The 238926-nt window shown below is 44.1% G+C and overlaps 5 protein-coding genes and 1 long non-coding RNA gene across 12 annotated transcripts in view; 5 read left to right on the top strand and 1 right to left on the bottom strand.

Annotated features, from left to right (window-relative positions):
• The window catches only part of RBM7 (RNA binding motif protein 7), a 14101-nt gene extending 4695 nt beyond the window's left edge, over positions 1 to 9406 (top strand). Inside the window, exons 3-5 of the mRNA XM_056543340.1 lie at positions 5947 to 6043; positions 6827 to 6926; positions 8464 to 9406. Of these exons, the coding sequence (XP_056399315.1) occupies positions 5947 to 6043; positions 6827 to 6926; positions 8464 to 8778 (512 nt within the window). The 3' untranslated portion in view covers positions 8779 to 9406. The remainder of the gene's footprint in view (positions 1 to 5946; positions 6044 to 6826; positions 6927 to 8463) is intronic.
• A 274-nt stretch (positions 9407 to 9680) lies between these two features.
• LOC130293989 (uncharacterized) lies at positions 9681 to 11269 on the top strand. The gene is made up of 2 exons (XR_008848349.1): positions 9681 to 10610; positions 10721 to 11269. It is a non-coding gene; the product is annotated as an uncharacterized LOC130293989 (long non-coding RNA).
• A 9298-nt stretch (positions 11270 to 20567) lies between these two features.
• LOC130293667 (uncharacterized) lies at positions 20568 to 25871 on the top strand. Its single transcript, XM_056542650.1, has 3 exons — positions 20568 to 20664; positions 22455 to 22788; positions 24782 to 25871. Exons 1-3 carry the CDS (start codon positions 20644 to 20646, stop codon positions 25606 to 25608), a joined length of 1182 nt encoding a protein of 393 aa, XP_056398625.1. The 5' UTR covers positions 20568 to 20643; the 3' UTR covers positions 25609 to 25871.
• Positions 25872 to 27295: 1424 nt separating this feature from the next.
• Positions 27296 to 30743, bottom strand: LOC130293211 (putative nuclease HARBI1). Its single transcript, XM_056541713.1, has 3 exons — positions 30035 to 30743; positions 29427 to 29507; positions 27296 to 27669 (listed from the first exon to the last, which is right to left on the bottom strand). The coding sequence occupies exons 1-3, from the start codon at positions 30741 to 30743 to the stop codon at positions 27296 to 27298; spliced, it is 1164 nt and encodes a 387-aa protein (XP_056397688.1).
• A 4484-nt stretch (positions 30744 to 35227) lies between these two features.
• LOC130293210 (uncharacterized) lies at positions 35228 to 39956 on the top strand. The gene is made up of 5 exons (XM_056541712.1): positions 35228 to 35243; positions 35513 to 35653; positions 36973 to 37257; positions 37352 to 37443; positions 38611 to 39956. Exons 1-5 carry the CDS (start codon positions 35228 to 35230, stop codon positions 38884 to 38886), a joined length of 810 nt encoding a protein of 269 aa, XP_056397687.1. The 3' UTR covers positions 38887 to 39956.
• A 47720-nt stretch (positions 39957 to 87676) lies between these two features.
• On the top strand, positions 87677 to 234723 carry LOC130293335 (CD82 antigen-like). 7 transcript variants are annotated; one of them, XM_056541873.1, is made up of 10 exons: positions 142386 to 142405; positions 164844 to 164902; positions 167796 to 167874; positions 185678 to 185750; positions 190267 to 190391; positions 207800 to 207874; positions 209345 to 209449; positions 210700 to 210930; positions 213364 to 213447; positions 233171 to 234723. In XM_056541873.1, the coding sequence occupies exons 1-10, from the start codon at positions 142394 to 142396 to the stop codon at positions 233246 to 233248; spliced, it is 921 nt and encodes a 306-aa protein (XP_056397848.1). In that variant the 5' UTR covers positions 142386 to 142393; the 3' UTR covers positions 233249 to 234723. The 7 variants fall into 7 exon arrangements, with proteins under 7 accessions (XP_056397849.1, XP_056397852.1, XP_056397853.1 ...); XM_056541874.1 differs by lacking the exons at positions 142386 to 142405; positions 164844 to 164902 and adding an exon at positions 87677 to 87806; XM_056541877.1 differs by lacking the exons at positions 142386 to 142405; positions 164844 to 164902 and adding an exon at positions 121216 to 121308.
• Positions 234724 to 238926: the final 4203 nt, after the last annotated feature.

Here is a 238926-nt window from a genome sequence, read left to right as displayed (position 1 = left end):
TTTAACTTTCAGTTCTATAAAAAAAAAAATCTTAATCCTTCCAGTATTTATTAGCTGCTTAAGACTACAGAGGAAATTATTTTCTTTTTGGACATAGAGCTCTCTGCTGAATCATGAGCACAGTGCTCTCTGCTGACATCTGTCTATTTTAGGAACTGTCCAGAGCAGCATATGTTTGCTATGGGGATTTTATCCTACAATGGACAGAGATGTCAGCAGAGAGCACCGTGCTTGTTATGTCAGCAGAGACCTCTGTGTTCCAAAAAAAATTCTCTGTAGTAGTCGGCAGCTAATAAGTACTGGAAGGATTATTTTTTTTTAATAGAAGTAATTTATAAATCTGTTTAACTTTCTGGCAGCAGTTAAAAAAAAAAAAAAAAAAAAAAAATTCTCCACCAGAGTATCCCTTTAAACAATTCTCAGTTGGTACTTAGGGGCCCAAAGTGTGTCAAGAAAATGTCCCCCATACCATTAGCCCAGCACCAGCCTGATCTGTTGATACAAGGCAGGATGGATCTATACTTTGATTTTGCATGCTTCATATACTGACCCTGCCACCTCAATGTCTCGGACCAGGTAATGTTCCAGTCTTCCATTGTCCACTTTTGGTGAGCTTGTGCAAAGTTTGGCTTATAATAATGGCACCTGGTGTGGTCTTGGGCTGTTGGCAATCAATTTGCTTCATGGTTCGGTTGTGTGTTCAGAGATGTTATTTTGCATTCATTGGTTGTAACAAATTGGTTATTTAAGTAACTTGCCTTTCTGTCATCTCGCCCATGCTTTGATGACAAGGCATTCTTCCACACATCTGCCTGTCACTGGATATTTTCTTAGTTTCTGAAACATGGCACCAGCAACCATGCCTTGTTCAAAGCCATTCAATTCCCCTTTTCTTTCCCATCCTGGTACCCTGTTTCTACTTCAGCAAGTTGTCTTGACAATGTCTACATGCCTTAACTCTTTGTCTTAAAGGGTTACTCCGCTACCCAGCATCCGAAACATGGAGTTGTGAATGCTGTGTGCGGGCTTCAGTGTTCACGCCCGCCCCCTCGTGACTCGTCATGCCCCGTCCCGCCCCCTCAATGCAAGCCTATGAGAAGGGGGCGTGACGGCTGTCGCACCCACTTCCCATAGTCTTTCATTAAGGGGGCAGGCCATGATGTCACGAGAGGGCGGGCATGAACACTGAAGCCCGCACACATTAGGAACTCAGTGTTCCGGACGCTGGGGTGCGGAGTAACCCTTTTAACAAGCAAGTCAACAAGTATACCAGATAAAATAGCCAATGAGTGTATATGTAATCTATAGTATGAATACCAAAGGGCTTGTTTGGCAAAAGAAACAGTGGATACTCAACTGCTGTTCTGACCATGCCTAGGTCCACACTGTGCCCTGGCGATGTCTTGACGTGCAGAGAATGCCTGGTTGGTGACTCCCTCTGGAGTAATTTTTGTTTCTCCAGACCCTTTTAATCTGAAACCCCCTTAGTTCTGTCGGGCATCTTGTGAGGCCCCTTTCACACTATACATTCCTGTCTTTAACCCACTTAAGGACCAGGCCATTTTATACCTTAAGGACCGGAGCGTTTTTTTGCAATTCTGACCACTGTCACTTTAAACATTAATAACTCTGGAATGCTTTTAGTTATCATTCTGATTCCGAGATTGTTTTTTCGTGACATATTCTACTTTAACTTAGTGGTAAAATTTTATGGTAACTTGCATCCTTTCTTGGGTGAAAAATCTCAAAATTGATGAAAAAAATGAAAATTTTGAATTTTTCTAACTTTGAAGCTCTCTGCTTGTAAGGAAAATGGATATTCAAAATAAAACATTTTTGGGTTCACATATACAATATGTCTACTTTGTGTTTGCATCATAAAATTTATGAGTTTTTACTTTTGGAAGACACCAGAGGGCTTCAAAGTTCAGCAGCAATTTGGAAATTTTTCACAAAATTTTCAAACTCGCTATTTTTCATGGACCAGTTCAGGTTTGAAGTGGATTTGAAGGGGTCTTCATATTAGAAATACCCCATAAATGACCCCATTATAAAAACTACACCCCCCAAAGTATTCAAAAATGACATTCAATAAGTGTATTAACCCTTTAGGTGTTTCACAGGAATAGCAGAAAAGTGAAGGAGAAAATTCACAATCTTCATTTTTTACCACTCGCATGTTCTTGTAGACCCAATTTTGAATTTTTGCAAGGGGTAAAAAGGAGAGAATTTTTACTTGTATTTGAAACCCAATTTCTCTCGAGTAAGCACATACCTCATATGTCTATGTTAATTGTTCGGCGGGCGCAGTAGAGGGCTCAGAAGGGAAGGAGCGTCAAATGGTTTTTGGGGGGGCATGCCGCATTTAGGAAGCCCCTATGGTGCCAGGACAGCAAAAAAACACACATGGCATACATTTTGGAAACTAGACCCCTCAGGGAACGTAACAAGGGGTAAAGTGAACCTTAATACCCCACAGGTGATTCACGACTTTTGCATATGTAAAAATAAAAATAAATGTTTTACTAAAATGCTTGGTTTCCCAAAAAATGTTACATTTTTATAAAGAGGATAATAGCAGAAAATACACCCAAAATTTGAAGCCCAATTTCTCCCGATTCAGAGAAAACACCCCATATGGGGGTGAAAAGTGCTCTGCTGGCGCACTACAGGTCTCAGAAGAGAAGGAGTCACATTTGGCTTTTTGAAAGCAAATTTTGCTCTTGGGGCATGCCGCATTCAGGAAGCCCCTATGGTGCCAGAACCCCCAAAAAAAACCACATGGCATACCATTTTGGAAACTAGACCCCTCGGGAACGTAAAAAGGGGTAAAGTGAACCTTAATACCCCACAGGTGTTTCACGACTTTTGCATATGTTAAAAAAAATAAAAAAAATTACCTAAAATGCTTGGTTTCCCAAAATTTTTTACATTTTAAAGAGGGTAATAGCAGAAAATACCCCCCAAAATTTGAAGCCCAATTTCTCCCGATTCAGAAAACACCCCATATGGGGGTGAGAAATGCCTCTGCTGGCGCACTACAGGTCTCAGAAGAGGAGTCACATTTGGCTTTTTGAAAGCAAATTTGCTCTGGGGGCATGCCACATTTAGGAAGCCCCTATGGTGCCAGGACAGCAAAAAAAAAACACATGGCATACCATTTTGGAAACTAGACCCCTCGGGGAACGTAACAAGGGGTAATGTGAACCTTAATACCCCACAGGTGATTCACAACTTTGCATATGTAAACAAAAAATTTTTTTAAAAGGGTAATAGCAGAAAATACCCCCCCATAATTTGTAACACAATTTCTCCCGAGTACGGCGATACCCCATATGTGACCCTAAACTGTTGCCTTGAAATACGACAGGGCTCCAAAGTGAGAGCGCCATGCGCATTTGAGGCCTAAATTAGGGGATTGCATAGGGGGACATAGGAGTATTCTACGCCAGTGATTCCCAAATAGGGTGCCCCCAGCTGTTGTAAAAGTCCCAGCATGCCTGGACAGTCAGTGGCTATCTGGTAATACTGGGAGTAGTTGTTTTGCAACAGCTGGAGGCTCCGTTTTGGAAACAGTGGCGTACCAGACGTTTTTCATTTTTATTGGGGAGGGGGGCTGTGTAGGGGTATGTGTATATGTAGTGTTTTTTACTTTTTATTTTATTGTGTGTTAGTGTAGTGTAGTGTTTTTAGGGTACACTCGCTCGGGAGGGGGGTTCACAGTAGTTTCTCGCTGGCAGTTTGAGCAGCGGCAGAAAATTTGCCTCAGCTCAAACTTGCAGCCGGATACTTACTGTAATCCTCCGCCCATGTGAGTGTACCCTGTACGTTCACATTGGGGGGGGGGGGGGGGGGAGACATCCAGCTGTTGCAAAACTACAACTCCCAGCATGTACGGTCTATCAGTGCATGCTGGGAGTTGTAGTTTTGCAACAGCTGGAGACACACAGGTTGTGAAACACAGTTTGACAACAAACTCAGTGTTTTGCAACCAGTGTGCTTTCAGCTGTTGCAAAAGCTACAACCCCCAGCATGTACGGACAGCGGAAGGGCATGCTGGGTGTTGTAGTTATGCAACAGCCGGAGGCATACTACTTTGGCTGGGGATGCTGGGGATTGTAGTTATGCAACAGCTGGAGACACACTGGTTTGCTACTTAACTCAGTGTGCCTTCAGCTGTTGCAAAACTACAACTCTCAGCAGTCACCGACAGCCAACGGGCATGCTGGGAGTTGTAGTTATGCAACCAGCAGATGCACCACTACAACTCCCAGCATGCCCTTAAGCTGTTTGTGCAAGCTGGGAGTTGTAGTTACACAACAGCTGAAGGTACACTTTTCCATAGAAAGAATGTGCCTCCAGCTGTTGCAAAACCATAAGTCCCAGCATGCCCATAAGTGCATGCTGGGAGTTGTGGTGGTCTGCCTCCTCCTGTTGCATAACTACAGCTCCCAGCATGCCCTTTTTGCATGCTGGGAGCTGTTGCTAAGCAACAGCAGGAGGCTCACTCACCACCTGCTGCTGCTTGATCGCCTCTGCAGGTCAGTCCTGCCGCCGCCGCCGTCGTCGCTCCTGTGGCCCCGATCCCAACATTAACGCCAGGGATCGGGGTCCCCAGCACCCGGGGTGCACGTCCCGCACCCGCTCACGTCCTCCGGAAGAGGAGCGGGAGTGACACCCGCAGCAGGCGCCCTGATTCGTCGGCCGGTAATCCGGCCGACGAATCAGGGCGATCGTGAGGTGGCACCAGTGCCACCTCACCCCTGCAGGCTCTGGCTGTTCGGGGCCGTCTCTGATGGCCCCGATCAGCCAGTAATTCCGGGTCACCGGGTCACTGGAGACCCGATTGACCCGGAATCGCCGCAGATCGCTGGACTGAATTGTCCAGCGATCTGCGGCCATCGCCGACATGGGGGGGCATAATGACCCCCCTGGGCGATATGCCGCGATGCCTGCTGAACGATTTCAGCAGGCATCGGGCACCGGCTCCCCTCCGGCTAGCGGCAGGGGGCCGGGAAAGGACAGGACGTACTCCTACGTCCTCGGTCCTTAAGGACTCGGAAATGTTCCATTATATAACGGAAAATCGGCATTTAAAGGGCAGTTACAAAATCCCATATAGTCTATGGGATCTTTACATTATCCGTTTTAACCAGTCATAGCCTGTTAAAACAACATCCGTTAGTAATGTGACGGGAGAAAGTAACAGGAAAAATAGTGCATGTATATTCCGTTCTTTGCCCCGTCACAAAATAATGTCCGGATCTTTAAAAATGGATGAATGTATAGTGTGAAGGGAATCTGAGAGACTGGTGAAGGAGAAATTATCCTTCTAGAGAAGAGCTGGTGTACCCATGTTGGGGTACGTTTACATGTGCATATATTTGTTGCCTATTGACTTCAAAGGGTAGAAAATCTGCTACAGCAGATCTGCAGAGAAAAACACATGTGAATGTACCCTTAAAGGAGTAGTCCAGTAGTGAACAACTTATCCCCTATCCTAAGGATAGGGGGATAAGTTGCAGATCACGGGGGGTCCGACCGCTGGGGCCCTCCGCGATCTCCTGTACGGGGCCCCGACAGCCCGCGCGAAGGGGGTGTGTCGACCCCCACACGAAGCTGCGGCTGACACGCCCCCTCAATACAACTCTATGGCAGAGCCGGAGTGCTGCCTTCGGCAATCTCCGGCTCTGCCATAGCGCTGTATTGAGGGGGCGTGTCAGCAGCCGCTCCGTGCAGGGGTAGACACCTGCTGTCTGGCCGGAGTGCCTGGCCCCCGTACAGAGAGATCGCAGGGGGCCCCAGCGGTCGGACCCCCTGCGATCTCAAACTTATCCCCTATCCATGGGAAAAGTTTTTCACCACTGGACTACCCCTTTAATTTACCAATCCAAAGTAAACAAGTCCTTTTTTCGATTGCATCTTCACTAATATTTTTTTTGTTAGGGAGTAGTCATGCTTCTCAAGATGCAAATAATGCAGCATCCTCTCCACAAGGAAACGGTGGCTTCTCTGGGAATGGTCAATCACCAAATGGAAACAGGTAAGCTAAAACCTTCTGGATGCATCTCTGTATTTTATTTGGTGGATCTTACGTCATTGTTTTATCTTCTGTAAGTTGTATTTAACCTTTTGCAGCCTGCACATAAGTTTGTGAAAGGGATAAGTTGGTGCTTTCTGCACACTACTCTTCTCCTAGATCCAACATTATAAGGTTGTCTCTTACCACATTTAGACTTCCACTTAAAGTTCTGAAGAGCTTCCCCCTCCGAGGCCTGTTTTTCTCTCTGTGTGTGTGTATGTATATGTGTGTATGTATAATAAATATATATAATTTGAGTAGCCGTATTAGTCCAGTGATGCAAATCATAAAATGTTGCAGTATCTTGTAATACCAAAGAGATTTGCTTTGGACTTGATAAAGGGAGGAATCCTGAAAGCTTGTCTCTACAAAATGCTGTTAGTCCAATAAAAAAGGTATTACAAGATACTGCAACATTTTATGATTTGTGTGTGTGTGTATATATAATAAATCTTTTTTTTTTTTTTTTTTCCCCCCCCCTCTGGCAACTGATGCATTTTCCAGTGTATTCACAAGTTTGTGGCAGGAGTACATTTTTAAATAATGTCACAAAATAATGTTAGTAATTTCAGTAGTTTTACATTTTCTAGTAGATTGAGGTGTATCTGTCTTTCCTCTACCCCCTACATGTGTAGATATGGATGTGTAATATTTAGTTTAAAAAAAATTGTGTAAAAACGAAGATTGCCAGTAAAGATTTGTTTATCTAGATGGATAAAAAAAACATTTTATTTTTCTTTACAGATATGACTATAATTCTGACATGAGATATGACCACTCGTCTCCTGTTTCAAGCTATCAGAAACCATACTCCTCCCCAGATAGTCTTCAAAAGCAAGCTATGGTAACTGCACAAATTTACATCTGTCTAGTATTATAGTATTGCTAAAAAAACACATGGCTGTCAAGATTGCTCTGGTTGAGAGCATGATAAACTCTGCAAAGGGAGGGGAAAAAAAAGTTTCTTCCTAAACACCAAAGTGGTGATCAGACTGAATCAACTTTCCTATAAGAATCCTACGCACAAACGCAGATTTTTTTGTTTTAAGAAATAATTATGGCTAGGAGTCTACCGTTATGTTTTGGGGAGTGCTTTACATATGTAGTGAAAAGCTGTTAATAACTTTGATTAGGGAAGGGGGTTAATTCACATTAACACTTAAGTCCCTGTAGGAGGCTATTACATTCTATTGTTTGTATACACTGTTCAATGCTGCTCCATAAAACAGCATTGATCAGTATTATAGGCGCTCCATTGCTCCAGCTTGTCATGGTTGACTGGAGCATTGGAGTGCCGATCGGATGGTGAGTATGCAAGTAACAACCCTTCTGCTGTCCTCTAGGCTGATCAGGACAGCTGGGATTACATAAAAAAAAATAAACTTAAGATGATCGTCGCGATCAACTTTGATTGCAATGTCTAAAGAGTTAAAGAACATCTGTAGTGTAAAGGGGATAAGTTATAGACCATGGGGGGTTCAGGAGCTGGGACCCCCATATGATCAAATCGACATACGATGGCCTCTCAGAGGCCATTGCATGTCGATGTCAGCATTGACATACGATGCTTCTTTATTTCGGGGCCATCACATTAAGTGCTATCCGGCAGCGCAAAATGTTTAAGCTGCTGCCGGATAGCAGCTTAATGTTCCCCGTGTGGTGCGGTAAGTATTACTTACCCCTCCATGATGCTCCGGGGTGCCCTCTGGGTCCAGCGCTGGTCTTCCGGTGTCTTCTCGGCCCTCTCCGATGACGTCAATACGCTGCTGTGCACGTCATCCAATAGGAATGACGTACGCAGCGGCGTAATGACGTCGCTACGCAGGCCCAGTAAGGCCTTGGAGAAGACAGCGGAGAGCCCAGCGGAGGCCCGGGGTCACCATCGGGAGCGACGGGGACAGGTGAGTACAGCTTCCTATACTTTACATTGCACGAATCCCTCAGCATACGATGGATTCGACAAACGATGGCTCGTTTGGAACGAATTACCATCGTATGTTGAGGGACCACTGTACCGGAATATCGGTATAAGTTATCGGCTATCGGCCCTAACCTCCACCGATTATCGGTATCGGCCCTAAAAAAACTATCGGTTGATCCCTACCTGACAGCCAATAGATGGGTCATTTATATACTTTTCTATCCTTCCTTTATTAATCGTATGTGGAGAAGTCCTTGGTTTTGTTGCCGAAGACTGACTTGATACTCCCATTTTCCGAAATATGCTGTCTTAAAATTAAACAAATCTTACACAAACACCGAATGACACATGGGCCCCAGATTTATCAATCTGCTGGAGACAAAAATAGTCTGGCTTGCTTTGGGCAAATAACAGTTTTCATTATAATCTAAAGGTGTTTTTTATTTTTATTTTCTTTCAGATGAATAACTACTACAGACAAGGATCATCTCATGGTTCCAACACAGAGATAGTGTCTCACGCAGTATCCTCCTCATCAAATTACTCACCTTATTACAATCAATATCATCAAAGCTCATCCCACTCTGCATCAGTGCGTTATGACTCCTCCTCCAACCACCGAAAAATGAGGAGCCTGGCATCTCATCCTTATCAAAATGATGGTTACCAAAGCAGTAGAGACGCACATTACAGGGGAAGTCAGGAGGATCACTATCATGAAGGTCGCAGCCCTCAACACAGAAGAGAGCCTAGATGGAACCAGTCTCGCTATTAAAGGGGTTGGCAAAAAAAAAAATTGTAAGGGTTCATTCATTGATAAACTCGCAGCGGGAGTTTCGTTACCATTCAATTAAATGTCTGCAGAAAATCTGCAGTAGCGGCACGTCAATAAATTACAGCCGCAGGTTATTAATGTGTGAACCCCTAAGTAGAGAAATCTGTGCTTAAAAAAGAAAAACAATAAATAAAATGTGCTTTCTTTTTAAAGGGAACCTGTTATTACTTCTGTTGCCTAAACCACAAGTCATTGGAGCAGTCCCCATTGACTTCTGCCTGCTTTGCTGGCCTTGATGGGGTTTTATCAGTGAAGTAATGGCACGTTCCCTTTTATACAAGCTTAGAAACAAAGTACACCTATTGGTAAAAAAAGAAAAACTTTTATATGGCCTTTTGTGTATATATTTTAAAAAAAAGTTTTAAATAATTTTATTCAGTACAGCAAAAAAGTATTAAGAAAAATCTAAAAATGTTGTGGCATATGTATGTAGCCACATACTGGTTACTCATGATTGATTTAGAAGTTTGTGGCATCACTCCAGTAAATGGATGCCTCATGTCTGCTTGCACACTATAAAATTCATCTGTTTTAAAGATCCGTTTGATGCTCAGTTATGAAAACCCTGAAAATCGGCCATTAAATGTCCGTTAGAAAATCCCATTATAGTCTATGGGATTTTTAAATTATCCGTTTTAATCTGTTATAGCCTGTTATTAATAACGGACGTTATTTTGTGACTGGAGAATGAACGGAAGAAATGGTGCATGCACTATATCTCCCGTTACTATCTTTGGTCACAAAATAACGTTCGTTATTCATAATGGTCTATAGCGGATTAAAACGGATAATGTAAAAATCCCATAGACTAATGTGATTTTCTAACAGACGTTTAATGGCCGATTTCAGGGTTTTCATAACTGAGCATCAAACGGATCTTTAAAACGGATGAATTTTATAGTGTGAAAGCAGCCTAACATGTGGTGTTTGGCATTTTAACTGGTCTGTATATTAAAAAAAAATAAAAAATCAGTGTTGTACCTAAAGTGGTTGTCCAGGATTAGAAAAAAAGCTGCTTCTTACTTGCAAAATCAGCCCCACTCCTATCCAATAAAGCCAAGCTGCAATACCAGACACAATCTGTGAAGCGAATGGGACTGAGCTGCAGTACTACACACAACCTGTGGACAGGAGTGGTGCTTGTTTTGTTTTATTTTTATTTTTTTTCTTCCACTTCTTCCAGAAAGTGTTTTTCTAGTCATTGACAACCCCTTTAAAGAAAAGGTTCACTTACCACCAGTTCTCTTTTGGACTACACAAAAACTGATGTTCACATAAAGATTAAGGAACATGATTGCAGCCTTTGTGAGCCATGGATTGACTATTATACTATCATTTTCCATCATTGCTCCTTTTTATAGTCTTGGGGCCTAAACTAAATTGTACTATACACTAACAACCAATGGTCAGACTGTTCTAAAACATTTCCTTTAGTGGTATATTCCTATGCGGTTGACTTGTTGCAGAAACTTCAAACTATTTACCTAAATGGCACTTGCAGCAACACTTTTATATGCTGCAGAAATAACTCCATTTAGAATAAGGGTATATTCACACGGCAGAATTTCTGCATAAATGCACCCGTTTAACGTCTGCATTTATTTGCGAGGTTTCTGGCTTGTGCGTTTTTTTTTGTTGTTTTTTTTTGTGCAGAATCCGCATGCTGAAATTCTGAAGTGTAAAGGAGTGTGAAATCACATTGGAGTCTTTTGGGCTTTAATTTGATACAGAATCTGTAAGTAATTGTCATTTGAATATACCCTATAGCAGTGGTCTTCAACCTGTGGACCTCCAGATGTTGCAAAACTACAACTCCCAGCATGACCGGACAGCTGCTGGCTGTCCGGGCATGCTGGGAGTTGTAGTTTTGCCACATCTGGAGGTCCACAGGTTGAAGACCACTGCCCTATAGGAACTGGTTTTCTGTCATAGAAATTTCTTAACATGTCTGGAAGCTGTGAATATACTCCTATGGGTTCAGTTTTAAGCAAGCACAATATGTGAATTGGGTGAGATCCTGGAAGTGTTGGTGCTGTTTGTTATCTAGTTTGTCACCTCTACCATGGATATGATATGCAAATGACAGTGGAATTTTTGTGTTCCTTTAAATTCGTCTCTCAGGGTTTTTAGTTAAAATCTAGACTTGATAAAATGTAATTTGCTACTGCTGAATAAGTAACATCTGCAGTTGTATTTGGTAGAATTCACGTAAAATAGAATCACTGATTCAGCCCAAACCATATAGATTCTTAGAATTTCTAGACTATTGTGCTGGTTGTGTTGTACATGATTATTCGGTCTCTGTGTAGTAAAGTGTATTTAAACCATGCAAAGTCAAATATACATGTGGTTAATGGTGTAAAATTAGACTTGCAAACCTTGTTAGACTGGTATGTACACTGTGGAATAAATCTATTTCTATTGACTTTTATTCAATCAGATTTCTTCTTTCCCCTTTTCAGAGGCCTTTTTAAAAATGATAAAAGCAGCAATTTTGCTGCCGTGGGCATAACACCACCATCTTTACACAAGTATTCATAAATGTTTCCTATCATGCCTGACCTCACAACAGAAATATGAAGTTTATTGCATAGTAGAAGAAACAGTATATCTGGCACTGCATAAGGTTGTCTTTGCAACAGTAGATTTTCAAACAGCTTGTTATGCTGGTGTGGGTGATACAAAACAAAGCTGGTGGTGCTCTGTCCTGTCTGGCACATAACGCTTCCACACAATATTCCTAGTAAGAACTGTAAGGATGGCACGCGCCACGTTAGGCTGAACAAATCTTTTCTTTATTCGACCATCTTGACAAAGTGCATGGTGCAGCTAGATTCGCAGCAGGCGGTGACGCCGGGACCTCTCCAAGTAAGGTGCGACAGCTGTTTTGTAGCGACTTCATCAGGCCCCGCCTCCAGGTCACGTCAGTACCGGTTATACACCTGTGAAGCTTGACGTCACCAGGTAGGAGTGTTACAAAAAGTGCAAGTGTTTTACTTAAAAACATACCAAATGCAATGTAATTATGAAGTATCTTCTGCATCCTTCTATTATAGAAATATGCTCATGAAGTTTATGCTGGATGCACTTTTTTGTTATAAGATATTCATTGGCAACCTGGCAAAAGAATGGCAATGCATACCAAATCAGGCCTATATATTGTTGTCTCCTCCCATATGTATAACAATTAATAGAATACACCAGTATGTACAGTGTGCTGCCATGTTTCCCACAGAGTGGGTGTGGGAGAAGCTCTCTAGAGCAGCAGTACCAAGCTAGAAGTGTCTTCCTGCAGGACAGCATTGACTGGCCTTAGTGGTCCCTTCCGTGTGCGCACTGTATGGCTCCAAGCCCATAAGGCCCCCCCCTGTGTCGGGTCTCTAATGACCCGATAGCTCAGAGCATCCCCATTTTCCTGGCTGTCAGATGGCTCCGACCATCCTGAAGGATAGGAGTGAGGCAGCAGGGGTGCCACCTCCTCCTATCCCCTGCGATTGGCAGATCAGGACTGATGTTGGGGCAGAGCGGAGGAAGATGGCAGCGAGGTGCAGGGGCTGTGGATGCGGCGCGGACTGGCGGCAGTTACCTCCGATCAGGTGGGGCCCAGGGAACAACAGCAGGCAAGTGGTGCGGCGGTGTCAGATGCTGCAGTGAAGTTCGCCGTAAAGTGATCTTCACTGCAGCTCCTAGGAGTTTCAAAACTATAACTTCTGGCATGCCCAGACAATCTTTGGCTGTCTGGGCATGCTGGGAGTTGTAGTTTTGCAACATCTGGAGGGCCACAGTTTGGAGACCACTGTGCAGTGGTCTCCAAACTGCCTTTCCAGATGTTGCAAAACTACAACCTAGACAGTCCAGGTTTGCGGGGAGTTGTAGTTCTGCAACATCTGAAGGGCCAGATGTTACAGAACAACTCAAAGCATGCCTGGACAGTCTCAGCATGCTAGGAGTTGTAGGTTTGCAACATCTGGAAGGGCACACTTTGGAGACCACTATACAGTGGTGTCCAAACTGTAGAGCCCCAGATGTCAATTTAAAGCATGCCAAGACTGTCCAGGCATGCTGGGAGTTGTAGTTCTGTAACATCTGGCCCTTCAGATGTTGCAGAACTACAACTCCCAGCATGCCTGGACTGTCTGGGTTGTAATTTTGCAACGTCTGGAAAACCCTTCAGATGTTGTCAAACTTACAGCTCCCAGCATGCCTGGGCAGTCTGGTTATGCTTGGAGTTGAAGTTTTGCAACATCTGCAGGGCTATAGTTGGGGGACCACTACACGGTGGTCTCCAAACTTTTCTCCTTCAGTTGTTGCATAACTACAACTCCCAACATATCCTTCGGCTGTCTGGGCATGTTGGGAGTTTTAGTATTGCAACAACTGGAGGCATACTGGTTGGGAAACATTGTCTTTTTCCTAACTCAGTGTTTCCCACTCCCAACCACTGTGCCTCCAGCTGTTGCATAACTACCACTCCCAGCACGCATGGTCTGTCAGTGCATGCTGAGTTGTAGTCTTGCAACATCTTGTACATCAGTTTTTCCAAAACGGAGCCTCCAGCTGTTGCAAAATAACTACCAGTATTGCCGGACAGCCATTGACTGTTCAGGCATGTTGGGAGTTTTGCAACAGCTGGAGGCACCCTGTTTTGGGAAAACTGGCGTGCAGTATATTTGGTGGAGGAGGCAAGTGTAACTCTTGCATCGGGGTACACACCCCTATGAAAATCCCTAATTTTAAGGCTCAAATGCGCATGGTGCTCACTTCGGAGCCCTGTCGTATTTCAAGGCAACAGTTTAGGGCCACATATGGGGTATTTCCGTTCTTGGGAGAAATTGTGTTACAAGTTTTCAGTGGCTTTTTCTCCTTTTACCCCCTATGAAAAGGTAAAGTTGGGGTCTACACCAACATGTTAGTGTAAAAATGTTTTACACTAACATGCTGGTGTTGCCCCATACTTTTCATTTTCATAAGAGGTAAGAGGAAAAAAGACCCCCAAAATTTGTAACACACTTTCTCGTAAGTATGGAAATACCCCATATGTTTCCGCAAAATGCTCTGCGGGTGCACAACAAGGCTCAGGAGTGAGCACATTATGTACATTTGAGGCCTAAACTAGTGGTTTGCACAGGGGTGGCTGCTGGTTACAGCGGTTCTTACATAAACGCAAAAAAATAAACACCCACATGTGACCCCATTTCGGAAACTACCCCCCCCCCCCCCCCCACGGAATATAACGGGGGGGGGGGGGGGTACAGTGAGCATTACCACAGGTGTCTTACAGACTTTTGGAACAGTGGTCCATTAAAATGAAGAATGTAATTTTTCATTTGCACAGCCCACTGTTACAAAGATCTGTCAAACGCCACTGGGGTGTAAATACTCACTGCACCCCTTATTACATTCCTTGAGGGGTGTAGTTTCCTAAATAGTATGTCATGTGCTGTGTTTTTCGCTGTTCTGGCTCCATAGGGGCTTCCTAAATGAGACATGCCCCCCAAAAACTATTTCAGCAAAATTTGCTTTCCAAAAGCCCAATGTCGCTCCTTCCCTTCTGAGCCCTCTACTGCGCCCGCAGATCACTTTACATCCCCAGATATATTTCCTTACTCGAGAGAAATCTGATTTCAAATTTTGGGGGACATTTTCACCTATACCCCTTGTGAGAATGAAAAATTTGGGGTAACATTAGCATTTTAGTGAAAATTAAATTTTATTGAAAACTCGTCAAGCACCTGTGGGTGTAGTTTTCCCAAATAGTATGCCATGTGGGATGTTTTTGCTGTTCTGGTACCATGGGGGCTTCCTAAATGAAGCCCCCATGGTGCCCCCCAAAAACCATCTCAGCAAAATTTGCTCTTTAAGGGTACGTTCCCACACGGCGTATTTTGCTGCGTATTTGGTGCTGCGTATTTTCCTCCCCATTGACTTCAACAGAGAAAATAAAATACGCAGCAGCAAATACGCCGTGTGGGAATGTACCCTAAAATCCCATTGTCGCTCCTTCTCTTCGGAGCCCTCTAGTGTGACCACAAAGCACTTTACATCCACATATGAGGTATTTCCTTTCTCCTTTTACCCCTTATGAAAATAAATAAAAATGGGTCTACAAGAACATGTTAGTGTAAAAAATGCAAATTTTGATTTTTCTCCTCCACTTTGCTGCTATTTTTATGAAACATCTAAAGGAAGGTTAACAAACTTTCTGAATGTCATTTTGAATACTTTGGTGCAGTTTCTATAATGAGGTCATTTATGGGGTACTCCTGTGGAAAACTTTTTTTTTTTTTAATTAACTGGTGCCAGAAAGATAAAGATTTGTCAATCCCTTCTATTAAAAAAAAAAAAATCTTAATCCTTCCAGTACCTTTTTAGGGGCTGTATACTAAAGAGAAATCCAAAAATGAAATGCATTTCCTCTGAAGTCATGACCACAGTGCTCTCTGCTAACCTCTGCTGTCCATGTTAGGAACTTTCCAGAGCAGCATATGTATGCTATGGGGATTTTCTCCTGCTCTGAACAGTTCCTAAAATAGACAGAGGTCAGCAGAGAGCACTGTGGTCATGACATCAGAGGAAATGCATTTCTTTTTTGGATTTCTCTTTAGTATACAGGTAACTGTGTAGGGGTATATGTAGTGTTTTTCTTTTTATTTTGTGTAGTGTAGTGTTTTAAGGGTACATTCACATGGGCAGGGGTTTACAGCGAGTTTCCCGCTGGGAGTTTGAGCTGCAGCAGAAAATTTGCTAGAAACTCGTCGTAAACCCCCGCCCGTGTGAATGTATCCTGTACATGGGGAGGGGGGAGCAAACCTTCAGCTGTTGCAAAACTACAACTCCCAGCATGCCCTTTGGCTGTCTGTGCATGCTGGGGGTTGTAGTTATGCAACAGCTGGAGGCACACTGGTTGCAAAACAGTTTGTTCACCAGCTGTTGCAAAACTACAATTCCCAGCATGTACAGTCTATCAGTGCATGCTGGGAGTTGTAGTTTGTAACAGCTAGAGTCACACTGGTTGCAAAACACTGAGTTATGTAACAATCTGTGTTTCGCAACCAGTGTGCCTTCACCTGTTGCAAAACTACAACTCTCAGCATGCACTTACAGCTGAAGGGCATGCTGGGACTTGTAGTTATGCAACAGCTGGAGGCGCACTACTGCAACTCCCAGCATGCCCTTTGGTAGTTTGTTCATGCTGGGGGTTGTAGTTATGCAATTGCTGGAGGCACACTTTTTCATAGAAAAAATGTGACTCCAGCTGTTGCATAACTACAACCCCCAGCATCCACAAACTACCACAGGGCATGCTGGGAGTTGTAGTAGCACCTTCTGCTGTTGCATAACAACTCCCAGCATGCCGTTTTGTGCATGCTGGTAGTTGTTGCTAAGCAACAGCGGGAGGCCAGCCTTACCTCCTGCTGCTGGTCTGCCGTATCCTGCCTGCCACCGCCGCTGCTATTTCTGCTCTGGGGGCCCCCAATCCTGCCACCGATCGAGGGCCCTCCACTCCAGATACATACTCCAGGCACCCTCTCTCTCCCTCTGGAGTAGAGGCGGAGTGGGTGCTGTTAGGGACACCCCCACAGCAGATGTCCTGGCTGACGAATCAGGATGATCAGACAGGTCTTGCACTAATAATAAGGCAGGAAAGGGGAGAGACTAAAACTTAGCTTTTACTGATTATAGATAAAAAATCAAATAACAAAACCAAGTGTAACCAAGTGTGTAGACCAAAGTCTAAAATGGCCGAATATATTCAAAAGAAGGCTATAACAGTCCTTCCATGGATATAATTAGTGAACAATGGTTATCCGGGAGCTATAAATCCAGCCTCACCATTGAGAACTCTAAAGAATAGTATCAAGAATTATACACCTCAACATAAGGATGCCCAACGCGTTTCTGTCACAATATAGTGACGTCATCAGGGGTAAAGCTTATATAGTGGCCGAACTAGTGTGGTGCTATAATGCAAAAAGCCACACACTTATGTTCAGTCCAAGAACTCAGTGTTACATGTGAAAAATACTACTCAATCATAGTATATCCAAGGGGGATGGCAGCCCATGATATCAGGCATGCCTTTTTAAATCTTAATAAAAAAAAACAGCCAGATGGATATATGTTTCAGCCGCGAGACCACAGGAACCTATAGAGGAGAAAAAGAAAGATACACATATTGTATATGCACTTCATAGTACTCGTTCCTGCAAAAGAAAATCCTCCCCATATTTTATGCATTTACTCACAGCCTTCCATGGGCATGTCAGATTACCTAAAAGGAAAAAAATGCAAAACGATCCCATTCAGCCAATTGATCCTACTATAGGGGAGGCAAGGCTAGGGATAGGGGTGAAAACCGCTCAGCGGGGTACTCACGGTCTCTATCTTTCGGCACATATGCGGTGCAGCGCGTACCTGCACTAGCAGGGAGCCGGACTGTTCGGCTTCAGAGCGCTGTCAACTCGTGTCAGCGGCGTCTGACGTAATATCCACTTCCCTTGCTGTGCCGCGTCAGAGTGGTCACACCCCCGTCTGACGTCAGTAAGGAGGGGCGTGGCCTTGTGCTCCGAGCCAGCAAAAGAAGATGCAAAGTAAAATAGTGATTTCTGGCACTCAGTACATAGAGTCCCGTCACTAGAAACACCCATAGCATATCTAATTGTATCAAAGCACCGAACCCACAGTCACAAACATAATGGTAAGTGGATAGGGTGTTAGAAAAATTGTATATATGATGATTTATACAAGTTGGAAAAAATAATAATAATAGTAATTAGGTAGCAAAGAGGAAAAAGTTATTCAGTGGGCCCAATGGAAGTATTGATATAAGGATACAAAGAGGTGGTTAGAATCGCAACGTATCCCTACACTAAATGGGACACTTGGCCACTGTTTATCGTGGCAAATAATAACCCGATGAGGTTGTCCTGGTTGTATCCTTAAAATATCTCCATCAGTGATAGTCTTTTGCCCAAGGGAGATATTCTATTAATCAGTAAATGAGGAATATGATAGTTCTCAATAGGGCACACTCAGAGGAGAGGGGACAATGAAATTAATCTGGAGGAGACACTGATAAAGGGCTATAGGGATGACTCCCTATATATATTGAGGTGAGGGGTGGTGAAGAGGGAGTCCCTAAGGGGAAGATGAGTGTGGAGATAGCGGGGCCTAAGGACCTGTACGACCCTATTCTAGCTCTTAGCCCTACTCCTAGGCGGAATGGTCAGCCCTAAAAAGGGCGGTCCCGCTCACGAACCTCCTGGGCCTACAGATGCCCTAACTAGGGATGGTGACACTACCTCAGGAGGTCCGCTACAACCTCCACTATCTACCTAACCGTCACCAGAATAAGGCCAGGTTATAAGAAGCAAGCAAAATTTAGTTGCTCATTGAGGCCAGAGGGGGATACCGTGTTCAACTGATGGATCCAACGGCTCTCCCTCTGCAACAATAGCCGATCAGTGTCCCCTCCTCTAGGTGAAGGAATTACCTTATCAATTCCAATAAATTTCAGATTCTTAGTATTACCTGCATGAACCATATTGACATGTCTTGATAGTGGAGTGTCTCGATTGTGTCTGATGTCACCAAGATGTTCAAGAATGCGCTTCTTCAGTTCTCTCTTTGTTTTGCCTATATAGGTTAGGTCGCATTCACATGTGGCCATGTAGATGATAAATTTAGAATTACAATTAATGAAATGACGAACTTTCATCCATTTGGAGGTTATAGGGTTGTAAAACTGATTACTTTTTTGTAGATGTGGGCAGGCTTTGCATCTTCCACAGGGGAAGTTACCAAGAATTTGTGACATATTACCCAACCAGGTCTGCTGTGTTCTCCTTGGGGGACCCAGATGGCTTTGCATTAATAAATCACCTAGGTTACGTCCTCTTCTAAATGTGATGAGTGGTCTGTCAGAGATGGTTATTCCAATGTCTTGATCCATTTTGAGGATAGGCCAATACTTATCAAGTATCCCTCTGATCTGGTCTGTACACTGATCATAAGTAGCTATAATTCTAGTACAGTCTGGTCCAATTTCTCGGGGTTTTGGGGTAAGAAGGGATTCCCTCGGTGTGTCAAGAGCTTGTTTGTATGCATGGCTGAGTACATGATTGGGGTATCCCCTCTCTCTGAAGCGTGCCCTTAAGTCCCTGGCCTCATTTACAAATTCATCTCGCCTTGAGCAATTCCTCCTGAGGCGGAGGTACTGCCCCCTCGGGATCCCCTTTTTAAGGGGGCCCGGGTGGCAGCTTTCCCACCTCAGGAGACTATTGGTGGAAGTGGGCTTACGATGTATTGATGTAACTAAAGTACCATCCGTTTCTTTTCAAATCAAAATGTCCAAGAAGGCCAGTTGATTCGATCCAATCTCGTAAGTAAAACGCAATCCGATATTGTTGGAATTGAGAGATGTCACAAATGCCTCAAAGGTTACTTTGGTACCTTGCCAAAGTATGAAGATATCGTCGATGAATCTGGCCCAAAGAAGGGCCATCTCACCGAACTCTTCACGTGGAGTGGCAAAAACTATGGTGGCCTCCCACCAGCCCAGGAGGAGATTGGCATATGTGGGGGCACAAGGGCTCCCCATTGCCGTCCCCCTGAGCTGGTGGAAGATCTTGCCATTGAAAAGAAAATAATTCCTTGTGAGTATGAATTCCAAAAGTTTAAGAATCAGCCGATTATGTGCCACCATATGGGTACCCCGAAAAGACAAAAAATACTCTACTGCCTGTAGACCTACATGATGAGGGATAGATGAGTACAGTGCTTCAACGTCTATACTCGTCATTGTTGTAGTGTCATCTATTGTAATACCCTCAATTTTTTGTAGTAGATCCATGGAGTCTCTGGTATAGGAGGGGAGTGCTAGTACAAATTCCCGTAAGATTTTATCCACATATATACCTAGGTTTTGTCCCAGACTACCTATCCCAGATACTATAGGGCGTCCCTTCAGGGGAGTGGTACCTTTGTGGATTTTCGGCAAGGCATAAAATGTCGCCAAAACCGGTGTCTTAGGAATTAGAAATTCAACTTCACCCTCACCTAGAAGTTTGTCATTTTTTGCCTGTATAATCAACTGCACAAGTTCCTGTTTGTATTGATTAGTCGGGTCACTAGGGAGAATCTCATACGTGGTTTTATCATCCAATTGACGGCACATCGATATATAATGTTGGCGATCCATCAATACTATGTTCCCCCCCTTATCAGCACATTTAATAATAAGCTCCTCATTGGACTGTAGTTGCTTAATAGCTGTTCTTTCAACCCTAGACATATTGAGGGACATTTATCAAAGTTTGCTTACATAGTCTTTTTTTTGGTGTTTTTTTTTTTACTTCATTTTTGCATTCGTGCGACAAATTTACTAACTTGTCGCACGGCTTTAGTAAATTTGTCGCACGTAGGTAAAAGCGGGTTTTTTGACTGACTGAAGTAAAATTTCCAGTCAGAGTTTCAGAAGGGTCACGGAGGTTCACTGCCACGTTTTCTGCCTCAAATTTTCTACTAAATATAGTAAATTCTGACCATCTTAGCCTCACAACTAGAAAACTTGTTGCTGTCATGTCACGAGTGGGAGGGAAAAGGGCTAGCAAACAAAAAAATGTTCCTCAGCCTACACCTGCAGAGGAAATCCTGCAAACGATGTCTGCTGCAATACCTAATCCACCATCCTTGCCATCATTGCTTGAAAATTCATCTCAGGAAGACACGGAACTTGTGGACACTATTGCCCCCCCCAAACAGCGTTTACGAAGTGTCAAAAAAAAAAATTATACCGATCAGGAAATGGAGATGCTTGTGGAAGAGGTAAATTTAAATTAAAACAACCTTTTTAAATGTTAACAAAGTTCCCCCAACGTTTATGAACTTTATCCTATGGCTATTTTTCATTTGGAATGGCTTTCCTTTTTCAGGCTAACTTTCACACTTTTGCAGCCTTCATTTCTAAAAAACACACAAAGCTTGCGCACATATGTTAATATAGATTAGTTGCAAAATGTAAAAAGACATCATGGACTGTGGATGATACTACAGTGTTTTTGAAATTGAAAGTGACTCCAGCTGTTGCCAAACTATAGCTTCTATCATGCCTAGACAACTAAAGACTGCCTGGGAATTCTGGAGGTTGTAGTTTTGCAACAGATGGAGGCACTCGGTTTGGGACCAAAAGATCTAGATCAATTCCCCCTACCCTGGGGCTCGTCAGCTGTAGCAAAACTACATCTCACAGCATGTCCGGATAGCCAAAGGCTGGCTGGCCATGCTGGGAGTAGTAGTTTGGCATCAGCAGGAGGCACTCTGATTGGGAGTCAATGTAGAGCACTTTCCCCAACCCAGAGGCTCTTCAGCTGTTGCAAAACTACAACTCCTAGCCTGTCCGGATAGCCAAAGGCTGTCAGGGCATGTTGGGAGTTATAGTACTGTAGTAGCTGGAGGCACTCTAAATAGCCAACAATGCTCTTGAGCACCTTTCTCTACCCTGTGGCTCTTCAGCTATTGCTACAGTACAACGCCGAGCATGCTTAGATAGCCTCATGCTGCTCTGGCAGGCAGGGAGTAGTCGTTTTGCAACAGCCACAGGCACTTGGAATGTGAAACTATACTCATGAGCACTTTACTCTATCCTGTTGATCCTCAGCTGGTACCGGTACTGGTTTAGCAACAGCTGTAGGCACCTTGATGGAGAAAAAAGGCTCAAGAGCACTTTCAATGACCCAGGTTGTCTTCCGATGTTGCACAACTACAAATCACAGCATGGCAAGATAGCAGAATGCAGTCCTGCCATGCTGGGAGGTGCACTTTTCCTAACAACTGGTGGCACTTTGAAGTGGCAACAATGTAGAACACATTCACGCACACCTAGCATTCTAGAGCCCTCGAGAACACACTATTCTAACTTTCAGGAGCTTACCTGTTCGGTCACAATTGCAGGCTTCCTCCGTAGATTGGGGCCATTCTTTGGTCTTGTGTGGTTGGGGGGTTTGTATGGGAGTTGTCGTTTTGCAACTGCTGGAGGCGCAGCACTGCTTTTCATGGATGATGTGACCTTCAAAGAATGATGGGGCTTGGAGTTTGCCAACCACCCCCCACCCCTCTGCCCTCCTAATCACTTCGGCCCTCCCCCTAGCCACTGCACACTCCAGTAGCCGGACACCCGTTACTGCTCGCACCCCGCCGGAGACTGCCTGTAAGAAGGCTGGGGGGTCTTGGAGGGTGCTGGGGCGAGTCAGCGGACTACAGTGAGGAGCATTGAGGAGCAGTGTTGGTGAGTGGCAGTGAGGCTCGGCAGGGGTGAGTGGCAGTGAGGAGCGCGGGGGAGTGTGGCAATGAGTAATGGCGGGGGTGAGTGGCAGTGATGAGCAGCGGGGTTGAGTGGCAGTGAGGAGCGGTGGGAAGAGTGGCAATGAGTAACGGCGGGGGTGAGTGGCAGTGAGGAGCGGCGGGGGAGATTATAATTAATTTAAATCAAAGCCTTAGTCAAAGGTACCATCACATCCAATTAATTAGCCTTAGAGGAAAGTTTTAAAGTCTTATTAAATTTTTGCAGAACCAATAATCCTTTTTTTTTTTTTTTTTTTTGGTATTTGCTTTCATAGGTTATAGGAAATTATAGCATTCTATTTCCCGGGAAAAACGATAAAATACCCATGATAACCCGGAATGCTGCTTGGACCTGCATTATGCAAAAAGTTAATTCCCTTGGAGTTGCGATGCGAACCATTCCTGAACTCAAAAAAAAATGGAGTGACTTGAAAAAAAAAGTTATAGCCAAAATGGCCAACATAGCACGATATGCAAGACAAACCGGCGGCGGCCCCAGCTGTCAGGAGGAACTCACTGAAATGGAGGAAAAAGTGGGTGCAACATGCAGCAAAGAACAAATCGAAGGTTTTGGGACAGTTGACGTATGCTTCAGTGCAATTAATCCATGTAAGTTCACGAATTTGATGAAGTGACAATCTTGTAAGGCTAGAACTCCCTGGAGGTTTGTGCCCAGCCTTCTTGGTGGGCTTAATACACCATAAAAAAAACTCCAGAAAAAGGGCAATACTTTGTCACTGTGTTTTGGCGTTTTTTATGGATTTTTGAATTGCCTTGTTGGCTTACTGTTGTTTATTTTATTTTAACACAACTGTAGCATTTATTATGATACACTTTAATGGGTAACATTAAAAAATTGTACATAAAAAAAGGTTTGCACAAAAATGTATGTTTGTAATAATGTTTAAAATAAAAGGGTATATGTATATTTAGGACTTTTGAAAATTTTGAAATATATTTGGAAGGTAATCCTACTACTCCCATCATGGAACACGCTTTTGTATGATAGGAGTAGTAGCACTTTCACTCACTGTCAGATCGCCCCGGCTGTCACATTAGTCTGCTGCGCCGATCCTCCAGTATACTCCCTAGGCTGGCCGCTATCCTCTGTAGCCCTGTCCTGCCATATATTTAGTAATATTCATATTTCCCAATAATATGTGATTGCCGAGAGGGTTCAAGAAAATCTCAACTGTATGGGAAATCAAATTATTAGGATATATACGGCAGGGATATTAGAAAAGTGGTCAGCCGGCTGACTGTATACTTTATATAGGATTAGCACAGCTGATGTCTAGAGTGACATCAGCTGTGGTTATTGATACAAGCACTCCCAATATGGAGCACACTGTGCTCCATGATGGGAGAGGTAGTACTTTTACAGATCACAACAGGTGTAAGTTATGTCACTTGTTGCAATCTATTAATGCAGGTGCTGCAGCTCCCATTAGGGAGCAGAGTGTGCGCCATGTTGAGGGTAGTGGTAGGCTACAGATAGGGACATATCACAGCGGGTGTCAGTAGTGAAACCCACTGCGATCATCCTTTTTCCATGAGATGTGGAGTGCTCCAGCACTCAACAGCTCTGCACTGTACTCTGGCCCGTCACGTAATAATTCACATTGCCTGCAGCAAACTGGAATTGGCTGAATGCTTTAAGACAAACCCAAGCCCCATTCACTGTGTGGCTAAAAAGTAACTGTAACATCATCCATCCCAACCAGTGCTTTGCATAAAGCTGTTGGAAAACTACAACACCCAGCATGCCCTGACAGCCGAAGGCTGTCCGGCCATGATGTGAGTGGGAGTTTTGCAACAGCAGGAGGCGCAGCACTGCTTTACATGATGGATGATGAGACATCCAAAGCATGATGGGGTTTGTAGTTTGAAAACACAACCGCCGCTCCACACTGTTCCTCCCTGTGGGCCGCTGCCTAGCCACCACCCTCCAGTAACCGGCCAGCCGTTAATGCTCTCACAACACTGGGGACTGCTGGTAAGGAGGCTGGGGGGGGGGGCTCGGATGGTGCAGGGACGAGACAACGGACCGCAGTGAGGAGCAGGGAGGAGCGGCGTGGGTGAGTGGCAGTGAGGAGCGCCAGGGGGGGAGTGGCAGTGATGAGCGGCGGGGGTGAGGAACAGTGAGGAGCGGCTGGGTTGAAGAGCTAAGAGGAGCGGCAGGGCTGTTGCAAAGCTCCAACCCCCATCATGCATAGACAGCCTTAGAGTGTCATACCATGCTTGCAGTTGTAGTTTCGCAGCTGGAGGCTCAGAAGTGCTTTAGATGGATGATTTTACAATTAATTAATGTTTCAGGCACTGAGTGTGGCTTGGGATTGGATGAAACCATTCAGCCAATCACAGCCAGTGGAAATAGGAATTAATAAGTGTTGGGGCCGAGTTCAGTGCTGAGATGTGCAGATCAGGAGCGCTGGAGTCCCAGCCAAAATGTGCATGTTAATTGGCCAACAGATATTATAAGTATGTGTGTGGAACATGAGGCCAAACTTGTATCAGTAAGTTACCTTTGGGACCAACAACAAAGTGTGACCTTTACCTTGCATCGGAACTATTAACAATCTGAGCCTATCATCTTCTTAAGGTCAAAGAGAAAACACAGAGGAAGACAACCTCTGCCCAGACAGTAATGAAGATAATGAGCCAGAGAACCTGGATCACCCGGACTATGATGTTTCAGAGTTAGTCCAAGTGAATCGGAACGAAAGTTTGACAGACACAGTGCCTAGCCGGGAACTTACTCTTCCATCAGATTTAGGACTGACCGTTGCACAAACTAATTTTTTGACCGAATATACCAAAGAACACATAAAATTCATGGCTCAAGTGGATCAAAGATTGTTAGGTCTTGAAAATGCCATGCTTAGACAAGGGGAAAAATTTATTGAGGGCTCAAATACTGTGTCAAAAGGGCTATCAAAAATTTCCACTCTGTTAGAAAAAATAATAGAGACCCAGAGTGTAAACCTAACAAATAACACCCAAACGACCCCTCAAATCCCACCCAACATAACAGAGTATATGGAGACAGTGCCGACAGAAAGCAGTTCAAGCACGACAACAACACCTTTGAGGGGTAGTATTGGAACAATCTCTCCTACACATTTAGGTGCTAGTTTTCCCTCATCACCATCATATGATGATGAAGATATTCAAATTTCACACAGTCCACTAGATTTAACAGTCACCAAAATGGACCATAATCCCCAAACATTAGTAGACCCACAAATAAGAGTGGAAACTACTGACCAACCACAATCAGCAGCTCAATTTCTCATGAGTTGCAAACAGGAACTTGCTTTGCCAACTAAATGTTCCACAACCTCCACACCCTGTGCAAATGTGAAAAAGTCCAACAAGAAAGGAGGGGACATTCTTTTCTCCAAAAACAAAACCCTTTCCAAAAAGTAATATGCTTTGCCCTCCAATATTATCGCTATTCTCCTAAACCAAGTTGGGAACAACTCCTTTTCCAAAGCACTCTGGGTATAATCTTTAACAACAACTAGGACACAGTTGTTGATGCAAGTTTGTTTGGTTTCTTAGATTTTTGGGAATGGGATATTTTTAGGCCCAAACAAACTAACTTAATCCCTTTTAAAAATTGACACTTCCAGGGAAATGTTATTCTTTTGCAAATTCTCCCCAATATAGTCCTAAACTTTCAACAAAAAATTATCACAAACCATAAATTAACTTTAATATTTAAAGGGGTAGTCCAGTGGTGAAAAACTTATCCCCTATCCTAAGGATAGGGGATAAGTTTGAGATCGTGGGGGGTCCGACCGCTGGGGCCCCCTGCGATCTCTCTGTACGGGGCCCCGGCTCTCCGCCGAGATAGCGGGTGTCGACCCACGCACGAGGCGGCGGCCGACACGCCCCCTCAATACATCTCTATGGCAGAGCCGGAGATTGCCGAAGGCAGCGCTTCGGCTCGGCCATAGAGTTGTATTGAGGGGGCGTGTCGGCCGCCGCCTCGTGCGGAGGTCGACACGCCCCCTTCCAGCGGGCTGTCGGGGCTCCGTACAGGAGATCGCGGGGGGCCCCAGGGGTCGGACCCCCCGCGATCTGCAACTTATCCCCTATCCTTAGGATAGGGGATAAGTTGCTCACCACTGAATCACCACTGGACTACTCCTTTAACTTATTTTAAATTGATTAATTTAGCCACTGTCTCTAACTTGAATGAAAAAACCATTACAACTAAAGGAATTCAAATTTACATTATTCTTTTGTGCCCCAGTTTATTTGAAGAAATAAAATTCCGATTAATTTCCCTGTGATTTCAAAAAAGAAAGGATCTCTCAATGTTTCTCATTCCTGTTGGCTTTCTGGTTTTCAGGGGCTTGAAATGGGAATAATTTGATATAGTTGGTTAAAGTTGGCGGTTAATAGTGAAGCACAAGGATTTCATGTGCTATGAACTACAATGTTACCCAGGCTTGGAGTGTGGGTGATGATGATACAAGTGTTTCTTAATTATTGGAAAATGGTGCATCGTTTCGAAGATTATTTCTTGTAAATTCATTACAATGCAGACTTGGGGCACAGTGGGATGTTCGCCTCTACTGCTGAGCTAAATGCCTTACAATAACAGATAAATAAATATAAAGATTTTTTCAAAAATGCTGCACCGTTTGTCTGGTCAGAAGAAGCATTGTAAACAGCAGCACCCGCAATCCAAGCCACGCTAACAGGTTTAGTGCGTGAAATGTAGTGGACATTTGTTTACTGATCCAATAATTTGGATGGTTTACATTAGGAAATTCCATGCATTGATTAAACATTAAATGAAATGTTTCAGTTTATCCATGCTTGCATGTAATGTTTGGTTAGTGATTAAAAACAATACACAAAACAGTTTGATCTTTTTTTTTTAATTAGTTGACTGAAAACGTTTCCTGAACAATATCACAACATACACATTCACAACAGAGAGGATCTTCATGGAAGCAACTAGCATTTTGAAAATTTATGAGTTTGGCCACTAATTAAAAAGATGAAGCAGGCAGATTAAAGGAATAAGGAATGAAGTTAGTTTGGCTAGAGGATTAGTAAAGGATGCAATGGGGACATGGCAAAGTCTCTGGTACACTAACTAATGTCGAAAAAAATTCCGTGCAATCTCATCACGTTTTGTATTTCCAGGTTGGTTTGTTTCAGAATCCCAAACGTTGGCACAGTCCAGCGGCTCTCGAAGATCTGAGGCAATCTCCACAGGGATTTTGTGGAGTAAGGCGAGATTATGCAGAACCGCGCATGCAAGGATAATTTTTCCCACCAGTAAAGGCTTATATAGCATAGCTCCTCCAGTAACATCTAGACATCGAAATCGGGATTTCCATTGACCAAATACCCTTTCGATAAGACTACGTGTTCTCCTATGGGCCAAATTAAATTTTTGATGAGCTTCATTTCTAGGAAATAGATACGGGGTTAACAGCCATGTAGTGAGTCCATAGCCATTATCTCCTGGACAAATTAAGAGGGAGACAAAACAATGATTACATTTTAGGTTTTTTTGTTATGACAAAACAATCCCAAACAGGGTGCTTCAAGCTCTTACAAATATCAAAGCATGCCTGGACAGTTAATGGTTGTCTTGTAATATTGGTATTGGGTGATTTGCATCAGCTGGAGCCTCAATTTTGAAAAACAGTGGCATTACAGTCATTTAAAATTTTAATTGGAGTGGGGGTAGTGGGTAGGAAGCGTTGTGGTATTTTATTATTTTTTTTAGAAATTAACTTTTATATTTTGTAAAGTGTAGCGTTCAGTTTTTAGGGACCAGTCACATGGTCAGGCGATCTTACCAATTTTCCCGCTGAAGGTTGAGCAGCCGTTTCAATTTGGCAACAACTGGCAGCAGGATAATGTAATTGGAAACCGGGCCCATGTGAATGTACCCTGTACACTCACGAGAGGGGGGGCAAAGCTCCAGCAGTAGCAAATCAACATTTACAAGTTTGCCCTCTTGTTGTCCGTGCATGCCGAGGCTTAGAGTGATGCAAATGCTAGTGCAACCCTTTTTGCCAAATAAATGAGTGTTATAAACTTAACTCAATGATTTTCTAACAGAGAGCCTAAAGCAGTTGACACATTAAAACTCACAGCATTTTAGACCGTGCCTGCTGGTAGTTAACAGTGCATGCTGGGAGTTCTAGTTTAGCAAATGCTGCAGTCACATGCGTACAAACAAACGAATTAATGAAAATGAGATTGATCCCCAACCAGTGTGACTCTAGTTTGGGTCAAAAAACTAATCCCAGCATGTCTAGAAAGCTGAAGGGCTGAATGGGAGTATAAGTTTGCCAACAGCTGGACACGAGCAGTTTGCAACACACCGTGTAGTTTTGTCCACCAAGAAGCCCGCCAGATGTTTATAATGTACAACTACAAGCATGCTATAAGTAGGAGTTTGACAACATCTTTCGAGCAAGATGTTTCACAACCTTAAACTCCCAGAATGTCTGAGCATGCTTGAAGCTGGATGTCAGCAACATCTGGAGGACTGTAGTTTTTCATAAACTGCATTAGTGGATAGAACGATATGCACTTGAAGATGTTTCTAACCTAACACTCAAAGCATTGCGACATGGGCTCCTTGCAGTCTGTGAGTAGTTGTTCCCAACATCTGAAGGGCAAGTTTTTAACGCATTACAAATCACAGCATGTCTGTCCATTCTCGCCATGTTTGGAGGTGCAGCTTTTAATAATATGTAGGGGCACACAGGTTCAAAAATTAGGGTCCACAAGATGTAGCAAAACTGCTACTCTCAGGCATGGCCAGATGCCAAGGGCTGTCTGGGAATGCTGGGAGATGTAGTATACAGAGTCCCAATGCAGCAATGCATTTTGTATTATGGCAGCGAGCATTGCAGGAAAGGGTCCAACCAAGGCTGGAGAGGAACTCATGCATTTCCGCCGCAGCCATATTTATAGCCCGGGTCCAGGTCTACATGGACAAAGTAAGTATAGGGTGGGTGTCCCCGCACTACCCCATCCCCAGCAGTGTCATCTTGTCTGACTCCCTACAATTGTGTGTGCCGATGGAGCTTTGTGTTTGTTTGTCTTTGGGTGACCTTTGGAGGGTAGCCGTATGGTGTGCTGGGGAGCACATGATTGTGGAAATGTTATGCCCATGCAATATGTTTGGTGAATGCTGCTTTAGGGAGAGTACACAATGTGGCCTTTGTCAAGGAGAGAGTGATTAACTAATCTCCACACACCTTGGCTGCAAGAGAGATTATCTATCATCATGCAAGAGCGTTTAGCTTTATCAGCCATGTGTCGAGGTGGCCAATCCAACCCTGCAAAACAGGGCAGCGTTAGTGTGAACCTCACACATGGCGTTAGTACAAAAGCTGCTGCAGAACTTTTGTTTTACAACAACACTGTCATGTTAGAAATGTACTGTGCATAATTAGTAACTGTTGACATGGCTTCCTGATTACACAACTAAGCTACCCAACTGTGTTGCTACCTGTAAACCGCACGGTCAGTTTTCATCTCCTTCTAACATGCAAAGAATTACTCACACTTCTAACATACAAGAAACTACACTAATTCGTCAACAGGTCAGCTCAGTAATCCCTCCAGTCTAGTTCAGGACCTAATGCTTGTTTCTGTAGTTACGACGTGCACACAGGGATGTATAGTGGTGGCCGTATCGGAATATGTGGGATGCCTTCACCATCCATGTTGGACTCAGTCACAGGCAGGTAAGGGGATTTGCTAACTGTGAACACTTTCTTGATTAAAAATATTCTTCAGACTAATAAAAATGGGTTTTAAAAGCTGTCTGAGAGAAATCACAAACTGATCAAAATTTACTTACCCAACAAAACATCCTCATTAAAGTATACAGTTTTAAAGAGATTTCCAATTCCACTGGAATTTAATATAAAAGAATCATGAGTGCCCCCAGGATATCTTGCCACTATATCAAGGATTTCGCCATCGGGGCCACATATAACTTGTACATTGATTGAATGAAACATTTTTCTATTCCGATAGCTTTGCTCGCTAGCACTTGGTGGAAGAATGGCAATGTGTGTGCAATCGATAAGGCCCACAGTCAATGGCATTCCGAATTTATTGAAGAACTGCTCCTTAATTTTTGCACGTTCGTCTGCAGTATAGGGAAAACGCACGTATTGATTGCTAATTTTTCCAATGGCCTCAACCACCTGTCTTAAAATCCTGCTGAAAGTGGGTTGCGTGAAACCCAACTTTCCAGCAATACAATACTGAAATGAGCCACTGGCAAGAAAGTGTAAAACGGCAATTAATTTTGTCATCCCAGGAATTGCATTACTGCGTTGGGTCTTGCTGTCAAGGTTTTCTTTTATCTCGTCATATAATTGTTGTATGGCAAATTTGCTGAGGCGGCAATGTTGCAAAACTTCATCTTCAGTAAAAGAATCCAGTGATAGTCTCTCTTTAAATATGCGCGGATTTCGACTTTGAATTGGACGAACTGGCTGGGTAGCTTGGAGCAGCATGTTTTGGCCTCGAACAATTACAAAGGGTACTAATGCATCCATTTTCCCAATCTTGCAACCTGTTCCAACACAAAGCATTTTGAAAAAAAGTTTTAGTGTTCATTCTTTTCTGGTTGTTTTCCCTAATGTTACAATACAATTTAAACTATGCCAAATCAAGGTTAAGCTCAGAAGATGCACAACGAGTCCGCCTTGGTTGTTGCTCAATAATCCCAGTAATGTAAAATTCTATGCTTTACAAAAGGAAACCAGATGAACAGTGTGTTATGGTCTTTACATTCAATTTAAACAGGGGGAAATCAACCGGATTCCACACATTTTCATGAGATTCTTTTTTTTTTTGGTTAAAAGAGGCACAATTACTGTGGGATAATGGGTAGGCAAGCGTGGAGGAGCAATGCAGGGGCTGTTTTGGTTGGGGGGGTTAAGGTGTGAAACTTAGCAATATGCATTGTTTAAGTGCAAACAAATAGTCACGGTGAATGACTGATATATTATTTCCAAAGTTACAATTAAAAAATTTGAGATAAATGTTTGATAAGCTCGGAGTCAGCAGGGGCATGCCAAAGCTATGTCTAGCCAGTTGTGGCTCATAGCTGTCTAGAGAGGAGGACCAAAGTTTGTCCCAAGATTAAAGGAGTAGTCCAGTGGTGATTCAGTGGTGAGCAACTTATCCCTTATCCTAAGGATAGGGGATAAGTTGCAGATCGCGGGGGGTCCGACCATTGGGGCCCCCCGAGATCTCCTGTATGGAGCCCCGACAGCCGGCGGGAAGGGGGCGTGTCGACCTCTGCACGAGGCGGCGGCCGACACGCCCCCTCAATACAACTCTATGGCAGAGTCGAAGCGCTGCCTTCGGCAATCTCCGGTTCTGCCATAGAGATGTATTGAGGGGGCATGTCGGCCGCCGCTTCGTGCGGGGGTCGACACCCGCTAGCTCGGCGGAGAGCCGGGGACCCGTACAGAGAGATCGCAGGGGGCCCCAGCGGTCGGACCCCCGCAAACTCAAACTTATCCCCTATCCTTAGGATAGGGGATAAGTTTTTCACCACTGGACTACCCCTTTAACTAGTGCGATCTGTTGAGGCAGGGAGTGGCATTAGGGAGCATCATGACACATGTTGTTGTAGGGGTGCCAGTTGATTGTGTCTCCAAACTTCATGAGTTTTTGCTTATCTTCCGAGGTCAAGGGTTCGCTTGCTTTCTGTACTATTTTTAAGCGTTTTTTAACCTATCTACAGGATAGGGGATAAGTGTTTGAACTTGGGGGGTCCGACCCCTTGGAGTGAACATGATCTCCCTTAACCGAGCACTGCCATTTTCGGTCAGAGTGACCCCTAAGGCGCATCGCGTCGACCATGATGTTAAAGGTGATGCCCCTTTTATGACGTGACCACATACAGTTTAATGTGCAAGGTGGTGAGGCTCGAAGGCAGCAGCTTAATCATTTTGCGCTGTTGCCTAGCAGTTAATTTGATGGGCACGACATATAAAAGCATCGTATGTCCATTTGATTTTATGTCGGGGCCATAGCATGTTGGGGTGTTACTGTATATAAATCTATATATACATATATATATATATATATATATATATATATATATATATATACGTGTGCAATGTGAGTTTGTGCATTACGGTGCACGTCCTAATACAATAGGCTGGGCACGCTTATGCCTTTAACGTACAGTCATAGGTGATTGGGTTAAAAATTTAATATTATGGTCCATCTGCTTTGGGTGTTGATTTTTGGGGGGTTGGGGGGGAATCTTAAACCATTTTAGGACATTAATGGTTAAAATAGGTTTTGCATTGGCTTTTAAGGTAACTAAACGGAGACAATGCACGCATTTCGGAGTTTGTCTAATTCCTTATACGCCTATTTTTTATCTATGGTGTAAAAGAATTATCAATATTGTCCACTTTCATGCTTTTAAGTATAATTGTTTGTTTTACCTTTATTAAGGAATTGTAATTTACCTTTGGCTGGCTTAGTTGTTGACTTTGAATATAATTTTGTGTTTTGGTGGAGAGGCTCAAAATGCCACAATGGCTGCAGTCTCCTGTTCAATTTCTCTCACAGTGTTTCGTGCGACAATTAAGGGCGCAACTGCGTAGCGAATGTTGCAAGAAGGTGAAAACGCATTACCCCTTAACCAATGAAATTGCAGAACATACAGTAGCCAATAGACAAGCAGGAAGCCCAAAAAAAACTTCTAGAAGACGCCAGAAGACAGCTACGCAGTCAGAAGAGGATCAGACGGAGAGAAGCCAGTTTGGAAACCAATGATACTGCAACCCAGGTAAGTCTGATCTGACTGCCACCACCCGGTGTACTTAATTGACACAATTAGTTTGTCCTTTTCTGTTAACTAAAGCAGCAAAAATTATTTAATGAAAGTGAGTTAGAGCCATGCCCTCAACTTAATCATTCCCCGCTCATTCGCACCCACATAATTTCACCATGTCTCATCCCCCCCTCATTATTTCACCCTGTCTCATCATCCCCCATCATGTTCCTGCTATGGCATCCAGTGGTCTGCAACAAGCGGACCGCCAGCAGTTGCAAAACTCCTACTCCCAGCATGCCCGGACAGCCAACTGCTGTCCGGGCATGCTGGGAGTTGTAGTTTTGCTTCATCTGGAGGTCCACAGGTTGAAGATCACTCTTCCCCTTTCCTTTCTTGTCTGCACTTCTGCTGTCTTGCGGTCAGTGAAGCAGATGAGTTAGGTCCTCAAGTGATGCTGCACAGAGAAGCCGGCATATAACAAAACTCATCTGCTTCACTGACCCCGCAAGACCCTCCACCTTAGCTGCCGAAGCGCAGCCAAATAAAGAAAATAAACTAAACAGACCTGGGCACTGTACGGCCCGCGGGCCACATGCTGCCCTTTGATTGGCTCTGACAGGCCCGCGCTGACTGTCGGCCGTACAATGCCCAGGTCTGCACCAGTCTGTGCACTGAGCTCCCGTGCGATGACAGGAAGAGGGAGGGGGCGTGCACTCTCTCCCCTCCCCCGCCTCCTCTCTGCCGTGCAGTCTTAGAACCTCTGAAGGCAGAGGAGAGGCCGTCTATCCTGTCTCCCTCTGCCCCCTCCCCTCAGCTCTAAACTCCGGCCGGGTGAGTGTTTCTGTGTTGTCTGTGTATATATGTGTCTGTGTATATGTGTGGTACGTGTGGATATATGTCTGTGTGTTGTCTGTGTGTGTTTATGTGTGCATTTATAAGTGTTTGTCTCTGTATGTGTTGCCTGTCAGTGTGTGTATGTGTGTGTGTGTGTGTGTGGGGGGGGGGGGGGGGTTTGGGGGGGGGGGTTGGGGTTGAGCTGCCTAATCTGGGGGACAACTATTCTGCCTACTCTTGGGGACAACTGCTGCTTTTTCAGGGGGACAACTATGCTCCTAATCTGGGGAAAGCTATTCGGCCCTTCAGATTTTTTTTGTTTCTAATGTGGCCCCATGGTAAAAAAAATTGACCACCTCTGAACTAAACTATAAAAAGCATGGAAAGGGGGAATGTTGAGGTAGGGGAGAAGGAGGGAAAATGAAAAGTTACCCCAACTTGTCTCCCACACGAACAACAGGAACTGGTGGATAGTACGCAAGAAGCTGATTATAAGGTAGGGCAGATCCAGCCAAGGTAGGGCTCATTTGAATCAGCATCTCCTGCACTATCCACCACACCAGTACCTGTGGTTAGTGTGGGAGAAAAGAAGGGAGAGAGGGGGAGGAGACGCCGCTGGTCACTGATTTCAAGTGGCCACGGCCAAGCTGTTAATTTTTTAAAGGAAATGTGTAATCACCATCAGCCGCAATAAGCCTGTCACACAGGCTTGTAGTGCGGGTGATGCAGAATATAACGCTATGTACCTTATTAAAAACCAAGCAGTGGATGTTTTGGAATCTTTATATTTACTTACCTGTCGATCACAGGCTTGGGACTCAGTTACGTCATCGGGACTCGGAAGCAGGACTCGGGCGGCCATTGATGTAAATTTTGATGTGATTTAAAGTTTTTACACGTGCGCATGCGCGGGTTTAAGCTAGCGTTAACCCGCGCATGTGCACTTGTAAAAACGTTACATCACAGGAAACTTGACATCAATGGCCGTCTTCCTAATCCCGCTGACATAACTGAGCCCCAAGTCTGTGATTGACAGGTAAGTAAATATAAAGATCACAAAACATCCACTGCTCAGTTTCTAATAATGTACATAGCGTTTTAATCTGCATTAGCCGCACTACAAGCCTGTGTAACAGGCTTAGTGCGGGTGATGCTGATGACAGATTTCCTTTAACAAGCAGACGCTGCTGTGGGCGCTTTAAATCAGTGACCAGAAGACTTATTGGCGTATAGCAGGCAGGCAGACTTTGTGACTTAAACTTAAGTTTGAAAAGTGTGTGTTATACGCCGATAAATACGGTACTTGGCTTGATGTGTAACTGCACTTTTTTCTACGAAAAGTCCCTGAAGTTGTGTCTGTTCAGATGGCACATTCAGCCATCATAAATAGCACCCTGAAGCATGTCTAAAAATGATGGTATGTGTAAACTTTGTACAAAAACGTATAAGGTTCTTAAATTAGCCTCTTTAAAGTTGCATTTTTTACACCTAAAACTTAGACACAGTTTTAGGCGTTCACGTTTTGACTTAATGGCAATTGGACGAACTTTCAATCATATATAACGATTAATCAGCCAAGTTTGTTTCAGTGGATTTTCCTAAAAGAATAATTGGATCAATAAATATGATCCTTCAAAAAAATTTACATGTGGAGCAAATTGTTAAATGTCTCTACTTTGTACACAGGACACAAACCAGCCTGGTGTTGTCTTGCACTGAAATCCTTGCCGCAGGAGGCCACAGTGAAATTTCCACCCGTCCAGAAGGTGTCTTTCTCTGCCTTTGTTAGAGCTACTGAAACTATGTCAGAAGAAAGAACAGATTCAGGTATGTTTATTAGGTTATTATTTGTCATTGGTGTTTTCTTGCAAAGAGAAAACATTCACCATACTCCTCTAAACTTCTGGAAGACCATGGTTTTTTCAAAATCAATTTTCCAGTAACCGTTTCCAGAAATGTAACATATGTCCTCCACTCACTAGCAAGGCGCACTTTGCTTCACAATTTTGAAGTTGAGAACGTGTGAGTTTAACAGTTTTGTTTGTTAATTTTCAAACAGACTCCATACATCTTGTAAGGTATTCTTTGTTTTAAAAAGGCTACCAATTTTAGGGATACATGTTTGCACCAAATGTCCTCCAAGACTAAATGGTGAAATCAAAAGATTCCAAGCAAATAGAGACCTTCAAAAAGTGCAAAGATGAGCCAGCATTACCCAACTGTAAACTCAGAAAAATTTACACTGGTCCCGTGTCCACTTAGAGACAACTATTTAAAATATTTGACCCGTCAAGAGTGTGAATGTTACATGCACCAATCTGCCACAAGTTGCTTATGTGAAGCGAGCTCGGTCACAATCTTAAAGTTGACCGTTCATTTGTTTTTTTTTTGGGCTATTACACTACTAATGTAAACTAATGATTTCTATAAATCTACTTTAGTTTACCAAATTGAAATTTACAATTTTAAAAGAAGCCAAATAACCACTTCTCAGACACAGAGTTAGGACCAGGTCCAAACACAGGAAGTGCAGCCTATAGTGCTGAGAAGGGTGGGGGGTGGGGTCCGCCTCATCCAATCTTATCTCCTCTCACACTTAACTGTGACACACCTATGCTGTTGGTTGGACACCCCCCTCTCCCACACCTCTGCACTCCTGGCTGCACTTCCTGTGTTAGGACCTGTTCCCAAATCAGTGTATGAAATGGTTAAAAATGTGGTCTTTAGATTTTCTTTGCACCACGTAATAATAGAACACTTTACTTTATTATCCCGCAACCTTTATTTTAAATAGTTACAAGTTAACATCTAGAGTACCATTGCCATAATTTTTGGAAATAAGAGTGCCCTTTTCTATTGATTTTTAATCTGATTGTACAATAACTTAATTTTGTATTTAAAAAAAAAAGAAATTTTTAAAGGGCCAGAGCCCCATTTTGTCCCTCATTGCTAGTTTTTAAATCCCCAAATTCATTGGAAAAAGTTTAGGGTTATTTGATTTTATGGCCCCAGAAATTTACCCTCAAGTGTAAATTGTCATGTAATATAGTTTGGCAATGTTCTCTCTCTTTTGGACCAATTTTAAAATTTTGACTAATGCTACAAATGGAAACTTATTGAAATGTCTAAACTTTCATCAAAAACAGAATGTACATCTTCAGAAGGAACGTCAACCACACGTAAAAGGGCACCTCCCTTTTCCAGACAGGAACTACTTTTCATGGTTGAATTTCTACAAAGCAAAGAATATGGCGTTGGGGAGAAAGGCTCCATCAATAGTAAGAAAGCTGACATCCTCCAAGATTTGGTCAAAGCAATGGAAGACAAATTTGGAATCTTACATACGGAACGCCAAATACAAAAGCGTTATTCAGATTTAAAGGTCCGAGAACAGGAGACATACCAGAGCATTTTAAGGAAGATTCAAAGAGGTGAGTTTCATTTTTCTGTACCAATTTTCAATGCATATTTAGTGCTTATTTATAGTGCAAGCCTTGCAAAATTTTTGTGCATGTTATCTTTCAGACCAGGAGAAGGAGACAGTTAATTTACAACCATGTCCACCAAGTCAAGAAAGCCCACTACCAAATCCAGTTGCTGTTAGTACATTGACACAGGTAGGTGCTCCCATTTTGGACTTCTTAAAACTTGTACAATTTTGTTGTTTTTTATATTTTCATTTTTAGTTTTTAACATAATTTAATTTTACTAGCTTTTGTGTCTACTTAAAAGGGGGGTGTGGGCTTTTTAAAAGTAGCCTAATCATTAGCCCACTCGGTTAAATCAGTGGGAATATGTTACTTTACAATGTTTAAGTTTTGGCCTTTTGGTTGTCCAGCCTTGGTTATGTATTCATGTTTTGTAGGTTGTATGGTTGTTCCTTTTTGTTTTGTGGCATTTTGTAAATTAAAGTTAAAGACCTGGACCCTTTTTTTGGCTAAAAAATAATGGGTTAGCTGTGCGCGGGATCAAATGCAGGGTGTTGTTTATTGACTTTCTACATGCAAAATCATAGGTCATCCGTTGTGTCAGTCTAGGCCAAACCCAAAAAACGGTCTATGAAGTATTTCAGCTGTTTGGCAAAGTTGACTATTGTCCCATCTTATGTCTAACAAATGACTATTGGGAGAATACATTCAATTAAGTTTGTGCGCTTGGACGATGACACTTTCCAGGACATGACCATGAGTGCATACTTTCCCCTATTAAGCTGCTCTGCTCCGTGAACTTGAATAGCTCACAGAGCAGGTACACATAAACCATCATCCCAACTTCACAACCGAATTTATAATGTCAGTTTGATACTTTCAAAACTGAATTTAGTTTCACTATGGTTCTGCTTCTCAAAGGCAGTTTGTGTAGATATCAATGTTAGGGCAAGGGATAACCCATTGCGTCAATACAAGAGTTTACCTATTTTCCTTTTCTCAAACCAGCTATTTTTCAAAAACTTTCAGCCATGGGCACCTGCCCTTGTTAAACAGACCCTTAGTACTAATGTGGATTCCATTCAATGGACCTCTGGAGTCTGCTAGCTGACACTTTGTCCTTTGTCCTTTTTTTTGGGGGGGGGGGGGGGGGGGGGGGGGGGGGGCAATGAGACAGTTTTTCTCTACGTCTGGTTTATATTTTTTGATTTTTTCTCTACCCCTGCTTAGTAATATGTTACTATGCAGATTGTTACATCTTCTTGCCTGAATGTCTATGTTTTTTTTTTTGTAATTTGAATAAGTTTTATTCATTTATTTTGTTTTGTTTTTTGTTTTATTTTCTTGTTCAAATAGGATGATCTGCCAAATTCTGAAGACCTAATTACATTGACCTTTGAGACCATTCCCAGTGCCAATGTGATGGAGGCCACTCCAAACAACGACTTGCTGACGAATCTGGCTGAAAAGATTGCTGATGTTGAGAATCGCCTTGTTGCCCATTTAAACCACAATTTGACCATTTTGGCAGAAAAAATTGATACATTAGGGGGCAAGTTAGAACAGCGAATGGCAAACCTTGAACGGGAAATAGAATCCATAAAGAAAAACTCCCTTCTAATGGACACTTGATCCCTTAAAATGTTAATGGTGAAAGTTCACCATGTGGTGAACTCAAAGTTTGTTTGCTCCTTTGTGTGAAATAGCTGGATTATCTGGCAAGTTATGGTGGTTTCACACATTGTTTAAAAAAGATTGTGTACGGCATTCGGAAGGTAGAGGTGCAACCACACACTGCTGCATGCAGTCCCGTATGTCATAGTTCTTTGGAGCAATCGCAATGAAACGCAATATCTTGTTGGCTCCAATTTGCAAACTTATGTGCTTTACAAGTGGTCCTAAAACAACAGTTTACTTTGGTTTTTTGTGGGGATGCAAAACGCATACCTTTGTTATTTGGAGCCAAACAGTTAAAGCATTGGACTCTCGTCACTCTTAGAAATATACGGTATATTGGACGGCATACAGCATTGTGAGTTTCCTCCTCTCCCTGCCGTATGCGTTATTTGATTGTTTAAATTTAGGAGTGAAACCACCCATAGGGCAGGTTCACACAGCGTTTGTCCCTCCGATTCCCGCATACGGAGTCTGCTAGGAGGGGGTGGATAAGTGTCTGGTGGTGGGGTTAAGGCCGCAGAATCCCAAACAACCGTAGCTTCAAATGGGTGTAATGATGTTATTTTGTCACGTCTAATCCAACCATCGTGATCCACAGCCTACGGGTGGTTCTGTTTTTGCCCTCAGGTGATTTTGCGGATGTCCCAAAAACTGTAGTAGACTACTTTTTATGATCCGGTTGTGGAAGATAAATTTGGGCCAGAATGTAGGTGAGCAGAGGCAGTTGGTCTCTCCATTCGGCTGATACGTGGTGATAGAATAACCTTACCCCAGGTTCCCGCTACGGTTGGGGGCAGTTTGTAAAAACACCCCTCCACCCACCCCTCTCCAGAACCGTATGCGTGAACCTGTGGGAGAAAGCCAGTGTGAAACAGCACTTAGTTTGTTTAACGACTGTAGAAAGTTTTTTTTTTAGGAATAATTTTGGCACGGCAGTGCCCAGCTAGCCTATCTTTCTAATGCAATGTTTTCCAAAACGTGCAATGCTCCCACATTGCTCCCATTGTGCCGGCTGTGCCCAAGTGGCTGGCACCTTCCTCCCCAATTTTTTTTATTTTGTTTTGTCTGTGTTCACACTATGTTTGGTGAATACAGTTACCACATATGGTTTGTTCCGGGGGGGGGGGGGGGGAGAGACAGGGTAGGAGCGGCGCCCGCATGCAACCGTTTTTAAAAAACTGTATTCAATGTTTTGCTATGTGCCAAACAAAGTGAAACACAGCCTCTTGTTGGCTGTGTTTTCTCCAGTATGTGTTTTTCTGACGGCAGACCAAAACGTGGTTAACCGTGTTTTTGTCTACTGACCAGAAAGCGCATAATGGCCAAAATGCTGCCGACAACAGGCTGCGTTTCTCTCCTGTCGGCACAGTGAAAAGCATTGACTACAGTTCCCGCATACAGTTGATTGCTGGCGCCGCTCAACCCCCCTCCCCCACCGGTACAAACGGTAGCTGGGAACCGTATTCTCATAACGTTTTGTGAACCCAGCCTTTCCCTCTGCGCTCTGCATTTCAGCAGTAGTTTTGAAACTTGATGCAGCTGTTTAAATGCCGAACAAAGTGCAACACGCCAACCTGCTTGGGGGAAAAAGGGGACTGGAGCCAGAGTAATGTTTGTGATCTTTTAATAAATGTGGATAGGATGCAGATCTGTCTGTGTTTTTTTGTGTAAGTTTGTAAAGCATTACAAACTGAGTTTGTTAACTCAGGTGTTAGCCTTCTTTTGTTGGCAGTAAATTGTTAAACCACATTTTCAAGTTTGATTGATCTTTATTGAAATTCAATAAACCAAATGGTCAATTTGGTCTAATTTTTTGACTTACTAAAGGTGTTAGATCCATTAAAAGAACAACATCAGGTCCCTTTTAGGAATTAGTGTAAAAATTTTTTGCATATTTACATTTAACACACAAGAAAGGCTTCCTGATTTTATACAAATGATTGTTCCTAAGCCGCTACAGCATGCATTACTTTCCATCTGCAAAAGAAAGCCCTGTGTAAATTTTGAAAATCTTTTGGTCTTGTCCGTTTAGCTCGGACATATGTGCTCAGTGCTAATACCTATGAACATGTCAGAACAGTTTTTGGGCCGAACATTATTGTAGGGAGAGTAAATTGGGCTACAGCAGCGAAGTTTCTCATGCTAAGAATTGGTGATTTCAGATCAACTTCCAATTTGAATTTCTTCTCAATGAAGAATAGTTAAAGCTGTAATCCCCTTTTTTTTTTCCATGTTGAATCAAGTGTTGTCAGGCATTTAATGATCCGTGCCTTTTTTTTGTTTTAAAACACCAAAAAAACTCCTTCAAGTACTTCTAGGCTTCTTTTACAAACAGTGAAATTTGACCAAATGTAATCAGGCTAACGTGATTTCTCTCTGCTTACACCCCATGTCCATTTCTGTTTTTTGGTTAATTGAGAAGCATTTCCCCCTTCGGGATTTAGCCTCTTCTAGCCCCTTCCTGGCCCGGACAGGGGGTGGGCAGCTGATTGCAATGTTGTTTGGTCCAAAATACTTTTGCAACTGATTGATCCTTCAGCTGATAAGTACTTGAAAAATATATTTTTTAGGATAGGCTTATTGGTCCAATCTAAGAACCATTGGCCCACCTTTTTGGTTTTATTCACTAAAACATTTATAACTTTGCAAGTGGATGACACCCTTAAAGGTATACTTTAAAGGGGTACTCCTTTGAAAATAGTTTTTCATTGAATTCAAGATGAGCGAGCAAGTTAAACAGATTTGTATATTACTTCTTTTAAAAAATCTGCATCCTTGCTGTACTTATTAGCTGATGAATACTACAGAGGAGATTCTGATGACATGATGACCACAGTGCTCTCTGCTGACATCTCTGTCCATACAACATCTACAAATAGGTGTGAGCGCTATCTAAATAGTTATTATTCTAATAATGTCAGCAGAGGGCACTGTGGTTGTGATGTCAGCAGAGAGCACAGTGTTCCAAAAAAGAAAGAATTTCCTCGGGAGTATTCACCAGCTAATAAGTCCATGAAGGATTAGGAGTTTTTATTCAAAGTAATTTTCAAATCTGTTTAACTTTATGGGACCAGATGAGTTTAAATAAAAATGTTTTTCACTGGAGTACCCCTTTAAAGACAAAAATATATCTATCCAAGGGATGGTAATGTAGGTAAAGATTCTCGTGGATAAATATGACTTTTAGGACAAAAACATCAACAGATGGGCCTCTGGAAAATTTAAAATATTGTTTTTGCTTAGTCCTAAATATGACCTGATTGAAGTGGAACATGTAAATATGTGTGTTTAGAAGAAACCATCTTTGGAAAATGAACATTGAAATTGACACGAATGCTTCTAGTCTGTATTTTTACAAAGTTAAACCTTAAAGTTGAAAATAATGGCCAACTGTTGCTGAAAGGTTTAATTGAGTGAGTGAAACTACCGGGTATTTACGTTTTTAGCAAATTATGCAATGTTCTATTTTGCAACAAAAATGTTAGAAAGGTTTTGGACATGCGTGCTTCCTGGCAATCTGCTTTCTTAAATTTCCGGCACAATCCAGAAACAAAGACTAGCTGTGTGTGGGTGATGTGGCTTCTAAGGCTAGGTACCTAATGGTATCTACATATTTTGTGACCTGTAACTCCACCCCTTGGGGATCACAACTGTCACGTGGGATGGTACACGGACTTACCTATGACATTTTAGCATTGCTGTGCACCCGCCTGGCTCCTCACAGTCTAACACTGGTGTCTTGTTCTTTTGTGAAGCAACACTTCCAGAAGCAACGCGCATGTCGCATGTCTGCCTCCATAGGTGATTAAATCCAATTAGGCAAACTGGCTTCTTGAAGCTGGCGTCCGTTTCGGCTAAACAAAATGAGGGAGATGTGTCCATGCTTCACCCCACTGAACGAAACTAAGTTCAAACACTATGATTAACTGGACACCTAATCTACTGACATTGCACAAAACACTGAACATTTTTCCTTAAAAATATGTTGCATTATAATCAACATCACCTACATTACAAGCCTGTGTAACAGGCTTAGTGCGTAAGCTGCTGATGAGTGTTTTTTTTTAACAAAGTATACTTGCCATAATTGGAGGACATAGGTAAACATATTCCCAAAAAATAAAGTTATTGGTTCACATTAAGCATTGTACATCTAACATTTAATTTTTCCCACCCCAAACTTACAATCGAGCCGGAGATTGGAATCCCACAGTGTGCTCCTATGTGCTTTTCTGCTTTTTCCCACCTTCTTCTACAATGACATCGTAAACGTATAACAAGCAGGCCAGCGTCAACGTGAACACCAGAGCATTAACATTCTGCCCCTTTCCTTGTCTCCTTCGGCCCCACATTGTATATTTTACCACCCACGTGGACAATTTTTCAGCAAACAATTTGGAACATCACAGCCCCTTAAAGCCTACACTCTAAATTTTGCACCCTTTCAACCATCACATTCACATACTGCCCTTTCCCTCTCATTTTTTCAAAATCCCCATAGTATCTGTTTAACTCCTTTTTCCCCGTCCGTCACCGAATTCCACACCAATCACCTTTTGTCCCTCCTAACCCCTTGTAATATTAACACTATAATATATACACCACTCTGTAACCTTAGGCCCCCTTTCTCACCATTAACTTCCCACTTAGCAACCCTTGTTATTTTTGGGTCCCACTGTCACATTCCCATTGATCAAATGCTTTAAATGGGTTCTCCTGTGCTTAGACAACTTATCAACTATCTTAATGATAAGGGATAAGATTTGTAATCAGGGGGGTCCTGCTGCTGTGGGCCGCCGCACTCTCAGCCAAGAAAACCCCTCTTACCTGTTGCATGGAGCTGCAAAGAGCTCCATGCCAGTGTCCTGCCATCACAGGTGCTGCGGGTAAAATCTGTCATGGCTCCACCTGTGACGTCACATCACGCCCCCATAATACAAGTCTCTTATTAGAATACAGTCACATTATTCATCAAAATCCTTAAAATTCTACCCCTTCCCCCCCTTTGCCAGCCTCAGAACCCATAATTGTGGCCTCACATTTTTTAACCTCCTGCCACCCCTTGACATATTTCTTCACATCCAAAGCACCCATACATTCTGTGCTATCCCCCCTTTGTCACCTATTTCCACCATTTGTACCCTTAGTCACATTTTGACAAAATCCATCTGCCTGAACTAATTCAGGCCCCACACCCCTAGAAAACTCTTTTTTCAACCTGCCGCACCCTCTTCTTAATTAGGCCCCCTCCCCCTTAGTCACTTTCTCATCCTCCCTCACAGCCTCCTTTTATCCCGTCACCCACATTGTCCCATTCTATCCTCTTTCCCCCCTTACACCATTCTTCATCCGCACCTAGCTAGGCACTACTATAGTGTTAAAAAACGTTTTTGGAGATTGACATTGTTTACTATCTTCTCGGGCAGGGGTGCATGTTAGTCCGCAACTTGCTTTTGCCTGGGCAGGTGTTCTCAAACTTGCTCAAGTCCCGTTGGTCTACACAGTCAATTTGCTAAATCTGCTGTCCCTTTTTTTTTTTTTAATTAAAAAAGTTTCCCAACTTTGCAACCTCTTTTAAATGTATAAAGCATCATGTTAAGCATGTGTATGTTTATACCAAATTTAAACTATGGATAAATGTTGAAACACAAATTAAAAAGAAGCCACTACCTTATGAACTGGACTGTAGTAAAGTTTCAAGGTTCCTAAGCCAGGGTTGGGCTGGAGTACATTTAGTCAGTTTTTCTGGTGTGTGCGACTTTTCTGCGAATGTCGCAATTAGTAAATTCATGCTTAAAGCTAAGTAAATTTAAAAAAATGCTTTTGTAGTCAAGAAAAAAAAAATTTGCTTTTCGCGATGTCCTGAGGAAAAGTCGCACGAAAAAACACGTAGGCGCAATTGCGACATTTTTGCACCAAATATAGTTAAAAAAAAATGGGTAAATCGCTTGATAAATGTCCATCATTGTGCCTCAGTGTGGAAGAAGGAAGGGGATCATTTTTTAGATGTCTTAGCTCCTGAAGTGTCAGCTCAAGAAATACATCTATACAAGATGTGTCTGATACTGGTGGAAATAGTTTACTTTTTGGTTTGAGAGAAGTGAAAGGACCCTCATTCCGAGGACGTTCATTGTCATCAAGAAGAGAAGTAAGATCTCTAATCACAGATAATTCGCCTATTCCAATACCTAACTCAAGGCCTTCCCTCCTATCTTTTTGTTTGAAAATTTTTTGCCATTTTAATTTCCTGACAAATAGATATAAATCCTTTGTCCAAACAAATTCATCAAATGGAGTAGTTGGAACATAGGAGAGACCTCGACTTAGTACCTTCAACTGAGTATCACTAAGTATCACTTTGGATAAATTAACGACCTCAAGGGAGCCACCTCTCTCATTGCATCCTATTTGTGTCGTGTCTCTTTTGGTCGCAACGGATAGGGCTCCCTGTTCCCTAAAAAAGGGGAAGAAGAAGAAGAGGGAGGCACAGAGGAGGTATTTGGAGCCCATTCCGTGTTGTTATATTGACCCCTACTGGTGTCACCTCTGTTTCTACCTGCTCCCCTATTTCTCCTACCTCTGTAATTACTTCGACCTCTACCTCCTCTAGTTGGGGGTCTGTCACTTTCACCTGCCTCAGTGTCCGAGGAAGAAATCTCGGTTTCTGTATCTCTGGTAGTGTAGTTTTTTTTCTAGAACAGAATATGCCCGGTTTTCCCTGAATTCGTTCAGATCCCTGACGAATTGGGAATGTTTCCGTTCTTTGAGCTGGTACTGGAATCTCTCTATGTTTCCTTGAGCTATACTTTCTTTGGCTGCAAAATCAGGATCGTCCTCAAATTTTAATACTATATCTTTCTGATCTTTAAGTTTATTTTCGGCTATGGCTAGATTGGTTTTCTCTTCTTCTACTAAGATTTGTAAGAAACGTATGGAAGTTTTAGTGGCCTCAGTTTCCCACTTTTTAAGTACTGTGGGAGTACGGAGTCTAGGGGTAGGTAAAGTGGGAATCCTAAGTCCCCTAGGGACTATATTATGTTTTATATAATTTTCAAATGCTTGGATTTCCCAAAATGAAGTGGTATATTGTTTATGATATATAACCAGATCACGTAATGCTACCTTTAGTGATGGAGTGTATTTTGGCAAGGTGAATGCTTTCTCTGAAAATACCTCCTTGGCTTCAGTAAGCCAGTCAGCCAAGTTGGGTGTTGTAGTGACGAAACTGGCCATCACTTAATAAGAATAGAATAATATTAATGGCTGCTTTTACAATAATGGGTCCAGCAGTAAGGACCAAAATAATAATGTGAACAAAACTCCCAAAGAAATTAGTGAAAAGACAGGTCTTGCACTAATAATAAGGCAAGAAAGGGGAGAGACTAAAACTTAGCTTTTACTGATTATAGATAAAAAATCAAATAACAAAACCAAGTGTAACCAAGTGTGTAGACCAAAGTCTAAAATGGCCGAATATATTCAAAAGAAGGCTATAACAGTCCTTCCATGGATATAATTAGTGAACAATGGTTATCCGGGAGCTCTAAATCCAGCCTCACCATTGATCAGGATGATCGTAAGGTGGCACCAGATAGGTGCCGTGTCGGATGGCACCTATCACCCTTTTTTTTTTTTTCGGGTCATCGGGGACCCGATTGACCCAGAATTGCTGCAAATCGACGATCTGAATTGATCGGCGATCGCTGACATGGGCAGCAGGCATTCTGGTCCGGTCCTCGCCCGGCAGGGGCTGGAATTCCCACGGGCGTACAGATACCCCCTTGGTCCTTAACTCCTTAAGGACGCAGGACGTAAATGTACGTCCTGGTGCGGTGGTACTTAACGCACCAGGACGTACATTTACGTCCTAAGCATAACCGCGGGCATCAGAGCGATGCCCGTGTCATGCGCGGCTGATCCCGGCTGCTGATCGCAGCCAGGGACCCGCCGGCAATGGCCGACGCCCGCGATCTCGCGGGCGTCCGCCATTAACCCCTCAGGTGCCGGGATCAATACAGATCCCGGCATCTGCGGCAGTGCGCGATTTGAATGAATGATCGGATCGCCCGCAGCGCTGCTGCGGGGATCCGATCATTCATAACGCCGCACGGAGGTCCCCTCTCCTTCCTCCGTGCGTCTCCCGGCGTCTCCTGCTCTGGTCTGTGACCGAGCAGACCAGAGCAGGAGATGACCGATAATACTGATCTGTTCTATGTCCTATACATAGAACAGATCAGTATTAGCAATCATGGTATTGCTATGAATAGTCCCCTATGGGGACTATTCAAGTGTAAAAAAAAATGTAAAAAAATGTAAAAGTAAAAGTAAAAAAAGAGTGAAAAATCCCCTCCCCCAATAAAAAAGTAAAACGTCCATTTTTTCCTATTTTACCCCCCAAAAAGCGTAAAAAAAATTTTTTATAGACATATTTGGTGGTTAAAGGGGTACTCCGCCCCTAGACATCTTATCCCCTATCCAAATTTCCAAGCAGAATTTTCCGTTCACTAATTCCGTGAATTTGTGTGAATTTGTGTGAATTTGTGAACGGAAACCCATTCACTATACAGTACATTATAGTAAGCGGAATTTCTACCTGCAATCTGAAAGCGGAATTGCAGGTGGAAATTCTGTAGTGTGAACCTAGCCTTAGGGTAGGGTCACATGTAACAGATCAGCGTATTTTATGCTGCGGATCCGCTGGTGACCCAACACATAATGTGCCTCCAGCTGTTGCAAATCTCCAAACCCACCCCCGTCGCCTTGGACCGCCTCACCCCCTGGCCTGCTTGCAGCGGCAATCCACCGCTCCAAGCAGCCACATAAGTGTCCTGCTAGTCGCAGAGTGCACTTGAAGTGTACTCAGACATCGCGGAGCAGTGCGGGTTGGGTGGCAACAGCTGGAGGCACACTACAGGTCAGGTCACCGGCAGATCCGCAGCTTAAAATACGCTGTTTATCCGTTATGTGTGACCCTACCCTTGGAGTGTCATTAAACTACGGTACATCTTTTAGGAACATTCTTTAATTTTATGCTATTCTCCACAATCCTTTTGTGTAAAAAATGACTGGGCGGTTGCACATATTAGGCACACTTACCTTTTATGATGTGTACATTAAGCACACAATTTCTTTAGAGGTACTCCGGTGAAAACCTTTTTTCTTTTAAATCAACTGTTGGCAGAAAGTTAAACATATTTGTAAATTACTTCTATAAAAAAAAAATCTTAATCCTTCCAGTACTTATTAGCTGCTGAATGCAATAGAGGAAATTCCTTTCTTTTTGGAACACTGATGACATCACGAACACAGTGCTCTCTGCTGACATCTCTGTCGATTTTAGCAACCATGCATAGCAGATGTATGCTAAGGGCAGCATGGTGGCTCAGTGATTAGCACTGCTGCCTTGCAGTGCTGGGGACTTGGGTTCAAATCCCACTAAGGACAACAATAAATAAAGCGTTATTATAATGTCAGCAGAGAGAACTGTGATTGTGATGTCATCAGAGAGCATTCCAAAAAGAAAAGAATTTCCTCTGTAGTATTTTAATAGGATTAAGAGTTTTTTAATAGAAGTAATTTACAGATAGGTTTAACTTTCTGCCACCAGTTGATTTAAAAGAAAAAAGGTTTTCACCGGAGTACCCCTTTAAGATGGTAAGCTCTTGTTACCAGATCCCTAAATACTTTTGATTCATTTGTCATTTCTCTCTATATCCTCTGGAGGGTGCTCTGTATTTGCTAACTAGAAACATATAAGCTAAAACTAAACTTTTATTCTTTCTTATAAATTTAAAATGTGTCAATATCCCAAAAAACCAAGAAAACATAGCTGGATATATAAATATATGTACAGTCACATGATCAGTGGCTGAAGATTGAGCTGTAGCTAGCTCCTTTTGCACCCGAGGCGAGAACAGAAAATTGCACAAACTGCCCAGTGTAATGTGTGCCGGACATCTCTGGCCAATGCGCCCCCTTGCAGCAGCGCGCCTGGGGCGATTGCTTAAATCGCCTTATGGGAGCTACAGCCCTGAATGAAGATAATACATACTGTATTGTTATAAGAGGCCACCAGTGCTGATGCCAACATCTAGGAGCCACCATGGCTTTCTTCATGTAGAGGGCGCTTCATATTCGATATCCAATAAAGACTCTGTATGGGGCTGGTTCCTGTGCAGAGAGGCACAAATGAAATGTAATGGGGGGGGGGGGGGGGGGATTTATTAAACTGGCCTTTCAATAACAAAATACAAAACAAAAGTTGTGATTGGTTGCTATTGGTAACAAAAGTTTTTGCACCTAAACATAAACCAGGGCAGATTTATGAAAACTCTTCTTGTTGCCCACAGCAACCAATCACCATACATCTTTCACTCTACAACTGGTTGCTATGAGCAACACATCATTAAAAATGTAGCCTAAGATGGCAGCTATTATACAAAAAACTTCCTGCCAAACCTCTACCACTAAGTATGGGATTTATCATTAGCGCAGATTTTATATTTGTGCAAATGACAGGAAGCCCTTGGATAGTACAAAAAAAAAAGTCACATTCTTACACCAGCTGGTCACGAGTACATATGCGCAAAATTATTTTGGTGCAAGTGGTAAATTCGATGCACCAACCAGTGCATCTACTAATCACCCCTAGAAGTGCAAAGCAAGAAAAATGACTAAGCCACAACAGAAAATATCAAAATAGCATAAACTTTGATGATTATGTGGAGCGCCACCCTGGTTAGTGGCAGGGCCACGGGTGTTGCAGTGAATGGTGGGATCAGATGATGTTAACCCCTAATGTTCGTGACGCCAGGATGTGGTTGTTTGGTATAGGGCACCGCTGACAACCAGCCCAAAAACGGCATATGATGAATGAGAGTCCAAAACAGGCTTTTGATGCAACTTGAACTTCACTGATGAAGAAGGCAGAAAACAGTATTTACAAATATACAACTTCCACAGAGGTGACCTGGACATAGGGAACCTCTCAGGCTTACTTCGACGTGTAGTTATTATAATAATGATGATGCAGCCACTGTACTACTGTTATGACTTTGGTAGGGACAGTAGAGACTTGACTTGTACTTACAGATTTGATGTGGCTGCAGACATTTAGGCTTTGGCCTAGATATTCTCGACTTGACTTGAACAGGACTTGTGCTTGATTTAAAGGGGTACTCCGGTGGTCAACTTGTTTTTCCATTTTTGACTTACCCTTTTTGTTTTGTCTCATTTCTATTCTTGTTGTTTAGCCTACTCTATTTCCGTTCTTTGTTGTCTTTTTATCCCCCACTTTGTTTTCCTATCTTTGCTTCTATTTCCTGTTTCTTGCTGTGCTGAAAACTACAAATCCCAGCATGCCACATGCCTTGCTGGTTTGACCCCCTTATACACAGCACAGTAATATAATCAGTCCTGGTTGGGATACACTGTCATACACACACAAAAGGGACTACAACTCCCAGCATGTGTCATTCAGGAGTCTTCAGTCTGTGGTATAACACCAGCATGCTGCCTCTGTAGTCTCCTGGGGGTTGTAGTTCACCACACCTCTATAGGGCATACACCAGTGTTTCCCAACCAGGGTGCCTCCAGGAGTTGCAAAACTACTACTACCAGCATGCCCGAACAGCCAAAAGCTGTCCGGGCATGCTGAGAGTTGTAGTTTTGATACAGCTGAAGACACTCTGGTTGGGAAACAATGCACTTTGTTTGTAATATACTGATTAGGCTAGGCCAGTGTTTCCCAATCAGTGAGCCACCAGCTGTTGCAAGACTACAACTCCCAGCATGCTCAAAGACTGTCAGGGAATGCTGGGAGTTGTAGTTTTACAACAGCTGGAGGCACACTGGTTTGGAAACACCGGTGTAACATGATGTGTATGCTGAATAGGCTAGGACAGTGTTTCCCAACCAGTGTGCCTCCAGCTGTTGCAAAACTACAACTTCCAGTATGCCCAAAGTCTGTCCAGGCATGCTGGGAGTTGTAGTTTTGCAACAGCTGGAGGCACACTGACTTGCAAACACTAGCATACACACACATAACAGGGACTACAACTCCCAGCATGTGTCATTCAGGAGTCCCCCCCCCCTTCACACATAGAAATCATCCCCAGTCGGAGATTTATTCCCCTGCAGTATATACATCCCCAGCCCATGCACTTTGTTATCCTCCCCTTCAGATAACACTTATCTTCTCTGTCTTCTTTCAGTGCAGACATATGTCCTCAGAAGACAGAGCAGGGGAGGGGAGATGAGGAGCTGCGTATGTCCTCTCCCTCCCCCTGCTCTGGCTTCTTGCTCTCATGCACACCTGCGTGGTCCAGGAGGGGGAGATGAGGGGGCGTGGCTTATTTCTCTGATGCAGTTCTGAAAGAACAGAAAAAAAAAAAAAGCTCTGACATCTTGTCCACAGCCTAATCCTAACCCGTGGACAACAGTCAGAGATCCAACACAGAACTACAGAACTTCCTGGCCCACAAACAGGCAGTGTGTACAGTAGCACTTACCAATAGATGATCTGGGAAGCACAGATCTGTGCCGTCCAAGAAAAAAAAACTTTATTAACAACCAGTTTTCAAACACATACATACAATATACCACAATGCAGTTCAGGTTAAGAAACAGCATATAACTCACATTTCATAAACTGTATATAGCACGACTGTATCCAATAAAAACGCCTTCAGTGGCATAGTTAGGGTTGGTGTTTCCCTAAGTAATTATTTCCCATATAACACTGGCAAACCAGCAAGATGTCTAAGGCTGGAATTCCATTTTTGGGGGGAAAAAACGTCAAGAAAAACGCCAATTCTGCTGCATGGCGTTTTTTTCGGGCCAAAAAAATGCTTAGGCCAGATGTTGGCTGTAAATCAATGAGAAATTGCAAAATTCTTTTGGCATTTTTTTAAAAATCCTTTTGGCGTTTTTTCACTTTTTTATGGTGTTTTCAGCTCCTTGGTGGTTTTGCAAAATCGCAGCATGTTGAGTCTATGGCATTTTTTTTCCTGAAATCGTGGCGCTTTTCTCCCATAGAAGTCTATGGAAGTTAAAAAAAACTCCATGTGGGTTTTTATTTGTGGTTTTTGCAGGCGATTTTTATTCTTTTTTGGACTTTAGTGATCCAAAAAAGTGATGGAGATATCTTTTTTTTATAAAGTTTCGTAGGGTACCATTAAAAATAATAATAAAAAAGATACAGTAGTGGTGTGAAAAATAATATTTAACAAAATGTATCTTTTTTATAACAAAAAATGTATTTTTTAAACAGGGATCAATTTATGTGGGCAGGCAGGGCACTAAAAATATAGCCGACAATAATAAAAATGTAGTGTGTGTGTGTTTTTCACTTTTTTTCTTTATTTTTTAGGTGGTACTACTACTCCCAGCATGGAACATACACTGTTCCATGATGGAAGTAGTAGTACCTGTACTAATTGACAGATCGCCAGTTGCGATCCTCCTGTATAATGTATAGATGTGGCGGCCGCTCTTCTATAGTCCCCTGCACTGACGTATATATACACCTATTCATATTTCCCACAGAGAGTTGTGATAGGCCAGACGGTTCCAGCCAATCACAACTCTCTGTGGGAAATATGAATAGGTGTATATAAAAGTCAGTGCAGGGGACCATAGAAGAGCGGATGCCCGCATCTATACGTTATACAGGAGGATCACAGTGGGTGTCAGGAGTGACATCCGCTGTGATCTTTCCTTAACTGCAGGTACTACTGCTCCCAACAATGAGCAGAGTGTGCTCCATGTTGGGAGTAGTAGTACCTGCAGTTAAGTACAGATCACAGCGGGTATCACTCCTTAAACTCAATGCAATCTTCCTTTCTATTGCAGAGATGTGGAGGGGCTCTATACAGCGCTCACATCTCTGCTCTGTACTCCGGCCAGTAATGTGAATAGAACATCACTCATTCATATTTCCCTCAGAGCTGTGATTGGCTGCCACGATCCGGCCAATCCCCACTCTGGGCAGAAAATATGAATGAGTGATGTTCTATTCACATCACTGGCCGGAGTATGGTGCAGAGATGTGAGCGCTGTATAGAGTCGCTCCGCATCTCTGCTATATTATGAATGATCGCATTGGGTGTCACGACTGACACCCTGGGCGATATGACTATTAGTACAGGTAACTACTACTCCCATCATGGAACAGTCTGCTCCATGCTGGGAGTAGTAGTACTACCTAAAAAATTTAAGAAAAAAAAAGTGAAACACACATACACACTTTGTTAAAAATGAATTAAAAGTTCATTATAAAAAATAAAAATTTCCTTAAATACATTTTCTTCCCATCCCTGCTGCGTCCTTTTTTTTTTGGTACCAGACCCATTTTGAAAAAAAATGCCAAAGGGGCCAAAAATGCAATTTCAACTCAAATGCAAAAACGCCAGAAAAAGGCAGGAAATTGCACTGGCGTTTTTTCTGGCATTTTTCTCAGTGAAAAAAAAACGCTGGGGAAAAAACAAAGTGGAATCCTAGCCTAAGGGAGTTGCGTCATTGTTGAAGGTTTACATGATTTTCTATGCAGTTGCATCTGGGCCATAGTACCTGAGGAGATCCAAAGACCATCAACCACAAAAGAAGGCACCACTATTATAAATGCCATGGGTCCTGATACAGGTTTTGCATTATCGTGTACTAAAGAAAGAGTGCACCACAGCAATATCAGGTGTTTCTATCCCAAATCATTTATGGTGCTGCTTTTCTGTTATTGTACAGTGATGGCTGCCTTTATAATATTGGAGCTTCTAATGACCGGGCTCTAGTCTATTCTTTTCACTACACAATAAAACTTTGATGCTGCTGTGCAAAAAGAATAATTTCGGAAGCGGTTTTGTGCTTTTCCTAGGCTCACAATGTCACAATAATATTTCCTCCTGAACTAGAGAGGTTAGTGTAAAGGATCACTTTGATGTATTTGTTCACAGCTTGTGACCACTGGGTCAAAAGTACATGAAGCATTTTCGACTTTACATTACAGAAATAAAACCTGGAAGAGAAGTACACAGGGAGATTATGGCTGTTATACATTATGTCTGAAAATAAAATTGCCTAGCCAACCTTTGTTAATGCTGTTAGAGGACAATAGATACTAATACCGTGAGGATAATGTATGAATACTATGCTCCATGCTTACACAACATCCAAGACGATGAGGTCTGAGGCCATATCCTAGTTTCTACTGAAAAACTTCTTTACATTTTATTGCTATATCACAGCAAAAAAATAAACCAATATGGGTTATCCAGCATTAGAAAAACAGAGCTGATTTCTTTAGAAAAAAAAAAGAAAAAAGCACATTTTTCTGCAGGTTGTATGAGGTCTTGCAGCTTAGTTCCATTGAAGTAAATGAAGCCAGCGGACAGGTGTGGTGTTGTTTTGGGAAAAAGTAGCTTTCTCTTTATATTAAAGTATAAACCCTTTAAAGGAGAACTCCAGCCAAATGAAAGCACTTTGATGTAGCTACATGCGTTAGTTATATAACATTGCAATGTACAAGTTGTACAAATGTACAACCTTTACGGAGCATATACCCTCTTTCTCTTAGCTATTCCTCCAGGCTGTTCTTAGCACACATGATGACGGGACACCTCCCTCATCTATATTCACTGCTCTTTTAAGCATGTGACCTGCTCAACTCTCTCATGGCAGCCTCTTCAGCAGCTTAAATAGGAAACAAGTGCAGATGGTTTGTGTATTTTATTCACTCATGTGGAGTCATGGTAAGTGTGTGTGTATATATATATATATATATATATATATATATATATACACACACCTATACTGTATATATTACTTATTATTTAAGTCTTTATTTTTACCTCTTTTGGCTGGATATCTCCTTTAATTATAGCATTTCTCGGTTCTAAATCCATCCCAGAAATCAGTTCATAGCATTGATAAAAGGATTTTTTATACTTCAAATATCAATGAGGCCAATTTCCTTGCAGATCTTAAACAAAGAAGTAGTAGTAGAGACTGTGGAAACTTCCTTTGACCTGAATCTGTCAACTGTTTCATCTAGAATCTTTTAGTACAAAATCACACAAAGCTTTGAAAACAGTGAATGAATATGAATGGGGAATAAAAAAAAGCCACAATCCAAACTGAATAACCAATCTTACAGTGAACAAAATAAACAGGTGAAACTCGAAAAATTGCTTCAAAATCTCCTGGTAGATGGATGTGTTGACCCTGGACTTAATGAAGCACAGTGATCAACACCAGCAGATGACATGGCTCCCCAAATCATATCATATATTGGGGATTTGGTGTTTTCGTGAGCTGTAAGCCATAATCATCACAATTATGACAAATCATGGCTTGACCTATCTTGCTTTGCATGAAATCAGTTGCATTACTGAAATAAATGAACTTTTGCACGAAATTCACGATCTGTATACCTACTGTCCAAATCTGATTTCTATTTTAACCCCTTAACGACCATGGGCGTGTATACAGGTCCAAGCTGGATGAACGTTCCCGCACCAGGACGTGTATACTCGTCCATGGCTCTCGTGGGTGCTGCCAAAATGTTTTTTTTAAATGGTTCTGGCAGCCAAAACCCTTTGCAGGCATGAAGTGCGTCCTATAATCCATTCGGCCTAAAATGATGCCCTGAAAGCTAAATGGCGCTCCTCTCCTTCTGGGTCCTACCACGCCGCCAAGGAACCAAATAATGCCTAAGCGGGGGTATTTCCAAACACGGGCCGAGCAGCTTAATAAAATATAGGGTGCATTTCTTGCAATATCTGAAGTGATGTACAAAAAATATGCCCCACAAATGATGCATTTGTGAAAAAATGTAAATTTCAAATTTTTAACACTGACTTGTAATAATTCCTGCCAAAAAACTATGGTGTTAAAATACTCACTGTGCCCCCTAGCGAGTACCTTGAGGGGTCTAGTTTTTAAAATGGACACATTTGGGGGGGGGGGGGGGGGTCCTATGTTCTTCTACCTTCAAACTTCTACAAACCTTGCATAGCACATAAAAAAAGATGTACTTTTCAAATTTTCACAATTTTCTAATTTTCAAGTTAAATTGTTAGGCTTCTAATTAATTGAAAATGTTAATTAAAAACAAAAAATGCTGTCAAAATAAAGTAGACATCTGAAAGTATAAGTTTCTTAAACTATTTGGTCAGTATGTATAAATATATGCAACCTATTAGTGTTAAAATAGCAAAAAATCTTAATTTTTTTTTAATTTCATGATTTTTTGCATTGTAAAAATAAAACTACAAATAATATCGGCTTACTTTTACTATGTGCATAAAGGACAACTTGTGACAAAGTTGGAAAAACGTTACCAGAGTTATTTTCTAATAAAGAGAGACATCCCCGATTTGAAAAAACATGCCTGGTCTTTCAAGGGTGTACAGGTTTATTTGGGCTGTTCCTTAAGGGGTTAAACCCTTAACGACAATGGACGTAAATGTAAGTCATGGTGCAGTGGAACTTAATGCACCATGACTTATATTTACGCTCCGTCATGACTGCAAGCACCGGACCGATGCTTGCATCATACATGGCAGGTCCCTGCTGTTGTCAGCAGCCAGGGACCCGCCGGTAGTGGTGGGCATCAGCGATTGCGCCGATGTCTGCCATTAACCACTCAGATCCCGTGATCCACACAGATGCGGCAGTGCAGCACGTCAAATGGATGATAGGATCGCCCGCAGCGCTGCCACGGGGATCTGATCATCCATAATGGCGGATGAGATCTGCTCACCTGCCTCCGGCCATCTCCAGGGGTCTTCTGCTCTTATCTAAATCCCCTCCCCCAATAAAAATGTAAAACTTCCCTTTTTCCCATTTTACCCCCAAAAAGCGTAAAAGCGTAAATGTCCAAACTATCAAAATATAATGTTAATTATCCCGATATGGTGAATGGCGTAAAAGTAAAAAAAAGAAAAACAATCCAAAACTGCAGTTTTTTTTGTTGCATTTTATTCCCAAAAAATGTATAAAAGATGTATTAAAAGTTTTATATAAGGAAATGTGGTATCAAAAAAAAAGTACAGAGCACAGTGCAATAAATGAGCTCTCATACCACCGCTTATATGGAAAAATGAAAAAGTTATAGGTCGTTAAATTAGAGGGATTTTAAATGTACTAATTTGGACAAAAAGTTTGAGATTTTTCTAAAGCGGAACAATAATAAAAAAGTATGTAATCATGGGTATCATTTTAATCGCATTGACCCAAAGAATAAAGAAAACATATCATTTTTCATGTAAATTGTACAGCGTGAAAACGAAACCTTCCACAATTTGTAAAATTGCGGTTTTCTCTTCAATTTTGCCACACAAATAGTATTTTTTTGGTTGCGCCATACATTTTATGGTAAAATGAGTGATGTCATTACAAAAAACAAGCCCTCATAATCGTCTGTGGATGAAAATATAAAAGTTATGATTTTTAGAAGGCGAGGAGGAAAAAATGAAAAGGCAAAAATTAAATTGGCCTGGTCCTTGAGGCCAAAATGGGCTTGGTCCTTAAGAGGTTAAAAGGCGCACAATCAATTTGCTTTTGCTTTAGTATCTAGACACCCCTTATAAATAGGATCTGTGAAATAAATGATATTGGTAGGACCACCACTTTTTTTGAATTAAAGTCTTTTAAAGTAGTATCTAGGATTAGAAAAGCATAGATGCTTTCTTTCAGAAACAATGCCACAATCATCCTTAGCTTGTGTGTGATTTTGCAACTTAGTTTCTTTAAAGTTAATGGTGTCGAGTTATAATGCCACTCACAACCGTAGGACAGGTGTGGTACAGTTTTTTGTAGAAAAAAAAAAGCAGCTATGTTTTAAAAATCCTGAGTAACCCTTTTAACCCCTAGATGACAATGGGCGTACAGGTACCCCCTTGCTGTCTGGGATGTAACAATCTATATGCCTTGGATGCTTAAATGCCTATGAGGTGGTGAGGAATGGCTACTATCAGAGGCCAGGACCTTATCGATAATAACGTGCAGTGGCGATTCTTCAAAGGCATTCATTTCAAGCGTCGGTTGCTCAGTGGTGCTTATCGGAAACCCACAATATGGAGGGTCTCCTTACCTGCCTCTGGCCGCCGGATCGGCTATCCAATTATTCTTCAGAGAAGCGCTGATCTCACTGTTCAATGGCATAGAATTTAACATTGAATGTAATCTAATGACTGTTTAAAGTGTGAAATAAAAAAAAAAATTATAAGTATGATAAAAAATAAAATTACCCTCCTTTTCCTATATGACAAAATAAAAATGGTGTCACGGTGTGGTGAATTGTCCAAAGTATCAAAATATAATTATGATCCCGCATGGTAAACAGCATAAACATAAAAAGAATCTGAAAAAAAAAAATTAACAAAAGGTGATCAAAAAATCCCTACTAAACAATAATGGTACCAATAAAAACTGTCAGGATCCGGACTGGTATGCGGAGAGGACACTGGTGGTGGATCCTCTGTGTCAGTGAGGTTATGGCGTGGGCCATACCAGGGGAACGGAATCTAAGGGGTTACTGGTTTTCACCAGAGCCCGTCGCAAAGCGGGATGGACTTTGCAGCGGCAGGTAACCCCCTGGTCGTTCCACCCGATAGCGAGTCAACCTCACTGACAGCTGAGACAGGAACGGTACACAAGGACTAGACAGAGGCGAGGTCAGACATAGCAGAAGGTCAGGGCAGGCAGCGAGGTTCGTAGTCAGGGGCAACAGCAGACAGTCTGGGTACACAGGCTTGGGAACACACTAAAACGCTTTCACAGGGCACAAGGCAACAAGATCCGGCGAGGACAGGAAGGGGAAGTGGGTTTATGTAGTGTTTGGTGGTAATACACTGATTGGGCCAGGCACCAATTAGTGGTGCACTGGCCCTTTAAATTTCATAGAGCCGGCGTGCGCGTGCCCCGGGAGTGAGCCAAAAGAGGACGGGGTAGGTGAGCAGAACGGGATACGACCTGCAGGCAGGCACGCCCCGCCGCGCGGATCGCATCCCCGCCGGGGGAATCAGAGCAGCGCTCCCGGTCAGCCAGTCTGACCGGGGCGCTGCGAACAGGAGATAAACGTCGCCAGTGCTCCGGGGAGGAGCAGGGACCCGGATCGCTCGGCGTAACAGTACCCCCCCCTTAGTTCTCCCCCTCTTTTTGGAGCCCAGGAATCTGCGGACAAGCTCCTTGTCAAAAATGTTGGCCTCAGGTTCCCAGGACCTCTCTTCAGGGCCACAATTCTCCCAATCAATTAAAATAAATCTTTTACCTCGGACAATCTTGCAGGCAAGGATCTCTTTGACAGCGAAGACATCAGAGGAGCCAGAAATAGGAGCGGGAACAGTAACCTTGGGAGAAAAGCAAAAGAGGTTTGAGAAGAGACACATGGAAAGAGTTAGGAATGCGAAGAGAAGAGGGAAGATGAAGCTTGTAAAAGACAGAATTAATTTGATTCTTGATTTTAAAAGGGCAGAGGTAGCGAGGACCCAACTTGTAGCTAGGGACATGAAAGCGTATGTATTTGGCAGAGAGCCACACTTTGTCCCCAGGGAGGAAGACAGGAGGAGCTCTTCTTTTCTTATCTGCATGTCTCTTCATTCGAGATGAGGCCAGTAGGAGCGACTTTTGAGTCTCCTTCCAGACAGCGGAGAAGTCCCGGGTTACTTCATTCACGCCAGGAACTCCAGAAGAAGTGGGAACGGGGAGGGAGGGCAGAGGGTGACGGCCGTACACCACAAAAAATGGGGATTTGGCAGAAGATTCAGAATTTTTGAAATTGTACGAGAATTCAGCCCAGGGCAGAAGGTCGACCCAATCATCTTGGCGGGAGGAGACAAAATGTCGCAAGTAGTCATCAAGAATCTGGTTTACTCTTTCCACTTGTCCATTGAATTGGGGGTAATAGGAGGACGAGAAATTTAGTTTGATCTTTAATTGATTATAGAGAGCTCTCCAAAATTTTGACACAAATTGAACGCCTCTATCCAAGACGATATGCGTGGGAAGCCCGTGAAGACGAAAAATCTGCAGAAAAAATTGCTTCGTCAACTGTGACGCAGAAGGAAGGCCAGGAAGCGGAATAAAGTGAGCCATTTTGGAAAGATCTGTAATGAAATCCATGGCAATTTGGGACCATGGTTGCTCAGGGACGGGCAAAGGATGGAGGAGTCCAGCAGGCTTCTGGCGAGGAGTTTTATCCCGGGCACAAACAGTACAAGCCCGAACAAAATCAGTAACGTCACACTCCAGTAAAGGCCACCAATACAGACGGGAGATTAGCTGAATGGACTTTTTAATGCCAGCATGACCAGCCAGGTGAGAAGAATGCCCCCATTTGAGGATCCTGAGGCGAAGGCGTGGAGGAACACAAGTCTTTCCAGGGGGGGTTTGCCCCAGTGAAGCTGGAGCAGAGGAGACCAGGCACTCAGGTGGTATAATATGCTGCAGAGGGGCTTCAGACTTGGAGGCATCAGAGGAACGAGATAGGGCATCAGCTCTGACATTCTTGTCAGCGGGACGGAAATGTATCTCGAAGTTGAAGCGGGCAAAAAACAACGACCATCTAGCCTGGCGAGGATGCAAATGCTGAGCGGACTGGAGGTAAGATAAATTCTTGTGGTCAGTGTAAATGACAATGGGGTGTTTGGAACCCTCCAAAAGATGTCTCCACTCCTCAAGTGCCAACTTGATGGCCAGGAGTTCACGATCTCCAATAGAGTAGTTCTTTTCTGCCGGAGAGAAAGTCTTAGAGAAAAAAACACAAGTAATGTTATGTACAGTAGCTTTTTCTTGGAGAAGTATGGCTCCGGCTCCAACTGAGGAAGCATCTACTTCCAGGAAGAATGGTTTCGACGGATCAGGTCTGGACAAAACTGGTTCAGAGGCGAAGGCAGCTTTGAGACATTTGAAGGCCTCATCCGCTTGTGAAGGCCAAGACTTTGGATTAGCATTCTTCTTAGTCAGAGCCACAATAGGTGCCACAATGGTGGAGAAGTGGGGAATAAACTGTCGATAATAGTTGGCGAATCCCAGGAAGCGTTGGATAGCACTGAGTCCAGAAGGGCGTGGCCAATCCAAAACCGCCGACAGTTCATCTGGATCCATTTGAAGCCCTTGGCCAGAGACTAGATAACCTAGGAAAGGAAGACTGTTGCATTCAAAGAGACATTTTTCAAATTTTGCGTATAGGTGGTTTTCACGGAGTCTTTGGAGCACTTGACGGACATGACGACGGTGTTCCTCTAAGTTAGAGGAAAAAATCAAGATGTCATCCAAGTAGACCACAACACAGGTATACAATAAGTCCCGAAAGATCTCATTAACAAAGTCCTGGAAGACAGCAGGGGCGTTGCAGAGCCCAAAGGGCATGACTAGATATTCAAAATGTCCATCTCTGGTATTGAAAGCGGTTTTCCACTCATCACCTTTACAGATGTGAATAAGAGGAGGTAAGACCTCTGCTTGCTTTTTGCAGAATACATCAGAATAGTCCTGGTAAGCCTTGGGAAGGCCCGGTAAAGAAGAAGCCGCAGGGGTTTGACTAGTGGAAGCAGACGTGAGACAACGCTTGTGACAAGAAGGACCCCAACTTTTGATCTCCCCTGTGGTCCAGTCGAGGGTAGGAGCATAACGCTGGAGCCACGGCAAGCCGAGAAGAACTTCAGAGGTGCAGTTAGGCAGAACGAAAAATTAAATTTTTTCATGGGGAAGTCCAATGCTCATGGGCAGAGGTTTAGTGTGGTAGCGCACAGTGCAGTCCAATTTCTCTCCGTTTACTGAAGAGATGAAGAGCGGCTTGACGAGACGAGTTACTGGAATACTGAACCTATTAACGAAAGAGGCCAAGATAAAGTTTCCTGCAGAACCAGAGTCCAAGAAGGCCACTGCTGAGAAGGAGGAGTTGGCGGAAGGAGAAATCCGCACAGGTACAGTCAGACATGGAGAGGCAGAATTCACACCAAGTGTCGTTTCACCCACGTGAACTAGGTGCGTGCGTTTCTCCTGACGCGGAGGGTGGATAGGACAGTCTTTTAGGAAATGTTCGGTAATAGTACAGTACAGGCACAAATTCTCGTTTCGGCGGCGAGTCCTCTCTTGTTGGGTCAGGCGAGACCGATCCACTTGCATAGCCTCCTCAGCGGAAGGCATAGGAACAGATTGCAAAGGACGTTGGAAGAGAGGAGCCTGGGAGGAAAACCGCCTGGTGTGAACAAGATCCTTTTCCTGACGAAGCTCCTGGCGTCTGTCCGAGAAACGCATGTCGATGCGGGTGGCCAAATGGATGAGTTCAGACAGATTAGCAGGAATTTTTCGTGCCGCCAGGACATCTTTGATGTTACTGGATAAGCCTTTCTTGAAGGTCGTGCAGAGGGCCTCATTATTCCAGGATAGCTCTGAGGCGAGGGTGCGGAACTGGATGGCGTATTCGCCCACAGAAGAACTCCCTTGGACAAGATTCAGCAAAGCAGTCTCGGCTGAGACTCAAATACACTACGTACTTCAGAGAAGAAGGACTGGATTGTAGCCGTGGCAGGATCGTTGCGGTCCCAAAGCGGTGTGGCCCATGACAAGGCCTTTCCAGACAGGAGGCTGACCACGAACGCCACCTTAGACCGTTCTGTAGGGAATTGATCTGACATCATCTCCAGATGCAGGGAACACTGGGACAGGAATCCACGGCACTGTTTAGGGTCCCCATCAAACTTGTCCGGTAGAGACAGGCGGAAGCTGGGAGCCGCCACTTGCTGCGGAGGAGATGCAGGAGCTAGTGGGGGAGAAGGTTGCTGTTGTTGCGGAAGAAGCTGTTGCAGCATAGCGGTCAACTGAGTCAACTGCTGTCCTTGTAGCGCGATCTGCTGTGATTGCTGGGCGCCCACGGAGGTTAAGTCAGCGACACTGGGCAGCGGGACCTGGCCATATCTACTGTCAGGATCCGGACTGGTATGCGGAGAGGACACTGGTGGTGGATCCTCTGTGTCAGTGAGGTGATGGCGTGGGCCGTACCAGGGGAACGGAATCTAAGGGGTTACTGGTTTTCACCAGAGCCCGCCGCAAAGCGGGATGGACTTGCAGCGGCAGGTAACCCCCAGGTCGTTCCACCCGATAGCGACTCAACCTCACTGCCAGCTGAGACAGGCGCGGTACACAAGGACTAGACAGAGGCGAGGTCAGACGTAGCAGAAGGTCAGGGCAGGCAGCGAGGTTCGTAGTCAGGGGCAACAGCAGACGGTCTGGGTACACAGGCTTGGGAACACACTAAAACGCTTTCACAGGGCACAAGGCAACAAGATCCGGCGAGGACAGGAATGGGAAGTGGGTTTATGTAATGTTTGGTGGTAATACACTGATTGGACCAGGCACCAATTAGTGGTGCACTGGCCCTTTAAATTTCATAGAGCCGGCACGCTCGCACCCTAGAGAGCGGGGCCACGCGCGCCGGGATGGAGCTGAAAGAGGACGGGGCAGGTGAGCAGAACGGGATGCGACCCGCGGGCAGGCACGCCCCGCCGAGCGGATCGCATCCCCGCCGGGGGAATCAGAGCAGCGCTCCCGGTCAGCGAGTCTGACCGGGGCGCTGCGAACAGGAAATAAACGCCGCGAGCGCTCCGGGGAGGAGCAGGGACCCTGAGCGCTCGGTGTAACAAAAACTACAGATCACAGTGCAAAAAATGAGCGTTCATACAGCACCCTATATGAAAGAACAAAAAAAGTTATAGGGGTCAAAATGGGGCAATTTAATTTTAAGTATACTGATTTTGTAAAAAATAAAATAAAAGTTTGACTTCTTTTAAAATTAGGACTATAATAGAAAACCAATATAATGTTGGTATCATTTTAATCTTGTTGACCCACAGATTAAAGCATGTCATTTTTATCATAAAGTGCTCTGTGAACCCCCCCCCCCCCCCAAAAAAAAAAAAGTTGCAGAATTTCCCCCACACAAATAATTTTTTGTTGTTGTGCCATATATTTTATGGTAAAATGAAAAGTAAACAAAGTACGCTCCACTCCCCGGCCTACCTAAAGGGCTGTCCATTTCTTTGCATAGAAGTCTATGCAGAGAAATGGATGGGTCTTTAGACTGGCCGGGGAGTGGAGAGCAGTGAAGCCCACTTCCCCTGTTAATAATTCACCATGGTAGCGGGTCTCAGGAGTAAGACACGGTGCGTTCAACAACGTTCGACATTTCTGATCGACTTGTCAAAATTAGTTTTTAATGACAGTAATGCTTTAAAGGGGTGCTCCGCCCCTGGCATCTTATCCCCTATCCTTTGGGGATAAGATGTTAGATCGCCACGGTCCCGCTGCTGGGGACCCCGAGAATCACCACTGCGGCACCCCGCCATCATTACTGCACAGAGCGAGTTCGCTCTGTGTGTAATGACGGGCGATACAGGGGCCGGAGCAGTGTGACGTCATGGCTCCGCCCCTCATGACATCACGGCCCGTCCCCTTAATGCAAGTCTATGGCAGGGGGCGTGACGACCGCCACGCCCCCTCCCATAGACTTGTATTGACGGGGGCGGGCCGTGACGTCACGAGGGGCGGAGCTGTGACGTAACGAAGCTCCGGCCCCTCTATTGCCCGTCATTACGTGCAGAGCGATCTCGCTCTGCGCAGTAATGATAGCGGAGTGCCGCAGTGGCGATCCCCGGGGTCCCCAGCAGCGGGATCCCGGCTAACTGACATCTTATCCCCTATCCTTTGGATAGGGGATAAGATGTCTAGGGGCGGAGTACCCCTTTAAGTACAGAAATGCACTTCTCTGCTTCTGTGCACCTCTCTCTTGTTTTCCTCAAATCATTCCAGATTAACGGAACTTCTGCACTGGTAGACCTGACATGTACAGTCAAGACTTCTACTCAAGCATTGCATTTTGTGATGGCCGCAAAAATAGCTTCTAGGGATGAATAAATATCAGGGTGTTCAGAGTTACTCTGCACTTTCACAACTGATTTGTTGTTGCTCATGAGGCAAAATAAGGAATTCATTTTTAGAGCACCCCTATTTTCTTTTGTTTCTTTTGACAAACAGATTTTCTGTATTTAGAGCCCATTTTAATCAGAGAAAAAGGAGCAATGTTCAACCAGACAGATGGCGTATATGATTAAGCATACTTCAAATGTCCAAAAAAAGAGTCCAAACCTTTTTCAGTTCTCGTTTTAACCCTTAGGGAACACATGCATATACAGTATGATATGGCTGCTTGGTACATGGTGAACCATGCCATACGTCTATGAAGCGAGCACAGGAGCTTTGCTTGCTTCATAGATAATAAGTGATGGCTGTGCAGTTTAAAGTTGCAAATAAATAATATAACTACAGCCAACCACCTAAACACCATCATCATTATTGAGAATAATTTAACCTCTTAAGGACACAGCCCATTTGGCCTTAAAGGGGTACTCTGGGGGAAAACATTTTTTTTTAAACAACTGGTGCCAGAAAGTTAAACAGATTTGTAAATTACTTCTATTAAAAAAAAATCTTAATCCTTCCATTACTTATCAGCTGCTGTATACTACAGAGGAAGTTCTTTTCTTTTTTTTATTTCTTTCCAGTCTGACCACAGTGCTCTCTGCTGACACCTCTGTCCATGTTAAGAAATGTCCAAAGCAGAAGCAAATTCCCATAGCAAACCTCTCCTGTGGTCAGACAGAAATGAAAAAGTTTGAAAAAGTTTTTTTTTTTTAAATCAACTGGTGCCAGAAAGTTAAACAGATTTCTAAATGACTTATATTTAAAAATCTTAACCCTTCCAGTACTTATCAGCTGATTTTTGCTCCACAGGAAGTTTTTTCTTTTTGAATTTCGTTTCTGTCTCACCACAGTGCTCTCTGCTGACACCTCTGTCCATTTTAAGAAATCTCCAAAGCAGAAGCAAATTCCCATAGCAAACCTCTCCTGTGGTCAGACAGAAATGAAATTCAAAAAGAAAATAACTGGAAGGATTAAGATTTTTTAATATAAGTAATTTACAAATATGTTTGCCTTTCTGGCACCAGTTGATTTAACCAGTTGATTTTTTTTTTTTTATCAACTGGTGCCAGAAAGTTAAATTTGTAAATGGGAGAGATTTTATGGGAGAGATTCTGTCTGGGCTAGTATTCCCTAGTCATTTTTCAGGACTTTTTAAGGGTCAAATATGACCTGAGGTGGCAGCAGAGAGCAGGCTCCTTTCCTTCTTATGAAGAGCTACTTTACATAAAGATTTAGTTTGAACAAGAAGTTTATCCAATAGATGAAAGTAATTCCTCATATTGCTATAATAAGTATAAGTAAAAGACTAACAGAATGTATTGTGTTAACCAGGGGGACTCAGCATGTTTGTCTCCATTACCATTTGCACTGCTTATCAAACTCCATTAGTGAGGAGGCTAATATTGAAGAATTTGGCACCCAGCAGCAGGGCGATAAAGTTATGCTTTATGCAGATAATATCTTGTTCTTCTTAAAAGACCCTATACACACGGTTTCCAAAATAATTACCTTTTTTTTTTTAAATTACTTGGAGTATTCAGAGTAAATCGGTAGTGCTATCAGTTATGTCAAAAGTCAATTCATAAATTTGAAATTAAATAAATAGTTTTGAATACCCTGGAGTCCAAATATAATACATAATATTAGTCTGCTACCGTATAACATAAGAAAAGGGGTATGGAAGAAATTACTTCTCTCTAAAACAGAAATGATAAAGAGTAATTCTGGCAAAAGAACATATTTTATAAAAAAGCTTTTTTTCAAATACATTCTTTATTTATGTTTTAAAGAAGTAAAAAGGACAAATAACAAATCAGGAACATCTACAAGGACATAAGAGTTCAGAGATGCACTCAAATGATGATAATACAGGCAAATAACAGAAATGAACTGTAAGGGGAGGGAAAGTATAGGGATAAAAAGGGGAGGGGATCAGTATACTAGACCATAGAAAGTTATTTGGTAGTGGGTATGCTTTCAAAATTACAAACATACCATACTCACCTGCTCCGATCCCCTTCAGCTGTGGTGGGTCACTGCTGTGGCTACTGATTGGTTGAGCAGGCATTTTTTGTAGGGATGACACATCAGAGGAAGCAGCAGAGACCAGAAGCCATCAGAATGACAGCTTCTGCATTCCTACATAGATGCTCCTTGCACGATTTAGCACTATGACATACTGAAGTGGAAACTATAAGACCCTGCTTACAGAGGTTGGCATGAAGGGTATATCCATAGTGTATAATAGTCAATAGGTGACCTGTACAACTCAATTGGTTGGCATACAGTTGTATACACTGGGATCTACATTTTGCATTTAAGTACAGTGGTCCCTCAACATACAATGGTAATTCGTTCCAAACGGATTTGTGCAATGTTAAGTATAGGAAGCTGTACTCACCTGTCCCCGCTGCTCCGGACCGCGTCCCGCCGCTCCCGATGGTGTCCCCGCCACTCCCGATGGTGACCCGAGGCCTCCGCTGGGCTCTCCTGGTCTTCTCCGGTCCTCTGCTCGGCTCTCCTGGTCTTCTCCGGTCCTCCGCTATCTTCCGCAAGGCCTTACTGGGCCTGTGTAGCGACGTCATTACGCCGCTGCATATGCCGTTCCTATTGGATGACGGGACGGCGTGCGCAACAGCGTAGTGATGTCACCGGAGAGGGCCGAGAAGACACCGGAGGACCAGCGCTGGACCCGGAGGGCACCCCGGAGCATTGTGGAGGGGTAAGTAATACTTACCGCACCACACGGGGAACATTAAGCTGCTATCAGGCAGCAGCTTAAGCATTTTGCGCTGCCAGATAGCACTTAATGCGATGGCCCCGACATAAAAAAGCATCGTATGTCGATGCTGACATCAACATGCGATGGCCTCTGAGAGGCCATCGTATGTCGATTTGATCATATGTCGGGGCCATCGTAGGTCGGGGGGTCACTGAATATCTGTGAAGGTGGAGGTAATGATTGTATAGCCATATATGACCTGTAGGAGACCTGTGAGCAGCTGTAGGACCTCTCTTTGACTGTAGCAGATCACACAGTTGCTATTGAATGGGTCAAAGCAGATGGGTAATGTGATGACTATCTCTATCAATAGGTGCGGTTTGCAGTATAGAGGCAAGGAAACAGTACTTTTCAAATCAAAGTTCAGTGTTTTATTCACACTTGGCACACAGAAAACAGTCTTTAAATGCAGAACCAAGAAAAACGTACAAAAGTCCACCTGTATTCCTTAGGTGTTTGTTCACACATGAGTCCATGCCATGCTGCATCAAGCAAGTCTTTTCCAGGCTTCCAGGCAGGCTGTTCACCAGCTTCAAAGCTTTGGAGCAAATGTAGGGAAGAACTCCACATACAGCTGTCTCTGGCAGTGCGAGCTGCAACTAGCAAATCCCCCTCAGCTGGTGAAACAGGTTGCCTTTAAGGACAACAAAAAGGCGGCCTGGATTGTGGGGAATGACCCCCACCCTGCACTTGGTCAATCCAAGTAAGAGCCATCCCGGATTCGCCTTCCAGCAATACTATGGCCACAGTGTCAGACTGCATCGCAGCACAGACACTGAATGAATACCGGCTCTTACTTGACTAAAGCCAGGAGCCTTGGTGACACATATCGCCCATCCACCATGATACCTTTCACCTTCTCACATACCCCCTCCCTTTGTTCAAACCTGAGGGGGTGAACACTTGTGCAACAGTGGACTCATGATAGAGCATCGGCCTTGCCTAGCAAACGACCCGCTCTGTGTTCAACCTTGAACCTAAAATTCTGTAACGGCAGAAACCACCTGGTGACTCTGGCATTTTTGTCCTTGGCCTGGCACATCCACTTCAGGGGGAATGATCCGTCATGAGACGAAACTTCCTGCCCAACAGATAATAGCGGAGGGACTCGAGTGCCTACTTAATGGCACTCTCTCTCCACTATACTATACCTGGTCTCTGCCGGGGTGAATTTGCGGCTAAGAAAGACAACGGGATGCTCTTCCCCGTTGACTTCCTGGGAGAGTACAGCACCAAGACCTACCTCAGAGGCATTGGTCTGTACCACAAATTCCCTTTTGAAGTCGGGTGTCACCAACACCGGAAACCCACATAGGGCTGACTTCAAAGCCGAAAATGCCTGCTCTGCCTGTTCGTTCCAATGGACCATGACGGACTTGTGTCCCTTCAGGAGGTCTGTTAATGGCGGCGGCGCCGCCACTGTAGCAAAATGGGGGATGAATCTCATATAGTAACCCACCATTCATAAGAACGACTTCACCTGTCGGGTAGTTACAGGTCGGGGCCAATTCCGGATGGCCTCTATTTTGTTTACCTGGGGTTTGACAACTCCATGCCCAATGTCGTACCCCAGGTATTTGGTCTCTTCCAACCCTATGGTGAATTTTTTGGGGTTAGCAGTTAACCCGGCCTTCCTAAGGGAGTCTACCACTGCCTGTACTTTAGGAAGGTGACTTTCCCAGTCTATACTGTGGATGATGATATCGTCCAGATAAGCTGAGGCATACCAACGATGTGGCTGAAGCACAACATCCATTAGCTTTTGAAACGTAGCGGGAGCGCCATGTAAACCAAAGGGTAACACCTTGTACTTAAACAAACCTTCTGGTGTGACAAAGGCTGTTTTCTCTAACACAACCCCCCGATATGCTTTAGGCACCACCAATTATTCCACATTCTCACCCCGAATTTGGTTTACCCGTTACAGTAACAGCCCCTAACTATAAAATTTATCAGGGCCGAACTGGGACCAAAAATAGGCCCAGGCATTTTACAATAGGCAGCCCATTTTAGCCGTGGGTGTGGCTGTGCGGAGGTGGAGCCACAAATGTGAGGGGCCAGTTGTTAATCATAGTCGAGTATAATAGGGCACATAACTGGAAAAAATTTTATATACACATATATATACACATGCTATACAGGCGATGATCACACATTGTATATTAGGAGTATTTCATTTTAAAAAATCATCCGCAAAATCGCGGAAAGATTGTGTACATATTTTTTATGCTAATATGCTCAATGTTAGTGTATGGGAAAGTAGTTGTTTGTGCACACAATGGGCCTCATTTAGTGAAAGTGTAGGGTTTTTACTAGTGGAAAATTTTCTGACCAGCTTTTTCTAGGTGGAAATTTCCAGCCATCTATTCACATGGCTTTTCTGTGAATTCAATAGTAAATGGGTTGGAGAAACCACACCCCCTTTTGGACAGGCCATGCCCCCGTGCGACAGATCACGACCCTTTTTGGCTTTTCACAAGGCAAAGGCGGGTTACTTGGATTTTCCTGGTGCACACTGTCGCACAGTGGCCCTGATTTACTAAAATCCGAGTGCTCTTTCTGGAGGGTTTTAGATTTCACTCCTCTTTTTCTGGGAGCGGATTTACTAATGTGTCGCATGTGTAGGTTCACTTTCTGTTTTTTGTTTTTTTTTGTCACATTGGAAAATGTGTCGCACATACTCTGAGTTAAAAGAAAACAAAAAAAAAACACGGGTATAGAATACAAATCATCAATAGCATGTGCCAAACCAAACAAGATTTATCAAACAAATGGGAATTAAGCAACAAAATAGAATTAATCAAATTAAATTAAAGACCATATAATATTGGAGTTTAAAATGCATTGCATATTCTAAAAATCCTTGTGTAGAATTGTAAAACAATGGAAAAAAGATTGTTTACGCACTCTCCACCACGTTAAGCTGTGCCTTTGCCAAAATCACTTGCTTTTGGTAGTTTTTACACATCCTCTTGGCTGTCAGTTTTTCAGCAAACACAATTCACACTAATTTTTTTTTATAACAAGTAATTTTTATTACATTTTTCAAAACAGAAATGACAAAATATAACAACAGTGGGTGTATGTGAGACAATTTCTTGTATCTAAAGTATACAAAAAGGATTTGACATTTTCTCCCCGTTAACAGAAGATAAAATAAATAAAAGGAAACATACATAATATATGTATGTATATATATATATATATATATATATATATATATATATACACCGTATATACAGTATAACAAAAATAACATTAAATGAACATAGCACTGATACAGGTTCTGTATGTAAAAAAAAAATATATATATATATATAAAAAACCAAAAGAATGATAATTAGAAGGATAGCAGAAACTTACAATAAGAAGGAGCAACCTAGGACAGAGATGACACATTGTCCATCAGACCGTTAAGTTTTTATAGTTGAATGGTATTGTGTGAGTTATGTAACCACACATCCCATCTAGAAATGAACTCATATTCTTTGTCCAATGCAGATGCCACTTTCTACTCATGCAAACAATTTAAATTGACTCCTGATTTAATATCTGTAATGGATGGTCTGTGAGTCGAGCCCCACCATTTAACAATGTTGTATCGGGTATCTATAAGAAAATGTAAAATAATAGTCTTGTGGAAATGGGAATATATATATTTATATCAATATTAACTAGAGCTAAAGCTGTGTTTAGTATAACAGGGAAATCACACAATTGCAATATAAATCTGCAAAGCCGTCTCCATAGTGGAAGAAGACATGGACAACTCCACCAAACATGTAAAAAGGTACCTGGGCCTGAACATCTCCAGCAGTCACCAGAGGAGGAAATGAATTTTGATAAACGTGATGGTATGAGGTACCAACGGTATAATAATTCTTTAGATGTTTCCAGATGAGCAATACATTTACAGAATTTAGGCAATATATAATGAGCAATAAAGGAATAGCACCAAGAAATACCTTTTCTTGTTGGGCTAGGCCAGGTAAGCCACATCTGTAATTCAGAATTGACTAGAGAATAGGGTGGTTTAAGGGAAGTAAAGATGTGTATTATTTGGAGATATTTATAGTAGGGATGTCCCGATACCCATACTAGTATCGGTATCGGGGCCGATACTCAGCATTTGCATGGTATCGGGGACTTGTTTAATGTCCCAAATACCATGTCCGATACCTGCTGCTGTCCCGTTCTCCGCTGTCCAGTTCTCCCGATCGCATCATGGCATTCCATGGAGGAGCATGTGACATACACGTCACTCCTCCTCCCCTGCGTCCAGCGTAATGCTACGGAGGAAGCAGAGTGATGTGGATGTCACATGCTCCTCCATAGGACGCAATGATGCCATCGGGAGAACGGGACAGCGGAGCGGCAACACCCGAGGACAGCCGCAGGTGAGCTGTCTATAAGGGGGGGCTGCTCCCTACAAGGGGGGAGGGACCCTGCTCCCTGTCTACAAGGAGGGGGCCCACTGTCTACAAGGGGGGGCTGCTGTTTGTATGGGGGACAAAAGGGAGCACTGTCTACAAGGTGGGGGGCCTGTTGTCTACAAATGGGACACGGGGGGGCGCTGTGTGCAAGGGGGACAAGAGGGGGTTTTGTCTACAAGGGGGGGGGGCCTGTTTACAAGGGGGGCTGCGGTCTACTGGGGGGGCTGCTTCTATTGTCTGCAGCTATCTATACTACCTACAAGGGTATACTACCTACTATTAAAGGCAATCTTACAGCAGAGTCACCTGCACTAACTTCAATTTATAGGTAGATAGTGCAGGTGACCCGGTTTCTACCGCTGCTCACCATGTGAAAGTCAGCGCAATCGCTCCGGAGACATCGGTCTCGCGCCAATGCAAATTCCATGTTCTGTCCAATGGAGAAGAGAGAAATCTTGGTTCATACTACAGCAGCCGCCTCCATTGCACACAACAAGGAACCCACATATCAGCACGGTAAGCAGCGCCAGAAACCGGGTCACCCTGGTGTCAGATTCCCTTTAAAATAAAAATACTTGTACTTGGTATATACGAGTACTAGAATTAAAGTATCGGTACTCGTACTCGGTCTTAAAAAAATGGTATTGGGACATCTCTAATTTATAGAATTCTTTGTTACTGATTGAGAATTTTGAGTGAATTTCCCCAAAAGGTATGCAGGATACCCTGTCCCAGGTATCAGCAAAATGTTGGCTCTTTCAGGCTAGTGCAAAATTGAGAGGTCAGGTATGTGTGCAGCCAATACTTTTATTGGGGGGGGGGGGGGGGGGGGGGGGGGATAGTGAGCAAAGTGGAATAAATTATTGGGTAGAATGTATCTAGTCCACACTGAAAATATGGCATCAATGATAGGGTGCGAGGAGGATAATTTGTATTTAAAGATAAACGCAGCCATAAGAATACAGTCATGGCCGTAAATGTTGGTACCCCAAAACACATGTTTTGCTATACACATTTTTTATTCCCCTTGTGTGTATTGGAACTAAACCAAAAAAGGGAGGCAAAAAAGCTAATTGGACATAATGTCACACCAAACTCCAAAAATGGGCTGGACAAAATTATTGGCAACCTTTCAAAATTGTGGAAAAAGAAGATAGTTTCAAGCATGTGATGCTCCTTTAAACTCACATGGGGCAAGTAACAGGTGTGGGCAATATAAAAATTACACCTAAAAGCAGATAAAAATTAGAGAAGTTCACTTAGTCTTTGCATTGTGTGTCTGTGTGTGTGTCACACTAAGCATGGACAACAGAAAGAGGAGAAGAGAACTGTCTGAGGACTTGAGAACCAAGATTGTGGAAAAATATTATTTATTTTGCTGCCTCTGGCACTGGGTGTCTTGAATGTGTACAAGGCATCATGAAATCTGAAGATTACCAAGGGATTTTGGGTCGCACTGTACAGCCCAGTGTCAGAAAGCTGGGCTAGTGTCCGAGATCTTGGGTCTTCTGCAGGATAATGACCCCAAACATACGTCAAAAAGCACCCAGAAATGGATGGCAACAAAGCGCTGGAGAGTTCTGAAGTGGCAGCAATGAGTCCAGATCTAAATCCCATTGAACACCTGTGGAGAGATCTTAAAATTGCTGTTGGGAAAAGGCGCCTTCCAATAAGAGAGACCTGGAGTTTGCAAAGGAAGAGTGGTCCAACATTCCGGCTGAGAGGTGTAAGAAGCTTATTGATGGTTATAGGAAGCGACTGATTTCAGTTACTTTTTTCCAAAGTGTGGGCAACCAAATATTAAGTTAAGGGTGCCAATAATTTTGTCCAGCCCATTTTTGGAGTTTGGTGACATTATGTCCAATTTGCTTTTTTTCCTCCCTTTTTTGGTTTAGTTCCAATACACACAAAGGGAATAAACATGTGTATAGCAAAACATGTGTTACTGCAATCCTTTTCTGTGAGAAATACTTAATTTTCTTGAAAAATTTTAGGGGTGCCAACTTTTACGGCCATAACTGTGTGTCGGTTAGCTAACATTTTACCTGCTTTTTTGTCTTGCCAGTAAATTGGGTGTTCGTTTTTTAAGGAAAAAGTTACATTTGTAATGGAGTAGTTGGTAACAAAGTGATTTAAGTTCTTTTAGTACAGAGGGGTTTCTGGATAGTTTGTGGTCATTTTCTAGTTATTTAATTTTAAGGGTTAATTCCGTTATCTTAGAGGATCTCTTCCTGATTGGCCGATAGTTTAATGCAAAATCCCCTCATCATGGCTTTATGTGCACACATTAGTGAAAACATCAGTATCTTGGGGCAAGTTCATTTGAAAAAATTCCTCTAATGCCTTTTCTATAGTTTTATGTGTGGAGAGATCAGATAAAAGGGAATTGTTTATTCTCCATGGGGACGTAGGGGAAATATTAAACTCTTTCAGAATGGTTGTCATTATGGGTGCATGATCCCACCAGCTAATTATGCCAATAGATGAAGATTTTAGGCTATCGGAGAAGCCATTTGTCAGTTACAATCATGTCACTGCGAGAGTCTGATGTGTATGAGAAAAAAAAGTGTAATCTCTCTCATCCACATTTAGGGTTCTCCAAGAGTCATATAAATTCTCTTTAAATAGTAAGTTATAAATATCTGAGTTTCTGTCAGAAGGTTTGTTTGGGTTCTTATCCAATTGAGGGGAAAGTACTTCATCAAACCCCCCCGCAATTATTAGGATGCCATATTTATTTTGGGTTGTGAGCTTTAAAGGACAACTGCAGCTTAATATACACTTATCCCCTTTCTACAAGATAGGGGATAAGTGTTTGATCGTGGGGGGTCCGACCGCTGGGACCCCCCACGATCTCCTGTACGGGGCCGCGGCTGTGCCGCAGCTCTCCCGTGCAGGGGGCGTGCCTGCCGCAGCCGGCACTCCTCCTCCATGCATCTCTATGGGAGAGGCGGGGAGGCAGCGTTTGTGCCTCCCCGGCTCCCCCATAGAACTGTATGGGGACGGGGAGGAGACGGGGCGTCACCATCAACCTCTAGGTCGACGCTACGCGCCTTAGCGCTCACTATGAGCGCTAATGGCGGCGCCCCATTAGGGAGATCTCGGGGGGTCCCAGCAGTCGGACCCCCCGCGATCAAACACTTATCCCCTATCTTGTAGATAGGGGATAAGTATATATTGCGCTGCAGACGTGGGACAAGAATTTTCCCTCTTTCTTATTTGGGACATATATGGAAACAATTGTGTATTTCACATTATTAATGTCACAATTCAAAATAATGTATCGGCAGTGGACATGTATATGACATTCACCAGATGAACAGCTATGGAATCCCTAATAGCAATCAGCACCCCTTTTTTCTTACGGGAATTAGGAGAAATGAAGATAAATGGGTATCTTCTATGTTTAACCCTCGACTTATCCGACTCATGCAGGTAGGTTTCAAATAATATCGCAATTCAATTTACCACACTCCTTCCAAAAAAGACTTATTTTAAAAGGGCTATCCAGGCCCTTTACATTTAATGTTGAGATTTTAAATGCCATGGTTGATCACATCGGTCAGTTGTGGTGTAGAGCCCCCCTGCAATAGTGAGGCGAGAAGAATTTAAGTGTTGTCAGAAAAGAAATAATATGGTGAAAATGCATCCTATCCATGTGTCACGTACAGAGAAAGTAAAGTAAGTATCCTGTAATAACACATAACCTAGAAACTTAGTTCTGTAAGAACAAGCCATTACCGTCAGGCATATTTCGGCTGTTAGGGAAGTGGGAAGAGTTAAAACAAACAGTAATTAAACAAACCTTACTAATCAAGTAAAATTACAGTCATACGGTGCATCCTGACTGGGAGATTTAGCTATCACTAACTGTACATATTAAGTAAAACATATAAAGAACAGTTCCTGAGATTTCTACCTTATGAAATTCAATGGTCCCATGTCACTTATTTCCAGCTTGACTGAAGAAGAAAGCTGCCACAAGTCTGTGAATAAAACGGAGGCAAAGAGGAGGGGAGGAAGAGAGCGGGTGAATCAGGGACGGAAAGGTTGGGATTGGGAAGGGAATGAGAAATGACAATATTGGATAATCTGGTGAGAAAAAAGTATGACCAACTTTATGTAATTGTTTCCAGCATTTCACTGTCCCAGAGAGTTCAGGATGCGGTGTAGATCAAAAGAATTCCCCAGTCGGTCAAGTGGGAGATCTGTATCTCGAGTGGGATCTTTGAGAGCGGTGGGATGACGCTCCTGGATATTTATGGCCAACAGTAGACCATTCCTGGTGTAGAGGTACAGGTCTTGATTTAGGAGAGTCCATCATAGAACTTTTGATCCGATCTGGGAACCATTTTCCAATGGCTTGTAGTGCCTCTCTAGGTGATATGAAGGAAAGAGTTGCGCCATTTCTAATTATTAGGAGCTTTACTGAGAAGCCCCATCTGTACGGAATCCCATCTTCCCTCAGGATGGTTGTAGAAGTTGAGAACGCTTTTCTCCTTTTCAATGTGGTTGCTGAGAGGTCTGTGAACAATGTATTAATAAGCAATCTATGCACCCTATCTATGATCATGTCCCTCTGGTCAGCTTGAGGGGTAAGTATGCAGCATGCTAAAGTAGTCCATGAGAAATTCCCTCAGATCTGAGTTTTGTACAGATTCTGGAATTCCATGGAAACGTATGTTGTTTCTTCTAGACCTGTCTTCTAGGTCTGCTATTTTTAATTGAACTGATAGCATATCATCCGTTGTCTCATTCTGAATATCACAGTTCATAGATAGACAGCACGGCACTACTTTCCCTTCAGGTGCAGAACGGTGATGACACGGCAGACTAGGACTAAGGATTGCTGGAGGTGGTGCTCTGACTAGCGATAGTGCATGGAATCGCAACAAAGAAGAAGAGGAATAATCGGCAACTCACCGCGGCCAGCTGAGTAAATCTTCTTTTATTACATACTCACAAAAATCTCATATGGGAAGAGGGTAGTGGGGGGACACAGGATGGCGACCAAGCTCCGTTTCGCATGATGTTCGTGCTTCCTCCGGCCATCATGGCCGGAGGAAGCACGAACATCGTGCGAAACGGAGCTTGGTCGCCATCCTGTGTCCCCCCACTACCCTCTTCCCATATGAGATTTTTGTGAGTATGTAATAAAAGAAGATTTACTCAGCTGGCCGCGGTGAGTTGCCGATTATTCCTCTTCTTCTTTGTTGTCATTCTGAATATCAACCAGGGCATTGTGGGCCATGGTAAATTATTCCATTTTATCCTCTATGTGTTTTCCAGTTTGAGCAACCTACTTAGATAAAGCAATTAAGGAAGACATAAAATCTTTTTGTAATGTGTCTCTGAATTCCTGAAAAGGGGACCTCATAGTTGTTTCAATATTGAAAGGTGTTGTATTTCCTTCCTTAGACTCCATATTGACACGGACAGGTTGAGGGGCTGAAATGTCCGTTTCAGTTATAGGAGATGTAGCAGATAATGCAGAATTACCTTTCCTATTAGTTAGGACTGAGGAATACGTAATTGGAGAATGAAGGTTACACTGATCGCTCTCAGTAGTGAATACGGTGTTAGGGGAGGTAGTAGCCTCTTCTGAATAATTGTATGCTGGAACGGATTTAATTCTCAATGAGTAGGATTCGGTAAGTTTAATATGAGTCTCCCTTTTGGAACGTCTACTTGACATCATTCACAAAAGCCTCTTACTTTTAAACAATGCAGATTGGAAAAACATTGGAGTAATAAATAAAATACAAAGAAGAAATGTGTGGATCTGTAGAATCAGTATGTTGTGCAGATCCCCCTCTAGTGGTGAGAGAGAACAATGACAGGATTTTCTTCAGCTTATTGTAGTGGGAGATATAACCAAAGAGTAAATGCAAAAATAAGGGAAGACTCTATTCAAGCTGATTGTTTAGTGCAAAAATCAACCAGAGGAACTTCAATTGTTCAAGTATCAGGTAGGTAGATATAAAACTGGAAAAAGGCAAGTATGTGGCTTGAAGACTTGTGGGGTTTACACCCCAAGGGTATACAGCTGCTATATCATTATGAATAAGCACAGGAGTGCTGTATTGAGTCCTTTAGAGAAGGTAAATGGAGTCACTCACCCCTGTTCCAATGAGGTTACTATGCAAGCTGCTTGGTGGGTGGACTCCTGTAATGGCCGCCGCTCCCCCTGTATAAGGTGTCTCAGGGCTTTCTGTTTCCTCACGCAGTGCCTCCTTCTGCCTCACTGGACTGCCCTGTGGTGTGGACCAGGCATCTACAGCCTGTCTGCCGCCCGCTCCGGAGCTTCTACAAGTCGGGGCTGTATGTGCAGCTCCAAGGCTGCTCTGCTTCTCTTTTCCCGCCAGTACTTAGAGATGGAGGAGGTAAGATGGCGCTTGCTCCCCCTCGCAGGACACTATAGATGTTGGGAAATGCCGGAGTAGCAAAGGCCGGTGCCCTGAGATTTGCTCAACCCCTTAGGGGTAGGGAATATTCTTTAAGTGCGGGTTAGTTGCCGGTTTGAGCCACGGAATTCAGGGCTAAGAGGAGAGAGCTCTAAAGAAGCATCTGCTCTCGTCTGCTGCAGGCCACGCACCTCTCACACAATTTACAGAGTGTTTTCCAACATACTCGGAGTGTTTTTAGCATTTTGTCAGGACAACGCTCCTTTTAACAAAAACCACACCCATTTTCTGGGTAAAAAAAAATACTCAGAGTTTTTGCAAAACTATAGGTTTTGCGGTGTAAATTCTGGGCACACATTTGGTCACACAGTCGCTGCGACAGTAATTTAGGCACACAGACCGATAAAACAGTCGGGAAGCCTTTAGTAAATGAAGGCCAGGGTCTGAGACATGTCTCCTGTCTCAAACAGTCTCAGACACATCTCAGATGCTGTGCACCAAAATAACTTGGAAAAATTCGACAAAAACGAATGGGTTTTAGGTTAGTAAATGAGGGCCATTATGTAAAAAAATAAATGTTTGACAGCTGTGTAAATAAGTGACATGTCGGGGATGCTAAAATGATGTCCTTTTTTTTTTTTTTTTACATATTGGCCCTAATTTACTATTGTAAACCCGACATGTTTTTTTTTTTATACAAGTGAGAATAATACCGCCCCACCATGAGTCGGTGTGGAGTGCGAATATTTCGTATATATGCGAATATTTGCGAATAGCGGCCCTTCCAGAGGACACTGATCCCTCCTTTCTTTTAGTTTGTGGGCCAATGAGAGTGATGCAAATACAGTTGTCAGAGGTTAGCAACATCCCTAGCAACCAATAGGAAAGTTGCCCACAGATAGTTGAAAGATCGTGCATGCGCACTATACGAATTTCATTACGAATTTTGCATGAAAAAAAAAGTGAAGGCCGAATATGGCCTATGCCACTCATCACTAATGACCACTATCATTACCACCACACAGTAACTACAAAAACCACTGAACATAGACCAATATCCCCAATACAAAGCCCATATAGTAGTGACCCCTGCTCTATACAGGTTCTGCAGACCGTATAAGTGATTACAGTGCAGTCTTCTTGGAGTTGTTCGCTTTTCTATTCTTTTCTGTCTTGCTCAGGCCATTATGAAGTCCCCCCAGGTAGTAAATGCCCCTATTCGGTAGTGCCCTCCGTAGGTTGTGCCCCCAGGTAGGTAATGCCTGTAATAGGATCCTCTGGTCCTGTGTGGATGATGACGTGAGCCGCGCTTGGGAGCGGAGTCTAAGGTGCCGCTGGTGTTCACCAGAGCCTGCCGCAAAGCGGAATGGTCTTGCTGCGGAAGGCGGCACCCAGGTCACTACCCCTGGCACAACTCGACCACACAAGTATCTGGGAGGTGGTGTGGCACAGAAGGACGTGGCAAGATGGCACTGACTGGCAGGACGTGGCAAGATGGCAGTAGGTCAGGGAAGGAACACAGGAGCAGGGTAGGAAGGTAGAAAGGAACAGGTACACAGTAACTGAGACACAGGACTTTCACTATGGCAATAGACAACCAAAGATCCGGCAGGGAACCAAGGGAGGAGCTGATATTTAAGGACCAGGGTGCAGGTGTAGACACTTGATTAAATGAGCACTGGCCCTTTAAGAGTGAGAGCTCCGGGGCTGCGAGGACACGGAGAGGCGGAAGATGAGGGAGGTGAGTGACAGGCTGGGATTCGCATGCGGGCACGTCCCGCGTTGCGAATCCCATCCCCGCCGGAAGTGGGGACATAAGCAGAGAGCGCTCATTGCAGGCGTTAGAGCCAGTAGGTACTTCACCCAGGTAGGTAATTCCCCAAGTAGACAATGCCCCCTGTGCTGACTTTAAAGTACCCGCAGTCCGTCCTGCAGTCTAAGTAAATAGGGGTTTGGGGCTACACTTGGGATAAGGGGTTGCGGCAGGCACCATTTCTGCTGTTTAAGTAGGCTGAAGATAAATAATTTAAAAAAAAGCGGTGGTCCCCCTCTCAGGTACAGTCCCTTGGGCGCCTGGGTGCCTGACCTGTCAGTTTGCCCCTGAATATAAGATAGATTGAAAATTTTTGAAAAAGAGTATCAGGGATAATCAGAAAAATAATGCCTAATATTTGACCTTATGCCCCACCTAGTTTTACAGAATATGCCCTCTTCATCCCCCCCCCCCAAACAGATAGATATGAAATAGATAGATAGACAGATATAAGATAGATAGATATGAGAGATAGATAGATAGATAGATAGATATGAGAGATAGATAGATAGATATGAGAGATAGATAGATAGATAGGAGAGAGACAGATAGATAGATATGAGATAGATAGATAGATGGATATGAGAGATAGATAGATAGATAGATATGAGAGATAGATAGATAGATATGAGAGATAGATATGAGAGATAGATAGATAGATATGAGAGATAGATAGATAGATATGAGAGATAGATAGATATGAGAGAGATAGATAGATAGATATGAGATAGATAGATAGATAGATAGATAGATAGATAGATAGATGGATAACTATGAGAGAGATAGATAGATAGATAGATAGATAGATAGATATGAGAGAGAGAGATAGATAGATAGATATGAGATAGATAGATAGATATGAGAGATAGATAGATATGAGAGAGATAGATAGATAGATATGAGATAGATAGATAGATAGATAGATAGATGGATAACTATGAGAGAGATAGATAGATAGATAGATAGATAGATATGAGAGAGATAGATAGATAGATAGATATGAGATAGATAGATAGATATGAGAGAGATAAACAAAGAGGCAACAGCACTCCCATAAGGTGCAAAAGGTTGGTCTTTATTCACACAAGAGGGATGGCGACGTTTCGGCTTGCTGATCCAGCCATTATCAATAGCTGGATGATAATGGCTGGGTGAGCCAGCCGAAATGTCGCCATCATGCTTGTGTGAATAAAGACCAACCTTTTGCACCTTATGGGAGTGCTGTTGCCTCTTCGTTTATCTACATGGATGGATCTGTGTCCAGGATCTAAGCAACTGTGTGCACCCCACTATTCTGTCATTTTTTGGATGTGCTGCTCTCCTGCATTTTCATAGATAGATAGATAGGTTTGAGATAGATATGAGAGATAGATAGATAGATATGAGATAGATATGAGATAGATAGATAAGTGTTCCCAACCAGGGTGCCTCCAGCTGTTGCAAAACTACAACTCCCAACATGCCCACACAGTCAAAGGCATGCTGGGAGTTGTAGTTTTGCAACAGCTGGGGGTACCTTGGTTGGGGAACACTGAAATAGATAGACAGATGGAAAGTAGAGAGATAAACAGAAAGTTACAGACTGTACAAGGCATCAGCTGTGGGCAGGGGAAGGCTTCCTCTTCACAGCAGTGTGGGCAGCTCAGAGTCTGTGGTGGAGCAGGAAATACAGCATGCTCCTATATGACTGCTCACAGGGGATCATGTGGGGGGAGAAGCAGCGTCTCTCTCTGCTGCTCTTTTCCTCCCAGAGAGTCAGCGCAGCCCCTGCACTGGTCTAGAGTGCCTGAAGAGGGAAAATTAAAAGAAAAGAAGCTGACAGCAGCGGACCACCTCTCAGACTGGGCAGTGCCGACCTGTTAGTCGCTGTACCCCCCTGATGGCAGCCCTGAGCACAGCTCTTAAAGCACATCTGCAGAGTAATAACACTTATCCCATATCCACAGGATAGGGAATAAGTGTTTGATTGCAGGGGGTCCGACCACTGGGACCCACGCGATCTCCTGAACGGGGCCGCCGCATTAGCGCTCAGTGGTGACCTAGAGAGGTCGACGGTACGCCCCCTGTTGTTTCACCCATCATAACTGCAGAACTTCTTCAGTGACTACAGCTCTGATGAGAAATAGTGAGGAGGATACACGATTATATCAGTGACTACAGGTGACATCTTCTCTATAGTGAGGAGAATACACAATGATATCAGTGACTACAGGTGACGTCTTCTCTGTAGTGAGGAGAATACACGATGATATCAGTGATTACAGGTGACGTCTTCTCTGTAGTGAGGAGAATACACGATGATATCAGTGATTACAGGTGACGTTTTCTCTATAGTGAGGAGAATACACAATAATATCAATGACTACAGGTGACGTCTTCCCTATAGTCTTTCCTTATCTAATTCAGATGGTACATACCACCGGGACTTGTTCCAGCTAAATCTTCTCTCTGCAGAATGTGACGCCTAGACGTCTCCTCACTATGTCAGCGGAGTCTGATCCTCTATATGAAAACAATTATTATTATAAACCTGCCAGACACTGTATTCTTTGAATATAATACTGGCACACACTCTCTGAATATAATTCTGACACACTGTACCCCCTGAATAAACAACACACTGTACCCTCTGAATATAATACTGCCACACACCATACCCTCTGAATATATAATACTACCACACACTGTGCCCTCTGAATATAATACTATCACACACTGCACCCTCTAAATATAATACTACCACACACTGTGTCCTCTGAATATAATACTACTACACACTGTGCCCTCTAAATTTAATACTACCAAACACTGCACTCTCTGAATATATTACTACCACACACTGTGCCCTCTAAATGTAATACTACCAAACACTGCACTCTCTGAATATAATACTACCACACACTGTGCCCTCTAAATTTAATACTACCAAACACTGTACTCTCTGAATATAATACTATCACACACTGCACCCTCTGAATATAATACTACCACACACTGTGCCCCCTGAATATAACACTACCACACACTGTGCCCTCTAAATTTAATACTACCAAACACTGCACTCTCTGAATATAATACTACCACACACTGCACTCTCTGAATATAATACTATCACACACTGCACTCTCTGAATATACTACTACCACACACTGTGCCCTCTGAATATAACACTACCACACACTGTGCCCTCTAAATTTAATACTACCAAACACTGCACTCTCTGAATATAATACTACCACACACTGCACTCTCTGAATATAATACTATCACACACTGCACTCTCTGAATATACTACTACCACACACTGTGCCATCTGAATATAATACTACCACACACTGTGCCCTCTAAATTTAATACTACCACACACTGCACTCTCTAAATATAACTTGCTGTGCAGTGCACCCTCTGAATAAAATATCCAAATGTATTGTGGCCCATAAAAAAAATGTACTACCCCAGAAATTCCTCATAATATACACTATACTTCTGAAATGCAGAACACTCTGTGCCTTCACATATAGTAATAATGCCGTCTGCCCTGTGCCCCTAACATATATTGCCCCCTGTGCTGTGCCCTTCACATATAATTCCACCGTTCTTTGCCCCTCACATATAATGCCCCATCATGCGCCCCTCACATATAATGCCCCCATCATGCGCCCCTCACATATAATGCCCCCCAGTGCTGTGCCCCTCACATATAATGCTCCTGTCATATGCCCCAAACATATAATGCCCCTGTGCTGTGCCCTTCACATATAATGCCACCGTTCTTTGTCCCTCACATATAATGCCCCCATCATGCGTCCCTCACATATAATGCCCCCCCAGTGCTGTGCCCCTCACATATAATGCTGCTGTCATATGCCCCACACATATAATGCCCCCTGTGCTGTGCCCTTCACATATAATGCCACCATTCTTTGCCCCTCACATATAATGCCCCCATCATGCGCCCCTCATATATAATGCCCCCATCATGCGCCCCTCACATATAATGCCCCGTGCTGTGCCCTTCACATATAATGCCCCCGTTCTTTGCCCCTCACATATAATGCCCCCATCATGCGCCCCTCACATATAAGGCCCCCTGTGCTGTGCCCCTCACATATAATGCCACTGTTATGTCCCCTCAGGGGGCATTATATGTGAGGGGCACAGCACAGGGGGCATTATATGTGAGGGGCACATGATGGGGCATTATATATGAGGGGCGCATGATGGGGCATTATATATGAGGGGCGCATGATGGGGGCATTATATGTGAGGGGCACAGGGGGCATTATATGTGTGGGGCACAGCACAGGGGGCATTATATGTGTGGGGCACAGCACAGGGGGAATTACATGTGTGGGGCACACCACAGGGGGCATTATATCATATAATGCCCCCTGTGCTGTGCCCCACACATATAATACCCCCTGTGCTGTGCCCCCACACATATAATTTATATGTGTGGGCACAGCACGGGGGGCATTATATGTGAGGGGCACAGCACAGGGGGCCCCCCTGTCATGTGCTCTTAACATATAATGCCCCCAGTGCTTTGCCCTGCAGCCCCTCACATTAAAAATTCCCCTTTCTCTGCCCCCCAAGTTTTTAAATCCCCCTCCCTCCTCCTATACGATATAGTGCCCTTAACAGTGGCACATATTCTGGATCGCGTACCCGCAGCTCACACGCTGTGTACTCACAGCGTGTGACAGCCAAGGTTAGTGAATGGTGGAGCGGGAGCTTACAGCTTCGGCTCCACCATGCTAGGGGGCAGGGGGCAATTGCCCCGTTGCCCCCCACCTGGATCCGCCCCTGTCATATTGGGGGGGGGGCAGGCTTAAATGGCAGTATTATACTCAGAAACAGGGTGTATGGAGGTATTATATCAGGGGCATGGTGTTTGACAGCATTATATTTAGGTACACAGCATGTAGTAGTATTATATTCAGGGGCACAGTGTGTCAGTATTATATTCAGGGGCACAGTGTGTGGCAGTGTTATACCAGGGGCACAGTGTGTGGCAGTATTATACCAGGGGCACAGTGTGTGGCAGTATTATACCAGGGGCACAGTGTGTGGCAGTATTATACCAGGGGCACAGTGTGTGGCAGTTGGAGAACGATTATGGCTTAACAAATACAACAGGCAGCAACTATTTCTGGCATGGCACTGCGGCCGCTAGGTGTGAACCAGGTCTTAGCGTTTAGCTCGGACCTTCACCGGATGGCAGACCTGATAAGCGGACCCCTACTAAAAGTAGATGAGTACCCCTGCCATATACCAAGGAACGTTTCTGAGTCCACTGAGTATGAACCCAGCTCCACGATTGCATACATAAGCACAGCCATATTCTTCACTCACAGGCTCCAGTGCAAGGAAATGTATACGTGCAGTACACAGTTTTTTGCGGGAAGCCTCTGTATTGAAAAGCATAGTCAAATGGGTTGCCACAGACACTTTTTTGGTATCCATCAGACCAGTGGGTGCCTATATATGGACATACCCATAAAATGTGATATAAACATAGCCTTACACAGAAAACCAGAAGAAACAGTGCTGGTTCCAGATTCAGTTCCCACAAATTCTAGCTTTTATCAGTTTCCTTTTTCTTTGATCATTTATCTGATTATTTTTTTATTTGTTGGATCATCAAATTCCTCTTAAATCATGTTGCACTGATCTGCAAAGGGTGTGCAAGGGTGTGTTCACACACTATTACTAGCAGCGGGTTTACCATTGATTTAAAGGGGTCCACAGACAGTCCGCAATAGTGTCAGATTTGCGGACTGTCCTCGGACCCATTCAAATGAATGGTAGCGTAACTCACAGGGGGTTTCCCGCAGTGGGAAACCCGCTGCTAGTTACTAGCATGTGAACGCACCCTGAGGGTGCGTTCACACGGAGTAATTCAGGAGGAATTTACTGGAGTAATTCCTCTTGAATTCTCCGCTCCAAATGAATGCACTTCTCCTCTGCCCATTGACTTTAATGTTTTTTCCTCTGTCCTGTTCACACTGCGGAAATTCTGCTCGCAGATTTCCGACGCCGAATTCCGTTCCGCTTGAAGAATGAGCATGTTCATTCTTCAAGCGGAATCTGCTAGCAGAAATCAATAGAAGTCAATGGTAAAAAAAAAAAACTTCCGCCTGACATCGTTTTCGCAATTTGCGCGGAAATGGCTGAAAAACCCTTCACTTCTTTCTCCCCCATTCTGTGAATTTTGTGCATAAATTTAAAAAAAAATGTTCCCGTAAATTTTCGGCGTGAATTACTCTTGATTTGAACCTAAGGGTTCGTTCACACTACGGAATCTCCACTCGCTGAATTCCGCGAGCGGAGATTCCGCCTGGCGGCCGTCGCCGAAGGTGCTTCGGCTCTAGGGCCGCGGGGGACTGAGCCGTCACCGTTGACAGCTATGCACTGCTCGTGGAATCCGTGCAAAAGAATGAACACGTTCTTTCTTTGTGCGGAACAATTTCAGCGGCGGAATTGTCCGCCGCGGAATTTCCGCAGTGGAAACGGGTCTCGCAGAGACCCATTCTCACTAATGTTAAAGGGTACCTCTCATCAAAAAAACTTTTGATATGTTATAGATTAATGTATGCAGAATAACTTTACAATTGCATGTTATTAAAAAATATGCTTCTTTCTATTTAATTTTCCCCTTTGAAGAAATGACCACTAGGGGTCTCCCTACCAGTCCTGGCAGCAAACATTTCAGACTCATGCTGGAGTCCTAAACACTACGAGCTGCCAGTCTGCTTTGTTCACAAAGGAGAACACTCAGAGCTGCCAGCCTGCTTTGTTCACAGCCTGTTTGGCTGTGAACAAAGCAGGCTGGCAGCTCTGAGTGTTTAGGACTCCAGCATGAGTCAGAAATGCTTGCTGACAGGACTGATCGGGAAAAATACAATAGAAAGAAGCATATTTTTCATTAACATGCTATTGGAAAGTTATTCAACATTCATTCATCTAAAATATGTCAAAAGTTAATTTGATGAGAGGTACCCTTTAAGTTCACACCGCGGAGTTCCGCTCGTGGAATTCCGCGAGAATTCCGTAGTGTGAACATGGCCTAATACTGGATTTCCTTTATATCCTCCTCCTTGTAGAACTGCAAGTCTCAGCAAGTCTACCCCATTCTGCAGGCAATAATTGGCATGTTTTTCCAGTGTAGGAGTCATATTATACTTCCATCAGAAAATATGACAGCGCAGCTTTACTACTTGTATAACCAGACTGACACTCACAGGCTGACTCCCACATTATGCATATGCCCTCCCTGATAGGAGTCACTTTAGGCAGCCAGTGAGCTCTGGAGGGGGGGCAGCTCTGCTTTGTGAATCATTCAACAGAGGGTGAAGTCCTAAAGTTTGTAGTTTACATTGAAAAGCAAGAACCGAGGCAACAGCATTTCTGAAATTCGTCCCTTCTCAATCGCACTTTGTTACTTGGACGTTTATTATTCTCTGGTGAGTAAAAGATGTTACTTGCTTCATGCTCCAGCATCAATGTCCATGTGTCTTTTGCATAATGAATGGTTAAGTCAGTATTACCAAACCAGGGTGCCTCCAGCTGTTGCAAAACTACAACTCCCAGCATGCCCGGACAGCCTTTGGCTGTCCGGGCATGCTGGGAGTTGTAGTTTTGCAACAGCTGGAGGCACCCTGGTTGGGAAACACTGGGTTAAGTAACGTAAAAGATGACTGCACGAAATGATTGTATTTTCCATTGTAAAAACAAGTGAAAATTTGATTTAAAAAAAACTAATTGTGTTTATTTCGTGCAGGAAAGTTAGCTTTATTAGCATTTACTGCACTTTGTTTTAATGTTGATTAGAGATGAGCGAACTTACAGTAAATTCGATTCGTCACGAACTTCTCGGCTCGGCGGTTGCTGACTTTTCCTGCATAAATTAGTTCAGCTTTCAGGTGCTCCGGAGGGCTGGAAAAGGTGGATACAGTCCTAGGAAAGAGTCTCCAGCCCACCGGAGCACCTGAAAGCTGAACTAATTTATGCAGGAAAAGTAATCAACTGCCGAGCCGATAAGTTTGTGACGAATCGAATTTACTGTAAGTTCGCTCATCTCTAATGTTGATTCTATTATGTTATCATTAGACACAAAGGTCCCTTGGGACAGACCGTCTCATAATACATCACTAATAATCTGCCCTCTATACTGCCATCATATAGGAATCCTCTATACGTAACATTGTATACCCTAGAAAAAAACACTATAGAGTTTATGATTCCAAACATTTAACAACTTTATTAAAAAAAAAAAATAGACAACAATAATTATAAAATATTAGGCAGGAATACCCATAAAATTGCAGAGCCAAGCGACGCAGATCATGAATATGCAGTATGTTTGTTGTACCAGAAAATATTAATAATTTACAGTTCACCTTCTACCCCTCTTTAAACAGTTTATCCTCAGGGACCTAAATAAGTGAACCTGCAGTACTGGATATCTGCTCTCAAGTGTAACAGCAACATAATTACACAAACATCACATTTTTGCAAACTTGCAATTTACAGCTGTTTCTTACCCATGTGGCACTGTGTCTGCTTGCCTCCGCTAGCCCTACAGCCGTTTCAGCTCCTTCATCAGGGGGCACTCTATTATTACTAATATTATGTTATCATGCAGGGACGTGCACAGGCATTTTTGGGGGGCAGGGGCTCAAGTAGAAAAAAATGGCACTTCTAATTAAAGAATGTTTGTAAAAACCTTACATATGTTAAAGGGGTTACTTTTTTTTTTTTTTTTTTACAAATATATCAACTGGCTCCAGAAAGTTAAACAGATTTGTAAATTACTTCTATAATTTTTTTTAATCCTTTCAGTACTTATGAGCTACTGAAGTTGAGTTGTTGTTTTCTGTCTAAGTGCTCTCTGATGACACGTGTCTCGGGAACTGTCCAGAGTAGAAGCAAATCCCCATAGCAAACCTCTTCTGATCTGTGCAGTTCCTGAGGCAAGCAGAGATGTCAGCAGAGAGCACTGTTGCCAGACGGAAAAGAACAACTCAACTTCAGCAGCAGATAATTATTGGAATGATAAAGATTTTTTAATAGAAGTAATTTACAAATCTGTTTAACTTTCTGGAGCCAGTTGAGATATATATATATATATATATATATATATATATATAAACTTTTTTTTCTGGAATACCCCTTTAACACAACACAATTCCTGAGGTAAGAGACCACCGGCAGACATGTCAGCTGAATGGGACCCGCATCACCCTACGGAGGTCCCAAAAAGTAAGAGGATTATAGGGCAGGTGCATTAAAAGTGCAATGGTTCAAACCCCCTTTTGAGTCTATGTGTGGACATCCCTGTTTATCATGTATGTCATAGCTGCCCACAGATATATATTTATATTTATTTATATGCCAACTCAAGGGAGGGGAGGATCCTTACACCCCCAAAACTATACAAGCAGTAGGCAATCCAACGAAGAAATCCAACATGGCCAGTTCATTGTGCATCCCCATGGGGTAGGGGAGACCCCAAATATGCTGTACTGTTAGGGGATCCATACTGAAATGTAGGATCTAGTGTCTCTGGGAGGACACAGCATTTGCTCCCGCTGCCTCTTTCTGGGCTGTAGACATTTAACTCATAGGATTAGCATTAGAATATGTAACTTGAGGCTAAGTCATTGCTGTCAGTGCAGGAGTTTCTTCAAGGCAGGGATCAAGAAACCTCAGGACTCACGACTTGTGAAATACATTTACACAAGCAGTAAATGATGATGTAAAAGCTTGCGGACTTGTGAGTGTGAGCTGATGGATAAATTATTCACATGGCTTAATAACCTATACAATGTACTGGCAGCGTTTGCAGATACTCAGCGCGGATTCCTTTTGAGAATCTTGTGAAGAAAGGCATGATGTCTGCCTAGAGCTTATTTCACCAACTTTTTACCTCTTACTTGATGACTTCACATAACACCCCTGTACTGTATGCACCTTATCCATTAGTGTTGTCGTTCCCTGAGTTGGCGTTCTGTCTGGCTCACATTGTTGCTTATTTCCTGTTGTTCGGTCCGTGTAAACTATCATTCCCCTAATACTTTGCGGCCTGATTATGCGCTTAGGTGCCACCTATTTTTCCTTGTTATTCCGCCCATCCTGTTTTTTGTTCACGCCTATGTGCATGCCCCTTTTTTTTTTATTTCCGCCCATAGGCGTCCTAGCTTCCGCCTCTTGTTTCTTCTTTCCACGCCCATTATGTTCCATCATTCGGTAGAGAAATGTGCGCCTGCACATCCCTACGCTGCCAGCGTAGTGCTAACGTAGCATACGATAGTAGCATAGCCATGCGCATGCACAGTTCTCCTTCCAGTTCAGGGCTTACGTTCCTAGCGTAGCCCTGCGCATGCGCAGTTGTCGTTACAGCTCAGGGCTACGCTACTAACGTAATCCCTTATCTGTAAGGACTACTGCGCATGCACAGGGCTACGCTACTGATGTAGCCGACGTTAGCACTATGATTCACAAAATGACCAGACATTTGCACTACGCGCCGAAGACGACTCTCAAAATATACATGACGCAAAGGACGATTGGACCAGGCTAGGACGCTCACACAAGGGGCGGCAAAGAAAGTGAAAAACGTCATTCCCACACAATTTCAAAGAATGAATATTCAAGAAGTGGGCTGGCTTGACTACGGACACGGGAGGAGGGAAATGCGGACGTCAACGCCGACACTGCAGGGTGGGCTGACAACAACATGGCCGCAAACGTTGTCAGCAGTCGCGAAGCACCAAAAAACTACACTACTTCCTGCCAACTGCTGTCCGGGCATGCTGGGAGTTGTAGTTTTGCAACATCTGGAGGTCCGCAGGTTGGAGACCACTGGCTTAGAGGCTCCTTATATGTAAGTAAATCAATTAATGTGGATAATTCTGTAACATGTGGCCTCATGGTGCTGATCTTGATTTTTTATACTTTCTGGTTCACAATTTATATACATGTTTATGGATAAGAATAATGGTTAAACTCAAAGGCTTTCCCTTATAGGGGCCTATTTGTCTGGATGTGTCAATATTTACATCTTACAATCTTTTCTCACCAGTGGTTCAGTTGTGTGTAGTTTATCGTCCTATATTTTTGTATTTTTTATTAACTTTATTTTTTACTAGATGAGTAGTTGGCATCGCCCGGTCTTCCTCCCTAAACTTTGTGGGAGAGGAAAAGCAGCAATGATCCCCTCGTCCTCATATCCCATCCTCATATTCCAACCTCATAACTTGACCTCATATCCTGTTCTCAAATCTCGTTGTTATATCCTGTCCTCTATCCTGACCTCATATCTTGTCTTCTTATACCGTCCTCATATCTCGTCCTTTTATACCGTCCTCATAACTCGTTCTCATATCCTTTCCTCATATGCCATCCTCATACCTCGTCCTCATAATCCAACCTCGTATCCCGATCTCATATCTTGTCCTCATATCCTTTCTCCTGCACTAACTATTCCCTGCATCTTTTTTGCTGGACAGTTACCAAGATGTTTAAAAGTCCCGGGCAATCTCTGCAGTCTGAGAGTAAAGCAATCAGGAGGTTCCATAGACTTGCATAGGACTTCAGAGAAAAAAAAACACCCTCACATGAGGGAAAGGGTTGGATGACACGTGTCTCAGGAACCACCCAGTTTAGAAGAAAATCCCCATAGCAAACCTCTTATAAACTGGGTGGTTCCTGAGACACGCGTCAACAGAGAGCACTTAGACAGAAAAGAACAACTCAACTTTAGAAGCTCATAAGTACTGAAAGGATTAAGATTTTTTAATAGAAGTAATTTACAAAACTGTTTAACTTTCTGGAGCCAGTTGATATATATAAAAAAAAGTTTTTTCCTGGATAACCCCTTTAACTGTACTATATTTTAGTTGACATATACTTACATTTGTACCAGGTTTCATGCTGGAACATACACACAAACACATGTTGAGTTATGTATACCGTATATCCCGGCGTATAAGAAGACTTTTTAACCCTGAATTTTCTTTCTTATACGCCGGGTATTGAGGTCCGGGATAGGAAAACTTCTGATTATCTGCCCAGGCCGGCTCCCGTGTGTGGCTGCAGGCGGGGGCCGGCCAGAGCAAGTAAAAACTAATACTGTATACTAAAAACCAGGGGGCCTCCAGCTGTTGTGAAACTACAACTCCCAGCACGGCAAAGGCTGTCCGGGCATGCTGGTAGTTGTAGTTTTACAACAGCTGGAGGCACCCTCATTTTTAGTATACAGTATTAGTTTTTACTTGCTCTGGCCGGCCCCCGCCTGCAGCCACACACGGGAGCCGGCCCGGGCAGATAATCATAGGTATTCCTATGCCGGACATCCCTGTGTCCCGAAAAATCTTTTTGGGACATAAGGATGTCCGCCGGTCACTTACCATTCCCCGTCGTCCTCCTGCGATCCTCCTTCGGTCCTTCTGCGGTCCGGTCCTCTGTCTCTATGGTTGTATGCACGGGACGTCAGTGACTTCCTGTGCGTACAACCATAGAGGAAGAGGAGCGCAGGACCAGGAGAACCGCAGGAGGACACGTCGGCCGGGGCCTGGTGAGTGACCGGCCGTGCTATCTTAAGTGATCCAGTCACCGCTCCCCAGTCCCGGCACCTACTGCTATGGTACATAGGCCATAGCAGTAGATGGTGACCCGGGCCGGAGGAGCCTGCAGCCATACACTGTATATGGCTGGAAGCTGTATGTCTGTTGGGGGGAGCTGCCAATCTAATGTGGGGGAACTGCCTACAAATGTGGGGGGAGCTGCCTACTATTGTGGGGGAGCTGCCTACTATTGTGGGGGAACTGCTGACCTAATGTTGGGGGAGCTGCCTACAAATGTGGGGGGAGCTGCCTACAAATGTGGGGGGAGCTGCCTACAAATGTGGGGGAAATGCTGACCTAATGTGGGGAAATGCTGACCTAATGTGGGGGAATTGCCTACTAATGTGGGGGAGCTGCCTACTAATGTGGGGGAGCTGCCTACTAATGTGGGGTAACTCCCAACCTAATGTGGGGGAGCTGCCTATTATTGTGGGGGAACTTCCGACCTAATGTGGGGGAGCTGCCGACCTAATGTGGGGGAGCTGCCGACCTAATGTGGGGGAACTGCTGACCTAATGTGGGGGAGCTGCCGACCTAATGTGGGGGAGCTGGCAACCTAATGTGGGGGAGCTGGGAACCTAATGTGGGGGAGATGGCAACCTAATGTGGGGAACTGCCAACTTAATGTGGGGAAACTATACTTCCTACCTAATGTGGGGGAACACGCTGCCTACCTAATGTGGGGGAACATGCTGCCTACCTAATGTGGGGGGAAATACAAGGTACTGTACATCGCGGTAGGAGGGGTAGTCTTATATGGCGAGTATATCCCAAAATCTATATTTTAACTGTAAACGTTGGGGGTCGTCTTATACGCCCAGTCGTCTTATATGCCGGCATATACGGTACTTAGATTTTCAATTTTTCAATCAGAATTATTCATACTTAAACCCTAACTCACCCACTCAACAACCAACCCCTTTTAACAACCCCCCCCCTTTTAACAACCCACCCCTTTTCTTGCTACAAACAATCACAAACAATGCATTGATTTCCTGGTAAGCTTGTGCATGTATACCACAGTCAATCTGAATAGGCAGATCTGCAGTATAAAGCATCGCGAATAGGCCTAACAACACCCTGAGCCTCTGGTGAAACTGTATTTTAAAGGGGTTATCCAGGAAAATACTTTTTATATATATATATATATATATATATATATATCAACTGGCTCAGAAAGTTAAACAGATTTGTAAATTACTTCTATTAAAAAATCTTAATCCTTTCAGTACTTATGATCTTCTGAAGTTAAAGGGGTACTCCGGTGAAAACCTTTTTTCTTTTAAATCAACTGGTGGCAGAAAGTTAAACATATTTGTAAATGACTTCTATTAAAAAATCTTAATCCTTCAAGTACTTATTAGCTGCTGAATGCTACAGAGGAAATTCCTTTCTTTTTGGAACACTGATGACATCACAAACACAGTGCTCTCTGCTGACATCTCTGTCCATTTTAGCAACCATGCATAGCACATGCATAGCAGATGCATAGCAGATGCATAGCAGATGTATGCTAAGGGCAGCATGGTGGCTCAGTGGTTAGCACTGCTGCCTTGCAGTGCTGGGGACTTGGGTTCAAATCCCACTAAGGACAACAATAAATAAAGCATTATTATTATTATAATGTCAGCAGAAAGAACTGTGCTCGTGATGTCATCAGAGAGCATTCCAAAAAGAAAAGAATTTCCTCTGTAGTATTTAGCAGCTAATAAGTAGAGGAAGGATTAAGATTTTTTAATAGAAATAATTTACAAATATGTTTAACTTTCTGCCACCAGTTGATTTAAAAGAAAAAAGGTTTTCACCGGAGTACCCCTTTAAGGTTGTTCTTTTCTGTCTGACACGTGTCTCGGGAACCGCCCAGTTTAGTAGAGGTTTGCTATGGGGATTTGCTTCTAAACTGGGCGGTTCCCGAGACACATGTCATCAGAGAGCACTTAGACAGAAAAGAACAACCTTAACTTCAGAAGCTCATAAGTACTGAAAGGACTAAAAAAAAAAAATAATATACGTAATTTACAAATCTGTTTAACTTTCTGGAACCAGTTGATATATAAAAATTTTTTTTTTCCTGGAATACCCCTTTAAGGCTATTCAGAATTCATTAATATAATCATAATGAATCAGAGCTAAAAAGTAGTCATTGCTGGAAATAGTCATCGCAGGCCATAACTTCTCATAGTAAACAACTGCCCTTTTTAATATAGAAGGGGTGGTCTCGGACTAAGTAGTAAGCGTGCACAGTAAGAATTCCCAGCTCGTAATGGAATATGTGTAGCCTTTTGTTCATAGCAGCTCTTAGGAACCATGGTTGTTTACCTGCGCTCGCTTACAGAGGAGCATGTGAGGACTGCGTGTTTACTAAACTCAGTGTAACAATTGTTTAAACATGAAAGAAAATGTATTCACTCACATGGTGCTTACAAGCTAAAAAAATATCTGTGTAGTCTTTCTGGCATGAAAAAGCAATGTTTTTAGTGGAGCTTGTAGTGATAGTTTGATGTGTATATACAGTGGTCCCTCAACATACGATGGTAATTAGAGATGAGCGAACTTACAGTAAATTCGATTCGTCACGAACTTCTCGGCTCGGCAGTTGATGACTTTTCCTGCGTAAATTAGTTCAGCTTTCAGGTGCTCCGGTGGGCTGGAAAAGTTGGATACATTCCTAGGAAAGAGTCTCCTAGGACTGTATCCACCTTTTCCAGCCCACTGGAGCACCGGAAAGCTGAACTAATTTACGCAGGAAAAGTCATCAACTGCCGAGCCGAGAAGTTCGTGACGAATCGAATTTACTGTAAGTTCGCTCATCTCTAATGGTAATCCGTTCCAAACGGACCATCGTTTGTTGAAACCATCGCATGTTGAGGGATCCGTGCAATGCAAGTATAGGACAGTGGTCTACAACTTGCGGACCTCCAGATGTTGCAAAACTACAACACCCAGCATGCCCGGACAGCCGTTGGCTGTCCGGGCATGCTGGGTGTTGTAGTTTTGCAACATCTGGAGGTCCGCAGGTTGTAGACCACTGGTAGAGAAAGTTGTACTCACCTGTCCCCGCCGCTTCGGACCGTCACCGCTCGTCACCGCTGCCCGAGATGTCGCCGTCCATCGCTGTCGCCGCGTCCCCGAGGTGTCCCCGACGCTCCGGCATGGCCTTGGCTTCCCCGGCATCCGCGCTCTCCGTCGCCGCCATCACGTCGCTATGCACGCCGCTACTATTGGATGACGGGACGGTGTGCGCAGCGACGTGATGACGACAATGGAGAGCGCCGTCGATGCAGAGGATCCCGAAGAGGACGCGCCGAAGTCCCGTGGACAGGTAAGAGACATCACCGGAGCTCACGGGGCACTGTAAATGGCTATCCGGTGGCAGCTGAAGCAGTCAGCGCTGCCGGATAGCCGTTTATGCGATGGCCCCGACATACAAAAGCATCGTATGTTGATGCTGCCTTCAACATGCGATGGCCTCTGAGAGGCTATCGCATGTTGAAATTATCGTATGTCGGGGCCATCGTAGGTCGAGGGGTCACTGTATATATATATATATATATATATATATACACATACATACATAGCAAAAACATGGACTGAGAGTGGATATAATATTCAGCTATCTGAATTCCTCCTTGTAGAGAACAGATTACTAAGCTTGTGTTCCACAACGTTTTGTCTCCACTAGTTTTACTGCATGAGGCCCTTTGAGTTCTGCTCTTTTTCCAAATGCTGAGCAACAGATGTTTTCTCTATATTTGCACATATCTTCAACAGGGTGGGGGATTTCACTGTTGGCTGCCCATCTCCACATTCATCCAGCATCGCTAGGAAAATAGTGATGCATATGACACATGTTATCATTTGACTGTAACAGTAAAGATTCTTAGCTCCAATGTGCTCTTAAAGGGGTCGTCCCATCTGGACAACCCCTTCTCTTATTGAGGACCGGCTGGCAACCATCGGATTGTGGAAGGTTGACAGCAGAATTTTCAGCAGCTGGTTTAGGAGAAGTGTGGTATTATATGGAACCATTTCAAATAAATAGGCAGTTAAGAAATACATGGTTGAAATAAAAGAAAAGAAGACACTATTTGCATTAGTTCTCTGCTCTTACAGATAGAAGGGAAGTAGGGAACCCCCTCTGTGTAGTGGCCATGTCTTAATTGTACATATTAAAGGGGTTATCCAGGAAAAAACTTTTTTTTATATATCAACTGCCTCCAGAAAGTTAAACAGATTTGTAAAATACTTCTATTAAAAAAATCTTAATCCTTTCAGTACTTATGAGCTTCTTGGGTGTTTCCCGAGACACGTGTCATCAGAGATCACTTAGACAGAAAAGAACAACCTTAACTTCAGAAGGTCATAAGTACTGAAAGGATTAACATTTTTTAATAGGAGTAATTTACAAATCTGTTTAACTTTCTGGAGCCAGGTGATATATAAAAAAAAGTTTTTTTCCTGGAATACCCCTTTAAAGCGTACCTGCCAGATCCAAGACATTTTTTTTTAAATATATCACTCAGTACCTAATCCTGGCCATGTACATCTAATTTTTATGTGTCTAGCAGCTTTTTTTTTTTTTTTATTCCACTTTTAATGTTTCTCACTTGCATGAATTCCTCTCAAATGGAGGGGGCGTGGCCTCACTGCAGGTCTCCGCCCCCTCCCTCAGTATGCTGTCTGCTCACATCTCCCCTAGCATTAGCAAAACTACAACTCCCAGCTTGTCCTCAATGTCAGGGCATGCTGAGAGTTGTAGTAATGCTAACCCTATGGAAGATGTGAGCGGCAGGCAGACATGTGGGCGGTGGTGGGCAAACATATGAGCAGCAGAGAGAGGGCTGAATAGAGTGTGCGGCAAGATTCCCGGGAGTTGCACCAGCCGACATCAGCTTTTTTCCCCGTGCACTCCTAGCAGTCACAGCAGAAGTGATGCTTGTAGCGCTTAGTGTTGAGCGGCATAGGCCATATTCGAATTCGCGAATATTCACGAATATATGGACGATTATTCGTCATATATCCGCGAATATTCGCATATTCGTAATAATCTCGTTTTATTTTCGTATATGCGAATATTCGCGTGTGCGAAAATTATCATATACGAAAATTTACATATACAAAAATTAACATACGCGAAAATTCGCATATGCGAAAATTAGCATATGCAAATATTCGCATATGCGGAAATTCGCACACCAGTCTCACACAGTAGTATTAGAGCCTTCTTTACACCACACAAGCTGGAAGCAGAGAGGGATGATCACTGTGATGTGTACTGTGAAAAAAAAAAAAATGAATATTTGTAATTACGAATATATAGCGCTATATTCGCGAATATTCGCGAATTCGGGAATAAAATTCGAATTGCGAATATTCGCGAGCAAAACTAGTAGCGCTCTGATGTCGGCTGTTGTGGAGCTCCGGGGTGGGGAAAACTCCTGCTTCCCTTATAGCATGGAGAGAAGCAGGAGTCTTCACCACACGGGCAGTGCAGCTATTTACTTACCCTGTGCTTGCTCCCGGTGGTCACGCGCTCACACAGGCACTGGACCTACTGTCAATCACACCACTGGGTCCATGATGTAGGAGATGACTGTTGGACACGCCGAGCTGGTATATGTCCAAGCAGGGAGGGGGACCCCTAGTGGCCAGTCTTTTGAATGGCTTTTTCTGCATGAAAACTTTAAAATTTTCTGATAAAAGCAATTGCCAAACAGATTTTTTGCAATTGCTTTATAACATCTTAAAAGTTTTTGTATCTGACAGTGCCCATTTAATGTTTACCACTAAGTTCTGCAAGATGAAGGAAGTGCAGGGATCAAGGTAATATATGACGTATACTCTGACATTGGTTACCAAATTCCAATTTTGTGACAAGCAATGTTGATAATATAAATTGTCTTCCATTTGCTCTTGTGCTTGGAGACCACCAGCATTTATTAGTGATGTCTTCTTGTGCTTGACTGCATTGTCTCGAGCCCCTCTGGATGGTGTCAGTAGAAGTCACCAGCATTCTATATAATGGGATATTTACATAGTTGAGTAGCTTAATATTAAAAAAAAACAATATAGGGGGAGATTTATCAAAACCTGTGCAGAGGAAGAGTGGTGCAGTTGCCCATAGCAACCAATCAGATTGCTTCTTTCATTTTCCACAGGCCTCTTTAGAGGCCTGTGGAAAATGAAAGAAGCAATCTGATTGGTTGCTATGGGCAACTGCACCACTCTTCCTCTGCACAGGTTTTGATAAATCTCCCCCATAGTGTCTTTAATACTTGTGTGTTGACTTCATCTCCTGTTGTGACATTTCGCTTGAGTTATAAAGTGAGGAAAACTGCTTGAGGAAAACTGATTCAAAGCAGATGTCATGGACAAGTTTACTCGTAAGAGTACAGCTGAAGTTAGGGATTCATTGGTGCTTGCCTTATAATACAAGGAATTTTAGACTATTGTATACATTAGTCATATGTGTATGATACATGTATCACCATAAAATGCCATTATGGCTAAGCTTGAGATATTGACACAGTTTGGGTTTTCCACTATAACACATTGGTGACGTATTGATATACTACTAGTGCCTAATGGGGGGGTCAAACCTCTGAATCACCACAGATTCCTAGATGAAAACAGGACACATGAATCTACCATACACTAGTTTAGAAACAATATGCATTTGTCCAACTTTCTGCCAATAGCATGGGCTCCTGTTTTTACAATTGGTTGGGGTTCAACTATACCTAAGAAGATTACTCCTGCAAGTCTTAGTATTGGGACCATACTTTTTAGTTTGCATATTACGTGACATTTAGTAATAAAATTATGAAAGTCACGCAATATTCTTTATGAATTTGTTTCAGCTTTTTTTTTTTTACCTGAATCCCTGAAAGTGTAAATACGGTAATGTTGCCATTCTATTGTTCCACAACAAATAAATAAACATTAAAGGGGTACTCCTGTGGAAAACACATTTTTTTAAATCCACAGGTACCAAAAAGTTAAACAAATTAGTAAATTACTTCTATATAAAAATCTTAATCATTCAGGTACTTATCAGCTTCTGTATGCTCCAGAGGAAGTTATGTAGTTCTTTCCATTCTGAGCACAGTGCTCTCTGCTGACACCTCTGTCCATGTCAGGAACTGTCCAGAGTACAAGCAAATCCCCATAGCAAACCTCTCCTTCCCTGGACAGTTCCTGACATGGACAGAAGTGGCAGCAGATAGCAATGTGGTCAGACTGGAAAGAACAATTCAACTTCCTCTGGAGCATACAGCAGCAGATAAGTACTGGAAGGATATGTAAATTAACTGGTGTCACGATGCCGGCTGGCAGGTAGTGGATCCTCTGTGCCAGAGAGGGATTGGCGTGGACCGTGCTAGTGGACCGGTTCTAAGCCACTACTGGTTTTCACCAGAGCCCGCCGCAAAGCGGGATGGTCTTGCTGCGGCGGTAGTGACCAGGTCGTATCCACTAGCAACGGCTCACCTCTCTGGCTGCTGAAGATAGGCGCGGTACAAGGGAGTAGGCAAAAGCAAGGTCGGACGTAGCAGAAGGTCGGGGCAGGCAGCAAGGATCGTAGTCAGGGGCAACGGCAGAAGGTCTGGAAACACAGGCAAGGAACACACAAGGAACGCTTTCACTGGCACTAAGGCAACAAGATCCGGCAAGGGAGTGCAGGGGAAGTGAGGTGATATAGGGAAGTGCACAGGTGAACACACTAATTGGAACCACTGCGCCAATCAGCGGCGCAGTGGCCCTTCAAATCGCAGAGACCCGGCGCGCGCGCGCCCCAGGGAGCGGGGCCGCGCGCGCCGGGACAGAACAGACGGAGAGCGAGTCAGGTAGGGGAGCCGGGGTGCGCATCGCGAGCGGGCGCTACCCGCATCGCGAATCGCATCCCGGCTGGCAGCGGAATCGCAGCGCCCCGGGTCAGAGGACGTGACCGGAGCGCTGCCGCGGGGAGAGTGAAGCGAGCGCTCCGGGGAGGAGCGGGGACCCGGAGCGCTCGGCGTAACAGTACCCCCCCCCTTGGGTCTCCCCCTCTTCTTAGAGCCTGAGAACCTGAGGAGCAGACTTTTGTCTAGGATGTTGTCCTCAGGTTCCCAGGATCTCTCTTCAGGACCACAACCCTCCCAGTCCACTAAAAAAAAATTTTTCCCTCTGACCTTTTTGGCAGCTAAAATTTCTTTGACCGAGAAGATGTCCGAGGAGCCGGAAACAGGAGTGGGAGGAACAGATTTGGGAGAAAAACGGTTGAGGATGAGTGGTTTGAGAAGAGAGACGTGAAAGGCGTTAGGGATACGAAGAGAGGGAGGAAGAAGAAGTTTATAAGAGACAGGATTAATTTGACACAAAATTTTGAAAGGACCAAGATAGCGTGGTCCCAACTTGTAGCTAGGGACACGGAAGCGGACATATTTAGCGGAGAGCCATACCTTGTCTCCAGGGGAAAAAACGGGGGGAGCTCTTCTTTTCTTATCCGCGAACTTCTTCATGCGTGATGAAGCCTGTAAGAGAGAATTTTGGGTCTCTCTCCATATGATGGAAAGGTCACGAGAAATTTCATCCACAGCGGGCAGACCAGAGGGCAAGGGAGTAGGGAGGGGGGGAAGAGGGTGACGGCCGTACACCACGAAAAATGGGGATTTGGAGGAAGACTCAGAGACCCTGAAGTTATACGAGAATTCGGCCCATGGGAGGAGATCTGCCCAGTCATCCTGGCGGGAGGAAACAAAATGTCGCAAATAATCACCCAAGATCTGGTTAATCCTTTCTACTTGTCCATTGGACTGGGGATGATATGCAGAAGAAAAATTTAATTTAATCTTGAGTTGTTTACAGAGAGCCTTCCAGAATTTAGACACGAATTGGACGCCTCAATCCGAGACAATCTGCGTAGGCAACCCGTGAAGACGAAAAATGTGTACAAAAAATTGTTTAGCCAACTGAGGCGCAGAAGGAAGACCAGGAAGAGGGATGAAATGTGCCATTTTGGAGAATCGATCAACGACCACCCAAATAACAGTGTTGCCACGGGAAGGGGGTAAATCAGTAATAAAATCCATACCAATCAGAGACCAAGGCTGTTCGGGGACAGGCAGAGGATGAAGAAAACCAGCGGGCTTCTGGCGAGGAGTCTTATCCCGGGCACAGATAGTGCAGGCTCGCACAAAGTCCACAACATCCGTCTCCAGAGTCGGCCACCAATAGAAGCGGGAGATGAGTTGCACAGATTTCTTGATACCCGCATGACCTGCGAGATGGGAGGAGTGACCCCATTTGAGGATTCCGAGGCGTTGGCGAGGAGAAACAAAGGTCTTTCCTGGAGGAGTCTGCCTGATGGAGGCAGGAGAAGTGGAGATCAGGCAGTCAGGTGGAATGATGTGTTGCGGAGAGAGTTCAACTTCTGAGGCATCCGAGGAACGAGAGAGAGCATCGGCCCTAATGTTCTTATCGGCAGGACGAAAGTGAATCTCAAAATTAAATCAGGCAAAGAACAGAGACCACCGGGCCTGGCGAGGATTCAGCCGTTGGGCAGACTGGAGGTAGGAGAGGTTCTTGTGGTCGGTGTAGATAATAACAGGAGAACTTGATCCCTCCAGCAGATGCCTCCATTCCTCAAGTGCTAATTTAATGGCTAGAAGCTCTCGATCCCCGATGGAGTAGTTCCTCTCCGCTGGAGAGAAGGTCCTAGAGAAAAAACCACAAGTGACAGCATGCCCGGAAGAATTTTTTTGTAGAAGAACAGCTCCAGCTCCCACTGAGGAGGCATCAACCTCCAATAGGAAGGGTTTGGAAGGGTCAGGTCTGGAGAGGACGGGAGCCGAAGAAAAGGCAGACTTGAGTCGTTTAAAGGCGTCTTCTGCTTGAGGAGGCCAGGACTTGGGATCAGCATTTTTTTTGGTTAAAGCCACGATAGGAGCCACAATGGTAGAAAAATGTGGAATAAATTGCCTGTAATAATTGGCGAACCCCAAAAAGCGTTGGATAGCACGGAGTCCGGAGGGGCGTGGCCAATCTAAGACGGCAGAGAGTTTGTCTGGATCCATCTGTAGTCCCTGGCCAGAGACCAAATATCCTAGAAAAGGAAGAGATTGGCATTCAAACAGACATTTCTCAATTTTGGCATAGAGTTGGTTGTCACGAAGTCTCTGAAGAACCATACGGACATGCTGGCGGTGTTCTTCTAGATTGGCAGAAAAAATTAGGATATCGTCCAGATATACAACAACACAGGAGTATAACAGATCACGAAAAATTTCATTGACAAAGTCTTGGAAGACGGCAGGGGCGTTGCACAGTCCAAAGGGCATGACCAGATACTCAAAGTGTCCATCTCTGGTGTTAAATGCCGTTTTCCACTCGTCCCCCTCTCTGATGCGGATGAGGTTATAGGCGCCTCTTAAGTCCAATTTAGTGAAGATGTGGGCACCTTGGAGGCGATCAAAGAGTTCAGAGATGAGGGGTAAGGGGTAGCGGTTCTTAACCGTGATTTTATTAAGACCGCGGTAGTCAATGCAAGGACGTAGGGAGCCATCTTTTTTGGACACAAAGAAAAATCCGGCTCCGGCAGGAGAGGAGGATTTACGGATAAAGCCCTTTTTTAGATTCTCCTGGACGTATTCGGACATGGCAAGAGTCTCTGGGGCAGAGAGAGGATAAATTCTGCCCCGGGGTGGAGTAGTGCCCGGGAGGAGGTCGATAGGGCAATCATAAGGCCTGTGAGGAGGTAGAGTCTCAGCTTGTTTTTTACAGAAAACATCCGCGAAGTCCATATAGGCCTTAGGGAGACCGGTTACTGGAGGAACCACAGAGTTACGGCAAGGGTTACTGGGAACCGGTTTTAGACAGTTCTTGGAACAAGAGGACCCCCAACTCTTGATCTCCCCAGTGGACCAATCCAGGGTAGGGGAATGAAGTTGAAGCCAGGGAAGTCCAAGGAGAATTTCCGAGGTGCAATTGGGGAGGACCAAAAGTTCAATCCTCTCATGATGAGATCCGATGCTCATAAGAAGGGGCTCCGTGCGGAAACGTATGGTACAGTCCAATCTTTCATTATTTACACAATTGATGTAGAGGGGTCTGGCGAGACTGGTCACCGGGATGTTGAACCTGTTGACGAGAGAGGCCAAAATAAAATTTCCTGCAGATCCAGAGTCCAAGAAGGCCACTGTAGAGAAGGAGAAGGCAGAGGCAGACATCCGCACAGGCACAGTAAGACGTGGAGAAGCAGAGTAAACATCAAGGACTGTCTCACCTTTGTGCGGAGTCAGCGTACGTCTTTCCAGGCGGGGAGGACGGATAGGACAATCTCTCAGGAAGTGTTCGGTACTAGCACAGTACAGGCAGAGGTTCTCCATACGGCGTCGTGTCCTCTCTTGAGGTGTCAGGCGAGACCGGTCGACCTGCATAGCCTCCACGGCGGGAGGCACAGGAACAGATTGCAGGGGACCAGAGGAGAGAGGAGCCGAGGAGGAGAAACGCCTCGTGCGAACAGAGTCCATATCTTGGCGGAGTTCCTGACGCCTTTCGGAAAAACGCATGTCAATGCGAGTGGCTAGGTGAATAAGTTCATGTAGATTAGCAGGAATTTCTCGTGCGGCCAGAACATCTTTAATGTTGCTGGATAGGCCTTTTTTGAAGGTCGCGCAGAGGGCCTCATTATTCCAGGACAATTCTGAAGCAAGAGTACGGAATTGTACGGCATACTCGCCAACGGAAGAATTACCCTGGACCAGGTTCAACAGGGCAGTCTCAGCAGAAGAGGCTCGGGCAGGTTCCTCAAAGACACTTCGGATTTCCGAGAAGAAGGAGTGTACAGAGGCAGTGACGGGGTCATTGCGGTCCCAGAGCGGTGTGGCCCATGACAGGGCTTTTCCGGACAGAAGGCTGACTACGAAAGCCACCTTAGACCTTTCAGTGGGAAACAGGTCCGACATCATCTCCAGATGCAGGGAACATTGGGAAAGAAAGCCACGGCAAAACTTAGAGTCCCCATCAAATTTATCCGGCAAGGATAAGCGTATCCCAGGAGCGGCCACTCGCTGCGGAGGAGGTGCAGGAGCTGGCGGAGGAGATGACTGCTGAAGCTGTGGTAGTAACTGTTGTAGCATAACGGTCAGTTGAGACAGCTGTTGGCCTTGTTGCGCTATCTGTTGTGACTGCTGGGCGACCACCGTGGTGAGGTCAGCGACAACTGGCAGAGGAACTTCAGCGGGATCCATGGCCGGATCTACTGCCACGATGCCGGCTGGCAGGTAGTGGATCCTCTGTGCCAGAGAGGGATTGGCGTGGACCGTGCTAGTGGACCGGTTCTAAGCCACTACTGGTTTTCACCAGAGCCCGCCGCAAAGCGGGATGGTCTTGCTGCGGCGGTAGTGACCAGGTCGTATCCACTAGCAACGGCTCACCTCTCTGGCTGCTGAAGATAGGCGCGGTACAAGGGAGTAGGCAAAAGCAAGGTCGGACGTAGCAGAAGGTCGGGGCAGGCAGCAAGGATCGTAGTCAGGGGCAACGGCAGAAGGTCTGGAAACACAGGCAAGGAACACACAAGGAACGCTTTCACTGGCACTAAGGCAACAAGATCCGGCAAGGGAGTGCAGGGGAAGTGAGGTGATATAGGGAAGTGCACAGGTGAACACACTAATTGGAACCACTGCGCCAATCAGCGGCGCAGTGGCCCTTCAAATCGCAGAGACCCGGCGCGCGCGCGCCCCAGGGAGCGGGGCCGCGCGCGCCGGGACAGAACAGACGGAGAGCGAGTCAGGTAGGGGAGCCGGGGTGCGCATCGCGAGCGGGCGCTACCCGCATCGCGAATCGCATCCCGGCTGGCAGCGGAATCGCAGCGCCCCGGGTCAGAGGACGTGACCGGAGCGCTGCCGCGGGGAGAGTGAAGCGAGCGCTCCGGGGAGGAGCGGGGACCCGGAGCGCTCGGCGTAACAACTGGAAGGATTAATTTACAAATCTGTTTAACTTTCTGGCATCAGTTGATTAGAACAAAATTGTTTTCCACCAGAGTATCCCTTTAAATGGGCACTGCCATTAAATTAAAAATGTTATATTGTATTCCTTTATAAAAAATAAAAATGTTTTTAATATACTTGTTTATAAAATATTCAACATTAAAAAAAATTTTTTTTACTTTGAAAATACGGCCACTAGGGGCCTCCCTCCTAGTGCTGGTCGCATTTTCTGTCTGCACGAGACCTGACTTTGAGTCCAAAGTCAGGAAGTGCGGGCAGGATATCAGCTTTACACCTCGTTTGCTCTCTACCCTGTCAATCATGCAGCTGTGTTCAGCTGCACTGCAGGTCTGCTCCGATCCCTCCCCCCCTTCTCTCTGCAATACACATCCAGAGAGGTGGGGAAGGAGAACGGCCTGCAGTGATTGGCTGCCTGTTCTATGCTGCGCTCCGTAGTAGGAGCGCAGCATAGAAGAGTGAGGGCGGATGTTCACCCGGCACGCCCCTTAACGATGGCCGGAGCGCACACAGAGTGTGAGCTGAACATAGGGCCGAAAAAATATCTATCAAAAAAATATTTATCAAACTGTGTGAGAGAAAAAGTGGAGACATTTTCCCATAGCAACCAATCACAGCTCAACTAACGAGCTGTGGTAAAGTGAAACCTGAGCTGTGATTGGTTACTGTGGGGAAATCTCTCGACTTTTTCTCTCACACAGTTTGATAAATCTTGGCCTTCATGTATAACATCACTGTAAATGTATATTTATGAAATGGGTATTGTATGTTGTGCTCTGATACCTGCCATAAATGGTGTGCCCTGATACCTGCCATAAATGGTGTGCCCTGATACCTGCCATAAATTGTGTGCCCTGATACCTGCCATAAATTGTGTGCCCTGATACCTGTCATAAATTGTGTGCCCTGATACCTGCCATAAATTGTGTGCCCTGATACCTGCCATAAATTGTGTGCCCTGATACCTGTCATAAATTGTGTGCCCAAATATCTGCCATAAATTGTGTGCCCTGATACCTGCCATAAATTGTGTGCCCTGATACCTGTCATAAATTGTGTGCCCAAATATCTGCCATAAATTGTGTGCTCTGATACCTGTCATAAATGATGTGCCCTGATACCTGTCATAAATGATGTTGTCACGATGCCGGCTGGCAGATAGTGGATCCTCTATGCCAGAGAGGGATTGGCGAGGACCGCGCTAGTGGACCGGTTCTAAGTCACTACTGGTTTTCACCAGAGCCCGCCGCAAAGCGGGATGGTCTTGCTGCGGCGGTAGTGACCAGGTCGTATCCACTAGCAACGGCTCACCTCTCTGACTGCTGAAGATAGGCGAGGTACAAGGGAGTAGGCAGAAGCAAGGTCAGACGTAGCAGAAGGTCGGGGGCAGGCGGCAAGGTTCGTAGTCAGGGTGGATAGCAGAAGTTCTGGTACACAGGCTTTAGACACACAAAACGCTTTCACTAGGCACAAGGGCAACAAGATCCGGCAAGGGAGTGCAAGGGAGGAGCTCAGATATAGCCAGGGAGCAGGTGGGAGCCAATTAAGCTAATTGGACCAGGCACCAATCATTGGTGCACTGGCCCTTTAAGTCTCAGGGAGCTGGCGCGCGCGCGCCCTAGAGAGCGGAGCCGCGCGCGCCAGCACATGACAGCTGGAGACGGGAACGGGTAAGTGACCTGGGATGCGATTCGCGAGCGGGCGCGTCCCGCTGTGCGAATCGCATCCCCGACGGCCATGACAGGACAGCGCTCCCGGTCAGCGGGACCGACCGGGGCGCTGCGGAGAGAGAGACGCCGTACGCGCTCCGGGGAGGAGCGGGGACCCGGAGCGCTAGGCGTAACAGATGTGCCCTGATACCTGCCATAAATTGTGTGCCCTGATGCCTGCCATAAATTGTGTGCCCTGATACCTGTCATAAATGATGTGCCCTGATACCTGCCATAAATTGTGTGCCCTGATACCTGTCATAAATTGTGTGCCCTGATACCTGCCATAAATTGTGTGCCCTGATACCTGTCATAAATTGTGTGCCCTGATACCTGTCATAAATTGTGTGCCCTGATACCTGCCATAAATTGTGTGCCCTGATGCCTGCCATAAATTGTGTGCCCTGATACCTGCCATAAATTGTGTGCCCTGATACCTGCCATAAATGGTGTGCCCTGATACCTGCCATAAATTGTGTGCCCTGATACCTGCCATAAATTGTGTGCCCTGATACCTGTCATAAATTGTGTGCCCAAATATCTGCCATAAATTGTGTGCTCTGATACCTGTCATAAATGATGTGCCCTGATACCTGTCATAAATGATGTGCCCTGATACCTGCCATAAATTGTGTGCCCTGATGCCTGCCATAAATTGTGTGCCCTGATACCTGTCATAAATGATGTGCCCTGATACCTGCCATAAATTGTGTGCCCTGATACCTGCCATAAATTGTGTGCCCTGATGCCTGCCATAAATTGTGTGCCATGACATCTGCCATAAATTGTGTGCCCTGATACCTGTCATAAATGATGTGCCCTGATACCTGCCATAAATGGTGTGCCCTGATACCTGTCATAAATGATGTGCCCTGATACCTGCCATAAATTGTGTGCCCTGATACCTGCCATAAATTGTGTGCCCTGATACCTGCCATAAATTGTGTGCCCTGATACCTGCCATAAATGGTGTGCCCTGATACCTGCCATAAATGATGTGCCCTGATACCTGTCATAAATTGTGTGCTCTGATACCTGCCATAAATTGTGTGCTCTGATACCTGCCATAAATTGTGTGCCCTGATACCTGCCATAAATTCTGTGCCCTGATACCTGCCATAAATTGTGTGCTCTGATACCTGCCATAAATTGTGCGCTCTGATACCTGCCATAAATTGTGTGCCTTGATACCTGCCATAAATTCTGTGCCCTGATACCTGCCATAAATTGTGTGCTCTGATACCTGCCATAAATTGTGTGCTCTGATACCTGCCATAAATTGTGTGCTCTGATACCTGCCATAAATTGTGTACCCTGAAACCTGGCATAAATTGTGTACCCTGAAACCTGGCATAAATGATGTGCCCTGATACTTGTCATAAATGGTGTGCCCTGATACCTGCCATAAATTGTGTGCCCAAATATCTGCCATAAATGGTGTGCCCTGATACCTGCCATAAATTGTGTGCCCCGATATCTGCCATAAATTGTGTGCCCAAATATCTGCCATAAATTGTGTGCCCTGATTCCAGCCCCCTAAATAGTAGTTTTGGGAGATGGGGTTCTGTTTTAAGTCTTTCTTGAAAAAATGCATAATCCCTCTCTATTGACATGTATTAGGGTTTAAAAAATAAGTGGTGTAACTTTAGCTGTTTCACCCAAAATTGCACCAATTGCCCCCGACCTTATTATAAATGGTTAATAGAAGATCTGTAACAAAGTACTTAAGTCCATACTTAACATTGATTGATTAAATGGATAACAACAGAATAATATGTAGATGCAGTGTTTCCAAAACAGTCTCCAGATTTGTCCAATGTGTTGCATTTCTTTTCAGAAAAGTAGGAGATTAGTTAGATGTGAACACTCTGAAGAGATCAATAGAGAAGGTGGATTTATGTATCATCTACCAACAGTTCCTGTTTGATGTCCCTGTGGTTTTATGTCCTTTACCTTCTCATACGCATTGAACTAGTGAACTTGCTAGTCTAAGAAACGTAGAGGGACATGACTTTGGGGTGGGGTGGAGACCTTAAACTTCTGTAGTAGTTATTGTTTATATTCCGTTGCATGGATTTAGGCTGGGGTGGTAACTGCTTTAAAGGTTCAGACCTGTCTGTATAAAAGGTGTTTTATTGTGGGGAGGGTGAGGTTTATGAAGAGATTTAACTTCTCTCTCACTGTCTCTTTCTCTTGGCAAAAGAGCTTAAACATTTCTACAGCTTCAGGTTTTATAATGTGGTTTCTCACCCTATAGCATGTTTCCCTTACATACCCTGTACTAGTGCATTGTCTTTACCTCACATAGTGTGCAATCCTCCGCCACTCACTGCTCTTGTGCACACACTGCAGACATGGGTGACACATACTGTAATAAAGACACTGGTGAGAGAGGACCACCCAGACTGATGATTCAGAATGGAGACTATGCTGCTCCTCTTATCCATACATGCTCATTCTCCTCCGGGAATAATTTCCTGCAGAGATGTCCTGGGGTCAATACAGGTAAAAGCGACCTTAAAAAATAAACAGCTGGCACAAGAATGGGCATCAGATTGGGCACCCAGGAGTGTAACTTAACAGGTTGGCCTACTGATTTTACACTGCCATTATACAGATAAGGAGGAAGGCAATACAACAAATACAGCCAGCCTGCCACACAGTGGTTATGAGTAGAGATGGGCGAACTTTTCAAAAATTAGAATTGGCCAATTTGCCGAATTTACCGAAAAAATTTGGTTCGATCCGAATATATTCGTGGTGAATCGCTATTAAAAACGGCTATTTCCAGGCTACAGAGAGCCTCAATAGGGATGTAGAACACTTTGCCTTGCCGTAATTTCACTACCCCAGTACGCATAGGGAGTGTGCTGGGGTAGTGAAATAATTCTGTTATTCAGTATGACATGCAGATTACGGGCGTCACTATTATAATCACTTCCGCAGAGTGCACTATGGTTGCTTGCAGTCTTTGAATGGGGAGTACTTCCTGTGATGATCTCAATTGGCAGACTATGAAATGACTTCTAAACTCTTCCGGCCTGCTTGCAGTGATGCGTGCTTGAGGTCAATGGATTTCCCCTGTGCTGATCTGTATTTTCATTAACGCTGATTAGTGACCACACAGTGTCTGCTCTCTCTCTAGTCAGAAGGAATGCGGGCTTGAAGTGAATGGATTCGCCGCTGTAAAGATCTGTATTGTCAGTAACGGTGATTAGAGTGCACACACAGTCTCTGCTCTCAGAAATGCCCATCTTCGGCAATGGCTGACGAATATATAGGACTGTGACATCACAGGACTGGCTGGATGCTGATGTTATCAGGGTGATCCCGCCTATCCGCCTTCCCAGACTTCCTTTCTCCATGTCCTCACACGTGTAGCCACCATTTTAGCTCCCCGGCCTGTACAAAATGTACTGAATGTAGCGATTCGTTACCGCAGATCTGCTGATAATGGCGGACATCAGAGATCGCGCTGTTGTCTTCCAATAACCCCTCAGATGCCGTGATCAATAGAGATCACGGCATCAGCAGCAGTGCAGCACTTTAAATGGATGAAGAAGATCGCCTATAATACTGATCAGTGCTATGCCTATGCATAGCACTAAATAGTATAAGCAATCTAAGGATTGACCACAGTGCTCTCTGCTGAGACCTCTGTCCATTTTAGGAACTGTCTTGAGCAGGATAGGTTTGCTATGGGGATTTGCTCCTACTCTGGACAGTTCCTAAAATGGACAGAGGTGTCAGCAGAGAGCACTGTGGTCAGACAGAAAGAAAATTCAAAAAGAAAAGAACTTCCGCTGGAACCTACAGCAGCTGCTAAGTACTGGAATGATTAAGATTTTTAAATAGAAGTAATTTACAAATCTGTTTCATTTTCTGGCATCAGTTGATTTGAAAAAAATAAATAAAAATAAAATGTTTTCCACGGGAGTACCCCTTTAACCCCTTAAACCCTTAAGGACTCAGCCCATTTTGGCCTTAAGGACTCAGACAATTTAATTTTTGCGTTTTCATTTTTTCCTCCTCGCCTTCTAAAAATCATAACTCTTTTATATTTTCATCCACAGACTAGTATGAGGGCTTGTTTTTTGCGCGACCAGTTGTCCTTTGTAATGACATCACTCATTATATCATAAAATGTATGGCGCAACCAAAAAACACTATTTTTGTGGGGAAATTAAAACAAAAAACGCAATTTTGCTAATTTTGGAAGGTTTTGTTTTCACGCCGTACAATTTCTGGTAAAAATGACGTGTGTTCTTTATTCTGAGGGTCAATACGATTAAAATGATACCCATTATTATATACTTTTATATTATTGTTGCGCTTAAAAAAAATCACAAACTTTGTAACCAAATTAGTACGTTTATAATCCCTTTATTTTGATGACCTATAACTTTTTTATTTTTCCGTATAAGCGGCGGTATGGGGGCTCATTTTTTGCGCCATGATCTGTACTTTTTTTTGATACCACATTTGTATATAAAAAACTTTTAATACATTTTTTATAATTTTTTTTTTAATAAAATGTATTAAAAAAGTAGGAATTTTGGACTTTTTTAATTTTTTTTCGTTCACGCCGTTCACCCTACGGGATCATTAACATTTTATTTTAATAGTTCGGACATTTACGCACGCGGCGATACCAAATATGTCTATAAAAAATGTTTTTTACGCTTTTTGGGGGTAAAATAGGAAAAAACGGACGTTTTACTTTTTTATTGGGGGAGGGGATTTTTCACTTTTTTTTTACTTTTACTTTTACATTTTTTTACATTTTTTTTTACACTTGAATAGTCCCCATATGGGACTATTCATAGCAATACCATGATTGCTAATACTGATCTGTTCTATGTATAGGACATAGAACAGATCAGTATTATCGGTCATCTCCTGCTCTGGTCTGCTCGATCACAGACCAGAGCAGGAGACGCCGGGAGCCGCACGGAGGAAGGAGAGGGGACCTCCGTGCGGCGTTATGAATGATCGGATCCCCGCAGCAGCGCTGCGGGCGATCCGATCGTTCATTTTAATCGCGAACTCCCGCAGATGCCGGGATCTGTATTGATCCCGGCACCTGAGGGGTTAATGGCGGACGCCCGCGAGATCGCGGGCGTCGGCCATTGCCGGCGGGTCCCTGGCTGCGATCAGCAGCCGGGATCAGCCGCGCATGACACGGGCATCGCTCCGATGCCCGCGGTTATGCTTAGGACGTAAATGTACGTCCTGGTGCGTTAAGTACCACCTCACCAGGACGTACATTTACGTCCTGCGTCCTTAAGGGGTTAAGGACCAAGGGCGTGCAGGTACGCCCTTACGCCCATGGGAATTTCAGTCCCCACCGCCAATCACCTCCTGTTGCTGGGGGGAGGTGGCGATCATGTCACCTCCCCAGATGAGCTGCTATTGGTCGGACGATCATCCGACCAATAGCAGCTGGCAGAGGAGGGGTTAATGTCCCCTTCTCTCAGCTCTGCTAGCCCACCCAGTTCAGTCAGCAAGCAGAGCTGAGAGAAGGAGCCAGGGACCCCCCCTCTGACAAGATCTGTGCCCCTCAGGGCAGAAGAAGTGGCCTTCTTCCACCTGTAGCTCAGGGTTAGTTTGTTTGTAGGGACAGGTAGTTTGAAGTTTGAAAAAAAAAAAAGGAAAAAAAAATTTGTGTTCTGACACCATGGTAGCTCTGTAAACGCTCAAGGCCCGACAAAATTCTCCTAAAGCTGAATGGCGCTCCTGCTCTTCTGAGACCTGGTGTGCACCCGCAGAGCAGTTTTCCGCCAAATATGAGGTATGTCCTTACTCGGAAGAAATGTATTTACATATTTACGGTGACATTTTCTCCTATTACCACTCTACCACAAATGAAAAATTTGGGGTAACCCCAGCATTTTAGTGTAAAAAATAAAAATTTTCCTTTTCACATCCTACTTTAGGGTACATTCACACGTGCGGATTTTCAGCCTATTTTATGCTGCAGATCCACTGGTGAAGGCCCGCTCAATGCTGGCTTTACATGTGCCTGCTCGTAGTGGCAATACGCCGCTACCAGCAGGCACATTGCGATGTGCGAGTCGCAGTATACTCGCACATCGCGGGAGCTCTCTGCCCAGCTCAGAGCAGGGAGATTGCCGCTACCAGTAGGCATATGTGGAGCGGGCCTTCACCAGCGGATCCACAGCTAAATACACTGCGAAAATCTGCGCGTGTGAACGTACCCTTAATGAACATTTATCAAACACCTGTGTGGTGTTAAGGCTCACTGGACCCCTTGTTACGTTCCTTGAGGGGTGTAGTTTCCAAAAAAGTTTTTTTTTTTTTTTTTTTTTTTTGCTATTCTGGCACCATAAGGGCTTCCTAAATGCGACCTGTCCCCCAAAAACCATTTCAGCAAAATTTGCTTTTCAAAAGCCAAATGTGACTCCTTCTCTTCTGAGCATTGTAGTGCGCCAGCAGAGCACTTGATGTCACACATGGGGTATTTCCATACTCAGAAGAGATGGGTTTGCAAATTTTGGGGGGCATTTTCTCCTATTACCCGTTGTAAAAATGTAAAATTTGGGGAAAACAGCATTTTAGTTGAAAAAATAATTAATGAATAAAGATTTTGAATTTCCTCCTTCACTTTGCTGCTATTCCTGTGAAACACCTAAAGAGTTAACAAATTTTGAATATTTTGAGGGGTGCAGTTTTTATAATGGGGTCATTTATGGGGTATTTCTAATATGAAGGCCCTTCAAATCCACTCCGATTTTGAAAATTTTGTGAAAAATTTGAAAATTGCTGCTGAACTTTGAAGCCCTCTGATGTCTTCCAAAAGTAAAAACATGTCAACTTTATGATGAAAATATAAAGTAGACATATTGTGTATGTGAATCAATATATAATTTATTTGGTTATGTCTATTTTCCTTACAAACAGAGAGCTTCATTGTAAAAAAAAAAACAATCTCGTCCTGAGAAGGCAACCGCTGTATGGCACGGGCTCCCGACTCGAGCCCGCGTCATACTGGCCGGCCCCTAGCTGATTCCTGAAGCTGGTGGCCTGCGTTAATAGCCGACATGCGATTGCCGCGGGCGGCTATTAACCCTTTAGATCCCCGCTGTCTAAATGGACATTTAAACCTTTAAACCATCCACTGCTGAGGTAGCCGGAGGGCTTACCTCTCCTTCTGTGAGCGCTGCGGCTCTGAGAATGGTAAAGCCTGGCAGGCTTTATCAATCGAGCGCAGAGCACACAGATCAATGTGGTTCTATGAAACCACATTGATCTGTATGAGGAATCTAATGATTCCCCCTAAAAGTCACCTAAGGGGACTAAAAGTGTAAAAAAAAAAAAAGTTGAATAAAAAGTAAAAAAAAACACCCATTGACTCTTTCCTTATTAAAAGTTTAAATCCCCCCTTTTACCAAATTCCATATAAAAAATAATGTTAAAAGTAAACATATGTGGTATCGCCACTTCCGTAAATGTCCGAACTATAAAAATATATAATTAATTATACTGCATGATCAATAGCGTACACGCTAAAAAATTCCAAAGTCCCAAATAGCGTATTTTTGGTCACTTTTTATACCATAAAAATTTTTTTAAAAAGCGATCAAAAAGTCTGATCAATACAAAAATTTTACCGTTAAAAACTTCAGATAACAGTGCAAAAATTGAGCCCTCATACCGCCCCATACGCAGAAAAAGAAAAAAGTAATAGGGGTCAGAAGATGACGATTTTAAACGTATACATTTTCGTGCATGTAGTTATGATTTTTTCCAGAACTAAGACATAAATCAAACCTATATAAGTAGGGTATCATTTTAATCATGTGGACCTACAGAATAAAGATAAGGTGTCATTTTTACCGAAAAATTTACTGCATAGAAACGGAAGCCCCCAAAATTACAATATGGTGTTTTTTCTTCACTTTCGTTGCACAATGATTTTTTGGGGGGTTTTGCCGTAGATTTTTGGGTAAAATGACTGATGTAACTACAAAGTAGAATTGGTGGCTCAAAATATAAGCCATCATATGGATTTTTAGGTCCAAAATTCAATGGGTTATGATTTTTAAAAGTTAAAGAGGAAAAAATGAAAGTGCAAAAATAAAAAAAACTCTCAGTCCTTAAAGTGTTAATGCTTAAAGTGACAGTGGTCAGATGTGCAAAAAATGCTCTGGTCCTTAAGGTGAAAATGGGCTGGATCGTTAAGGGGTTAAAGTGATACAGTACTCCAAACATCCGGGTGAACAGGTAGGATAAAGCAGGCGCTGCGCTGTAAAGTGACTCGCTCACCAGTCAGGGGGCAAGCTGGTTAAGCACCGCTTTCCCCTCCACAGCATTTCTCACTATTTTAACAGTGTTAATAAATCAAATCCCTAATATAATGCTTGAACTGGAATTTGTCTTAAACTGCTTTAAAAGGTACTTTTTGTGAAACAGTCTGCAAGAAGACAAGAAAGCATTTGTAAAGCTAAAGATTTATAGGCCACAAGTGGGTCTTCAGCTTGGACATTTCTCTGGAAACTAGGTCAGATTTTTTACATTTCTGCTGAAAAAACAATGGTGACTATATAAATGCAGACACTGGTTCACGGTTCTCAGGTAAATGTGCCACAAATTACTAGAGGGAAAAATACTGATGAATAAGGCTGGGGTACCCCAACAGTGAGCTGATCACAGGGCTCACAGAGCTACTCAGACCCCATATAGTCAGCTGTTAAGCATTCATTTGAATCAATTATTCATTTAGTAGATGAATGGAAGAAGACCAGCGGCATGTGAGCTGCTCCTTGGGTCTGGTTCACAGAAGGGAGAAAAAATAGTTGACTTCATCTGTTACATCTATATTATCTAAAGCAGGGTTGCAAAGTCATAAGGGGACAGCTCATTTTGGCTGGAAAAATACAAAAAGTAGGCTGAAGTGACCTTTGTTCTTGTGCTTGGCACAGTAGTAACCTCTGGGTCATAATCTGGCTAAAATCAATGAGGGCAATAGGGCAGTGGTCAGTGTAAAAATACAGGAAGTGTACAGTCCAAATACAGGACGTGAGGGTAGGATAAGCAGGGCTCTGTGCAGGCTCCTGGCTTGTCAATCATCCTGATGTGTAGATCCTCGGTGCCCAGAGCCCTGCTTGTCCTCAGTGCCCAGAGCCCTGCTTGTCCTCAGTGCCTAGAACCCTGCTTGTCCTCAGTGTACAGAGCCCTGCTTATCCTCAGTGTACAGAGCCCTGCTTCTCCTCAGTGCCTAGAACCCTGCTTGTCCTCAGTGTAGAGAGCCCTGCTTGTCCTCAGTGTACAGAACCCTGCTTCTCCTCAGTGCCCAGAGCCCTGCTTGTCCTCAGTGTACAGAGCCCTGCTTGTCCTCAGTGTACAGAGCCCTGCTTCTCCTCAGTGCCCAGAACCCTGCTTGGCCTCAGTGTACAGAGCCCTGCTTCTCCTCAGTGCCCAGAGCCCTGCTTGTCCTCAGTGTACAGAGCCCTGCTTCTCCTCAGTGCCCAGAGCCCTGCTTGTCCTCAGTATACAGAGCCCTGCTTGTTCTCAGTGTATAGAGCCCTGCTTGTCCTCAGTGTACAGAGCCCTGCTTGTCCTCAGTGCCCAGAGCCCTGCTTGTCCTCAGTGTACAGAGCCCTGCTTGTCCTCAGTGGACAGAGCCCTGCTTGTCCTCAGTATACAGAGCCCCGCTTGTCCTCAGTATACAGAGCCCTGCTTGTCCTCAGTGTACAGAGCCCTGCTTGTCCTCAGTGCACAGAGCCCTGCTTGTCCTCAGTGGACAGACCCCTGCTTGTCCTCAGTGTACAGAGCCCTGCTTGTCCTCAGTGTACAGAGCCCTGCTTGTCCTCAGTGTACAGAGCCCTGCTTGTTCTCAGTGTATAGAGCCCTGCTTGTCCTCAGTGTACAGAGCCCTGCTTGTCCTCAGTGCCCAGAGCCCTGCTTGTCCTCAGTGTACAGAGTCCTGCTTGTCCTCAGTGTACAGAGTCCTGCTTGTCCTCAGTGTACAGAGTCCTGCTTGTCCTCAGTGTACAGAGTCCTGCTTGTCCTCAGTGTACAGAGCCCTGGTTGTCCTCAGTGCCCAGAGCCCTGGTTGTCCTCAGTGCCCAGAGCCCTGCTTGTCCTCAGTGCCCAGAGCCCTGCTTGTCCTCAGTGGACAGAGCCCTGCTTGTCCTCAGTATACAGAGCCCCGCTTGTCCTCAGTATACAGAGCCCTGCTTGTCCTCAGTGTACAGAGCCCTGCTTGTCCTCAGTGCCCAGAGCCCTGCTTGTCCTCAGTGGACAGACCCCTGCTTGTCCTCAGTGGACAGACCCCTGCTTGTCCTCAGTGTACAGAGCCCTGCTTGTCCTCAGTGTACAGAGCCCTGCTTGTCCTCAGTGTACAGAGCCCTGCTTGTCCTCAGTGTACAGAGCCCTGCTTGTCCTCAGTGCACAGAGCCCTGCTTGTCCTCAGTGTACAGAGCCCTGCTTGTCCTCAGTGTACAGAGCCCTGCTTGTCCTCAGTGTACAGAGCCCTGCTTGTCCTCAGTGCACAGAGCCCTGCTTGTCCTCAGTGAACAGAGCCCTGCTTGTCCTCAATGTACAGAGCCCTGTTTGTCCTCAGTATACAGAGCCCAGCTTGTCCTCAGTGCACAGAGCCCTGCTTGTCCTCAGTGCCAAGAGCCCTGCTTGTCCTCACTGCGCAGAGCCCTGCTTGTCCACCCTCACTTCCTGTATTTGAACTCCTCATAGAGACATACAGGCAATAGCAGCAAGGACAAAAATATACATTTAAATATACTTTTAAACATTACTGTCATTTAAATAATCTTTTGACATGTCACACAGACATGTCAAAAGTTGAGATTGGTCAGGGTCTCAGTGCTGAGACCCCCTCTATCACTTTCCATCTCTGGTTGGTGCACCATCCAACTGATTACAGGAGACACGATCCAGACTATAATGGAGGCTGTAATCAGTCGGACAGTGCGCCGAGTCCGGGAGTGAAACATGCTGCTGACCGCTTCACAGGGCTATAACTGAGGACCAATCTTAACTTTTGTCTGTGCAACGTGTCAAAAGATAATTTAAATGACAGTAATGATTTAATTGTTGTATATCAATAGAACTAATTAATGGCAATAGAGAATATGTTATGAATTTCAAACTTTACATAGTTTAACACATTTTTCATGTAGTCTTTTTTTCTGTAGCAGGTGAATGGGGTATAAAATACCCCATTCACAAGCATTGCTGGGAAATGTTAGTGGAGTCGTTTAGCATTTAAGCACAGAATCAATGTGCAACGCCTCCCTTTTCTGTATTGTGGCTGGCAATGACATTTTCTGTCGCATCCTGTAGGGGCCACAGGCATGTGCAAGCTGTCACTTTAAGGGTAGGTTCACACGTACAGGATCCTGCGCAGATTTGATGTGCAAGATTTGTAACTGCAGATTAGAAGCTGTGCTCAGTCATTTAGTTTACATTGAAATCTGCAGCAGAAAATCCTGTGCATCAAATCTGTGTACGTGTGAATGTACCCTAAGGGTCTATGTACACACTTGTTTCTTGTCCTATATGAACTTGCCTGTGTCTGTTCTGTTGTTCCTGTCCTGTGTACCTTTGTTTTCTTGCCTGCCCTGCCAGCCGCCACCTAACTGTGGCCACTCTTGTTAAAGTACCCTGGTATCTCCTTCAGTCTGTGTGAGTTGCCCTCCAAGGTTTCTCTAACCCGTCCAACCTTTGAGCTGGTGGGTTCCCCCCTGCCCATCCCTGCAGTTGTCTCTAACACTGAGAGAGTAAAAAGTCCATCTGACAGGCTTATCCTAAATCTTACATCTCTCTGCAGCAGCTAAATAGAAGGCTATTTAGAATGTTACTTTTTTAATTTTGCATTAAGGAAACAAATCAGCAATAAATAAATTGGTGCAAAGGTGTCTATAGCCTTTAAGAACATGACAAAGAGTTTAAGGTGTTGACCTCGCCTCCAGATTACTCAGATCTCAATGCGATTGAGGCAATGTGGGATGTTCTGGAAAAATAAGTTGGAGATCTTGTGGAGTCGATGCCATGAAGTCCAGCTGTTTCAGTGTCATGAGGGAACCTACACAATAGGCAGGTGGTTTTGAGAATCTGACTGTGCATTGTATCTTTCCTGCTCTACCATGGAGTTCTCCTGTGTAAATAGTAATGGTCATATGATTGTATTCTATGTCAAAATCAGATCTGAAACAATGCAGAAAGTCAGAACGCCAGCATAATGTCACCATAAAGTGGACACAGGCTGCCCTATAACAATCTATTCTCATGCAGCTTTCATGCACTGGGAAAAGGGTATATATTAGAGATCCTTAAAATAGCCCAGGGCATGGAAAATGTTATCAAAAGTCCAATTCATTATGAGTCATGGAGCTGTGACAATATGCAATCAGTTATCATAGAGCTTGCCAAACAAACCATGTACAAAGGAACTATTTAAAATCAATGCAAAACTTAAAATGTGGATAGAGTTCACTTTATTATAATGGAAAACAAATTTGTTTGACTGGGATGCAGTATTCATCTGATGCCACTAAGTTGTATACTAAAGTATAAAAAAAAAAATTAAAAAAAAAGGGAAGAAAAAAAATTTAATCTGGTTTGGGCTTCCTAAGCATTAGATAAATGGTGAATCCTGACATTGGGAAAATGAAGGACAAAGTATGTTGAATTTCCACATGTCTGATTCTGTATTTCTTAATGACATAAGCAACTGCAAGAGTTTTTTTTTTGCCGCCATTTATCCCTTTCCCTTCTGGGCAGGATAATCCAATATGGTGCTGAGTTGAACCATAGAATACAATTGCTCAACATAGGAGAAGAGAACTCCATAATATTCCTTGGATTCTTATATAATAATGTATTGCATAATATACAATGCATTTCAGACATAGAACAGATCCTTCGTCAGGTATTCTGGGCATGCTCAGTCGATCTGGTTAGGAGTGAGATAGCTAAAAACTGAATAAGCATTTAACCAACCATTACCTTATGTGTATAGGGAGCATTAGTTATATTTTTCTGGTAAAACTCAGTGACTACTAATATAACCACCATTACAGTTCCCTCTGTAAAACTGTGTAGAGAAATGAGCGATCATCCAGAGAATGGTAATTTAGTTGTTAATTTAGTGATACATCTCCAGGAGGAATAACAAAGTAACAGCAAAGAGCAGAGAACTGAGAACGTTCCAGAATTGTTGTCCTTTGGGGAATACAAGTATTTACTAAAATAGTCATTTTAGAAGACAAGACAGATTCTCTTTAAAAGGGAATTCTGAAATTCAGACAAAAAACTCGAATTTTCCTCCTTATGCATTACTGCTATCTGCTTCAGTCTGTACTTTTCCTGTATCTCCCTACTGCAGCCTAGGCCTTATTTATCAAAATGGCCTAAAAGAAAACCTGTTTTTGTTACCCATACAAACCAATCATAGATCAACTTTTATTTAACCTGGGCAATCAAAGCTGAGGTCTGATTGGTTGCTATGGATGAAAAAGACAGGTTTTCATTCAGACCGTTTTGAGTCATGTGCACTTCATATTGTGCTCCCTCACTGCTGAGCCCCTCACATTAGTTCCTAGCTCCCATCCTCTGCTGTATCATAGACAAACTGCTCACCCTCCTATAACATCACATTTTGGGCCGGTAAGTGGTGAGCGATTATGTGGGAAACAACAGATAATATATAATTACTAAATATTGGGGATTTTTACTTTGTGGCACATATGTTCAAAGAAAGTCAACTTTTAACTGTATATTGTAGAGTCTTCATTTCATAGGGGGCAGATTTCACTGTGTGCATATAATAGGAGAAGTAAATGTCTCACCTTTGATTTCGTATTACTCATCTCATAATTAATAACGTTTTTCAGTTCCCTTCTGTAAATATGCTTTACAATGTGGAGCTTCAGCTAGAAGATAAAGAGCTTTCTGTTACACAGTGTGAGCTATATTTCGTGAGTAAGCCCCAGTGCTAAGAGCAGTCTTTGTTACCCAAAACAGACCCCTTCCAGGCCTGTAGACGTAATGTTGGGAGTCACAATGAGTCTTAAAATAGCCCAAATCAGTTTAATGACATGTGCAGCATTTTGTATTATTCTGTAAACACTTCCTTACGGTTGTCCTGGTGTTACACATTGCATAAAAACATTGTAAATGGTGATTACACGGACACATGATGAAATGCAGATATACATAATTAAAGGGATATTCCAGGAAAAAACTTTTTATATATATCAACTGGCTCCAGAAAGTTAAACAGATTTGTAAATTACTTTTATTAAAAAATCTTAATCCTTTCAGTACTTATGAGCTTCTGAAGTTAAGGTTGTTCTTTTCTGTCTAAATCCTCTCTGATGACACCTGTCTCGGGAAACGCCCAGTTTAGAAGAGGTTTGCTATGGGGATTTGCTTCTAAACTGGGCGTTTCCCGAGACAGGTGTCATCAGAGAGGATTTAGACAGAAAAGAACAACCTTAACTTCAGAAGCTCATAAGTACTGAAAGGATTAAGATTTTTTAATAGAAGTAATTTACAAATCTGTTTAACTTTCTGGAGCCAGTTGATATATATAAAAAAGTTTTTTCCTGGAATACCCCTTTAAACAAGTCAAGGTATAACTTGAGTCTTTTTTGGTCCAATGCAAAAAGTGTAATGGGTCATCTAATTATGATTTATCATTTGGCCCCCTAAATTCCTTGTACCTGGGTGTTACGCCGAGCGCTCCGGGTCCCTGCTCCTCCCCGAAGGGCTCGCGGCGTTCCTCTCTCTGCAGAGCCCCGGTCAGACCCGCTGACCGGGAGCGCTGCACTGACATTGCCGGCGGGGATGCGATTCGCATAGCGGGACACGTCCACTCGCGAATCGAATCCCAAGTCACTCACCTGTCCCGGTCCCCGGCTGTCATGTCCTGGCGCGCGCGGCTCCGCTCCTTAGGGCGCGCGCGCGCCAGCTCTCTAAGATTTAAAGGGCCAGTGCACCAGTGCACCTAATTAGCTTCCACCTGCTCTCTGTCCATATTACCTCACTTCCCCTGCACTCCCTTGCCGGATCTTGTTGCCTTTGTGCCTTGAGAAAGCTATCACTGTGTTTGCCATTTCCAGTGTTCCTGACCTCTTGCTGTTGCCCCTGACTACGATCCTTGCTGCCTGCCCTGACCTTCTGCTACGTCCGACCTTGCTCTTGCCTTATCCCTTGTACCACGCCTATCTCAGCAGTCAGAGAGGTTGAGCCGTTGCCGGTGGATACGACCTGGTTGCTACCGCCGCTGCAAGACCATCCCGCTTTGTGGCGGGCTCTGGTGAATACCAGTAGCAACTTAGAACCGGTCCGCCGGCACGGTCCACGCCAATCCCTCTCTGACACAGAGGATCCACCTCCTGCCTGCCGAATCCTAACAGTAGATCCGACCATGGATTCCGCTGAGGTGCCGCTGTCAAGTCTCGCTGACATATCCACGGTGGTCGCCCAGCAATCCCTACTGATAGCCCAACAAGGTCACCAGCTGTCGCACTTGACCACCATGACACAGCAACTTCAGTCAAAGCTACAGCAGCTGCTACAGCAACAACCATCTCCTCCGCAGCGAGCGGCCACTCCTAACCTCCGCTTGTCCCTGCCGGACAAATTTGATGGGGACTCTAGACTCTGCCGTGGTCTCCTGTCTGGGAAGGCCCTGTCATGGGCCACACCGCTCTGGGCACCTCTCTCACAGTATCCTTTGCAATCTACCCCTGTGCCTCCCGCCGAGGAGGCTATGCAAGTGGATCGGTCTCGCCTGACCCATGAAGAGAGGACTCGCCGCAGAGATAAAAATTTATGTCTGTACTGCGCTAGTACCAAACATTTCTTGGTGGATTGCCCTATTCGTCTTCCACGTCTGGGAAAAGCACGCAAGCACCCAGCTCACGTGGGAGTGGCATCTCTTGGTCTGAAGTCTGCTTCTCCATGTCTCACTGTGCCCGTACGGATTTCTCCTTTTGCTAACTCCTCCTTCTCAGCTGTGGCCTTCTTGGACTCTGGTTCTGTGGGAAATTTTATTTTGGCCTCTTTTGTTAATAGGTTCAACATCCCTGTGACCCATCTCGCAAAGCCGCTCTACATTTCCTCGATCAACGGAGTAATATTGTACTGCACTGTGCGTTACCGCACAGAACCCCTGCTCATGAGCATTGAACTGCATCTCGAAAAAAATGAACTTTTTGTTTTGCCCAACTGCACCTCTGAAGTCCTCCTTGGTCTGCCATGACTCCAACACCACTCTCCTACCCTTGATTGGACCACCGGGGAGATCAAGAGCTGGGGGGCTTCTTGCCATAAAAAATGCCTCACGTCTGCTCCCAGTCCCGTCCGTCAAACCTCAGTGTCTCCTCCTCATAGCCCCCGTCCTGGTAACACTTTGCCCCGTGCCCAGCTTCACCCTCTTCCCCCCCCTCCCCACTCCCACGCCTTCTGGTTTGCCCGCTGTTGATGAGGTTTCCCGGGACTTCTCCACCATCTGGAAAGAGACTCAAAAATCCCTCATACAGGCCTCATCCCGGATGAAGAAACATCCCGACAAAAAGAGGGGGAGACCTAAGGGGGGGGGGGTACTGTTACGCCGAGCGCTCCGGGTCCCTGCTCCTCCCCGGAGCGCTCGCGGCATTCCTCTCTCTGCAGCGCCCCGGTCAGACCCGCTGACCGGGAGCGCTGCACTGACATTGCCGGCGGGGATGCGATTCGCATAGCGGGACGCGCCCGCTCGCGAATCGCATCCCAAGTCACTCACCTGTACCGGTCCCCGGCTGTCACGTCCTGGCACGCGCGGCTCCGCTCCTTAGGGCGTGCGCGCGCCAGCTCTCTAAGATTTAAAGGGCCAGTGCACCAGTGAGTGGTGCCTGGCCCAATCAGCCTAATTAGCTTCCACCTGCTCCCTGTCCATATTACCTCACTTCCCCTGCACTCCCTTGCCGGATCTTGTTGCCTTTGTGCCTTGAGAAAGCTATCACTGTGTTTGCCATTTCCAGTGTTCCTGACCTCTTGCCGTTGCCCCTGACTACGATCCTTGCTGCCTGCCCTGACCTTCTGCTATGTCCGACCTTGCTCTTGCCTTATCCCTTGTACCACGCCTATCTCAGCAGTCAGAGAGGTTGAGCCGTTGCCGGTGGATACGACCTGGTTGCTACCGCCGCTGCAAGACCATCCCGCTTTGCGGCGGGCTCTGGTGAATACCAGTAGCAACTTAGAACCGGTCCGCCGGCACGGTCCACGCCAATCCCTCTCTGACACAGAGGATCCACCTCCTGCCTGCCGAATCCTAACGCTGGGTACATCTATAATTTCTGCACATCATTACAGACATGAATGCTATTGCTAGTGTGTCATTAGTTTGATAAGATTGTGTTTGTCTATATTGGTGGATTAAATAACAGACCACGTTTTATTTGTTTATTTGTACTGAAATCTAATTTAAACCTAAACTGGGTTGTATGCCAGTAGTACACACAATTCCTTTTCCATACTTCCCTGGTTATTCGCAGGACAGCACCTAATACTCTCTGCTATGCCATGGCATAGTGCTGGGGAAAGTGGGGAAAGTAGTCTGGACAGACCGACACTGTGCAGGGGAAAGATTTATACAGTACAGTATTATAGATGAGGTGGAGGGAGAAAAGTGTATTTGCAAAGTGCTATGTGAGCATAAAAAGAAACTGTAGCAGGGTGACAGCCAAGAAAGGCCCTGGTCTAAACAGTGAACTGCTGCTGCTGATGACAAGCTAAAGGTAGAGATGGAGAAGATTACATTCAAGAGGCAGCACTGTGTACATAATAAAAACACAAATATTTACACAACTTTATGGGTGGTAAATGATAAGGGGAAGCCTTGATTTAATTTTCAGGCACAGTGCAGACTCTCTGGGGGAGGCAGACAGACTCTCACTCTCTCTATTTCTCTGTCTTAAAATCCGCACAGGTTATCAAATTGAGAGAAGGTATTTAAAGAATGCCTGTCATCAAACCATTTTTTCTAAACTAACTCAGATTATATTCCCTAACTACTCCTAACACCCTCCTGCCCTTGAAAAAAAAAAAAGTCCCAAGCTTTAAAAAGCTCTGTATCATACATTTCCCCCTTGCTCACATTGTGTGAGCTCCCGGCACAACAGAGTGGGCGTTCCTCAGCAGGCACAAATAAAAAACATGTACAGGTTGAGAATTTAAAACAGCAAGTATATAGCAAACTGTCTTATAATTACATAGGGAACAATATATTAAAAGTTTAGTTTGGTGACAAGTACTCTTTAAGATACATAGGTTTATAGTATAGTATATTTATAATATAGAAATAGTAATATAGTATAGAGCTCTGATCAGCCCTTCTAAAAAATCATGGCATATCACTAGTATCAAGAGAATCCCCTTCTTAACTGGGGCTGCAATGCCCTTATCTGCACAAATAGATGGCCCCAGGAACTTATGTGCATAGGAAAAACCTGCAAGTTAACACAGTGAGGTTGAACCTCTACCAATCATAAAGTGACGGCATATCCTATTTGGCGCTACATAGGATTTAAAGCTCTGAACCCAATAAGTATACTACTATAAACAAAAGGAATGCTGGACCTATAAACACATTGTGTTGAAAGATGCAGATCATATTCAAATCTTTAGCGCTAGATTTTAGTCTCATTTTCAAGGGTATATGTGTAGTATTATTTCCTCCATACCATAGAAAATAACATGATATACACAATGGCCCTTATTTACTAAGAGTGGAGAGGAGGTTTCTTTGTCGGTTTTAATTCCCTACAATTTATTTTCCACAGTATTTACTAAGGTTTCCCTACATTTTCCACTTTCCCTACACTTTGCTTTTTTTTTTTTACACCTGCTCTGATCTGTCTGGTTTTCCTCAGCTCAAATCCACCACATTTTCTGTGGAAACCTTAGTAAATATGTTGGGTTTTTGTGAAAATGTCAGGAACACGCCCCTTTCTTTGACCACACCCCTTTTCCAGGCGACCACGCCCCTTTTCCGGGTTTTCTTAGCAAAATGGAGAGTTAGTCGGGGTTTTTCTCAATTCTGGTGCAAATTCTGGTGCAAAATCTGGCGCAGGTAGACAGAATCTGGGGCACAACCCGACAAAACATGTAATAGTAAATGAGGGCCAATGTGTTAGGATGCCTTTTGTTTCTATCACTGAGAGCAATTTACATATTTTTTTTAACTATACCGTTACAAAACATTTTTTTCTCCGAATATCTGGCATTTGCCAAACCTTTGACTTTCCATTGCATTGAATTTAGTTGATGTCAAGATGAAGCCATTTTTCTTTAACTAAAGATAAAAGGTCGTATGCAGCAGTTTATCATTCAAAGACATCAATAATAGATCACAGATGGATATCTTTAAATATTTAATAGGCCAAGCACAATGGAATGTGTTATCTGGATACTTATGTCATCCTGTAAAGCACCCACATGCTGTAGAACTGTCAAACCATGTGGCAGGAGTCAGAATTACACTTTCTAACAAATTAGCCCTCCGATAAAACGTTGTCATTCAATAGAAACAATAGTAAAGGAGTAGTCCAGTATAACAAAACGTAACCACAATCCGCAGGATAGTGTCAGAGGGACTAACTGCCTGGCGCCCTGGCTCTCTACATTAAATCAGTTTTTTCTACCAAAAGCTGTAGTTGACCAGCCCCCTCCATGCATCTCTATGGGAGAGCCGGAAATAGCTGAACACTACATCTCCAGGTCTCCCAAAAAGATGCATGTAGGAGGTGTGTTGGCCACAGTTTCGTGCGGTGGTCAACACGTCTCCATTCATGCGGAGAGCCAGGGCGCCGTACTGGAGGTCACATGGGGGGGGGGTCCCAATTGTTGGACTTATGCGATCTTATACTTACACTGCAGATAGGGGATACACTGCAGATAGGGGGATACACTGCAGATAGGGGATACGTTTTGTTATACTGCATAACTCCTTTAAAGGAAAACTGTCAGCTTGCTCCCCCCGCACTAAGCAGTGATAGGACGCTGATCAGTTTGATGATTACCGGGCCCGGATACGCCGCGCCGTTCGGCTGTAATCTTTTATTTTCGGTATATGCTAATGAGGTGTTACCTGGCACCGGCCGGGCTAACTGGCACTCTGACATCAGTGCCGCTGGCTGCAGCGCCGCCCAGCTCATCAATATTCAGGAGCAGGGCGGTGCTGTGGCCCGGCACTGATGTCAGAGTGCCAGTTAGCCAGGCCGGTACCAGTTAGCACCTCAATATACCGCAAATCAAAGATTACAGCGGAATGGTGCAGCGGGTCCGGGCACGGTAAGCATCAAACTGATCGGCGTCCCCCGCACTAACAACCAGTACTGCTGGTTAGTGCGGGGGGAGAAAGCTGACAGTTTTCCTTCAACTCTCATGTAGTAACACTCATTTTTATGACTGAATTTTATGCTCAGGATTGAGCTTGTGCCACTAGGGCAGGAAACTTACTTCAGTACAGATGAGAGAGAAAATCATAATTTTTAGTATCATTTTTTTTACCAGAATGAGCACAGTAATCAATGACAGTAAAGCGGATGCCACTTTGTTGTAGCCTAGAAAACCCTGATGATATCAGTTGGCCTTTGGCTCTAGCCTAGTTAGACTTACGGTCTGTCTTTACAGGGTAAACCATGCTCCAAAATAAACTTATATGTTAAGAATGTTTCTCCCTTGTTCTTGTGTTGTTAACACAGATTTCAGCATGGATTTCAAATCCGTGTCAAATCCAAGGTCATTCTGCATTACAGTATGTGCAGATTTTGTAATAAAATATGCAAAAGATTTGCACAGATCTGACGTGTTAATCTTTCGAATCTGACCACAGTGCTCTCTGCTGACACCTTTGGCCATGTCAGGAACTGTTCGGAGCAGGAGAGGTTTGCTATGGGGATTTGCTCCTGCTCCTGACAGTTCCTGACATGGACAGAGGTGTCAGCAGAGAGCACTGTGGCCAGACTGGAAAGAGCAACTCAACTTCCTCTAGAGCATACAGCAGTTAATAAGTACTGGAATGATTAAGATTTTAAATAGAAATAATGTACAAATCTGTTTAACTTTCTGACACCAGATGATATATAAAAAAACATTTTCCTCCAGAGTACTTCTTTAAAGGGGATGTGCGCTGCCCTGCAGTTCAGAGCACCGCGCACAGCGTCCGGAAGTTCATTACTCCGAATGCTGTGTGCGGGCTTCCGTGTTCGCGGCCGTCTGGCGTGATGTCACGCCCGGCGGCCGCGAACACGGAAGCACGCACACAGCGTTCGGAGTAATGAACTTCCGGACGCTGTGCGCAGAGCTCCGAACTGCAGGGCATAACAGTGCCCAAAAGGTACCGTATTTTTCGCCATATAAGACGCTCCGGCATATAAGATGCACCCAATTTTAAAGGAGGAAAATCAAGAAAAAAAAGATTCTGAACCAAATACAATGTAAAGTATAGGACAGTGATCTTCAACCTGCGGACCTCCAGATGTTGCAAAACTACAACTCCCACCATACCCGGACAGCCGTTGGCTGTCCGGGCATGCCAGGAGTTGTAGTTTTGCAACATCTGGAGGTCCGCAGGTTGAAGACCACTGGTATAGGAGGTAATACTCACGTGTCCCCGCTGCTCCGCACCTGTCACCGCTCGTCACCGCTGCCCTGGATGTCGCCCTCCATCCCTGTCGCCGCGTCCCAGGAGTGTCCCCGTCGCTCCGGAACGTCTCTGCTGCCCGGGATCCTCGCTCTCCGTCGCCGCCATCACGTCGCTTTGCACACCACTCCTATTGGATGACGGGACGGCGTGCACGACGACGTGATGACGACGAAGGTGGGCGCCGGCCATGCAGGGGATTCCGTCACGGAACAGACACCGAGGCAGGTAAGGTCCCTCCCGGTGTCCTGTAAGTTGTTCCCGAACAGCCCGACTGAGCAGCCGGGTTAGTTTCACTTTCGCTTTAGACCCGGCGGTCAGCTTTGATCGCCGCGTCTGAAAGGTTAATACAGAGCATCACCACGATCGGTGATGTCATGTATTAGCCGTGGGTCCCGGCCGTTGATGGCCGCAGGGACCGCTGCGATATGACAGGGTTTTAATGTGTATTTGCCGCATGAGACGCACCAAGAAAAAGTGCGTCTTATACGGCAAAAAGTACGGTAAGTCATATCAAAACCCCCTCCTCAGCATATCCTGTTCCTGTGTTAGCATTATATAGTTTTGGTAGTCCCTAGCTTTGGCAGTCTATTCATCAACCAAATGGACACAAAAGCTTGAGAGCAATAGAGAAAAGGTTATAATACATGAGTGCACTCATTTTAGGTAAAAAACGAAAAAAGGGATGTAAATAGTGTAAGTTACTAGGTGGCCATGGCTATTACTTCGGTCTTTGAGTGCATCTAGGAATAACTCTTTAAACACAGCAAATACTTTTCTCTTGTATTCTAAGCCCTGATCTGTGGTTTATCATGCGATATCCCAAGATCCTGGACAGTGTTAATAGTTGAAGAACCTGGAACGCTTCCTTTGTAGAAGCTGTAACTCATGTGAGTTCACCCTAGGTGAATGTGCACGCTGGATGAGAAGCAGTTGAAATAAAGCAGAGAAATGACTGTAATAGAAGAAAACATTTCTCTGTGGCTGTAGGCGAAGGGGCTTTTATATCTTTCTGCTGCCAGTGGATCTGGGAGATACTACACAGCAAATTGCTGCTGCTGACTGTGCAACTTGTGGAAAGGATTTGTTCCTTGTACCACTGGAGACTTAGAAGACAAGACACCAACCAAGCCAGGTATATTTGTTCCTTAGGTCTATACAGCTAGTATACAGCTTGTTCTCAAATTTTCTGTAACTTTTTGGGAAATGCCATTTAATATCCTATGTATGTATATATGTTCGAAGATACTTTTTTTTTCCAAACCGGAGCTTTCAGAAAGTTTCAGACTGGAAAATTTCTTTCGGGAGTGTTGCTTGCCAAGTGGAAATAAGAACCAGAGGGTTTAGAAAACACGTGTCCCCCCCTCTCCAGTTTTCCCCTCCCTATTATTTTCCATTGTTCAGTAAAGGCAAGAAGGGACCGCAGCATGATGATCTATGTAGATGTGATCTAAACTCCAGGCCAGATAATGGGGCACATCTAGTCCTCCCATGTTTCTGTATGAGAAGATGTATAAATAATAATGTTATATAAGATAAAAGACACCTAGGGAAGGTTGTATGATAGGCGTAAATCAGAAAAGATTCATCAGATGCCATTTAGTCTACTGATCCCTGCTAATGCTCCTATAGTTTTTTAGGATTACTTAGATAGGGTACAAGATGACTTGTCATGGACCCCTGAAGCAGTTGTTATAATTTTACAGCATGCGTTCTACTATTGGAAATGCAGGGCAGTGATGCTATATTTGACCCCTACATACAAGCATAGGTTTACCACTGTAAGTGATGACTTGTGTACCTTAAAGGGGTACTCCCACCCTAGACATCTTATCCCTTATCCAAAGGATAGGGGATAAGATGTCTGATCGCGGGGGTCTTCCGCTGGGGACCCCCGCAGTATTGCATGCGACACCCACCTGTTTTTTGTGCGGAAGCGCTGGAGGGTCTGAGTCGTGACCACGGGAACGGGAGTCCGTGACATCAGGACTCTGCCCCCGCGTGACGTCACGCCCATCCCCTCAATGCAAGTCTATGGGAGGGGGCGTGACGGACGTCACGCCCCCTCCCATAGACTTGCATTGAGGGGACGGGTGTGATGTCACACGGGGGCGGAGTCCTGACGTCACGGACTCCCGTTCCCATAGTCACGACTCAGACCCTTAAGCGCTTCCGCACAAAAAACAGGTGGGTGCCGCATGCAATACTGCGGGGGTTCCCAGCGGCGGGACTCCTGAGATCAGACATCTTATCCTCTATCCTTTGGATAAGGGATAAGATGTCTAGGGTGGGAGTACCCCTTTAAGTTGCCAAACTTTGCAGATCAGTATCCTGTTTGTTAACATGTAAATTAGCCTCAAGTGCCCAGGGGACTGCCCCCAGCACGACATGCCTACCCTCCCTAGTGAATAAGAGAAGATGGACTGGTTAACTGTGGGCTCTTACCCAGAGTGATATTGTCACGATGCCGGCTGGCAGGTAGTGGACCCTCTGTGCCAGAGAGGGATTGGCGTGGACCGTGCTAGTGGACCGGTTCTAAGCCACTACTGGTTTTCACCAGAGCCCGCCGCAAAGCGGGATGGTCTTGCTGCGGCGGTAGTGACCAGGTCGTATCCACTAGCAACGGCTCACCTCTCTGGCTGCTGAAGATAGGCGCGGTACAAGGGAGTAGGCAGAAGCAAGGTCGGACGTAGCAGAAGGTCGGGGCAGGCAGCAAGGATCGTAGTCAGGGGCAACGGCAGAAGGTCTGGAAACACTGGCAAGGAACACACAAGGAACGCTTTCACTGGCACTAAGGCAACAAGATCCGGCAAGGGAGTGCAAGGGAAGTGAGGTAATATAGGGAAGTGCACAGGTGAAAACCCTAATTGGAACCACTGCGCCAATCAGCGGCGCAGTGGCCCTTTAAATCGCAGAGACCCGGCGCGCGCGCGCCCTAGGGAGCGGGGCCGCGCGCGCCGGGACAGAACAGACGGGGAGCGAGTCAGGTAGGGGAGCCGGGGTGCGCATCGCGAGCGGGCGCTACCCGCATCGCGAATCGCATCCCGGCTGGCAGCAGGATCGCAGCGCCCCGGGTCAGAGGACGTGACCGGAGCGCTGCAGCGGAGGGAGTGAAGCGAGCGCTCCGGGGAGGAGCGGGGACCCGGAGCGCTCGGCGTAACAGTACCCCCCCCCTTGGGTCTCCCCCTCTTCTTGGAGCCTGAGAACCTGAGGAGCAGACTTTTGTCAAGGATGTTGTCCTCAGGTTCCCAGGATCTCTCTTCAGGGCCACAACCCTCCCAGTCTACTAAAAAAAAATTTTTCCCTCTGACCTTTTTGGCAGCCAAAATCTCCTTGACAGAGAAGACGTCCGAGGAGCCGGAAACAGGAGTGGGAGGAACAGATTTGGGAGAAAAACGGTTGAGGATGAGTGGTTTGAGAAGAGAGACGTGAAAGGCATTAGGGATACGAAGAGAAGGAGGAAGAAGAAGTTTATAAGAGACAGGATTAATTTGACACAAAATTTTGAAAGGACCAAGATAGCGTGGTCCCAACTTGTAGCTAGGGACACGGAAGCGGACATATTTAGCGGAGAGCCATACCTTGTCTCCAGGGGAAAAAACGGGGGGAGCTCTTCTTTTCTTATCCGCGAACCTCTTCATGCGTGAAGAAGCCTGTAAGAGAGAATTTTGGGTCTCTCTCCATATAATGGAAAGGTCACGAGAAATTTCATCCACAGCGGGCAGACCAGAGGGCAAGGGGGTAGGGAGGGGGGGAAGAGGGTGACGGCCGTACACCACGAAAAATGGGGATTTGGAGGAAGATTCAGAGACCCTGAAGTTATACGAGAATTCGGCCCATGGAAGGAGATCTGCCCAGTCATCCTGGCGGGAGGAAACAAAATGTCGCAAATAATCACCCAGGATCTGGTTAATTCTTTCTACTTGTCCATTGGACTGGGGATGATATGCAGAGGAAAAATTTAATTTAATCTTGAGTTGTTTACAGAGAGCTCTCCAGAATTTAGACACGAATTGGACCCCTCTATCCGAGACAATCTGCGTAGGCAACCCGTGAAGACGAAAAATGTGTACAAAAAATTGTTTAGCCAACTGAGGCGCAGAAGGAAGACCAGGAAGAGGGATGAAATGTGCCATTTTGGAGAATCGATCAACGACCACCCAAATAACGGTGTTGCCACGGGAAGGGGGTAAATCAGTAATAAAATCCATACCAATCAGAGACCAAGGCTGTTCGGGGACAGGCAGAGGATGAAGAAAACCAGCGGGCTTCTGGCGAGGAGTCTTATCCCGGGCACAGATAGTGCAGGCTCGCACAAAGTCCCCAACATCCGTCTCCAGAGTCGGCCACCAATAGAAGCGGGAGATGAGTTGCACAGATTTCTTGATGCCCGCATGACCTGCGAGATGGGAGGAGTGACCCCATTTGAGGATTCCGAGGCGTTGGCGTGGAGAAACAAAGGTCTTTCCTGGAGGAGTCTGCCTGATGGAGGCAGGAGAAGTGGAGATCAGGCAGTCAGGTGGAATGATGTGTTGCGGAGGGAGATCAACTTCTGAGGCATCCGAGGAACGAGAGAGAGCATCGGCCCTAATGTTCTTATCGGCAGGACGAAAGTGAATCTCAAAATTAAATCGGGCAAAGAACAGAGACCACCGGGCCTGGCGAGGATTCAGCCGTTGGGCCGACTGGAGGTAGGAGAGGTTCTTGTGGTCGGTGTAGATAATAACAGGAAATCTTGATCCCTCCAGCAGATGCCTCCATTCCTCAAGTGCTAATTTAATGGCTAGAAGCTCTCGATCCCCGATGGAGTAGTTCCTCTCCGCTGGAGAGAAGGTCCTAGAGAAAAAACCACAAGTGACAGCATGCCCGGAAGAATTTTTTTGTAGAAGAACAGCTCCAGCTCCTACTGAGGAGGCATCAACCTCCAATAGGAAGGGTTTGGAAGGGTCAGGTCTGGAGAGCACGGGAGCCGAAGAAAAGGCAGACTTGAGTCGTTTAAAGGAGTCTTCTGCTTGAGGAGGCCAGGACTTGGGATCAGCATTTTTTTTGGTTAAAGCCACGATAGGAGCCACAATGGTAGAAAAATGTGGAATAAATTGCCTGTAATAATTGGCGAACCCCAAAAAGCGTTGGATAGCACGGAGTCCGGAGGGGCGTGGCCAATTTAAGACGGCAGAGAGTTTGTCTGGATCCATCTGTAGTCCCTGGCCAGAGACCAAATATCCTAGAAAAGGAAGAGATTGGCATTCAAACAGACATTTCTCAATTTTGGCATAGAGTTGGTTGTCACGAAGTCTCTGAAGAACCATACGGACATGTTGGCGGTGTTCTTCTAGATTGGCAGAAAAAATTAGGATATCGTCCAGATATACCACAACACAGGAGTATAACAGATCACGAAAAATTTCATTGACAAAGTCTTGGAAGACGGCAGGGGCATTGCACAGTCCAAAGGGCATGACCAGATACTCAAAGTGTCCATCTCTGGTGTTAAATGCCGTTTTCCACTCGTCCCCCTCTCTGATGCGGATGAGGTTATAGGCGCCTCTTAAGTCCAATTTAGTGAAGATGTGGGCACCTTGGAGGCGATCAAAGAGTTCAGAGATGAGGGGTAAGGGGTAGCGGTTCTTAACCGTGATTTTATTAAGACCGCGGTAGTCAATGCAAGGACGTAGGGAGCCATCTTTTTTGGACACAAAGAAAAATCCGGCTCCGGCAGGAGAGGAGGATTTACGGATAAAGCCCTTTTTTAGATTCTCCTGGACGTATTCGGACATGGCAAGAGTCTCTGGGGCAGAGAGAGGATAAATTCTGCCCCGGGGTGGAGTAGTACCCGGGAGGAGGTCGATAGGGCAATCATAAGGCCTGTGAGGAGGTAGAGTCTCAGCTTGTTTTTTGCAGAAAACATCCGCGAAGTCCATATAGGCCTTAGGGAGACCGGTTACTGGAGGAACCACAGAGTTACGGCAAGGGTTACTGGGAACCGGTTTTAGACAGTTCTTGGAACAAGAGGACCCCCAACTCTTGATCTCCCCAGTGGACCAATCCAGGGTTGGGGAATGAAGTTGAAGCCAGGGAAGTCCAAGGAGAATCTCCGAGGTGCAATTGGGAAGGACCAAAAGTTCAATCCTCTCATGATGAGATCCGATGCTCATAAGAAGGGGCTCCGTGCGGAAACGTATGGTACAGTCCAATCTTTCATTATTTACACAATTGATGTAGAGGGGTCTGGCGAGACTGGTCACTGGGATGTTGAACCTGTTGACGAGAGAGGCCAAAATAAAATTTCCTGCAGATCCAGAGTCCAAGAAGGCCACTGTAGAGAAGGAGAAGGCAGAGGCAGACATCCGCACAGGCACAGTAAGACGTGGAGAAGCAGAGTAGACATCAAGGACTGTCTCACCTTTGTGCGGAGTCCGCGTACGTCTTTCCAGGCGGGGAGGACGGATAGGACAATCCCTCAGGAAGTGTTCGGTACTAGCACAGTACAGGCAGAGGTTCTCCATACGGCGTCGTGTCCTCTCTTGAGGTGTCAGGCGAGACCGGTCGACCTGCATAGCCTCCACGGCGGGAGGCACAGGAACAGATTGCAGGGGACCAGAGGAGAGAGGAGCCGAGGAGACGAAACGCCTCGTGCGAACAGAGTCCATATCTTGGCGGAGTTCCTGACGCCTTTCAGAAAAACGCATGTCAATGCGAGTGGCTAGGTGAATAAGTTCATGTAGATTAGCAGGAATTTCTCGTGCGGCCAGAACATCTTTAATGTTGCTGGATAGGCCTTTTTTGAAGGTCGCGCAGAGGGCCTCATTATTCCAGGACAATTCTGAAGCAAGTGTACGGAATTGTACGGCATACTCGCCAACGGAAGAATTACCCTGGACCAGGTTCAACAGGGCAGTCTCAGCAGAAGAGGCTCGGGCAGGTTCCTCAAAGACACTTCGGATTTCCGAGAAGAAGGAGTGTACAGAGGCAGTGACGGGGTCATTGCGGTCCCAGAGCGGTGTGGCCCATGACAGGGCTTTTCCGGACAGAAGACTGACTACGAAAGCCACCTTAGACCTTTCAGTGGGAAACAGGTCCGACATCATCTCCAGATGCAGGGAACATTGGGAAAGAAAGCCACGGCAAAACTTAGAGTCCCCATCAAATTTATCCGGCAAGGATAAGCGTATCCCAGGAGCGGCCACTCGCTGCGGAGGAGGTGCAGGAGCTGGCGGAGGAGATGACTGCTGAAGCTGTGGTAGCAACTGTTGTAGCATAACGGTCAGTTGAGACAGCTGTTGGCCTTGTTGCGCTATCTGTTGTGACTGCTGGGCGACCACCGTGGTGAGGTCAGCGACAACTGGCAGAGGAACTTCAGCGGGATCCATGGCCGGATCTACTGTCACGATGCCGGCTGGCAGGTAGTGGACCCTCTGTGCCAGAGAGGGATTGGCGTGGACCGTGCTAGTGGACCGGTTCTAAGCCACTACTGGTTTTCACCAGAGCCCGCCGCAAAGCGGGATGGTCTTGCTGCGGCGGTAGTGACCAGGTCGTATCCACTAGCAACGGCTCACCTCTCTGGCTGCTGAAGATAGGCGCGGTACAAGGGAGTAGGCAGAAGCAAGGTCGGACGTAGCAGAAGGTCGGGGCAGGCAGCAAGGATCGTAGTCAGGGGCAACGGCAGAAGGTCTGGAAACACTGGCAAGGAACACACAAGGAACGCTTTCACTGGCACTAAGGCAACAAGATCCGGCAAGGGAGTGCAAGGGAAGTGAGGTAATATAGGGAAGTGCACAGGTGAAAACCCTAATTGGAACCACTGCGCCAATCAGCGGCGCAGTGGCCCTTTAAATCGCAGAGACCCGGCGCGCGCGCGCCCTAGGGAGCGGGGCCGCGCGCGCCGGGACAGAACAGACGGGGAGCGAGTCAGGTAGGGGAGCCGGGGTGCGCATCGCGAGCGGGCGCTACCCGCATCGCGAATCGCATCCCGGCTGGCAGCAGGATCGCAGCGCCCCGGGTCAGAGGACGTGACCGGAGCGCTGCAGCGGAGGGAGTGAAGCGAGCGCTCCGGGGAGGAGCGGGGACCCGGAGCGCTCGGCGTAACAGATATACTCACAATCATATAGACAAATGTAACCACATTATTTGTGGTTTATTTCATATCTAGCAAATAAATATGTCAGTGTAAAAAATAGGAAATACTGTACACTTTGTGAGTTTCTTTTTCCACCCAGAAGACAACTATAGAGAAGTCTTGGTTAAATCTTGCCTTAGAATGGAAATCGAGCAACCAGACCTCCACCATGGCGTAAACAAATAATTGCGTCAATGTTTCCTGTTGTGCAGGGGAAAACGTTTCCAAGTGTACGTAGCATTGCCTGAAGTGTTATATATACAAGCACGTAAATCTCTGAGTAAGCTCTGCAACAGAGAAAGCAAAGTAGATCTTTATCAATCTCTGTGACACATAGCTGACAGTAATAAGCTGGACATAAATGACGGAAGTATAGAACCACATTATTAATGCAACAGACTAATATCCTGTATGGACAGACCCCAGCTCCTCACTGACTATCCAGCATAAAATTTAGCAACTTTGAATGTAATAAATGTGTCTAAAAAATCTATAAACCACTTCCCTTTATACCTAATCCACACCCCTGTTATCTAAGAGATGCATCTTTGTCGGATGAGGCGCAAGAGGACCTGAAACACATAGAATGAGGCTTGCGCAAAAATCCCCACCTTTTGTATGCAAGAATATGCTAGTCTATAAGCCTTGATAATTTTACCTCTCTCTATATCTTTTACATCTGTGTCCTTTACCTTCTCATATTACTCCAAAAACAAAGTGCTAGATCAGGTGCAATCCTCTGTCATGGACACTAGTGTACATGTATTTTGTAGCTCAGCCTTTTGATTAAATATGTTCTATATGAGACCTGTCGTATATTTAGGACAGTAAACAGTCTGAAAACTCACTTTTTCATGCAACATTTAAGAATACTTTTAGGGATGAAAACACATGATCTGATGGCTGCATGTAGCAGCCAATTGCCCCACAATTTTGCAGGCAACCTTGTGTGCCGACTGGCTGCCACATTTTGGTTGCATGTTGCTGATAGCTCGCGTGTTTTCAACCTAAATATTCATGTTATGATCAAGTTTTTTTTTTCAAGTTTTGTGATGCAGTTTTTATAGGTAAAACAGATACTATTTTTACTTTTTCTTAAAGCGTTGTTTTCATTTTGTGGTGTCGGGTCAGGGTAATGTGCAATTAACCTTTTTGTGATGCCAGGGAGTGGTTAACCTATACACCACGCGAGGTTGACCCAGCTTTCCTGTGCCAGGTACGGGGCAATAAACACTCCGACGCAAGGTTGCAGATAACTGGCTTTACTGAGGCAGGATAGATGGGAAAATCCGTTACAGCTGAGATTGGTATAAAGGGAGGTGCACGGTGAACCTTGGAAGCCTATCGCCTTGTTGGGACTTGTAGTTGAGCATTCCCATTGGGCAGATAAGTCACATGGTTCACCTCATACACATTTCCCTAACAACAAGGTCTCTAAGAACAGGGATTAAAGCAACAGGCATACAATAAATGACAATACATTAACCATAGGACAACATTGTGATATATAGAGTCCTCAGTAATGTGGGCCCAAGACGGTCACTGAAGGCAACATCTGCCACACAGGATGGGCAGTATGCTATATTTTGTACTGGGTCACCACAATTTAACAAAAGTTTTGACATATCATGGCGACATCAACACAAATTCCACAGGCAGGTCCACACCATCTCCAAGGAGGATTGGATGCATGTCTTGACCCCTCTATTTATAATTTGTCAAGCTTGACATAGACACATACATTGTGTATGGGTCAAAATGCTGCTATTTTTTATGTATTCATTTATTGAATGAATCCCCAGAAGCACTGAATGGGATGCTGATCTACCTTCTTTTTTATTGTCATAGAGACATGTCAAATATTTTGATCAGTCAGGGTCTAAATGTTTAGACCCTCACCGATCAGGAGAATCTCCCGACTGAGCGTTTCTCTTCACAGATCGCTGCTCTCCCCATCCTATTGCAGGCCGACTTCCATATAACTTTTCTATTGTGTTTTAAAACTCAGTATAGACCTTCAACAAGCAAAGGATACTGGGTGATTTCAACTTTGAGACCTTGTCTGGCAAGAATAGATTCCTGTCCTCTAGGTGCATTCATGAAATTGAGATAAGAGAGTGGTAGATAAGGAAAAAAATACAGATTGGAATGTGACTTATGTTTCCTGCACAGTGATGAAAGACTTCTTATACTCTGTTACCACATTGAGTACGACATCTGCCCGGCATATGGGTGCAGTCATGTGACTTCCTGTCATACATTGCGTGTCACGGTCACAGAGCTAACCTACCCATTGTAATCACCAAGACTATTCATACACTGCATATTAAGAAATAGGCTTTATATTACAAAATGGCGGCCTCATCTGCATATACTGTAAGAATTATAGTCTTACTTATATTTTTATGTTGGTGATCCCAAGGGTTTTATGATCAAATCTGTACTCCAAATTCTAAGGTCATACAACACAATAGTTTATTGAAAGCTGCTTTGTAAATGCCTCTGTCGTAATCCCATAGCAAATCCATTCTGTTTTTATCATATGTCTGCATATGGTATTATTCTTATTGAAGCCAAATACCAGCATATATCTAACAATAATAAAGGAAAGGAAAACTGAATATCTGCCAAGCAAAATGTAAAAGACCACAGGAGAGATTTACTGAGAGCAGGGATAATCTTATGTACATAGCACTGCAAACATACATTCAATACAGTTATTGTACATTCTAACATTGTTGTAGCCCATTCTAGGAAATCTGTCTATTGCCTGTTTTTTTGTGGCCTAGGACAGAGAAAGAGCTAATACAAGGATCGTTGATAGTCTAGGACAGCAAAAGGGTTATTGTAAGGACCCCTGGTAAAGGGTAATAAAAGGATTAATGCTGCATACCTGGTGTTCCTTGGCTACTCACCTCTCCAGGCTCCAGCTTTTCCCTGGCTGTAACTTTGTGTCCCTATTCTGATATAATTGCAGGTAAGGGGATAGAGGGGACTGTGTAGGTGTAGTTGTATGGCTGCACTGCTCCATCTATAATCAGACAGTGCGATTCAGTGGTGCTCTGCCCAATCATTAGGTGATGGCTCGGAGGGTCGGCACAGGAGCAGACCTTCTCTGGATGGGAATAGCTTCCGAGCTGCACAATCATACTGTCACTCACGGTCAGCTGAATTGAGTGGCCAGGACCCCCCTAAGACTGTGGGCCTCGTAGTAACTGCTATGCTGGTAGTCATTCCCCTCTTTTGATCATCATTATCTGTAGATACTATTCTCCTTTTTCTTCTGCAGAATGCGGTTTAACATTAAACTCATAGCTGTCCAGCCTACATCTGACTACATGGTTATTAGAGAAGCCTGAATGTTGGTACCCCTTAAAGGGTATGTTCACACATACCTCATTGGATTTTATGCTGCCTATTTTATGATGCAGAATTTATCAACATAAATCTATTTAGCTGAAATACGCACCATACAATCCACAGCGTGAAATCCTCAGAAGATAAAATCCATGTGAACATAACCTATGAGACGGTTTATCTGACAGGTCTGAACTGGCTATTATTGGAACTAGGCTCTTGTTCATCCGTTTGACAAACCAGTATTGAATACCCTGAATACCTTGGCTAAGGCAAGCGGCTTACTAATGCCATCCCTGGCACCAGACACCTGGGGTACACCCGCCAGCCTCCTTAGCTACTTCTCATGTCATGATTAGTGTTGAGCGGCATAGGCCATATTCGAATTCGCAATATTTCGCGAATATATGGACGACTATTCGTCATATATTCGCTAAATTCGCATATTCGTAATATTTCGCGGTTTATTTTCGCATATGCGAATATTCGGGTATACGAAAATTATCATATACGAAAATTAGCATAAACCTAAATTAGCATAAGCGAAACTTTGCAAATGCGAAAATTAGCATATGCAAATTTTCGCATATGCGAAAATGCGCACGCCAGTCTCACACAGTGGTATTAGAGCCTTCTTTACACCACACAAGCTGGAAGCAGAGAGGGATGATCACTGTGTGTGTGCTTACGAATATATAGTGCTATATTCGCCAATATTCGCGAATATGCGATATTCGTGAATAAAATTCGCATTGCGAATATTCGCGAGCAACACTAGTCATGATAAGCAGAGAGGTATCCAGCCAGTGATTATTATTCAATGAAAAGCAGAACATCTCATTGCCCACATAGTCAATTAGTCATATTGCCCATGAAATGACTACCCTGAACCCCCAGGGATATAGAACATGCAGAAGTGAGTGGGGTTTCGGAAGGATGTTTGAGGTAATCCCAGGATGGGAGATGACTGCAGTGTTGTAGTGAAAGTTTAATGACCTCCAAGCTCAGAGCAATAAATGGACATGATGTTATGAGATATCGGCATAAACAATGGTTTTATAGCTAGGAAACAGAAATAAAAACGTTGTATATATACAACATTGCATACTTCAGGAATTTTTTTTGCGGCCTTGCCAATTAAACATTGATAAGATCATGAACTGGCCTGTAACACACACCTAGAATGTATCATAGGGTTTACATATCATTTAAAGATCTACGTATATGTTCAATCATCTTGTGTCTGTATATTTGTTATCTTTGGCCTGGTTTTATACTAAATCTCCATGATAGCTTGTGCAAAGATATTTGTACAGTATTGTATACAAGTTAGAACTTAGTGTGACTACGCACCATGTACTCATATGGGGGGGAGATTTATCAAAACCTGTGCAGAGGAAGAGTGGGGCAGTTGCCCATAGCAACCAATCAGATTGCTTCTTTCATTTTCCACAGGCCTCTTTAGAGGCCTGTGGAAAATGAAAGACGCAATCTGATTGGTTGCTATGGGCAACTGCACCACTCTTCCTCGGCACAGGTTTTGATAAATCTCCCCCAAGGTGATCACCCACACAGGAAGAGTTGTGGCCATGCAGCCTGACGTGAATATCTTTATATTTTCATACTATGGCGGATTATTTTTTTCCATTGTCCTATGTGGGGTTGGGTGCAAGTCGTGTATGAGTAGGAAATGTAAAGAAGAATTGACTGTGGGTCATTGCAGTTCCATAAATGTGTAATAGCACAAATTCTCATAAAGTGGATATTTTTAGTTCATGCTATGATACTCAAGAATACTCATTTCCTAGTAAAGAAACTCTTTGATAGTATGGTTTATGTGCTTTTTCACATCGGTGGGGAAGTCACCTCATAACGTCATGATTAATAATGATAATGTTCCGATAAGGACATCTGTTATAGCTTAGATACAAGGCAGTTTCCTATCATATATTATGTTAATGTTTAAAATCATTATCTACAATGATACCTCAGCACACAACAAAGTTTTTTTTTTTTTTTCTATTAAAAAGTATAAGAAAAGATAGGAAAAGACAGATCTTTTACTCTGATGAAGATATGCAGGCCCATTTTCCACTTGATTCCAAATATGGTTCCCATTGGATCATAATGGGCACCATAGGTCGTGAATGTCCTGTAATCCAGTAGTGGTGCATAATGTGAATTTGTGAAGAAATTGCACCCAAGTTTTTACATCACTATACACACACACAAATTACGAAATTGTGCGCACTTCTAGTGAACTAATCACTGATCTACAGCACTAGTAAATAATCTAAGCCTGCCTTGTGTCTGCCTTGTATTAAAGCTGAACGTGACACATGTCAAAAGCATAAAGGGTTACTCAAGTTCACATGACTATAATTATTAAGGTCCAAAGAAAGATAGGGAAGGGGGAGGGGGGAGGAGGACGGGGAAGCTCCAGCTCCACTTGGAAGTGAAAAAATTCCTTGACTTTCCATAAATTAAGAAAAAGGTAAAAAAGTGCAAAACAAAATCAAACGTGCATGGTGAGTTAAAATCTCACGTCCACCGACACGTTTCGGGCTGTCAAAAGCCCTTAATCCTGGTTAAGGGCTTTTGACAGCCCGAAACGCGTCGGTGGACGTGAGATTTTAACTCACCATGCACGTTTGATTTTGTTTTGCACTTTTTTTTTTACCTTTTTCTTAATTTATGGAAAGTCAATAAAGAAATTATTTCACTTCCAAGTGGAGCTGGAGCTTCCCCGTCCTCCTCCCCCCTCCCCCTTCCCTATCTTTCTTTGGATCTGCTCTATGTTAACCAAGAATATGGCTTGGCTCTGTGCTCTCGTGCTCCCTGCCTGAACGCACCTTCCATGTGAAAACTGCATAATTACCGGTGAGCTGGAGTTTTTCTTTTTTTGTCTTAGGACTTTGTGTTTAGTATAATTATTAAGGGTGCGCTAATGGCTGTGGCTAGCCCTAAGCGATTCTGACTTGCAGACGGGACCTGAACTTGCCGATTTAAACAGTGTTTAGTTCAGGTACAGGCCACAATTATAAGTAAATTGCAAGCCCTATTGGCTACAAATAGCACATGTGATCCACAGATCATTGCAGGCTGCACCTGGGCCTGCCACGGTTTAAATTGCCAAGGCCATGTCCTACTGAATTTTTAGGGTCACAAGTGCTACCCACAGCCACATGTACTACATGTAAGAGCACTCTAAGTGGTTCAGCTATATTAGGCAAGTCAACCATATCTAAATTGTGCATGTATTTTTATATATTGAACTTGTGTTGGGTATGACCTCTGGCTGATGAAGATGAATTGTTGATGTGTAAAGTACAAACAAAGCCTGTGCTCCATGAAACACTGGATTCATTCATTTTCTAAAGATACAAAAATAGCTTATAGTACGGTCATGCTGTTATCATCCTTGAAATCCAGATGCTTGAACCTATAACCGGGAAATCCTGGTATAGTAATTTCATAGTATGAGGAGAACTTTGGGAATGTGTCTGAGGGAATGTAAGGTAAGGAGGCTGTTACTGCCCACAAAAAACAACTAAGATTTAAAGGGAATCTGTCAGCTTTATTTGCTGCACCAAAGGTATAACCACACAGAAGGTATGAGCCAGTAAAGGTTTATTTCCCAAGATACAACACATTCCGCAGCACGGCAGGCTGCTTCATCTGGATGCCTGATGAAGCAGCCTGCCGTGCTGCGAAATTCGTTGCATCTTGGGAAATAAACCTTTACTGGCTTATACCTTCTGTGTGGTTCCTTCAGCGCCGGAGTTACCCACCGCTCTCTGAAGCAAGTTCTCCTATCCAATTCTGTGTTACCTGGTTGAAGGGTTGCAGAACGACTGTCATCTATTGTCTATGCTGTGCCATGGTTGTGTATGGGGTACACAACCTGTTGTGGTAAGCAGAATTTTACTCCTTTATTCTATGTTGCACTTTATATATACTACGCTATGGAACGCTCCTATCCTTTCTTTTAGACTGTAACAATTTTGCCACAGTAGTCATTGTTCCCTAAATGTCTTGTGGCATGGTTCAATGTAGTCCCCGAATGATCATAAGGCTTTACAGACTGATATAGTTCAGTAAAGTTTTTTGCTCTTATCTCTTTGGTAAGTTTCTGTAATTGCACATCCGGTTCCTGTTCAAACAGTTTGTTGTCTCCTGCATTCTCAAGTTAATGTGCATAGGCGGTTATCATCCATAGCAGTTGCCATGAGGCAAATAAAAGGCCAGAAAGGTGCAAAAATGTACAAAAACACATGTCTACTACACATTTACCATAGCTATGGTATTGTGGCTTATAAACAAGGCTATTAACCCCCCCCCCCAAAAAAAAATAAATAAAAATAAAACATTAACATGTAATAAAGACATAAGTCAAAAGTTTTGATTGGCCGAGGTTCGGGTACTGAAACCCCTGTATTGTAAGTTTAATATAGATATTGTAGTATTATAGGAAGAAATACAATATCATTCAGTTTCAAATCAAATAGAAGAGGCCAATGAAATAGAACTTGGTAGGTAACAGCACAGTGGCAGGTTTGGAGCTGTAAATCGGAGTACATCTGTTGCCTCTAGTACAGTGGTCTCCAAGCTGTGGACCTCCAGATGTTGCAAAACTACAACTCCCAGCATGCCCGGACAGCCAACGGCTGTCCGGGCATGCAGGGAGTTGTAGTTTTGCAACATCTGGAGGTCCGCAGGTTGGAGACCACTGCTCTAGTATATTCATTTGTGTTTAGTTCTAGTCTATAAGTTGGTAGGTTTCTGAAATGTTGTAGTATCATACCATGTAATTTGTGAATGCGCTTAGTGATTAATCATGACATTGCCACTTTTGGGGGACACAGGATGTAGGAGAGACAAGGCTTGGCTGGTAGTAGAGTGCAATGTAAAAAATATCGCCTTACCATAAACAACAGGAACATTGTATGTCACATCCACTTGGATCAAAATGTCCTAGGGGGGAGTAAAACCATGAGAGCTACTTGTTGAGAAGAATCTCTGTAGACTTGTAGGCCACAGACCAAACAGTGTGCAATATCGATCAGCTGTTTTAAAGGGGAACTCCACTGGGAAACATAAAATTTTTTTTAAATCAGCTGGTGCCAGAAAGTTAAACAGAGTTGTAAATTACTTCTATTAAAAAAAATCTTATTCCTTCCAGTACTTATCAGCTGCTATATGATCCACAGGAAGTTCTTTTATTTTTTAATTTCCTTTCTGTCTGACCACAGTGCTCTCGGCTGACACTCTTTTTATTAGAAAAATACAAAACTTATCAAATACAAAACACAAAGCAAGCTTAACCAGCTATAACATAAATAAGAAATACTCTAGAACCAAAAACAAAACCTCATAAACAAAACCCTGCCTAACCGGCCAGCCCAGCTTTACTAAGATACTAAAATACTAAGATATTAAAATATGCCCAAAATATCTAATCAAACACTCACACACTTACCGAAAATGAACATAAGAAAAATAAATAAATAAATAAAATAGCACAACTTGGCTTGTCAAAATATAAACATAAAAGGTATCATTATCCGACTATAACTCAAAACCATCCATACTTGGGAACACGCAACAAGAAAACTAAACAGAAACGTAGCAAGCACACCTAAAAAAAAAAAAAAAAAAAAAAAATACAAAAATTTTAATAAAAAAATTATTATATATTTTTTTACATTTTTTTAAATATTTTTTCACTTTTTTAATTTTTTTTATATTTTTTAAATCTTTTTATATATATATATATATATATATATATATACATATATATATATATATATATATATATATATATATATACATAAACAAAAATAATAATAGTAAAAATAATAATAATCATCAAAATAATCATATCACACATACATTCACTTACAAAACGTCCAAATTAACTGGATCCTCTATCCGGGACTAATGAAAATACCAAAGAAAACATAAAACAGACCAAATAACTGAAATAAACTAAATAAACCACATATCAACACAGCAACTGGTCCGGCTACCATAACGCTGAAACAATATGAAACAATATAGATATAACACAATATAGGTACAAAATTACTAAATATACTATATAAATAAAATATAATATAAACAAAATATATGCACTACAGAAAACACCTACAAAATCAATAGAAAACCCTAGGAAAAACCCTACACTAAAACTGTACCCTCACCCATACCACCCCTCCTGTACATGGGTCAGAGTCCATACCGTTCTTACAGTTCACAAAGTCCAGTCCTTAACTGACCCATGTCAGGTCCCCCAAAGATGACCACCACCACCCACAAGCACACCCTCCCCACCTAGCACTCCTCCCAACCAACTTATACACAAACTTATACACACTGAACCACAACCCACTTTAGGCCCAAGTTTGGTCGCCTGTAAGCCCTTCATACCATATCAGCTTAAAAACAAAACAAAAAACTAGCGTGCACATGCATTAGCCCACCACCAGGGAGAAGGATGGCAGACTTGATACATTCAAAATAATTTTACACTCTTTCCCTAACTCCCCCTACAATTCTCCCTAATCCTATCCCTTCATTCAAACTAACCCTGTTCTCATCCTATTTCTGTCCCTCTGACACTGTCCCTAACAAAAATAAAGGTACTCTACCTAAAAGGTCTAGTACCTAGGGCACATCAAAGGAAAACCCTCTCCATTGGAGAGAGCCCTACTGGTACCAAGACTGCCATGCTCCAAAGACCTGATCTTCCCAAGGTCACCGGTGATGTTCCTACAGACCTCCACCTCGGAGAGGATTTTCTGTTGGGTCGACACTAAACACCGTGCATTCCACGTGTAGTACCTAACCACTAAACTGACTAAGAATAAAGTGCCCCGATCTCGGCCACCCAGGTTCCTGAATGCCCCATAAGCCCACTCCTGATAGGTAAGGCCGGCAAGTTGACTCCAGCCGATGGAAGCGCCCACCCTGTTGTAAACTCCTATATTAAAGGGACAATGAAGCAGGAAATGGTCCATGCTTTCCAGCATGTCCCCGCACTCTTCTCGGGGACATCCCCGGTCATCAGAGTTCCTACACTTCAAATTGTCCCTCACATATAGCTTCCCCTGAAAGCAGCGCCAGGCCAAGTCCCAAAACTTCTGGGGGATCCTTTTCATGTTTAAAAGGTACAACCCCACCCTCAGATCCCAACCTGGGCAGTCCCTGAGCACCAGAGGCTTCTGGAAGTGGGTCAACAGAACCCGTTTGTCAAGGAACTGCCTTGACTGGGTCCTGATCTCCCACACTCCCAGACCCGACCGACATATCGCCTTCAGAGTCGGGGTAGCGTAAGCCGGAAGATATCCATGGGGCGTACGGAGGTCCTTCACTTGCCCTCCTGTCTCCCATTCCTGGAAGAAAGGCCAAAACCATTCCCTACAGGAGAGTACCCACGGAGGAGCCCTCTCTGACCAGAGGTTTGAGATGTTAGCTTTCAAGAAGGTGTTGGTTAAGAACACCACAGGGTTTACCATAGATAAACCCCCTAGTCTCCTCGTGCGGTACGTAACCTCCCTCTTGACTAGGTTCATCCTGTTTCCCCATAACAGTTGGAAAAACAGGCTGTAGACCCTAGTGTAGTAAGCCTCTGGCAGGATACATACGCTGCCCAGATAGATAAACAAGGGGAGCAGGTACGATTTGATCAGGTGTACCCTTTCCCTGAGGGTCATAGACCAACCCTTCCACTGGTCCACCTTCTGAACGGCATCCTGGAGCTTACCATCCCAGTTTTTGGTGGGATAATCATCCTGGCCGAATATGATGCCCAACACTTTTGCTGACTCTTGGGACCCTGGAAGGGTGTCCGGGAGATCAAACGTGGGATCTCCCCCTCCCAGCCAGAGACTCTCACACTTATCCCGGTTGATCTTAGACCCGGATGCCTCCGAGTAGCGGTCCACTTCCGACATCACCACATCGACCTCCTCTCGCGAGGACACGAAAATGGTGACATCGTCAGCGTACGCCACCACTCTCTGGGCGACATCCAGCTCCGCCAGGCTCATCCCGACTCCCGCCAACGGCCCACAATCTACCCTCCGGACGAAGGGATCGATTGCGAACACGTATAAAAGCGGGCTCAAAGGACAACCCTGACGGACTCCGGACCCCACCTCAAAAGAGCGGCCAGACCAACCTTCACCAGTGGGAAACTCTCTGCCCCTGCATACAAGATCTTAAGCCAATTAACAAAAGTACTCGGTAAGCCATATCTCAGGAGGACGGACCAGAGGTACTCGTGGTTCACCCGATCAAACGCTTTGGCCTGATCCAGGGACAGCAAGTATCCCTTCCAGAAACCCGCACTACTCCTCTCCACTGCCTCCCTAACATTAAGGACCGCACTTAAGGTGCTTCTGCCTGGAACAGAGCAGTGCTGGGCCCCCGAAAGGAGCCGGGGTGCAAACTTCACCAGCCGATTAAACAGTATCTTAGCCAGAAGCTTCCTGTCCATATTGAGAAGAGCTATGGGCCTCCAATTCTCAATACGGCTGGGATCTTTACCCTTTGATAGAAGAATCAGGGCTGACCTCCTCATTGACTTCGGCAGAGTGCCCGAGGAGAGACACTCATTGAATACCTCAGTCAAGAGGGGAGCTAAAGACTCCTTAAAGGTCCTGTACCACTCGGATGTTAAGCCATCCAGACCTGGCGACTTCTTAGGGGCGAGCCCCTCGATCACCAGTCTCACTTCCTCTTCCCTGATTTCTTCTACCAAAACATCAAGAGAGGGGTCTACCCCTGGCTCAGGAATGGTTTCAGCCAGGAAAGCCGACATCTTGTCTCGATCTAGATCCTTCCTCCACAAGAGGTGCGAGTAGAAGGATCTGACGACCTCCAAGATCCCTGATCTGGACCGATTCAGAGATCCTGTACTATCAATCAGTCCTGAAATGACTTTACTACTCACTGACATCTTACAGTTTCTGTAAGGGTCGGGCGAGAGCGGTACTTCCCGAAATCCCTCTCAAAAACCAAAGATGCGTGCCTATCGTACTGACACATCATCAGCAAGGATTTCACTCTGGAGATATCCTCTCGGCTACCTCCAGTCGAGACAAGGAGCTCGAGTTTCCTCCTCAGACCCTGATACAGGCGATACCTGTTCAGGGACCTGAGGCTCGAGAGCTGGCGGAAGAACCCCGCAACCCGCTTCTTGAATATCTCCCACCACTCTGACTTACTACTACATAGGCCCAGTAAAGGTACCTGACTCTGAAGAAAATCCTCAAAGGACTGTCTTATCTCCGCTTCCTCCAGGAGGGACGAATTCAGCTTCCAATAACCTTTTCCCATCCGGGGGGTCTCTGAAACATTCAGGGAAAACAAAATTATACAGTGGTCGGAGAACTCCACCTCAACCACGGACACTGCGGAAGAGACGGCTTCCTCCTTTAAATAAAACCTATCTATCCTAGACCTGCGACTACCTTGATGATAGGTGAAACCCGTGTGGCCTGAGGGGCTCTGGATGTGGGCGTCCTCTAGGCGAGCTTCTCTAGCTATGCTAATCAGTGCCACACTATCGCAAGTCAGCGGACCATTGGAGCCTCTCCTATCTTGGGACCTTGTGACATTATTGAAGTCCCCTCCAAAGATCATTTGCCGACTCGTAAAAAGAAAGGGCTTAATCCTCATAAAGAGATCTTGACGGCCCGCTTAGTTTGCGGGGCGTAGATGTTAATGAGCCGGAGCTCTTGTCCCTTCATGAAGACATCTAAGATCAGGCACCTCCCCATTTCTAACTCAATAACCCATCTGCATTCAACAGGAGCGGTAAAAAGGACAGCCACCCCACTATACGGCTCAGCCGCAAGAGACCAGTGGGAGGGACCGCGCCTCCACTCTCTTCTGGCTTTTACCAGGGAGGCTAGATCTGACAACCTGGTCTCTTGCAGATACAAAATGTCGGCTTCAACACGGCTGAGAAAATCAAAGGCTGCGAATCTAGCCGTATCAGACTTTATGCTGGCACAGTTAATAGATGCCAGCGTCAGTGGGGTGAGTGCCGCCATCCTGGGTGATTGAGTTAGATGGCCTCACCCCTTAAACCTTCTTCCTCTCCTTCCCTCCACCCCCATCTTAATCGGAGGAAGACCCTTTGCCTCTTTTTAAACTCAGGAATATATCCATCCCAGGATCTTTACCTCCAGCATCTGGTGTTACCTCTCCCCTGAGGAAACTGCCCCAGAGGAAGGAGGCTCGGCACCTCCTGGAGGCCGCACTGCCTCCGGACCCTCGAGAAGAGGAGGGGAGATGGTATCCCCAAGGGCCTCATATCGATTTGAAAGGACGATCAGAGGGTCAGAGACTGATTTGTTCCTTCTATGGTCTGAGGCTACAACTGAAGAGGAGGACGGTGCTGCCTTACTCTTACCCTTCTTCCTCCTCTTCTTCTTTTCCTGGCCACCATTTACTGTCTGCCCCTCCTTCTCCTTCTCATCCACAGTTTCGTATTCAGAGGCATGACTGGAGGAAGGAGCATCTTGACCTTCTTCCCTACGCAGTCTCCCTATCTCCTCATCCAGTTCGGCCCCACCCAAAGCCTCAGAGTTATTCTGACCTCCTTCTGAGCCAGTGTCTGGAGTGGGACCCCGAGCTACCCCTGGCACCTGGGCATTCTCAAGGGCCCTCGCCAACCTGCGCTTCTCCTCTCGCCTCCGCATAGAGGGGGTCTTATGTTTTTCCTTCACTGGCTTTGGTGCCCCCTCTCCTCCACTAGTCCCCTCCCCCGCTGGGGCAACCGTTAGGCTCTCCCCAGCCGGGGCGGTCACAGTGTTGGAGAACGAGCGTGGACACCGGCTGAACGGGTGACCTAAGTCACCACACAAGTTACACCGAATCTGCCCACAGGTGGCCGAAAGATGACCCACCCCACAGCAGAGGGCGCATATCTGCTGAGTGCAGTTGGCACTAAAGTGGTTTGGGTCACCACACCTGTGACACAGCCTCGGCTGCCCCTGGTAGAAGATCTGAATCCTGTCTCGTCCCAGAAAGGCGGCCGAAGGGATGTGGGTGACCGTGTTCCCTGAACGCCTGAGACGAACGGAAAACGTCCAGGCCCCAGACCATATATTGTGCTCGTCAAAGTTCTTCCGGGGGACGTCCGTCACCTCCCCGTACCTGCCCAGCCAGGTCATAATGTCATAACAAGAAAGTGACTCGTTACGGGTCAAAACGGTCACTTTCTTTACCATACTCTGGCGAGATACCGCTTTTACAGCGAAATCTCGCCATCCGGGCTCGTTTTTCATCAGCTCATAATTAGACCAAAAGAGATCTAGTCCTTCCGGCCTAACAAAGCTAACGTCAAACTCGGAGGAGCCGAAGGGGTGAATCAGGGCAAAGATTTCCCCAGCCCTGAAACCCATCTGGAAAAGAAGCTTCACCACCTTGCCCCTTTGGGGGCACGCATCTTCGCCTTTCCAGACCAAACGGGCCACATTCCTGCGACCTACCTCCTGCCCGTGTGCCTGGAGGGACCATACGGTCTCCCCATTCCTCTCTCGGAACGCTCCCAGACCATGTCTCTCCACCCAAAAAGACAGGTCCATCTCCTTTCCCTCTACCTGGAGCGTCCTTTCTCCTCTCTTTAGTGCCTCCAGGAGGCGCCGTTGCAACTGACCTTCACCAGATGCAGGAGGTAAAGATCCTACTGAACCCCCAGCCGCCACACTTGCATAACTCCTGACGACCGGGGGGGGCAGCCGGACCAGACACCGTCCCTACATTCCCGCTTAGGCCACCTGTACTGCCACAAAAGCCACTCTTATTCCTACCATCCACACCACTACTACTACTCTCATTCACACCACTACTCCTCCCATCTGCACCACTACCACTCCTCTCATTTACACCACTGCCACCCCTCCTATTCACTCCACTATCACCACTCTTAATCACTTCACTGCCACTCCTCCCGATCACTCCACTACCACTCCTCCCATCTGCACCACTACCACTCCTCTCATTCACTCCACTATCACCACTCTCATTCACACCACTACCACTCCTCCCATCTGCACCACTACCACTGCCACATACCCCCCTCTCATCCACAGCACTACCACTCCCATCTTTCACACACCTTGTATTAACATTGCTTTTATTGACAGTATTTTTGGGATCAGCAGCTGCTTCACCCACTACCTCTGGGCTGGCCTGGACATGCTTTAGCTTGGCCTTTTTGTACATTCTCAGGTCACCGGCGGCTGCCATTGTCGGCGACGCTGACTCCTCCTCCATTCGAGATGTCACCGCCGACATCACCTCCCGAAGCTGAGGCTGCCCCTCCAGGCGCACCTCCACCACTCCTCCTGCCACTGATGTGCAGGGACTCCCCTCTCTCACATGGGAGATCCCTGCAGTGCCTGCGCCACACACTGCGCCCAACCGCACGGGCTCAGCAGCAGGTTCTGACACCTGGACGCTCCCCCCCTCTCAGGGGAGTGCCCCGCAGCACCGACACTACTAGCAGCGCCCAGGGGACCGCCCCCCCGAGCAGAAGATCTCACCACACACCTCAGGCGCCTGGACACTCCCCCCCTCTCAGGGAAGTGCCCCGCAGGGCTAGTAACATTGCCCACAATACTCGGGGAACCGCTCCCCTTGCAAACTGCCGCATAACTATTGCCCACTATTAGCCCGTCCTGCTCTTCCCTACCAGCAGGACGCGTGACTGTAGCACCCGCGGCCATGTTGGATACAGCACTGTACCCCCCGTGCTGGTCCCGTTCCACAGCAGAAGCGGGATCTGGCAGGGTGGGGGGCCCAGCAGCCTGAACCAACTTTTCAGGTGGCCCAGACTGCTGGATAGGAGAGAAAACAAACTTTATCTGCTCCTCAGCCTTTTTCTTCTTCTTCTTTTTCTTCCTCTTCCTCTCCTCAGGGCCCAGGTCCTGGCCAAAACTGAAATTTCCAGACGGGTGGGTGACTCCTGCATCACTATGGCCCGCAGGAGCCCCCCACAGACCAGTCCACTGTCACCGCCATCATTACTGTCACTTTCCTCAGAGGTGGCTGGTAAGGTGACTTGGGCAGGGTTGATGTAATCCGCACTCGGGGTGACAGAGGTCTTAGGGGTACACGGGGTATCACACACATCCCCCTCACTCTCATCACCCTCACTGCCGCCATCTCCCTCACCACCTTCCTCCATCTTCTCCTCCGTAACACACAAGCACTCTTCCTCCCCCTGACTATCCTCTTCCTCCTTCACAGGGGTCCGCATGGTTTTATAGCGGTCTTCATTCTTTAATTTTTCTTTAAACATGCCTGCTCCCTCTACAATCAGCATTCGGGCCCTCACCACCTCCTGCTCCTCTGCCTTCAGCTCACACACCCTGGCAGCAAACTTAGCCCTCATAGCCTTGGCAGAGTTATCTGTTTGGTAGCGGGCAAACTTCAGGTCTTCCCTTATGATTTTCAGCTTTTTCCCCAGCTGCTCATATTCTACAAGATTTGCCTGCATGCGGGAACCGAAAGTAGCTAGCGACTCCCTGGGACCCTTCACCCCCCATTGCTGGGGTTCCATAGTATCAGACACAGTCCCCGAAGACATAACCATAAGCTTCTTACCAGACGCCTTGCGGTTTCCAGCGAAGGACGGGGGAGTGGGCCAAGGAAGCTGGCCCAAGGAAGCTGCCACCCTCAAGGGGAAAAGGCTGTAGGAAACACTGCTTCAATCCTCTCTCTCTGGAAAACTCTGGAAGTCAGACACACCCAACAGCTGCTGTGTTCCACAGGAACTGCTCTCTGCTGACACCTCTGTCCATGTCAGGAACTGTCCAGAGCAGGATAGGTTTGCTATGGGGATTTGCTCCTAATCTGGACAGTTCATAAAATGGACAGAGGTGTCAGCAGAGAGCACTGTGGTCAGACAGAAAGGAAATTCAAAAAGAAAAGAACATCCTGTGGATGATACAGCAGCTGATAAGTACTGGAAAGATTAAGATTTTTTTATAGAAGTAATTTACAACTCTTAAAATTAGGTGCAGCTCACAACAGAAGGACCAAGGTAAATTACAAATAGATTATATAGCTTATTCCTCTAGGACCTCACCAATGGTGCATAATGATGTGGGTAAAAATGGACGTAATTTACAAATCTGTTTAACTTTCTGGCATCAATTAATATAAATAAAAAATGTTTTCCAGTGGAGTACCCCTTTAAGATTAATAAGATTAACATGATGCTGAATTAAAAGAAGCATGGACTTGCAGAACAGGGACATATAATTGGAGCCCTTTTAGATTGGTTTTCTGCAACGAACACTGATATAGAAGATAGTGTAGGCCTTTACACGGCTCAGTTTTCCTGCAGGCAGGGCTGCACAAATGGATGTGGTCCTTTGTGCTCATTATTGTATTGTATTATTGTCAGACATACTTTTACCCAGGATAATGTACGGCTGACTAAAGACTTTTAAATCTGCTGAAATTATACGATTATCAAATGTGTTTACTCGTTGGTTGGCTGATCACTGGATTTATTCATTACACAGGGCTATCTATATCAGCCCATAATCACCCCTTGTAATAGGACCCTTACCACTGTGCAAAGTGTTAAAAAGAAAAAATATTAAATAATTAATATTTCTGAGAAGTACCTGACTACTTCCTTTTATTCACTCTGTTACTGTTCCCCAGAGTTGACCTCTTTTCTGTGTAACACATATTTAGCCATACCGGAAAAGCTCAAGCAACATATTGGGCTTTGTGTATGAAAACTGTTTTAGAATTAATGAGCTGGCATTTTCTAAAAAAATTAAAGGGGTATTCCAGTAAAAAACTTGTGGTGGGTGTCAGAATGCAGGAACATACCGGATTATCATTGGAGCTCCTGGAGAAGTAGCTCCAGGCTCCATGTACCCAGTGAAACAAAGGGGGCCCCTGACATGTCTGGCATTAGGAGGAGGGGGGGGGGGGGGGGAAACAGGGCCCTGTGTATGCACCGTCTTTTGTGCTGGCAAAAATAACTGACATTAGTAAAAACAGACATGCCTGATGCAAAAGGATTTTCAAAAAATCCCATTGACATGAATGGGATTTTTTGACGGCCGTTTTCAGGACTTTTTGCCAGGAGTAATAACAGAGGTTGTTTACAGGATGATACCTGTAGTGTAAAAGGGGCCTAAGGGCAGTTGTGGCTCTGTCACAATGTCCATCATTTTAAAGGGAAGAACAGTGCTGGCATGCAATACCTATATTCTGTTTATACTCTTTAGTATAGCATCCAGGATAAAATCCAAATTGTCGACTGCTGTTCTCGTCTTACTTGCATTGCTCCCAAATGCAAAGAGAGTGGCATAAGTAATTCAATAAACCTCCTCCAGTAAAATGCCACAGAGAAGCTAATAAAATATAAAGACGTATCAGCAAATATTATTTTCGAAATGAGCAACACTGGAAATTCACCCTAAGGTTTAGAAGAAAAGAGGGTTGTATTGCAAATGTAAATGTTTACATTTTTTGGCTACCGTATATACTCGAGTATAAGCCGAGTTTTTCAGCACGATTTTTCGTGCTGAAAACACCCCCCTCGGCTTATACTCGAGTGAACTCCCCCACCCGCAGTGGTCTTCAACCTGCGGGCTTCCAGAGGTTTCAAAACTACAACTCCCAGCAAGCCAGGGCAGCCATCGGCTGTCCGGGCTTGCTGGGAGTTGTAGTTTTGAAACCTCCGGAGGTCCGCAGGTTGAAGACCACTGCGGCCTTCAACATCATCCAGCCCCCTCTCACCCCCTTTAGTTCTGAGTACTCACCTCCGCTCGGCGCTGGTCCGGTCCTGCAGGGCTGTCCGGTGAGGAGGTCGTCCGGTGGGATAGTGGTTCCGGGCTGCTATCTTCACCGGGGAGGCCTCTTCTAAGCGCTTCGGGCCCGGCCTCAGAATAGTCACGTTGCCTTGACAACGACGCAGATGCGTCGTTGTCAAGGCAACGGCTCTATTCCGGGCCGGAAGCGCGGAGAAGAGGCGCCCCCGGTGAAGATAGCAGCCCGGAACCACTATCCCACCGGACCACCTCCTCACCGGACAGCCCTGCAGGACCGGACCAGCGCCGAGCGGAGGTGAGTACTCAGAACTAAAGGGGGTGAGAGGGGGCTGGATGATGTTGAAGGCCGCAGTGGTCTTCAACCTGCGGACCTCCGAAGGTTTCAAAACTACAACTCCCAGCAAGTCCGGACAGCCGATGGCTGCCCGGTCTTGCTGGGAGTTGTAGTTTTGAAACCTCTGGAGGTCCGCAGGTTGAAGACCACTGAGGGCGAATGATGAGAAGAGGATGATGAAGGGGGGGTGTGGGGATGATGAAGGGGGGTGGGGATGATGACAAGGGGATGATGAAGGGGGGGTGTGGGATGATTACAAGGGGATGATGAAGGGGGGATGTGTGGGATGATAAGGGGATGATGAAGGGGGGATGTGTGGGATGATAAGGGGATGATGAAGGGGGGATGTGTGGGATGATGACAAGGGGATGATGAAGGGGGGGATGTGTGGGATGATAAGGGGATGATGAAGGGGGGATGTGTGGGATGATGACAAGGGGATGATGATGAGGATGTTAATGACGGGTCTGGATGATGACAGGGGGGGATGAGGTATTTCCCACCCTAGGCTTATACTCGAGTCAATAACTTTTCCTGGGATTTTGGGTTGAAATTAGGGGTCTCGGCTTATACTCGGGTCGGCTTATACTCGAGTATATACGGTAATATGGCAAGAAGGCAGTTCCATAATAGAAGGATCACTGGTCACTGGTGAGGAAAATCTTCACAGTTTAATCCATATCTATATTAGCATGTTATTACTTGACGTAGTTCCAAATGCCATTGCTGAATTATCCGATGCCAGATTAAAGAATTAAACAAACCGCTCATAATGAACACAAACATTTAGGTTCAGAAATGGTATTTACAATGGATAGATAATGTTACAACAGGATGATGGTAACTCAAACTTATCTCACAGGACGTTACTTTTGAAAAGCTTTTTTTTTTTTTTTTTTTTTATTCGGTATCTTAAATCATAAATTGAATAGGAGATAACCCTGGAGGGATAAACTAAAAAACTGCTTTTATAGGCACATTGGGGGAAATTCAACAAACCCTGTGTAGAGGAAGAGTGGTGTAGCTGCCCATTGCAACCAAATTGTTTCTTTCATTTTACAAAAGCCGTAACCCCTTAAGGACGCAGGGTTTTTGCGTTTTTGCATTTTCATTTTTTCCTCATCACCTTCTAAAAATCATAACACTTTCAATTTTGCACATAAAATTCCATATGATGGCTTATTTTTTTGCCACCAATTCTACTTTGCAGTGACATTAGTTATTTTACCAAAAAATCCATGACGAAACGGAAAAAAAATTCATTGTGTGACAAAATTGAAGAAAAAATGTCATTTTGTAACTTTTTGGGGCTTTTGTTTCTACGCAGTGCATTTTTCGGTAAAAACAACACCTTATCTCTATTCTGTAGGTCCATACGGTTAAAATAATACCCTACTTATATAGGTTGGATATTGTCGTACTTCTGGAAAAAATCAGAACTACATGCAGGAAAATGTATACGTTAAAAAGTCTCATCTTCTGACCCCTATAACATCTTCTGACCAGTACGGGCCAGTATGAGGACTCATTTTTTGCGCAGTGTTCTGAAGTTTTTATCGGTACCATTTTTTATTCATTGGACTTTTTGAGCGCTTTTTATTCATTTTTTCATGATATAAAAAGTGACAAAAAATACGCTATGTTGGACTTTGGAAATTTTTTTTGCGCGTACGCCATTGACTGTGCGGTTTAATTAACAATATATTTTTATAGTTCGGACATTTATCCACATGGTGATACCACATATGTTTATTTTTATTTACATAGTTTTTTTTTATGGGAAAAGGGGGGTGATTCAAACTTTTATTAGGGAAGGAGTTAAATGACTTTTGTTAACTTTTTTTTGCATTTTTATTTTGCAGTGTTATAGCTCCCATAGGGGGCTATAACACTGAACACACTGATCTCTTACCCTGATCCCTGCAAAGCCATAGCTTTGCATGGATCAGCGAGATAGGGGCTCGATTGCTCAAGCCTGTAGCTCAGACTTCGAGCAATCAAACGTTGATCGGTCGCGATGGAGCAAGGTAATGGGGGTCTCCGCTCACGTCCTCGCTAATCGGGACATCGCGATTTTATTGCGATAGTCCTGATCAGCCCGATTGAGCTGCCAGGAAGTGTTTACTTTCATTTTTAGATGCTTCTAAAGGGTTAATAGCGCGCGGCACAATGACCGGTGCCGCATACTATTAGCTCAGGGTCTCGGCTATTGTTAGCAGCCGGGACCGACCCGATGTGATGCGGGGTCACAGAGTTTTAAACACCGGGATCGGGCGAGGGGCATACATGTACGCCCTTCGTCCTGAAGGAATTAAAAGATGGGATCTGATTGGTTACTATGGGTAACTGCTCCACTATTCCTCTACACAGGTTTTGATAAATCTTCCCTATTGACCAGTACATTTAAAGGGTCATTACTTTAACTCTGCTCTATGTTTGCAGAACGGGGGGTTAAAACAAACAGATCCGACTCGTCCTCCACCTGCTGACATAAATCTCTTTACATTTTCCTCTTCTACAGTTAGTTCCTTTATCCATTTCCTACTATCATAACAAGGTCAATAACCCTTGGAAACAACTTGCTCATCATTGAGTTCACAGTAGGTGATTTAGGACAGTGGTCTCAAACTGTGGTCCTCCTGATGCTGCAGATGTTTGCAATATCTGGAGGGCCACAGTTTGACACCACTGATTTACGAGTTTCTCCCTCTGCTCTTTATAACTCTTATAAGTAATATTATTTATTATCAGTGAAATCAGGTGAACTATTTTTCTCTTATGCCCAATCTCCAATAGTCTTAAAAAAAGGTTAAAAATGAAATGTCTGTCATTGATGTGTAAGATGCCAAGTGAGGATACAAGCTGGAATTCTACTGGTTGCATACCTGTCAATGTGGTTAATCCTGGAAATGTAGTGAACCTACGCTACGGAACTAAATAAACAACTCACTAATACATGTATATGTTACGATACAAAATTGTTCTCAATACACTTATACAGACACTATATTAAGACACTAATGTTTATTTAACATTTCTCTATAAAGGTGCGTTCACACTGAGTAATTCAAGAGGAATTTACTCAAGTAATTCCTCTTGAATTCTCCGCTAAGAAATAATTAACATCTGTTTTGCCGTTGACTTCAATTTATTTTACTCTGCACTGTTCACACTGCGTAAATTGTGCTCGCGCAAAAAAAAACGTTATTTCCGCGCTGAAATTTTTATGTGAGAATTCAGATTTACATCGTTCTTTGGGACCAGGCTGTAAATAATATTTATATAAATATCACATACTGAAGTCTGAACCTGGCATGTAAGCAGATGAGTTCAGCTACAGAGATGCATCTTATCTCTTCCTGCAGAAGTAGTTTGTAGCAGATGTGTAGAGAATTTTTTGAGTATTTTTCACCATTACTTTATCAGAATAGTGCATTCATGACAGTTCTGATAATAATGGCTAATCTAAATTAAAACGATCATCTGTCAAAGTTGGTGTCTATGCCAACTGGCACACCATAAGGTGGTTGGTACGGGCTTCATTCAGATGGAAGTAGAATTGAGAACAAACTTTCTCTGCTATATCCATAATTCCTATAGACTGTGTTACATGTGTGGCCAAATTGCCATTCAGTCTTTGGTTACAGTCCTCCTGATTAGTGAATGGGGGCGCTGCAGTCCCCTGCACAGCTAGTGGCCCATAATACGCATTTCTGTACCCACTTAATTCAATTAGGCTGAAAACCTTTCCATTGAAAATCTCTCCACCAGGGCACTACCTACTATGTATAAAGTTAGTGGGGGGAGATTTATCAAAACCTGAGCAGAGTAAAAGTTGCCCATAGCAACCAATCAGATCGCTTCTTTAATTTTTATATAAGCCTCTGAAAAATAAGAGAAGTGATCTGATGGGTTACTATGGGCAACTGGTCAACTTTTCACAAGTTTTGATAAATCTCCCCCAGTGTCTTTATGAGTGGATCCTTTGGGCTCTGGCAGGCACCAGGGTCCAGATGCTACTGCTTCTTCTGCACCCTTATGGCCACACCCCAGCTAAAAATTCTGAGGAATTAAACCACAACCACCTAGCACACACCAGTCACTATTTGAGCTAGCCTAGTTTATGATGAATTTTAAAGGAGTAGTGCGATGAAAAATAACTTATCCCCTATCCAAAGGAACCCCCACTATCTCCTGAACGGGGACCAGGCAGTCTGCCAGAAGTGGTCATTCCGACCCCCACAGGAAGCCGCGTCTGACACATCCCCTCCATGTATCTCTATGGGATAAATGGAGGGGGGGTGTCGGCCCGGCGCTCCATGCGTGAGTCAGCATGCCCCCCTTACAGCAGACTGCTGGGGCCCCATTCAGAAGATCGTGGGGGGTCCCAGCGCTCGGACCCCCCGCGATCTATAACATGTCCCCTATCGTTTGGATAGGGGATAAGTTAATTTTCACTACATAACTCCTTTAAGTCCATGAATGTAAACATTGAAATAGTTAATTTACTGACTGCAAGCAGAGATCTTGCAAATGGCACAGAGCCACTCTCCTAACCAGACACCTTAATTTTTACTTCTCAGTCCAGATTACATTTCCAGATCTACGCAGCATTCTTGCTCTGTACTTTACAACATCTGTGACCCCTTCTTCACCTTTCAAAGGGAACACGCATAGAGAGGAGAACAGGGTCTAGATGAATAATGGACTCCATGTGTTCCAATCTGTATTTCCATATCGCCTTTTAGATCCGTCTCTTATTCAATTAGACCATCTATTCCATCAGTGTTTACGTCCACATTTACATTACATACCAGCTAAATTATTCATGTGTGTAATCCTGCACAAACTGGATTGGTGAGGATATTATTCCATGGGATACTCTCCAGAGTGCTGTCAACTGAAGACGTAGCAGATTACAGGTCAACTAGTCTTGAGTAGCCATTAAGACATTATGTTGGACAAAGGGTAATTGCAACCCCCCCCCCCCCCAGTAATAACACATAATAACCTAATGATCCCAATGTAATTTCACTGTAGGACTGCAAATAAATCTCCAAAGATGTGTTTTATCTTCCCCTTGAAGTTCAATAAATGTGACAGTACCAATAATCTGTTCCCAACGTATAAAGTGTCATTGTTAAGATATATCCTTTATGTCTCTAATTTCTAATAATTTATCCTGGAAAGCTGTATAAGAAGCTGAGCTTTGTGAGAACTCTGTGAGAGAATTCGATCAATTTTCATTATCTGAAATCTTATGTTTTTCCGTTCAGTTATTCAAATCTTTTTTTATTTTTTTCTGTGATTGATATAATTTTATTTTTATGCTATTTTTGCTTCTCCTCCACTGATCATAACTTCTGGAATGTCGCTATGTAATTTATACAACATGTCTAAACAAACTATGATGTAGGATAAGGCTTCAAAGGAACCCGGCTCAATCGGCGCTGAACGACCACAACAGGTGAACGGTTAAATGGAATTTATTTGACCAGAATGCAACGCGTTTCGCTGCGCATGCGCAGCGAAACGCGTTGCATTCTGGTCAAATAAATTCCTTTTAACCGTTCACCTGTTGTGGTCGTTCAGCGCCGATTGAGCCGGGTTCCTTTGAAGCCTTATCCTACACTGTAACTATCTACCGGAGGGCAGCAGTCGACCTACTATTATTCTACGCTTACATAATTGTTGTGTATGAATTTGCACAACCACCCAGGGTGAGCAAGTGATTTGTCTAATAACTATTTCACCACGGGTTCTTACGTTACTACTCTATGGAGCGCCTGTTTCAAACTAGGAGACTTGGGTTTAAAGCTACGTTGCATTTTTTTCAAAGACAACAGAACCAGATCACGTCCCGGGGTGGGGTGGGAGGAGCTCCCGGAGCGCGGCATCCTACATCATGCCGCTAAACCACTTCCTAACCTCAACAGTATTTTTTCTTATAGAGTGCTCTGGACAACCTGTGTCAGCTGTTTAACCACAAGAGATCCCAATGGAGGCATGTCTAGTCAATAACACTTCAACAGCTTTTAGAAACAAAAAAAACACTGTACCAATTCCAAAGATGTCTTAACATTAGCTAAATAAGAAAATAAATGTGTATTCATGATTGGTTATGATCTGGTACGGGACCAGGGTTGCCAACTGCCACAAATTTCTTTACAGTCCATAAAAATAGTTTTTTTTTCACTGTCTGCAAAAATTTTTTTGTTATGTACATAATTTTTTTGAAGCTAGAAGATCTTGCACAGGTTGTTATTATTGTAACTATCATCATTTCACAGGTCACACACAGGTGGCCGAACGTTCATTTGTTCTCTGTGGGGAGGAGGAGAGTAGGCTGCAGCCAGGCAGCTCTGTCACTGGCTTATCCCTCCCAGAACAAAAGGGTCGGGCATTGAAAATCCAACATACCTGACCCTTCTCTCTACAGATACCGTATATACTCGAGTATAAGCCGAGTTTTTCAGCACGGTCTTTCGTGCTGAAATAGCCCCCCTCGGCTTTTACTCGAGTGAACTCTCTGCCTGTCAATCCCTTCTCAGCGGTCTTCAACCTGCGGACCTCCAGATGTTGCAAAACTACAACTCACAGCATGCCCGGACAGCCATTGGCGGGCATGCTGGGAGTTGTAGTTTTGAAACCTCTGGAGGTCCGCAGGTTGAAGACCAGTGTCATCATCCAGACCGGTGGGAAGGAAGGCTGTGCATGAACGACCCTGTGCGTCGTCATCAAGGCAACGTCACTAGTCCGGGCAGGCCCGGAGCGTGGAGATGAGGGCCCCCCTGGTGAAAATGGACAGCCCGGAACGACTAACCCTCCCCACCGGACAGTCCCTGCAGCATAGATGGCCCGGACCAGCTCACCCTTCCTTTCCACCGAGGGGACGTGAGTAGAAAACTAAAGGGGGGGGGTCTGGATGATGACGAAGGCCGCAGTGGTCTTCAACCTGCGGACTTCCAGAGGTTTCAAAACTACAACTCCCAGCATGCCCGGACAGCCGATGGTTGAAGGGATTGACAGGCGGTGATGATGAAGGGGGGGGGCGATGACGGGGGTCTGGACGATGACATGGGGGGATGATGTATTTCCCACCCTAGGCTTATAGTCGAGTCAATAACTTTTCCTGGGTTTTTGGGGTGAAATTAGGAGCCTTGGCTTATATTCGGGTCGGCTTATACTCGAGTATATACGGTATAATCTGTTGGAGAGTTGAGAGGCCACCATATACATTTGGCCAAGTTTTGTCAGAAGTTGGCAATTAGTGCAGACAGGCCTCCAGGGTGTTGCTCAGTAGGATTCCTGGTGCCTGCTACACAGGGTGGTGACTGGGAGCGGCCTGCAGGTTTTAGCTGAAAATTTAGCTGGTCTAAGCTGAGGCTGTAGGCCTCAAAACTAGTTCTGGGAAAAATGTTCCGAATTGCACAAATTAGGTATTTGTTTTGTTCCTCTGGTTCCCGACAGTCCAGCTATATGATTTTAACCAATTTCCAGCAGAGTAAGTTGCTTTAAAGTTGCTTTATAAATGGCTTAGGAAGGAGCTCTGTTCAGAAACAGCTTATCATTCCTTTTAATTTTTTAGATACATTTTGCAATTTTTAAGTCTTTCCATAAAAAATGTCATCTGTCGATGCTTTATAGATAGATTGTCCAGAAAGATAGAACTATCAGGTTGGCAACCGCAACCCTGTACATTAACACTTTCTGTCCATTAGGCCGACAATGGTGTTGTCTGATGTACAAATTAGGCTACCTATGATATTTCTAGCAGCTACATATTCCATCATTATGGCAAACATCATAGATATCATACCCTATATCTGCTATGACACTCATGGAAATTCAGGACTACAGTGAAATTGCCATCTCCCCTTGCCCTAGATTCCCACTGACACAAGGATACAAGGCACAAGAATGCCAACAAGGCCTGGAATTGGGAGGTGAGATCGCATAAGCCACATCTAGGAGAGGTCCCAAGTTGTTTTTTTTTCTTTGTGAGTATTACTGGTGTAGCAAAAAGGAATAATCACTAGTTGCCCAGTGTAAGAAAGCAGCTGGTAAAACGGTGAATGAAAGGTACAGGCATGGCTATAAATGTTGGCACCCCTGACATTTTTTTAGAAAATGAAATATTTCTCACAGAAAAGTATTTCTCGCAGTAACACATGTTTTGCTATACACATGTGTATTCCCTTTGTGTGTATTGGAACTAATCCAAAAAAGGGAGGTAAAAAGAAAATTGGACATAATGTCACACCAAACTCCAAAAATGGTCTGGACAAAATCATTGGCACCCTTTCAAAATTGTGGAAAAATAAGATTGTTTCAAGCAGGTGATGCTCCTTTAAACTCACCTGGGGCAAGTAACAGTTGTGGGCAATATAAAAACCACACCTGAAAGCAGATAAAAAGGAGAGAAGTTCACTTAGTCTTTGCATTGTGTGTCTATGTGTGCCACACTAAGCATGGACAACAGAAAGAGGAGAAGAGAATTGTCTGAGGACTTGAGAACCAAAATTGTGGAAAAATATCAACAATCGCAAGGTTACAAGTCCATCTCCAGAGATCTAGATTTGCCTTTGTCCACAGTGCACAACATTATCAAGAAGTTTGCAACCTATGACACTGTAGCTAATCTCCCTGGGCGTGGACAGAAGAGAAACATTGATGAAAGGTGTCAATGCAGGATAGTCCGGATGGTGGATAAGCAGCCCCAAACAAGTTCCAAAGATATTCAAGCTGTCCTGCAGGCTCAGGGAGCATCAGTGTCAGCGCGAACTATCCATTGACATTTAAATTAAATGAAATGAAATGAGACCCAGGAGGACCCCACTGCTGACATAGAGACATAAAAAAGCAAGACTACATTTTGCCAAAATGAACTTGAGTAAGCCAAAATCTGGGAAAAGTCTTGTGGACATATGAGACCAAGATAGAGCTTTTTGGTAAAGCACATCATTCTACTGTTTATCGAAAATGGAATGAGGCCTACAAAGAAAAGAACAGAGTACCTACAGTGAAATATGGTGGAGGTTCAATTATGTTTTTTTTTTGTTTTTTTTGCTGCCTCTGGCACTGGGTGTCTTGAATATGTGCAAGACATCATGAAATCTGAGGATTACCAACAGATTTTGGGTCGCACTGTACAGTCCAGTGTCAGAAAGCTGTGTTTGCGTCCAAGATCTTGTGTCTTCCAGCAGGACAATGACCCCAAATATACGTCAAAAAGCCCCCAGAAATGGATGACAACAAAGCGCTGGAGAGTTCTGAAGGGGCCAGCAATGAGTCCAGATCTAAATCCCCTTTAACACCTGTGGAGAGATCTTAAAATTGCTGTTGGGAACAGGCGCCTTCCAATAAGAGAGACCTGGAGCAGTTTGCAAAGGAAGAGTGGTCCAACATTCCAGCTGAGAGGTGTAAGAAGCTTATTGATGGTTTTAGGAAGCGACAGATTTCAGTTATTTTTTCCAAAGGGCGTGCAACCAAATATTAATTTCTGTGAGAAATACTTCATTTTCTAGAAACATTTCAGGGGCTTCTAGCCTCAGTAATATAAGACTAGAGTTTGGATCTAGGTTTTGGGAGTGACTGGAGGTTCTGGAGATAAAGTCACTCCCATACCACAGTTCTAGTGTGTGCGTTGCAGTCCTGAACCTGATCTCATATGTGTGTGAGCACTGCCAGATAGCAGCAGAGAGGAGTTACTCTGAAGCAGGTCAGTTTGTTTGTGGTATGTTGGATACTGATACACTGCACTGAAAAGATTTACAGTGGTCCCTCAACATACAATGGTAATCCGTTCCAAACGGACCATCGTTTGTTGAAGCCATCGTATATTGAGGGATCCGTGCAATGTAAAGTATAGGACAGTGGTCTACAACCTGCGGACCTCCAGTTGTTGCAAAACTACAACACCCAGCATGCCCGGACAGCCAACGGCTGTCCGGGCATGCTGGGAGTTGTAGTTTTGCAACATCTGGAGGTCCGCAGGTTGGAGACCACTGGTATTGGAAGTTGTACTCACCGGTCCCCGCCGCTCCGGACCGTCACCACTCCATCGCTGTTGCCGCGTCCCTGGGGTGTCCCCGATGCTCCGGCAAGGTCTCTGCTTCCCCGGCATCCTCGCTCTCAGTCACCGCTCTCCGTCGCCACCATCACGTCGCTACGCACGCCGCTCCTATTGGATGATGGGACGGCGTGCGCAGCGACGTGATGACGACGATGGAGAGCGCCGACCATGTAGGGGATCCCGAAGAGGACGCGCCGGAGCCCCAAAGACAGGTAAGTGATCGTCAGCGGACCACACAGGGCACCGTAAACAGCTATCCGGTGGCAGCTGAAGCAGTCTGCGCTGCCGGATAGCCGTTTATGCGATGGCCCCGACATACAAAAGCATCGTATGTTGATGCTGCCTTCAACATGCGATGGCCTTTGAGAGGCCATCGCATGTTGAAATTATCGTATGTCGGGGCCATTGTAGGTCAGGGGGTCACTGTAGTTTGGGGCTGAACCTACCAAGCTCAGAAATGTATACGTATGTAAAGAACCTGATGTGGAGAATGCTTACGTTTCTGTTATACCGCTTGCTGCAAGCGGAACTTATTGCTGTATGTGAATTATTACAATAAACCCAAGACTACTGAACTGTGACACCTGACTGTTTGGGTCTGTTTGTTTGCCGGGAAGACTGTTTGAAGGGTCCTATCTACACCCACCTTACATTTTAAACAATCTATATTTACAATAGTATACACTGATTTAAGTAGATGACACATTAAAATAATGTTCACATAATGACCTGTATGTAATTTTGCTTTTGTCTTTGCTCTACAGGAGGCAAGAGAAGATGGCGATGAAAGGCTGCCTAAGCGTGACCAAATATTTCCTGTTTGTCTTCAACCTTTTTTTCTTTGTGAGTACCTTTTTTTAAAATATTTTTTTTTTATACTGTTATTTCATAGCCTGTTATATTGTTATCATTGAGTGACATGATAACCTCTGGTGTGTTCTGTTTTGCTTCACTTTTCTATATTCCTGCATTGTCAGGTCCTGGACTAAAGAAAATGTTTTTCTTTGTTTAACATCTAACATTTGTTTAACTCCTTTAACATTGCCTAATATGAACACATATGGGCAGGCTCTGAATTACACATGTGGCCCTTTATCTTTCTGTATGGATGTTTTCCATTTGGACCCCCTGTGGATCCATGTCCTAGGTGTGGCCCTAATCTCTGCACTCCTGATAGTTTCCCCCTCAAGCTGTGTATGACATCCACCTTAATTGTTTAAAGGGGTACTCCGGTGAAAACCTTTTTTCTTTTAAATCAACTGGTGGCAGAAAGTTAAACATATTTGTAAATTACTTATATTAAAAAATCTTAATCGTTCCTGTACTTATTAGCTGCTTAATACTACAGAGGAAATTCTTTTCTTTTTGGAATGCTCTCTGATGACATCACGAGCACAGTTCTCTCTGCTGACGTTATTATAATAATAATAATGCTTTATTTATTGTTGTCCTTAGTGGGATTTGAACCCAAGTCCCCAGCACTGCAAGGCAGCAGTGCAAACGACTGAGCCACCATGCTGCCCTTAGCATACATCTGCTGTGCATGGTTGCTAAAATAGACAGAGATGTCAGCAGAGAGCACTGTGCTCGTGATGTCATCAGTGTTCCAAAAAGAAAGGAATTTCCTCTGTAGCATTCAGCAGCTAATAAGTACTGGAAGGATTAAGATTTTTTAATAGAAGTAATTTACAAATATGTTTAACTTTCTGCCACCAGTTGATTTAAAAGAAAAAAGGTTTTAATCGGAGTACCCCTTTAAGCTTCGGCCAGGGTGAGGGGGCCAGGAAGCCATGTTGTGCTGATGAGGTGCTGAGGATGTTGTTTAGATTTTATCCTCAGCATGTGAAATACAGACATGGACAGAATTGTTGGTGCCCTTATGTTAAAGGGTAGCTCCCACCATCCTATATATATATATATATATATATATATATATTTCTGTCCCTGTCTATTAACCATCTATCCCTTACAGCCCCCCCCCCTGCTTTAATTTAATTTTTTTTTTACTATATTAAAAATAACTTTTTGTCTGCCTGGTAGTGTGCTCACTACCAGGCAGACTTCCCCAGCAGGCACCACGTCACTGATGCCTGCTGGGTGAGACTTCCGCCCTTAGTTCATCTACACAGGGTGCCTCCAGCTGTTTCACCACTACAACTCCCAGCATGCCCTGACATCTATTGGCTGTCAGGGCATGCTGGGAGTTGTAGTAGTGAAACAGCTGGAGGCACCCTGTGTAGATGAACTATAACTTAGTGCCATGCGGCGCTACGCCCGCCCCCGCCAAAATCTTCCTAAAATGTGTAACCCAATTTCTCTCGAGTAAGAAAATACCTCATATGTGTATGTCAAGTGTTCGGCGGGCGCAGTAGAGGGCTCAGAAGGGAGGGAGCGACAGTGGGATTTTGGAGAGTGAATTTTTCTGATATGGTTTTTGGGGGGCATGTCACATTTAGGAAGCCCCTATGGTGCCAGAACAGCAACAAAAAAAACAAACACATGGCATACTATTTTGGAAACTACACCCCTCAAGGCACGTAACAAGGGGTCCAGTGAGCCTTAACACGGTGGTTTGACGACTGTTTGACGACTTTTCATTAAAGTTGGATGTGAAAATGATTTTTTTTTTTTTCACTAAAATGCTAGTTTTCCCTCAAATTTAGATTTTTTACAAGGGATAATAGGACAAAATGACCCCCAACATTTGTAACCCCATCTCTTCTGAGTATGGAATACCCCATGTGTGGATGTCAAGTGCTCTGCTGGCGCACTACAATGCTCAGAACAGAAGGAGCGCCATTGAGCTTTTGGGAAAAAAATTGTTTGGAATGGAAGTCATGGCCATGTGCGTTTACAAAGCCCCCCATGGTGCCAGAACAGTGGACCCACCACATGTGACCCTATTTTGGAAACTACACCCCTCACAGAATTTAATAAGGGGTGCAGTGAGTATTTACACCCCACCGGCGTTTGACAGATCTTTGGAACAGTGGGCTGTGCAAATGAAAAATTACATTTTTCATTTTCACGTACCACTGTTCCAAAAATCTGTCAGACACCTGTGGGGCGTAAATGCTCACTGTACCCCTTATTACATTCCGTGAGGGGTGTAGTTTCCAAAATGGGGTCACATGTGGGTATTTATTTTTTTGCGTTTATGTCAGTACCGCTGTAAAATCGGCCACCCCTGTGCAAATCACCAATTTAGGCCTCAAATGTACATGGTGCGCTCTCACTCCTGAGCCTTGTTGTGCACCCGCAGAGCATTTTACGCCTACATATGGGGTATTTCCGTACTCAGGAGAAATTGCGTTACAAATTTTGGGGGTCTTTTTTTCCTTTTAACGCTTTAGAAAATAAAAAGTATGGGGCAACACCAGCATGTTAGTGTAAACATTTTTTTTTTACACTAACAAGCTGGTGTAGCCCCCAACTTTTCCTTTTCATAAGGGGTAAAAGGAGAGCCCCATACGCATTTGATGACTAAATTGGGGATTGCATAGGGGTGGACATAGGGGTATTCTACGCCAGTGATTCTCAAACAGGGTGCCTCCAGCTGTTGCTAAACTCCCAGCATGCCTGGACAGTCAGTGGCTGTCCAGAAATGCTGGGAGTTGTTGTTTTGCAACAGCTGGAGGCTCCGTTTTGGAAACACTGCTGTACAATACATTTTTAATTTTTATTGGGGGAACAGCGTAAGGGGGAGTATATGTAGTGTTTTACCCTTTAGTATGTGTTAGTGTAGTGTAGTGTTTTTAGGGTACATTCGCACTGGCGGGTTACAGTAAGTTTCCCGCTAGGAGTTTGCGCCGCGGCAAAAAATTTGCCGCAGCCCAAACTTGAAGCAAGAAACTTACTGTAAACCTGCCCGTGTGAATGTACCCTGTACGTTCACCTGGGGGGGAAAACCTCCAGCTGTTTCAAAACTACAACTCCCAGCATGTACTGACAGACCGTGCATGCTGGGAGTTGTAGTTTTGCAACAGCTGGAGGCACACTGGTTGGAAAACCTTCAGTTAGGTTCTGTTATCTAACTCAGTATTTTCCAACCAACCAGTGTGCCTCCAGCTGTTTCAAAACTACAACTCCCAGCATGTACTGATCACCAAAGGGCATGCTGGGAGATGTAGTTTTGCAACAGCTGGAGGTACGCAACTAGAACTCCCAGCATGCCGAGACAGCTGTTTGGGCATTCTGGGATTTGCAGTTTTGCAACATCTGGAGGGCTACAGTTTTAGAGACCACTGCAAAGTGATCTCAAAACTGTGGTCCTCAGCTGTTGCAAAACTACAAATCCCAGCATGCCCGTACAGCAAACAGCTGTTTGGGCATGCTAGGAAGATCTGGAGGGCTACAGTTTAGGGACCACTATATAGTGGTCTCAAACTGTAGCCCTCCAGCTGTTGCAAAACTACATATTCCAGCATGCCCAAACAGCTGTCTGGGCATGCTGGGAGTTGTAGTTTTGCAACATCTGGAGGGCTACAGTTAGAGACCACTATCTAGTGGTCTCAGTCTGTACCCTCCAGATGTCGCTAGGCAACTCACCGGCTTCCGTAGGATGCAGCCGCATGACGTCGCCGCCCGCCGATCTCCGTCGCCGCCCGCCGATCTCCGTCGCCCGCAGCCTCCGTATCGGTAAGTGGATCTTCGGCGCCGGTCCCTGTCGGATTTCCCCGTCCGGCTCCGCCTATTGTGGGTGGGCAGGACGGGGAAAACGAAAGTAAACCCCCCCCGCCCCCGATCTGCTATTGGTGGTCACGTCTAGACCACCAATAGCAGGGATAGGAGGGGTGGCACCCCTGCCACCTCACTCCTATCTCTTCAGGGGGGTTGTGGGTGTCATGGACACCCGCGATCCCCCTTCTATTCCGGGTCACCGGGTCACCATAGACCCGTAATGACCCGGAATCGCGCAAATCGCAAGTGTGAATTCACTTGCGATTTGCCGCGATCGCCGACATGGGGGGGTCTGATGACCCCCCTGGGCCTGTGCACGGGATGCCTGCTGAATAATTTCAGCAGGCATCCCGGTCCGATCCCCACCCGGTGCGCGGCGGGGGCCGGAATTGTCCATGACGTACGCGTACGTCATGGGTCCTTAAGTACCAGGGTGTCATGACGTACGCGTACGTCAAGGGTCCTTAAGGGGTTAAAGACAGAAATATCCACAATGCTCACTGAAATAACATAACATTGACAAAGGTAATAATGAATTAAAAAATTTACTGAAAATTACTTCTGAATTTTGAAAAGCAAAATATTATGAAGCCCCTTTCACACTACCATTGTGACCCGGCAGACAGTGGACATCAAGAAAGGAGGGAAGAATAGCAGGAGAATAATGAGTGCTTGTGACATCTTTTTCTCCCACTGCTCCCGCTACAAAAACAATGGCGCTCGATGGACCCCATTAGAGTCAACTCAATGGGATCAATCGGGAGCTGTTGATGCCCATTGTGCCCTGTCCCGGTAACGGACGTAAAAGGCAAAACAAAAAAAAGGTCTGGACAAAAATCACGGTACCCCTAAAAAAGATGGCATAGAATTTGACAATAGGGAGATGTTAAACCAAAATGTGTCCTGGAATTAGCATCACAGATGTCTCCAAACTTGTCATCAGTCAAGACATTCTGGAGTGAAATCTGCTGCCCAGTGTCAAGAAGCTTAGTCTCAGTAACAGGTCATGGTTCCTCCAGCAGGATACTGACCCAAGAATGGCCTAAGAGCAAAACCTTTGACTATTTTGAAGTGGCCTTCGATGAGCCCTGATGTGTATCCTATTGAACATCCATGGAAGGAGCTGAAACCTGCAGTCTGGAGAAGACACCTTCACACCTGAGACATCTGGAGTGGGATCTTATGAGGAGTGATGGGCCAAGATACCTGCAGTCTGGAGAAGACACCTTCACACCTGAGACATCTGGAGCGGGATCTTATGAGGAGGAGTGGGCCAAGATACCTGAAGTCTGGAGAAGACACCTTCACACATGAGACAGCTGGAGCAGGATCTTATGAGGAGTGGGCCAAGATACCTGCAGTCTGGAGAAGGCACCTTCACACCTGAGACATCTGGAGCGGGATCTTATGAGGAGGAGTGGGCCAAGATACCTGAAGTCTGGAGAAGACACCTTCACACCTGAGACAGCTGGAGCAGGATCTTATGAGGAGTGGACCAAGATACCTGCAGTCTGGAGAAGACACCTTTACACCTGAGACAGCTGGAGCAGGATCTTATGAGGAGTGGGCCAAGATACCTGCAGTCTGGAGAAGACACCTTCACACCTGAGACAGCTGGAGCAGGATCTTATGAGGAGTGGACCAAGATACCTGCAGTCTGGAGAAGACACCTTCACACCTGAGACAGCTGGAGCAGGATCTTATGAGGAGTGGGCCAAGATACCTGCAGTCTGGAGAAGACACCTTCACACCTGAGACAGCTGGAGCAGGATCTTATGAGGAGTGGGCCAAGATACCTGCAGTCTGGAAAAGACACCTTCACACCTGAGACAGCTGGAGCAGGATCTTATGAGGAGTGGACCAAGATACCTGCAGTCTGGAGAAGACACCTTCACACCTGAGACAGCTGGAGCAGGATCTTATGAGGAGTGGGCCAAGATACCTGCAGTCTGGAGAAGACACCTTCACACCTGAGACATCTGGAGCGGGATCTTATGAGGAGGAGTGGGCCAAGATACCTGAAGTCTGGAGAAGACACCTTCACACCTGAGACAGCTGGAGCAGGATCTTATGAGGAGTGGACCAAGATACCTGCAGTCTGGAGAAGACACCTTTACACCTGAGACAGCTGGAGCAGGATCTTATGAGGAGTGGGCCAAGATACCTGCAGTCTGGAGAAGACACCTTCACACCTGAGACAGCTGGAGCAGGATCTTATGAGGAGTGGACCAAGATACCTGCAGTCTGGAGAAGACACCTTCACACCTGAGACAGCTGGAGCAGGATCTTATGAGGAGTGGGCCAAGATACCTGCAGTCTGGAGAAGACACCTTCACACCTGAGACAGCTGGAGCAGGATCTTATGAGGAGTGGACCAAGATACCTGCAGTCTGGAGAAGACACCTTCACACCTGAGACAGCTGGAGCAGGATCTTATGAGGAGTGGGCCAAGATACCTGCAGTCTGGAGAAGACACCTTCACACCTGAGACAGCTGGAGCAGGATCTTATGAGGAGTGGACCAAGATACCTGCAGTCTGGAGAAGACACCTTCACACCTGAGACAGCTGGAGCAGGATCTTATGAGGAGTGGGCCAAGATACCTGCAGTCTGGAGAAGACACCTTCACACCTGAGACAGCTGGAGCAGGATCTTATGAGGAGTGGGCCAAGATACCTGAAGACAAGTGCAGAAGTCTCATTGAGAGTTACAGAAATCGCTGGATTGCAATGACCCCCTCTAAAGGTTGTGCAAAAAAAATATTAACTTCAAGGTACCATTTTTTTTTGTCCAGGTCAGTTTTTATTAGTTTGGTCTTCAAAATGAAGTTTAAATTTAGAGATGAGCAAACTTAGTATTTCGATTCGTCATGAACTTCTCGGCTCGGCAGTTGCTGACTTTATCCTGCATAAATAAGTTCAGCTTTCAGGTGCTCCGGTGGGATGGAGACTCTCTCCTAGGACTGTATCCACCTTTTCCACCGGAGCACCTGAAAGCTGAATTATTTTATGCAGGCTAAAGTCAGCAACTGCCCAGCCGAGAAGTTGGTAACTAATCGAATTACTGTGAGTTCGCTCATCTCTATTTACATTATTTTCAGGGAGCACTGTGGGGTTTTCTGCCTTTAATGGAAGGAGACCAATAATTATGTCCCTGTCATTAGAAAATACATTGATTTCAAGTACTGTGTTCTGCTGTGTCTACTAATAAACCTTCAGTGGATTTTGCGCATGTTAATATATTTCTAGGCCTTATATACACAATTGTAATATGCATCCATGTGGCAAGTAGTGTTGAGCGGCATAGGCCATATTCGAATTTGCGAATATTCGCGAATATATGGACGAATATTCGTCATATATTCGCGAATATTCGCGTTTTATTTTCGCATGTGCAAATATTCGCGTGTGCGAAAATTAACATATGCGAAAATTTGCATATAAAAAACACGTACAAGCAATAATTCGCATATGTGAAAATTCGCACACCAGTCTCACACAGTAGTATTAGAGCCTTCTTTACACTACACAAGCTGGAAGCAGAGAGAGATGATCACTGTGATGTGTACTGTGAAAAAAAAAATAAAAATAAACGAATATTCGTAATTACGAATATATAGTGCAATATTCGCGAATATGCGATGATCGCGAATAAAATTCGTATTGCGAATATTCGCGAGCAACACTAGTGGCAAGTATTCATGATACATCCCAAAGGCATATAGGAATATATATATATATATATATATATATATTTATATATATGTATATGTTTTTAAGAGAAGAAAACACTGCATTACAAAGGGTCATTGGGTGCCTATTGGTTTGCAGTATGATACTGTATGCCTATTTTTTATGCATAAGCACTTATGGTTATCACAAAGAACCATAGATTTTACACCTTACGTTCTAGATATTGGTAATAGTTTGCTGTATCCCAGACCGGTCACTTTTTGAAAATTCTGCCACATGTAGGGGTTTTTAGAATACAATTCACTCACATGATTTTGTTTTGTTTCCAGACTTTTTATTGCTCAGTTTTATTTTACATTGGATCCAGTATCAAATTCTTACACGTTTTTACGTCTTTCTAAGACCCATCCAGAACTGAACAGGCACTGGGCCTGAAATAACCTACAAGTATTCTGGGTTGCTGCATTTTCCTAATGAGGGTCTGCTGTTAAAACATTATAAGTTGAGAACAAACTGTATTCCACTGAACCGTTGCTGCATGTTTACTTTCAGGTTTTCCTACAGGACAGTCAGATGCGTTTGCCAGTAAAGAACATGCTTTGGCCATGAATGATGTTAAAGCCATTAGATATTTTCTTAGAAACATTATTAAGAAACCTAGATATTTTCCGGATGTGGCTCAATAGGATTATAAAAAGTGTCTGGGTAACTGAACGGTTTTGGATTGTGTTAAATGTGAACTCTTAGGCTAGGTTTTCGACAATAAAAACGCCCATTCTGCTGCATGGCATTTTTTTTTGTGAAAAAACGCTGCGTCCAGATGTTAGCTGCAAGTCAATAGGGAACTGCAAAATGCTATATCCACTTAACGTTTTTCAGTTTGGCGTTTTTATTAATCCTTTTGGCGTTTTTCAGCTATTTTTGGCTCCTTGCCAGTTTTTCAAAAACGACCTCTTGTTGAGACTTTGGCATTTTTTTTACATGAAAATCTTGGCATTTTCCTCGCATAGGAGTCTATCGGAGGGAACAAAGGCCAAGAATAACGCCATGTGGGTTTTAACTTTTGCGTTTTTGCTGGCGGTTTTCATTCTTTTTTGGACATTAGCGCTCCAAAAAATTGATGGAGATTACTTTTTTAATCAAATTTCGTAGGGTACCATTAAAACATTAAAAAATAAAAATAAAAAAGATACAGTAGTGATGGAAAAAATTGTATTTAACAAAATATATCTTTTTTATAACAAAATTTTTATTAATTTTTACACAGGGATCAATTTATGTGGGCGGGCAGGAAACTAAAAATGTAGCCGACAATAAGAAAAATGTAGAAAGGGGCCATTTAAATGTAAAAATAATATATTTTTTATAAATAATTTTGTTAAACTTTTTATTAATAATGTATTTTAATAATGTGTTGAATAAAATGTGTGTGCATGTGTGTGTTTTTAAATTATTTCACTTTTTTTCTTTTTTTCTTACGTTTTTAGGTAGTACTACTACTTCCAGCATGGAACACACTGTTCCACAATGGGAGTAGTAGTACATATAATAATTGTCAGATTGCCCCGCGTGTCACTTCTGACACCTGTTGCGATCCTCCTGTATAATGTATAGATGCGGCCGGCCGCTCTTCTATGGTCCCCTGCACTGACGTATATATACACCTATTCATATTTCCCGCAGAGAGCTGTGATTGGCCAGATGGTTCCAGACAATCACAACTCTCTGTGGGAAATATGAATAGGTGTATATATATATATATATATATATATATATGTACACGACAGTGCAGGGGACTATAGAAAAGCAGCCGTTCGCCCACATCTATATATTATACAGGAGGATCGCAGCTGGTATCAGCAGTGACACCCAGGGAGATCTTTCCTCAAAGGGGTATTCCCATGGAAAACTTTTTTTTTTTTTTTAAATCAACTGGTGCCAGAAAGTTAAACAGATTTGTAAATCACTTCTATTAAAACATCTTAATCCTTACAGTACTTTTTAGGGGCTGTATACTAAAGGGAAACCCAAAAAAGAAATTAATTTCCTCTGATGTCATGACCACAGTGCTCTCTGCTGACCTTTGCTGTCCATTTTAGGAACTGTCCAGAGCAGGAAAAAAAAAAACCCATAGCAAACATATGCTGCTTTGGACAGTTCCTAAAATGGACAGCAGAGGTCAGCAGAGAGCACTGTGGTCATGACATCAGAGGAAATTCATTTCTTTTGGGGATTTCTCTTTAGTATACAGCCCCTAAAAAGTACTGGAAGGATTAAGATTTTTTAAAAGAAGTGATTTACAAATCTGTTTAACTTTCTGGCACCAGTTGATTACAAAAAAAAAGTTTTCCACGGGAGTACCCCTTTAACTGCAGGTACTACTGCTCCCAACATGGAGCACACTCTGCTCCATGCTTCGAGCTGCATTACCTGCATTAATAGACAGATCGCAACAGGTTTCAGAAGTGACACTCGCTGTGATCTGTCTAATAAGGCAGGTACTACAGCTCCCAGCATGGAGCTGAGTGTGCTCCATTTTAGGAGTAGTAGTACTTGCAGTTATGGACAGATCACAGTGGGTGTCTCTCCTGACACCCGCTGCGATCATCTTTCATCCTTCATCCCTGAGAGGCGGAGCGGCTTTTTCCTGCACTACGCATCTCTGCTCTCTACTCCGGCCGGCCAGTGATGTGAATATAAATTCACATCACTAATTCATATTTCCTACTGAGAGCAGGTATTGGCTGCCACCATCTGGCCAATCGCTACTCTGGGCGGAAAATATGAATTCTATTCAGATCACTGGCCAGCTCGGAGTTCAGAGCAGAGATGCGAGCGCTATGTAGAGCCACTCTGCATCTCTGCAATAGATAGGATGATTGCATTGGCAGTCAGGAGTGACACCCGGGGCGATCTGTCTATTAGTACAGGAACTACTACTCCTATCATGGAACTGACAAAACGTAGCAAAAAGCTGTGGCAGTTTTTCTGGCGTTTTGCTAGCGTTTTTTTCGGTGTAAAAAAACAAAACAAAACAAATGGAAACCTAGCCTTACAGTGTTACTGTTAAACTTTTAACTTGCTGTGCAGACATGTCAAAAGTTTAAGTTGGCATGGGTCTCAATGCTGAGACCCCCCCCTCTGATCGTTGGGTAAAGCATGCAGCAGTGCTTCTTCTCTCAACCACCAGTTTGGTGCTTAGTCTGTCTGATTGGACTAAGCCAAGGGCCAGGATGTGAAGCACACATGACCCACATTTCATGACCCTTGGGCCAGACCCTTGCAAACTACACTTTCTCTGAAGATGTGTCCTGCACAGCTATTTACCATCCAGCAGCAAAGGGTATGGAACCAACCAGAGCTGGCCCAATGTCTCAAAGGGCCGCATAGCAGCCACATGAACTGTATATCTTATTGATAGCATATATAAGCTTTGAATATTTTGAACTATTGTATAATCCTGTAGTTTTTTAAATATTTTCAATATTTTTAATGTATATAAAATTTTTAATTAAATGGCTGGACTGTTTCCTAATTCTGCATTGCTAGGTTATATCTACACATGCATATGTAAGGGTTGTCATCTCTGATCTATCCTATATTTCAGGATGTGGTTGTCTTTCAGTAGACTATCTGCTCTATTGAAAGAAGAAGTCTGGTGCTATTAATGTTCTGTGCTGGGCCACCTCTTCTCCATAAGGGAAGACACCCTCATGTTTGTCCTATGTTTACACTGAACCAGACTTCTGCTTTCCATAAGATCATTTACCTTGTCAATGAACTTACTGAACTCACACACAAAGGGGGAGATTTATCAAAACCTGTCCAGAGAAAAAGTTGTTGAATTTCCCATAGAAACCAATCAGATCGCTTCTTTCATTTTTCAGAAGCATTTTTCAAAAATAAAAGAAGCGATCCTCTGGACAGGTTTTGATAAATCTCCCCCAAAGACTCCACTTTATAGACATGTTTGATGTTTGTCATGTACTGTGTTGCGGTAATTTATATAAAACACTGCTGTTAGAAAATACATAGAGTGTGGTTGAAGCCACATGGTGAAACATGGGAGACAGCTACAATAAACACTACAGCCGCTGTATACCTTACCATAGATTGCATTATATATTGATATAGCAATACTGTGTGTCTTACTGTATAATGTCATATAGGTCCCAAGTAAAGACCAAATTCTAATTCTATGCACTACTCATACTGACAAACACAACAAAGAGTGTGGATAATAGATATACAAATGTATAAAAAAAAACAACACAATATGAAAGAGAGGCAACATCTCCAGAATACATCGACATACAGATGTAACAATATTATCAATATCCAATGATGTATTAAATCCTATAAATGTACTGCCATAAACTCTTTAAATCATCAATAGGTAACATCATGTTGGCCTCTGTTCAGAACAATCAGGTCTGCACTTAAACATTGGGATGCTGGGTTACCCTTCTGCAGGAGACAAGAGGAATGAAGTCAGGTCATCTGTGCAGTGAGAGAGATTTTGCAAAATAACAGCAATAGTTCTGTTTTGACAAGGAGTCCAGTACATGACAGAGCAAATGATGAGCTAATGCAGTGATGGTGTTTACTAATTGTGGGCTACAAAGGGATTGCCTTTGGAAGTGGGAAGTAGTTGTTTCCATTTTTGGAGCTGAGGGGAATCATTAGTCAGGATGGGCTAGTGTCCAGAGTTGGTTGCTTTGCAGCCCTGGAAAGTTTGGCCTCTAAATGTGACCTAGACTATAGGCCTGACTAATACCTAAAGTCCTAAAAGCTGTGAGCTGGGCCATAGTAGTGGCCTAATGGTGCCAGAAGTGAGAGATAGCCAAGTGGGCAGCATTTTATTTGAAAACTACAAGACAGTCCAAAGCCACAGGACAGCTATTGGTGCTGGGACACCACAATGCAAATAAGCAAAGTGGTGATACTAAATGTGTCCAAGAGCAGACACTATATAACAATGGAAAAAGAATAATACCACGTGTAATACAATAGATCACCTTATTAACAGAGAAAAGAGGAAAGGTAGGAAATAGAAAATAGTAGCCATAGAGAAAGTGGGAACTGACAAGTAGATGTGGTCCTGTACAGAGAGGCAGCTAGAATATACTAGGAAGGGCTACTGGGAAAAGAATAGAAACTTAGAATACAGTAATGTGACAGATTAAATTGTATTATATCATTAGTGTTGTATTTCTGAAACATTCAATAAAAGTGCCACCTAGTGTAAAAATAGACGCTAAACTTCTGAACCTTTTATTGGGAATTGCAACCATCAAGATTGCTGTACCCCTATATGAGGTAAAGTCCAGTGAACTTGTTTGGATTACAGTCTGCACTTTTATAATCTTTTAAAGAAAATGAAATGTGAGGAAAGAGCCTGAACCTTAAGGGTGCGTTCCCACAGGGCGTATACTCAGTGTATTTGACGCTGCGCAAAATTTACGGCAGCAGCGGGAAATACGCTGCGTATTCCTTGCTCACTATACACACAGGGCTTTCCGGCGGCAGCCCTATGTGTGCAGTGAGCTTTGGAGGCGGAGCCGCGCGTCACAGACACGCCGGCACTGGGCTCCGCTTCTAAAACTCACTACACACATAGGGCTGCCGCCGGAAAGCCCTGTGTGTATAGTGAGCAAGGAATACGCAGCGTATTTCCCGCTGTTGCCGTAAATTTTGCGCAGCGTCAAATACGCTGCGTATACGCCCTGTGGGAACGCACCCTTAGACTACAAAATCCTTGATGCCAATGGTTTGTTGGTTGTCTAAAACTGTGACAGCCACAACTATACATTTAATGCCAGTGTGCATGCAGTATAAAAGCTCATGGATTTGTCAACATTCAATGTATCGCGAAATGATTCTTCTACGAGGTCCTGCATTTAGTTCTACACTATTGTTATATGCTACACAGGTAAAGTATGGGTCCATAGCAGGATGCAGTATGTGAGTCTTATTATAGATCCACTGGGCACAGATCCAGATCCAGAGTTTTTTCTTTTTATTAACCCTGGTTCCATGATCACTATATCTATCCATTTTTCCATTAAGAATCACATGCACAAGAACTAGGATCAATTAGTTGTGCTGCTTGAAGATAATATTTTGGAGAATGAACTGATGTTCACGATGACTAGTCTCATCATCAACCTTTAGGAACTTCTACTAAGTATACAGTCATGGCCGTAAATGTTGGCACCCCTGAAATTCTTCTAGAAAATTTAGTATTTCTCACAGAAAAGGATTGCAGTAACACAAATTTAGCTATACACATGTTTATTCCCTTTGTGTGTATTGGAACTAAACCAAAAAAGGGAGGAAAAATATCAAATTGGACATAATGTCACACCAAACTCCCAAAAATGGCCTGGACAAAATTATTGGCACCCTTTCAAAATTGTGGAAAAATAAGATTCAAGCAGGTGATGCTCCTTTAAACTCACCTGGGGCAAGTAACAGGTGTGGGCAATATAAAAATCACACCTGAAAACAGATAAAAAGGAGAGAAGTTCACTTAGTCTTTGCATTGTGTGTCTGTGTGTGCCACACTAAGCATGGACAACAGAAAGAGGAGAAGAGGACTGTCTGAGGACTTGAGAACAAAAATTGTGGAAAAATATCAACAATCTCAAGGTTACAAGTCGCTCTCCAGAGATCTAGATTTGCCTTTGTCCACAGTGCGCAACATTATCAAGAAGTTTGCAACCCATGGCACTGTAGCTAATCTCCCTGGGCATGGACAAAAGAGAAAAATGTATGAAAGTTGTCAACACAGGATAGTCTGGATGGTGGATAAGCAGCCCCAAACAAGTTCCAAAGATATTCAAGCTGTCCTGCAGGCTCAGGGAGCATCAGTGTCAGCGTGAACTATCCGTTGACATTTAAATGAAATGAAACGCTATGGCAGGAGACCCAGGAGGACCCCACTGCTGACACAGAGACATAAAAAAGCAAGACTACATTTTGCCAAAATGAACTTGAGTGAGCCAAAATCCTTCTGGGAAAATGTCTTGTGGACAGACGACACCAAGATAGAGCTTTTTGGTAAAGTACATCATTCTTCTGTTTAGGAAAAATGTAATGAGGCCTACAAAAAAAACAATAAAAAAAAAAAAACAGTACCTACAGTGAAATATGGTAGAGGTTCAATTATGTTTTTTTTTTTTTTTTTTTTGCTCCCTCTGGCCCTGGGTGCCTTGAATGTGTGCAAGGCATCGTGAAATCTGAGGATTACCAACGGACTTTGGGTCACACTGTACAGCCCAGTCACAGAAAGCTGGGTTTGCGTCTGAGATCTTGGGTCTTCCAGCAGGAAAATGACCCCAAATATACATCAAAAAGGACCCAGAAATGGATGGTAAGTAAGCGCTGGAGAGTTCTGAAGTGGCCACCAATGAGTCCAGATCTAAATCCCATTGAACACCTGTGGAGAAATCTTGTTGGGAACAGGCGCCCTTCCAATAAGAGAGACCTGGAGCAGTTTGCAAAGGAAGCGTGGTCCAACATTCCGGCTGAGGGGTGTAAGAAGCTTATTGATGGTTCTAGGAAGCGACTGATTTCAGTTATTTTTTTTCCCAAAGGGTGTGCAACCAAATATTAAGTTAAGAGTGACAATAATTTTGTCCAGACCATTTTTGGAGTTTGGTGTGACATTATGTCCAATTTGCTTTTTTTCCTTCCTTTTTTGGTTTAGTTTCAATACACACAAAGGGTATAAACATGTGTATAGCAAAACATGTGTTACTGCAATGCTTTTCTGTGAGAAATACTTCATTTTCTAGAAAAATTTCAGGTGTGCCAACATTTACGGCCATGACGGACGGGGTAATGTGTAATTAACCTTATCGTAATGCCAGGGAATGGTTGACTTATACACCACCCGAGGTAGGCCAGCTTCACTTGTGCTAGGCACGGGGCAAATAATCACTCTGACGCAAGGTTACGGTTAACTGGCTTTACTGAGGTTGAAAGTACAATCCGTTACAGCTCAGTTTAGTGTGAAGGAGTTGCAGGGTGTACTTAGGGAAGCTTATCGGCTTGCTGGGACTTATAGTTGATTGTGCTGTATATTATTCACTTGACTGGTTTGCAGCCCACGCTATACTGGAGTTACTTGGACTTGACTAACTTGCTGACTTGAATATATCCCATGACTGTAGGCTTACCGCAAGGCTTTGACTTTCACCTGGGTAGTGGGGTTAACTTGCAGTTGATGCATGGTTGCTGGACTAGGCCTCAGGCCTCTTTCAGATCCACCTCACAGACAGACTTTACTCCTCATCAAACTGTATCTCAGCAAGACTAAGAGCTAGAGCTGAACTCTGACCTCACTAAATATGGGATGAATTTAGAGAGATCCCATTGGTTAGATAAGTCACATGTTCACCACTGCATACTCCCCTTAACAACAAGGTCCTTGACAACAGGATTCTTAAGGTAACAAGTGCATAGAAAATACAATACATTAAGGCTGGGTTCACACCACATTTTTGCAATACAGTTCCTGTATCGGGTTTTTGATAAAAAACAGATTCCTCAAAACCTGACTAAACTGTATCAAAATGTGTGTACAAATTTAAATCCGTATACGGTTTGAAAAATGATGCCCGGTTGCATCAGTTTTTTAAGAAAAAAAAGTATACGTTTTTAACTTTTCACTCCATTATGATTAAAGTTTCACTTGTTTGATTGAAATTCCAAGAAAAAAAACTGTGCAAAGTCAAAAAACGTATGGTGAAAACTGGATGGAACCGTACTCACATACAGTTTTGTACAGTTACCATTGACACCCATGTTAAAAAAAAAAGTATATGTTTCAATACGGTTTTTCACCCGGACCAAAAACCGCGTTAGGCTACGGTTTTGGATACGGGGAAAAAAAATGACAAAACTGTACAGGATGCAAAACAGACACAATCTGATACATCTTTTGGCATATGGTTTTCAATGGGGTTCCGTACGGTTTTCAAATTGAAAACGTATACGAGAACTGTATTGCAAAAATGTGGTGTGAACCCAGCCGGACCCTTATGTAACATTACATTATTTTGTGCATTATGGAGAGTTCTAAGGAGATTGGGCCCAAGACAGACATTGAAGCAGCATCTGCCACACAGGATGGGCAGTAGTACAGAAGAACACATGATTCTGTACTGGGTCTCCACACTACAATTTAGCTCTAGATTAAGACATAATCCAACCACATTTTAGTGCCAATATGATGCCCACAAAACCCATATGTAGATTTGTGGTGACAGCAGCAGGCTATGTCTAAATAAATGGGGATGCTTGCAGATCTGGAGACGGAGTTACCGGAAGTCTTCTGGCAGCTCAATCTTTAGATTGCTATAGTCTACAAGCAAGTAATAGGTTCAGAAGCTGCCCTGATATTTTCGGACATATTCTGCCACCGGGAGCAGGATTAAAGGTACCCTTTAAAGTAAGGTTCCATAGTTTGGTTCAATACAATGCATAAATGCATCTTAAGCTATAAGGGTAATAGTTGCTAAACCTAACCTGGTGTGTAGGGTGACTCAAGGCCCTTTTGCCACATTGAAAGAGACCATTTCGGTAAATGGCACCTGGTAGGTGGGGACCCATTTACAGATTTTGCATTGGGGCCCCTATTGTAACATATGTTAATTTCAGCAAGCTACGGTAAGTCAGTACAGACCATGAAACTAAATATCTATAGTTTGCTTTTCGGTTCTCAGGGCAAATGTGGGAAGACTCTTTTGGCTGCCACTGTTCTTATTCCAGATGATGCTTGCTGCTCACTGGATCATATCCATCTATAACAATAATTCAAAAGGGGTTCTCTCTTTTTCACAATTTCTACTTGTAAGAAGGTTCTTTTTATAATAAGAAGATTAGACAGTGTTCCTCAGCCAGGACCCCCAGTGATCAACTTTAATCTCTGGGGAAACCTGAGGGTAATTTCACTGCAGCGCCACCACTGGGGAAATGAATGCAGGGCAGGTCTTCCTTATGGTCAAATAGATGAGGACCCTTTAGTAACTCAATATTGCCTAACAAAATGTTTTTTCTAAACTGTAAAGCCCCTTTAAAGAGCTACTGTTTATGTAATTTCCAAATGTCATATATATTGTATCCGCAAATAATATATCCCGCAAACAATTAATTTGCCTCATCTGTGTTTCAAATACTGATAAAGCCATAGCATGGGGGTCAGGCCATAATGGGTTCTTCTCATGTGATAGCTTGATAAGTAACATTGTATTGTTTTGTTCCTCACAGATCCTGGGAGGTGTTCTGCTGTGCTTTGGACTCTGGATCTTGTTTGACAGGAGCAGCTTTGCCTCCATGATAGGTGAGTGAGTAAGATCATTTTTGGCCAGACTCTCGACTCTAGACTTTAGTTGCTTACATGCCATGTCTTTTTATTTACATCTATGAAGAGTACAAGAACTTTTTGGCTGCACTAAACTGTCATTAAAGCTGTGGTCTTCTTTGTATCAGTATTAACCCATTGTCTCCTGCAGAGGTTTAAGGATTTCAAGTGTTAGGCTAAGACCATGTACACACGTCCGAAATTTCCTTGAAGAATTCTGCATTGGAATTCTGTCGGAGATTCCAGAGCAGCAGGGTCCCACTGAAAGTCCCTGTTCATTCTTTCTGAAGACTCTGCACGGAATGCATAGCCGTCTATGAGATGGTGCATTCCTGCACGATCTTAGCGTCTGCATATTATGCCGGCGGCTGCAGTCTCCGGTACGTCCGTAGGAAGATTATTCGTGTGGACATTCTGGACGTGTGAACATAGCTTAAGCACACACACACTATCCCTCGTACAAATCAGATATTGTCAGGTCAGGCATTTGTACATTTTGTTTTATAGTGGGCTGGAGGCATAATCTGCATCACTTGTGCAATCCCAATGGCCTATGATTGAAAAAAATGATTTGACTGCTATTGTAAATAAGCTTTAAACTACATTTTGCTGAAAAACATTAAAGCAAAAGTAGCAGAGCAGACTATAAGAAGAGAAACCAATGCAGCGACATTGCAGACAGACCCCTAAAATTTGTCATTGCAATCATTCTGTAAAAGCTTAAAGGGGTTTATCACACAATCAAATATGATCCCCTATCCAAAGGATAGGGAATAACTAGCTGACCGGATGGGATCCAACTGCTGGGAGCCCAACCGATCATGAGAATAGAAGTGAAATGTCCCCTGGAATGGCTGGTGCTCCATTCATTGTCTATAGGGCTTGCAAACATTGCTGACATCTTAGCTGACATTTCCCTTCCGTTCTCATGATTTCTGGGGTAGGACCCCCATGATTAGCTAGGTATTCCCATACTGTGTTAGAGGATAACTTTTTATTGAAATGTGATCCCATTAAGGTAAAAGTAAATAAAGATAGTGAGTGAAGCACTATCTGCTCTTTAACTGCTTAATAGATTAGAGTTGAATTTGGATGATCTCCTCTAATAAATCCGAGGTCCCTAATAGGGTATTTGATATTGGGATTTCAAAACCAGACAACCTCTATTAAACAGTCATGCCAATTTTCATATATATATGACCATTTTTACATTCTGAGCCACCCTGAAATTGATGGTGACATGTAACTTTTGGAACATGTTTAAGCTTAGCAACCTAACTCTAACCCCTTAAAGGCAATCTTTTTACAGCATTAACCACACTAACTTGCTGGTACAGGGTAATAGTGTGGGTGACGCTTACTACAAAACTGTTTCGAGTTATTCTCGAAAAATATGAAGTGCTGTGGTGCAATGGGGGCATTCTCAGCCCCTTGGTGCACTCTTCTGCCCGCCCACTCATGTCACATGATGATCATGATCATCATTATCACCACAGGTCCTCCAGCTACAATTTCTTCTATCCTGCACTGCGGAGCTGTGCCCCCACATGTATTGGTCATCACCAAATTGTGACATCATCACAGGTCCTACACCTTGTTACGCCGAACGCTCCGGGTCCCTGCTCCTCCCCGGAGCGCTCGCGGCATTCTCCCTTCTGCAGCGCCCTGGTCAGACCCGCTGACCGGGAGCGCTGCACTGACATTCGCGTTGGGGATGCGATTCGCATAGCGGGACGCGCCTGCTCGCGAATCGCATCCCAAGACACCTACCCGTCCCGGTCCCCGGCTGTCATGTTCTGGCGCGCGCGGCTCCGCTCCCTAGGGCACGCGCGCCAGCGCTCTAACATTTAAAGGGCCAGTGCACCAGTGATTGGTGCCTGGCCCAATCAGTCTAATTAGCTTCCACCTGCTCCCTGTGTATATTACCTCACTTCCCCTGCACTTCCTTGCCGGATCTTGTTGCCTTGTGCCAGAGAAAGCGTTAGTGTTGTTCAAAGCCTGTGTTCCAGATCTTCTGCTATCCACATTGACTACGAACCTTGCCGCCTGCCCCGACCTTCTGCTACGTCTGACCTTGCCACTGTCTAGTCCTTCTGTCCCACGTCTTCTCAGCAGTCAGCGAGGTTGAGCCGTTGCAGGTGGATACGACCTTGTTGCTACCGCCGCAGCAAGACCATCCCGCTTTGCGGCGGGCTCTGGTGAAAACCAGTAGCAACCCTAGAACCGGTCCACCGACACGGTCCACGCCAATCCCCCGCTGACGCAGTGGATCCACATCCAGCTAGCCGAATCATAACACACCTCCAGCATGTTGCAGTTACAGATCAAACCTAGAGTTATATGTTACCTTTATATAATGGAGCTCAGGGAGCTCAGTTGCACAGGCCCGAACTGGGTGAACAGAAAAGTGCACCAAAGAGCTTAATTTGCATATTTGGATTTTTGGGGGCACTGTTACCCTGTACCATCAGGTTAGTACTGTCGATGCTGGTGACAGATCCCCTTTAAGGTTCCAGCCAGTTTTGTCGTTCAGGTAATTTTTCACGCTGATATTTCAGTCTGACATTTGTCACTTTAATACATCACTGGTCTGCTTCTGCCTATCCAAGTGATTCTGGAATTGTTTTTATTTGTTTATAAACAGAACATTTAGAAGAATAAGCTTTTGTTAGAATAAGATTTTTTTTCTACTTTCTACTTCTCTTTCTACTTCTCTACTTCTTAGGCGGATAATCATATCCATGTTGCCATCATTTATAAAAAAAAAAAATTCTCAAAACTCATTTTTGAGGACAAATTCAGAATTGGAATTTGACCACCACCTTTCTCAAAAAAGAACAATTTTAATGAAAATGCGAATGGGGAATTCATGTTTAAGGGGTTTAAGGGGTTGTGCGAAAACTAGCTTATCCCCTATCCACAGAATAGAGGGGATAGTAGCTGATCGTGCATGGTCCGACTGCTGGGACCCCCCCCCCACAACCTACTGCACAGCGCTCCAGCTTTCCTCCTGCACAGAACAGGGATCGGCACCCGCCCCCCATGCATCTATATGGGGGATCCGAAGATACATGTTTGCTGTACTTGCCGACTCCCGCTCCACGCAGGAGGAGAGCCAAAGCACCATACAGGAGGTCACTGGGGGGTTCCTGAAGTTGAACCCTCGACGATCAGCTACTTATTCTCTAGCATGTGAATACAGGATTAGTTAGTTTTCACTGCACAACCCCTTTAAAGAGTACCTGCCATCAAGTAAAACTTTTGCTATGTTATTCCTTATGTAATGTAATGCCTATTTGCCATTTATCTTCATAAAAAAAAAAAAAAATCTTTCCATCAGTTTTTTACCTTTGAAAAGTGGCCACTAGGGGTCTCTGTAGTGTCCAGCAGGCCCTGCATAGCCCTCGGACTTGTGCCGGACTGGCACAAGTCCAAACTCCGGAAGTGCTGATGGGGCGGGACATGAGCGCGGCTCTGCATATCTCTCGCTCCCTGCCTGTAAATCATGCAGGCGGGCCCCTGCAGCATAAAAAGCTCCCAGGCAGAGAGCAGACCTTATAAAGGCATTACTCAAAAAACAATGGGCAAAATAAAAAAAAAGAAAAAGTGCGGAGGACTCAGGATGAAGAGGGGAACAGACTAGGAAGAACATAATCCCTCTTTACTTGGTGTCAGGAACTCTTCAATGCAATTTCCTGATATATATAGTGTTGCTCGCGAATATTCGCAATTCGAATATTATTCGCGAATATCGCATATTCGCGAATTCGCGAATTTCGAGAATATAGCGCTATATATTCGTAATTACGAATATTCTTTTTTTTTTTTTTTCACAGTACACATCACAGTGATCACCCCTCTCTGCTTCCAGCTTGTGTGGTGTAAAGAAGGCTCTAATACTACTGTGTGAGACTGGCATGCGAATTTTCGCATATGCGAACATTTGCATATGCTAATTTTTCGCATATGCAAATTTTCGCTTATGTTAATTTTTGTATATGCTAATTTCCGCATATGTCAATTTTTGCATACGCGAATGTTTCGCATTTGCGAAAATAAAACGAGAATATTACGAATATGCGAATATTCGCGAATATATGACGAATATTCGTCCATATATTCGCGAATATTCGCGAATTCGAATATGGCCTATGCCGCTCAACACTAGATATATGGATAGGTTCACTAAAGAGGAGAATTTTACTTTTGTTAAATTTAACATAAGCTTTGAACATGCTATTCAACCTTTAGATCCCATAAAGAAAACGATGCAGGTGGAAATAAAACAGCTCAATTATATAGTTCAGAAATGAGAAAATAGAGACATAAAGATGCATCAAGGGAATTATAGGCCCTGCTCCAACTTGCAGGAATCTTTGTTGTTCGATCCCCCAGGCTAGGGCTGTAATCCTCAGAACGAGAGCAGAATGATTCAGCATTTGATGTTTATTTAACCTGTTCCTTCCCTTTCACTCCCCTTCTTTTCTTCCTTCAGGGTCTTCTACACCCACCTTGAAGATTTGGTCCTATGTGTTTTGTGGAGTTGGGATCCTTACAATGCTGCTGGGGTTTCTGGGCTGCCTTGGTTCATTAAAGGAGATCAAATGCCTCCTTGGATTTGTAAGCAAATTTTTATTCTTCATTTACTGCGAATAATACCTGAGTTTTTTTTTTCCATATTTTATTTATGTCATTGTTGAATCCATACTCTAGTCAGTAGAAAACCTGAACTCCTGGTGTGAGAGCACAGGGGTAATGGAGAACTAAAAGGAAAAAATTCGTACTATCAAAAGGTATCGGACCATAGAACAGCGCTTTTTTGTTTATGGGCTTTGTCTGGTGTAGTGCAGCTTCACCTTTATTAAGTGAATAGAACAGAGCTGAAATTTCAAATGCAGCATATTGAGAAAATAGTGCTGGAAGAAAGCCATGTTTTACTAATCTTATACATCCCCTTTAAATGGCTAATCGCATTCAGACAAACTGTTTCCTTATATCCAGGGCATGTAGACATCATTGAGGTGGGTCCCCTACTTTGAAATGAGCCAGACCTTAGAGCCCTTCCAAAGGACTTCTACTTACACTGTACTCAATGATTCAAAAGAACATTATGTAACACACTTCTTTTAGATAAGAACTAGAGATTAGCAAATTTTTGAAAAACTCAATTCGTCCAATTCGCCAAATTTTCCGGGGGTCGCCTCCCCTGTCACGACTCGTCCACACAGGTAGCAGGGAGGTGGCGGGGCAGGATGTGGCAAGATCAGGGTCAGGTCAGGTAACACAGGTGCAGGGGAGGTAAGGTAGCAAGGAACAGGTACACGGTAACAGGGACACAGACTATCACTATGGCACAAGGTAACCAAAGATTCAGCCGGGAACCAAGGGAGGAGCTGACATTTAAGGACAGGGGAACAGGTGTAAAAACTTGATTAATTGAGCACTGGTCCTTTAAGAGACAGAGCTCCAGGGCACATGGGGCCTAGGAGGCAGGGGCACGCGTGCCGGGGTTGCGAGGACAGGGAGAGGCGGAAAATGAGAGAGGTAAGTGACGGGGTGGGATTCGCATGCATGCGTGTCCCGCGATGCAAATCCCAGCCCTGCCAGCAGCGGGGACAGAGGCAGAGAGCGCTCACGGCCGGCATGTCCGGCCGGAGCGCAGGTTTTTTCAGCCTGGAGTTGGCGGCAGCAAGAGCAGACCATATAGTGGCTGAATGACACAGCCTGGAGTTGGCAGCAGCAGGAGGAGACCATATAGTGGCTGAATGACACAGCCTGTAGTTGGCGGCAGCAAGAGCAGACTATATAGTGGCTGAATGACACAGCCTGGAGTTGGCGACAGCATGAAGAGACCATATAGTGGCTGAATGACACAGCCTGGAGATGGTGGCTGCATGAGGAGACCATATAGTGGCTGAATAACACAGCCTGGAGTTGGCGACAGCATGAGGAGACCATATAGTGGCTTAATGACACAGCCTGGAGGTGGCAGCAGCATGAGGAGAACATATGGTGGCAGTATGAGACACCCTGGAGCTGACATCAGCATGAGGAGAACATATGGTGGCAGTATGAGACAGCCTGGAGCTGGGATCAGCATGAAGAGAACACATGGTGGCAGTATGAGACAGCCTGGAGCTGGCATCAGCTTGAGGAGAACATATGGTATCAGTATGAGACAGCCTGGAGATGGCATAAGCTTGAGAAGAACATATGGTGGCAGAATGAGACAACATGGAGCTGGCATCAGCATGAAGAGAACATATGGTGGCAGTATGAGACAGCCTGGAGGTGGCATCAGCATGAGGAGAACATATGGTGGCATTATGAGACAGCCTGGAGCTGGCAGCAGCATGAGGAGAACATATGGTGGCAGAATGGAACAGCCTGGAGCTGGCAGCAGCATGAGGAGAACATATGGTGGCAGTATGAGACAGCCTGGAGGTGGCATCAGCATGAGGAGAACATATGGTGGCAGAATGAGACAGCCTGGAGGTGGTATCAGCAGCATCAGGAGTCCTGAAAGTGACCCGGTGACATAGTGGGGCGGTGTGTGGCAATACCAGTACTCGGTGATGAAGGTGGGTGAAAAAAAGGAGAACTTGGGATGAGATGTGTGGCATCAGGCGGGTGGCAGGATCAGAATAGTAGCTGAAGCAGGTAGCCAGAAGAAAATGGTCTCTTTTGTAGAAGTGTTAGTGTGCACAAGTAAGTTTTGAGGATATGCATTACGGAAAACGTAACTTTTAATAATATTATTAGGATAAAATTTATGTACCCCAATTTTTTTTTTTTAGCAAACAAATGGAGAGGTGTGCAAAAAACACCATGTGCCACCTACACCACCAAGTATTGATGTGATGCAAAGACCTCTAAAAGGTGGAAGGGAACAACATATGGTTCATTGTAACCGGTGGGGGTAAAAACTTCCCCTGTAAGGCCCTACTCTCGCATTATTAATTCCCTTCTTGGCAAGTGTTACTCGCCCTGAAAAGGGTGGCCCCTTACAGGAAACTCTCTCTATTTCCACCTAAAAACCCTGTGAAATGGCAGTGTTTGTATGTGGAAATAGGAAGAGGCTCCTGTGTGGGGCCACCCTTTTTAGGGCGAGTAACACTTGCCAAGAAGGGAATTAATGCAACAGTAGGGCCTTACAGGGGAAGTTTTTACCCCCACTGGTTACAATGGACCATACGTTGTTCCCTTCCACCTTTTAGAGGTCTTTGCATCACATCAATACTTGGTGGTGTAGGTGGCATATGGTGTTTTATTTTGCACACCTTTCCTTTTGTTTGATTTTTTTTAAAAATTGGGTACATTTTATCCTAAGAAAAGTTAAGTTTTAGCTATTTAGGAATTTCTGTAACTGGGGAGCAGTACCTTAAATATGTTATGCATGATCCATAGTTGTGAAGTGTTGGTGTGGCACCATGGTCAATCTACTCTGATGCATCAGGCATTGGTGGGTGGAAATCCTGGCTGATCCATGGCTGATTCATCTTCACAAAGGTAAGTCTCTCCACAAGTTTTGTGGACAGACACGTTCTCCTTGGGGTTACTATGGCCCCCCGCCGCACTAAGCATTCACTCTGATGGCACACTACTGGCCAGGCAGGACAGCTTTTTCAGGGCAAACTCTGCTAGTTGTGGCCACAAATCAAGTTTGGCTGCCCAGAATTCCAGCGTATCTTCAAGGTGTGTTGGCATGGGCATGTCAAGGTATGCCACCACCAGCTGGTTCATGTCCTGCTCCAGGAATACCTGCTGATGATGATTTTCTTCACTATGCGGATGAAGAAAGCTACTCAGCGTACTGTAGACTCAGGCTGCTGCTGATGGAGCTGGTACTGCTCCTGCCACCCCTCCCCTCCCCAGCAGCCATGGCAATGGAAGGTGAGCGCACAGGGCCCAAGGTATGCCACCTCCAGCTGGTTCATGTCTTGCTACAGGTCTACCTGCTGATGATGATTTTCTTCACTATGCGCATGAAGAAAGCTACTCATCAGCGACTGTAGACTCAGTCTGCTTCTACTGGAGCTGGCACTGCTCCTGCCACCCCACCCCTGCCCAGCAGCTATGGCAATGGAAGGTGAGCGCACAGGGCCCCCCGCGTCAGACCTGCAAGAGGATGGATGATGGCGCAGAGAGGCATCGGCCAACTGACTACGTAGGATGTCTCTGTAGTAGGTCAGTTTGTCCTCCCTCTCAGTGGGTGTAAAAAAGGCCCCCATTTTGTGCTGGTAGCGAGGGTCCAATTAGGTGAAGAGCCAGAAGTCATCCCGCTGCCGAATGGTGACAATTTGGCAGTCACTACGCAAGCAAGTGAGCATGCATCATGCCATTTGTGCAAGTGACTCGGAGGAACTCCCTGCCTCCATCTCCACTGCATACTGCCATGGTGTGACTGGGTCTGTCTCACCTTCCTCATAACCTTCTAGCTCCTCTAGCTGCTCCTGCTCCTCCTCTCCTGTCAGATGACTAGAAAAACTGCCCATCTCGCAAAACCTAAACTGTGCTCCACTGTGCCCCTCCCCCTCCTCCCCCAGTTCAGCCCCCACAGGGCTCATGTGGCGGTGAGATGTAGGCGCCACGTCTCCAGTGCCCTGACCAGCCATCGTTTCCAACAAGTGTTGTAGGAAATGAGGCAGTGGAATGATGTTGTTTATCCCATAATCTTGGTGGCTAATAATGTGGCTTCCTCAAAGGGCATGAGCAAACGGCAGGTGTCACGTATGAGCTGCCACTGGTTGACAATAAAGTTACACAGGGGAGTCCCCCTATCCGCTTAGATCATCAAGAAATTGGTGATGGCTTTTCTTTGTTCATATAGTCAGTCCAACATATGGAGGGTGGAATTCCAACGTGTGGAAACGTTTCAAATCAGACTATGTTGGGGGATACCGTTCTGATGCAGCTCACGGAGGGTGTGCTTTGCGGTGTACGAGTGGCCGAAGTGCATGCAAAGTTTCTTTCCCACTTCAGGAACCGCTTGACAACCAGATTGAACACGTGCCATGCAGGGCACATGTCTCAGGCTTCCTTGTCGCAGCGCAGACAAGATGTTCTTCCCGTTGTCAGTCACCATGGTTCCCATTTCCAGTTTTCGTAGAGTAAGCCATGATTCGATTTCTTGATGAATGACTTTTAGCAGTTCCTCCCCTGTGTGACTTCGTTGGCCAAGGCAAACCATGTAAAGAACAGCGTGACACTGCCGTGCCCTGCTCACATGATATGCTGGAGGGGCACTGCGACTTGTCCGTGCAGTGGAGGCTGAGGACATGATGGAGGATGAGAAGGCGGAGTCGCACATAGGACATAGGACCAACGGCCTGAGAGCGTGGAGGCGGAAGCAGCGTGACCTGTCCAAGTTGTTGTTGTGGCTGTGCAGGAACCACATTCACCAAGTGAGCCGTATTGTCCCTGACCGTAGTTACAGCCCCACACGTCGGCGCTGCCGTGCACTTTGGGGCTCAAGGACTGGCCCACCTTCTGTTCCACAAAATTGTGCAGGCTGGTACTGCTTTCTTCGCAAAAAAATGACAGTTTCTGCGCCGTTGGATGAGTGGGCGCATACTGTTGTCTCTTGAACATGGCTTTGCCGATGGATTGCTGGCGGAATGACTGACTTAAAAAAGGAGCAGCAGGAGCATCTGGAGTGTCAGAAGATGGGTATGACACACAGCTCCCTTCAGCTGAGGTGGTGGAGCCTTGGCTGGCTGAAACAGGTAGCGGCGTGCCACTGGGTGATGCAGCGGGCTGGCCACCACATCGGAGCCACGGTTCTCCCAGGCCGATTTATGGTAATGCTGTATATGGTGACGCAGGGCCGTAGTGCCAACATTTTGACCCTGGCCACGCTTCAACTTCTGCCTACACATCTTGCATGTGGCCATGTTAACCTCCTCCGGATGCTTGATGAAAAACTGCCACACCGCCGAGTAGCTGATTTTCCCACCAACAGTCCACACTGATTGACTGCTACTGCCGCCGACTCCAGGAACCCCTGTCCAACTACCTCCCGGGAAGGTAGGCTGCCACGAAGCAGGTGGTCTACCCCGGGCACATTTGGCTCCAGACTTTCCACTTCTTTCCATTGCCCCTTCTGCACCCGTCTCCCAAGTGCGATCGGCTTCAACATCATCGAGTTGTGTCTTCACGTCACTGATGTCCTCCTCAGGTTCCTCAACAGTGTCTACTTCTGGAGCCTGAACACTCGCAACACCACCTCCCACGCCACTCTCCTCATCACTACTTGCCCACCTAATGGAGGAAGTGGCGGATGTCTCCTCCACTTCTTGGCTGGGCAGTAGCTGCTGACTGTCCTCTAGTAGATCGTCCTTGCTAAATAGTGGAGCTGAACCCACAGCATAAGATACTTCCGTGGGGGAGGGAACAGCATAGGACAGTGGCAATGGGAAGACAGGGACTGCTCCCGGGGCATGACAACTGAGGGTTGTGTCTGAGAAACTCACCGATGAAGCAGATGAACGTTTTAACCAATCGACGACAACCACTAGCTGATACCGGGAGCTCAGGCCTCTCGCTGTGACTCCTGCTGCCACTCGCTCCTAGTCTGCTGTGACCACTGCCTGATGAATTTAGGCCTCTGCCACTCCTCTGTGCACGTCCTGGCACTTCTCTGCCTGACATACTTAGTGCGTATATGAGGGGAGTACAATAGGCTCCACTATGCTTGAAACAGTATATGTCTACAACACCAGCAGGTGTGTACTTTTGGCTGGCGTTTCACAGTATCTAGGCCCTTAAGACTTTAACAGGAACAAAATGGTACACCACAGGTTACACTTAATAGAGGATAATACGCTTTTAATGCTCTGCTCACCCTAACTGGCTGGCTACTATTAGCTTTTCAATTGTTGTGCACACTAGTGCTGCAGCACACAGTTGCTGTGTACTACACCCAAAATTGCACTTTCTCTCTCAATCTCACTACCTTCCTTATCAGTGCTTCTAGGCTGGATTTTGGCTTGGGGTGAATCCCTGCTGTAATACACCCACAATTGCACTTTCTCTCTCAATCTCTCTCCCTTCCCTATCTGTGCTTTTAGGCTGGATTTGGGCTTGAGGTGAATCACTGCTGTAAAAAAGCTTTTCTGTGCAACACACTGCTCTCTGTCCCTCTCTCTGCAATAGAACGCTGATGTGAGTGGCCGCAAGATGGCTGCCGATTTATATAGGGCTGTAACATCACAGGGGTGGATGGCTGCTGATAGGCTGCATGCTGCATGTGATTCAGGGTCATCCTGCCAACCCTTGTTCCCGCCTTCCCAGGATTGCTTGCCCCATGTCCTCACATGTGGATCCGTCATTTTAGATGCCCGTCCCCTGAAGCCTGGACCGCACTAAATGCAGTTTAATGAAGTGATTTGAGTGATCGTTACAAATCTAATTTTACCTTAAATTCATAACGTATTCAGATTTGTCAGATTCGATTCGCTCATCCCTAATAAGAACAATAAGAACCTGTAAGCTGGGCCTCATACTGAAGCCCTGAACAATCCCTTGCAATTAAAAGGCTGGGGACCATACAGAGTCAAGGGTCTAGCAGTGTACCCAGTATCTGAATTGCTTCATGCAGGGCATCAGGCATAAGGGCACCATGATATTTTTTATTGACTGCAAAAGGCAAAGTATCTAAAACATGCTCATTGCATAAATAACATACCAGGCTGCACTATTCTAGAGAGATGCTAGACAGATGTCAAACAATGGCTAAGATTGTCTATTGAAAACGTGCCATAATTATGGTGCAATTTCGACCCCCCCCCCCCAAACTGTCTTACATGACTTGCCAATTTCATTATGAGTTTTAGACACTTTTTAGATGTTTTTCCGCCGCCTCTGGCAAAATGGGTGTGACTTCAGATAAAGAGGGTTTGGCCTTAATATATTAAAAAAAGTGCCCAAATTTTGTCTCCCCTTTCTGGTTTAAGTCCACACTACTGAATCAGAGCTGAATGTCAATCCTCAATTGAATCCTCCGCTCTTTTTAAAATTCTGCAGAATTTTTCAATTCTGTGTGAAATTTGAGCTGAAGTGGTGCGGAATTGCAGTGGAAATTTTTCCTGCAGAAATTCAACAAAGAATTAAGATTCTAGTCAGGAAAAAAGTAGTTCTGCCCCTTTTGGAAAATTTGCACACCAGACCAGACAGTACCAATAGAAGAGAGTGAACATGTCTGCCAAGTAAAAAATGGGTGGAGAATGTCGGTGGTGTTATGTCGGTTAGTTTTAATTAAATTCTGTTCTGAAATTCTGGACATTATTGTTGTAATTCTGCCGCTATTTCGCTCGTACAACTGATTTTGGATGGAAATGCAAGACCCATTGACTTATATTGGGATTCTGCTGCTGAATTCTGCCTGAAGAATGAAAATGTTCATTCTTTTGCCGGATGCCCATTCCTCCAGCTAAATTCCGCTGCAGAAATTCAGCAGTGTGCACAGAGCAGCAGAATCTCATTGAAAACAAGAGGACTCTGCAAGTTGAAAACAAGTTGAAAACAAGACAACTGCAAGTTGAATTCCACCAGCTGAATTCCAGGAATGTATATGGGGTCTACGATCTCGTCCACACTGCTTAATTTCCTTACTAAATTTCTTCTACTTCTCCATACAAAAGTAATTAGAATCAGATTCATATTGAATTTCCATATATCAATGTAAGGTCCTGATGAAGGTTATTTTCTGCTTCAAGAATAGGCTTTAATTCCACATGGACATTCTGCTTGAATATCCTTTAAATTACCGTAGAGAAGTAGAGGAAATTCAGTAGTGTTGATGAGCCCTAAGGCTATGTTCATGTGATGGAATATTTGAAGAATGTCCCCATGGAAAACAGGGGTGGACATTCCTCAAATAACAGTTGCTGGCAATAAATGCCGGCGCTAGGACCTCTTGGAAGTACGCTGTCTCCATAGACGGCAATGCATTTCTGAGCGGATTTCGCCAAAAGAATTGACAATTTTTTTTGTCGGAGGCCTGAATCAAGATTTCTACAGTAGATGTTACCCCCATGGGTGCAGCAGTATCTCATTGAAAGCAATGGGACTGTCTTGCAATGCTGAATTCCGCTCTGAAATTCCGTTGTGTGGACATGGCCTAATAGTTGATCTAAACTTAGACTAAACATTCTTTAGATGTGCCTTATTTATCAGTCAGCCTGATACAGTTTGATAAATCTGGCAAATTTGAAGACTGGATGACATGGGACTGTTGAGTTAAATTTGTATTTTTCAGGTCAATTCAAGTCAATGGGAAATGTATAGAAAACATATAGCATAATGCAGAGTTTTAAAAGGGTTATCCAGCAGGAGATTTTTTTTCTTTTTCTTAGAACTATGCCCATTATGTGCTATTGTATACAAAAAATTAAGCTGTACTTAATCCAGTGCTCCTGTGGTGCCTCCGGTGTCCTGCTCCACTACCAGAAGCACTAGAGGTGAGTACAAGTTTATTTTTTATATATAACATATGATTAACATAATAGTTTCCCTCTCACTGGATAACCCCTTTAAATAAAGTTGGTTAAAAAATATCACTACTGTATAGCTATACACTGTATTTTTTTATGGTCTATATGCAGTGAAAACTGAATCATATCCAATAAAGATTAAATGCTCCATAGATTTAATATTTTTATTACATACACTCTAGAGCCTAAAGCTGCATAGACGTATGGAATTAACTAGCAATGTCATATATATACTGGAATAAAAAATGTTATTTTAGGAAACATGTATTCTATGAACAGACAGAGCTGTAATAATGAAATCATGGGCACCTGGCAATGGTAAAAGACTTACGACGTCTACTGTCAATACAATCCTATGTATGTCATAGATGTGACTGCAGCACAAAAGTATGGAGCCCAGCTGTTTAAGTCCCTTTCTAAATCAGTCTGTATGTAAACTTAATTTTCCTGCCGTTGCTTCAGGAAAAAGTTCTGGAGCCAAAGAACTTGTGTTAGGTCATCTGGAAGTCATTACGAATTGTAACTGAGATCCATGGTATCTTGGGATTTTCTTTGTTACTTCTTAAATCAAGTCTGAACCATGGAAAACTGAGTCAATTTTGAATGGTTGGGGAAATCTAAGTGTTTTAATACACATCTGAGGGAATTACTTTATATTTTTTGTTATATAAACAGCAATGCGACCGCTGGACTTTAGGTCTCTGGAATTTTTTTTTGTCTAATATACATTTAAGAAATCCTATCCTATGGGCCTATGTCCGCAGCGGTGTCAGCCAAATTGTACTTTAAAGGGGTTATCTCAACACTAAAACTTATCCCCTATCCACAGGGCCCATGAATGAATGGAGTGGCAGCATGCATGCAAGACCGCTGCTCCTTCCCTCTCCATGGGGAATATAGCAAAGTACATTGCTCGGTAATTTAATGCAGCTTCAAGGCACCTGTGGATTAAGAAAAGTCTTAATCGTGAGATACACCTATATAAGACCTTCACACAGACATTTTTCTGCATTTGTGTTCCCACTGAAAGAAGTGATATGAATTTCAAGCATTTTTCAATTCACTTAGGTAATGTTTTATCAATTCATAACTTTTGTGACTGGCCTATGAAAAACCTAAAGGAAAAACACCAGAAAAAAAAAACTCTTATAGCATGCTGCATTTTAAAAGAAAATGTCCCCAATTTTCAATTTTCCTATTGTCTTTATTGGTTGCCAGGAAAACATGCAATTTTTTCATAAAGTTCAGTGTGTAACCTCTCGTGAAACCAGAGACATACATTAAAAAAGTCCCTTGATAGGCGCTGTACTTAGCGTGGACAGTAAGGATAAACTTTGGTATAGTTTCAAAGCTTTATTTCACCAATTACTCGTTTCGGGTATTGGACCTCTGACATGCCAATCTGATGAAGGGTCCAATACCCGAAACGTGTTATTGGTGAAAAAAAGCTTTGAAACTATATCAAAGTTTATCCTTACTGTCCACACTGAGTGCAGCGCCTATCAAGGGACTTTTTACTTATATATATATCTCTGGTTTCTCTGTGGTGGCACACCGCTACCCTATGGCTGCAGCACGGTGGATTCCTTCCCATTATACCCTCTATTGTAAGGGAGATATGCGTGTACCTTATACGCTCAAGGTGAGCAGTATATATTGATTCACTTATTTTCTTTGTAATCATTTAAAGGGGTACTCCACCCCTAGACATCTTATCCCCGTGTGACGTCACGCCCCCTCCCATAGACTTGCATTGAGGGGGCGGGCGTGACGTCACACGGGGGCGGAGTCGTGACGTCACGATCTTCTGTTCCCGTGGTCGGGACCCAGACCCTCCAGCGCTTCCGGAGCAGAAACAGGTGGGTGCCGCATGCTATATTGCGGGGGTCCCCAGTGGTGGGACCCCCGCGATCAGACATCTTATCCCCTATCCTTTGGATAGGGGATAAGATGTCTAGGGGTGGAGCACCCCTTTAATACACGAGGCGTTGGCTTCTTGGTTGTTCTTTTTTTCTATATTCTCTCTTGTAAAAGGCATAAAAGATGTTTGTACTTCACTGAAGAACTTTTAGCAGTTACTATCTCTGCTAGAATCAGTCACTGCAGTCAAGGGATGAGGTCATATGATATAATTATTTAGGACATTTTGACCAAAGGCCGTAGAAATTTAATGGTTGTAAGTAGGGGAGGTCCAGGGAAAGAATTACAGACCTGTAGTATAGGGTGAGAGCTTAAAGGAGAACTCCAAAATATAAAAATTGTCCCCCATACTGCTGGCAGTAAAAAAATAAAGATATACATACCTTCCTCCGCTCCACCGGGGCCTCCGGTAACTTACTCCGGTCTCAGCCGCGATCCTCTTCCTGGTCGGAGAATCATACTGCGCTCAGCCAATCACCAGCTGCAGCGAAGTCCGACTCGGCCGGCGGTAGGCTGAGCGGCAGTGTGAGAACGCTTCAGGACACAAAATTCTTCACTACACCGGCACCTGCTGCCGGGGCCGAAAACATCACACTGCCGCTCAGCCTATCGCCTGCCAAGTCGGACTTCGCTGCGGCTGGTGATTGGCTGAGCGCAGTATGATTCTCCGACCACCGGCAACCAGGAAGTGGATCGCGGCGGAGACCAGAGCCGCTCAGCCTATCGCCTTCCAAGTCGGACTTCGCTGCGGCTGGTGATTGGCTGAGCGCAGTATGATTCTCCGACCACCGGCAACCAGGAAGTGGATCGCGGCGGAGACCAGAGCCGGTTACCGGAGGCCCCGGGGGAGTGGAGGAAGGTATGTACATCTTTATTTTTTTTACTGCCGGCAGTATGGGGGGCAATTTTTATATTCTGGAGTTCTCCTTTAAAGGGGTACTCTGCTGCTCAGCGTTTGAAACAAACATGAGGGGGCGGGGCTATGATGTCACAAGCTCCCGGCGCCAGCTCCAGCGTTTGAAACTGTTTGTTCCAAAGGCTGATCAGCGGAGTACCCCTTTAAGTTGCTGGTGCCAATGGCATCTAAGTCAGTGACAGGTAGTTCTGTTCAACTGTACATGGAATAACTGAATGAAGGCAGTAACCTTATATCAATGACCTAGCTAGTTATATTAACTTTGTAATAAATGTTATTAGACAAAAATGCTTCTTTCCTTTCTTCTAGCTTCAACCCTCTCGCCCATCTCCTGTAAGTCTGTATTACACTCTAAAAATCAGCTCAGCTTTATCCTGAGTCTGCTGGGACAACTGCCCACCAGCTCTGGGAGAACTGCAAATTAGATATAAGGAAATCAGCTAAAAGTGCTATAAACAAGTTATTTAATGGCCAAAAATAGCGTTACTTTTCATGTACACACAAAGGGAATCTTATCCCGAAAAGTCACCTGAAATTACAGGTATGTCTTTTGCATCAGACAATGTGTCGGAAACCTTTTTACTCATAAAGCTATATCAAATATATATATATACATATATATATATGTATATAATAAATGGAAAAATAAATAAATAATGTTTATAAATCTATAGGACTCATCTCCCACGTCTTCAGTCCCTGCACAAGGAATGAAAGAGTAATTTCTAGTCTTTCAGTTTTTCTTTTAATATTAGCTTCCCAATTCCGTTCTTACTAATGACAGTCACTCAGGACCACTTCTAGTAGCAAGGTATTTAGTCATTATTAATGCATACCATCTTATAGAAAAAAGGACCAAATATGAAAGGCCAAAAACAGGTGGCTCACTACCAAGGCATGTTCTGTTGAGCAGAATAGAGCGGTGACACACTACACCAGTCGTTTTATAATTTATCGGATTATTGTCCTCTGGTCTTGGCCTCATTGTAAATTGATGAGCAGATTATTCTCTGTTGTTCATGGTTATCCATTGAGCTCCTTCTGGGAGGAGTTTGAGATACTACGAGCAAGATCTTCACATTTCTGAAGGAACACATCAGCTGGAAAATGTAGCCGGCATTGTGTTTATTCTCTGTACATCAAGCTGTCAGCATTGTATTGTATTGCTCTGAGTGCTGGGGCTTGCAGTTAAACAAACTAGCAACATGTATTTACAAGATATTTTTACTGGGATGATTTATAAAAAACCAGTGCAAGTAAAGAAGTAGCCAACCTACAGCTCTGTAACTCTTGCACCTCATCTAGTTTGCCCTGGCAGCCTGCGGGAAAGCCACAGGTAAGAAAAGGGAGTTGTGATTTCCCTTAGGAAGGGCATGTCCATTTTTGCAATAATTATTATTTTTTATTGCATCTACTATAAAATGTTAAAATCTAAAGCCCCATTTACAAAATATGCATACACAGAGCTATTCAATGGCTACATGTCAACAACCTGTCAAAACAGGATGCCAATGTACCCATTAAACCATCTAACAGCCTAAACATAATCTAATTTTGACTACGTTCAGTCCATTTCCTATTTGTATCTAGAGCACGTTCTCCAGTCCCACACAAATTATTTGTTCAGGAAATGGACCGTATGTAGTCACAGTCAGACTACGATATTTTTGCTAACATATGTTCAGTAAGTTGGAAGGTAGTAGAAGATAGATGAAAGTAAATAGCAGTGCTGAATGTGTGTAAACACAGAGTTCGTCTGAATGCGCCTTAATCACTATTATAGGCAGCATTTTGGGCCACCTGTGAGGCCGGCAACATATCAGCCTACTTGGATGGGGCTCATAGCCTTCCTCCCATTGTATGTGTGCTCAGTCACACTGGAGTGAACTGGGAGCAGGCCGTGATTCGGACCTAATGCCAATGTAATTGCTAGGGGTGTAAGAAAAAAATCGATTCAGTCAAGTATCGCGATATTTCATTTGACAATACTGTATAGATTCAAAATATTTTCGAATCGATCTTTTTAGGCATGCAGTTCCGGGCCCCGGGCAGGTGAATTTCTCCTGACAAGCACTGCGGCACTCAGCAGTCTGTATGGAACGGGCTCCCAACTCCTGCCCGCTCCGTACTCTGCAGCCCCGGCAGTTCCCAGTAGTCGGGGCGCCACTAATAGCCAGCATGCGGCGGGCGATAGCCGTGGCTGGCTATTAACCATTTAGATCGCCGCTGTCAAAGCTGACAGCGGCGTCTAAAGGGACCTGTGAATGCTCCCTGGTGGGCTAGTGGGGTTGATCGCCCCCCCCCCCCCCCCCCCGTGCAGCGCGATCGCGGGGGTGGGGGGGAATGGCGTTATGGTGGGGAGATCCACTATAGAGGTAGCCGGAGGGCTTACCTCTGTTCCCTGCTGTCCCGCGGCTCTGTCATTGATAGAGCCTGGCTGGACTAGGCTCTATCAATGGATCGCAGAGCACACAGATCAATGGAGTTCAATAGAGCTCTATTGATCTGTATGAGGAATCTAATGATTCCTTCTAAAAAGTCCCCTAAGGGACTGATAAAGTGTAAAAAAACAAAAAAACATGTTCTAATAAAAGTGTAAAAGACACACATTAACCCCTTCCATATTAAAAGTTCAAATCACCACCTATTCCTATATAAAAACATGTAAACATAATAAAATAAACATATTTGGCATCACTGCATGCATAATAGTACAACCTATTAAAATATAACATTATGTATCCCATACGATAAATGGCGTAAATGTAAAAAAAAAAAAAAAACACAGAATTGCAATTTTTATAGTATCCCAGAAAGAAAAGTTAAGAGATTAAAAGTCAGATCAATACCAAAATGGTACCGATACAAAAAACAGATTATGGCGCAAAAAATTAGCCCTCATACAGCCTCATGCGAAAAAATCGCAATATATCGTCTTTGAGACAGAATCGGGATATATTGGGATATATCGCATCGTCATATGTGTATCGTGATATGTATCGCATCTCCAGATTCTTGACAATTCACACCCCTAGTAATTGCCCACTGGCCCCTGGTATTGCCCATACGGCACAGGTAGGTTTAGTGTTAGGTCCCGTGCCGTTTAGGAAACCTTGGCGTTTGTGTGCAGGCTCAGGTATGTCCTTCATATAAGGATATACTGGCTCATTTTTAACATCATTTTGAGGGTTAGTCATTTGTCACTGTTTACATCTACCAAAGTAGTGCACCTAAATGTATGTATTACTCTATATGTTACACATCCACACTGTGTATCTGGTGTAGGATGCCATTGTGGCACTTGTAGTCCGCTGCAGGCATCCCCCATTGTATGAATTTTATGCTGGGGATTGCCCTTAGGAACAGACCACAAGCGCAGGATTTGCTCCCCCAATATAAATGCACAACTGCATGTGGGATCGAGCATTTCCTGCCATTTGAAACCATGTTTTTTTCTTGTTGTTCAAAAGAGTTTGGTTGAAGCCTGGAACCATGAAGACATCATTCTGCAACAGACCTGTAGACAGAAAACAGTGGGAGATTTTTTTAATTTTTTTATCAAGATTCAATTTTATTTTATTTTTGCTACATTGTCTTATTTTTTATTGCATGGGAACAAAAAATGGTTACAAAGGTGGATATGGCCTGTATTATGTTTCTGTGGACGGCATTTTCTTGCTAGTTACCAAACATTTCCTGTTCAGGACATGATGGAAAATACACATACGTCAGGCTAGTTATTCAGTAATTCATTTCATGCTCTCCCTTCCCTTTTGTTGATGTTCTGCAGCAGCTGTGGAGTATTAGTTACAATGAACTCATTGCTGTTAATTATTACAAACCGTAAATATTAATTTTTATATGACCCTGGAACATCATATACAGTGATCCCTCAACATACGATGGTAATCCATTCCAAATGGACCATCGTTTGTTGAAACCATCGTATGTTGAGGGATCCGTGCAATGTAAAGTATAGGACAGTGGTCTCCAACCTGCGGACCTCCAGATGTTGCAAAACTACAACTCCCAGCATGCCCGGACAGCCAACGGCTGTCCGGGCATGCTGGGAGTTGTAGTTTTGCAACATCTGGAGCTCCACAGGTTGAAGACCACTGGTATTGGAGGTTATACTCACCTGTCCCCGCCGCTCCGGACCAGTCACCGCTGCCCTGGATGTCGCCTTCCATCGCTGTCGCCGCGTCCCCAGGTGTCCCCGACGCTCCAGCAAGGCCTCTGCTGCCCGGGATCCTCACTCTCCGTCACCGCCATCACGTCGTCGTGCACACCGCTCCTATTGGATGACGGGACGGCGTGCGCGACGTGATGACGACGAAGGAGAGCGCTGGCGATGTAGGGAATCCCAGGGAGTACTCTACAGAGCCCCGAGGACAGGTAAGTGATCGTCAGCGGACCACAAGGGGCACCGTAAATGGCTATCCGGTGGCAGCTGAAGCAGTCTGCGCTGCCGGATAGCCGTTTATGCGATGGCCCCGACATACAAGAGCATCGTATGTTGATGCTGCCTTCAACATGCGATGGCCTCTGAGAGGCCATTGCATGTTGAAATGATCGTATGTCGGGGCCATCGTAGGTCGGGGGGGGGGGGGTCACTGTATTAGAATTTACAAAGGTGAATCTATATACAGAAAAATTGTATATCACTCTGATATGATATTCTTTATTTGCATATATGTATAGGCCTCATAGAATGATTAAATTGTTCCAATTTGTTGGTTAACGTTCGTCATTAGAGATGAGCGAACTTACAGTAAACTCGATTCGTCACGAACTTCTCGGCTCGGCAGTTGATGACTTATCCTGCGTAAATTAGTTCAGCCTTCAGGTGCTCCGGTGGGCTGGAAAAGGTGGATACATTCCTAGGAAAGAGTCTCCTAGGACTGTATCCAGCTTTTGCAGCCCACGGGAGCACCTGAAAGCTGAACTAATTTATGCAGGAAAAGTCATCAACTGCCGAGCCGAGAAGTTCGTGACGAATCGAATTTACTGTAAGTTCCTCATCTCTATTCGTCATATTTAAAAGGAAAGCAAAAAAACTTTTCTCTGTCTCATCTGTGAAGAAATGTGTGTATATATATAACTGGGAACACCCTAAGAACCACCAGTGACCGGCAGATCTATACAGTATTACTCGTATTCTTCATGGCAGAACTGAAAGATTAGTCATAGTTTCCTTTAAGGGAAATGGCTGTTTTTCAACCCTGTGACTCTGCACCTGGTAGTTGTAAAATGTAGCATACAATCAGCCATGCTATGAGCTAGAATGCAGCTGAATGTACATAATACATGAAGAATCATTGCTCAGTGATATATACTACTGCTATATACTGCCCTATACTATATCCAAAATGTAGAAGAGCTCCTGTGTTGGCCCTTTTCTTCTTGGGGCATAATAACCTATAGAAACCTGGTCATCAAAGAGCAACCCCACCATGGTCATTGTGCAGAGCAGGAAAATTGTCAAGAAAAAAAGCACAAATATTGCAGAAACTGCGCTAAATGTATCATAATGCTGCACCTATAATCATATGTCTGGCACAATTTGGTGGACATGTATTTTGCATTCATAGTTTACATAGTTTATACAAATTAATATAGCACATTTCACAACTCCACTTAGCCATCATTTTTTGTTAACGGCAAATATTTTTCTTATGATGTTTTTTCTTTCTTTCCAGTATTTTGCTTTCCTTCTTCTACTGTTCGCAGCTCAGATTACTGTGGGTGTCCTGGTATACACACAGCGCTCCTCAGTGAGTATCCGTCAATATTCTATTTTAGATCATATTAAAATGTTGTAAGTAATTGGATGTAAAGCCCTTCGCGCAAGGGTCAGGTCCTGGGGGAAAAAAAAGTTTGGGAACAAGATTTCCACTCAGGGGCTGGTCCTACAGGACTCCTGCTAATGGGAACAGTGTTCCTGCTGTGGAAAAAGTGCAAGAACTCAGTTCCCACATGTTCCTGCAGGACTTGAACCCTGCCTGCGCAGGATTATTTTCTTAATCCTGCTTCTGCTGGATTTCTGACCATTACTGCAAAGGTGTATGTCCAATCCTGCCATCTCCCGCAAATATTTTGTCACAGCTTTTAGAGATAGTATCCTCTGTGCCATTTCATTATTCCCTGTGTCTTTTCATTCCCCCCTAGTGCCATTTTCTCACCTTCTTTTACCATTTCATCACCACCTTGTGCTATTCCTCACCCCCCCCCCTGTGCCATTTCATCACCCCCTTGTGTCATTTTATCACCCTCTTGTTTCATTTCATCAGCCCCCTGTGGCATTTCATCAGCCCCCTGTGGCATTTTATCAGCCCCCTGTGGCATTTTATCAGCTCCCTGTGGCATTTTATCAGTCCCTTATGGCATTGTACCTACCCATGTGGCATTTCATCTGCCCCCTTTGGCATTTCAGAGGTTTGCGGGACTGTGCAGGATTTTGCAGGACCCGCTGTATGTTCTGTGACTGCTCGCTACCATCCACAACCAAGTTTTTTTATTGGGTCCTGCGGGATCCCAATCCCGATGCAGGACTCTAATTAGATGCACCTAATTGTGGCACATGGAGGATCACGGTAAACACTGATTTTAAAGGGGTACTCCTCCCCATGACATCTCATCTACTATCCAAAGGATAGGGGATAAGATGTCTGATCACGGGGCTCCCGCCACTGGGGACCCCCGCGATCTCCCTGCTGCACACGGCGTTCGTTTAGAGCGTCGGGTGCAGCGTCGGAGGCTCGTGACGTCCCCTCCCATAGACTTGCATTGAGGGAGCGTGACAAGTGGGGCATGACCGTGATGTCAAGAGCCTCCACCCCGCATCGCCAGTCATCCAGCACAAAGTGAAGTTCGCTCCATGCACCGGATTTCTGGGGTGCCGCAGCCGAGATCACCAGCGGCGGGACCCCCGTGATCAGACATCTTATCCCCTATCCTTTGGATAGGGGATAAGATGTCTAGGGGAGAAGTACCCCTTTTCTTATACAATGCATTATTAGATTTCAATCTCCAAGATTGTAACATTGATGTAATTTGAACTCAAGTAATATTTGATTGACTTCTATAGGATACTTTTTAGATGAAATAATGGGGAAATAAACCAAACGTTAATTCCAGTAGGTCAATATCAACAGTGAATGTAAATAAATAAGTTGAACATATAAATGTCTATACATTTTTTAATAGTCATTAATCTTGATTATTTTGCGCTATTCTTCCCCCAGTTGAATGCTGCAGTGGGAAAATACGTGGAAAATATTATCAAGAACTACGACATTGTCGCAAACCAAACAGAACTTCAGGAAGGTCTGGACTTTGCACAGGAACAGGTATTTGAAAATAAACATGAGGAACTGAATATATAATTGGCATACATAAGTTATTTTACATTATAATCAAGTGTATATAAGCTCTTCTGTACTGACACATCGCCTATAATTACATCTAGGCTACTTATTCATCATGAAATTGATTTATCACAGTCCTGTCCTCTCAGAGACATACATTTAAACTTCTAGACCCCAAAGTAAAGGCTGCTATGAGCACCCCTGCACTACCATGTGCCATTTATAATACTGGTGTTGTCTTAAATGGCAGGGGGCCTACCAGGACCTGGGTGTTATTCTTCACTCCATATAGCTACACTATGTCACTGTAGCTGTATATCTGCTTCTATATCTTGCTCTATCTAATGAAACAGTTCTCTTTACTCCTTGCTTATTTTTTACTCCCAGTTTTTTCTTTGTATGCTGTGTTGCTGCATATCGCCAATATTTAGGGTGGCTATACAATTTACATTGTCAATAGCTATCCCTTAGACCCCCCATACACATGCACACTTGGCTTGGTGAAGTGTGTATGTATTTTCAATATGAAGTGAGGAATAATCCATTGCCATATACATCTAGTAGCATCTTCTTTCCTGTGGGAACAAAAAATCAAGCATTTTGGGATTTAAATTCCTTCTCTTAACATCCACCATCAAGACAGGACATCTCTATACACGAGAGATTTTTGGCCTAGGGATGACAATATATTTCACCTGTACTGTTAAAGGCAAACCGACAGCCGGTTTACCAAAACTAAACCCCATATACAGGGTTATCGTGATGGTGAACCAGATTACCTGGACTATAACCATGTGTATTGGGTTTAGTGTGGGTGAAACAGCTGCCAGTTTCCCTTTAAAGGGGTACTCAACTAGAACATTTTTTTTTTAAATCAACTGGTACCAGAAAGTTAAACAGATTTGTAAATTACTTCTATTAAAAAGTCTTAATCCTTCCAGTACTTATCAGCTGCTGTTATGATCCACGGGAAGTTCTTTTCTTTTGGAATTTCCTTTTTGCCTGACCACAGTGCTCTCTGCTGACATCTCTGTCCATTTTAGGAACTGCCCAGAGCAGGAGAGGTTTTCTATGGGGATTTGCTCCTACACTGGACAGTTCCTAAAATGGACATAGGTGTCAGTAGAGAGTGGGGCTGATGTAATGAAATCTTTATTTTAACTTTCTGTATTACTGATGCATGATAGTATAGTACACTTGGAGATCTATCTATTAAACTTCTTGTATTACAGATGAGCTGCTGTGGTTGGTACGCACCTGAAGATTGGATGAAAAATCAGAAAATCTCTGAAAATTCTTCAGTCAACTTGTATCCTTGCTCCTGCAGAAATACATCTTCCCTCCCTTCTAACCCAAAAATCAATGGTACTGCTAATGGGACTGACACCTCTGAGCCTATAATTGAGCACAGGAGTGGATTCTGCACTGCAGGATCAAGGAGCAACTGGCCTGTATATAAGACAGTAAGTGTAAAGTACCTAGGGGGAAACTTATCATTGCTTTTCTTCTTGCTTTTGGAGCTTTTGGTCTTGTTAAGGCAATTTTTTTTACGCAACTGTGGATTTGCAGTAAAAAATGATGTTTTTTTTTTTTTTTACTTTTCCATCCCAGGCACTTTATAAAATGAAGTGTTGGTAGACTACTTTGTAGATTAAGGTATGCAGTGGTAAGGAATTTATCCTCTGGGAGTCCCTAAAAAACATGCAATGCCTATTTTAACATGCAAATGTACACTACCATGTGTTCTACAAGGCATTTCCACCCGAGACATGTTGAAAGTTTTGATAGGTGGGATCTGGGTGCTAGGACCCACATCAGATGCTAAAATAAATGGGAAGAAGCACTCAGCTAAGCACTGTCTTACCCACCCCCACCTCCACCATCTCCTTGCTGCAGGAGGCTGGCTCATAGACTTTATAAAGAATTTGTCTCCTACAGCTGTTCTGAAACCCCTACCAGTCACTTAAACAAATGGGGAGAACTCTGAGTGGGGACACAGTGATTTGTGGGCTCTTATTGCTGTTATTGAGCCTCTGACAGTCCCCTCTACCGTGCACATATGTTTTTCATTCCCTTTATTTAGGGGGGGGGGGGAGGGGCAGTGCTGGGCTCTTAGCCAGCAGTGCTTACACAGGCACTTTCTTTCCTCTAATTCTCTGGCCAATCACAGGTAAGCTCCCATTCCTCTCTGCTATGACATTGTGGTGAGGGAAAAAAGAAAATGACCAAAAATGCTTGCCATGTGCTGGGAAATTATTTTGGCATTGCAGCAGAGAGGGCCACAGCAAGGAAGGGGTAGCCCCAGTTCTCCAATATACATTGTGCAGTTCAGTGTGGTTTCCCAGGGATCAGACTACCACCCTTAAAAACAGTATACAGTGTGGGCCATTTATATGGATACACCTTAATAAAATGGGAATGGTTGGTGATATTAACTTCCTGTTTGTGGCACATTAGTATATGTGAGGGGGGAAACTTTTCAAGATGGGTGGTGACCATGGTGGCCATTTTGAAGTCGGCCATTTTGAATCCAACTTTAGTTTTTTCAATAGGAAGAGGATCATTTGACACATCAAACTTATTGCAAATTTCACAAGAAAAACAATGATGTGCTTGGTTTTAACGTAACTTTATTCTTTCATGAGTTATTTACAAGTTTCCGACCACTTATAAAATGTGTTCAATGTGCTGCCCATTGTGTTGGATTGTCAATGCAACCCTCTTTTCCCACTCTTCACACACTGATAGCAACACCGCAGGAGAAATGCTAGCACAGGCTTCCAGTATCCGTAGTTTCAGGTGCTGCACATCTCGTATCTTCACAGCATAGACAATTGCCTTTAGATGACCCCAAAGATAAAAGTCTAAGGGGCCATTCAACTGGCCCACGACGACCAATCCACTTTCCAATAAACTGTTCATCTAGGAATGCTCTGACCTGACACGCATAATGTGGTGGTGCACCATCTTGCTGGAAAAACTCAGGGAACGTGCCAGCTTCAGTGCATAAAGAGGGAAGCACATCATCATGTAGCAATTTCGCATATCCAATGGCCTTGAGGTTTCCATTGATGAAGAATGGCCCAACTATCTTTGTACCCCATATACCACACCACACCATCAATTTTTGTGTTCATACAGTCTTGGAGGGATCTATCCAATGTGGGTTATTGTCAGACCAATAGCGGTGGTTTTGTTCGTTAACTTCACCATTCTCATAAAAGTTTGCCTCATCACTGAACAAAATCTTCTGCATAAACTGAGGGTCCTGTTCCAATTTTTGTTTTGCCCATTCTGCAGCACCTGAAACTACGGATACTGGAAGCCTGTGCTAGCATTTCTCCTGCGGTGTTGCTATCAGTGTGTGAAGAGTGGGAGAAGAGGGTTGCATTGACAATCCAACACAATGGGCAGCACATATTTTATAAGTGATCAGAAACTTGTAAATAACTCATGAAAGAATAAAGTTACGTTAAAACCAAGCACATCATTGTTTTTCTTGTGAAATTCTGAATAAGTTTGATGTCACATGACCCTCTTCCTATTGAAAAAACTGAATTTGGATTCAAAATGGCCGACTTCAAAATGGCTGCCATGGTCACCACCCATCTTGAAAAGTTTCCCCCCTCACATATACTAATGTGCCACAAACAGGAAGTTAATATCACCAACCATTCCCATTTTATTAAGGTGTATCCATATAAATGGCCCACCCTGTAAAATTGTAGAACTCATACTATAGTGTCCTTTATATGCTTTTCCAGATATGTCTTATTTTAATGCATTTAGCATGGATAGCACAGTATGTATAGTATAGTATAAAACCCTATTATCTTAAGTTGCTTAAATCGATGTGCCGTGATTTACTTTTAATATTTTCCTCTCTTCCTATTTAGGGCTGCATGAACAGTATTCAGACATTCATATTGAATAATTTCATCTGTATTATTGGAGTTTGCATAGGCATTGCCTTGCTGGAGGTGAGTATTTACCACATGGTAGTAAACTTATTGGTGTATGAAAATATAAATCCCACCAAATACCCAGTTTTGGGCAAGTTTCATGAAAAAACATTCTCCTTTTGCAACCCAACTGTCCAGGATGGTCTAAGCAAAATAGGCACTGTTGGTAAGTATGTCATCATCTAGTTCAGATCTATATTAGGCCTCATATACAAAAACTGGACATTTGCTGGTTTCAATTTTGTTTTCGTTTTGTTAAAAAAAAAAAAAAAAACGTATTTTTCGCTCCATAAGATGCACCTGACCATAAGACGCACCTAGGTTTTAGAGGAGGAGAACAAGAAAAAAAATATTATAGGCATTATAGGTCAGGAGCACATGTTCCACCACATTAGGTTGACAGTATAGATCCCCCACATTAGGTTGGCAGTATAGATCCCCCACATTAGGTTGGCAGTATAGATCCCCCACATTAGATTGGCAGTATTTTCCCCACACATTAGGTTGCAGTCCCCCCCCCCCCATTAGGTTGGTAGTATGTTTCCCCACATTAGGTAAGCAGTATGTTCCCCCACATTAGGTAAGCAGTATGTTCCCCCACATTAGGTAGGCAGTATGTTCCCCCACATTAGGTAGGCAGTATGTTCCCCCACTTAAGGTAGGCAGTATAGTTTCCCCACATTAGGTGCAGTACAGTTCCCCCACATTAGGTTGGAAGTATGTTCCCCCACATTAGGTAGGCAGTATGTTCCCCCACATTAGGTTGCAGTTCCCCCCCATTAGGTTGGCAGTATAGTTCCCCTGCTCATTGCTCCCCCCTCCTTTTTCTATTTTTCATATTTCCTTACCTGGCCGCGCTCGGCAGGCTTAGGTAATGTGGCAGGTCTTGTGGGCTGTGTGGATAATATGACGAGTGACCTCTCCTGCGGCTCCTCTGCGCGGTGTCTGGGACGTCACTCCTCATTTCCTGTAGTCGCTGACACAGAATGCTTCAAGACACAGTTTTCTTCACTACACCGCCGCTGCAGGAAATGAGGAGTGACGTCCCTGACGCTGCGTAGAGGACCTGGCAGGAGACGTCACTGGTCACTCGTGAGATATGAAACATAGAAAAAGCAGAAGTGTCCGGGACCGCCGCTGGTCACGGTTTTAAAACAGTTGCCCCCCCTACTGAGCAGCCGGCAGGGGTGTGTGTGCAAGCGCAGCTGAATGTGTGTGCAAGCGCCCCTGCACTTGCACACACATTCGCTCCATGAGACGCACAGACATTTCCTTCCCACTTTTGGGGGAGAAAAAGTGTGTCTTATGGAGTGAAAATACGGTATATATTTATCTGAAATTTGATTGGTTGGTACAGGCAATATCTCCAGATTTTTTCAACACTAGTTTTTATTCATGAGGTGTATTATTAAAGAGTAGACAGATAGAGTGCCAGCTGTCACTGCAATCCCTTGTTAACCCCTTCCTCCGGATAAACGGCCCACAGGTTCCTATGTGATGATACAGTCATTTGCACTCCCAGCGTATATGAACAGCGGTGCTCAGTCCATGTGAATAGATATCCAAATCATATATAATGGAAGAAAGAACGGGCGGCAACTTACTGTAATAAATTCCACCAACGCTTTATTTTCAGAGCGGCAGGTTGCATACAGTTGCAAATGGGTTACTAAGCGTATTATTAAACAGGTTTTCCATGAAAACCCCATGGTTTAATCTATGCCTTTCAGTGCTGTAAAACAACAAATGCTCGCATATTGACTGTACTTCACCCACTTCCTCATCGCTGCAGTTGTCATACTTTCCGGCCCACGCTCAAGTGTTTGTTTCCTTCTCCTGTGACGTCTCACTCCCAGCTCCATTCTGTGATTGGCTGAGTGGCAAGTGGGACATTTCCAGAAGTAAAAACAATACCAGAGTCTCAAAGATATGACAGCTGCAGCATCTGGGGAGTGGGTGAGGTAAGTATGCAGATATTTTCATGGAAAACCCCTTTAAGAAACCTTAAGTATTCTTTTACCCTTAAAGGGGTTGTCTGTGGAAAAAATGATGTATAGGGTAGAGTAAAAAATATATACAAAAAGAAGCTACACATCCAGCAGACCAGGGAGTGTCGGAGGACCATCCTGTCCTGCAGCAGCAGTCACCACTGTTCACTGATTTAAAGTGGCCGCGGCACCAACTGCCTGTTCAAAATCAAGAGCATAGGCCGCGGCCACTTTAAATCAGTGAGCAGCGGTGGCTGCCGGCATTGACATGTGATGTCTCTGACATGGTGCTGCAAGTGGGAGGATGTCACTTGTCAGAGATATCGAGCCTGTACCTGAGCCTGCTAGATGAACTCCGGAGGAAACAGGCCAGGGAGGAGGAGGAGGAGAGGGGGATGGTAATAATGTGGCATGACACATGACGTAGAACATGATATGCACAATTGGCAGTATGATGAGGGGTGTTTCACTAAACTATACATGTCTAAAAATGGTGCCACCAGCATGAAAAGTGCGAAAGCTTTGCAGTAGACTGTGCTTTTGAGTTGGAAAAAAGCTGAGGGTAGTCATTAGTAGTCAACAGGCCCACCGTCAGTACACCTTGGGGTATGTCATCATAACCAGAATACCTTATGTACACCACAGATATATTGCACTTTCTGTTGTGAATATAGAGGCATTAGCTCTTTGAAGCTTCCATTTCTAATTGAAAAACTATACATACCGGTACTTTTTTTTTACCATCGTAAGGAATATATGCCATGATATTCACCAAATTAGGGCAAAAAAAAAGTTCACATGACCAGAATGTGTAAATACGCTCTAAGCCTGGATATGTATTTTTATGTGGAAAAAGTTGCAACTATCTTTGATATCAGAACATGGACCACTTCAATGCTATATAGTACAAGTCCTCCAACAGCAAACAGAAAGTGTAAAAAAAAAAAAAAAAACACTGAACAGATGTAAGTCTAGATCATTTAGAGTGGAGTTGGAAAATTGTTAGACATCTAGACAACATGTAGTTGTATTCAAAGAGCAAAAGATTAGGATATTAATTTGTTACAAAATGTTATACACGTCTTATGTCGTAAAAGATTTTACATTTCTGAACATGGGATACTACAATTATTTTAAAAATCTATGGTCATGCCTCAACCTTTATAATTCACTTAATACAAAATGATTCCCTTTTTGGATTAAGGAAGTTTCATGTGGTGCGAGGTTATTTACTGCACACAAAGGAAACTGTACTACTTGCTGGTTTTGTAACTTGCTGTTATTTTTACTAATTTTCTTTACAAATGTACAGGAAGTGAGCTCACACCTGCTGTTACGGGGATTCACTCTCTTTACATGTCTAAATACAGATAGTTTTTATATAGAATATTTACATTATTCCGTGAGGCCCCCACATCCTCCTTCATCCGGTCCAGAAACCAACAAAAACTAACCCACTGCTTTTATACTTTGTCTCTCAGTTTCTCCAGTTCATAGGCCACATACTGGCGTTGGTTCTAGAGAAAAGGTTAATGAGAAGCTCTTCAGATGATATCCTCTTCTTCCCAGTCAGGTTATTTCTTGTGGGACCTGGTTTGTTTGCTGTGCAGAGGTCACTTGCTATTCACTTTTACACCACTTTACCCCCTTTCAGTTATTGGAGATGCATCCATCAACCGTATCAAGGTGTATTTGTGTATCTGTACTCCCAGTTATTTGAAGATATCTTTTATGATATATCTTTATCAAGGTTAAATCTCGTATTTCTGATACAGAGTTCCTCTGCATAGGTATGCAATAGTTAAAATAGAAAATTCCATCTCCCTGTGCAGATCACTAGGGGGAGCTAATTGTATACTGTTTCTACATTGAGTTAAAAAATAAAACAGTAAGCAGTAAACCTCATTACTATACAAGAGATTTTGAGCTTTGTATAAAAAGAATAGAGCTATGGCCATTATAAAGACTAAAATTTAAGTGTGGAGTGGGCCTCCTCTTGTGCATTCTAAGCAGCAATGTCATGCTGTCTATATTGTATTGTGAAAATACAGTGACCCCTCGACATACGATGGCCCTGACATACGATCATTTCAACATTTTTATGTCGGGGCCATCTCATAAACGGCTATCCGGCAGCCAGGGACGTGCACAGGAATTTTGAGGGGCAGGGGCTCAATGTGAAAAAAAGGGCACACTCGATCCATATGCAACTCCCTAGACCAGTGTTAACCCAAGCACGGTCCTTAAAGGACAACTGCAGCCAAAATTTAACTTATCCCCTATCCACAGGATAGGGGATAAGTGTTTGATCGCGGGGGGTCCGACTGCTGGGCCCCCCTGCGATCTCCTGTACGGGGCCGCGGCTGTGCCGTAGCTCTCCCGTGCAGGGGGCATGCCGGCCGCAGCATGATGTTGCGGCCGACATGCCCCCTCCATACATCTCTATGGGAGAGGCGGGAAGGCAGCGTTCATGCCTCCCCGCCTCCCCCATAGAACTGTATGGGGACAGGGCGGGGACGGGGCGTAAACCGTCGAGCTCAGAGCGCTACGCGCATTAGCGCTCACAATGAGCGTTAATGCCGGCGCCCCGTTAGGGAGATCGCGGGGGGTCCCAGCGGTCGAACCCCCCGCGATCAAACACTTATCCCCTATCTTGTGGATAGGGGATAAGTTAAATTTGGCTGCAGTTGTCCTTTAAATACCCCCAACAGGTCATGTTATCAGGTGATATAGTTGTAGAGATGCCTGATGCACAGACCAGAATTATATCACCTGTGAAAGACTAAGGGAATCTTGAAAACATGACCTGTTAGGGGGACTTGAGGACTGTGCTTGGGAAATCTACAGGATAGAGGATAAGTGTTTGACCCCCGCGATCTCCCTAACGGGGCCCCCGCATTAACACTCAGTGAAAGGTCGACAGTTACGCACCCTCCCTGCCCTGTCCCCTTACAGTTCTATGGGAGAGGCGGGGAGGTACAAACGCTGCCTCCCCGCTTCTCCCATTGAACTGCATGGAGGAGGCGTGTCAGCCGTGACATCACGCCGCGACTGGCACGCCCCCTGCGCGGCAGAGCTGTGGCCCCGTGCACGAGATTGCGGGGGGCCCAGCGTTTGGACCCCCCCTTTAACTTACCATCGCCAGCTCCCCAATTGCACTGATATATCTTTTCTGTCCTCTGTTCCGGCCTTCTTTCTGCTTCCTGTGCACAGATCGAAACACTGCGATGAACTTATTGCCGGCGCAGTGATTTCCCACCTTGACCAGTAATACAATGAGCGCAGTGTCATATAACAGGTCAAGGCTCCTTATATGACATGCGCTCAGCCTATTACCGACCGAGGTGGGACATCACTGCGGCTGGAGATAAGCTCATCGCAGTGTCCTGGTGCTGTCCACACCTCGTGTCACACTGGGTCTGGTGCTACATAAGCTGCATATGGTCTATGCTCAGTTATCAGCTGTGGACAGTTCCAGGAGTGGGGAGAAAGGAGCCCTGTTAAAGGGTACTCTGGTGGAAAACTTTTATTTTTTTAATCAACTGGTCCCAGAAAGTTAAACAGATTTGTAAATTACTTCTATTAAAAAAAAATCTTTACCCTTCCTGTACTTATTAGCAGCTATATTCTACAGAGGAAATTATTTTCTTTATGAATTTCTTTTTGTCTTGTCCACAGTGCTCTCTGCTGACACCTGATGCCTGTATCAGAAACTGTCCAGAGCAGGAGAAAATCCCCATAGCAAACCTCTCCTGCTCTGGACAGTTCCTGTCATGGACAGAGGTGTCAGCAGAGAGCAGTGTGGACAGGACAAAAAAGAAATTTAAAAAGAAAAGAATTTCCTCTGTAGCATACAACTGCTATATTATTAAATAGCAGTAATTTAGAAATCTGTTTAACTTTCTGGCACCAGTTCATTAAAAAAAAAAAAGTACCCCTTTAAGGTATTTAGAAGCCAAATTGGTTCAGCACAATAGTTATTTATCATAAGCAATGGAGTTGTGCTTTAACCCCTTAAGGACTCAGGGTTTTTCCGTTTTTGCACTTTCGTTTTTTCCTCCTTACCTTTTAAAAATCATAACCCTTTCAATTTTCCACCTAAAAATCCATATTATGGCTTATTTTTTGCGTCGCCAATTCTACTTTGCAGTGACATTAGTCATTTTACCCAAAAATGCACGGCGAAACGGAAAAAAAAATCATTGTGCGACAAAATCGAAAAAAAAACGCCATTTTGTAACTTTTGGGGGCTTTCGTTTCTACGCAGTGCATATTTCGGTAAAAATTACACCTTATCATTATTCTGTAGGTCCATACGGTTAAAATGATACCCTACTTATATAGGTTTGATTTTGTCGCACTTCTGGAAAAAATCATAACTACATGCAGGAAAATTTATACGTTTAAAAATGTCATCTTCTGACCCCTATAACTTTTTTATTTTTCCACGTATGGGGTGGTATGAGGACTCATTTTTTGCGCCGTGATCTGAAGTTTTTATCGGTATGATTTTTGTTTTGATTGGACTTTTTGATCACTTTTTATTCATTTTTTTAATGATATAAAAAGTGACCAAAATACGCTTTTTTGGACTTTGGAATTTTTTTGCGCGTACGCCATTGACCGTACGGCTTAATTAATGATATATTTTTATAGTTCGGACATTTACGCACGCGGCGATACCACATATGTTTATTTTTTATTTTTTTTACACTGTTTTATTTTTTTTATGGGAAAAGGGGGGTGATTCAAACTTTTATTAGGGAAGGGGTTAAATGACCTTTATTAACACTTTTTTTTTACATTTTTTTTGCAGTGTTATAGGTCCCATAGGGACCTATAACACTGCACACACTGATCTCTAATGCTGATCACTGGCGTGCATTAACACGCCTGTGATCAGCATTATCGGCGCTTGACTGCTCCTGCCTGGATCTCAGGCACGGAGCAGTCATTCGTCGATCGGACACCGGGGAGGCAGGTAAGAGCCCTCCCGGTGTCCGATCAGCTGTTCGGGACGCCGCGATTTCACCGCGGCCGTCCCGAACAGCCCGACTGAGCAGCCGGGTCACTTTCACTTTCACTTTAGAAGCGGCGGTCAGCTTTGACCGCCGCTTCTAAAGGGTTAATACCGCACATCGCCGCGATCGGCGATGTGTGGTATTAGCCGCGGGTCCCGGCCGTTGATTAGCGCCGGGACCGACGCGATATGATGCGGGATCGCGGCGCGATCCCGCTTCATATCGCGGGAGCCGGCGCAGGACGTAAATATACGTCCTGCGTCGTTAAGGGGTTAAATGTTAACACAAATACAGTGTGAATCCAGCCATTGGGATTTTGCTACAGATTTTTTTGCTGCAGATTTTATACTCTGAATTTTGTTATTGAATTACCAGCAGAAATTCTGCAGCAAAATGGGGGAGATTTATCAAAACCTGTCCAGAGGAAAAGTTGTCCAGTTGCCCATAGCAACCAATCAGATCGCTTCTTTCATTTTTAGCAAGGCCTCTGAAAACTGAAAGCAGCAATCTGATTGGTTGCTATGGGCAACTTTCCTCTGGACAGGTCCACAAGAAAGGTGGGACAATACAAAGATTGCAGGGACTGATGATGTGGGGAAGATACAGATGTGGAATGGCATTATAGGGGCACAGGTGGGTAACACTTGGTTTGTAGCAGTGTTTCCCAAGCAGGGTGCCTCCAGCTGTTGCAAAACTGCAACTCCCAGCATGCCTGGATAGCCTTTGGCTGAGAGTTGTAGTTTTGTACCAACTGGAGGCACCCTGGTTGGGAAACACTGGTTTATAGGGAGGGAAAGAACAACTATGCTGGACTAAGCTTTTCAGGTACTGTAGGTGGGGGACACTATGGGGGAGATTTAACAAGACCTGTCCAGAGGAAAAGTTGCCCATAGCAACCAATCAGATTCTTTCTTTCATTTTTCAGAGGCCTTTTCAAAAGTAAAATAAGCAATCTGATTGGTTGCTATGGGCAACTTTTCCTCTGGACAGGTCTTGTTAAATCCCCCCCATAGTGTATATCAGAATAAATAAGGAAAAAAACAAAACAACACAAAAACACACTATAATTTCCCTGAAGCTGCTTGTACAGAGGCGGCCAGTCCTCCCTGACAGACCACCCTGCTGATCATCAGTCACTGTCATTGTGGACTCTTCTAAGTCCCCTCACACAGTCCACCCTCCCTACAGTCCTCCCTGACAGACCACCCTGCTGATCATCAGTTACTGTCACTGTGGACTCTTCTAAGTCCCCTCACACAGTCCACCCTCCCTACAGTCCTCCCTGACAGACCCGGCTGATGATCACTTACTGTCCCCTCATGGCAGCTCCAGCTGATCTTCTATCCTCCATCTCTTCCTTTCCTTACCCAGAGAGGATCAGGGAGGGGGAGGGGCCATCAGCAGCAGCAGGACCCCGGGAGACAGTGTCCAGAGAATGCCTGTATGACAAGATGTCACTTCCTAACACTTGTATCTGCTCTTTCTTCTTGTCCTCTGCTGTTATCTCTACCAGCCGTGCCTCTATACACTCCTGCCCCTGTGCCTCTGTGCCTCACACCTTTAAAAAAAAAACAACAAAAAAATAAAAACAGGGCATTAAGGGGCAGGTGCATGAAAAGGCAGGGGCTCAAGCCCCCTTTGAGCCCTATGTGTGCACGTCTCTGCCGGCAGCACAGACTGCTTCAGCTGCCACCGAATAGCCGTTTACAGTGCCGCTGACGATCACTTACTTGTCCTCGGGCTCCGGCGCGTCCTCTTCGGGATCCCCTCCATCGACGGCGCTCTCCATCTTCGTCATCACGTCGCTGCACATGCTGTCCCGTCATCCAATAGGAGAGACGTCCGTAGCGACGTGATGGTGGCGACGGAGAACGGGGATGGAGAGCGAAGATGCCGGGGAAGCAGAGGCCTTGCCGGAGCATCGGGGACACCTCGGGGATGCGGCGACAGCGATGGAGGGCGACATCCAAGGCAGCGGTGATGGTCCAGAGCAGCGGGGACAGGGAAGTACAACTTCCAATACCAGTGGTCTTCAACCTTCGGACCTCCAGATGTTGCAAAACTACAACACCCAGCATGCCCGGACAGCCAACGGCTGTCCGGGCATGCTGGGTGTTGTAGTTTTGCAACATCTGGAGGTCCGCAGGTTGTAGACCACTGTCCTATACTTTACATTGCACGGATCCCTCAACATGCGATGGTTTCAACAAACGATGGTCCATTTGGAACGGATTACCATCGTATGTTGAGGGACCACTGTATATTAGAAATAAATAGGTCCAAAAATTTGGATCTAAAGACGATCACAGCATGCTCCAACAGAGGTACACCCCTTCATAAATAGACAACATAGGTTGCACTCATAGTTAAAAATGTACTTTTAAATATGGCTCTAGGCAAACAGTTACAATTTAGTTTTTGCCTGATCTAAGCCGTAGTATAGGCTGGAGTCACTGAGCAGTTATTGCTTCTGCCTTAGCTATTCTTTAGTATCCTGTTAAGAAGTGCAGGCGTATCCCGCGGCACACTGTATTTCGCTTTAATGTTCTTAATGTAGTCAGCTAGTGACCACTATCTGTACATATACACTTATTTATCGTAGCTAGACTCTGCAGCATAGACGGGCCTGATGCAGTGTGCCAGGGTTTACTTTTTTTGACAGGATACTGATGTATAGCTATGTTGGAAGCAATAAATGGTGTGTCAACCCTGCCTTATCTTCCTCCCCCAAATACATAGAATTCCACTATATAAAGACCTTTTCCTTAGATACACAATTAATTATTGAAGAGTCCTGTAGAGCAACAATAATTTGAAGTGTATGTTCACCTATAATACCATGTTGCTTCTAGATCAAAAATTCTGAGCTGATTAACTTCTTTTTATGTCTTTATATAATTTTTTTAATTATCTATTTAAAGGGGTACTCGGGTGGAAAACTTTTTTTTTTTTAAATCAACTGGTGCTAGAAAGTTAAACATATTTGTAAGTTACTTCTATTTAAAAATCTTAATCCTTCCAGTACTTATTAGCTGCTGAATACTACAGAGGAAATTATTTTCTTTTTGGAATACAGTGCTCTCTGCTGACATCACAAGCACAGTGCTTTCTGCTGATATCTCTGTCCATTTTAGAACTGTCCAGAGCAGCATATGTTTGCTATGGGGATGTTCTCCTACTCTGGACAGTTCCTAAAATGGACAGAGATGTCAGCAGAGAGCTCTGTGTTCCAAAAAGAATAGAATTTCCTCTGAAGTATTCAGCAGCTAATAAGTAATGGAAGGATTAAGATTTTTTAGTAGTTTACAAATCTGTTTAACTTTCTGGCACCAGTTGATTTAAATTAAAAAAAAAGTTTTCCACCGAAGTACCCCTTTAACTTGATCTTTATGTGCTCTTACCATCTGATACAGAGCTCCAGGTCCCTTGCATAGAGATGAAATTAAAGGAATACTGCAGCCATGGAACACTCAGCAGGATAGAGGATAAGTGTCCCAGAGGTTGGACCCCGCGATCTCCTGTATGGGGCCCCGGCTCTGCCACCGCTCTCCCCATGCAGGAGGCATGTCGGCCACAGCATGACGCTGCGGCCGACACGCTCCCTCAATGTATCTCTATGGTTGAGAACTTTGCATCTCCGCCTCTCCCATAGAGGAGAATGGAAGGGACTTCTTAGTGAGGTCGATGACACAAACATTAGCTGCGCAGATGCACGGCAGTTCCCAGGCCCCGTACGGGAGATCACAGGGGGTCCAACTATTTTATAAATCACTGCTCCTTAGTATACAGCACACTCACCCTTATATAAATCACTAACGCTCAGTATAAAGCACACACCCCTTTATGTAAATCAGTGCCCCTCAGTATACAGCACACACCCCCTTATATAAATCACTTACCCTCATTTTACAGCAAAGCGGTACAGCCGCTGCATTTTAGCTTTTCTTTGTAGTGCACTGTTTTAAAAAAAAACGAATGTGCTAAAAATGAATTACTTATGGCTCTAAGAAGGTGAGGTGGAAGAAACGAAAATAAAAAACAAAAATTGGCTTGTCATTAAGAGGTTAAAGGGGTTCTCCCATGGAAAACTTTTTTTTAAAATCAACTGGTGGCAGAAAGTTAAACAGATTTGTAAATCACTTCTATAAAAAAAAATCGTAATCCTTCCAGTACTTTTTAGTGGCTGTATACTAAAGAGAAATCCAAAAGAAATGCATTTCCTCTGATGTCATGACTAGTGTTGCTCGCGAATATTCGCAATTCGAATTTTATTCGCGAATATCGCATATTCGCGAATTCGCGAATATTCGCGAATATAGCGCTATATATTCGTAATTACGAATATTCGTTTATTTTATTTTATTTTTATTTTTTTCACAGTACACATCACAGTGATCCTCCCTCTCTGCTTCCAGCTTATGTGGTGTAAGAAGGTTCTAATACTACTGTGTGAGACCGGTGTGCGAATTTTCGCATATGCGAAAAGTTGCATATGCTAATTTTCGCATATGCGAATTTTCACTTATGTTAATTTTTGTATATGCGAATTTCGCATATGTTAATTTTCGCACATGCGAATATTCGCATGTGCGAAAATAAAACGAAAATGTTACGAATATGACGAATATTCGTCCATATATTCGCGAATATTCGCGAATTCGAATATGGCCTATGCCGCTCAACACTAGTCATGACCACAGTGCTTTCTGCGGACTTCTGCTGTCCATTTTAGGAACTGTACAAAGCAGCATATGTTTGCTATGGGGATTTTCTCCTGCACTGGACAGTTCCTGAAATGGACAGCAAAGGTCAGCAGAGAGCGGTGGTTTAACTTTCTGGAAACAGTTGATTAAAAAAAAAAAGTTTTCCACGGGAGTACCCCTTTAAATATATACAGGGGATTTGGAGCTCTGGATCAGAAAAGCTATAAAGATATTTTAGAAAATTAATAAGCACAAAACTTTGGAAATTTTAAATTACAGAACATAATGGTTTATCTCTATCCTAAGAGTGTTGTACATTGACTTTAATGGCATCTCACCATTTTGGTAAATGTGGTGAGAACATAACTATAGATTATAACCATGTTCATGGGGCATCTCTAACCGCACAGAGTAGACTGACCGGAGATAAAAGGACACACATACTAACTATATGAGTGGATGTACTGGTCTTTGACACAGATGGTTAACACTTAAAGCAACAATATTGTTCTTTGGATGGAAACACTAGGCCATAACATAACCTCTTGAACATGCTGTATATTACATTATGGTTACTTTTTCATAACTCATTTATGGTTGTTTTTCTGTATTTTTTCTTGGAATCAGTGTGGCGTTCCTCTTGTATAAACACACCTGCATGAAAATATTATTTTCTCTTTTGTGATTGCGCAGTCTGTTTTCTGTTCCTCTTTTGTTTCCTTGTGCTGTTTGACTCCTTATCTGCTCATTGCATGTCGTGAACCTCAAAAGCACATGATGGCGGGTGGACAGACAGGCTGAATCTTTCCCCCTTCCTCTTATGTGTTCTGTGACCTGTGCACAACACTTTGTCATCTCTGGGTCAACCCTACAAATATAGATGGAAAAAATGTGCCTAGTGACCAACCTCAGAGTGATAAACCAAATAAATCATACAATAGCAAACCAGGTATCCGCATTCCAGCACTGAGTTCAACTCTGGTTTACAACCACTTTAAATATTAAAATAATAATTTGCTTCATATCGAAACCTTTAAAATTGTAATTCTTTAGGCCCACAAGGAAAGCAAATTCCCTATCACAGTCCAGTGCTCCCCATGCAGGACCTGCCATCTAGACACAAAAACATCTTCATCAGCAGCACATTGAATATAGAGCCGTAGGCTCTATTCACATGTAGTATTTTTGTCAGGAGTGGAATATTTGCTAATTTTTGTGTGTTTTGGCCATACTTCAGGTTAACCAAAATACTGGCCCTTATTTACTAAGAATGTTGTGTAGGTTTCTTTGTGGGTTTTAATTCCCTACAATTTATTTTCCACGGTATTTACTAAGGTTTCCCTACATTTTCCACTTTCCCTACACTTTGCTTTTTTTTACACACGCTCTGATCTGTAGGGTTTTTCCTCAGCTCAAATCCACCACATTGGCCCTCATTTACTTAGAAAATCGGGTTGTAAGTCTATCTTGCTTTCTTACCCAACTGCTTTTTCCCCCTGGTATTTATTATTATGTTGCATCTTGTTTGTCGCACGTGCATCTTTTTGGCTTGGTTTCCAACTCCTCTGAGTTGTCGGGAAAAAATCCACAACAATTCAACAAATTAGGGTTGGAAACCTTTATAAATTTGTGGGAAAGCTCAGAAATGTTGGGTTACACCCCTTTTTCGGGTTTGGGAGAATCCACATCGGGTCCATCGGGAAAAAATGTTGCATCGTGTCGCAGACTGGCGCACGATGTCTGCGACATGTCGCAGACAAAGATGCGCCAAAAAAACCCGACAAAAGAAGTCGGGTTTAGAATAGTAAATGAGGGCCATTTTCTGTGGAAACTTTAGTAAATATGTTGGGATTTTCTGAAAATGTCGGGAACACGCCCCTTTTCTGTGATCACGCCCCCTTTCCCCGACGGTCACGCCCCTTTTTCAGGTTTTCTTAGCAAGAGTTAGTTGGGGTTTTTTTCATTTCAGGCGCAAATTCAGGCGCAGACAGAATTTCAGGCGCAATGCGCCCGAAACTGTCGCACAACCCGACAATACATGTCGGATTTGCAATAGTAAATGAGGGCCACTATGTGTGAACCCAGCCTTAACTTGGCCATACTCTTTGGTAACTATACCAAGGCCTCCATACACATGCATGCAAGGCCCTGCATGCTCTGGCTTATCTCCATAAAAACGTAACATCAGGCAGTCGAAATACACCTCATCCTTATTTCCCCTAACATTTGCCAGAAAGGACAACGTTTATCTTATGCGCATTGCCAGTCTTGCGTCAAGTTGAAGATTGATGTCACCCGTCCTCTCTGCTCTGTCTGCCACTAAGTAGACAAATCATCATATTGGGATAAATGTAGGATGCTGGTTGATGCCTTAATTTATCCAAATATCATTTTATACACTATGGGGGAGATTTATCAAAACCTGTGCAGAGGAAGAGTGGTGCAGTTGCCCATAGCAACCAATCAGATTGCTTCTTTCATTTTCCACAGGCCTCTAAAGAGGCCTGTGGAAAATGAAAGAAGCAATCTGATTGGTTGCTATGGGCAACTGCACCACTCTTCCTCTGCACAGGTTTTGATGAATCTCCCCCAATATGCTCCATAAATCCCAAAACTTTGTCTGTGTGTCTCTGACATCTTGTAGAAGCTGAGAGCACGCAGACACAACAGAATGGCAGAGGAGAGATGTGGTACCGGCTGTTATACCCATTTCAGCGGTGTCTTTGTGGCACTCTGTTCCCGTCTAATGCCAGAGGTACAGACACAGCTGAGGTAAAGGAGGATGAGGTGCAGATTGTTAGGAAGTTACAATACCCATAATCATTTCTTCCACCATCGGCACCACTGTTGTTTGTGGGTTGGGTCTGGTATTTTAGGTGACCCCCTTTTGAATGAAAGGGGCTAAACTTCAATACCATACCCAGCCTATAAACAAGAGTGATGCCGTTTAATTATGTTTTAATCTCATACAACCCACAAAAATACTAAACAGAACAGTGAAACAATAACATGTTGTGCACAGTCCGCTAAATCTTCTCTCAGGAAACAACCATTGGTGTGCTGAGTCTTCTGTGTGCTTGCAGTGTTGGTTTGTTTCCCATTACTTTATATATTTGCCTGACAATAACACTGTAACTACCTGAGCTAATATGTGCAGATTTTTGTGCCCTTGTTCTACAGAGACTTTTATTCGGAGTACTGGCAAGGTAAAAGCTGAAAATTATTGTTGTGGCTTCTTAAACTTAGAGGGGTATTCCAGGAAAAACTTTATATATATATATATATATATATATATATATATATATATATATAATATCAACTGGCTCCAGAAAGTTAAACAGATTTGTAAATTACTTCTATTAAAAAATCTTAATCCTTTCAGTACTTATGACCTTCTGAAGTTAAAGGAGTAGTCCAGTGGTGACTCAGTGGTGAACAACTTATCTCCTATCTTAAGGATAGGGGATAAGTTGCAGATCGCGGGGGGTCCGACCGCTGGGGCCCCCTGCGATCTCCTGTACGGAGCCCCGAGAGCCCGCGGGAAGGGGACGTGTCGACCTCCGCACGAAGCGGCGGCCGACACGCCCCCTCAATACAACTCTATGGCAGAGCCGAAGCGCTGCCTTCGGCAATCTCCGACTCTGCCATTGAGATGTATTGAGGGGGCGTGTCGACCGCCGCTTCGTGCGGGGGTCGACACCCGCTATCTGGCCGGAGAGCCGGGGCCCCGTACAGAGAGATCGCAGGGGGTCCCAGCGGTCGGACCCCCCGCGATCTCAAACTTATCCCCTATCCTTAAGATAGGGGATAAGTTGTTCACCACTGAGTCACCACTGGACTACCCCTTTAAGGTTGTTCTTTACTGTCTAAGTCCTCTCTGATGACACCTGTCTCGGGAACCGCCCAGTTTAGAATAGGTTTTCTATGGGGATTTGCTTCTAAACCCGGTGCGTCTCCCGAGACACGTGTCATCAGAGAGGATTTAGACAGAAAAGAACAACCTTAACTTCAGAAGGTCATAAGTACTGAAAGGATTAAGATGTTTTAATAGAAGTAATTTACAAATCTGTTTAACTTACTGGAGCCAGTTGATATATATATTTAAAAAAAAAGTTTTTTTTCCTGGAATACTCCTTTAAAGAAACCCTCTGGCATGGAGAATGCATAATTTTTTTTTTCCTTTCCCATATATTCAGCCTTTTCACTGAAAACAAAACAAAAAAGAGAAAGTTCTTCTTTATCAAACAATGAGAGATTAAAACTAACAAGTGCACTGTGCACAAGATTGTAGGGTACATGGCCTATTTATGAATCTGGAGCAACGTTTGGTCAGACTTCTTTGCAAATGAATTGCGCTCCCCAGAACTGTCAACACCTGCTTATTTTTTCCAAAGTGTTCATATGACGCATAAGCTTTATAACGTTACAATTTAGCGTAAATTTCATTGATACATTTGTTCCATTGTTTCTTAGCCAAGTACACTTTAGTCAAGAAAAATCACAAAAAAGTACCTAAAAGGTTATCATCAGTGACAACACATTTGATTGTGATTCTGCTATTGGTGCTCTGCTCATTTGACCTGTAGACAGAATATTGGGATGGATGCAGAGACATGGAGGTGGTCAGCACATAGCTGACATTTCTTGAGTGTGGAAAAGAGGGACCCATATATGTTATGTACTGGGGGTGCCAACTACAGATTCCCTATAACAATGCCAGTAATATTGCCTCCTAAATGTTATTGTGTAATCACACTTAAACAGCATGAGGGAGTTTAGTGCAGCATCAGATATAAGGTCTTAAAAGTGTCCGGCTGTGGATATTCTAAGAAAGGGAAGCTGGGAGGGAGGTGTAAATGCCTAGATTTTGTTTTGGTCTGATCGGCGATAGGGGAGCCCCTTTCAAATGTTTAGCATGGGGCCCAACACCCTCTGTTTAGACCCTTGAGCCAAAGACAGCAGGGGATACGGAAAAACAATATCAGTCTCTCCTTTGGGTTGTACTTGTCCCCAGTGCTGCTTAGAAACTGGAAGTGATCAGATTTACAGATATCGAAAAATGTTTTACTTTTTGTTCGAATTTAATACATGAGACCAAAAGCCAAATATTACAATTACCAATGTGTTTTGTTTTTTTTTGTTTTTTTTTAAGTAACAGCATGTATTGGTAAAGCATTGTATGTATAATGTGATACATGGCCCTTTGCTGCTATTTGTTCACAGGAGGCATTTCACCCCCCCTCTTAAACTTTTCAACCTTTGCTTATAAACTTTGAACTTGCCAAATATTGCATAACGACTAGCAAGAGGTTGGTACACTCCCAGCTTCAAAAGTATATAAAAAAAATAGTACTCGAAAAAATTATAAAAGTACAATGGGGAGGTGCCCAAAACGTAACCCTGTTAAGGAGCCCAATAGTTTTACATAGAGGGCATTTGAAAAATAAAAAACACACACCATTTTTTAGAAAAAAATTTTATTCAGTTTTTGAGCTAACAGACTAAATTCAAAATGGGAAATATAAAGGCAGGACTTATACTTCTTCCTGTTGAAACCGCTTCTTGACTCGAAAACTGCACCAAAAACTGCAGTGGCATTTTTCTAAAAACATTGTTTATGAAACCATGAGGCCAGTTTCAGACAAGCATAATATGGACATATTTTCATGTCTGTATTATGGTCACAAATCCTTGCCTAACAATGGCTCAAATGACCAAAATGGCTTAAAGATCCCCATGTTGCAAGAAAATGTCTGTATTGAACTGAAACTGACCAATGGCTGGATTTAGATGATCTTACTTAAACTGTACCTGTCATTAGCAAAAACCTTTTATATAATGTAGATAATACCATATGTACTGTATATCTGTAACATAAATAAATTAAAAAAATTCTGTCTCTTCAGCTATCCCCTGTACATACAGGAAGTGTGGGCGGGACAAGCAGGGCTCTGTGCAGGCTCCTGGCTTGTCCTCAGTGTACAGAGCCCTGCTTGTCCTCAGTGTACAGAGCCCTGCTTGTCCTCAGTGTACAGAGCCCTGCTTGTCCTCAGTGTACAGAGCCCTGCTTGTCCTCAGTGTACAGAGCCCTGCTTGTCCTCAATGTACAGAGCCCTGCTTGTCCTCAGTGCACAGCGCCCTGTTTGTCCTCAGTGTGCAGAGCCCCGCTTGTCCTCAGTGCACAGAGCCCTGCTTGTCCTCAGTGCACAGAGCCCTGCTTGTCCTTAGTGTACAGAGCCCTGTTTGTCCTCAGTGTACAGAGCCCTGCTTGTCCTCAGTGCACAGAGCCCTGCTTGTCCTCAGTGCACAGAGCCCTGCTTGTCCTTAGTGTACAGAGCCCTGCTTGTCCTCAGTGTACAGAGCCCTGTTTGTCCTCAGTGTACAGAGCCCTGCTTGTCCTCAGTACACAGAGCCCTGCTTGTCCTCAGTGTACAGAGCCCTGCTTGTCCTCAGTGTACAGAGCCCTGCTTGTCCTCAGTACAGAACCCAGCTTGTCCACTCACACTACCTGCATTTGGTCTCCTCACGGAGACACACAGACAATAGATGCAGAGACAAAAATATACACATGTTTAACCAATGTATATAACAAATATACATATAATGTTATTTTCTACATTATATATTTTTTTTTGCTAATGACAGGTACACTTCAAGCTGTATTATACTGTCTGTATTATGCCCCCCCCATACCTATGTGACTATGCAGCTTTATACACAGCAAGCTGGATTGCACTTTGTGTTCTTCCACCTTTTTCTCATAGCTACCAGTAACTTAAGCATTCTGCACTACAGTAGCTCTTCTCTGAGATTGGACTAGATGGCTGGTTTTCATGCCCTGAGCACATCAGTGAGACTTGAATGCCCATTTACCTGTCGCTAGTTCACCAGTTGCCCTTCCTTGGACCACTATAGGTAGATACAAACCATTTCATGCTGGGGACAGCCCACTAGACCTGGCATTGGGGAGATGCCATGCCCCGTGTTTAACCATCATAATATGACCCTCATCAATGCTGCTTAGATCCTAATGCGTGCCCATTTTTTCTGCTTCTAACCTTGTGAACTGTTCATTTACCAACTTGTGAGTCCCATTTTGTAACGAAATATGTTCTACTGTATGTAAATTCACAAAAAAGGTGGTATATTCCCAGAATCACCAGATTTGTAAAAAATTTTTTTTACTGTTGTCTGAATGTAGCACTTTCTGCAGAAAAAGTCTTGTTCACACTGCGGACATTCCACCAGTGGAATTCCACTTGCAGCAGAGTCCCATTGTTTTCAATGGGATTCTGCTGCTCTGTGCATGCTCTGTGCATGCAATGTAGAATTCTGCACTGAATTCTACATTGCTATCCATGAGACAGTGCACGTCAGCATGGTCCTGTCACCGATCATTTCAAGCAGACAGTCCGCCGGCAGAATGTCCACAGTATGAACGAGCCATTCATACTGCTGTTATAAAGAAACAACTATGACAGGCATTTATCAAGCGTTTTAGTTAAATTTTTTTGTACTAAAAATGTCGCACAAATGTTGCACCTGCGACTACGCGATTTTTCATGTGACATTTTGACTGGAAAGCGAGAAAAGCAAGTTTTACAAAACATAACTACGTAGTGATAATTTTAAAATGGACTACAGGTAGTCAGGTATTTATTAACTGCGACAGTCGCAACTGCGCAAAAAAAAAAGGTTAAAAATTGACTAAATTTACTCCAGCTCAAACATGGAGCAGAAAAAGCTACTACCAAAGTAAAAAAGGAAAAATTGCTTACGTGAAAGAAAATTATCAACAGGCTGAAACCAATTGATAAATAAGTCACACATAAGCAAAAAAAAAAGTAAAGAAAAAATTACTAAAAAAAGGAATACATAAGCAAACATTGATAAATGTCCCTCTATATTTATCTGAGACCGTTTTGACATATGATAGGTGTTGTAGTTAGCTGAAGGAATAAGTATGCAAATGATATCCTTGACATGACTTTGGCTATTTCTAAAATCTTTTTCCCTTCTTATTTCCCAGCTCTTTGTCATGACGTTGTCGATGTGTCTGTGTAGAAATCTAGACCAAAACTACAACAAGCTTGCACGCTATTCGTAGAAGACTGTTATGCTGCCTGGCACAGCCCGAGAAGTAAGAAGATTGGAAACTCTGCACATCCAGCCACAGCCAATAAACTGCATGTTCCCTTTCAGCTTGTGAACAGCACAGCCCCATCCTCCCATCCTTCCCATTAGCATCCTCTCCTCCCTTTGATCTTGACCATGGATGGCCTACATACAAAAGAGTTTGGAGCGTCTGGACTTCATTCAAGACACCGCATCATCTCTATACGGACAGCAAGATCTGCTCCCCATTAAACCTTAACCGCTCCACCCTAGACTCGTTTTTATATTTGGAATATTTAAACAAAAATGTTATACCACTTGCAGTATTAAGCCCAGAGGATGAACTGCCATGTAATACTCTTAGAGCATTTTATACTTCTCATAGGGCTTTTGCTATTGTCAGGCCTTTAAGACAATAGTGACACCTAGAGGTCATTATGTGCATAACAAAGACATTCATTTTTCATTTTATTTTTTAACTTCCAAAGTTACAAGGATCAAGAATGCTGATGGAAAAAGAAAACAAGTTCCTCTTTGGAATGGATTACTATTGTAAATAGATTTTCTTATAATAGCTATTCACATCAATATATGTGTGTTCTGTGACCAGCTCAGTGGTTTGTTATTGTTTGTTCTTTTTGCCTGTTTTATACAAATATAGGATTCGCAATGAATTGCCATGTTCTCATGGAATATAATAGGAAATGGCTCTTTGAGCCATTTCATTTCTTCTCCAGAGCCCGGCATGTATGACAGATGTGAGGTATTCAGGTTGACATAAATATTAGGCTGAATTAACACAGTATTTTTTTTCTGCAATTTTTAGCTGTGTTTTGGCAGACTGTAAAAATGCACTTAAACAGCACATGTATTTTTACTGTTAATTGGCGCCATTTTTTATTGTGTCAGCTGAAAAGACTGCACTGGCAGTAACTGTATTGCACAACCATGTGAATTTGTTGTAAAAACACATGCAGATTTTCAAATGTCCTTTTTCTTCTGTCCTTAAAAGCGCAACCAATATACACCCTGTGACCCCAACCTTAGGATGGCCGCATTTCTTGCGTACAGCCACAAGTCCCTGACCATGGGTCATCACACCAGTGGTCGGGCCAGGACTTTCATCGATAATACAGACACAAAATGTGACTGTAATACACCTGCGTATGGGACTTCTTTAATATCGGTTTTCTTGTGTTATTGTGAGTTTTCTTGTCATAAGTTTTTTAAAAATAATGTAAAGTAGAAAAAGATAGTGGCAATGGCACCTAACGGTCTATTAAAAGAATGCAATAAATTAAATACTAGAGGTCCCACAAATATCCGAAAAAATAGTGGTAGTCCATATACATAAAGAATGTCCTGCGTAACAGTGGTGCCTGGACAGAATCAGTGCAATTCAATAAATACCAGTTAGGCTGGGTTCACACTACGTTTTGTCCCATACGGGAGCGCATACGGCAGGGGGGAGCTAAAACCTCGCGCTCCCGTATGTGACCGTATGCGCTCCCGTATGTCATTCATTTCAATGAGCCGACCGGAGTGAAACGGTTTTAGGTCCGGTTTTAGGTCCGGTTGTAAAAGCGCATACGGCGCAAAAATGAGCCGACCGAACGTTTCACTCCGGTCGGCTCATTGAAATGAATGACATACGGGAGCGCATACGGTCACATATGGGAGCGCGAGGTTTTAGCTCCCCCCTGCCGTATGCGCTCCCGTATGGGACAAAACGTAGTGTGAACCCAGCCTAACAAAGAAAAGGGGTCCGGCAACTCACAGTAAGACGCTAGCTGCTAGTCGACACGAGGTCCGTCCATGGGGCAGGAGAGAGTGAGGGAAGCTCAGGAGGCGATTAACCGGTTGATTTCGTGCATTAACCGGTTGATTTCGTGCACATGCACTTCATCCGGCCTCGAGAGGCCGGATGAAGTGCATGTGCACGAAATCAACCGGTTAATTGCCTCCTGAGCTTCCCTCACTCTCTCCTGCCCCTTGGACGGACCTCATGTCGACTAGCAGCTAGCGTCTTACTGTGAGTTGCCGGACCCCTTTTCTTTGTTACTGGTAGTTTTTTAAAAATGACTGCAAAACTGGCATTGATGTATGCAGACAAAAAGGAACTGTGTAAGCAGCAATTCCCTAATATGTTGGTATAAACAGTACCATATGGTTTGGAGCCATGTCATTAATATTCTCAATTCACTTCCTTTGCAAATAGGTGTGACACCATAAATACCAGTATACGGGCACATTTTTAATTCTGCATTTATGTAATATTTTGTCCAAAATGCCTCAAACCTGGAAATACATATCATTATTTTAGTTTTTATTAGTTATGGTTGTTAGATGTTTTACTGTGGACAAATGTAAAATTTTCATGATCAACTCTTGTGTACTGCATGTGAATAAAAGTACAATGACTCATATGGTTCCAATGTCCAATTCATTAAAGCGGCTATATAAAGATCTTCGCCGGTAGTAAATTGCAGTGTGATCCCATATTTCGTTATTGATATAGAATATCCAGTACTCATAGTTACTGATCCCACAACCATGTGAATACAGCCTAAGGCGCCAAGAGAAATGCTTCTAAGATCTGTAAGGTCTGGTAAATGTGATCATAATACAAACATATAACTGGGTCCATATTACTATCCAAAGCTTTGACCTTTGACTTGTTTGTTGACATTCTGATTTCCTTTTCTTCCCCATCTGGCTCAGACAGTGAGGGTGACCACTTGATAAAGGGACATGGCCGCCAAAAGAGGGCATGTTTACTAATGTTTCCCCATTAAATGTGTTGGGTTTGAGCTCTGGAAAACCTGACAGCTCAGAGCAGTTCTAAAAACAGGCGAAACATAGGGAACATTTTGTAAATACGATGGGAAAATACCTGTTGGGGGAAAAAACACACACAAAAAAAAAAAAAACTCCACTCTAAGTGAATCAGGGCCACTGTCTTTGGCAAATGCAGAGTTTGCTGTCCAGACTTCTTTGGCCCCTCACTTCAGCCATGACCACCAGGGGGTGGCTTAACTGGGGGTGGCTTAACTTGTTTAACCTAAGACCTCAGATGTTTAAGAACCGTAAAACATGCACATACGTAAAAAATAAGAAATTTAGTTAGTAGTATTTATTTATATGTAATATGCAAATATATTAATAAATAATATCAATGTTATTATTAGTTAATCACATACATACTATACTATCATATACATACATACTATACTATCATATACATACATACTATACTAGTAGCAACTCCCCTGTAAAGTAGGTAGCATCAGCCCTCCTGTAGATAGCAGCCCCCTTTATTTAGTTGCTTCCCCCCCTTTACAAAGTAGCAGCCCCCTGAAGGTAGTATCAGCCCCACTGTATATAAGAGCCGCCATGTTGTTCATGGCTAATTTAGAATGAGCATGGGTAGAAGAAGTGTATTTCTGTACCTCTGTTCCGTATTCTGCACATTGATGCATGGAGGTATAAAACTTTGACCTGTATAAATTTTAAAGTCTAAATTTGTTGTGGGATCTTAATCCAATTGAGCATCTGGGATGTGCTGGATCCAATCTATGAAGACAGTTGAGAAAATGCCTATTCCTGTCCCTCTTGTGTAAAGCAAGGTCCATAAAGTCATGTTATGATGAGGTGCACTGACTCCAACCCCATTAAAAATGTCCTTATCCAACATCAGTGCCTGACCTTACAAATGCTCTTTGGCAGTGGGAACAAATTCTCTTGGTGTTTTTCTGGTTTCCAACAATCCACACTGCAGGCCTTCAGCTGGTGGAATTTACCCAGTGGAACTCCGCTTGCTGCAGAGGCTGCCAAAATCATCTGCAGCAGGGAAAGAGAGAGACACTATTTAACCCTTTTTATATTAAAGATGGCACTACCTCAGATAAGACTGGCAGTAACTGTATTGCACAACCATGGGAATTTGTTGTAAAAACACATGCAGATTTTCAAATGTCCTTTTTCTTCTGTCCTTAAAAGCGCAACCAATATACACCCTGTGACCCCAACCTTAGGATGGCCACATTTTTTGCGTACAGCCGCAAGTCCCTGACCATGGGTCATCAGACCAGTGGTCGGGCCAGGACTTTCATTGGTAATGCAGACACAAAATGTGGCTGTAATACACCTGGAGAGAGACACACACACACACACACACACACACACACAATTTAACCCTTTTAAGGGGACATTTTAGATGTATTCTTGCTACCAATGGCACTACCTCAGATAAGATCATAACAAAAATGCAAGAATTTTGGAGCTAAGGGTAACATGAACTTTTGTTCATGAACCATTAATAAAGTTTGTGCATTGTACACTGTCCCCATACATCTGAAGCATAAAATCAAAATACTTCTCCAGCGATAACAGCTGCAGTGCCATCGAGAATGTCTTATAAACAAATGTCTAATTTCTGACAAATGGAAAAAAATTTTGTCAACCAAAAGAGAGTTTTTCTACACATAAATTGTCACAATCAAGTTCTCCCAACAATCAGTATTTAACCATATTCAGATGGGTTAAAGAGTAGTGACAAATGTGGGTTACCAATTTGAAGCAGCATGCAGCATTCCCAGTTTTGGACACTAGATGTCAGCATTATAGCCAAAGTAGTGTTGCTCGCGAATTTTCGCAATGCAAATTTTATTTGCGAATATCGCATATTCACGAATATTCGCAAATATAGCACTATATATTCCCAATTACGAATATTCGCTTTTTTTTCCCCACAGTACCCATCACAGTGATCACTCCTCTCTGCTTCCAGCTTGTGTGGTGTAAGAAGGCTCTAATACTACTTATTTTAATACTACTTATATTGATCCCTCCTTTCTTTTAGCTTGTGTGCCAATGAGAATGATGCAAATACAGTTGTCGGAGATTAGCAACATACCCAGAAACCAATAGGAAAGTATCCCAACCCTTCGGTATAGGTGGGTTCACACCACGTTTTTACCCATACGGGAGCACATACGGCTGGGGGGAGCTAAAACCGTGCACTCCCGTATCCCGGCCATATGCACCCGTATGGTAATTAATTTCAATGAGCCGACCGGAGTGAAACGTTCACTCTGGTTGGCTCATTTTTGCCCTGTATGCGCCTTTCCAACCGGACCTAAAACCGTGTTCGACAATACAGTGGTCTCCAAACTGTAGCCCTCCAGATGTTGCAAGACTACAATTCCCAGCATGCCCAGGCAGTCAGTGCATGCTGAAAGTTGTAGTTTTGCAACATCTGGAGGACCACAGTTTGGAGACCACTACTTAGCGGTCTCCAAACTGTTCTTCCCCAGTTGTTGCATAACTACAACTCCTAGCATGCCTTTCGGCTGTCAGTGCATTCTGGGAGTTGTAGTTTTGCAACAGCAATAGGCACACTGGTTGGGAAACACTGAACTAGAGTCTGTTTCCTAACTCAGTGATTCCAACCCGTTTGCCTCCAGCTGTTGCATAACTACAACTCCCAGAATGCACTGACAGACTGTTCATGCTGGGAGCTGCAGTTTGCAACAGCTGGAGGCACACGGGTTGGAATCACTGAGATAAAGTCTGTTTCCTAACTCAGTGGTTCCCCACCAGTGTGCCTACAGCTGTTGCAAAACTACAACTCCCAGCATGTATGGTCTGTCAGTGCATTCTTGGAGTTGT

Source organism: Hyla sarda, chromosome 10, assembly GCF_029499605.1.
Source record: "Hyla sarda isolate aHylSar1 chromosome 10, aHylSar1.hap1, whole genome shotgun sequence".
Taxonomy (NCBI): domain Eukaryota; kingdom Metazoa; phylum Chordata; class Amphibia; order Anura; family Hylidae; genus Hyla; species Hyla sarda.
Note: the sequence above shows the minus strand (reverse complement) of the source record. Positions and strands in the feature narration are given on the sequence as shown.

Excerpts from the sequence above, each read along its gene's own strand:
- LOC130293210 (XM_056541712.1), top strand. Across the intron at positions 37,258-37,351 it reads TTTAAGGAAGATTCAAAGAG|ACCAGGAGAAGGAGACAGTT; the intron begins GTGAGTTTCATT and ends GTTATCTTTCAG. Across the intron at positions 37,444-38,610 it reads CTGTTAGTACATTGACACAG|GATGATCTGCCAAATTCTGA; the intron begins GTAGGTGCTCCC and ends TTGTTCAAATAG.
- LOC130293211 (XM_056541713.1), bottom strand. The coding sequence starts at position 30,743 with ATGGATGCATTAGTACCCTTTGTAATTGTTCGAGGCCAAAACATGCTG. Across the intron at positions 29,508-30,034 it reads TAATGAGGATGTTTTGTTGG|GGTTGGATTGGCCACCTCGA; the intron begins GTAAGTAAATTT and ends CCTGTTTTGCAG. Across the intron at positions 27,670-29,426 it reads TAATCTCTCTTGCAGCCAAG|GAGATAATGGCTATGGACTC; the intron begins GTGTGTGGAGAT and ends TAATTTGTCCAG.
- LOC130293335 (XM_056541873.1), top strand. Across the intron at positions 209,450-210,699 it reads TGGACTTTGCACAGGAACAG|ATGAGCTGCTGTGGTTGGTA; the intron begins GTATTTGAAAAT and ends CTTGTATTACAG. Across the intron at positions 213,448-233,170 it reads TAGGCATTGCCTTGCTGGAG|CTCTTTGTCATGACGTTGTC; the intron begins GTGAGTATTTAC and ends CTTATTTCCCAG.
- LOC130293667 (XM_056542650.1), top strand. The coding sequence starts at position 20,644 with ATGGAGATGCTTGTGGAAGAG. Across the intron at positions 20,665-22,454 it reads TGGAGATGCTTGTGGAAGAG|GTTATAGGAAATTATAGCAT; the intron begins GTAAATTTAAAT and ends TTGCTTTCATAG. Across the intron at positions 22,789-24,781 it reads CTTCAGTGCAATTAATCCAT|GTCAAAGAGAAAACACAGAG; the intron begins GTAAGTTCACGA and ends CATCTTCTTAAG.